This window comes from Hesperophylax consimilis, chromosome 13 (genome assembly GCF_061612785.1).
Source record: "Hesperophylax consimilis isolate HC1 chromosome 13, BYU_Hcon_1.0, whole genome shotgun sequence".
NCBI classification, from domain to species: Eukaryota; Metazoa; Arthropoda; class Insecta; order Trichoptera; family Limnephilidae; genus Hesperophylax; species Hesperophylax consimilis.
Window position 1 is genome coordinate 10549587 of NC_142848.1, and position 288358 is coordinate 10837944.

The window sequence follows — 288358 nt, forward strand, 5'->3', positions numbered from 1 at the left end:
TTACAATTTAAATCATTAAGTTTTTCAAAAATTTAAAATAATATGTCCAGATTGTAACACTGTAATAATACAACCCAATTTGGAAAAAATGAAATTTTTTCATTATTTTATTATATTTATATAAATATATTATCGGACAAAAAATCACATTTTTATGCCAAATATGCACAGGAATCGCTGGTTAAAATCATTGAAACACGTGCTTATACACCCTGTGTATTGGTATATACAATAATGGATATATATTTTCGGATATTCTGTGGTTGTGAATATAATCATTCAATGACGTGTATTATTTTATCCCAGTATAAAACGTTGATACGTTGGTGACATAAAATATGATGATCAGTGACTTGGATGATTTTTTTTTAAATAATCGCAATACATTTTTCATCCCCTTTCAGGATTTCCTCAGGATTCAGTCAGTCGGGGTCATATTTGGCTCAACAAGGTGCCTTCAGGTGCTTCTATCATTCTTAAGATCGCTAACCTGTCAAGGAAAACCTCTGCACAGGGTTAGATAAAAAAAAACTGATTAAATATTTTCTAGTTATCGAAAGCCTTTATGAAGCCAAGGGTTGTCATTTTTGTGAGACACCTATATTATATCAATCCGATTAACATTCTCGGACAAGAAAATATAGAGAGATATCCACATTTTTTTCTCAAAACGCCTAGGCATTTTCGAGTACGTTTTCCTTCAGTTCTTTATAATGACTAATTGGTCTGAAAGAGATAATGTTCTCGAAAGTATTTTCGCACGCCATAAAGCCTTAGATCAAATATAATAATATAATGGTGAAATATTCGAGGGTATTTTTTGGAAGAGCCCATTATTACGGTAAATAAAGCTCCGACCGTGGCGTAAGGGTGATATTCAAAACCCCTCAGATTTGAAAATGCCGCAAAACCTCCACGCTATCTCGCTAACGAGTTTTTCCCGATTTCCTCTAGCCTTAATATAATTTCCATTAAATATGTAAAACGAATCTTAAAATCTTCATTGAATCCCGAAAACAATGAAAGAGACGATGAAATAAAATATAGGCTAAAGTTTCCCGCGGACGGCTTTTATAATTCCCTGGATTTATGACTTGTTTCGCTTTGAATTCCAAATCCTCCCATATTCTAAATTTAACATTCTACTGCCTAACCGATTAGGCCCCCGGACGCGTATTTACAAAACCTTAACTCTCCATTTCAGTCGCGGTGATGACTGTAATGGAGAAGCTTTAGTTAAAGCAAAATCATTTTAAAAACCTATTCCATTACAGTTCACACACGGAGAAAAATGAGTACGGCTTTTTTTATAAAGACACTGTTAAAATTTGACTGCCGGATCATTTTCAAATAAAATATTAGTCATTCAGAATATAATTGAACGCGTGTTCACGCAAGTGCCCTTGTCCAAATAAATAAAATGGACGATATGTGAAACTATTATTATTTTGAACACGTTTTCCGACATCCTCATACCATATTTTTACTTTACTAATAGGTTGTTATGAAAAGTTTCAAATCATTTGTCGTATGCCTAAAGTACCATTTTAACCGGAAAACGAATAATTTGACCAGATTTTTAATAAATCAACAAAATTTCATATCGGTAAATTTTTTTCGTGCAGTCTTTATTTTACAAATAAGATTTTCAGATACATTAAGATAGCAAAGTATAGTCTAATGCAGTCTGCGTGTTAGGTTAGGTTTGCACAAAAAAAATCTTGTCTTTTAAGTCAGCGTCACTACTGATATGGTGTATGATTAATAAAAGCTATTCTATTACTGTGACATAAAAAGTGAAAGCTTTGTAAATACTCCCCCGGCTCAGCCGCTGTCCGTTGGCTTACAAACTGCGTTCTATTCCAGTAAGTTGATATACACTCTAGCGACTTTTGACATATTAGGTATGCCAAGTTTGCAAAAATTTTTGAGCGATCGCTAATATAATAATAATAACAATAATAAAAATAATAATTCCATTTTGGCTACTGGCATTATATCTAGATCTCTCATTCAAAATTTAGGTATATCAGATCTATCAAAAAGCACGCCATCAGTACCCAAAAGCAGCTGGATGTCGCTGCCGCCCTTGTGACCAAACTATCAGCCAGCACCAGCACCAGCACCAGCACCAGCACCGGCTCCAGCGCCAGCACCAACACCAGCACCAGCACCAGCACCAGCTCATCCAACACCTCATCCATCACACCCGGTCCCCATCCTCAACACGATGGCTCCAAGTCTATTGGCCTGCGCCCCAGAACAAATACTAAAAAATAAGTGTATTAAAAAAAATATGTTTATATTCGCAAAGCATTTATTTCTACCAATGAGTTGCTTTCATGCATTATTATCTATTTGGCTAATTAATGGCTAATTGGAAATAATTTTCTCCCAAGGAAATAATAATAAATTGTGTTGGGTAGGCAGATAATTAATTTTATTGCAAAATAACTTATCCAAATGCTACTTCCATAACCACATTAAGTCATTAAGGTATGTATAACCCATTGTAATTAATAACAACTAATTATATTGCATTTGGGTGGGTATTTCGATACTAGGAATTTGGCCTGCTTATTATTCTTATTTCGATAAAATTTTCTTAAACTCATTATATTTTATTATTTATTATCCTGTTTCTTCTATAACACGGGTATTTATCCCTTATGTTCTACACAAACCTATAGTATCAATTGTATATTATTATGCACTTGTGGCCATAATCTATTTACTTACCTCTTTATTATTTACTGTGCGCAATAATTAGAGACACATACCTATATTAATATATCAACAAAATAGTAATGACTGCACCCACAGACGTGAACTATAGTTCGCGGCGTCTCGGTACCTACATTTCATTTGTAATTTATAATATGATATGAAGATTTTCATTCATATTACGATGTTATAAATTGAATGTAAATCTATCTTTGTACTCTTTTTAACGCACGTGTACAGTTTTTATTGATACATTTAGCATTAAAATTAAGATTGCCTCTATCTGCTGTGACTTCTTTTTATGATTTGAAGTTTTATATATACCTATACCATTATATATTTTTAAACATATTGTCGCCTCCAATTAACTTCATATATACCTTTGTAATTTGTTATTGCTTTGAAAAATTTATATAGGTATGTGACGTATTGAACACTGCACATACCTACTAGAAATATTATTATATTTCACTATCCATAGATATAAAAATAATTTAAAAAATATGTTCATATATAAATGTATATGTACGTATCTCTTACCTGTTTATTATTTACTCAGCGCAACAGACACACAAAACATATATTAATTTACGTACTTTTATAAATAAGTGAACTCCACCGCAAACTATACACACAAACTTTTAACTTAGCGTCTCGGTACCTACATTTCGTTTACAATATGATATTATGAAGATTTACATTCGTATTGTGATATTATTATGTAAATGTAAGTCTTTCTACTCTATTTTTCATATTATGATGTTATTATATAAATGTAAGTCTATCTTTCAACTCTATTTTACGCACGTAAACAGTTTTTATTGATAAATTTAGTTTGCCTTTATCTGCTCTAACTTTTTTTTTTTATTGATTTGAAGTTTTATATATACCTGTACCATTATAATTTTTTTTAATCATATTGTCACCTTCTATTAACTTCATAGATGTCGTTGTAATTTGTAATTGATTTGAAAAAAAAGTATGTAGGTATATGACGTATTGAACTTTGCGTATATTAAAAATATTTCACCAATGATTAAAAAATATATAAACATATGTGTGTATGTGTTTGTATATGTATAATATTTACGTGTATTTCACAAGTAACTCACGACTCACATATACCAACAATTCACTTAGGTATCTATGATGTAATTTTAGACATGTTTATATATCCTATATATCTTATAAATTAATATTTTGTTTATGCTAAAAATATTTCTTTTAACATACAACCGTACTATTAAGATCATCGCGCACTTCTTGCATTTTTATTTTTATTTAACCTTCCGTTGAATATAGTAATTTATATGTTTTTTTTTTAAATTGGTTTTTTCTATTTCCTTATATTTTGTTATCTTCTTATATTGTTTATAATCATATGTTTTGTAATTCTATAATTCGTCGTGTAATCGACGTATTATTTATCCACAACCTTACACCATTCCCCCATTCCACTCTCACTCCCCCCCTCTTTCCTAACATGCTCTCCGTACTTGCTGCTCACATTTATATTTCACTATTTCACCAGTTTAGTATAACATCATGCGTGTCCTTCATAAAACTCTGCATTTATTATTTGTTTTTTTATCTCTTATCTTTACCAAAATTATTTACACTTATAGAAAAACTTACATAATTCACGATGATTACTATTATGTATCAAAACTGTAGAGGACTACGCACTAAAACAGACATATTTCACAATAATATTTTATTGAATGACGATTGTTACATATTCGGTATTTCTAAAACTTGGCTAATTAATTCTATTTTAGATCCGGAACTGGCACCAACAGAATTTTACAGCGTTTTCAGACGGGATAGATCAAATAACATTACAATTAATAGCATAAACAACCAAGAAGATTCTCGTCGAGGTGGTGGAGTGATGATCATAACACATAACAATCTTAACGCTTACCCTCGCGAAGAATTGGTCTGCAATGCTGAATGTATCTGGGTAACTATTCCCCCTTCTAACTATACCTCCAAACGCACTATCCATGTAGCCTGTGTTTATCTCCCACAGGGACAAGGGTATGAAACTGCACTCAATTCATTCCTTTGCTTACTTGCTAACGTAAAAGATCAACATCCCGATGACATTTTACTTGTAATTGGAGATTTTAATATGCCCACCGTAACATGGAATATACATAACAATGATTTACACTTGACACCTGAAAACTTGAACACAACTAGTTCCTCACTTGCTGACACAATCCATTATTCTGAATTAAAACAATATAATTACATAAAAAATGCAAATAACAGAATCCTGGATTTAGTTATCTGTAATGAGGAATGCCAAGTATATCGTGCATGCGATCCTCTTGTCAACGAAGACTCGCACCACCCATCACTCAAAATTATGCTAAAAATCGATATACTTCCTATTATTCACGCCCCACCTAAAAAAATTTATCAGTTTACAAAAGCTAATTACGAGCTAATCAACCAACATCTGTCAATGACAGACTGGTCATTTACTCAGGAAAATTCGGATATTGACGTAGTAGTCGATTCTTTCTACAACATTTTAAACAGTACCATCAACCAGTTTGTCCCTAAACGTATCATCAAAAAGAGAAAATTTCCAAACTGGTATTCAGCTTCTCTAATTAAAATCATTAAAGATAAACAAAAACTCCATCAAAAATGGAAATCCAATAATAATCCAGTAGACTACATAGAGTTTTCAATCAAACGTACCCAACAAAAAAACTTACAGAAGCATTGCTTTATTCAGTACATAAATTCAGTTGAATCTAATATTCTTATAAATAATAAACAACTTTGGAACTATGCTAAAAGCAAAAGTAAAACAAATGGCATCCCACAAATCATGCACCTTAAAGATGAGTCAGGCACCGGTGCTCAACAAGTGTGTCAACTTTTCTCTAAACACTTTCAGTCCACCTACGTTAATGATAAGGACACGAATGATCCCAGTATAGTCGATAGTTTTACCTATATGAATAATCATAACCCGATTGGGAACGTACAAATAAACAATTTTTTGATCAATAAATACCTGAAGAATTTAGACATTAGTAAGGGTGCTGGCAGTGATGGTATATCGCCATACTTTATCTCAAAATGTGCAAAAAATCTTTCATACCCCCTAACTAATATATTTAGAATGTCACTAAAAGCAGGAAAATTTCCTACAAAGTTTAAAGAAGCAACTATAATCCCTATTCATAAAACAGGTTCTAAAAGCAACATTGTAAACTACCGCCCAATCTCAATTCTAACTGTATTTAGTAAACCCTTTGAAAAAATTGTCTACGATCAAATTTATACAACAATTGTTCGCAACATACAAAACCAACAACACGGATTTCTACAAAAAAGATCGGTACTAACAAATTTGGTAAATTTCACGGAATATTTAACGAGCAATATGGACAATAGAAACCAAGTAGATGTAATCTACACTGATTACTCTAAGGCCTTCGATAAAGTAAACCATTTCATTTTAATTAAAAAATTAAGTCAAATAGGCATCCATGGTGATTTACTTCGGTGGCTCACTTCATACCTTCGGTGCAGACTTCAATGTGTATCAGTTGCGGGAACTAAGTCCAGTTTCTTTTCCGTGCCCTCCGGTGTACCTCAAGGTTCTCATTTAGGGCCATTATTATTTAATGTGTATATTTATGATATTCACAAATGTTTTTTACATGCCAATTACCTAGCATATGCAGACGATAAAAAAATCTACTTAGTTATCAAATCAATCGAAGATTGCATTAAACTTCAAGAGGATCTCAATCGTCTTTTAAACTACTGTGAATCAAATAAACTTGTAGTAAATACCTCAAAGTGCAATAAATTATCATTTACACGTAACAAAAATAAAATTTCCTTTGATTATACATTAAACGGGACACAAATCAAAGAAGTAGATTCTATCAGAGACCTTGGGGTAATACTGGATGTGAAATTAAACTTCATTCAACACACTGATGCAATCATCAACAAAGCCAACAAAATGCTAGGATTTATAATACGTTTAACGAAACCTTTCCGCAACCTTAAAACTCTATATTCCCTTTACACAGCGTTCATCCGTCCCCACCTAGAACACTGCACACCGATCTGGACTCCTTTTTACCAAGCCCACATTGAAAGAATCGAAAGAATTCAAAAAAATTTTTTTAAACACATTAATTATAAACAAAACTTACATTTCTCAAATTACGCCGATTCTATTAATTACCACAAATTCAACTCACTTCATACACGACGTTTGGTTTTTGACCAAATTTTATTATTTAAAATTCTTAACAATGGCCTCGACTCACCAGAGCTAATGAATTTAATAAATATTCATATTCCAACAAGATCAACACGGCAATCCCATTTGTTTCATTTACCTACATGTAGAACTAACTTTAGAAAAAATTCACCAATTCCACGTATATGTGCCCAATATAATACTAAATTTCAAAACATAGATATTTTTAGCAATACACTTCACAAATATCGAATAGAAGTAACTCGTACGATCGAAAATTAATACTATAGTATGGAATGTATCCAGAGCATCTCCTATCCTCATCCTAAATTCCTATTCCTCCCCTCCTCACCTAAAATATATATATATATTTTTTTTTTTTTTTTTTTTTTTTATGCAATAAAACTCCATCTCCAATCAATATTAATATAGGAGACTTTTTTGGCTTGACTGTTTTTAACATGTATATATTTATATTTGTATTTTATGTATAAGCTGTTTGTCTCTTACCTTTACCAATAAATAAATAAAAAATTTATATATTAGAATGCAAAAATCAGTCATTTTAAATACATGTAGGATTACGAAAGATTTTTTAAATACTTATATTGAGGGATCAGTAGGATTTATAAGTCCAATTAGAAGTTCTACCGAGCCGAACCCTCTGATATGAAAATATCTGGAGACGGTGAATTATTTTACCATTTGATCTCTGGTGATTCGACTTGTTGTTTTAGTATTATTTTGTATTTATTATGCTTATATAATGCACTTGCATAATGTAAATTGACTAAATGATCATTTGTGGAAGGGTTTAGTTTTTCCTGTGGGGATGATTTAACTCGGACATAAAGTCGGAAGAAATAAAATAATAACAATATAATAGTAATAATCACATAATGTGACAAATTTATAAAACCTAAAAATATGAGTTTAACGGTGAAATCTTTGTGATGTCATTGGCTTTAAAACTCCGTTGTCAGTTTTATATGTTTCCATATTAATATTTTGAGGAATGGTATTAATTATATAATATGGTAAATTTATATATACGACACCAATCGCTCGACTAGATTGAGCGAAAGAAAGTATTTTTTTTGTTTCGTTTATGTTTATGAACAAGTACTAACATTTAAAAAAATGCAGATATCTTTCTACATTATGTGATACGTAGAAGCTTTTCACGTTTTAAATATAGTTTTATAACAAAATAATATTATTTATAGGTAGTTATATGTTATTTTCTAAAATCTTTCAGAAAATGTTAGCCGATTTAACGGAAATTAAAAAGTTTAGGGATTTTAAAATTCCACGTCACACAGAACCTGCTTTTTTTCAACAAAATTGCTCAAACATCGCCATTAGTCATTCATGAAATCAGGTATAATCCCGTTATTTTATTGCCAAATTTTTAAAACATCAGTATTTATGTAAAACAATACCTTTAGGGCACAATGTATCGTGAGATTGCGTGTACAATTTTCAACAAAATATAGGTAACTCTCGCATAACTTTTGAATAGGGGTAACACAATGTATACATAGGTCGGTGTTATCATTATTATTGACCATCAATTACATTTAATGGCCAATAGTTATAACAACAAGTCTCGTCCCGAACCCACCCGTTGGTCGGTGTTATTGTGATGAAGGACAAGATCTAAGCCTTGATTCCCCTGGGTAAATAACGCAGGACAAATATTTGGCCAATAACCCCAAGCCCTTGATATATGAGAGGTTTAACGTTCCCCTCAAGTACGCAGATTATCTATTTAGGATTCTGAATAAATACGTATTTCAGTGATAATAAAGTTAAAATTTTAGTGCCATGAATTTAATCGTATTTTCACAACATTTAAAATAATTGATGGGATACTTTGTTCCAAGCAAAATATCGATAGTTGACACTCGTGGCGATACTACCCGAGAGGGCCAGAAAGCATACAGTGGACTATCTCGATATAAACGCTTTAGCAAGCTCCGTCCCATGTCAGTTTTTTTTGTCTCTGAGTCAAGGAAAATGAGGACCGAGTACGATTACGACGACTTAAAATAAATCAAGCAACAACTACGCAATTACGAGAGAGAAGATATATTAGCACTCGGATTCACCGAAAGAACTGATTAGACTAATAGTTTTTTTAAACCTTAACCTCACACGGTGTCACATAAATATTATGTGACTAGTGCAGTCCTTGCCTATTTGGGTTATTTTGTCTATGGTGTTTTTTTTTAAGTTTAGCAATTTTTTGGGGAAGACAAATAGTTTTTTGTTTATGGTCACTTCCTCCCGGACAACCATGGGCTGGCTGCACGCAAATTATTCACTCACCATGGAGGTGTTTTAATCTGAGTAAATCATGTGAATACAAGTTGTTTTTATCTTTAAAAAGGGCGAGGGGTGTTTTTTCCTAACACGAATAGTTCGTGTAGGTTTTTATTTTTAGCGGAGGTTATGTGAATCCCATTTTTTCGGTGTTGGCAGGTGGCCATTTTTGTGGAAATTGTTTTTTGGACTTGAAATTGTAAAGAAATTGTTCCTGGTTGTCGCTAAAATATTATGCCTGTTTAACCCCGCGTCGCAAAGTCACAGATTGTTGTTGGTTCCTCCGAAGTCCGTTAGTCTTGGAGACTGGTTGGACCACGTGCTTCTTGGATGGAGATTCTTGAGACGCTCTTTGGAGGTGTAGCGCCCTCCTCCCCAAAGTGAAGTATGACCTAGGTTCCCAGGATTCCACGCCGACCCCGGTTGATCCGTGGTCCCGTCACGGGTCCGTTCCCCTCTACCAGAACCAGCCTGAGGCAAGAGACGCTCTTGAAGGTGTAGCGCCCTTCCTCCCCAAAGTGAAGGATGACCTAGGTTCCCTGGATTCCACGCCGTCCCCGGTTGATCCGTGGTCCCGTTCCAGGTCCGTTCCCCTCTACCAGAATCAAGTTTTCGTTCGCCATCCGTTGTTTTCCTACGTTATTCGGCTACGTTTAGTTAGCATAGTGTGTTCAGGAGTCCATCTGGTATGTTTATGTTTTGTATTCTTAATGTTACTTTGGTATAACTTTGAACTCACATGTTTTGTTCTTTTGATGGTTACATTATAGTTTTACAAAGTTCATCTTTTTTTATTTACTGATTTCCTACCTATTTGACAGAAAACTAATCCTATAATCCTGAGCTGTGGTCTCTGCTCTGCCGTATAAATTCCACTACTTTGATCCTGATTATCTCACCATTACAACGGGAGGCCCCAAGGAAAGTAACTTTCCTCAGGGCCTATGTCATTTATTTAGATTATTTAGATGCTGTGTGGGGTCTTTTATAAGGAAAAGAAGGAGAGAAAGCACTGGAAGGTAAAATGTATAAGGGATGGATAGAAATCTAAGGATCAGTGTGTCCAGAAGTGACGGACGAATAAATATATCCCTCTCACTGCAGCGCTAGGCGATGGGTCAAGAGACCAGTTGGAGAGGTCTCCCCAAACCAGCCTCTCCCGATCTGGCACGCCACGCAGCTGGTGGGCAGGCGTATCCTGTACACACCTCACCCGATGAACCTGGACACTAGGGTGGAGTGACGTTGTATGGGACTTTTTTTTTTAAAGATGCCAGTACTGTAATAGCAAAAAAAAGTTGCCTTTATATAACACCTCTTTCGTCTAAAAAAATCAACTCGATCGAAACATTCCTTTATACAACAACCAGCACATTTATATTTAGAAAAAAATTGTATGAAAAAAGTCGCTGAAAACTCTGCCAAGTATTATAAACAAGCAATATTCATAGCAAAAATACAATTTTATTAGGGGTTTTATAGCTAATAAGGTGCATAACACATCTGAAAATAAAAATAAAATTACCATAGTTTCAAGGCGGGGTCTATTTTTGGTTTTTTGAAGAGGATTATTGATTTTTATTGTTTTTTTCGTGTTTTTGAGAAACATGTTTTTTTATTAAATAAAATACTTTAACAAAGAGAATTTTTTTAAACATTATCGAAGTTTTATAATATTTATCGTGTTTTGAAATGAGATTTGGTGTGAAATTCAGGCATTATATGCCTAGATTTTATTGTCGCCCGAATGAATCCATCTCTTGCTTCAGGCCCAACTGTAGACAACGATGCCTGGGTAACTAATTTGATGCACCTCTCGACTGCTTGAGTGTGGCAGGGAAATCTGGGAAATTCAATACTGTCCTTTTCTTCACCGAAATTATTTATCATTTTGACTAGGCCATCATTACTGATTTCGGATAGTATCGGTGGCGGTGTAACTTCGCATTCATGCCAGTTGATAATATCGTAATATTTACTTGCTGAAAAGTTTATTGTTGGAATAATAAAGTCTCTAACAACAGATGGACTCGGACATCTATCTCGCGCCTTTAATATTCGTCTCAAACCCAATTCTCTTACAATAAGGTTGTCATCCATTATCATGGATAGTAGCAGATTTTCCGGGTGGCAAAAATAGGCGTTTCTTTGAATTACTGGATTAATCATAGGTATCTCGTAGATCGGTGCTCAAATATCGGGTGAGTTTTATTATAGTCATGTAATGCCCCATCTTTACACGACGGGTGCCTTTTTATCTCAAACCATGTCGGAGCATATGCTTTAACAACATATTCAGCAAGAATTTTTAGGTTCACTGAAGGGTTAGTTGTTCCTATATATAATCGAAGTATTGAGTTTGCTGTCGTCAACCAGTGTGAGTGACAAATACTACCTGGATGACGGTTTGCTAAATTTGGTGGGCAGTGACCTGTTGTAACTGCAAAACATATTTCGTACAAGTATTTTTGGTCCGTGCTCAAATTTTTCAATTCCTCTGCGTTGAGTTTGTGCATCTCAAAGTGTATTGGTGAATAATTTATAACGGTGTTTTCAGAGCTGCTTGAAAGAAGTTTTCCAATAGGTCCTGAAAACCCTTTAGGTCCTGTTGTAGCACCATCTAAGTGTTGAAACAAGTGGCGAAGGGGAAGTTCGTTTGCATGCAGCTGACAGATAAACCATTGTAACGGATGACCTAATTCCAATTCCATGAATCTAATAGTTCCATTTCTTTTGCCTGTATTGACAGCAGTCCCATCACATCCAATCGCTGATAAATCATTCAAATTAAAACCGTTCACTTTTAAATGGTGTAACATGCTCTTTGCGATGTTTTTGCCAGTTCCTGATGATGGTGTAACATGTCCAACATATTGAGACCCCGGCTCAGATAAAATGGAATAATGTTCTTCTGAAATCGTTCTCCGATGATATCTATCCCCTATTTTTTCCTGAGACAGTGTTTTATCCTTCCTTCCATCGAAATATAGACCTCGAATTTTTGTTGACTCCGACGACATCTGCCATGTTTTTATTAAAGAAGTGCGACACGTTTGTCTAGCTCGTCTGAGTTTGCTCCTATCAATCACCATTTTAGAGTCGTCTTCGGTTACTATGCCAAAATCTTGTAATGTAGCACTTGCAACAGCTGATGCCGACCTGTCTGACAAACCATACTGATCGCAGATTCTGGCCAAAGTGGGGAGTTTTAACATCATACGGGAATTTTCTGGAGGTTGCGAAGAATGTGAAGAAAATTATTGGTTTTCATCAAAAAAGGGTTGACGTGGTTTTGTCGCTGATGCTGTAGATGAGCTGACCTTCGAAGCAAGTTCAGATAAACGAGCTTGCATCCTCATTTTCCGATGTAATTTTTGTTGTTGTGTCGGTGTCTATTGCTCCCAGCATCATTTTTCTCGAGGATCTTTGGTCTTCAAGGAATGCTTGTTCTTTGGTGGGTACCTTGCGCGTCTTTTCGCAGGAACACATATTCAGATTGTTACATTTGCATGAAGCAATATCGAAAAGTTTATTCATTTTGATTTTATAAGAATTTAACTTAACATAATAATGCACACTTTTTTTGGCCAATTTTTATGTTTTAAGTATTCGTTATAATGATCTTGGATCAGTTTCATCACTCGACTGTGTGAAACAATGGGAATAGAAGCGCGCTTCCAAATTCCTTCAACAATTGCAGATATAACACTTTTTATTTCGAATACTGACGGTTTTTTTGTAGAGTTAAGATTACGCTCATATCGTAAGAACAAATAATGTTTAATCACTTCTGAGACAGTAGGTAACACTTGAGAGTTCATTTCAGTTGGTGCCCCGAATATTGGATATAAAATTTTGCTTCTCGTGTAATTTGCATTCATTTTCACAACAATTATATGTGTTAAAATTTAATCGGACAAGGATTCTAACACGTCTACGGTCAGCGGTAGCCGAAACGAAACTAGATGCAAGTCGCATCTAGTTTCTGCGACGAAACAATAGGAGCGAAATTATCCCCCCCCCACCTCCACAGCGCTCACAAACTCACTAGTTTAAGAGCAATTTATGCAGTGTTTTTTTTTTATAAAACATGTAATGTTCAATAAGGTAAATGCAATTGAAATTAATGGATATTATTTTATATTTTTCAGACTGTAATCAGATTTTGGGAAAAAAAGGCTAAATTTACGTTTTTTACGTTACGAAATCGCTAGGTTGTTGAATGAAGACATAAGTTTAGATTTTTTTAAGTATTTTTACGAGAATATGAATGACATGAAGCATCTTTTGGCAGCTATTACAATACCGAGATTTGATTTTTGCAATGTCACTCCACTCTACTGGACACCCCCGCTAAATCAATAAACGTAACCAACCACTTGGAGTGACATATGGCAAAGGTTTTGGTTATTCAATAAATGGTTCCCGGGCGGTGGTACCCATACCCGCCTCCCACATTGAAATTTGAAAAGTTACATACATTTTTGAAAGAATATTCCAAATATTGCTACATATCACTATACAATAGGGTGTATCGATTTTAAACCTTTTTTTTTGTTTTCAAATTCCAATTTGAAAAAAAGTTGCTACTAGGTACCACAACTTACCACAAAAAATTTTAGATTTTTAAAAAAATGTTTAGGTCTCCCGCACATGGCCTAAAGTTTTAATTTTTTTCAAAAAATATCAATTTTTTTTAAATTTAAAAAAATTAAATCGTAACTTTTGTGTTTATTCCAAGTTAAAAAAACACTAATATTAGGGCATAAAAATAAGTAAGAAACGATTTTTATTTATAAAAAATGGATCTTAGGTCTCCCGCACAAGCCCTAAAGTTTGTTAATTTTGATGAACTTTCGTAATTTTGTGTACATATATGAACCATGTTTTTTTTAAAGTTTAAACCACCGGAATTAACTGTACTGTTCTTACAGAAGGCATAAAATGAGACAATATATAATACATAATTCATATATACATATAGTAAAATATATACCACATATTATATACTATATATATATAATATGTTTTATACCTGAAAAAAGATAGTTGGAAGGTGTAAATTGTATGAGAAAGGTGTTGAAAGTAAGTAATGTTATTTGCTATAACTGTTGTTTATTACAAAAGTATAAAAGGTTGTAACATGTCATAAAATGAAGTATAATAACTAAGTACAAAATGTTTCTGATTACTTTCCATACGACATGAGTGGCAGTTTTCTTGTTCTACTGCAAATTTACTGACTTGTTTAAGTATTCGTCCTTTCATCTTGGCTTCAAAACCTCAAATCAAAGTTATGTATAGTATTTACATAGGCCTAGTGAAAATTTTATAAATATTATTACAGTTTCCGTTTGATAGATTCCCCAATCTTAACAAACGGACTGCAATCTTTAGAGCACAGGCGTCAGGTAGGTATGCTGTCCTTGTTCTATCGGTATTACAATGGAAGATGCTCTGAGGAACTAGCGTCATTGATCCCTTCGGCACCGGTGCGTAGTCGGGATACACGCCAAACGCGCGCCCAACATTTGTACACAGTTGACACTTGTCACATGAGAACGGGTCGCTTCTATGATTCGTTCTTAAGTTCAACAGCTCGGCTGTGGAACGAACTGCCGGCCTCTGTGTTTCCTCCCTCCTACAACATGGGACTCTTCAAGACCCATGTTCACTCCTTCCTCTCCACAAAAAGACCCTCCACACAGCATCCCCAAAGATGACATAGGCCCTGAGGGAAATTATTTTCTTCAGGGCCTCCTGTGTGGAGTAAATATATAAAAAAAAAAAAAAAAAAAATACTGTCTTCTATATGAAATTGAAATTTCATTTGGGAACTGTAATAATATTTATATAATTTTCACTAGGCGTATGTAAATACTATACATAACATTGATTTGAGGTTTTGAAGCCAAGATGAAAGGACGAATACTTAAACAAGTCAGTAAATTTGCAGTAGAACAAGAAAACTGTCACTCATGTCGTATGGAAAGTAATCAGAAACATTTTGTACTTAGTTATTATACTACATTTTACGACATGTTACAACCTTTTATACTTTTGTAATAAACAACAGTTATAGCAAATAACATTAGTTACTTTCAACACCTTTCTCATACGATTTACACCGTCCAACTATCTTTTTTCAGGTATAAAACATATTATATATTTAGTATATATGTGGTATATATTTTGACTATATGTATATATGTATATATGAATTATGTATTATATATTGTCTCATTTTATGCCTTCTGTAAGAAAAGTACAATTAATTCCGGTGGTTTAAACTTTAAAAAATCATGGTTCATATATGTACACAAAATTACGAAAGTTCATCAAAATTAACGAACCTTAAGGCTTGTGCGGGAGACCTAAAATCCATTTTTTATAAATAAAAATCGTTTCTTACTTATTTTTATGCCCTAATATTACTGTTTTTCAACTTGGAATAAACACAAAAGTTACGATTTAATTTTTTTAAATTTAAAAAAAATTTATATTTTTGAAAAACATTAAAACTTTAGGCCTTGTGCGGGAGACCTAAACATTTTTTTTAAAAATCCAATTTTTTTTGTCGTAAGTTGTGGTACCTAGTAGCAACTTTTTTTCAACTTGGAATTTGAAAACAAAAAAAAAAAGTTAAAAATCGATACACCCTACTATACAACAACGCTTTCAAAATTTTAAATAATCTTCTTAATCAATTGCAATTTATTTATTTATTTATTTATTATTACACGCCCTAATGGGCTTTTACATACTACAAAGTTTAATAGTAGAGAATCACAGTTATTATAAATTCTACAAAATTAAAACAATAAAGAAAACATAAGACAACGAAAAATGAAAAAAATATTAAATGTTACAACAAAAGCATATAATAAAATAAGATACATTGGTAAAAATGATAAGAAGTCTCACATAAATAGATATTCAAAATAAAAATAAATATATTGTCAAAGAAAATTAAAAAAAAATAATAATTTTAATTTATTTGGAAAAGGAACATTTTCTTTGCGAGTAAGCTGACCACCACCTTTAGGTAAAAACGAAATAATCGTGGAGAAATGCCCAGAAATTAACTTCGTAATGTTTTTTCAACTTTATCTTCACACAGAAATACAGTGCATATATCATCTTTGGAGATCTTTTTGAGATGAAGTAGGAATCATCATGCACAGGACAAATGAGTATTGCTAATTTATTAGGAATCTTTTCAAATTATCAATTATAAAAAAAGGGAATGCAAGCTGCTTCCTGATAAACTTTTAGTAAATTAGTTATACTATCGAAAACGTTTTCGTGCACCTGCGTTTGTCTTAATAATATATAATGACGTAATGCTAAAATGTAAGGATTTTTTTGAACACGTGTCCCGATATCGCAAAAATTTATAGGTAGATTATTAGGCAGTTAATTTATTCGTTAAAGGCCTGCAGTCCCGTTTAAAACCGGATAACCACTAATTATTTGATGAGATTCTTAATAAATTAGCACTTCTTATTTTTCTCCGTGTTATAGAAGAGAATAAACAAAGAGACCAGCAAATATTTACACAGCGAAGCCATTGAATTCAAGAACTAGTCGTAAAAACGACCCATCGACGTTACAAAACTTGTTTTTATTGCGGTTTTACCATCAGATATTATAAAAAAGATAACATTATAATGGATTATGCACCATGTAATGCCCAATTTAACTATCCTATCATGCATAACATACTTTTTTATATATAAAAATAATTCATACACGTGATCCCAGCTATGGGACGTACCAGGCAATCAGAGCAGCTTAAAAGAACAAGAGAAAGCTATAACGCTAATTTGAACGATTTAATTTGATTAATTCGCCTAGTTGTACCAAACCCGGTGCCGGTGTGGGATAATCTGTGTAGGGTCAGGAGATATTTATGATAAAATGTTTGCAGTAACGCTGTTGTGGGATTATTTAAAAACATAAATAATGAAAATAGATGAGTATTTGCTTACATAGAAATCGCTTTTATAAAAAACATTATTTTGGATACAGACGCCTTTCTGTCGGAGTTTATTTAGTATCTAGAAATTTTAACGTAAACACAACAATACTTTTCTTCATATTATTAACCACAGCTTCCTAAAGGTACGGTTAATGAAATGATGTGGAAAACATTTTTTCTAGACGCTTATATTCCCCATTCTCCATGCCATATTTCTACATTAGATATTCTCCGGGTTCCCATGAAAACACATTAGTAAACAGAATAAAAACAACACACAAACTGTTTTTTTAATAGAAGCGCTGATACACACTTTACAAAATGTTATTAAGTAATCTTTGTTTAAATAGCCATACGGTTAATAAACTCATGTCTTTATTTTATAATGTAAATTAGCAAAAATTTTTGTTGAGAAATCGCAAAAAATGATTCAGGTGCCAAATATGTGATTTTATACATTTATTTAAATACAAATACGCGTTATGTTAGTAAAATATAGCACGTTCTTGGTTTCTTGATTGAAATCAAATAACGAAACGCATAAAAAAAGAATAGCAACAACAAATATGTTTGAATGAATGAAATAGCAACATATTTCATAGCTAAATGGAGTAGTTCAATGAAAATGTATTGAGTACGGGTGAAACAGCTATACTATTATTAACGCCCCTCGTACCTGCGTGCGTTTCTCGCGACAACAGTTGCGAGCTTAAGCGGCCCACTGATGGGCGAGCAAGTCCGCGGCATGCATGATGTTAATGGCGAGCGACGAGCATTTTTGCATTGATGCCCGCCGGATAAATCGCGTGACATCATGGTCAGACTGCTCGCCGCAGACATGCTCGCCGGTCATCAGGCCACTTTTCTCCGCGTTCTCCACGAACAAACGAGCGAGCATAATAGTGGAATACGACGTAAAATCACCAGGGTTACATGTGCATCTGTGTTCGCTGTCACACTTTATTTTATTCGAAAAGCATTGTGAAATAATAAGTGTATTTATTGAAATAGTAAGTGATTTTTGAGTACTAGCGAATGGAAAGAAATTCCATTTGGTTTTTCCTCGAGAGTAATTTTTGCACATCTTAAAAGCACAGGAAGTCAATTTGTTCACAAAAAAAGAGCCTCGTAACGTGTTTGTGGCAGCTTGACAGACTGACGGACTTATATGCAATACTAAACGCAATAACTCACAAATTGGTCCACTGGACCTAGTTCAGTGAAACCAGGCAGTCTCAGTAACCTGTATTCCCTTTTAAATTGTCTAAGATTGTATATGTCCTTTTTTTGTTTTAACAGATTACTTTAACAGTAGTCGATTTTAACCATAAAATATAAACACATATTGAAAAGTAATAATATATTTACAATATACGTTGGGAATAGGTTTTTCATGACAATCTTGGAATAATCCTGTTTTGCAACCAAATGTTTTCGAAAAGCTGATTATGAAACGCCATATAACTAAAATCAAATACTTTATTTCATACAAATCGAGTAGCGACTATTTTTTCACGTGACCGAGTGCTCTATTTCTATTGGCTGAAATAATTTAATAAGCCTGTTTTGGTTACATTAGACGGAATGAGACGAGTTTACAAGAAACAGTCATTGTTTCATGAATTCTTGATTTTGTTCTCTTGAATGAATGCATTAATACAAGAACAAACAAATTAACGAATGAAATGGAATATTGATTTTTTAAATGATAAACTAATGTTTATAAGACAAGGTTTTATGTATAGCATAAAGTATAATAAATAATTATAATCAATAATTAGTCGCCTGAAATATCAATACAACTTGAAAATATCTCCCGAGTAAAAATAAATACCGCCAACGGGAATTGAACCCGTACCTTCTGATGTCCGGTCAGGTGCTCTGAAACCACTGAGCTATATCGGCTTATTTCCAACCCGCCAAATGATTCAATATGTACTAGTATCTCAATCAACAATTACTGCTTATTATATTTTTTCCACCTGTAAACAACCAACTTTATTTATGTAGGAAAGGCTTTTTTAGTGCTAAATTTCTCACTAGATAACGTCTCAGTAGACGAATAAAAATATTTTTTAATTAATCCATTAATAAAAATGGATGTATTGTGCTTTTAAAACGTTCTTTTAACTTGTTGATTTTTTAGAGTTATTTTTCTTGTAGCTTTCAAAACATCGTATTTTAAGAATATTGTGTGTAAATATATTTAGAAAAATATTGCATTTACTGGCAAAATTTGATAAAAATTGGAATAAGTCAGTTTTGAAAAAATAACCCTCCTATCATGTATTTTATTATGGGATATACAGTGCAGAGCCTGGAGCTACGAGTATAGCGACTACAACATCTGCAAGAGGGAAATGTATTGAGGTGGAATGAGATTGGAGAGTGTAACAAGGTGAAAAAAGTACGTGTTGTACAACCTTCAGAAGATAATAAAATCTAGTACAATATTTATTTATGTATTGTTTCGTCACAATTAAAACTAATTGTTTTCCTTTTATTATGAAACGAACTAACAAAAATGAACTAACAACAAAATGTAGAAAGAAGAAACCGATATAACCATTACCATTCATTATGTAATTAGTTCACAACTTTTTCATTAACATCATTGTTCATAACGATCAAGAAATAAAATCCATAAATAAAATTGGTTATATAAAAAATATTTGCAAGAAATTAATTAATTTATAAGTTCTCGTACATGGTAAATGAATGAATATACATAAAAACGGCCATATTAAAAAAAATCAAATTAGATTAACTGAAAAAATTGAATAGTACAGGTATAAAAAAGAAACTTTTTTAGGAATATCAAATAGTGTTGGAATTTTGAATTTGTTTACGAAATAAATGGACTTTAGCTCCCTCACATTAGGGAGGGTTAAGGCGATGCCATACGTAGTAATTCAAAATCATGTGTTTTTGGTTTGAAAATTTGTGTCGCGTAGAAATGTTTCAGATGTTTTTATTAAATATTGCGAGTAGAATACATCTTGGTCTTTGAAACAATCGAGTATTTTTTAGATACATCTTTTTATAAGCCCAGAAAAAAATAATGTAAAGGCCTATGAAAACTGCTTTAAAGTTCAAAATCTCCTACTTACGAACCCATTTTCGGTTATGATTTTATTGTATAATGTGGAAAATCAAGGTCTTTATAAAATGATCGAAAAACATTTAAATATTTGTGCCTGAACATCCACAAAATAAAATAAAAGGCACTTTTTGGCCATGTTTTTTTCTTGCATAAATCAAAACAGGCGGATGGTGTTAAGCGGAAATTTAAACCTTATCGCCATTTACTTAAGGGTTGTTATTGATAGCGGCTCAATTTAAAATATTACACGACGTAGTGCATCGCCTTAAGAAAAACGTTCTGAGAATTCTCTGCATGTGGGATTGCTAACAATATCCTAGGCTCCAAGCGACGATTTTTTTTCAGGGCATGTTCAGACATGACTTCTTGCAGCACCAAATAGAGGTATATCCGTCACCCACTTATTCGAACTGCTATAAGTTGAGAAAATTTAATATTTCACCAAAGAGATATTTAAAATTGGAAAATCTTTGATTCTTGAAAGTATCTCTCATCATTTACACGATCTTCACTGAAGCCTGATTTTTTTTTTGTTTTACGTAGGTACCTACCGTAAGCATTTGTAAACTTTTTTTTTTTGCAAATATTATAATAAATTACACATAATATGTTATACATTTTTTTAAATTACTAATGTAGGTACAAGAAATATAAAAACTAAATTATTTATTTGACCTTATTTAATACATCTATGCAGTTTCATTTTGATTCTTGTGAATGAATTAATAAATTAATCTTGGAAAAAAAACCAGCTTCCTGAAATCCGATCGAGCTGCAACTCGCAAGATAGGCTCGTTGTAAATTATAAATAAATAATTTGAAAATGCATCTATTGGTGGCAATGACGTTCACACGAATATGTATTTCCCTGAAAATGGATGAAACTACAGCAGTTAATATACGAAATAAATGTCGGTTCTACCTTATCGCGATTTAGCTCAGTTGTTAGTGCGGTTGACTCTAGTCCCTTGAGATGAAGATTTAATCTTTAGTATAACCAAAAAAATGTTTATTTTAAATACATCTATTACTAAAAAATACTCATCTGTTAAAAGTATTGTTACCACCTTTTAGATTCAACTCTTTGCTTGATCAAAATGCTTATCGTCACCTTAAAGCAATAGTGGGATATCTTGAAAAATGCTGTTCTGAGATAATAGGACTTTTAGGTTTGCGTGAGCTCTAGCAGCATCAAATTAACTAATCTCGCAGATTAATGATATAGTATAAGAGAGGTAAATTATTTAACATCAACACAAAATTGTAATAATAGAAAAATAATTAATTTTTTAATACTAATTTTGACAAAGTATACGTAAATCTGGAAATATCTCACTGTTGCGTGGAGTGTTTGGTAATCATCTCAAATTATCTCAGTGTAGCATAGTAATAATATTACGAGTTTAGATGGATAAATGAATTAATAATTGTTCCTCGGGAGATTTTTTCAATGTGTACGACTGTTTCAGGCTAATAATTGCTTTAAATAATTAATAATTGCTTAAAATAATTAATAATTCTTATTTCTGCATGTTTTTCCATGATGTTTATAATCATAAATACATTTTCAACAGTACACACCCATTCACTCCTATAGTTTGTCAATACGACAATTGACGATAGTAAGGTGGAATAAAAATGAAAAAAATATATATTTGTGCTTATAAATTTATTTATGAGAAGCCTTATATAATGTATGTAACAAAAATAACAGAAAAACCTTAAGAATAAAAGTATGTAACAAAATTAACAGAAAACCAAGAATAAAAAGTAGGTATGTATCAAAAATAACAGAAAACCTTTAGAATAAAAAGTATGTAATTTTTTTTACAGAAAACTTTAAGAACAAAAAAATAAAACAAATATGTGTTGATTCCCTGGAAACCTACAATGAACCTTCATCGTTATTTTCTTCTTGTACATCGCTGTCTGTATTAGCAGTATTAATTAATTCAAAACAAATGATGAGGTTTTTTTGGTATAACACCACATTGGCAAACAAATAAGAAATCACGATTTTTATTCGGTGGAATTGTAGGTGGAACTGTATAAGCTGGTCCAAGAATTATACTATTCTCATTCCGAACATTCTTTAGTCGCTCTCTCACATTAATGCTCTGATTAAATGGATCCTCGGTGTAGGTGCTTTTGTATTTGATAACTAACGATTCGTCTTTAGTGATCTGTAAAATCTTAACTTTATTCCAAATACATTTATTTTTGTCCATGTTTATTGAGAAATTTTTTCCAGTCTTCTCACATACCTTCTTCCAGTCAATGAAGTCCGTTGTTTCCATTTCTGTTAACTTATAACGAGGTTCATTCTTCTTGGAACACTTTATGATCATCGCTAACTCCGTTGGAATAAATATTAGGCCTTGTTTTAAAACCCTGACCTTTTCTCTGTCGATGCAATAATGAATGGAATCTCCTTTGTTCTCTGAGTGCCCAACAATTAGGTATATATGGGTAATGATTTGAATATCAAGTGTTCATAGTGCATACATGTACATAGAAAATAAATAAAATTGTTTCTATTCTGTGCCACACAGTTATCAGAATAAAAGATCACTTCCCGTTTCCCTTGGCAAAGGTCTTTTAAAAATGTGTACACGCAGGTAGATATTTCAACTGCGCATCTTTTAGCTACACCCTCATGCCGCATGTAACAATGGCCCTGTCGTGTTTGGAATTGTAAATACAGAAGTTATAACGTTTAACTTGCTCTTATAAAAAAATAGATATATTGCCATTTGGCAACGGCATAACAGCTTGAAAGTCATAAATGGCAACTACAGTATCATCAGTGGTCTTGGTAATGTTTTTTATCTTTTTCTTGTCGTGATAGATTCTGAATGTGTTCAGAATATTATTATTTTTTCTAATATCTCATTTGCAGTACTATAGTTGTATTATACACAAAATCCACAAAGGTTCTTTATGGTTAAAAAAATATATATTGAATTTGGTATTGAATTGTATGTAGAGTGTGTAACATAGAGATTACCTACCGAGACACACTTCTATTTGTACAAATTGTACATCTTTTGGATATTTGGAGATCCGAGATGATCCTGCACGATAATAGTGCGATTCCACTCTACTAAAGCTGTTGATGTGATTCATAACACCATCAACTAATCATCTTTTTGCAGGAAGCTGTCTGTTTTCTTTTTTAATGGAGTGCTTATGGTATTATTGCTTATATCTAAGGTTGCCATAAAAAAATCTTACACATACGTATGTTATGTCCATCTCTCTCAAAATAATAACCACTATTAACTAGCATTCATGGAATCATAAATATTAAAATCAACTTCCAAAACAGATTCAGAACATTTGTATTTACAATTAGTACACAGTACAGTACTTAATTTGTTTTGCTCAACCTATTTTTCCTGACTTTGCTACATACTCCTGACCAGTATTCACCTTCAGTTTATTTATGTTTTTCTTCCAAGATCACCCAACTTGTTGAAAACTATAGAGCTACAATGAGACAATAAATTTATTTCAGTATTTTAAACGACCTTTTGAAAGCAACAGTGGGACAACATCAATATCTCAGTATTGCTCTGAGTGACCGAACATTTCAATACTGAGATTTTACTTGTAACACTGGCAATTTTTTTTTTACAAAATATCCCAGTAATGCATCATGTAGAGCTCAAAATTTTACATCGAACTGCATACTTATCTCAAAAGTGTATTTTTCGAAGATATCCCACTATTGCTTTAAGGTGACGTTATGTAAAATTAGACTTAAATATATGTTTTAATTTCATCCCGTCCCAAAATGAGTTTTGCAAAGCATCATGATTGCAGTACGTTAGTCCCAGCGAGAGATCGTACGTGACGTCATCGATCTAGAATCGTCTGTCTTTTTAAGGAAGAGGACAACCGTCGATGACTAGTTCAGCAAGAAATTAAAAAGGCTTGAGTTTTTTTTTCAATCTTTTCAAGATATCCTTGAAATTATAAATAAAAATTTTATTACGAACCCAAATATATTTTTTTAGTTGCTTAGTCGTTTTTTAACATATCACAGCAATGATATTCCTTAAACATTTCGTCAGTGGCGGTTTTCTATGAAAACTACGTCGTTTGAGACTTGCTTGGATTATAATATTATTACAGTTTAAACAGCGCATCACTACTTCGTAGTATTTGCCCCTACAAATAAACATCGCGCTACGAACTACTCCACCGTAAAAAAAAATCATCAACCGGAACACAGCGCGGCGGTCCTTGTTTGTGAATCTAGGAAAGCAGAGATTTATTTATTTATTTTATTTATAATGTACACAACAGAAAGAGCATTAATAGAAAAAATATAAAGTAAATACAAATAATAAATGCCAATGATATGTTGTAATAGTGCCTACGTAAAAAAAATATTGCAGAAAATTAAGTTCGGGTGAAGTGAAAGAGATTTGAGAAATTTTGTAAAGTTAAATTTGGCATGTGGATGTGAAGTTATAATACTGACACACATTTGCAGAAGAAGTTAGAAGAATAAGGGAAAGATAAGATTGATTCTATTGAAAGGAATATGGAAAGTTTCGGGGTTTCTTAGTAGGCGGTGACTGGTAACGGTGATTTAAGCTAAAAAAATATGGATTATTATGTTAATTCAGCAGTTATTTATTTAAAAATATAATTTTTAAATACTTCATTATACATGGCGAATTCCATTTTCTCCTTTGCTATTTTAAATTTTATTTGGAGAAATATTAACATTTTTCCCTTTTTACCTACACCTATGTATTTGTGGCTGCCTTAAAATAATATATTATCAGATAACCTACTTTTTTTTAATCGCTTTAATTTTGAACTCTTAATGATTAAGACCATGAACCGGCACTGTTTATTAAAATGATTTTTAGAATTGTAGAACCATCTGCCCTAATAATGGTCACTGAACTTTCTGAAACGTTGGCAAAAGGACGGCATTATTATGCAAAAATCAATCATCATAATAATTTAAACAAAAAGAATTCAAAAAATTTCCTAACGTATGATGAATGATAAAAAAATATATTCAGCGGCGATTTGAACGTTTGTAGCGCTCCCCGGTTATTGGCATAAAGCGGGAGCTCAACGCTTGAGATTACTTATTCCAGAAATTTTACAGATAGGTACAGAGAGCACGGAACATTTTAAGTACGCGGTTACTCCCACCTCGCAACTCCCCTACCTGTTTGTCGACCCACTGCATCACGTTTCACGAAGGGATTCATGGGAAGGTTTAGCAAAATGTTGTTTTATCTCTTGACTAAATTACCATTTAAAAAATCTGTTGCAATAAAAGTGCATTGTGTAAATAAATAATAAGTAGGGAGTAATACACGATTTTAATTATATCTTTAAAGAGGTAAACTATGAGAGGACGCGGTTGATTCCTAACACCTCATTGTTCAGAGAAAAAGAACTTGGTTCTACCTCTTCCTATAAACACCTGTAATGCAACATTTAAATGCCCCGCACCAAAGAGAGTATTACAAAATAAAGCATCGGTACTCACGGCAGTTAAATAAAACAGTTAGTGGAATATCACCGGCACTTCTGAACATTCATCATCTCCCTTCAAAGATACTACTTGAGATAAATATGCACTTTTCTACGGCGGATTCAGCGAACTGTAACAGCCTTGCTAGATCATTATAAGACTAGAAGTAATTGAAACTGACGTCGATTAGGTCGAACTGAACAACCGAGAAAAAGGTCTATTTCAACTGACAGCAGACTGCGGTAACACTTTTGTGTGAATCTAAACATAGTGTTTCGAATCTAACTCTGCAATTTGTGGAGAACAAAACAAACCCATCAGGAAACAAGAAAACCATTTGTCATGTGTGTGTCTATGTGACTGAAGTACTTTCAATTTTGTCCTATTTCTGGTGAAATTGATCACTCATTCTCATACATCGAAAATTCTTGCGCAGATAATCGATTTAATTGATCTTTCTAAGGTAGTCTGTAGTCCTCATGTAAATTGGCGAAATTGGCTATGAAATAATTTAACCCTTATTCATATCTATATAAATATATGGATTTTGATAGCGTTTCCATTATAATTTAGATAATTTCTTCCGTTAACGTTCAGAAAACGCTATCAAAATCCATTGCGTAGTTTAGAAGAACTATGCGCACAAACAGACAGACGCGGAGGACCTCTTTATTTTATACTATTTAGAGATTATACTAGCTTATGTGTACCCAGCGTTGCTTGACTTGTCTCTACTATCTGTAAATATAATGAGCATTTCTTATATATATATAAACCTTTCGGAAGAAATTCTCTAAATGATAGTGAAAACCCTATCAAAAAGCGCACAAACAGACTTTATTGTAGTGTCATAGAGATTTTTCTATGTTTCCGTAAAATGTGTAATACCTAAAAGAATTCGCGAACATACAGTAATTACAACACGAATATTAACAAACCTTTTTTAATCAATATATTATTATCAGATGAATGGAAAGAATTCAAATAAAAGGGTTTTTTAAAACGAACAATCACATTAGTATGCTTTGTGTTAGATTTTAATTTGTTTTGTTTCACATAAGGTTGAATAAACACATTAAAAACAGTATAAGATGAAATAATCAATTAGAAGGCAACCTCATGAATTCCAGAATAATTGGTGTTTATTTTGTCGTATTTTGATTTCAAACATATCTGTTTCAAAGCTTAGCGGAAATCGTTATTTTCCTTCAACGTTGAGAAACAATTTTCCTTTTTACTGGATTAATTAAACATGACCGTTGAGGAATTCTCCCCCCCTTCCCTCCCCTTCATACACCCTCGTCAAAAGCTTGTATAAAAACCTGTATTTTTCTTTTGACGCTTAAATTAATTCAATGATCGTATAGCTGCAATTTGATAGATAACCTTCGTCTGGTCAACTCTCCTGGAGGTCTAGCACTGACGATCGATAAAGCCCTATGCCAATAAGAAATTGACAAAAACCGTCATTTATGCTCAGTTAGTGATTATTGCGAACACGGTCATAACATGATTAGGACAGTCGGTACTTTTAGGCCGCCCTACAAAGTGTCGGCTGTTAATATGCACAAATGTTTGGATAACGTCGTTCATTATTCAAAATAACTTGCTTATTAACGAAGTGGGTAGGGGGTGATCTACCTAAGCTCTTAGAACTGAAAAAACTTTATACACGATCCAGAGACTTAATTAATTCATCAAGAAAAAAACTCGTTAGTTATGACAAATGACCTCATGAACTAATTAACTCTCTTTTAGGGTCGAAAATACATGCGAACTGCCAATCTTTAAAAAAGGTAATATTTAGTTTAGAAATTGTCAATTTATTAGTTAGTTTAGTTTATTCAATGTATCTGCGCGTTCAACACGCTCTTCTGTCCTGTTCAGGGTGGATAAATGTAAAACGAACTCTAAGCAAAATTCTTACCTGAACAGACTACGCAATAATTACAATAGCGTATTATCCAAGGTGGATATTTTCGGTTGCGAACATACCAAATACAATAGGTACATAAAAAAATATTTCTCTAATGGTTTGTGAAAAATTTTATGTGTTTATTGTTTATATTTCTATTATGATTTGATTTAAATGTGTTTTTTTGTAAATTATTCGTTTTATGTAATCTTTTGTTTCGATTTTTTTTAATTCATATTCTGTCTCAGTAGAGGTAAAGTCTCAAGAAGGAAATCCATAATTGTTTTTATTTTGGCTATAAAATACTCATGTACAAACTGAAATAAATGTATACTAACGATTTCCCGAAAATTAATAGTAGTCGACGGACTTTTAGGAATGTCAATACATAAAAGGATGCGCTAGTGTTGCCAATCGAATTCTAATTTATTGCGTTATCGAAATCGGTCTGCTTATTAACAGCGTAACCGTGCTCAGGAAATTTGTATAAAATTATCGGTAGTTACGCCTATCAATCCAATATTGTAGAAGTATAGTATGTTACTGCGCTAGATCCCTGATCGGGTACAGTAGGATTGGTGTACCATGTTTTGCAAGTAATGACAAACTCTCTGAAGAGAGACCACGTACTTAATCGAATGATTACTAATAATGACATTAAACTGAGTTCAATGACTATAAATAATTCTCTTTCTGTAGGGCTTTGTATATTGTCTGGAACTAACTTTTTTCTTCCAATATGTTTCCCCTCTCCCGCTTCCCCGTTCTTCAGTCTCGTAAACTCCAAACATTCCCCGAAATGGAGCTGCCACTATCCCAATTTCCTTCAATAGCCTCTCAATTTGTTCTCTTGTAAGATAATCACATACGCAAACGAGTCTGACAGATTTCATTATTAGAAAGAAAGAAGTTTGAAAAATATGAATGAATGTGATTAACTGTTGCTTACTTATGAATTTAGTTTTAGTGTACCGAAATAAAGATATCATCATGATTTCTTTTGAGTGTCTGCTTGTTACTCTGTTTCAATGAACTCCAGATCTCCGATTTACTTTGAAATTAAAAGTCACTTTCAAAATTAACCTGATTATAATAAAGCGATAAATTATGAAAGTAGGTACATACCTACGTGAAAAATATTATTTTAATATCAATCCTCTAATTATAATATCCCGTAATTATTCGCGGGCCTGTGCCAGTACTTTTACATAACATTCCTACTGTAGCGTCGAGAAAAATCTAGATTAACTAATTAATAATAAACCGCTCGACCTACTTAGTACCTACTCCCGAATTCTGTACCTGCAGTCCAAATCGCATCGTAAACAAAGCAACCTACGTACTTCAAGCACCTACTTGTCTATCGACGACAATAACATCGTAAGTCCGTCTTTCACATTACGAGAACTCGCCAGAAGGTTCGAGTCTACGGCCTATGCATAATTGACGCGCTGTCGAAGGTTCCTGAAACATACAGTCTGTGCGATTGCCTAGGATTTAGTTGCCATCCACCTACCTACTGCTGCCGTCGGCCGTGTAGTATAAATATGTCCAACGCAGCGAGTCAGTCAGTCAGTCATCATTCTGCCGCCAACGATTTACTAATCTCACGAGTGACAATCGGTGCGCCCCCGCGCCCCCACGAAGGAGAAGATACCCGGCTTCGCCCGTACCACCATGGACTTCAGCGGGACATCATCATAGCGCCTTGTCCAGATCGCCGTTCCTGGCAAGCGCTACTCGGATTACAAGAGCCCTGGTTCCAGTGTCTCTGACCAGCGCTTCTTCTACGCTACCATGACCACCACGAGGGCATGCAGCATCCTCACTGGTCCACGCCGCTCCCGTTCAACCGCCTACAAGGTCCGCCGCACTTTCGGCCTTCCCGTCAGCACTGGAGTGCCTGAAGACCTACGTTCTTCGCCAGTGCCTGACAGTCATCGTGTCCAGATCACCAGCGCCCGGCGTCGACTCACTGACCCGCGCCTGACCAGCACATCATCGCAGCAACCGGAATATTCTACATCTGTCCTACGTCATCTCCTCGTCACGGCAACTGACTCAATAAACACAGTGACCTTCACGACACGCCTTTTATTCCGTGCCTTCCACCTGATTCCGAAACTACTAATAAACGTGTTTTAAATTTTACACAACTCATTAATAACACTTTACCACAGAACAGTTAATATACTGAATTCCACAAGTTATTATTTGTTTGGCATGTCCATTAATAATTTTTACGTCGACCAATTCAATTTATCCACAAACGCAACGTTTTTTCAATGCAACTCAATAAATCAGGTATCATTAAAAATCCCGGCCAAAAAGCTTCAATCAAATATTTTGAATTGAAAAAAAACGTTTGGGGAAATCAAAAAAACATATTTTTTCAGAAATTATTTCAGAAAAAGATTCGGCTCCTTGTATGAATTGCCCCGGCAAGGCTGAGGTACTGGATTCAAATCCTAAATGCGACCGAATCTTTTTCTGTTTGGAATTTTTGTTTGAGAGTCAGGCAAATATTGTTCTCAATGAAAAAAAAAATGTTTTTAAATATCCATAATTATACACAGAATATAATTATATACAGAATACACAGTTATCCATAATTATACACATTGCAAGTGGGTAATTTATAATTATAATTACAATACGGTTTTTGAATGAGTTTATTATACCTACGGATATTGCAAGATTTTCGAATTTGTATTTTTCAAATGGTAGTTGTAAATAATGTTCCTTGTAGCTACCTAACAAGAGTTTGTTATAGAAATTATGTGATATTCAGAGTGAATTTATTAGTCGTACTTCAATATAAACACTCAATCTAAATATGGTATTTAAGTTCCATTTCTTTCACAGAATTGGATCAATTCATCAAGTATAAAAAAATCGTGTTCAAGATGCGTGAAAGTTCTATTCCAGTAATGTTATTACTTCAGTTTAATTTCGTTAATTCTTTCCTCTACTCTTTGAAATACCCTGTCATTTTCTGGAATGGGATGTGTCGTTTGATACGTATCGGTACGATCGATTCCTATTTACACGAAAGGGAAAACCTTTGAGGAAAGCCAGGCTGCCCAATAGATGGTTCCTTCTCTTCCTCAGATTCTCCAATCGTCGTAACATCATGTGAACCTCCTACCCATAGAAGTTCGTTAGATGCGATTTCAAATTTTAGGCCAAAATATTATAGTGATTTATTTTTCGTATATTATGCCGTGTTATCTCTTTCTTTAGCCAACATTTTGGACAGAATTACAGTGTCTAGTCAAAGATTGTTTTTTTTTTCTAGAATCTTGAAGTGTTGAATCATTTAAATGTACTGAATTAAAAGTTACTGTTCTTTGTACAAATACAACAGCGTCATTGCGCCTCACATTTTTTAATTCGTATTGGTATTTGTACCTGGCTATCAAAGACTTTTAGAGTCCTTGTATTTTCTCGATAGGGAAATATTTGTTACCTAAAAACCCTACTAAAATTATATGTTTTGGAGCATCATATTCTAAAGTTTCAGCATCACCAGCAGCTAACCGCTGCTATATACTATATACGTATATGTGCGTGTTATTTTTAGTGACGAACATTCAGCTGTGCCTTATTTTTTTGGGAATTCCTTACGCATTTACAATTTTTTTTTTTTGATTTTATGGATTCATTCGTAATCTTACTTAACTATAACTAGCTAGGGCTTATAACAATACCCTTTCATGTGTCTAACTAACTAGTACTGCGGCTCATTTGGCCTTATTACTAGTACCTTCTGATTTTTGTATTTACTTTGCTGATTTTACTTTACATTAATGTGTTTTACGAGGAAAAATTCTTTACTGACCTTAATAAAAACCTAGTAAAAACGACAGGGAAAAGAAAAACCATAAGTTCTGAACTTTTTACCCTTCAATTCCATTATGGTTTATTGAATGTAAATATTTCATTTTTCATCTTGGGCTGCGTCCTTTTAGCTTTAGTGGTCCTGCTGCACCTACGTCCTACATAAATGTGTTTACTTGCATATCTACCTGTTGGGAGAAAACAGTTTATGAAATGTTACATTTTTTAATGAAAACAGTACCTAAATTCCAAAAAGGATACGTTATTCTTCTTCGCTGTCATTTCATGGAATTTCATTATGAGGTGTTTGGGCATTCTATGTTTATATGAATTATAATTCCCCAGCGCTTTAACTAACGGATTATCCGGATTTAGAGTGTTGTTAAATCGTGACGTGAGTTGGTAAGCGTGCTCCCTGTATTGGGGTGAAGTGTGTGCTCATCTATGTAGATGCGATACCGTGTTGCCAGCTCCAATTCTCTAAGAGCTGGTATTACAGTGTAATTTTAAATGGTTTTCGTGTTTCGGTTTTATTGGAACCGTCAATTACCGGATACCTAGAATTACTGAGTTTAGCCCCGTCGTTTTTGTTAATATTATTAGGATTTTTATACATTTCAATGGCCTCATTTATTGGGCAAGCTCCGTGCGTTTTGGGTCTTCCTGCGACTTCTGCGACAAATCTGAAGTAATGGGCGGTTTCAATTAAATGCTCGGTATTTGTAGAGTTGTCAGGATGGCTGAGTATACAGACTCAAAAGGTTTCTGATATCCTTTTGGAAATCATCCGTACTGTCTGCCCTTCATACACTTTTTCACATCCGTACAGCTGAGTTTATAAACGCCATCTGTCTCCAGAAAAACAGTCTCTGTCTCTCTGAAGACAGTCTTGATGCTTTCTTTTCTCAGTATCTGGAAATTCTGTCTGTCACGTTGTGAACATATGACAAGAAAGCGCAGCCTTTTGGCTCTTGTTTAATCTGTATTCGTTTGGGGTAGGTTTGGCTATTACGAATTGTTTTATCTGTTTTGTTTGAAGTCATATAATAGGTCAGATAATGTTATTATTTATGGGGGGCATTTAGTTGAGAGAATAAACTTTTTTAACTGTGTTGTAGAAAATAAAGAATCTATTTGTTATTCAAACTCTTTCACTCCTTACTCCTTTTCTAAGGTACTAGCATAATAAGTTACTCGGAAGCTCAATGATTCATTCTTCTTTTCAAAATGAAAAATTGACATGAAATGAGATTTCACGGAGCGCTTTTTATACCATTAATGCAATAGACCTATGGCAAGAATGTAGTAGTTAAAATGCAATTTTCCTTACATTTTTCACCCTTGACAATTGGCAGATACACCTGGTCAAAAATAATTTGGGAAACATTTTTATTCGATTTTTTTTGATGCGGTTAGTTCAAACGTTTTATTTTTTTCATCGCAGTGACCGAAAAATATATTGGTGCATTGTATTCGTATAATTATTAGAACGTTTCGCAGTATTTAATTGAAGCATGTACCATGAGTAAAGTTCGTTTGCTCTTTGTGGGAGTATCCATAAATAAAAATTTCAATTCATTTTGGAGGATGCATGCGTTTTTTAATTTTTTTATTAGAATACATAATTTTTTTTTAAAAAGGGGCAAAAGTTATTTCATAAAGTTGTTGTATCATTTTTTTCAATTGGCGTCAAATGCCATTGTGCTACGACATTTATGTTGTAGACAGATAGAGAATTAGTTGACAACAAGCCATGGAGTGATACCCATCTGAAGAAGTTGGAATTATTGTTACTGCTTATTTGGTAAAATTTTGGTCTGTTGTTTTGTTATTGGGCAGAAGTAATTTCGTTATTTGAATTGGCTGCCAATTTATTAGAAATTATAAAAAATTGGGCGCATGAGATGCATAATTGCTCACGCACATGATGTAGGACGACGAAGAAAACGACGATGAAATTCACGCTGCGAAAAACAACTGACCGGAAATTGGTCAAACAAGCATTAACAATAATTCTTCCTTACTCAGATGTATATCTTTCCATTACTTTTTGTCAACTAATTCTGTCTTCAACATAAATGTCAAAACACAATTAAATTTGACTAAATGTTCATAAATTATAGCACTTTCACATCACGAAATTACTTTTTCCCCATCTTGTATATGGAAAATTACGGCACATATTGAACTGGAGATTATTATTATCATCGATAAAAGAACATTATTACCATCGATATTTGAAAGTGTCACAATTTAAAAAGCAAAACAAGGTTCTATCAAGAGAATGATTGAAAGCAAAGTTTTGGATAATAATGTTACGTTGAGCTTACATTAGAACTCACTGTAATTAATTACAAAAAATAGGGTTTGGATGTCTAGACTTTGAGTATAAATCATCAACATGCCTGTGAAAAATGTGTTCATAAGGCCTCTTCATTTTTTTAGACTCGCTTACATTGTAGAAACAACATTTATTATTGTGTTTTTAATTATGAGGCGGTCGAGGGATGAGGCTCTCGAATAGTAAGCTGGAGGTCACGGGTTCAAATCCCGGTGAACGCATGTTCTTTTTATTTGATTATTTCGTATTAATTCAAAAATTACTCATTTAAAATAGTAAATAGTATATTTACGACACGTTCCAGAGTGGAATATTCTCTCAGTATCGCCTTGGTGTATGACCGCCATTCACAATTGAAACGTTGCTTGATGTAGCTTTGGCCGTGTTTAGTGACAAGATCTGAATAGCCAGGTACTCATTATGACATACCCAATTGAGATGGTTGGGAGCAGTTAGAACTCTTGTGAGGTTTCACATAATAAATAAAAAATCAATCAAGTAAATTAAAATATGTATATATTTAACCGACGGAATAACTGACCGAATTATGGCTAATTAGTGCATGAGATTCGCACCCTGGCGTCAAGGGTTCATTTATCTGTTAGCGGAGTTCCTTTTGTAGGAATAAGTTTAAAAATATCGTTAAAATATTCGCACGCTAAAATGATGGATAATTTTCTACTAAAAAAAAAATTAAGGAAACCACCAAAAAATTTATTTCTTTACATCTTTGAATTTGGAAAATGTTTATTACCTTACCGTTCGTATCAAAATATACCGATCAAACGAATCAAATGAACTAAAGGATAGCGATATTCTGCAAACCTATTTATAGGAAAATAATTCACAAGAAATTAACTCCACATGAACTAGCACAAGGATGAAAACGGCAGCTGAAATAAATGATGGGTACCCATGTGAGTATCAGAAAACCTGACCACTATAAAAATATATCGCAATAGCTTAAAGGTGATAGTGGAGGCATATAGAAAAAATATACATTTCTATATACAAAGTGCAATGCACCAAACAAACAATAATCACCTTACCTCAGAAACCAAAACAACAACCATTAAACTAACTACATATTCATCAAACTACCACTGGCGCATCTACATCGACATTTATACAGGATGTTAAGGGATGTACTTGACTTACTTTAACTGGTAATTTCTGACACTCTTTAGAGTTAAAAATGTAAATGAAAATTTTGTTCTCCGGTGATTTTTTTGATTTTTTTTTTCAAAGTTTTTTTTTTTTTTTCTTAAATGAATATTTTTTTAATTCTTCTACATATCGCAGCGTGGTAACTCAGACAGGTAACATTTTAACCCTATCGATCCTAGCTATCCAATTTTCTAATAAAAAAAAAAAAACATCAAAAATGAAACCGGAGACCGAACTTTTATATTCGTTTTTTACTTTAAATATTGTCTGGAACCACTGGTTAAAGATAGTCATGAAAGTCCATTATCATTCAGTATATGTATTTTTATAACTATTTTTCTATATAATAGCTCCACAGAGGAGGACCCGAGAAGAATAGTTTTTAACAGCGAAAGATAAAAACTTTTTTTTGTGTATTGTTGATATGTACCCATTTCATACAATATTGACAGCTCGGTCTTTGAAAAATTTACAACCAGTTCTGTACCTACCTTCTATTATTTTTTACCTAATAAGTAAATTTGTATATGTTATGTTTTCTAAGTTTAATAACTATTTTATTATTTAAGTAATATTTTTATAAGTTTGTAATTAACTTTCTTATTTTCTTAATATCATTGTGTAATTAAATTTACCATCTAGGTTCATAAATATTTATTAATTTTTGGCTTCATCAATTAATGAAATTTTACATCTTATAAACCATAATGTCGCCACTCCCCAACTTAAATACGAGAAATAATTTCTCAATTGAGTTGGGCAGTTTCGTTAAAAAATATTTTTTTTTCGCGATCATCCTTGAAATATCTACATTCGTAAATTATTGTAATGTATTTGTATTTTTAATAAAAATTAAAAAAATTATGTACATACCTCTCAACAAATGGCGTTAGAATGTATACTTCAAAAATTAGAATATTTAGTTTATGTATTTCTAAGATGTGTCCATAGGAGGCAGTAATACCACGTGACAGAGACAACATTTCGGACGAACGTTACAGGCGAACATCTCAGTCGTCGTTTCTTTCCGCTTCAGAATAACTTCCTATTGAACATTTAAGAGAGACATTTATTGTAAATACCTCACGATTATTAACAAACTCGTTATCTCAGACGAACCGAAGAAATTATTGAAATCTCCCTATCGAGTTTATTGCAAAAAAGAAGAGAATAAATAGTACACTACACTATGTAACCATATTATATGTAGACCAGCTATAATATCCATTGCAAATCGAAGAACTACCATTAAAGGTTTTTTTAGTACTATTAGAGTGTCCACAGAGTGCCGCATGTCAGAATACAGGCGGCGCACGATATTCCTGGAATTGATTCAATTTGTACCTGCGTACAGGCGACCGCAGGCAGCTGACGCGACAGAAAAATACTGGCTCGAGCGGACTGAAGCCAAGTGGGGGGACAATTTCCTATGTGTTTTTGTAGCGTGAGTGACGGCTGAGCCTACCGCTCTTTCCACAGCCACTCGTGTTCAAATAATTAATGTAATTGCTTATTGACTTTCTACACCGAGAAATACTATTAATCTCTTATTTTTGCAGCGATATTTTGTAATTGACTTTCTGGAACTGTTTTTTACTGAACTGTGATTAAAAACTTCTTTTCATACCTATAAAATGGATGACAAATTTACGTTTTATAAATTTTGCAAAATTCAATAACTCTGACTTTTTCTCTACCACGTAATTTCACCACATGTTTAGATAGAGAAGTTGAAATTTTTCAAAACTCGCTTTCAGCGACATTCTATACTTGCGTTTTAATTGTCGTGAACCTTTTAAGCTCGTCGTCTCACTGGCTTAGTAGCGGTAAGGAATCGACAAAAACCGGAGACCCTTCGCAGGAAAATCCCAAAATGGCGGCGCTGCAAACTGTAGTGAACGTTACTTTTCTGTGCACGGTTTTCAGTTTTTGTCGATTCCTTTCCGTTATTGCGCCAGTAAATAGTGCAAAGATGGCTTAATACGCACTTACTATTATTATTTCACAGTCTTAGCTTTTGATTAACATGTCAGTGTGAAGAGGGCGACTGGTATTGATGGAGGGCTAAGTGAGACGAGAAGTTTAACTCATGACGCCTCGAAATTTGTCAACTAATCCACTAACCGGTCCACCCTAATCAAAACATAATCATAATATGGTATGTAACAGTCGTCAATCTATAATAGAACACTGAATCATTTTTTGGGGAGGAGCAACAATCTCAGCTATCGGTCATATGGAAATCGCACAAAAACCTATCTTAAATATAAAACTTAAAAAAACATAGAATGAGGGACACAGAAAAAATATTCAACATGTTTGACGTACTAGACATGTGCCAGGTATTCATAAAAACAGTACATAACCAAGTTTTTTTTACCAAAATTACAAATTTCAACAAACAAACTGACCTAAAAACTCTGACGGAAAACATAAACCTTGGACTAAGATAGACAGATACCCTGTAAAATAATGCAACAATCTTTTATCATACAAAAATGAGGAAAACCAAAAAAAGTTAAGATACAAAAATAAAAGATAATTTAAAGAACAAAATTGAAGACGTATAAGAATAAAACATATGAAGGTAATACAATCCATTTCAATACAAACTTTATTAAATACGACCGTACCTCGTAATAATTGTCGTTTTTTAATGCATTTATCATAATTTATATTATTTTTGACGTTATACTATTTCTTTATTTAAATTTATTATTCCATATTACCATTCTATTTAATCTTATTAAATTGTAAACTATGGGCCTCAGAACGAGCAAAGTACCCAGTGAGGCCCACATTATCATTTGACGCAGGAACGGCAAAAGGGCCTGATCGACTATTTGGTCAAAAATGAGTTATATGTACTGTTTTGATCAGACAAATATTCTTATCAAAACTGTATGATTAATTCATTTTTGATTAAATTGTCGCTTACCCCCTTTTGCCATTCCGGCATATAAATAATGTTAATTGATATAACAATACACAATTGATATAATATTATTATATCAATTAATTTAAAATATATACCTACTCGATATTTTAATATTTTAAATTATTTCGATATAATGTTTTCACTTTGTAAAGTCCGTGAAAAACCTGAAATACATATGACGCGAGCATTTCACATAATATACCTACAGGCGTTTCAGTGTTTCCATTTATTTCATCAAATTTAATGGGTAATAATAAAATAAACAACATTTGAAGAAGTGTTTTAAAAGCACAATATATATATAAATGCAAATTTATATGTAGCTGAGTGCATTAAATGGCAAATGGGGTTATTCCACACAAATTAAGATTAAAATTTCATCATATATTAAAATATATTTTTATCTATTAGTTGAAAATCTCATACCACCACCACAGTAAGCGGAAAATGTTGTGTAAGGCAGTCGAGCAATTAACCACGCTACGCCTGGGTGGGACACAGACGCGATCGCAACTCAGTCAATTACCGGACTTTATTTATAACATAAGGTATCTATGGATAGGTAAATGGAAGGTGCTCCGAGGAACAAGCGTCATTGATCCCTTCGGCACCCGTGCGTAATCGGAAAACACGTCAAACGCGCGCCCAACATATATGTATGGACACTGTAGACATTTGTCACATGCGAACGGGTCACTTCTACCAATACATTAGTTTCTTCAAGACCCGTGTTCTCTCCTTGCTCTTCTCAAAAAGACCATACACACAGCATCCCAATAGATGACAGCAAATTATTTTCTTCATGGCCTACTGTGATGAGTTAATGTAAAAAATCATAGCTTCATGCTTCGGCGAAGCTTAGCGCTAAGAAATGATTGACATTATGAATAACAGAAAATGAGCTTTAGATAAATTGAAGCTTTTTCCATCGTTTCCCTTGAGTATAATTAAAATAAAGTTATCGATTGCTCAATAAAGAATATAAATGAAAACTACCAAAAAAAGTATTTTTCAATAGAAATTTGTGATGGTATAAAAGTAAAATCTTTAAAAAATACGATATTGTGGCTTAGATTATTTGTGACAATTTCTCTCCATTAATATTTTTTTCTTTCTTAAAAAAATGTTCACAAAATAAATAAATGCCACTTCGGCGCTTGAAAACGAGCGTTTTTAGTCTCCGTTTGTCAAGCGATTTTAATGCCTATTACCTATTTTCGTGGCGAAATAAGGTGTACTGGACACCTACGCCAGTGACATCGACTGTAAATGCCAGTTTCCTCTCGGGGGTACCTTGGGTAAGGATTTGCAAAGAAACACAACTTGCGAATGTCGTCGGACAACTGACTGGTTGTGCCAGTTGTTTTTAATATTATTTGTGAATACACTTCTTGTGCCGCTAGTGTTTCGAATTTACGTGGATTAATTTGCTGATAAGTATCACTCAGCAGATTCATTAATTTCACAATTTTCACAAATCTTGAATCGTCCTCGTGAATGGTGTTTCCGGGGCTCCATACGCCTTCGAACAATAATGCGGCATCATTAATTTCACTTTCCATCAGCGCCATATTATGTGCCTGGTTATCGACCTCTTTCCTTGCGAGTCGTTTCTTTTCTTTTACATTACTTAGTGACAGTGTTTTTTCAAAATATTCTTCATTTTTATGAAGCTGCCGCACAAAGGTTGTCTCCGGTATATCCTCAGGCAGTAGTGTGAGGGTGGACTTCAAGCCACCCTGACGAGTTGCACTCTGTGCATTTTCAATATATTCATTTTTATGAAGATGCCGCACAGGGGTTAACGGTAGCTGTGGCTTTTCTATCACAGCCGTGGAATCTTCTGGCGGATCCTGAGACGAAAACGGTGTCTCCGGTGTATCCTCAGGCAGTAGTGTGAAGGTGGACTTCCAGCCACCCTGACGAGTTGCACCGTGTGCATTTTCATTTTCTTCATTTTCATGAAGCATCTGCTCAGAGGCCGACGGTAACTGTGTAACTTTCATCACATCCATGGATACCTCTGGTATAATCTGCTGAGGCGAGAACGATGTCTTCTGTTTTTCCTCAGATGCTACTAGATGGGGGAGCAACGAGACGCTACAAAGGTAAGCTGCCATCATTACACCCATTTTCTGTGCAGCCTCGTCTTGTTGATTATGGAAGCGCTGTATAGACTCTTCTTGTAGATGCCGGAAGCGCCATTTGCACTCTTTTTGCTCGTCTTGATTAAGCCGGAAGCGCCGAGTAGATTCTTCTAGTAGGCGGTGGAAACTTCGTGCAGATTCTTCTTGCCCACGATAGAATGACCGCTTTTGTCTACGAAGCTCTGCCCTCAACGGTCTAGCGATTGTGTCTATAAATTGTGAGTTACCGCTGTCGTCATGTGACTTCACTAATCCTCCCCTGGATGTAGGTGTTTCGTCACCTTTCCAGAAGCGCAGTGATGGTGTACACTCTTTTTCTCGGCTTTGTAAGTACCGAATCTCTTCCTGTTGACGTTGTAAGCGCCAATCTTCTTCTAATTGGCGTTGTAAGCGCCAATTCTCCTCCTGTAGTGCTAACTGTTTCCCAAGAAGAGCGTGAGTTGCCGCTATCTTCGGGTGCCGGCACTAATCCTCTCCTGGAAGCAGGTGCTTCGGCGCCATTCCAGAAGCGCAGTGACGGTGTCATGTTTCCTGATTTCTGAGGAAAATCCGGCTCGAAGGACCATAAACATATATAACATATTTTTAACCTATCACTTCGCAAAAATATCTTTCCGGAAATGTGGAAACTAACGAAAGTAACGCCTATACATAAAAAAGGAATAAAGTCAGAAATAGATAATTACAGACCTGTAGCTGTGTTGTCAGCACCCGCAAAACTTTTAGAAACCATAATTTATTCACAGATATATAACCAAACAAAATACGCACTCATCGAAAATCAGCACGGATTTCGTCCCACACTGTCACCTTCAACGAATCTTATGAATCTCATTACCTATATTAATAATTCATTTGAAAATTTTGTACCTGTTGATGTGATTTATACAGACTTCGAGAAAGCATTTGATAAAGTCGACCATGATATTTTATTAAAAAAATTAAGTGACATCGGATTCTCTCAGAATTTCCTCGCTTTTGTGGCTAGCTACTTACGCAATCGTCGTCAGTATGTCAGTTACGGACACCATATCTCTCACGAATACAAAACTAACTCCGGGATTCCCCAGGGATCGAATCTAGGACCCCTTCTCTTTCTCTTATTCATCAATGACATTGGCAACACTATAAACCCCTCAAAATATCTCCTTTTTGCTGACGATATAAAACTTTTCAAAGCAATCAAAAGTTACATCGATTCCATTCTTCTGCAGAACGATCTTGATTCTCTTGTCAAATGGTCGGAACTGAACAACTTACCCTTCAGTATTCAAAAATGCAGTGTCGTTACATTTACAAGGTCCAAAGATACATTCCTGTTCCCCTACCACATTAATAAACATGAATTAATACGTAAAAATGAGATTCGAGACCTTGGCGTAATTTTTGAAGCAAATCTCTCTTTCAAATCCCATATATCTGATATTGTCTCCCGTGCCAACAAAATGCTTGGATTTGTTCTTCGTAATTCAAGATCATTTACCAACGGAATCGCAATCCGAAGAACGTATGAAGCACTTGTTCGCAGTATCTTGGAATATAGCTCCATTATTTGGGCCCCTTCTGAGCAAAACCATATTCTCGAAATAGAAAAAGTACAAAAGAGATTCATGCGTTACCTATATATGAGGGAATATATGTACTACCCTTTCCTGTATCCATCCTTATTCTTAGCAGGAATGCTCGATCTTAATACATTAGAAGCCCGCCGAAAAATATTTTTAGGAAAACATTTTTTTAAGATAATCTCTGGAACTATACATAATCCACCTATTTTGAAAGAGATTAACTTATATGTCCCAGACAAGTATACTCGTGGAAGGTCCCATACCCTTTTTTATGCTCCAAAAGCGAGGACTTCTGCCTATCAGAACGCCCCAGTCAACAGAGCGACTGAACTGCTCAACGAGTCTGCATTGACCATCGACATTTTTAACGTAACCTACAGGCAGTTTAACAATTATCTTTTGACGTATGTCACAAAGTAGTGAAACTGACCTTTTTATGTGTTTTGCTATACTTTTTGTCTAATTTGTAATCTTCTCCATAATGTATTGGTGAATAACCGTTTTACGGAGAACATGAAAAATAAATAAATAAATAAATAATAAATAAATGTACTGGACACCTACGCCAGTGACATTGACTGTAAATGCCGGTTTCCTATCGGGGGTACCTTGGGTAAGGATTTGCAAAGAAACACAACTTGCGAATGTCGTCGGACAACTGACTGGTTGTGCCAGTTGTTTGGATATTTATTGAGTTCAAATTCAATACGTGTTAATGTACAGCAATTATATTTCTTATCTCTAAACAGGATGCATGAGAGCATTATGGAACCAAGAAAAAAAACCAAATTTTAATTACTACGGTTAAATCCCATTTTACACATGATACGTGTCCGGTGATAAGCTTCAAAGGGGATTTGGCGTCGTTAAATGCGTGATAACAGTAAATATTCATTTCCTTCAGTATTTTAATAATTATGTACGTACATCCACCTGCTGACCGGTACATAAGGCATTCTAAGAATATATATATTTTCGGTTTGTAGCTTCCTCTTATTGATACTTGCTATGTTGTTTATATAACAATAACACGTTCACCGCACCCTCCCTCATCTGTTCCACTCCCTCTTCATGCACCTACCCTCACCCATTCATCGCATACACTACCGCAAATTATATGCCCTAAACGGAGCGCCGCGAGCTTTTCAGACGGAAACTTACTTTTTTACATACGGAGCGATACAACATCCAGGACATGCGAAAAACCGAAGGTTTACTCCCATTTTTAAATTTATCGTTGGCTTGGCTTGCTTTTTACAAAATCACGGGTAAACAATTAAAAACCGAAACCAGGGAGGCGTGCCAACAAAAAATGCGTTCCGAAAACCAATTTTGTGCTTGAATAAAGAAATGAATATTAGATTATGTAAATTTGCCAAACTTCAACGGTTATGATTTTTTTTTATGCAAACCTTAAATCAACTCATTCGGTTGACCGAGCAAAGAATCGCTATTTCTTACTTTCTTCTTCAAAGGAAACAAAACGGATAGCTAACTTCTTGGATTTGTGTTTTTGATTAAAAATATTGTATTCTACCTACGGATAAAGTAAAATGAAAGCTTGGTGTAAGAAATGCAAGCGTTTTTAATGCGCCTACAAAGCCTGTGCAGTGAAAAATGAACAATAATGGTAAATGCGTTTGATATTTAGAAAAATGAACAATGATGGTGAATGCGTTTGATATTTATAAAAATGAACAATAATGGTAAATGCGTTTGATATTTATAAAAATGAACAATAATGGTAAATGCGTTTGATATTTAGAAAAATGATCAATGATGGTGAATGCGTTTGATATTTAGAAAAATGAACAATAATGGTGAATGCGTTTGATATTTAGAAAAATGAACAATAATGGTAAATGCGTTTGATATTTAGAAAAATGAACAATAATGGTGAATGCGTTTGATATTTATAAAAATGAACAATGATGGTAAATGCGTTTGATATTTAGAAAAATGAACAATAATGGTAAATGCGTTTGATATTTATAAAAATGAACAATAATGGTAAATGCGTTTGATATTTAGAAAAATGAACAATGATGGTGAATGCGTTTGATATTTAGAAAAATGAACAATAATGGTGAATGCGTTTGATATTTAGAAAAATGAACAATGATGGTGAATGCGTTTGATATTTATAAAAATGAACAATAATGGTGAATGCGTTTGATATTTATAAAAATGAACAATAATGGTAAATGCGTTTGATATTTATAAAAATGAACAATAATGGTAAATGCGTTTGATATTTAGAAAAATGAACAATGATGGTGAATGCGTTTGATATTTAGAAAAATGAACAATAATGGTAAATGCGTTTGATATTTAGAAAAATGAACAATAATGGTGAATGCGTTTGATATTTATAAAAATGAACAATAATGGTAAATGCGTTTGATATTTAGAAAAATGAACAATGATGGTGAATGCGTTTGATATTTATAAAAATGAACAATAATGGTAAATGCGTTTGATATTTATAAAAATGAACAATAATGGTAAATGCGTTTGATATTTAGAAAAATGAACAATGATGGTGAATGCGTTTGATATTTAGAAAAATGAACAATAATGGTAAATGCGTTTGATATTTAGAAAAATGAACAATGATGGTGAATGCGTTTGATATTTAGAAAAATGAACAATAATGGTAAATGCGTTTGATATTTAGAAAAATGAACAATAATGGTGAATGCGTTTGATATTTATAAAAATGAACAATAATGGTAAATGCGTTTGATATTTAGAAAAATGAACAATAATGGTAAATGCGTTTGATATTTATAAAAATGAACAATAATGGTAAATGCGTTTGATATTTAGAAAAATGAACAATGATGGTGAATGCGTTTGATATTTAGAAAAATGAACAATAATGGTAAATGCGTTTGATATTTAGAAAAATGAACAATGATGGTGAATGCGTTTGATATTTATAAAAATGAACAATAATGGTAAATGCGTTTGATATTTATAAAAATGAACAATAATGGTAAATGCGTTTGATATTTAGAAAAATGAACAATGATGGTGAATGCATTTGATATTTAGAAAAATGAACAATAATGGTAAATGCGTTTGATATTTAGAAAAATGAACAATAATGGTGAATGCGTTTGATATTTATAAAAATGAACAATAATGGTAAATGCGTTTGATATTTAGAAAAATGAACAATGATGGTGAATGCGTTTGATATTTATAAAAATGAACAATAATGGTAAATGCGTTTGATATTTATAAAAATGAACAATAATGGTAAATGCGTTTGATATTTAGAAAAATGAACAATGATGGTGAATGCGTTTGATATTTAGAAAAATGAACAATAATGGTAAATGCGTTTGATATTTAGAAAAATGAACAATGATGGTGAATGCGTTTGATATTTAGAAAAATGAACAATAATGGTAAATGCGTTTGATATTTAGAAAAATGAACAATAATGGTGAATGCGTTTGATATTTATAAAAATGAACAATAATGGTAAATGCGTTTGATATTTAGAAAAATGAACAATGATGGTGAATGCGTTTGATATTTATAAAAATGAACAATAATGGTAAATGCGTTTGATATTTATAAAAATGAACAATAATGGTAAATGCGTTTGATATTTAGAAAAATGAACAATGATGGTGAATGCGTTTGATATTTAGAAAAATGAACAATAGTGGTAAATGCGTTTGATATTTATAAAAAAAATTATGGACCCCGCAATGTTTCGCTATTTCTAATGTCTTTTTCGGCCATCTCCGACTTCTTTCACCATTCACATGTATACCACAATGTCACTGTTAAAAATTTCATCTCATTCCTTTGCAGAGATATTGAGTTAAATATTCCTCGGGCGTTCCCGACCGCTTGTACTATTCAAAGCAGCCTCTAAACACTCCTGGAACTAATAAAATCAAACTTCGAAATTTTTAGCGTTGAATTTTTTACGAGAATATTTATAAGAAATCCACAAAGATGACGTTTTAATGGTTGGTCCTCTTCGATATCCAAAAATAATTATAAATATGAGTGATACTTAGTATTTTTATCGCATAAATTTATGTTGCATTATATCAATTCAAAACCCAAAAAAATCGTAAAAAGATGGTTACATTTACAGAAATTATTCGCACGCAAGTATTGAAATAACCAAAACTAATATCATAATAACCTAACTTGGACAAGTTTTTCAATCTTCCCCGATGTTAATAGTTTTTATGTAGTGATTCAGTTGAAATGTTGTGTTGTTTTATTGGTGGACGTGAATGGACGTTTTAGAAGTAAACTGAGAACCAAATTTTATTTTATTTTTTTGGTGATCTTTAAATCAATATTTTTAAATCCATTCATACTACCAAACATCCGCGGAATTTTATTTATTGTCTTATAAAGAAGATTATTGAATACAATCGTGCTTTCCGATACAAGAACACTAAAGCAGAGATCTGATCGTGTACTTTGATCAATAACTAGCCGGACTATAACAAAGTATTCTAATACTTGGATGTAACTAATGGTGCTCAATACGGCAACTTCAAGTGATCGAAATGAACTTTTAAATGCATCTTGAAAATTCAAAAGGCCCAACCACTGACCAAACGATTCTCGAGGCTGATATATTGTTTAATGTGCTGCGGAGTTAACTGATGAATTATTTTGAGTCTAAATTTTGTTTATTATAAAAGTGTTATTTGTAATATAAGCGATCAGGGTGAAACTAACTGGCTTTGTTTTTTTTAATGATAAACTAATGTTTATATGACGAGGTTTTTTATGCAAAAAAGTTGGTTGTTTACATATGAAAAAATATTATAAGCAGAAATTGTTAATTGAAGTACTAGTACATATTGAATTATTAGACGGTATGGAAATAAGCCGACATAGCTCAGTGGTGCAGAACACCTGACTGGACATCAAGCGGATTCAATTTCCGTCGGCGGCATTTATTTTTACTCGGGAGATATTTTCATTAATTTGTATGGATATTTCAGAGGAGTAATTATTGCTTATAATAATTTGTTAAGTGACTTTGGATATCTTATAATATTTTCGATAAGTGATCAAAACACAGACTTCAGTACGATGCATATTGAACTTTAAAGAAAGATTGTTTAAAGTGAAATATGAAACCACGCTAAGACCATTCAGTGCATGTGTAGTTTTTTGTGATTATGGGTTCTATTAAGTCGGTACACGTTAAATGACTACTATTTCATTATTGAATATTACAGTACCTTTAACGCTTTTGAATCAACCCTTATTTGATCAATTCTGTAAACAAGTAGATAATAAAATCGGCAATTTGTCACCGGTTGAGAAATAAAGGCATTAAGGGGATAATCAGGTGTCGTTATTCACCATAAGCGGTCAAACAGGCTTTAATTACCCCATGTATCATCTCGGAACTATATTTCAAGCCGTAATTTACAGTTCAGAGGATAAACAAAGACTCTAAACAAAGGAAAATTTCCACATTTATGCTAAAATAATAACTTGTTAAGGTATAAAGAATAGAGATGTGGGAAGATGAGAGGTAGAAGAAGCCACGGACTCCAGAGGAAGACATGGCACAAACAAATTGACAAAATACTTGAATCCGCCCATGCCAAGAGTCAGGACAAAAGAAACGTAGGATACCTGGAGAAAACTTACTGATATGAAATATTGCTAATTTATCAAAAATCTGGTCTAATAATTTTTATTCCGTATTTTAACGAATAAAATTTTTACTAAGTAAAACAGGAATGTGTTATGAAGATGTCGGAACACGTGTTGATAAAAATTCTAAAATTGTCGCATCTCGTCACTGTATTTATCAGGAATAGCGCATCTACATGAACACGTGTTCCGATATATTCTGAATGGAGTAATATTTTGTAATTTTAGTAATATTTTTGGAAATGGCTTGCTATAACGTTTTAACAGGATTTTAATAAATCAATGTATTAGTCGATTGAAGCAAGGAGTGGGTGCTAAGACTGAGTTGTTTGGTTGTCAATCTTCTCTGCCTACCTACCCCTGTGGAGAAACGACGTGATGGTTAAATAGTTAGTTATGTACTGCCTCCTTCACTTTTATACTTACGTGTACCTCAAATTTGTTTTCTTCTCTGCAATGTCTTAGTGCATAACTGTTTTATGGAGAAAATGAATAAATATTTTTTTTTTAAATAACATTTAACATTAATAAATATCGTAATCTGTAAATCGTAAGGTTATTTATTGTATGAGATTTGTGGCATCGGCCGTGTTGCTTTTACTCCTATTGAGTCATATTTTCGAAAAGCCTTGTTTACATGTTCTACTTAATTTGATTTAATCGTGAGTTATTATTGTATGACGTTTGTTGCATCAGCCGTGTTGCGTTGACCACTATTGAGTCATCTTTTTGTAAAACATTGCTTACGTGTTCTAACTAATTTGATTTAATCGTGAGTTATTATTGTATGACGTTTGTTGCATCAGCCGTGTTGCGTTGACCACTATTGAGTCATCTTTTTGTAAAACATTGCTTACGTGTTCTAACTAATTTGATTTAATCGTGAGTTATTATTGTATGACGTTTGTTGCATCAGCCGTGTTGCGTTGACTCTTATTGAGTCATCTTTTTGTAAAACATTACTTACGTGTTCTACCTAATTTGATTTAATCGTAAGGTATTATTGTATGACTTTGTGGCATCAGCCGTGTTGCGTTTACTTCAATTGAGTCATCTTTTTAAAAAGCCTTATTTACGTATTCTACTTAATTTGCTTTACATTAAGTGTGGAGGTAAGTGTGTGAGAAATAGTAAGTATACATACGAATCCAGTTGATGTTTTATATTATCATGTTAATAACTGTCTGTATCTGTCTTTCTTACTTAAATAAAAATACTAGATTTGATTACCAGTTAAATCGGTAATAAGCTTTTTGACACAACAGCCATTCATGTAATTTAGATAACTAAATGCACATAGATAGGTACATTAGTGTTATCAATTTGGTAAATTTAAGATTTGGAAACAGAATAATGTAGAAATAAATAACTATCAGTCTTTGAGACACCAGTAAACCATTTTGTAAAAAACGCTTTTGCCTCATTGTTTCGCCTCTAAACAATAAGGGTAGAAAAGATATATTGTGTTGGTTGTAGGTTGGTGACTTTTTGCGAAAGTTTATCACGGGTTATGGAGGGGTGTGATAAGGTGCGTTGGGTTGGGATGGGGTGGAATGGGGTGGGATGGGAGAGTATAGTGTGTGCGGATAGACGGGGAAGGGAAGGAGGAGTGGTTTATTCTATTAACCCCTCAGGCAGCCGAGAAACCCGAAGAACATTAATTTAAAAGCTAAATTATTCCATGAAATATTTCAAGTGTAATTCGACGTTAAATTTCCTAACATTAATAGAAGATAGTTTAATTAAATTAAGAGATTACATTTGAATATTCTGATCTTTCGTGTTTCTGCGTAGGGCTTTATTTATTTTGATATAAATTTTTAATGTTTAACTTATAGCCAATCACAACAATCTTGATTAAGCAATGTAACAATTTATGAGTAATTATATGAAAATGAAATACTTTTCATACACCAGTTTTAATTTATAATAATTTACATGTTTCAAAGCCAATGGCTTTTTCGTCAAGATAATGAAAATTAACCGAAAATTTGTTTTTTTTCATTATCCTGTCGAAGAAACCATTGGCTTTGAAATATGTAGATAATTATTAATTAAAATTGGTATATAAAAATTACTTCATTTTCATATAACTCAAATTGCGCCACAAAGTAAATATGAAACTATTGATGAAAAAAGATGTCTCATTTAAATGGACAAAGCTTTCTATGGAAACAATCCGTGAGCAGAAAATATTTGCGTTGACTTTCAGACAAAAAGAGCTCCAAAAATTTATTCTCGTCAGATCTCACACGATTGCTACCCATATTTAGGTATCATCGTCCCAGCGACTTGTGCGATGGACGCATAAATAAATGTAGACATTTTTTTCAAATTTAATTGTAATTAAAAATTTTGCAATCTTTTAAAACCTACGAATTTGTCTTTTGTAATGTGATTTTTTTTTTGAGTGCCACCAATTTCAAAACAAAATGCCCAGAACTCTCCATAGCTCAACGTATTAAGTTTCTAAATACCCCATTGCTCGTCTAGGAGTTTTTTGTTTTGTTTTTGTGGTTAATTAATATTTAGCTTTATACTTAATTTATCGCTGTATTTGATATATAATGATGCTGATTTTTTTTTTAAATATGTTGATATGCAGTCTTGATAAATGGATATAAAAACTTCCGTAGATACGAAAAATTATTGTAAGGGAAATAATCAAAGACCAAAATATTTAGTAAATTATTTATTTAACTGACTTGTACGCACATAAGTTTCATTCTTTCATTCTTCGTATATAATTTATAAATTGAAAATCTTTTTTACATAGTTTTCTTTTTTCAAATAAATATAATAATTAAAGTTTTATTTAAATTAAATGATTTATATGAATTTGTTTGATTGTTGTTTTCATTCGTATTTATTCCAATTCCACAAATGAAATAATGTTAAACTTAATTAATTTTTAACAATTCCAATATCGTTATAACTTTCTTTGGCGATTACCTAAATATTTTTTTTATAATTTTCTCATCATATTTACAATAAATAAATTTAATAAAACTTTATCATAACATTTTTTTATATTGTCTACAATTTAATTTAATAATTATTATCTGTACAACTGAGTATATGTCCTCATTTTAATTAGTAAGTAATTAGGTATGTATACTAAATCCCTATTCCATTATTTTAACATTAATACCAAAACAGATATACTTTCTTAACAAATGCTATTTTTGCCTCGTTACCATGACTTTGTAACAATTTCAAAAACAATAATATAGAATTTACTGGTTCCCAAAATCATTGAAGTCACAGGATTTAAAATTATTTTCAGGTATAGTGTGATATAAAATCAATATTCGACCTAAAATTCTAAGCTAGATTTTATAACAAAGTATAATTTATGGCTGGTAACTGATATTATCATTCTTTAAAATAAAATAAAATGTAAAGATTGTAAGAAAACGAACTTTTTCTTAATAAATATAAATAGTCCAAAAATCTCACCCTGGGGACAAATCAAAACCTACGCATTTATGGAAGAGTGATGAGAAAATACATATTTTAGCGTAATATTCTGTAGTGCAAGGTTGGAACAGATTTTCTGAATTTTTATATTTTTTTGTTTATTTCGTGATGCCAATCGTCTCAGATTCCAAAATGACGGTCAAAACTGAATATATTTTTTGTTGTTGTTTTTTTTCGTGTTATTTTTCGTGTTATTTTTCACTTTACATTTCAAATAATTTCGAATCACAAACATAGTTAAAATATCGCTCATGTAATGCAACAGAACTACAAGTTCAAAAATCGCATTTTTTTTTTTTAAATGGAGAAATATCCGTGAATTCACCCACCTTGTTGGATTAAAAGACAACGTTTGATATTCATCTAATTTTACAGTTATTGTTAAACGTTCAATGAAACTATTTACAACTTTATTCCAATAGTTAACATCTTCAGACTGGTCGGATAACTGACCAGACTTACAATGAACTTGATTAAAACCGGTTCAGTCTGAAAAAAAATACAATAGAAATAAAGTTTTAAATTGGTTTCACGATGGAATTCTACCAAGTACCCTAAATAATTAACACTTAGAAAAATATCCTTGCCTTATTAAGAAACATGCAACGTAAACAATCAGTTTTGAAAGATTTGAAATGTTATTATTTAGTCACTTGGAAACACTATTATTATTAATAAACTTTTTATTCACAACATTAATAAAGAATTTCTTTACTCCCTCAAGAGTGATTCAAAAAGTTCCACTGACAAAATTCACTAACAAACAAGCTTTTGAAGCTTTCGTTAAATATTTTTATTTGAGCGTCATATTTGCACAATACTGTCATGTATAATATTATTATTTTATTTTGTTTGTACATACAAAAAATAACACATTTTTAGAACTACAGAATACTATTGTTTTTTGTTCATGAGACATCCATAGCCAATTTGGCGATAATAATGATGGTGGTGAAGTTGATAGCCGCAAGCTTGCAACTCGCGCTAGAGCTCGTGATTGAAACGTTTCTCCTCGAAATAACAGCCATCTTGTCGCCTGAAACAAAATAAAACATATCCTTTAGATCTGCTCTGTGTCTAGCTGGTACCCCCGTACAATATTCACCGTCACTATATGGTGAGATAATCTGGACGTAAAATAAAATTTTCAGTGGTGAGGTGAAACGAAGAAAATTTTATAAAATTCTCTCTTAACAAAACCATAAAATATTTACGACATCTAATGAGTTGAATTTCCATATTATTAGACGGTTAGCGCGGCTATATATTTTTCATAGCGCGGTAATGATAGGCACATATCTTCCTAATTACATTATTAATCTTATGTGGTTTGTTTCTAACGAGATTTTCAGTTCATTTATTACTCACTAAACGAAAATAACGCTCTTCGGTGTTTCCTTGACAACTCACTTAGTGGTTAATATACCTTCTCACCTATAATCTTGAAATTATATTTTTTTTAAATATTTCCCATATTACGGGAAATATCACTTCCCATATCACCAAATGTTTAAATACCGACCAAAAACATTCTAGAAGAAGTTAAACTGATAAGTATAACAAAATATCTTCGGGGATGTGGTGAGGAGACAAATGAAATAGGTAAGTTGTGGGGTCCAGCGTTTATTTGAGTAATTAGCCCAGTTGTGAGATGACTTGGGACCAATGAGACTGGACTTGTGGACGTGTTCATCACTGGGGATGACGATGAGTCTTCCTGTTCCTCCAGTGTAAAGCACGATAGTCGAAGGTATAATTGACCTTGTCGGCCCGGCCCAGCCCGGCGAAGATATCGCAGGGCCGAAGTGCAGACCGGCAAAAATGTCCAAAGCCAAGGCGCTAATTATAATCCCGCGGAGTTGATGATTATCCGTAAGCTCTCGTTTAAGGTCCGAGCAATGCCAGGCGTAGTAAGTAGGTCCGCAGCCCGTAGCTGCGCGGTAATGTAAGGCTGATTATTGACTGACTAATTACTTCTCGATGCGCCGTTATATAGGCGCGCGTGCATCGAGAATCTTCCGGCGAGTAGGTAGATGCGCCGTACCAACGGTGCTTCGTTAGAGGGTTCTAATACGATGCGTTTTGCATGGGCGAACATTCCCGAATATTCTAGTACGCATCGCTACATATCCATTGGGACATGACATATTGACATGGTTGTTTTATTTTTAGTTTTTACAAATGTTGTGTTCCCTATATTAATTCCCTATTATTAATTCTAAACATATAATTTAATTTGCAGTTTAACCATATTTACAGTACTATATAAAAAACTAAATTGAATTCATTTATATTTTCTGTTTCGTAAACTATCATTTTACCAAATAAAATAATACATAAAACTAAGAAAAATAAATCTCAAACGAAATATTTATTTATAGTATGTTTCTACAGATGTTCGTGAGAACAATCCAGCTACGAAAACTCAGTTAATACACATACAAATACAAAAATTTACTCAGACATAGGATTCATTATTTTGCATACATCTAAATAAATATTCGAGAAACAAAAACAAAACAAATATAATTACAAAATTATATAAAAGCTTACCAAACTATAAATAGGTAATACGAAAAAGGCAAGAGGTAAATAGAGATACAAATAGTGTAATGTTATTAGGGCAACATATTTTTTTGTAACAGTGGACTTTTTTTCTGAATCCGACAAAAATTATCGATGAAAATGTCTACTTCAGCACACCCTATCTTATTACACAGTCGATACATTTAAGTCAGAAAGCTAAAATAGGCGATATTATTTTTAAATGTATTCTGGTGAAAATTGCTATGGCGTCTTAAACAATGGAAATTGGGAACATAAATATCAATACATAATGCAGTACCAAGACAGCCGTGAATAATTTTGTAAAAATATATTCGATTAGTCAAATGATTTTTAATTTGTGATGAATTAATCTTCAAGTAATCAACTTATTATATTAATATCAATATAACTTTTGTCGATAGTTGGTATTTTTCGTTAACAAATCAATTTATATTGTTAATTAAGTAAATATAAGTTTACGAATTCAACGTAATAAAAAGCTTGTTAGCCGTGTATTGGATTCATGGGAAAATTTAAGATTTATAATTTATTTGAGTTAAGAATCTTTTTCACAAACTTTTTTTTTATTCAAATAATATTTTTTGTGTAAATTCTTTTAAAGATGCGAGATAGAATAAGTTTTTAAATTGTGTTTAAATGAACTGATTAGGACTGCCGGTATTTTCTGAATTTTAATAAGTGGAACAATTTTAAAGGTTATACTGAAAATAAATGTACGAATAAGGTCAACGAAATATTAAACAGACTAACAAAGAAGAAAGTCTTCGAAAAACAACAGAATTTTCAACGCTAATGAGTCCATTCAAGAAAAACATTAAAAATGTGTTAACTTATTCAAGGACACCTTTTCATGAAAAGAAAATACACTGTCACGATTTTTACTTTGTAGTGAGGACAAGAAAAATCCCTATAAATTCAATGTTTTCTAGGTGAGGCGTTTTAAGGCGCCGATATTTGTACAACGCACAGGACAGGGAAACTATATCACTAACCTTTTCAATTCAATTCAATTTGTTTATTCCTTTAAAAACATTACAAAATTAAATTTTATTTCGTTTTTAAGTACATTTGTAAAATGGTATTACATAATAGTTAGCGGTGTATAAACTATACCAGCATCAATAGAGCTTGCTTTTTAAAGGCAGCTTCACCGATGCTAAATATGTCGATATCCGAATTAATTCTGTTCAACAGCAAGACTGCTCTCCCCACCGGCATGACCATTGGCAAGTTGGTCCTGCAGGACGGGAGATAAAACAGTCTATGCTGTCGGTGACGGAGATAACCATCAGGAACATAGAGACTAATACTCTCCATGATAGTCGGATTTTCAAACCATCCACGAATCAGTTTGAAGAAGTGTGATACAATATGTACATCTCTTCTGACCCGTAGATGGATCATACCGAGCATGCCCAAGAGAAAGTCAGTAGGATAGAGCCACGGGTAGTAGCCATACTCCCTTAGGTAGAGGAATCTCAGAAATTTCTTCTGCACTTTCTCCAACATAAGGGAATACTTCACCTGATGTGGGCTCCAAACCACCGACCCACTCTCAAGCCTACTCCTAACCAACGCAATGTATAGCACTTGGAGAACCCGGGTGTCTCTAAAATTCATCGCAGTGCGTAGGACGAAGCCCAGCATTTTCAGTGAAGCACTACACGTCATTTCGATATGAGTATGAAATGTCAGCCTACTATCAAACATGATGCCAAGATCTTTCATAGTAGAGACACGTTTTAAACTTCGGGCATTCATGGTATACCGGTAAAACCAAGTATGACGTGCCCGTGTGAAAGAAAGAATGAAACATTTAGAAACATTGAATTCGATCCGATTCCGTTTACTCCAGTCAACAATTCTATTAATGTCCGATTGGAGTCGAATGCAGTCTTCTAAAGTTTTAATTTCCAAGAATAGTTTTAGGTCATCAGCAAAAAGAAGTGACCTGGAATGCAGAATATTTTCTGTAATATCGTTAATAAAAATCAGAAAGAGGAGCGGTCCTAAATGAGAGCCCTGTGGAACGCCTGAGAGCACAAGGAATAATTTTGACAAGAATATTCCATGAGATACAAATTGCTTTCTTCCATTAAAATAGCTTGCAAAGAATATGAGAAACCTTCTGAGTAACGTTGTGAGGCAGTTCAAAGATCGGGCTGTAGAAAAAGAATTGTTTGTGGGCTTTGAAGAGGTCCGGATTACAAGTAGGAGAATGGACAGTAAATCTAACTTCGGTAACATCAACTGTAAACTGGTGTTCCACTGGTGTCGTCCAGTTTCACGCTTGTGAAAAGGGGAAAAATGCTGCTGACTCATTCAACCAGTCTCCATTAAAATATTTGTAAAACAGACTCGGCATACTAACATTGCGCCTGTGCATTATATATGAAAACCGGTATATTAACAATGGGTTATCAATTAGGCGAAGCGCTTTCCTTTTCATAGAATCAATCAAGTTTATTAAGTGTTTGGTAACTCCAGCCCAGAGGTGGATTCCAAACTCAACTGTTAAACGTATCCAAGTTAGCAGCTGGTCACTATTGAAGGATCTGCTATCCTTATAAAAGAAGCCTGATTTACTCGGGCTTCTGTGTTGGCCCATGAACTTCTCTTAAATACTTACCGAAAGCATTTCAATGGATCCTTTATTAGGAAGGTTTTTCCCATTAAATTGCACAAGAGAGCGATTGACTCCCATTTTTTTAGATCAGACCGGCTTTGGTTTTGGCTCCTTCTCACTACCCTTTTAGCAAAATGTTACCTTCGGTAACGAAGATGTAGATGCTGACTAGCTGGATGTTGCTAGCGCTGCAGGGGTAGTTTGTAGAGTTCATATACCGCGCCGCGCCGGATGGTCATGCACGACTGGCTCTACTCTAGCAAGTGCTAGCTGGAATGAGGGTAAGTGTTTGTTTGTTTGCTTGCTACATTTAGTAACGAAGCATAGATGCTGACTGGCTGGATGTTGCTAGCGCTGCAGGGGTAGTTTGTAGAGTCCATATACCGCGCCGCGCCGGATGGTCATGCACGACTGGCTCTACTCTAGCAAGTGCTAGCTGGAATAAGGGTAAGTGTTTGTTTGTTTGCATGCTACCTTCAGTAACGAAGACGTAAATGCTGGCCGGCTCGGTGTTGCTAGCGCTGTAGGTGTAGTTGCCAGAGTCCGTGTCCTGCGCTCTCCGGATTGTCAGGTGCCACTAGCTCTACTGTATAAAGTGCTAGCTAGAATGAGGGTAAGTGTTTGTTTGTTTGCATGCTACCTTCAGTAACGAAGACGTAGATGCTGGCCGGCTCAGTGTTGCTAGCGCTGCAGGTGTAGTTGCCAGAGTCCGTGTCCCGCGCCCCCCGGATGGTCAGGCGCGATTGGCTCTTGGGCCCTGGCTCCGTCTCCACAGTGATGCCGCCGCGTGCCGTGTCGTAGTTGATCATCCGCTCGTTGTGGTACCAAAACACGTACTGTGGTGGTAGAGGACTCTATGTAAAGGAAAATAAATAATCGTTAGATTTATTATTAAGTGGTTATGGGTACAGTTTCCTTATTTAGCAATCATTTTATATTTTTGATAAATTAAATTTATTTATCAAATTATAGTGTTTCAATTGACACCTGCTATTTTTAAATTATTTAAAAATGAAGTTTTAATATCACTAACAATTTTATTTGGATACCATCATTACTAAGGTCAGCAGATCTAGATGTTAGTAATCGTCTAATCGAACTTTCTAGGTCAAATTGAGCCGTTTACTATGATCGCTCTTTTAGTGTAACAGGCCCGCTCATCTGGAATAAACTTCCTTCCTTAAATTCTGGAGATTAGTAGAGCTCTTACTTTTGAATTTGGCTGAATTTATACGGGCTTAAAAAACAAAATTATTTAAAAAAATCTTACAATTCATAAATCTTAACTTCTTTGCAATATTTTTAATAAGCAATATTCTAAAACTTCCGGTAATTGTTTGGTTTCGGTTGCCTCCTTATTGTACCTTTTTAAAATGTCTGCTCAGAAGATTTTCATTTCTGAGCACAAACTGCCTCCTGTTTTATATTATGTTTTAGTTTTAATATTATTGTTTTTTCTGTCCTGCTGTTATTTTTATTCTAAGTTTTGTCATCACTTTGTTTAAATAGTTTATTTAGTGTTATAATATTAGATCTGTATTGGGTAAGGCACTAATACTGAATTACCGTTTTTAAGTTTGTTATAGTTAAGCGCACTGAATAGTATAGTTAAGAGCAAGTGAAATGACACTAAAATGCAATTATTTAAGGAGAGAACTTGGTTTCAGAAAACAAGTTTCAAGTGCGGCGTTTGCCTAACAAACCATTGTCTTGTTAATTTAGCCAAATACAATAATTGTTAATGTTGTTCATTCATTAATTTCTAGGCCCAATGGCCTAGTGGTTAGAGGCATTGTCTCGGGAACACAGAGATCCTGGGTTCGATTCTCAGTTGAAACCGTTACATTTTTATTTTTCTGTGTCTTGTTCTGTTTCATGTTTCTTTTAGATTGATTAGTTTTATATTCTAATACTGAATCATAAACCTTCATTTTGGGCATAAAAATCAATCGTTGAATTCCTTTGTATCTTTCTGGCAGGCCCGCTATTAGTGGTCTTTTAAAATTTGATAATAACCGTGCCAAAATCATCAATGACCTCGGCATATTTCACAATATATTTTCATTGCCCCACGCTCTTGGAATCTGATAGAATTTACATAAATAAATTACTTAGTTCTAAAAACAACTTCGTTTCACTTAAAATTACCGTTTCTGCGAAGATCCCTGGCTTGTTCGCTTGACAGAGAAGTTATGGCAGTTCAAGGCTTTCAATTAATGATTTTACTATCGAATGTACAATTCGTTTGCCGACTTTCTCCAATTCGATAATTTAAGTAATCTGCTTTCAGGGCCAAAGTAACGACAGTGATGTTTTCCAAAAAAAAAGTACATAATACACATTACTTTTGTAGTTAATATCTTTTTGTGTATTAAAATTGACTTCATAATATGTGTATAAGTTAAGCATTTTTGAAATTGAAAATACACAATTGAAGTTACCTTTGTCACATGTTCTTTTCCATCAAAGCACCGTTATGATTTTTTTACATTTGAGTGGTCGTTGCATGTCAAGAATTCAGGGGTGCTAAATATTTATTGCCACCACACAGTATAATACGTACATACGAGTAAAAAATCTATTCTGGATGCCTTCTTCGTGTTTTCTTGCATACAAAAGTATCATCAAATTTTCTTTTTTTATAATTTTCAATTTTAAATTGTGTCCAGAAGCAAAATTTATTGTAAAAGAAGCTAAATATAATACGAAGACACATCATTTTGTAAAGCATGAGACATTAGAAGTTGTTATGCCAGTGATGTTAGTACGTACATTTATTAGTTAGATAGCGCTGGCAACACGTGAGTGCGCGCGCATTTCAGAATCCGAATAGTTCCGATCAATTCCGGACCTAGCCGATCGAGGCTTCGAGGCGACACTTGCCAAGTGGAAGTTCTAAGAATAGCTTAGTTACTCACTAGAATAGGAAGTCAGTCCTAGAACAGTACTTTTGTATTTCTTATCGTAAATAAAACTCGTAATCTCGACGAACTGTTTATAATAATATTAAAGACTCCCACGATTCTCTTCACAAAGGAATCTGATTATTTAGCCGTAATTTAAGGAAATTAATGAAGTGAAACATTATTTTTTTGACTTGGATTATCGCATAGCGCATAAAATTTTTGAAAATTGTATAAAATGTTCGTACAGATGTAATATTTCTATATTTATTTTGTTATATTTTTTTAAGTTTGAAGCATGAAAATCCAAACCATTTATAAATACAAATACACTTTTATGAAATATATAAAAAAACGAGTTATATGGTTTATCGCTGTAACTCATCAAAAATACTGACATCTTGTGCTTTCTTCTACCCCACGCAATAGAATATTCTATACATTATATGGCTTACAAAAAGATCCAACTCTATTATAGTCATTGACATTTACATGTTAAATAAAGTAATGTTTTTGTTCACATCACATCAAATCCATTCAAACATCGTATTATATTCATAGAACGTTTTTTCACAAAAACATGATATTTCTTTGTTATAAAAATAGGTTTAATTTCATTTAATACCGAGTGAACGGATATAATACAATATAACTTGCTTGAATAACTAACGCTTTTCATTTGTATGGAAGCGAATAAAGCAATTTGGTACTTAGCATAATAATATTTTTTGCATTCATTATACGTAATTTATTTCTAAGGAATGCTAAACAAAATACGTTTCATCGGAATGATATTTGCTTTTACAAAGCACTAGTGCAGACCCGTGAAAATCTGAAAAATCACGATAAGAATTACTCTCAGGAAAACACATTTCAAATATATAATGCATAATAACAAAATAAATTTCTTGTAAAAAATTATTATTATAGGTACCTTGATACTTCATCAATTTATCGCTTTGTGATAATCAGTTCCAATTTTTGGAAATGACACTTCTAAGTTCTAGAGTTCAGTGAAACATAGTTACGGACAGACACAACCGAAATTTGTATTAACGATGATGGAGGGATGATTAATTTTGCATCCATACCGAGTGAAAAACAATTAACTTCAGCTTAAGACGAGACAATGCCCTAAAATAAAGTTAGAATCTTAATGATGTAAGAAAAGCAGCTGTGCATAAAAATATGCCCTGTTTTATACAAATTACTTATACCCGACTCTACTTGATCCCACTCTAGAAATATTTGATATTTTAGTAATTCGTTCATCAGAAATAGTTAAAATTTGAGCTTCGAGCAAACCCCGTTATTAGAGTCTTATGTCGCCTTTGAGTAATAAAACACGCAATTTAAGGGCCTATTTTTAGGGCCTCAAATTCTCCGAAACAACGCGTCCTTGGAAATTAATTACTAATTCTTATAAGATTCCGAACGCCATTAAAAAAAGGAATCCACCAGATTTTTTAATTATCTTAAAAAATATATACCTAGATAATAAAACGACAAAAAAATGAGTTTTCACTAAACTTTGTAACAAAATGCATTTGTTTTGTTTTCGTTGTCAGTAATTTTAGTTATAAAAAACAAAAGAAGAGCAAGTATTATTTATTTTTAAATTTGCTTTAAAAAAATATGTTATTTTATTTCATCTACATAGTAAAATTTGTAAACGTAAATAGATTCATTAGAAAACAGACGTAAAACAAACGGTTAATAATAAAAAAAAACCTTTACTCTGTGCAAAAACGGACGGTCCGATTGATAAATTCCACTATCTCAACAAGCAGATTTCAAACTTCAGAGTACTTCTGTACTTATTCTACCGGTATTACAATGGAAGATGATCCGAGGAACTAGCGTCATTGATTCCTTCGGCACCGGTGTGTACTCGAGAAACATGCCAAGCGCGCGCCCAACATATCATTATGCACACTGTTTATACTTGTCACATGAAAACAGGTCGCTTCTACGACTCGTTCTTGAATTCAACAGCTTGGCTGTGGAACGATTGGCCGGCTTCTGTATTTTTCCCTCCTACATCAAAGGTCTCTTCAAACCCATGTTCATTCCGTCCACTTCTCAAAAAGACCATCCACATGGCATCTCCAGAGATGACATAGGCCTCGAGGGAAATTATTTTCCTCAGAGCCTCCTGTGTGGAGTTAATGTAATAAAAAAACTTGACGTAATGTTTATCGTTAATTTGAAGAGTTTCGTTGACCATATAAAATACTTAATCCAGTCCTATTCATTTTATTTGTTTATTTTTGTAATAACTTAATGAGTAAAACCTCATATTTTAATATTTAGTTTATTCGAAGTATGATACATTTAAATATGACCGAAGGAGATGGGGTCCTATTAGCTCAGTGGTAGAGCGGTGTCCCGGCAAGGCAAGGGTCCTGGGTTCTGGGTTCTGATTCTGGGTCCTAAATATGACCGTATCTTTTTGTCCTAGACTTGCAAAAAAGTCAATAGATGTCGCACATTAAAATAAAAATAAGATATGTTTATCTAAAGACACTGTCTAGATTACATTTAGTTCAGGTTGAATCTTGCCATCATACATAAAGATAGTTGCCCATAAAAATGTGCGGTTAGAAAAATGAAGACACTGTCGGTAGTTCCTATTCGAAGTATGATACAATTAAATATGACCGAAGGAGATAGGGTCCCATTATCTCAGTGGTAGAGCGGTGATCCGGCAAGGCAAGGGTAATGGGTTCGAGTCCTAGATGTGACCGTATCTATTTCTGATTCTTCTGTTTCAGATTTTCGTTTAGGAATCGCTTATATTGTCTTCAATAATTAAACATTTTATTTGTCCTTATCACTTTTTGTTTTTGTTTTTTTGTAATTATTGTAATTATTTAAATATCCGCCTAGTTATGCTTCACCTTTATTTATCTTTATAAAACATGGTCCTCCTTTGGTTTGACTCCTCAAAGAATACACACTTCGATTTTACATTATTTTATCTCGTGATGGAGTTAATGGGATCTTCTCATGAAAGGAGCCATACGTATAAATGAATTTAAAGCCCATACAGTGTATACAGGGTTTCGTAGCTTGTGGAAGAATATTTCAACAATATCGGGGAACACATTCCATATATTTTCCTCTTCCCCCTTCCCTACTAAATAGTAATTGGTAGGAATCAAATAAGCCGAGAAGTTATCCGCCCTATTATCTTTGTCAACGAGTTTTAACATAACATTTTATTGGGTTATATTCGTATGTTCAGCCATTCCGGCGCTATCTCTATCGGAGAGGAACATTCCGCCGTGGATATGTTCGTGTCTCTTGCTAAAACCTATTTTGTGCAAAAACATCAGTTTGTCGACTTTGTATGATATTTTATTTAAGGCTCTTTACTAAGCGTTCAAAAACAAGAAGGAAATAGTTTGAAAGGGAAATAATATGTAAAAGCGCATGTTAGAAAGAGCGCGCTAACGCAAAAAATAATAAAACACGACTTATTTTAGATAGAACTTCTTTAAAAAATAATCAGATTTTTTTGTGAATTGAATAAATATCCAAGAGACTTAAAATCAAAATGTATTTCCATAAATTAAACTTGATAAGAATGGAAAAATTCATGTGTGTAATTACTTTTTTGGATCGATAAATGTATAGATTATCTTCAAATATAACAATTTATAATAAGCTGTAATTATTCGCCTGAAATACGCATACAAATTGAAAAATTTATTTTTTTATTTTATTTTCAGAGCAACATATAATATTTTGACGAGCATCGTTAAAAACTATTATTTTCTTTAACGGTAACGTATAAAACGGATATGTGTTATTATCCACTTGTTCACGTTTAATTCAATTACGTTAAACTGTTTGCTCTTGTTAATTGGGTAGTTAAAAAACATAAAATATAATTTTACAATAATATTTTCCTCACTTTTTGTAGAGAGCTAACACTAAAATTGTGGCACCTTTTACGTGTCAGAATAAAAATTTGCCAAATTTTAAAATGATACTCTTCGAATACAGAGAAACTTACGAGCTACGTAGCTGTGATGCTAAAACGAGTCGCCTACTGATATGCTACTCTTTAAAACTGGTTTCCGTAGACGGCGCTACCCCAATAATACTGAACTTAAAAGAGTTAATGCGATGTTAAGTGAGTGATGGAGATAGTACTGATCTTCTTTATCTTTATTACAAGAATAAAATTTCATTTTTGAGAGGCGGGTTTGCGTACCGCCGCCCCGGGATCCATTTATTGGATAAGCAACATCTATGTCAAAGGTAATCCTAAGTGATTTAGCAGGGGTGCCCAGGATCATCGGGTGAGGTGTGTTCAAGATGCGCCTGCCCACCAGCGTTCCAGATCGAAAAAGGCTGTTTTGGGGAGACTCCTTAACCACTTCAACTGGTCTCTTGACCAGTGGCGGCTCGTGATTTTTCGGTTACTTTTGTGCTAATATTACAAAAAATGGCATTATTGATGTTGACGAAGATTTTAAGATAATTTCTTGAAAATCTTCATACAAATATAGATTTTGCGAAAAAACATATAAAAATCGTTTAAAGCTATAACAACATCAGAAATGCCATTTTTTATAATATTAGCACTCTAGTACAACCAAAAGTCACGAGCCGCCACTGCTCTTAACCCATCGCCTTGAACCTCAGTGAGAGAGATATATAACCCCAAAAGTGATGATGATGATGATGAGAGAGATATATTCACATGTCCGTCACTCCTGGACACACTGATCCTTAAATTCCCACCCAATCTTCATACCGTTTATCTTCCAAGAAATATGATTTAGTTCACCCATGCAACGAAATAAATATTAACTGTAAGACATTTGTCCTACCACTTTACAATGATGTCAAACTGACTTTTTCTGCAACCTCAATTCACATATTATCCGCTAAATCCGTTCTCACGTTTTCCGGTAAATTATAGTCACATACAGATAAATATATACCTACCTTCAGAACAAATTTAACCTTCAAATCATGCTCGGACACCATTTCTGTCAAATGAGTAGTTGATGCGTATTCAACTAGCTTAGCGCGCTGCCAGCACCGTCAGAAGCATGCAACTGACGTCAAACCCACTGATACGTACACAAACACCAGCAAAACAGAATACTCACAAACGTATGCTACGCGACCAAAATTCTAGTTGCATGTAAGAATTTCCGTATCCGAACGGCCTAAATAGTAGTAAAACCAAACCAATTTTTAAATTATAAAATGAACTGTGTCAATTATGTATTTTGTAATGTCTCACAGTATTAATTCAACACTAATTTTTAAGTATGTTGCGCTGACCTCAGAAGAGATAGACGTGCCCTCACATGAAATCCAGGTATCATTTACGAGCTGGAGACAAAGCACGTGATCATATTTTTGGCACCGTGAGGGTTCGAGAATGATTTGAATAATCGATGACATCAGTCATTTGTTGAACACCGAAGAGCACACATTAAAATAACCAAACTCTGCGCAGAAAATAAAAGTTCACCTTGTAAGAGAACGGTTTGCAGCGCAGTCCAGTGTTTGACTTTTCTACGCAGGATCTGAATGTCTGTTCTTGAATCGCCTGGCAATATGAGACTTAAATTGAGTGCGGTGGGTAAAATGAAAGACATTTGTAAAAGTGTCTTACTAAATAGTGTAACAAAATATGAAATTTAGGAAACAAGCCCGAACTTTTATTTACCCGATTTCGTATGTGTAGTTGCGTTTTTTTACGCACCCAGTAATTTGCGCGTCATTATAAAAAGAACCAGTAATTTGTAAGCAGATTTTATTTTCAAGGTCCCTGTATTGTATACTGTCAGGTTCCTTTGTTGACAAATCATTGACAGAAACACGCCCACGCCATAACCTATGCTCCTCGTCACTTGGTTTGTTAGCCTCGCCCTTACAGGCATCTCTGTATATTCCTCTGTAGTTGGTAACCATTTTCATCATCGATGAAGTCTGTAAGACATTGTAATGATATGCCCTTTCTACTTCAAACTTTTTCCTTCTCTTCTTTCTACGATAAATTTTCCTTAAGTCCCGTAGGTAACTTTTCCATAAGGCTTTGGTTATATATATATCCGGGGTAGGAAGGTCCTCCCTGCCGTCTTTTCTTTATTTCACACCCCTTCAAGTGTGTACATCCTAGCTTGTCTACGTGACGTACGACCTTGAACGTACTCATTTCACGTGAAGGTTCAGTATAAAAAGGCTTCACCGAACGTTGTGTTGGTTTTTTGTTTCTCGGTTTAGAAACCTAGTTATCTATGTATGTGTGGTATCCCTTGGTTCTTTTGAGATAGAGTGAGTTGAATCCATTACCGCTGTGTTTTAAAACCATTTTATAAACCTTATCTTCTAAGTCGCCTGCTCCCCCCCCCCACTAGCTACTCGATTCTACCTATCGTAGGGTAATGTGAATATAATAAAGTGTTAGATTTTATATATGTGATATACATACGATAAATTTATGGTGTTAGTTGTCGGCGCCATCCATGTATATATTTTGGGAGGGGAAGGAGAGGAAAGGAAATGAATTTTTTTCAAGCTAAGATTGACTCCTCCTCTTACCAAACAAAACTGATGGATGATAATTTGAGCAAGGCGATCGATATCTGCGTGTCTGGATATCACAACCGGCCGGGTCTCCCCTTGTTCCAAATCGGCAACCGTCACGCCAGAATAAAGAAAACCAGGTCTCATCACCAATTTCAGAATTGCCCCAATCTCATACACCTCCAGGATAACCTACTTTACTGAGTGTAGAAGGGGAAAGCCATGACATCCCTTGTCACGAATCTAGTCGCGAAAATGTGACACGTAAGGTCCTAAGTTACGTGCCACCTCTAAAAAACGTTGTAACTCCCACGCCGTCGGGGATTTACATCCCTTTCTAGGTCAATACATAGATCACACACGACGATCTTGTCGACATTTAGCCTGCTTTTTAACGATAGGTTGTGTGCCTACCCATTCAGCCAATTATCATGTGAGATATATGTAAGGTCTACTCGAAATGCCAAATTTAGGATGAGGACTGTCTGTATTTTAATATTCGGTTCTAGTAATTATTTTATGAGGTTACTAGCATCCTCGTGTATTAGGTATGGGTAACTCCTACTGAATACCTATCCTCTCAGGTAGGTATAAACGGATAATTGGTTTGATTTTTGCATTTAATTTAAAAAGGCTGCCTACCTCTCGAAAGGTACTGCCTACCTTTCGACTTTAGATTTGTTTTTGTGCATCCCAATTCGTAACTTAGAAAGTCAAACAAAAGATGAAAAGTATTTAATTAGAAAGTCAAATAACAGAAGAAAAGTTTTCATTTTGTTCCGTCTGGTTGCATCCGATCGCTTTCAATTCGGGACGGCATACGCTAGCAAAACTTCCCCCTTTGACTGACTGTACACCGTGCCTCTCGGCCTATATATGAAAAGGTCATTGGCCTGTCTCTCACTCACAGCTGATTGACAATCCGTCTAGGGTATTCCTTTTAATGATAACATTGTTTGGGCGGCAGGTGTCGTAAACTTAGTTGTATCCGTCTTTTAAAAGGGGTCCTCTGGAATTTAATAAATAATATAAAAAAACTCACCCAGTTAGTCACCTCTCATTCTCAGCGTGAAGCTTACCTGGTTACACTATATAGCTAAATCACTTTAATTTTCGACCTCCTCCCTACGCTTATAAAAGGGTAATTAAATATTCCTGTAAATAAAATTGTACCTCCCTAATCTGTCAGGATTCGAACCCACAGTTAATGATATATTTGTTTCTCTGGTTTTCGGTCTCCGTGGATAAATGCCATCTCGCCAAATCAATAACCTAGCCCGATTAAACACTTCCCGCCTTTAAGTACATTCACTCTGTTTTAAAAACGCAATCATTATTTTTATTATTTTCATGTTTTTAAGACAAGCAATCTAGTTCGAACTGTATACGAAATCACGTTTAAATCAACACAACTTTATAACACAATCGCGATTGCACAACACCTGGCGCCCCTGAGGTGGGTTTTTACAAAACGGCGCTCTACAAATTATCCAATTATTATTATTGTCATTATTATTAATTGTTTTCTCACTGAGTCGAACCACTTTCACTTCACACAAACACCGGATCAATAATCTTTCACTTTAATTCAATATTCCGCAATATTCTCTAATACCATTTGAATTCAATAATTAACTGTAATTTCAAACAACACTTCTGATTTGTATCCATTTCTCGGGGCTGTCAATGCACCCAAGTTCAAGACTCGACTGTCCCTCCGGTCTCTCCTTTCCCGTGGGAATCTGTTTACTCCAGGCCTGTCTATCAATAAATCTTCCGTCGTTGTCTAAACAAAAAATTTTTTTGAGCACGTTCGTTTATTATTTATCGTTTATTTTTGTGGATATTCAAAACATCACAACATATAAAAATACAGTTTTTTCATAAAAAAAATGTCTTAGTTTCAATGGAAAACTAGAAGAGTTTAATTTAGAGTATTTACAGCAAATCATTCACTAAATAAAAAGTGACCTAACGTTGTTTTTTCTTATAAATGTTCAGTATGTGCACCTTAAGTTATTCGGCACATATCCAAGCTAAAGTCCAATTCTTCCCACACTTTGGTTAACAAGTCCGGAGTAATGGAAAAAATAGCTTTTTCAATTCTGTGTCTCAATTCTCGCAAATAATTAGGTAGCGGCGGAAGGTAGACACGATCTTTTATAAAGCCCAGAGGAAAAAAAATGCTTTGCGTTATGTCAGGTGAACGCAGAAGCCAGCGAAAAAGAAATCTGTTATCTGTCATCTCAACCATTACGACCAATCCAACGATCAGGGACTTCGACGTTCAACCACTCTTGTACAGAAAGATTCCAACGAGGAGGGCTCCATCCTGTTGCCAAATAAAGTTAAATGTTTCCCCTCTACTTATTGGGTAAAGAGCGATTTTTCAACATATCCAGATAAACCACCCCTGTTACGGTAGCTTCAGCGAAAAAGAATGGTCCGCACACTTGACGCAGTGCAAAAAACGTTTAATTTTGGTGAACCTCATTGGTGTTCTAAAAGTTCACGATGATGTTCTGACCCCCAAATACGAAAATTGTGGGTATTTACTGTCCCATTTAAATAAAAATTTGACTCATCGGTGAATATCACACGTTCAAGAAGTCATCTTCCCGACCAACACTTGACTTAAAAATTTGAAAACAAAAACCATTGTAATTGGGACATTGTTTTATGGACATCCTGTATTATGCTATCGAAGATATTTCCAAGGAGTTTCTTTAACAATAAATACAAACCAGTGATTTTTCAAAGTTGTCTATACATTAAGACACATGACATTGTATGTTTTGTCAAAAGCAACAAGATTGATATTGAACAAACCTTGTCTCCAGCTCTCTGTTTAAATCGCTTCTGGCAAATTTCCGACATTGAAAAGGCAAATCAAAACGCTCATTATTGTGCGCCCTTTGACATTATTTTATTTTTATCATTTCGTACATCAGTCGGTTGCAGATATTCAAGATTGTGACGTATCAATCTCTCGCACAGACCACCATTGTACGACGGATGTCAACAATACGTTTCCAGAGAATTAATAAGAAAATAATATTCTTCAGATTGAGAAAGTCTGAGAATTCTATCTAATTTAGAGGTCTTACTCGTGTTCACTCGTACTTACATAATATGAAATCCAACATTTACCAGACCCCGGAATAAGGAAAAAATAGTACTCTTGATTAATAATGCAAATTCGTTAGGATTTTTCTCGCTAACAACGGGCTATCAATTATGATTTTACTTAGCTTGAAGTGGAAGATATTCTCAGTATTGTCCTGGTGAAGACCACCATTCTGAATTTAAACGTAGAATAATCGTTTTTTCCGTTTTGATAACCAGATCTGAATAGCTAGTTACCTCGCTAAGCTGCTCTTCACTATCTCATTCCATCTTCACTGCCTCCATCCTAACTATATAATATAGTATCTCTGGCTGTTGGGACTATAGTGCCGTATTTCCAAAAAATAGCTAAATCTTTATTCAAATTCACATTTTACTGTAAATATGAAAATATTGTAAAATCAGTTCAAAAAATGCTAAGACTTTTATCTTTCAAATATGGTCTACATAACTATCTTAGATCATACGACGTACGTCTTGAATACTCTTCAAATTAGAAGTTCGAAATTAAGATGTTTCCAATTCCCATTGTTTAAGACCCCACATCATGTTTCACGTGAATAAATTCAAAAATAACATCGTCTGTTTTAGACCTCTGACCCAAATGTGTCGACTATATAATAAGATCAATGTGTTGAAGTAGACATTTTCGTCAATAATTCATACGAATTCAGAAAAAAATTGTTAGGCTATTGCTAAAAAATATTTTGGGCTGATTATATTATGTATTACTAGCGTCTCTATTTGTGTCTCTTAAATTTTTATACAATTTATTATTAGAGTGAGCTTTCATAAAACTTTATGTGAAATGTATGTATTTTTATTTTTATTTGTTTCATATATAAATCTTTATTCAGATATATGAAAATTAATGTATTCTTTGTCCAGGTAGATTTTTGTAATTGTTTTACCTATTTGTGAAATAACTGAGTTGTAAAGTTGTTCGTCTGTAAAAACTCAGCATAAATAAACAAATACATCGCCTCATATAAATGACGTGCTGTTTAATTTTTATTTTTTTATATTATAGAAACGAACAGTACATGATTTACAGTGATGAAACAATGTACAGGAATTAGATATTTTATGTTGGGAACCTATGATATGTTTCATTGTAATGTCTGGTAAGTGGTATGTTTATATTCTTACTCTTGACTCAAGTAAAGTAAATAAGCTAATAAAACATGATCCGTATTTCCGATGAACTCCTGACGAGTTTATCAAATAATACGCCTGATGAATAAATGGCTTCTAAGAGATTAATTAAAATTTTCTCATTTGAAAGTAACATTTATATTGTAAAGAAAAGACCTTCACGTTATGTATTATTTTAAGTGGATACAAGATTACACTGTCAATTATAAGTATGAAACGGAAATGCTAATATTAAATGTAGAAAATGTCAGTAAATACCACCCTGTGCGTGGATATTATAGCAATATTAATATAATTAAATATTTAAAAATAAAATCAGATACTTGAGTCGGGCCATTTCAAGAGTCAGAACAATAGAAGAGTATGTATGAGACGATGTATGAATGTGAATGAGGCAAGGAGTGTGTGCCAAGACCGAGTTGTTTAGCGGTCCGTCCTCTCTGCCTACCCCTGCGGGGAAACGGCGTGATGGTTAGTTAGTTAGTTAGTTAAAAATAAAATCTAAAGTATAATATAAAGTCCGTGGTCGATGGGTAAGACTAGCAAGCGGAATGTCGTGTCTTATAATCACGGCGTGCGCAAGTAAATTTTAAGTGATTAATTCGTATTATTTCACATTTTACACATTTAAAATAAAAGATTACTTGCGGTAAGTTCAAGAGTGGAAGACACAATCATTATCGCCCTGGTGTTAGACCATCATCCAGAATTAAAACATTGCTTGAAATGGCTTTGGCAGTGTTTGGTGACCAGAATTGAATAGTTAGGTACTCATTCACCTTCCTTTTCTCAATCTCTTTCCCCTCCTTATAACTTTCAGTCTCACAACATACCCCAAAAGTGGATGCCATAGTTTCATTATCTCCAGACGCTTGGGAACCGTTCGGATTCTTGTGCGGTATTCACATTATTATTTATTTTAAACGTAAATCTTCCCTAGTGAATCAGTATAGCTCATCAGCAATTTTTGGTCACACTTATACAATATAATATGATAACAGTATATATTTTTACGTGCAAAACATTCCACGTGTTCTTCGCAATATATTATATCATCTGAATAATAAGGCGCATCGTGCATATAAAGTTTGTTCTTAAAGTTTATGAATCCAATCATACACAATACGATGCAGCTGCCGCCTGTCCTATGCGGGGGATGCACCCTTTGTTCAGTTTCTATTCAGTTGCTCTGCAAGCGCAATATGTGCGAATAATGGAATTCTTCCAACTACCTTAGACTACGAATGTAAATTTAATATTATTAGGGGCGCGGGGTACGCCGAGACGTCGCACAGTGTTTCGCTAAGGTGTTTGTGTGGTCAAAATTTATATAAAATAGCTAAAATTCACATCATGTCTTTGAAATTCCCATAAACAAAAATATCATCAACGATAAAAAAATTAAGGTTGTTAAAAGTAACATCCCAAACCGATGCAAACCTGAAATTTAGCCTATTAACTATTGGGGAAAAGACCGAATTAAGCAAGCACTAAGTTAAAGTTTAATATTTTCATTATTTACAAGCGGTTTGTGCTATGAGTTGGCGGAGTCTCCGGCGTCTCTGACTTCTTCCACCATTCACTATTGTATGCCACAATGTTAGTGTTAAAAACAACATTACATCAACTTCAATTCGACTCCGTATCTCATTCCGGTGTATTCGAATCACTGCGTTAGAAGTATTCCTCAGGCGTCCCCGATTTCTTATACCATTCGAACCTCTAAACACTTCTGGCACTAATAAGAAAAAAATTTGAATTTTTCAGCGATATCGATGAAGAACACTTATATTTTTACTAACATGGATTTTTACTTTAAAAAACAAACAAAATATTGGTACGCAGGTTCCTATTAAAAACTTTCCATGTAGGATCCTACTAAATCTTTAATATAAATTTAACATACATTCAAGGGTAGTAATCATAGACATATGAATATTAGTAGACCTGCCCTAAGTGATTAAAAGCGTATTATTCCCCACTCCCCATACCGGTTCCATTGGAGCCGGCTGGGCTCGCGTATGGCCTCAAGTGAATTTAAAAAACGTGACGTCATCATTCTTGTGCGAACTATGGTCGAGGCATCATCGGTTCATTTTACGAAATAACACGGCAAAATGGTGACTTGTGTTATGAAAACTTGTAAAAATAGATGTGAAAAAGAGAATAAACCCAATTGTCGTATTACATTCCATATATAAGCATTATTTTACTTACTTTTATTTTAAGCATATTCACATCGTATAATATGGATCAGTTGTAGAAACATATACTATCACATCGAGATACATCTGAACACAAAGTTGGTTGGTTGCTGGTAAGTAAATATGAACATTTATAAAAGTGTCTTAACTAAATACGTAAATGAAATATTCGACTCTGAAAATAGAAGAAATTTAATTTGCCGAATTTGGACTTCGCAAATTTGTTCATAACGTTGCGAGTAATTTGCGCTCCCATGTAAAAATGTCTATTCATTCAATAGCAGATTTTACTTTTAAGAACTAAATGGTGATATTATAATGCGAGATGCCTATTTACTGTCAGATTGATTTATTGACGAATCACAGTCAGCTTTCCTCTCTGCGTCCCGAAACTCTTGTTTTAACCCCTCGTCCTTAACTTCTCGTCTATTATATTCATATGTCTGTGGTAGTAATCCACTTTCAAGAATTTTTCTGGCCGATAAGTAGCTGAAATTTTGCAACCTCTCACTACAATTTAAAATAATTACCAATATTTGGTGTAATATGTTGAATTCCGGAAGGACCCAGCGAGATAAAGTATTGCTCCATATTTTCGAGACTGTTTAAATAAAATAAAATTTAAAAAGTGTAAGAATATATAATTTTTTTAAAGAAAATATATGTTTAAAAATAAAAGCCAAAGACGTACGAATAAAATAAATCATATTAAGTTTGACCCACGATTACGTTCTAGCTGTTGCTCAAAAGTTAACTTAATAATATTTAAAATAATTCTCACAGAATTTTTTTATTCATAAAAAGTTTCTATTTAAATATATCGGCGAAATTCACGATGTCCCGTTGGTCCTAGCGGATGAAAACATGGTGCGTCGAGGCGCCGGCGGCCGCGGGCACGTCCCAGCGTCTCGACGTCCGACCCGTGCCGTGAACTCAGATGCCGAGATTACCTCGCGAGCTTTATTGCCTCTGTTACAGTGGTGGGACTTCAACTTTGACAATCTTAGAAATAAATCTAACAACTGTTAAAAATCTTTCGCAAATTATGAAAACACGTATATTCGCATTTACTATAAAATAATTGCATTATGTGTGCTTAGACTGATCGAAGCCGGTGCTAACCCGTGGTGCTAATATTGCAGAAATCCCTAGATTTTTATGCGAGATTTCAAAATCTGATTAAAAAAATTATGAAAACTACCTCTACAAAAAGAAGTTTTTTATCCCGTTGTAAGTATTTTTGGCATGGATTATTCCATTTTAAAAATATATATTTAAGTTAAATAAAGAATCCACACCAACCATTTTTTTTTTAAATATATATAAATATATTTTAAAAAAGTCTAAACCTTTTTGCAATATTTTTTGACAAAACTTGAAGATTCACTTATTTACCAACCTTCCCCTTCCCCTATTGAGGAACCATAGTCCGACTGGCTCCGATCAGCTTGGACTCTTTTGCTCTAATCATAAAGTATTTAATATTGTATCGTTTTGTACTTTGGTGTATTTATTTATTTACGCCTTAGTGTGATTTTACAGCTGTGTTAATAATTTAATGAGATTAAGTATCAAATTAACATTTACAGTGTAAAATATAAAATTAAATATAATAAATATAAAATCTAAAAATTATAGAAAAATGTGTTTTGACTGCGGAGTGGTAAACTCGTAAAGTTCAAAAAGTAAAATTAAAGTAGAGTTTTATGAATATTTTGTTTCATCACTAATACGGAATCTTAAGGTTCCGCAGTAAGCGTTCAAATATGATTTGAGAGATATAGAGAAGAGGGAGTGCGTTAATATAAAAAAAAATTATCGAAAATGGTGAAAAAAATTAATAAAACAGACTCGTCTGAAATAGAGCAAAAATCTCTCGACGGCTGAAGTTGCATTTGAAGATCACTGTGAATATTTTTATACCTGTACAATAACAGAACAAATCGTGTTTTAATAATTTTCGGAGTTTATTTTGCGATTTTTTATTCTATGGAGGTAATTTCATATAATTACCGTTTCGACTTTAAAAATGAATAGATATTATCTTCAAAAATAACAAATATTTTTTAAGATCTTAAAAACTTTAAGGGTTAAAGAGAAATATATTATAAATCGGTAGAAATTCGAAAAAAGGGGGCTTGAACATGTCTACAACATTCCCAATTCTTTTACTTTCGACCTGGACAACTTTACCAATTCTCTTGACCTGAAAGTTTACAGAATCGGGAAAAGGGATACTAATAAACCGAGGGGTGTAAAAGTCGAGTTCCCTGAGTCTAAATGGCCGAAAATCTTACTCGGTAAAAAACACTCGCTGAAGAATAACATCCGCATGTACCCTGATCAATCAGTTGCTCAAAGGAACTATCAAAATAATTTGCGAATCGAACTAAAAAATAGGCAATCATCGGGTGAGCAAGACATTACAATCAAGTACATTAATAATCACCCAACAATTGTAAAATTAAATCCAAAAAACTGACCCACAAACTAATAATATATTATCAAAATGTAAGAGGACTGAGAACGAAACTTCAAGAACTAAAATGTACATTACCAACGATGAATTACGAAATTTATGCTCTTACTGAAACATGGCTAAATGCTGGCATAAATGATCAAGAACTGGGATTTTTAGATCATTTCATTTACAGAAACGACAGATGTCAAAGTTCCAGCAATAAAACAAGAGGTGGCGGCGTACTATTGTCAGTATCAACCAAACTGAATTCGAAGAAACTGAAACTGAAATGCCTTCACAAACATCTTGAACAAGTGTTTGTTATGGTTTCCTTAAAAAATGAAAAACTTATAATCGGTTGCACATATATACCACCATCCTCCGGCCTGCAAACATATAAGGAGCACCACCTTGAAGTTGAAACTATGCGAAGAAAATTTCCTGATGCTACATTTATTCTGATGGGTGACTACAACCTCCCAAATATTGTATGGGACATTGAGAACATCGCGTCCTCGAGTCCGGACAACATCAATCATGGCTCCCATGAAATTATAGAAATGTCGAACTTTTTAAATCTGCATCAGAAAAACCATGTGTACAACATCAATTCTCGTCTTCTCGATCTTGTCTTTACAAATTCTTCTAATGTTAATGTGTATGCCTCTGATGAAATGATTCTTCCATTCGATAAATACCACCCCCCTCTAATAATCAATTACCTCAATACTTATGTTAAGGTAATTGACCCCACGATTGTCAAGCGTAATTTTGAAAAAGCAGATTACCCAAAGATTATAGAATTTTTATCTACTTATAATTGGACTTATGATCTCACTTGTAAAAGCTCAAATTTAAATGAGGCCTTAGAATACTTTTACAATGTAATTTATCAAGCAATCGATAGATTTGTACCCCTACAAAAATATTACACTTCTAAATTCCCTAAATGGTTCGATTCTGAACTAATTAATCTAACGTACGATAAAAAAATTGCCCACGAACGTTATAAAATAAATAGAACGCTAGATAATTATATCGCATTCTCCATTCTGCGTAAAGATTGTACTAGGCAATCGAAAGTATGTTTCAAGAAATACACCAACAATGTTGAAAATTCTATTTTAACAAATATTAATAAATTTTGGAATTACGCTAACTCCTTTCGGAAAAATAACTCTAACTTTCCCGGTACAATGTTTTATGGGAAAAAAGTGGGTCATGACAAAAACGATATTGTAAATTTATTTGCAGATTTCTTCAAGAGTGTATATGTTGAAGACAATGACAACATATTATCTGATAAACCCCAATTTACCGAAAGCTCACTCAACTTGCATAACATCCATGTGGTAGTAGATGATGTTGTGACTTTTATCAAACAGCTGGATACCAGGTCAAATTCGGGGCCAGATATGATTCCCACAATATTACTTAAAAACTGTATTCATGTTCTAGCTCTTCCTATTACTATAATTTTCAATTTATCCTTATCTACAGGTTGTTTTCCTGAAATTTGGAAAAGTAGCTTTATAACACCTATTTTTAAAAAAGGAGATGAATGTCAAATTGAAAATTATAGACCCATATGTATTATGTCATCACTACCTAAACTTTTAGAAAAGATTATATTAAGTAAAATCATGCATCAAATTAAACCAATTATATCAACATTTCAACATGGTTTTATGCCAGACAGATCTACGTCATCTAACTTATTGCTTTACAAAAATTTTATTTCTAATGCACTGTCCAAGGGTCTTCAAGTTGATACAATTTATACTGACTTTAGCAAAGCCTTTGATACTGTTTCTCATCGCATTTTAATGGAAAAATTAGAACACTTGGGAATAAACGGCAACTTTCTCGAATGGCTTAGAAGTTACTTATCATACAGAAAATTATCTGTAAAAATTACCTCCACAACTTCTTACACTTTTTTTGCCTTAAGTGGGGTCCCCCAAGGTTCCCACCTAGGACCAATTCTTTTCCTACTATTTATTAATGACATTTCACTAATTTTCGATAATATTTACTTTCTTCTATTCGCCGATGATCTAAAGATGTTTAAATCGATCGGTAATTCTTCTGATTGTTTAACTCTACAAATGAACTTAAATAAACTTTATGAATGGTGCATCGTAAACAAATTACATCTTAATATCAACAAATGCCAAACGATCAGTTTCCATAGATCTAAAACCCCTTTATTATTCGACTACTCAATTAACAATGCCAATCTAAAAAGAGTTTTTGAATTCAATGACTTTGGAGTTATATTTGACTCCAAATTACGCTTCTTGAATCACATTAATAGCATTACCAGTAAGGGATTACAAATGCTTGGATTTATTCTCAGAATCGCTAAAGACTTTAATAACATAAAAACTATAAAATTACTGTACTCGTCTCTGGTTAGAAGTCAGGTTGAATACAATGCAACCATTTGGTGTCCTCATTTCAACTCTCATTGTTTACAAATTGAAAAAATTCAAAATAAATTTTTACGTTTTATTAATTTCAAAATTGGTATTCCTATTATTGAAATCAATTATGTCAATTTACGCAGTAAACTTAACTTATTGAAATTATCTGAAAGGCGAAAAATATTTGATCTTCTTTTATTATATAAAATTGTGCATTCAAGGTTAGACTGCCCTGACACTATAAACTTGCTATCTTTACATATACCTCCAAAATATACTAGACGGAATATTTTATTCTACAACAATAACTTCGCCACGAATTCTGTGTTAGAAAGAATACATAGGTTGGGCAATGAACTAAGTGATGTCGCTGACATATTTAATTTAAACTTTAATACATTTAAAGCCAAATTAGTCTACCACTTTTTAAATGTAAATAATGTATAAGAAATCATTATATTTTATTTCGATTTTCTATTGTTTGTTTTATACTGTTGCTAAAAATGAAATTTGTAATTTTTATGTACTTAACCCTTTCGTCCCGGAAAGAAAAAAATCACATTGGATCCGAAGCGGGGTCACTCAGTCCCCCAATTTGTTTTGCTTATTAAAAGGTGTTAATGACATAATTCGATGAAATTTGTTTTGGTTATAATTAGAGGGAAGTATATATTACATATTTCAGTAGTCATTATCAAAATCGTTTCATAAATAAAGTCATAATTAATGTTCTAATGAATTTAGACCATAACGCATATGTTTTCAAAGAAAACAGAGAAGGCGGGTACGTAGCAAGCATCGCGCCTCGTTTCCGAATCTCGACTGCCGATTGGCGATTAAGCGTCGACGTGGGTGGCTAGTTTCTTGCATAGGATGGTCTGTAAATGATGAATATATTTTTTTATTATATATTTTTTAAACAAATCTACCACTACTAAACTGGTTACGGATGTTATTGCGAATATTATAGCATATTTAGATATTAATGAAGGTATTAAATTCTTTATTCTCCTAATTTATGATTTGATATATTATATTTACATTTAGGATCAAATCGTAGTGTTTACCTTACGATAAATGATGGGTTCGTTTGAAGGTATATTACGGGCGTAAAATTGACAATTAAAAAAATATATATATACATATTTATATATTCAGTTAAAAGTTTTTCATTTAAGGACACTTATATTTTTAACGGTGAACGGTTTTGAACCGCAGATGACACCAAATCAACGCGATCATCTGGGAACGCGTCCTTCTGTCAAGGTTCGAAATAAAACGGATTAAAACAGTGAAAAAACAAGGTATTTTAAAACTGTTATAGTTATATTTTATTGTAACCTCAGAAATACCTGTTTTTGGTGTTTTTTTCTGTGAATATCCCACAAGAGTCCCAACTGCTCCTAACCATGAATGTGATTTGTTCCGCGGCACACCAAATAAAAATGCCTTAAAAAAGTAAATGTACTTTATTGATATGAATAAAGGAAATCATAATCTATATCTAATCATTTCATGAAATAAATATGAATCTCGAACCAAATTTACAACTTATGTAAAGATGCCATAATAAGCTGCGAAAATATGCAGTTAGATACCGAGATGGAAATTCCGACCCTTATTTCATTAATAAAATCAAACGACTAAATTGCAAAATTTAATATCTAACTAATCACGCCGTTTCCCCGCAGGGGTAGGCAGAGAGGACGGATCGCCAAAAAAACTCGGTCTTGGTACACACTTCTTGCCTCATTCACATTCATACATCATCTCATACATACTCTTCTATTATTTTGACTCTTGACATGTCCCGACTCGAGTATCTGATTCACTTGATCATACCATGTCTTCCTCGAGCGTCCCCGACTTCTGGTACCATTCGCATTTGCATCAAATATCCTCCTTACACTTCGATCTTCACTCATTCGCTCTACATGCCCAAACCATCTAAGCGTCCCTTTCTTAATCTTACTCATTACGCTTACATCAGCCTTGCACTCTTTACGGATCTCCACATTCCTCATTCAAATTTAATATCGTATAGAATAAATGTTTTACACCCCTTTAAGAGTATTTAAAAAACACCATTGCCAAAGTTTAAAATGTACTTACCAGTCTGAAGATGTAACAGAGAGAAACTGGTTCGGTCTCACAGATTATAATTATTTACGATAAAGTTAGGAATCATAAACTAAAACACAATTATTGCTAACACACGTTTGCGATAAACTTTTTAAAACCATACTGTACTTTTTTCAAACTCCTTGTTTACACTTTCCTTCAAAATTTGAATATAAAATAAATGTCTTTGTCTGGTCCATGTGTTTTTCATGTGAGAAATAGAGACAGATATAATTTTAATCTTGTTCATAAAATTTGTGACACACACCGGATGTATTCCAGACAGGCCGACATCTTGGCCCGGCAAAAGAACATCTTAGTATAGCAAAAGGACATACGAAATATGCAGTGTAAGCGACCGGAATTTAGCCCTTTCTGTATAACTTCGAAATTAGTAGCTACAGTTAGTATTGTCCATTTATGCCGACGCCCATATTTCAACTAGTGGTCAATCATTTAAGTGTTGCGAAAAGGTAAAAAGTAATGGTAGGAAAGCAAACGTGACTCAAATATTACGACACCGCCCTTTCTATTAAAATGCAACTTTTACGGTCGAGTTCGTATCTCGCGGGATCTCGCCACCTGCATAGCTAGGCGAATATTTTTAATGGAAGGGATACGAGCGGGGCAACTACAGCAATGTTACTGAGCTGAAGTGAGACGGAAGGGGGAGTAAATTTCCAGAATTTGTTGTAAATTATTTAATATCTAAAGAAATATAAATGCGATATGTTTTTTTCAAATGTAGATCGATAACTGAATAGTTTTTCTAGGATTACCTAAATTAAAGAGTATGTGGTGTAAAAAACAACTGAGATAAAACATAAAACACTCTTTTGTGTACCAGTGTTCCCCCTGTTCGGTGCGCGAGTGTTAAAAGCCCAATAGGGCGTCAATAAATAAATAAATAAAATAATTCAGTCGATTAATAGGTGGGTGAGCCTGAAAATTTGTTTTAAAATCGTATTTCTGGTCGGTACACATCATTTTACTTTGACGAAAATTTCAGGACTGCAATACCAACATTTTGCTAGAGAGAAGAATGGCAGGGATGTTTACATCTATTATTTGCAACGTAATTAATTATTCTATCAGAACACCAGATCGAAAACAACTCATCGGACAACTAAATAAAGTCAAAATGTTTGAGATGCTGAAAAAGTTTATGGTTTGGTCATAATAATTTTTTGAAAAAAAAAATTGGATTCTCGGATTCTCGGTGGGGCGGACACTTCACCCTATTATATCACCGCACAGATCTTTCAAATTAAATCTTGTGAAATATTGTAATTATGTGTGTAATTCATTTTACAAAAGATTACAATTTAATGCAATTCATAATGATTTTTAAAAAACTCTCCATCTTATTAAAAAAGCTCTTTCAAATATGAATACAAGGAGAACATTTCGTTGGGTAAAATTATATTTATATAACAGAACACAATTAAGGCTTATTAATGGATACAAATCAAATCCCCTATATCAACTTCTGGTGTACCACAGGGGTAAAATCTAGGTCTCCAGCTTTTGTACATTCATATATCACCTTGGTTCAAAATCAAACTGTTGTGATAGCTTTTTTTGCGACGATCTTAAAATTTTACATAAAAATAAAATCTTTTTTCAATAATTAACTGCTTTAAAATGACATCGAAACACTAAATAACAAGTATACGACATGCACTTGAATGTAGACAAATGTTACATTTTAAACTTTACTCGAATTAAAAAAGATTTTTTAATAATATCGTGTGCAAAAGCAGATATTATTTTCGATAAAATCAAGGTACCTATTGCTAAAAAAATAAGTAACAAATCTTCAGCTAATAATATTTTCTATATATTACTTGTAGCTCCTTTTGTACGAGTATATCTTTGTTTCTTGCCTCTATTTTGAAATATTTTTAATTTGAGTGACTTTTTTTATTATTTTGTATTTTCATGACGATATCATGTATCATCATAAGTAGTTTTTTGTAATTTTATGTAGGTACCTATTTGTACACTTACCTCCGTTACTTAAAAACGCGGTATAAATATTACGCTGCGCATAAGGTCAAAACAATCAGAAAAATATTAACTTATTAATATGGCGTTTGTTTGGTTAAAACCGTTTTAAACCAGGCTCAATGCCGGCTTTACTATACCAACGTTAATCAATCAATAAGATGGTAACTGTATTTATAACTGGATTAAAACCAGCATGATGAAATAAATTATGTACCTTCGTATCTAATCATGAAAAAATCCTTGTATTTATTTCATGTGATCTTTGGGTCTTTATATTGAGCACTTGTTACTGTTTAGTTAGTTTATTTAGAATTGATATACAGGAGACATTTTAGAGATATTAGCTTGCTGGCTGACAATACACACACTGTTTTACAATAGATGACAATAATAACAGTGATGGCATTAACATCATTAACATAGTGATGTGACAGTATTATCGTGTTTAAAAGTTTGCATTACCTTACTGAAACGGGCGCAAAATTATAATTATTAAAAATAATCCCGGCCGCGTAGGTACACAGTTCCGCCACTGCTCCGCATGCGTTGCTTCGCATATCTCGCTTTCCCCTTCAATAAGAAGTGTTTTTTCATTTCTTTGGTCACCGGCAGTGGCCGCTGGGGAGACGTTCATACCACCCGCCACGTGGGGAACTTGACGCATATTCAAATCACGTGACTCAGCTATATCTCTCACTCACATCCTATCCCCCACCGTCGGGTTAGGATGTTACAAATTACGACCGCGTTATGGCTGGCGATTGTCAAGAGAAGAAAATTTACTAACCGACGTGAAATTACGTTCAACAGAACAGTTTTCGACCTTTCATTTGTATTATTATTTGTTACTATAATTTTTAATATGTTTAAGCTAAAGCTTTACCGGTTTGACATAAAAATTTTAAATTTTATAAACCCTCTTTTAAATATTTTCCCACTAAACTGGTCTTTTCCGTCTAACAATATTGTAATTCCTAATTCTGAAAAACTCCGTCCACTCTTACCCATCCCCACTTCTTCCACTGTTCAATTGTAATCTATGTTTAATTTTTGACTGTAGTATATACTTATTCCTGATGAGGTGAACATTATTCATGAAACATGTAGAGGTTATATATATTGAAGTGATGTAAACAAAGTTATTTGTGTTTTAATATAATAAATATTGTCATAACAAATTGATAAGCTTTCTTAAGAAATTTTCTTTGAAAAAAAAAATTTAAGATTGGAGTACAACATAGAATTTCGTTTAATTTTATTTCAATACAATTTGATAACTAAACAATAATCTTTTTTCTCTGAAAATTCCTCTTTCAAATAGTAAAAAATTGGAAGAATGCCCTTGGAGTCTTGCTTATTTTATTTCAGTTAAATTCAAAGCTGAAAAGCTTATAGTAAAATATTCAAAATCAAAGCTTTTTGAGTTCAAATAGATTCAACTGCTGTTTGGAAACGAATTTCTGTTTAAAAGATTAAAAAAATGTATTCTTTGGTAAGCATAGTTGATTATCGAAAACCCGATGAAAAGATCAATAAAAGATTATGCTTACCCTTAAAATGGGATATTGTAATTGATGAGTATTTTTGAAAGCTGTATAAAAAAAACTTATCCTATTTTTTAATCCAATACTACTCCGCAACATGATATCCAAAGCTGGGCTGGTTGCATTCTCATGAATTTGTAAATATTATCTGAAAACACAGCACTGTTTCATGTCAGATAAATGTACGATATTCCAGGTATTTATTACGAGAAGACTTACTTAAGAACCCATGGCGGTTTTTCGGTAATGAAAAAGATAATAATTATAGCATGATTGAGCATTTTTCCGAGCAAACAATTATTAAGTTAGGAAGCTTTGCTTGCAAAATAGCGGATAAGTTGGTAATTGGATGATGAATCAGCATTCCCTGCAGATGGCGGCGGTAAGCCGCGTCTTAATTATTTGCAACCATATTCATGCGGCACCGGCCTAATTAGATTCAATGCTGATAATTGAAAAAGTTAACACACCGTGTTTCACATTCCTTTAACGAAACTTCAGGGCAAAACATTGAACTTATAAAAACGATTAATTACCCTCTTTACTTGCTTCCGGTTGACAGTTTGTATGAACAATATGTACATTCGATATTATTCTCCATATGTATTGCAAACACGTGTTATGATAGGTGTTATTAGCACGTAAGTAACGTGTAACTCTTTCAAAATATTTTTGTTTTTTCTATAATATTTTTTTAAATCTATTTAGTGTTTTTTTTTCAATTGTTTCTGGCTCGGAATAAAACTCTTCTATAACGTAAATGAAATATCGGGTGGCAAAGGTATTTTTTCTGAATACTTTTTTTTTAAATATAAATCTAATTTCTTATAATAGATTTAGAAATGTTGATAGTTCGAGGCTAATTGCAAAAAAGATTATTTTTTTTTAACGAAATTGCCCACGTCAATTGAAAAATATTTCTCGTGTTTGAATTGAATACTTATATCTAGAATATTCTCATTCTTTCCAATAAGTGTTTTGGGGAAAAATTATTTCAGATTTTTTTATTATAAATCTGATTTATTATATTATATTTTCAATACTATGTCAGCTTAACAATTATATTATTTGTTTTTAGTTTAACGTACATTCACACTGATTATAGGTTCTTATAATATTAGTTTAATAATCTAGCTATTTTCATAATAAAGGTTTTTTTATTTTTTATGTGACACCTCACAAGAGTGTCCCTGCTTGTGCAGTGTACAGACAGGGGAACTATGTCACCACCCGGTTGGGCGGCGTTGTGAGGCGGAATAAGGTATGGGCTGTAGGAAGAGATTTGTTAATGCGAGCCTTGAAGAGGCTCGGATTATAGGAGGGAGGAAAAACAGATGCTGGTAGCTCATTACACATACGAGCCGACTTACACAAAAACGAGTCGTAAAAACGGCCCGTTCTCATGAAGCCAACATCATCCGTAAACGGGTGTTCAGTTCGTGTCCGTCGAGGTTCGCGCACGTGCACCGGTGCATCAGGAATCAATGCTGGTTGTCTGTACTTACTCACTTCCTTCCACGTTTAACATTTCACATCCTCTCAATAACTGTCAATTGTTATAATCAGTAGTTGTGGAACGTTAAACAAAGGAACAAGCAGTGTTATCGTTATCAAAACTCATTATAGCGGCTATCACAAAATAGAAAAGAAGGGCGGAAATGGTACGGAGAGTTTTGGGAAATTTCGATTGACAAGATGCACAAATTGATTCCATGGTTAGATGAGTAAGAGATTCGTGTTCATTTGGAATCCTGTGAGGAGGAAAAAAAAAGATTTAGCTGAAAAACACGAACTCACATTCTCGATGATGCAGACGAGGTTGATGACGCTGCCGGTGTCCACATGATGCTCCCCGGAGCCCAGGATGAAGGCCTCGGGAATGACGATGTTCAAGTTCACGTTGTGCGACAGAATTCCCGCCCCCGTTGATATCTGCGTACGTAAAAAATAAACATGCATTATTAACTTATTTTTTAAAACGCGATAACTTCATCCGCAATACCTTCCTACCCGATAAAATAAGAAAAGGTCACAGTGAATTCTTCCGATGGAGAGGTTTCGCGCGCTCCCGCCACCTCCAGTTTGTTTGGGATCCGCGCGGTCATCCGTTGTTTGACTATGCAGAACAATACCGCCGCAAATGTCCATCGGAAGCTCGTGGAAGTTTATGGGGATTCGTATAAATTTAGTTTGAATTTTGTTTTATTTTGAAAACCAACAGTTATAATATTTTATAATGTAAAATACAACCAATAATAGGTTTCCACTAATGTATCTTAATAATTTAGTGAATTATAATTTTAATTTCTGCAGATCTCATTGGTTTGAGCAGAAACCATTGCAATTAAAGCCCAGGTGCATATGAGGTGAGCTTTATGTTACTCATGCGGTAATAATACGTATAAATGTTTGATTGTTGAAATTATTTCTAAAATTGAATATATTCTATATTCCTTTGCTTCTAGTGCCCTCTTTTATTGCAAGTAAGATCTCAACAGACAATAATCTAAGTCTGAAAATATAGCTAAATAAGATTTTTTTATAAATTTGAATATAATGAAATTAAAATTAAAAAATATACATAAATGATGTAATAAATATACGAGTATTTAACCAATAGAAGGCGATATTTTTCATCATAGAAATTACTTAAGAAGCGTCTTACTTTATTCTACCAGTTACTAGTTAAATATTCAGCCTCAAGAAAAGAAACAAAGACTTGGAATTTAATCTCCTATGGTAGCTCTACGAACTTCTGTCTAAAATCCTAACAAATTTTTTTTCAGTTCATTTGAATATCCCGTAGAGACATTAAAAGAATGAAATAAAACCTTATAATCTGTATTTCTTTTGTCGACTATGAGATAACTTTTTTGCGTCACTGGGCTATCGAAACAAGCCTCCTGATCCTGAGAAGATGTTAGATAATTTGCACATTAGCGTGGGGCGCTTACATTTCCAGCGAGGAATTAGGCAAATGCGTTGTTTTGGGAAGTGATCAAAAATTGTAAAATATATTTTCGGCTATTCGACCTGCTTTAATAAACATAATTACATGAACACGTGTTTAACTCCAAGTTTGTTTAATTGAGAGAAAAACAAGAATAAGTCAATTTAATAAAGTTCTATTTTTTCATAATTAAAAATGATTCAAATTTATTAAATGTTGTGTTTAATATTCAACAACATCAAAATATGGTAGGCAAATCATGATTTTTTTTTATAGAAATCAACGTTCATAAAGATGAGAAAAAAATGTTGTAACACCCGTATAACAACCTTTAGTCCTCCTGGGAACGGGAATACCTACTGAGGAGAACTGTCAATAAACTACTTTACTTTGTATTGATAATAATAAATAAAATATCCTGTGATTCCCGGTGCTTCCTGACATCTGGTTTGGCGTTCAAAGCTATTTTAAAACAAACTATTTGAACTTATCTAATGAAACAAGCATAACGTAATAGAAAAATTAAATAATTTGCATATATTAAATACAACATTTATTATAGCTACCCCATCCTTCTCTCTGCATTAAATTTGGCAGGAAACGATATATCACAAACATTATTATCAATTTATCTATCCGTTTATTTTTTTCCTCAGACCACCAAAAGAATTTTTTTAAGTAGATAATAAAAGTATTAAGTACATGTCATACAGTTTTTCATGTTAACTTTGCAGGAAACAGGCTCTTCTTACTTTGATTATAGTTTCTACGAATGGTCAGTGACAGAAAGTTGGGCAGTTGAAATAATTAATAAAATTTTATATCTACTAGCCGACGTTGCTGAGGATTTATTCTTAGGAAAAATATATATACCACGGCAAATAGATGTTTATTTTTCTCAGGAAAAAGATATATACCACGGCAAATAGATGTTTATTTTTCTTAGGAAAAAGATATATACCACGGCAAATAGATGTTTATTTTTCTTAGGAAAAAGATATATACCACGGCAAATAGATGTTTATTTTTCTTAGGAAAAAGATATATACCACGGCAAATAGATGTTTATTTTTCTCTAGGCTTTTTTAAGATGTACAATTCCGTAGTACATTATTTTGATTTATGTTATAAGGTTTAGCCAGCGATAGCAATGTAAGCACCCAAAAATATTATCTTACTGATTGATTACAAAACATCGAATTTTCGCTACTTTCTATAAATATAAAATGCATAACCTTCCTAAATATCAAAAAATGCTGGTGAAAATCCTAACGAAATTCGTTGCAAAGCTTAGAAGAACGAAGCGCACAAAGATGGGTTATTTAGAGATTGAAAAAAAACATAATCGAATAAATAATAAACAATATCTAAACGATAAAAAACAATTTCTAAACCCATAAGGAAATTAAAAACAGATTATTTTATTATTTCATATTATGGAGCTTAAGAAATTTTGGCAATCAATGGTTTACAATAACATTTGACAAGAATAACTTGGGTGAAATGTAATTTTCGTTCTTTGGTAAATTATAATATAAAGGTCAAAATCTCAAACTATTCACAATGATGAGAACGGTTATAAAGAACGGAATAAATACTAACAAAATAAATACCAAAGGAGAAACAATTCGAAGTTCGTGCGCGGTGAATACTTGGTTGAATGAAAATATTTTCGTTTTTTTAATGAAAAAACAATCTATCACTGCCAAGACATTATTTTGGTTTCCTTGAACCGACTGTTGTCAAGGCGACGACTTTTTCCACGGTGGAATAATGATCAGTTATCTTGTCATAACAAACGTAAAGAGATTTAAATTGAAAGGGACAAAACATATCCACCCTTTTCAGCGACTAAGAGAAAGGAACTCGCAAAGGAATACTAATATTTTCCTTGGCGAGTTCATTTTCCTCGGTCGCTGAAAAGGGTACATTCGTATGTTTGTCTTCTCCAATTTAAATCTCTTTATATTAAACAACGCAGACGTCTCTAGGACTGAAACCATCCGAGCATTCACAGAACTTATGCACAAAGACAAACGATCATTTGCGGATAAGACAATATTATAATGACACGTGTAATAATTCTTACCCGGGATTTTAGGATTTTAAAATAGAAAAGAAATACCATTATTTGTTCATTATTTCTTGAAATATTTACTTTATTGTTTTCCAACCGACTCGTCAATAAAATCGTCGTATTTGGAAATAAATTCCATCGAAAATTGCCAGGCCTTCGTTAAGATATAATGAAATTGTACCTAATATTTTGTTAACGTTCAAAATAATCTCTATCTGTGTAATATTTTTCACATTATTTAAGACTTTGTTTATTGTAGACTTTATTTATAGTGAGTTTGAGTTTGGTCGCGTGTATTTTTATATTGCTGCACACCCCTAAGGCCGCGGCACCGACGAAATGGTAATGGAAAATCATTCCTCGCTTTTAATTAAAGGCCAAATTTATTTATCACTTTGCAAGAATTTGAAGTGATACAGTTTACGTAAAACATCATTTCGGGAAATAAAAGCTGACGCAAAATTCTCCACCGTCTCCGGGTAAACAGCCGCTTCACAAAGAAGAAATCACTTATGCAAATTCAATATTTGAAATGCCAGCGCGAATTCAAATTACAGAGTATGTTTCCCTTAAAGGTATTCCTCGTTGCGTGATATAATGACGGCTCCCGTGCGAGCTTATTATATCCAGAACATGACGTCATATTTAAAGTTCGTAATCCTTCCCGACTTCGTTTTGCTTCGATTAAAGTCCTGTATCAAATTCCAGGAGCTCAAGTCTACGGGCTCAATTGACTCCCCACTTTCCCAAAGTTCACTGTTCACTTTTCACCCACCGTCTTTGTTACCGTGCTGCTATTATTTTGAGCGATTTCCTATTTCTAAACCCCCTATAAAACCCCTTCATTCTCAAATTTCTCATTAACAGGTCATAAATATTTATAGTTGTATTATTTTATTTTCCATCAATATTGTTCTTTCTTCCAGTCGTGAAGAGAATAATATAATATGGGTAATACCAATGGATTAAAATTCAAGCGATATTGCAATAGTCTGAAGTCAAATATACGAATATCATAATTTATTGAATTGGAAAATTCAGGCATAAGTGTCTTTCTACCGTTTTAACATTTTGAGATATCTATTTTTGATAATAACTACGTCCACTACGATTTTTGACAATTCATAGTGGAATTCTGTTATAACTAATGATGGATATTGGAGCAGGAACTTGGCAAATGCTTCTAATTTTTTGTTCATTACAATGTTAGGATTTACTGTTTTAGTTTTGTTATGAAACACTACAGTAAAATTCTTGCATACCATCCCTTCTAATCCCTGCCCCCTCACCCAAATTTTCTGTATATAAATCATTGATTAAAGAATAATTGTACCAGTCTAAAGATGTCAATAATAAGCTCAAACCGGTAACATTTAAAAATTAAATTAAGTGGAAAAAAGTTTAAAATTGTTAAAAATATCAAAAATTTAATGTTTTTAAATGGTTTAACTATTAAGTTATCATTAGTAGTTATGTATTTCCTGAAATTTCTACATGCTTCTTATATTCTATATTTCCAACAACACAGTTATTTAATTAAAGTTATTTTATCTCTTTAAGGGTTCTCAGTCTAAATAATATATTCAAAAAGAACTCATTGTTACAAACTCATAAACATCATTTCAATCCTACAATAACATTTCCAAAAATAAGTAACCAATCAAGATCACGTGGCAATTTAGAAATCCCTAAATTTAAAATGAGCGCTTCTCAACACCATTATTCTTATCAAGGTATAATTTTTTTTAATGCACTTCCATATAAAATCGAATCTGAAAAAAATTATAAAGCCTTTAAATGACAAATAAAACAACTTCTTAATCAACCAATTAATAATTATAAGTTTTAATTTGATTTTTTACATATCCACTGATTACAAGTACATATTAGTAGTAATTGATCAATTTCAAATTTTAGTGGTACATACTCAGTATATAATTAACTATTTCATAACATTAATTAACATTAATTACCATATCCTCTAATATTATATCAGCATTCGAGCCACAAACAGATTATTGTCGCAATTTATTATGTACCTCCGCTTGCAATACTATCAGCTCTGTTTACTCCAAATGAATAAAATAACTCCATGTACTTATACCACCTACTACCTACTTATTAATCGAAATGTAATAATATTATTTTTATTTTATTTTTATTCTTAAATTAATGTTCAATGTAAATAAATATATTCTTATATTTATTTACATTTACTATGTATCTAATTTAGTAACATCTATTGTGGTCTATTTTCATTATCTATACTTTTGTTATCATGCTTTATACATTTTGTTTATTTCTTACTTTGTAAATAAAAACTTTCTTTCTTTTCTTTACCCAATATAATATATTGTAATGGCACTACTCCCCAAATCAAACACGAGAAACGTTTTTCTCTATTGAATTGGGTAGTTACGTTAAAAAGAAAACATTTTTATAGTAATTTTTTTTTTTTTAATTTAACATATTTATGTTTTTATATAAAAGAAATATATTTTTAAATAAAAAAAAAATAAAAAATATTATTTTTAGCAATTACCGCCTTAACGTTTAGGGGGTAATAACTAGGACTCTGGCACAATTTTAACTTCGGCATATTCAAAGAGCAGTGAAGCGCAAAAAAAAATAACATGACTGATTGAACGCCGCGCCGCTTGAATTAACTACGTGATCTTACGAAAATTCCCATTATTTCCCCTCTTCCCAATAACAAACACATTTACCCTATATATATTACCAATGAGTTACTCTCTATTGCACCATCTATCATCATTATCGGCGATACAACCCTTTGTGAGTTCTACAGTCTTGAAGAGCCTATTTATAAATCTCCTGAGGTCACCATCCAGTTCGGAAAAAGCCTAAAAATGCGGTTTTTATCTCCTAGCTATCCAACTACGTAAACGGAGATTTTTTAACACCTTTTTGTCCTGCAGGCTTTCTTTGGTAGTAGACTATCATTATATTTTATCCACCAGCTGGCTTAGTTGCATTATTATCTTTTCATCGTCCTTCTTCAACCGGAGCAAAAGGATTAGGTATCTCTCTCTCTCTCTCTCTCTCTCTATCTGCGTATTTTCTGAGATCATTAGCAGAGATTCAAGCTTACAAAAAAAAATTCTGTCAATGGATTGACAATATTAGTTATTTGAATGAAGTATCAGTAAGAATTCACCGCTCTCCCGGGAACCTGCGCCATGCGCAACACAAGCAATTTATTTTCTTCTGGCTCTTATTATCGTACAAAAGTTTCTGTGAAACTCAGTGGGTAGGTAATATTATGTCAGTTATGAAAATAAAGACAACGAACAAAGCGCCTTCCTCTCCGCTGACCTCTGTAACAACCCACCGATAACTTCTGCCTGGAGATTTTCCTTACTGAATAGACAAAGGGCTCTGATCGAAGATAATAATGTTTTAATTTAATTTGGACTCTGGAAATTGGATAACCTGTAAATAATTAGTGAAAACCTTAAAACAACAATTTAAAGACTTTCGGTAAAACAATATTATTTGTACTAACTTTTAGTATTACGCATAATAATAAATTATTGATCCATTACACTTAGTAAATATTCAGCCAAACAATTATTATGATATTGTTGAATTATATTTCTTTATTTGTGCTAACATGTGTGTTGTCATATAAACATTTGCCATATTATTTAATATCAATCCGGAAAATATTAATAAGGTAACATATGAAACTTCTAAATTATAATTATATTGGCATATTTTACCAAAAATCGATAGTAGGAAGATGAGCGTACATAGGAAAAAAAACAGACAAACATAGAAGTCGGTTATAATTAAATAGATCGGTTATAATTAATAAATATAGAGAAAACTTTAAACAGATTTTTACAAAACATTTAAAAAAAAAAAAAAAGTTTTATTTATTAATTCTAAAATACTATTGTCGGTCGTTTCGACTAACACTGCTTTCATTTCATGGTGTTTCTCTACAACGAATTGGCCGATCTATTTATAAGAATTTTATCCATGCTAACTCAGTCGCTGATGAGGACTTGCAGGAAGTGACCACACTACGAAGATAAGTGCTGTCGTTTTCCATACAATACCCCTATTAGTTCAATATGCGGAGGAAAAAAGGTGTATCATATTTGTATCAATTGTACCAAAATTGTATTCAATGTTTTTAAAGAGAATGAGCCTATTTAAGTAATTTTGATGAAACGAGGATATTATTATTTTTATTGTAAAACCGCACATGTGAGTCCCAACTGCTCCCGACCGTCTAGATCCAGTGAGACTTTGGAATTCCCAATCGGGATATGTTATGAAGTTGAAAGTAGTCGGGAGAGGGAGGAAATGGGTAAAATGAAGGTGGGGAAGTTCTTGACTATTCAGATCTGGTCACCAAACACGCCCAAACTTATTTTAAGCAACGTTTTAACTCTTGTTGGTGGTCTTACTCCAGGGCTATATATTATTATACATTGATAAATTTTATAACAACAAACTTAATCAAATTATTGGTAATCACCACGTGCGCATTCAGTAGCCACAAAATATATTTTCTCCTATAGAGTCCCAGCGAAAGGAAAACAGCGCCCTACTTACCTACTGAGTAGAAGTTCCTGTGGCCGCCATTCCCTTTTGAGAACTGGTCTAAGCTAGCCGCTCGCGTGCGTGATTTGCCTATATATTTTCTGATTTTAGTGTCGTGTGAATATGTTACGTTAACTCAATAAACATAAATTTCGTGAAATATAACCATCTTTATTTTATTCAACATGACACCCAATTGTATGCTTGGTCGATAGGGTAAGCGTCTATTACTTCATACTATAAATTAAAATTTAATTGCGAACGCCAGGATTTGAACCCGCGACCTTCGACTTTCTAGTCAAGAGCCTTACCCTATGATCATGGAGCCCGTCTTGGCATTACATTACCGCTAATGTTGATCTAAAAAAGTGATTGCCTTAATGTTAACATACATTTTTCATTAAAAAATTCTTGTAATATTCAAACATGTCCCTATTTTGTTTTCATTGTATAAAGTGTTTCCTGAAATAACATATATATTTCAAACCTTCTAAACAAACAAAAAAACACAATTTGTCAGGATCAATAGTAATATATAGTAAAAACATGTTTAGTTTTCTCGGGTTGATATATTATTCATGGGAAGCTTACCTGACAGACGTAAGTTCCATTGTCTCTTTTCTGTACATATTTTATCTGCAGCGTCCAGTCTTCTGAACTGTCACCATGAAGAATCTGTGAAAAGAAAGTTAATTTGTTATGTCAAATCACAAGTAAAAGTTTATTCGCAGAGTTGGTAAATATTTTGAAATTAAAACAATAAAGTAAGATACTTTGGACAGTCGTATTCATTAGCGACCCATCAATCACAAACAACCGCACACCACGATAACTACAAGTTTTAGAAACAAAACAGATAATATTGGTATCTGTCTTTCAACTATTTACAGATGAGATAAGTTTGTAGTTACAAATACAAACTGTTCAATAAATAGAATTAAAAAAAAATCGGTTCCTTTAACCGACACACTATTTAAAAATTATACTCACACAATTATTTTTGTATTGCTTGATGATTTTTGGTTTGACTGTATGTTATAAAAGTACTAGAAAACCTATAAAACATTTTATTTATTACTGTCAAAAATTATTGTGGAACGTTTTGCATTACTTTTGGAATAAAATATTATTATACGACATACCGGATGAATAAGCGCGTGGAAGGTAGGTAATTTATATGGAAATAATTATTCCAATTAGGCAGATGTTAAGAAGAGAGACAAAAAATACATGTGTAATTTGATCTAAGGTTTTTAAGAACCTTAGTCTTGAAAAATATGTTTTCTTTATTATATATAAGATTAGTTTATTGGAAATAACGCACGAGTTAAAAGCAGTGGCGGCTCGTGACATCTGTGTGTACTAGAGTGCTAATAATACCAAAAAAGGAATTATTGATATTGTTGTAGCTGAAAACTGTTTTTTTTTATTTTTTTAGACAAATTGATTTTTTGTATGAAGATTTTCTAAATCTGAAACCGAAGTTTCCTGAAAATCTTCAAACGAAAAATCGATTTCTTCGAAAAAAAATTTAAATCGTTTTCTGCCACATCAACATTAGTAATATCGAATTTTTCAAACTTAGCACTGCATCTTTTACACTGCAAAGTCACGAGCCGCAAATGGTTCAAAGTTATTTTCCCAACCGGAATATTAACTTGAGACTCACATTCAAGGGTCTGCTCCATTAACGTATTGTCTGTTCTAATAATGGATATTAAAAAAACATACTTTTTTATTCAAAATAATTTTTATTAAGTAAAAAGATAAATAATAAGGCTATTGCTACAACCTCTTCCAAGATAGTTTTTCCGCCAGAGGCATCAAATTTAACATTTTGTTTGCATTCATTTTTAATCTCACTGTGGAGCAATATGTTTTTTAAAATCTTTTCATAAAATTATATTTAAAAATGTAAGTAATGGATACGTTTACCCAATCAATATCCATCCGTTCTTTGATTGGGTAAACAAAATATAACAACCGACTGAAGGAAATCCCAAGAAATTTCAGACGGGTGCATTCAGTCTAAGAAGCGTGGAAGTGTAATGGGCTTCCGCTATGTCGGGCTGCGGTGGCAGTATTTCAGAGATATTATGCCTTCGGTCTCCGCGTGTTTTAGCTCCAGTAAGTATTTGCATATCCATTGCCCTATAATTATTTCCATTCAATTTGATCTGAATTGATCAGATGCGGGCCTATTGGCTGTTAGCTGGTGATTTGTGGGGTTCGGGTCACCGCGGCCCGAACACTCACAGCAACCCTCCTTCACACCAAATGCATCATAACTTAAATAGGCTGGGCCGTTAATGCACGGATTTTGTTACATTATATTTTCAGTAAAAGTATTAAAAGTTTCGTATGTGCGCAGTGAGTTCTACAATAATTTCTAGATATCCGTACTTAGTTTTTCGACATGTGACCAAGACATGACTTATACGAATTTTATGACTTAAACGAAAAAATGAGGATTTGTGTTTATACGCTCCGTCAGACAAACCTAAAAATTATTTTGTAAGCCCCTCATAAAATAAGATAAAAAATTATCAAAACTTATGTGACAAGACTTGTCAAACGAATTTCAACAGCAAATTTAAAATTAAAATATATATATTTCTGTGTGGTTTGACCAGTTATAGTTTGGCATTTATTTTTATGAGACGTATAATGTTGGTATTTAATTTCAAAACAATTTTATTATTATTCCACATTCCAGTTCCTACCCACTTGAAGAAAGTTAGGAAGAAGATTTGAAATAAGAAAACGAATGCAAGTATCATTTGTTTAATGTTTAAATTTACCTTGTCGTTGATTTGCATATTATTTCGCTCCCGTAACAATTATGCTAGTGAAAAGTACGTAAAAGAGTGTAAATGATCAACTCCAAGTTAAATACATTGAATATTGTCATTTAGTGGACACACCGGTGCTTGAAAGATGTACGACTATGAAATATTAATAGCGCCGACGAAACCTTATAGAAAACACCTAAACTCCAAATCAAACAAACATCATTCAATCGGTAAAGGCCTCCCTTTCCTATCCACAAAAATATAGTTTTGAGATATACGCAAATAAAAATTGGAATGCTCATATGCTCAACTATATACGAGACAGAGCTTCGTGTCACTGATAAATATGAATATGATAAAATCCGAAACTAAGCCTGACTCGAAACACCAATTTTCGTAGTTAGGCCCCTGTGATCCTAAGGCCCCGAGTAGACCTTGCGGACAAGAAGCCAAGTGGCAGCTTTATCGGACGACCTTTCTTGTTTTTCGTAAATCCTGTATTATCTAGGAAGGTAGTCCTAGATATGTTTTAAATATAAATTAAAAAAATATGTTCATATTATAGAAAATGCACAATAAATAAAATCATGAAACTAGTAAAAAAAAATCCGCCGTTTCCGCGATTTACTTTCATTTAAGTAGTAACATTTTTTACAGTAGTTGAGTTGGGTTAATTTATAATATTTTTTTAGGTGTAGGTGTAAAAATACGTAATAATAGAGTAATTAGCTTGGTTTACAAACTTTATATAATGCTGGGTAATCTGGTTTATTTGGGTTACTGTTCTTGTCGGCGAGGGTTCGATGCGGTATATAAGGAATTTGTGTCTTGGGCGGCGACATAAAATGAACTGAAGGTACACACAATATTTTTCTGACGTTTGACAAAATTCAGGTAGGTGGGTGCCTAACAGATGCTTCTAGTTCTTTTTTTCCACTCTTATATTTCTTTTTTTATTTGGAGGATTATTTTGTAATCCTCTAACTATCTAGGGCTTATATCAATCATGTGTTTAACTAACTAGTACTGCTGTTCATACTATTACTTACTTATTACTATTACCCTGATTTTATGTTACGTTAATATATTTTATGAGGAAAAATTCTTAACTGGTTAAAAAAAAAAAAACTTTTCCAATTCTTTCACGATAGAAGTCTTTTCCTAGCATACCGTGCCGCCGGCCTATTGTGCCTACTATGTGGACTGCATCCGTAGGACCAGCCACCACCACCCTACTGTCGCTTCCACTACCCCATTACCGCATCCACTGCCGCTATCGCTATTCCGCGCCCAGCGAATGCAGGGTATAGAGACTGGATGTATGCGTCGATTGTCTTGGCTGAATAGGATATTCATGGCTCTGCGAACTCAATTCTCCTGTCCACTGCATAATGGAAGCAGGAAGATAAATAATGTCAACACATTATTTATCTTCCTGCTGATAAAGATATGAATATTATATGAAATCTAAATCAATAAAATAGAAAGCGAAAACACTTAATCTAGGTATAACTTCATTCATGAGTTTATGCACACGATATCAAATAACTGTAAAAATACGTATGTTCGTCGAACAAGGGAAAATAAAATAATGGTTTATTTTAATAGCGTTAAACTTTATTAGGGTACACTAAGTTATGATTGTATACGTATCTTTATTTTTTTTGTGGAATATGTGACAATTCATCAATATTAACTATTTAGTTCTGTAAATAGTGTAGACCTCGCTTTCAAAAAGGAAGTTTCACATTTTTTTCTTATTTTATAATTAAAAACCAAAATTTTCACTGGAATCATAAAATTTGTAATTTGATACATGAATACCAACTCACATTTTTGAGCCATATATTTTACGAAACATTATTATTTCAGATAAGAAATCATACAAATTGTGCAAAGAAACGTCACTATTTCAAATAAGAAATGAAAATATTGTTTTAAACATTCTTAAGGTGGGTGTGCTACTGAAAAAAATACGAACAAGAAATTTTTAGTAAATAAGTCGATTTCTAATTTTTTTAAAAAGAAAATAAAGATACAATTAAAATGGCCACCGTCTTGAACCCGAAACGAACGTACAAAGAAATTGACAGGGAAATGAAATGCAAACGTGTGAGTAAAAACAGTACCAAAATGAATTATCAAAGCTGCTTGAAAAAAATATTATATACCTAACTAATTGACATCCTTAATAAAACATAAAAATTTTATAAAATGAAAAATGTTGATACTGAACCTAAGCCTAAGCGTTAATTTTTCCGTTTAAATATAAATATAATTATGTCTGCAGTAGAGAAAACTATCGGTCTCAGTGATTGATGGATGTTAGTAAACCCTGTTAGGTTCAAAACCATATATAATATAATTGTTCTTCTTAAGTTCATTAATACTTTTTTATAAAAACCTGATGTCAGTCATACAAACATTACTAAGCGACGTTTGCAAACAGCTGGTAATTTTTGTTGTTTTAGATCAGATTAGTTAGTTGGTGATTTGTCCGACATTTTAACTTATTATGACAATGATGGATATAATACATCTTCTTTCTTACTATCTGTTTCGCCAAATTACCTTCTTCGTCACAATAATCCACCTCCAAGGGGAAGACATCCATTGTCTTTTTTCTAATTACTCGTACATAAGACCTCCGCCTAGAGCGCTGAGCTCTACGTGTTTATATGTAAGTCGTACGGGACATCACGGTTTTAATTTCACAAAAAAGTAGTTACGCATCAACGATTGTATGAAAAATTCAAAACGAGATACAACTGAAATACATGAAAAATTGTGTTATTTTGATATAACGTAGAATAGTGATCTGGTAATTATTGTTATCGAAGGAACTCAAATAAGACTCAAATAATAAAAAATTAAGTTATATAATAAAAAAATCCAAATACGTAGACGTACACGGAGAAAACTTACTGTCATAAAATTCTGTTATTTGAAGAAAAATCTTGTAAAATTATTCGTTTTCCTATTAAAAACGAATGAAGTGATAAATTAATGTTTTATGACGGCGGAACACGTGTTCATACAAATATAGATATCGATATTGTCGATATTCCGTCATGATATTTATTAGGAAAAGAACAAATATTCTCGATATTTTCTGAATCACCAATATTTTACCAGGAAAATGGAATTTTATTACCTTTTTAACAGGATCATTTTTCTCCGTGTAGGTACTTCAATAGCATTTGAAAATGGTGAAATGAAATGGTACTGAGAAAGTAATCAACACTAATTAAAAAAAACTTCGCTCACCTGAAATCTCTCATCATTTGTGAAGGTGAAGACTCCAGAAGACAGAATGTGCCAATCCCTCCTGCGCACCCAGGAGACTTGCTGGGGATTTGAAAGCAAAGAGAAAGATTATACAAAGCTTCAAACTCAAAGATGGGACTTTTTTCCGGAACTGTAAAACAAGCGGAGCGCAAGATGTTTTTTTTAAACCTGGCTTTATTTAAACAAGTTAGTTTAATCAGTTCTACAACCGGCGGTAATTATAAAGACGTCTCTTGGAAAACGAAACTAATAAACCTGCCGCTGTTTTAAAAAGAAGAAAATAGAAAACAGAATTTAAGCAGAGACAGCTCATTCAATTTGCTTTTACCTGAAGAAACACTTTTGATTGGGTGACCTTATTTAAAGCTACAGAATATTATTTTAACAGTTTTGCTTTAAAATAAATTAATTTTATTGAATTCAACAATACAATGTTTATCTAATATATTATAAGTTAAAAGCCAAAAAAATGGAAAAAACATTTGCAGACGTGCGTACAAAATACAATTGAGAATTTTTATACGGTTTGCAGCAAGATTGCTAGTAAATGACACTGATGTGTAGTAACCGGTTAGCAAGTAAATAAAAATCAAGTAACATAAATACATGTGATGTTGAACTCTTCGAAAAAAAAGGTTTTCGAAAATGTTACGTAGTTACTGCCCAAAAAAATACAAAGAACGGTTTATTTATATTAACGTGTGACAACTCTTTCGCCTTACAAAGGCTTTGTTAATTTGTTTCAATAAACAGAACAAATTGCAATAGAGACCAACAAAATAAACAAGAAATAACTAAACCTTTTTCCTTCGCAAATAAATTCTTTGTCATTGTTTGATAAAGGTTCGTGTTATTTGGTGTTAATTAGTGAATTAAGATAAATGTAGGTAATATTTTTGTACGGACGAAGGAATTGGGTATCTGATTAAACAGTGGGACAATCGTAATGGATTTATTGAAAAAATTACAGAAACTACTTCGGTTGGCGTAGTGCGCAGGCATTTCTAAAATACAGAAACGTTTTATTTAAATAAATCTATTTGAATTTCAATTTTGTTTTCATTTTGTAATGAATGAAAGGAAATGTTAGAAACGGAATTTAACCGACTTCTCAACATCCGATCGAGCTGAAACTCGGCAAATAGACTCGTTGTCAATGTCAACGCATTTAGTGGACGTTTCTCTGAATTGGATGACATTACAGCAGTTAATACACGAAATAAATATCGGTCCTACTCGATCGGCATTTGGCAAGGATGGTAGATTTGTCCACCTCAGTTCCTGAGTAGAAAGATTCAATTCACATTTAAACAAAAAAAACATTTTTTAAGTTTAAACAAGATATTTTAAAATAGATGTATTATAGAAAGAAAAAAAATGACGAAATGATCTTTTAAATTTTTTTTTATTGTTTTTTTATCAAGCTTTAGTTACCTGATCACCATATATGATTGTGTGCTTTGAAAAACAGTCTCATAACATATGTACATAATTTTACATATTATTTTCCAAATTATTAACTGTGGTTGTAGGTGCATAAAAAGTTTAGGAATTTCAGAATTCGCAATATACCTATAATACATGATCTGCATAAAAATGGGATGGGTTTACGTTTGAACAATGTAGGAGCTCTGGAAATAAAAAAATCCCTAGAAATAAATAAAACCGATTTACTCCATAAACAATTAGACTTTTCAAATTACCCCATATTAAATACATCCCTCGACTCTACCTTCTTTCTCCCTTACCACCCCCTCGCCCCCCACCCAATGTTCTCTCCCTTTTCTATCTTACTCATAAATACACTGTAACTCTGTTATTGATTTAATATGTTTTATGTAACCCTGATGAAGGTTCAGGGTGAACCGAAACCGGTTGGTTTTATATATTAAAAATATATTATACAATGAAGTGGTATTAAAGACAAAAAAGTTATATTATTCAAATTATTATAATAACTATTCGATGGAACATTATTAAAAGGAACACTGTGACTTCGAGTTCGTCTTTATATTTTATGACAACATGCCAACCATTCGGCAGAACGTACTTGTCAGAGCAGATATAAAACCAATTTGCGCAAGTTTACATTAAATAAACTTTGTTCGCACCTCGTTCTAGAGTGAAAGGTACTCGAAAGTATCGCTCTAATTTGAGAGCACCATTCAAATTCAAACATTTGCTAAATGGTTTAACCCTTTGAAAAGTATTAAGAGAATAGTTACCACATTATATTTCCTTCGTTTCCAAACGTGCTGAAGCAGTATCCTTACCACAAAATGTCACAATGTCCAGTTACAGACCAAAGGTATTATGAACAGTATAGGCAATGTTAAATACTTTGGAGTGATAGTTGTCACTGTCAGTTGAGTTTACTGTTTTCTGAAGGAAGTTTATTTCGTCCAGAAAGTCTGCAAAATATCAGTACTAATTATTGGGTACTTAATTTATATACTTTTAAAGTTGATATCTTAACGAAAGTCTACATATGTGTTTTATTAATTATTAAAAGAACCTAATATTGTTTATTTCAATACAACTCTTATAATAAACAGAGGGACAGGGGTTAAAGTGCACTAACTTCGGGAGGTGATTCTACATGATGGTAGAAGTAAAAATGATAAATAACTTTTATAGAAATTCCTATGTTTATTTTCCCACAAAAAAAAATATTTCCATAATAAGAATATGTATTTATTTTCCGGTACAAACAGTTCAACTTTTTTCCCTAAATATTACTACTGTTAATATCGTGTAGAATCAACCCCCGAAGTTAGTGCACTTTACCCCCGGACACCCAGTATAAAAATGTTCAGGTCTAACTGGGCTCTGGGAGAATTTTTCCAAAAAAAGGGAGAAAATAGCAAAAATAACTCATGTATGCATGTTTGCTTCTCACCATGTCCTTCAAACTTCAAAACTGTATGTATATTGGTGATGCAAACAGTCACACTTAGTCCATCCACTTTGAACTATCGTGCTGTATCTCATTGAACATGTATTTTTTGGTATATCATTTTGAGATTTTGACCAGGAGAAAAACTCTTTGCTTCCATTCACTTGCAAATCATGTATATTCCCTTGATATAATCGTTAATAGTTAAAATCACAATATCATACAGGTAAGTATTTGTGTGACCTGGATAAGTAAGGTATACTGCTTCGTCCTCCTAGGCGTCCGCTAGCCACTTGTTAACTGCTAGTAAGAGATTTGAACAACAGGCCCTATCGCACCATCACCATTACTTATTACTTACCCTTCTGCAGGAGAGAGGGTACCTGCTGGGCGGAGTGGGGGCGGAGGCGATGGGCGCGGGCGGCGAGAAGTGGCCTGTCCGGAAAGAACGAACTACGAATATGCCTTAATGGCTTGGGATTCAAGTTGCTTGTTAGGCAGTCATGAAAAATGGGACATTTTGTCGCGAAATGCCGGCGAGGCGGACGCTTACAGTTTGAATGGCAAGCCGTGTTTGGTAATATCGCACGGCATTTCGAACTCCAAAAGCAAATCCGGCCAATATTGAATTTCCGTGAATGCAGCAGCGAACAGCTAGCTCTAGTAAGGGAGGGTGGCGCCGGAGGGAGGATTTATGCAAAATTGTAAAACTGATTGGTGCTTTAGATTTTAGACGAGGTGTCTTCGAGAGACGCGCTGAAAGGTTTTCATACTTGGAACAAATCCGTCTCAAATGAAATTTCTCTTCCCTGAACAATTTTATATGTATTATATCATTTTAATTCTTTGAGAGGTAGTTTTGCAAAGTTTTAATCATTTATTTAGGTACGTATCTGTAAAATTTATCTTATATCGGTAAACTACTCTAATCTCTCTGATGTTATAACTAATCTTTGTTATTTTCCAATATCGGTAGTCTTATCAAATGTAAAGACACACAATTAAGTATTGCTTTCTACACTTTTTTTTTTTTATTAAGGAGAAAAAACAGATACAGATATCAATTGACAAAAATATATACGAAACATCAACTAGAGAATTCACCTGCATCCAAACTATTTCTCACGAATTAACTTAAACAGCAGAAAACATTTACAAATATTTTCACTTATAAATAGGGGAAAAATATATACATAAGAAAATTATTTTACAAATAGAGATATGAAAGAAATGCGCAATATCCTTTTAAGAATTTACAAATTATTTTTGAAAAAATTTAGAGGGTAAAACAAAAAAATATATATATATAAATAGATAAACAATGTTAAACAGAAAGTAAAAAATATATAAATATATTTAAACGAAGTATGTCTAAGTTGTTTACTTTGAACTTTGTAGGAAAACAGTCTTCATTTTTTTACTAAAAGTAGTGCGTGTATCAAAAAATAAGTCAGAGTCCTTGAGGTTTTGATTCTGATTAAGTGATTCGCACATTCTTCTGATTGGATCCCTGACACCAGCATTTGTAAAATTTAACATTCCTCGTTTCAATCAAATTAGTATAATTTGTTATATTTTCTGACACTAATGTCTTTACATTTGATTTTTTTAAAGATTAACCTGCTTTACAATCTAAATAAGTAGATAATTGACCATGTATGTCTCCGTGCGTCGTTTGAGGGCTCTGTCTTCCAAACGACATTAAAGTTTTATCACTCACCCTTAATGTGAATGGTTTATGGCTAGTAATGTATTGGTTCTTCTTGAAAAGAGGCTGTTTTGTGATAATAATTTAGCAATTTCATTTAATCATTGAAATTCCTATTTGTCTTGATAATCAATTCCAGCCCTTAACTTGTTCTGAAAAATTTTAAAACACTACTTTATTTAACTAAACTTATTGAAGGTGTAAGAAGTATAAAGGTTATGAGGAATTGTGACATACTTCTTTTATCTTGGTTCAAGGATTGCACTATCCAATTTATCCTGGTTCAGAGTTTGCACTATCTTATTTATGTTGGTAAAAGTTTTGCACTATCCATTTTATCTTTGTTAAGGTTCGGACTATCCGATTTATCTTTGTTTAAGGTTTGCACTATCCAATTTATCTTGGTTAAGGTTTGCACAATCCATATTTTTTCATTGAGTCAATTTTGATCAATAAGTATTACGAAATTTTTGTAATATGCAAAATCTTACGTATTCATATTTCTCCATTATTGTCAATTAATAAATTTAGGTACATAGAAAAATGAAAAATACACTTTTTAATATACTTATACCTTCAATGTATATTATCAAAGTAAGGTGGTCATTTAAATAAAATTGGTTCTGAATATTGGTGTTGCAAAACGATGATGAAATGTATTATTTGAAAAATAAATTATTACACTACAAGAAAACGATAAAGTTGACATAAGTCATCAAAGGCCTAGCAAAGTATAATAGTAGACATTAGGACAAGGCCATAATGAAATAACGCTTTTAACACTTCCATATCCCAGTTTATTTGTTTTACTTAACCAAATTATTGTCACATTAGCGTGAAATATTCGACACAACTTCCTGTTATTTTCACCGAAATGGAATTCGTGCAGCCGTTTCTAAACAGTTAATTTAAATTTAAAGCTTATGAGACCCCTTTGGCGCAGATCGCATATGCGCCCTTATTATACAGCGCACAGCACACAGCACAGCACGGCACGCGGCATATAAACAGCGAATGCCGTACAACATACAACCTACAACACACACATAGAGCACACGCCGACGCCGACGCCGCGCCGGGGCGGGGAAACCAAATTACCGCCGCGAGAACGACGCTTTTTGTGACTTTAATGAGTAACACGATGTAAACAGTAAACAGTGTGAGAACCCGCCGTACAGTTTCCTTATCGTTAAAAAACACATTATCACATGTTTCTGCAGAGATATTATTATTTACAGATGGATTAACAGATAATTAATCACAACTGATTTCATGAATATCCAATTATCGTGACATTAAATCTTGTATAATACTAATCTCGGATGAACAATGAGCATTGATACGATGATCTCGACTTTGGCTTATTAGTTCTATTATTGAATTCTAACAATTTGGCGGCAGACTTAAGGATTATATTATTTAAGCAGACAATATTCATCAAATATTACCGGTGAGATCTGATATATATGAAAATAATATTGTAGCCCCTTGTCACAGATAGTAATAATATTTAAGCATTAGATTGTGTGGGATATTAATAATTGATTGCTTATTGATTTCCATTAACAATTTCTTATAGTTTTGATTTCACATTTATTATTTTACATTAAATTACAAAAGTTGTTAGTATTGTTTTGTTTTTTAGGTTAAGTGAGATAATTCTCCAAAAGGAATAATAAACCTAACCTTTTTTGTGGCTCCAAGTATATAAGACTTTGATAATCATTAAAGATAATTATTCTTTTGAAACATATAAAAAAAATGGTTTGGTGGTGCTGATCTTACATGTTTAGGTAACTCACATAAAAGATTTTATAAACATTACTGTAATCAAAAAAAGAATATTGGTGTTCGTGTGATTAATAGTTGGCCATTAAAACTTTAAAGAATTTACGTACAATCAAGACGAGACAATACCCTAAAGTAAAACCAGAATCTTAACGACGTAAGTGAAGCAGCCGTGCACGAAAATATGCGGCGCGCTGCTCTGGTGTATTGGGCAGACCTACGATTGAATTTCCCTATCAAATCTCTAAAATAAATTAGAAATCTTAACTTCATAAGGGATAAAATCGTGTAAAACCAATATTCGGCGCGCGGTCCGGCGTAATGGTTGGACGTACGGTCGACTTTGCCCTAACCCAGCCCAGAAAAACGATAATTGCGTTTGGTTTATTTTGATTATTTGTGATGAACGTATTACAAAAATTTAAAATGTTTTTAGAGGGATCCCTTGGAAAGTTAAAAGTTCATCGTCTAGAAAAATGAAACTGATGATTACCGCAAATTTTATTAATTAAAATGTGAGCTTCTTTGAAGACCCAGATGCACATACAGGCAAATCATTGACAAAGGAGTGCAAGTTTGAATGTATTTGCTCACAGCAGTAATATACATACTTCAGCAGTACCTAGAGGAATATTAATATTAAATACATTCAAAAAAATATAAATATTAAATATGAATATTAATATTAAATACATTCATAAAAACACATTCAAAATCTACAAACTGCTATAATTAAAAAAATTGTTAAACCTAGCATTTACAAACAAAGAAACAACTTGAAATTACTGTATGGCTCTGAGGGCCTACTCCCAATTAAAGGGCTTCTCTGGTTTATTATAATTATGGATAATGCGGGAGAAAATGCGTACAAAAAGCCATTGGTGCATAGTCACAAAACAAGATTTACTGAAAAAAAAGGCCTAAAAATTCCACTAATATCAAATAAGTATGGTAGCAGAACACTTGACTATTTGATACCTGTGATTTATAACAAATTTAACGAAAACTTTAACTTGAAAAATAATGAGGAACCTTGCCCTAAACTGACAAAAAAGTGGTTAATAAATGAACAAAACGTTTATCTATCCTAAAAATTATATTTGGTATTTATATTTAAACTTAAGCTAATGTGTATTATGTTATAACATTAAATGGTAGAACCTACAGACAAGCTGATTGTCACAGCTTTGTGGGACTACCCATATCTTATATTGTATAAAATGTAACTATATTAAATTTAATAAATAAATAAAAAAAAAATAAAAAAAAATCTCTTTAAAATGATTTGCCTGTAAACGAGTTATTTGAGAAGTCATTGGTGTGGTTAGTAAGGATATTCTTGAACCAACAAAAAAATTCACTCCGTGTCTGTCAACTAATCGTATCGTTCCTTCAAATGTAATGGATGATGTTTGTGAATGATGGTCAGTGTTTTTTTAAGTAACATATAGAAATAATTTGTTATTTTTATCTCATTTTGAAGGTTATACACATCAATGTAATAAATCATTGAAGAAGAAGAAGATAATACTAATAAATCTAAAAGAAACATGAAACAGAACAAGACAAAGAAAAATAAGAAGATAACAGTCACAACTAGCAATATCATCTTGCAAATTATTTTTTCCCATATTTTAGCATCTACATTTTAAAATCAAAACTGAGTTTCTAATGAAATTGGTTTGTCACCTAGATAGTGTCTCAGATAAACGTATCCGATGTTATTTATTAGTTCTGAATTTTAAATATGAGATCGACAAATTTGACGCTTAATAAATAGGTCCCAATGGCTGAGTGGTTTAATACGCCTGTCACGGTGAGACGAGAGTTCCTGGGTTCGATTTCTAGCTGTGACCGCTAGCTTTTTTATTTTTCTGTGTCTTGTTATGTTTTATGTTTTGCTTAGATTTATTAGAATTATATAATCTATTTTTACCAATGTATTAGTGGGTGAGTACCTTATTCTCGATTTCTACCTTGGCTCTGTGCTTATGTGTATATCCTTTTAAGTTTCTTTCTGATTGTTCTACCTAACCTCTCTTTTTCTATTTGGTATTGTTTTTTATATAAAACTAATAATTATGATATTTTTCTATTTTTGTACTGTTTCTTGTGTGAAACTTAAAATTTTGTCTAAAACTCGTCCTACAATGAGTTTTTTTAACTCACCGGGATTGCTCTGGCAAGAAATAAAAATAAAAACAATAAATAAAAAAATATTCTTTTTCAAAGTAAATGATATAAATTATTAGAATCCCATGGTCAATTTTTCCGAAGAAATTAAAGCTTTAAATCAAAATCAAAACAAAATTTCATGGAATGGAGAAAAAGCAGACATGTTTTTTTTTTTAATATTAACTTATTTTTTAATCTTCTATCTATTTCTACTCTTCCTTTCAATTTCTTTTCTTTTTTATATATTTTTGATTCTCTGGCGCATTAATTTCACCAAATCAAAAGTAAGATTTCAAGGAATGGTTGAAAAGCTTACATGCTTCAATTTTTTTTTATATTTATGTATACATATACTTTTTTCTTTTTGCATATTTTTTATTTCCCTATTTGTTTTTTTTGCTTATTATTATTCTCTTTTTTCTTCTAATCTCCTTTCTTTCTTTTATTAATTTTTGATTCTCTAGCTTATTAATTTCATCTAAATAAAAAATAAAATTTCAATTTGATAAACTCACATGTCAATATTTTTTTACTATATTGCTATTTTTGAATTATCATATTTGAATATTCTTTTAGTCTATTCTCTACGTTAATATTATTTAAAATATATAGTAAGCAACTTCTAATATATCAAGATTAACAAGAAAACTTTTAAAATTATTTATAAAGTGCAATAATAAAGTAAAATTCAATACACTAGACAAAACAAGAATCGCATTTAATAAATCTGCCTATTTCTGACTGTCCTAAAACAGGTTAATCTCCTAGTTGGACAACCAAAGATCACTGTAATATGTAATATGTCATGTTTTTTAAAAATTAATAAATAAATAAAAATTGTATTACTTAGTGTTAATTATTTTGAAGGAAACTTTGAAAATATATTAATATTTAATATAAAATATTTAATCAAGACCTATTGGACGATGGCGATATCGAAAGACAAAGGAGAAGCCTAAGCATAGTGTCTTATATGATTGCCCGCAGATTTTTCAAATGCAGCAATACCGTTAAAAAAAATACTGTTCAACGCATTCTGTACTGGCCTGAATACGTGTGAGACATGGTGTCACTACCGAACTTGCTCGATGGAACGACTCCGAATTCAATATAATGACAACTGTAGAATCATATTTGGATACCGAAGATACAGCAGCGCATCGACAATGTTCACAGAATTAGGACTAAATGGATTTTCCAGCCTGACGAGACACCGGGTCACTGGAGCCAGGATGCGGCTAATGGCCTCCGTTAACACGTTGGTGACTGCAGCCTGCCAGCACCAAACGCAACTCCTGAGTAAGCGCTGATCCCAAGCTCACTCAAGACCACGCCCTGCATAGTTGTTAATTACTTTGTTGTTAATTTATTCTTCGTCCTCATAGACATTCCTATGTCTGTGTTCGTCATATATTTTTTTCATTTTTCACATGTCTACTGTACAAAAAATATTTATATATATTTATGGGACGTGTGGGATTAAACTAACCTCCCCACATCCTGGAATAAAAATTATTATTATTATATTTTATGCTTTTTTTGGTGTTTGTAATTATCAAATATTATTACGCTTGACAGCTGTTTTGCTTTTCTTCGACTTGTATTGTTTCAAATAATAACAAAACTACATGTTTCCTTCGGTTGAAAAGAAATTCGATTACAGAAATAGTTATTGTTCGTGAATATTTTATATTTGATGATTCAGTTATTTGATCGAAAGTTAAAATTTCTACGAATGTATTTTTACACCTCGACATTATATTTTTGAGGTAACTACCGCCTGTCACTCAAAATTTAGTACACACATGGTTTGTACATTTTGTATCGGAAAATAGAAAGGTTTTGAATGTTAAAATAAAATAAATGTTGAGTTCTGGTAAAATTGGAAAAAAACACAATATATTTTTCGAAAAGTAGGTAACGGAAAATATTTTTTACTGGGATACGTATTAAGTTGGTCCGCAGAAGTAGTGTGATCTATTGCTTTAATCAAATTTGATTTTATTTCATGTAAATTGTGTGAAATCATTATTATATATTTTTTTAATTTAATTGAATACCGCACAAGAGTCCCAACTGCTCCCAACCATCTAGAGCCAGTGAGATTATGGCATCCCCAATTGGGGAATGTTGTGAAGCTTGGGGTAATGGGGAGGAGAAGGATATAGCTAAAAAATTTACACAAAACATATTGCTCAACACAGACTAGATCCATCTTCTCTCCCTTCCTCCCACCGTCACATCCTTATAGTCCAATCATCATATATGTTCACAAAATTAACGTATATATTTTATATTCACAAAATTAAGATACATCATTGAAAATCTTGTTTTGGTTGAGTAATAATAATCACACATTTAAAAAATATGATTTGAGATTTTCACGGCCAAAAGTATTTTGTTATTTATTTTTGGGATGTTATGCCGTGTTGCGCTAACTCCTTCTTTAGCCAACGTTTCGGACAGCATTGCAGTGTCCATCATCAGGGCAGATGTGTTATTTGAGGTTGTGTTAAAATGTGAGCTTAAGTATGAAGTTGTGATTGTCGAATCGGCAATTTCCGATTCGAATCGAATCGGCGATTCGACAAATCGGCAATTGCCGAGCATTTGATTGACACCGGGCATTACTTTGGATTTGTTCCTGAAATCCTGGGGAGACCCAAAATTTATAGAGCACGGCTGATTACGGAAGCCATTGAAATTCATAAAAATCCCGTAAACATTAATAGAGACGATGGAGCTAAGCTCAATAGTTCTTGGTATCCGGTAATTGACGGCTACACCAGAGCTAAACGAAGAAAAACCACTTTAAATAAAAAATAAAATGATACGTTAATGTTAGCTCAGAAGGTTGGAGCTGGCAACACGGTATCACAACCTCATACTTAAGCTCACATTTTAACACAACCTCAAATAACACATCTGCCCTGATGATGGACACTGCAATGCTGTCCGAAACGTTGGCTAAAGAAGGAGTTAGCGCAACACGGCATAACATCCCAAAAATAAATAACAAAAACACATTTAAAAATATTAAACTGTTTATTTTCCAATTGAAAGAAATAAAAATATATAAAAAATAAAAACAATGTTTGTGAATACGGCACAAGAGCCCTAAGAACACAACTGCTCCCAATTTTTTTGTTTTGTTTTTGTGGACTTATGGGTGTCCACAACCAGCAAACTTTACATGTTTCTTATCGGAAACGTAACGGTTATTAATCCTTGAAGGAATTAGAGAAACACGCAGGTGAATGGGAAAAATGGTTGTGGACGTTCACGTTGGGTTAAGAAAGAATAAAAAACCGTTTAAATTCCTGAATGTTGATTAAGTGTTTTAAAGCTGGAACCTACAATGAAAACTTACAAGTATCTTCATTTTCATTGGTTTCACGTTTGGAAATCAGGCGATCAAAAGCTTAAATACTCGTTTGTCAACATCATTAAAGTTATTTTCCCACTCGACTGCGAATTATCAACATAATATTAAAAATATTTTAAATAAGTATGAACATGTATGATTATGTTATTGGAAAATGTGCAATATTTATAGATGATGTTTGCGGCAAATGTCAAGCTTCGAAACATTATTTTAATTATCAAATTATAAACTCATTATACCCAAATATCACTTCAATATGCAAACACTTTCATGGTACCTAATCCATACATAATAAATCTAACCCTAAATATATTTATTCCAAAGTTTTTAAAAAAGTATGAGAACGAATACATTAGTATTTTAACAGACCATTACGACAATTTTCTGTACGTTCTCAAGTATAATCTTCACGTATAAAATGAGTCATGCTGATTTATTGAAATTCTGTTAAAAACGTGATGGCACACCATTTCCCAAAAAAATATTAGTAAACTTAGAACACATCAGAACACGTGTTCTTGCAGCTACATTTATCCTAATAAATATATAATGACGTTAACACGTGTTCCGACATCCTTATAAGACATTCATGTTTCAATGATAGTTTTTAGGAAATCTGAAAATTCATTCGTTAAAGACCTGCAGTCCCGTTTTTAACAGGAATACCAATAATTTGACCATATTTTTAAAAAAATTGCAATATTTTATATCAATAAGTTTTCTCGGTACGTTCTGAAAAATTTAAGTCAAAAAAAATATTTTATAAATCACAATGGTATTTCCAAGATGAGCAATTTATTTATTTATTTATTAATTAACGCATTTTTCGAGGCTTTTATATGAATTTAAAGAAATATACTTTATTTATTGTACATAACTGAATTTTATCATTAAGAACATTTTATATTTATTTAAAGATAAATTGAAGTTGTGAACTAACTTGGTTTAATTGTTTCCGTTAATTAAAATTTTGGGCAAAGAGGAATACATATGGTAGTTAGTTACAGAATTTCCGCACTGAAATAAATCCCGACTTCTAGTATTACGTTGTGGAATCCGGAAGTAAAATGTAAGGAAAATGGACATATAAATACAGCTATCAGAAACTAACAACACGCCATTTTCTTTGTCTATATGCAAAACGAAGTGTACCGTTAGTGAGAATTACTAATTTTTAGTAGGTATTCGTGAAATGAAAAAGGAAATTATAGGAAACCTATTTAGCGGACTTCTTTTTTAACCTTTTTATTTAGGTGAAAATTGTGTTTCGTTTAACTGCGCAATAACTTAGTATTACAATTTTATATTGTATTTTTGATATTATTGCATTTTATTTCAGCAAATATTGAGAAGGTATTTTGTACTAAACTTTACGTTCATCAAAATTCAATCAAAAACTATGGTAAATGTATGTTTTCTTGAGGATATATATTTTTTTAAAGAAAGAAAAACATTTCCAAGTTACGAATAACCTGACAATATTTGAAAATCTCCTACTACCATCACATGAAGCGGAAAATGTTGCTTATGTCATGATGGAAGACTTAGCAAGACAAAAAATTGAACACACGACGCTTGGGTAGAATCCAAACTCGTTGCCAACTCAGCCATTGACCGGTCTGTTAACGAGTATTATTTTTCGATTAACAAGTCTTGTTTTAATAATTTAAAAATGAAATTATTAACTAATTCGTCGTGCATAGAAACAAACGTAGTTATCGCACGTAAAACTCTGCGGCACCTGATTCGAAAGTTTATTGTATAGAACTCGTAAAACAAATCTATCCACTATTTTAATAATTTAGACTTCAGTAATGCAGACCCGTGAATAACCACGAAACATTATAATTGAATAATTTTTGAATCTGAAAGTATTTGCATAATTTTTGCCACAATTTCCATACCTTTCAAAAACAAATATTGCCAATTTTCATAAAAATTTAATGTTGACAAATTAGTTATTATTAGCTTTACTAAAACGAGTTGGATAACTATTTAAATTAACGCTTTTATAAAAATGGAAAAAGCGCAGATCATACAAAAATCGTGAAAATAACTTTACTAAGGAAGTTGAATCAAAAGAAATATTGGTATATTTCTAAAATGCAATAAAAAATATATAATTTTTTCACAATAAAAATACTGGTGATGATCTGGCTTGTAAGCCACACAGACCATCAGGGAATAATTAATTCCCTATGAAAAAATGGGTTGATTACAAAATTCACTCTTCAGGAAATGTAACAAATTATAATCCAGCCACCAAATATATAAAAACAGAAGACTCGCCGAATATATCACTCGCATTGAGGTTGACAGCGATTCCTTAATCTTCAAATTTGGCAGCGGACGGCAATCAGCACAATAACACTTGCATTCGCACCATGAAATTATGATCTGTCACGACCAGCTCTCAAGAGAGTAGAATTTAGAATCATAAAGAATTAACACGTTGTAATTCTAAAGTACTGTCACTTTATTGTGACGAAAATATTTTAATCTTTTAGTCTTAAATCGACCAAACAGGAATAGTGGTGCCCTCTTTTGTCAAACAATATAATTCGGATGAATCCAGCTGCTTAATGCATAGATGATTGTATTTAATTATCACTTCACCTGCAGGGCAAAATCTATGCGAGAATTCCCAGAGAGGTCTATCCTGTCCACTATTTTTAATTTTAATTTTCAAATTTGATTTCAAACTAATTTTAAGTCTACTGCTTCTCCAAATACTTTCCCGATTGTCTGAATTCTTGACACAATCAGTTCTAGTTTTCAAATGACATATTAAAAACAAATCCGAGTTTGTTGAACCAGAGTTGCAAATACAGACAGACACAACGGAATAAGTATTTTTGATAATTGATTGACTAACCCCTCGGTCGCTGGAGTGTCTGACGGGGCAATGGAGGAAGGCCGTGGTGCCTAGTTGGATAGTCACATTGGTCAGGGTGTTGTTCTCCAGCGGCCGCTCCAGCTTGTTGTATCCCTTGTGGTTGCTGTGCCACTCGTAGCGCCACGCCTTGTCCTTGTTCCTCCCATCTGCAACACGAACAACACTTTCAACACACTTACGCAACTATCCCCATCCACTACCGCTGAAAAGGTAAACGTCTCACTAAACTCGTAATTCATAAACTTACACACTTATAAGCCACTAGTAGTTGCTTGGAATGACTTTCAGTATTATGTTTCATGGTTATATCTGAATAACCCTTCACCCCAAGCCATACGTTCCAAACAGCTACGTAGATAATATATTAATTCGTTCTTAGTTCAAAAGACAAAGTAAACAATTACGTTTGTTCTCATGGGACGAGTTAGAAATGTTCAAACAATTGTAATATTATTTATCTTTTGTAATTTAGCAACTTTGTAATGGAATGTTATTTTTGGTGAATCCAGAGTATCTCCCGTTTGTTTAGTGTTAGTGTACCTACACCGAACTTATATTTGATTTAAATTAAAAGCAGTGTAGACACACTTGACAGTGTTTAATTGGCAGAGACTTCATAATAACGAACAACAAATTCAGGAGGACACGAAATTCAGTCAAACGATATACTAACGTTTTGTTTATTTTTTTTTAAATGGGAAACCTCACGAGAATCCCAACTGCTCCCAACCATCTGGAGCCAGTGAGACTATGGTATCCTTAATTTGTGTATGTTGTGCATCTGAAGGTTATGGGAGGGGAAGGAGATGGGGCAGAGGTAGGTAAAACTTCACCATATTCTTAATGGTGGTCTTACACCTTCTAACTTTTTCAGTTATTAAAATTATTATCTATTATCCTAAAACTACGGATATTACATAGAATCACAAAAGGGTCACATAATCAATGTACCGCTAACTCGGACTGTGAGAACCTCACATAGTTTATATACTGCAAAAACCACTGTCATGACTTCATCTGATCATGTATGGCTTCGCGTATTTAAGTAAATTAGTTTTCAATTGAACCCCTTTTTTATTATATTTACTTATTTCTAATTTCCAATTCGAATCTAACACATTAAGGACGGGTTGTTTAGGAGAATTTGAAAAAATTTTCAAAATCAAAGTTAATTTTCAAGTTTTGTGAAAGATTTTTTTTAGTTCTGTTATTATTTCAGTTCTGTCAAGCATCTAGCCTAAAATGGTATAATGATAAAACTTGAACAGGACTTTCACAGAACCCGAAAATTAACGTTGAAATTTGATGAATCGTTTAAATTCTCCGAAACGACCCGTACTAAATACCAGCTTAGCTTCTAACCCATCTACACAGAGACTTTACGTAATAAATATTGTTCGGAGGATGTTTTTGAATCAGAATTGTAGAAATACAATGGAGAAATTAATGACCATAAACCTAGTCGATTATTTTACTGTAGCATGTATATTCCTTTATAAATTTTTTTTTATATTAAATTCGTATTAATTTAAGTGTAACACTTCAGATTTATTTTTACATTTGCCAGCTGAAGTTCTCTGCAAATGCAGCAATTTTCGAAATCAGATTACGTAAACAGTAATCGTTCTCTTATTGTATCGAACGTCATGAGCATCATCAATATAAAATGTACATCAATTATAAAAAACACAACAAAATGCCATCATATTTACCACTGTCGAAAACTATGTAAAACTTTCCATAAAACTAATGTTGATAAACCTGCCTTACATAAAGGTAACTCATGTTTAAAAACCTGCCCTGCCGTTTAACGGTAAATTTTATCGCTCGGACCTAGAAAGCAGTTGTCTCGCTTTAACTCAAGCAACCATCTTACTCTGGCTAGGCAGCCGCTGATTGGCTAAGCACAAAACCTGCTTGAGCGGCTCACGTGTATCCAAAAGATTTGTAAAAAATACAAATTTGCAAGCCTTTCCTGTAATAATAGGAAACAATGTTAACTAAATAATTATATACAAAGATACTTATATGTTAATTAAATAAGCTCGAATAGAAATAAAATATGTTACACGTAAGATAATTATGTAAACAGCGAAACTCTGAAAAGGTTACAGAGATTTGACCACTTATCTTGTAGAATATGTCTTATTATAACTAAATAAACAATATTGCGACGATGTGGTTTTGGCAGGGCGACACAGGCAGATAAGGTCTAATATTATAAAATATTCCTATATTTCTGAGATAAACAGATTTAATCCTACAAACGTGGCGAGCTTCATAGCAAGAAAAAAGCAAGCTCGTTACGGGAATTTCATAATACAATCAAGGGTCGGAGGCGCGGTCCTATAGAATCTTATAAAGGCGCCGCAAAAACCGGTCCCTGCCCATTCCGCCATAAGCCCTGGACCGAGCAACACCTACCGCTGTCCGCTCTGCCTGACCCGCTTCGCTACCTGAGACCAACACGCTGCGTTTGATTTCAACCCGGTTCCCCCCCCCGCTCCACTTCCGCTGTCTACTGCAACTGCCTGCTGCTGAGCTCGCTGCTCACCGACAAGCCAACGACGCCCCGACGTCGCGGCGCCTCTGCCTCGGGCTTCACTGAGCCTTCCCAACAGCCAGCCTCGGAGAGGGGATCTGCCACTGCCTACTGAACCAGCCAGCGCCCCGCAGAGCCGTTACCGACTGAGCCTGGAAGGATACAAGAAGTTGCACCCGCAATAAAAACCAACCGCTTTTATAAAAGCGTTCTTTTCAATATGCAAATTACAAATGTCGAATATATCGTCTTTCTCAAGACGCATTCATTTATGCAAACATACAAGAGTCGATATTCCCTGGATCGAGGGGACTGAACGTTGCCGACTGAGCCAGCCCGCCTGCCAGCCCGCCTGCCAGCCAGTCCCGGAGAGCCTTCCCTCCAGCGTGCGGTCCTGCTCACTGGCCCCGATGTCACAGAGCCGTTACTGACTGAGCCTGGAGGGATACAAGAAGTTGCACCCGCAATAAAAACCAACCGCTTTTATAAAAGCGTTCTTTTCAAAAGCAAATTACAAATTTCGAATATATCGTCTTTCTCAAGACGCATTCATTGAGGCAAACATATTACAATAGTCGATATTCCCTGGATCGAGGGGACTGAACGTTGCCGACTGAGCCAGCCCGCCTGCCAGCCCGCCTGCCAGCCCGCCTGCCAGCCAGTCCCGGAGAGCCTTCCCTCCAGCGTGCGGTCCTGCTCACTGGCCCCGATGTCACAGAGCCGTTACTGACTGAGCCTGGAGGGATACAAGAAGTTGCACCCGCAATAAAAACCAACCGCTTTTATAAAAGCGTTCTTTTCAAAAGCAAATTACAAATTTCGAATATATCGTCTTTCTCAAGACGCATTCATTGAGGCAAACATATTACAATAGTCGATATTCCCTGCATTTTTATGATATTTTAAATAACTCTGTAATGGTTCAAATGAAATACCTCAAGTGCTTTATTTGAATCATTACACAGGACAAAGGTAAATGTGTGCCGGTGCTTATATTTTACAGTTTTTTCTTGTGCAGGCAAACACGTCCCGTACACTTATTTTGAACGTCAGGTGTGCAAAATTTCACTGAGATGTATCTTAACCACTCGAGGGATTTTCGGCATTTTATGACAATTTTGCAAAAACGTTTTGAGCGATCGCTTGTCATAATGTGCCAAATTTATAGAACCTAAAAATTTGAGATAAACAGCGAAATCTAAGTGGATTTATTGGCTTTAATTCGCAATAAGCAGTTCAAATTTTTCGAATTAATATTTGAAGGAATGGTATTAATTAAATAACATGGTAAATGTGTGTATATATATATAAATAAATAAATATTTACAAATAATAATTTACAAATAACTTGTAAATATTTATAATTAAATATTTACAAGCAATCGCTCTAGTGTTATTATGTGTAAGGGGTGGGAAAATAGAATGCGGTGGGTTTTAAAAATTGTATGTAGACTGTGACCTTGTTTTGAAGATCAAATGAGCGAATTTTACCAATCTCAGAATTAAACTGTAAAATTGTATTATAAATGGTATAACACAAACCCACATTGGGACACTCTTTTTCATGTATCATCTGTGGTTTAGTAAAACCCTTGAAGCCACGAAATTAAAACTTTACAAGAGACTTTACGGGATCACATAACTACAATCGTTAATAAATCCCTCAAACTACTTGGTTTCATCACTAAAATCACTTCGGACTTCAAAAACGTAAATACCCTTAGAACTCTTTAATGCTCCTTGGTTCGCCCCCATCTCCTTTTAATGCTGTCCACATTCGACGCATTGAATCTGTTCAAAATCGGTTCTTAAGAGGGATTGCTAGGAGGCTAGGTTTAGAAAAAGGCAAATACTCATATTATGAAATTGAACTAACTCTAAACCTCGCTCCTTTGGAGTCCGTCGGGAAAGAAATGACCTCATTTACTTCTTCAAAATTATAAATGGTATTATTGATTCACCTACTCTACTGCAACTCATTCCCTTCAATATCCCCTCGCAAAGACTCAGAAATAATGAACTGCTCTTCCTCAACCATCATTCGACAAATTATGGATATTATTCACCATTGTCCAGAATGTGTAGACTGGTCAACTCAAGTCAAAACCTTAACTTTTTTGGGATAAGTCTGAATGATTTTTGCCGGTCGCTAAACAAGTGACGGAATATTATATAGTGTCCTGTGGCCCTGACCCACGGCGTATTCTTGACTTGATTCGACTTGTCACTTTATCTTCTTATATTATATCTACCATATGTCTTTTCTTTCATGTACCTTTGTTTACTCCTGTATTTTTCTTTTTACTTTATTCGTGTTATTATTTTGTAATTTGGACGATGTACGTTAAGAATAAATAAACAAATAAAGAGACGATAAAAACGAATATTTACAAAATTTGTAGGTACATTAGTAATATGAGTGCGGTTATTTATTTTTCAAAAATTTGTTACAAAATATTGCAATCTTAGGTTTTTCCGAAATAACTTATCAATAATTTATTTTTCAGCCGTAATTACTTTACAATGTTGTACATTAAAGATCGCGATTGATAATTCAATGTAAAACCATTATATGCACATTCCCAAAAAATGTGGCTTGAAGAGTTGTACCAAAAAATAGTCTAAATTATATGGGAACATAAATCTTCTTTTTTGTAACCACATCTCTTTCCATATAAGTATTATTTATTTTTATGTAGAACAAATATTCTCCCATGTACACTCTACGCTTATGAATTCATGTATCATGCACCTTGAGAACGTCTTTTTGGCGAATAAATAAATTGATTAATTAAAAGTTTCACAATAAAGGTAATTAATGTGGAAATGCCAATCCATATTGACATTACCGCTTTTAGAATCAATTGTAATCTATAAAATAATCAAGAAACTTCGTACTTTCCTTGTAATTAATTTGATTACAAAAGCCCGAAAAGGCTTGAGCCATTAACCTTTCAACGACTGATTCCTAAAACTACAGAGACTACAAAGGTACATTATTTTATACTGGGCGGGAAAACATTACGGTTCAATTTGTTGAACAGGAGATCACTGAAAGGAAAACTTTAGGAGCTAAGGAACCAACAAAAACCAAATAAGCGTCAATTCTCATCTAAAAGGAGAGATAGATATTACGTCTATTCTCGAGAGACGCGTATATAAACGTTCAGAAAATTCCAAAAAGAGTTAATTTGCCGTTAAACCCGTTGAGCACAATTATTGTTTTACCAGCATTATTTTATTAATTAACCTTAGTGAAACTTCACAAAAAATAACCCCGCTCTCAAAATAATTATTCAAGTATAAAACAGACATTCATCCTAATAAAAGTCTAAAGATGCCACAAAGACAATGAATTCATTTTCATGAAATAATTTGAAAATTTGAGTAGTTTTATTCGGCGAATAATATTAAAGCAGCGAACTGCTTAAATTACGTTTGAGATGCGAAGATATTATTCTAGCAATTTATGAGTTCATATACAGCAAATTTATACTAAAGCGAGCTCGCGAGTCTAGAAAAATCTAAGTTAGACGGGAACTCGTAATACGTAGCAGGGAAAATTTAATTATGTAGTAAATTTATTGAATGTGAAAGAGAAACATGATATCTCATTACACCGGAATCAGTTTACAGCCGTGGAAAAAATATCAGAAATTAAACTAATAAATGTTCCCATTTTAATATCAAAACGTTAAAATATACCTAATATTTTAATTTAATTTAGAATTTCATGCCCAGCTGAACTCTTACATGTTTATTATTTTTTAGCGCAAACAACATCGAAAGGAGCAAAACATCACAAAAAACATAATACTCCACCATGCAAGATGTAAAAATAACAGATTGGGAGTACACAGTACAATAAATAAATGAAATATATCGAAGCAAAGCTAGGCAGTTTATTTAATTAAATTTTTAGTTCTGTTTTTCGATATAAATTCTACTTAGACCTATTTATATTTAGTGATTGATACGTTAAATATGTCAACAACATCCTTATATTCACTGCCCAAATTCTGTAAACGAACGGAAATATACTTCTCAATCCGTGTTAGAGTTGTCACAAAAAATATGATTCCGTGATAACTCAACACAGTGACAATTCAACACACTTTTAAAATGTGATATAAAGTCATTGTAAAAGATTAATTTTTTTTTTAACCTAACCTTACCTAACCTTACCTAACCTTACCTACTTAACCCAGTTAATAAAGTTTTTGTTTCATCACTTTCCATGACTTTATGTAACTGTTTAAAGATGTGATGAATTATCATTGTGATGATTTATCTGGTCACCATTATACTATACATTACTGAACACGAGTTTAGTAACTGATACCTACATATTATATTATACATTTGTGAACATGAATCTGGTAACTGATGCATACATAATATCATATTGTTAATTTCTGAACTTGAATCTGGTAACTGATACCTACATAATATTATATTATTTATTTATAAACTTAAATCTGGTAACTGGTTCCTACATAATATCATATTATTCACTTCTGAACTTGAATCTAGTAACTGATACCTACATATTACCTGATACCTACAAATCTAGCAACTGATAACTTTATAACATTTTATTCATTTCTGAACACGAATCTAGTAACTGATACCTACATATTGTATTACGAATTTCTGAACATGAATCTAGTAAATGATACCTTCTTAATATATTTTATATTTCTGAACACGAATCACTGCCATAACAAATACATTTTCATAGAAAATATGAGTGAGGAGTAGATAATGTTGATACCTGAGTGCTTTGGCGAGGACAGAAGGACCGTGGGCAGACACATCAGCAGCAGCAGTACTGCCCCCATTCTTCCCGCCGAGCTGAGGTCACCAGCCAAAGCCAGGCCCTCGGAGAAAGGTCATCGGGTCATCTGCTGACCTAAGTCATCATACGCTGGCAGAGATCTTCACTGGAGACGTTGAGTCACCGATCAATCGTCATCGTAGCAGTAGTAGCTCTTCGACTCATTGACCAATAATTCGACTTGGATTTCAGCAAAAAGGTTATGATGTAACCGATTTTCTGTTCTTAACAGCTGTAAATTAATACGATTTGGTTTCACTGCGCTAAGTCTGTATGAAGATTGACGATCCAGTCACATCTGAAAAAATAAATACAAAATTATCACAAAAGAAGTAATTATTTAAATAAAATAATTTTTTAAGCGATCAACATAATAATAATTTGATTGTTTTTATGGGGCTGTTTTCATAAGAAAATCAAATCAATGGCGCTCACATAGGATCCGAAAAGAAATAGAAATGTGAAGTCAAGAAATATTCGAAAGATCCGTAAAACATATATCTGGTCTGGCCAGACCTTTTCGGTTTTAAAAGTTGAGTAACTTTTTTGTCTGGCTTATAAAAACCAAACGGTTGCATTACTACATCAAAGACGATTCGGCGAAGGCAACGGGCGAAGAAACAAATTGATATTGTTTGTATATTAAGTAGTGATTTTTTTTCCAAAACCGTTTTCGTATAGAAATACTACTAGGTCTTTGCCAACCCAATAAATATTTTGCAGGTAATTGGTGTGTGTGTTCTCGTTATTTGATGCTTATTCGAACAGGTCATCGAGGTAGTTGTTTTTGCCGCGTATAAAATTGATTTCATTTTAGCAGCAGCGCTTAAGTTGTTCTCGGCGGCTGCACACCGTTTGTCGTGCGCATCATGTATATTAAAAGTAAATGTTAAAAAAACGCAAAGCTCGATTCCGTTGTGTTATTTTTATTACACATACAAAACGAAACACACACACATACACACCCACGCAAAGCCGAAAACGTACACATACACACACATACACATCTCCACACATCTTAATAAACAGGCGCGCAATTAAATTAATACCCGAAACCACAACATTCAATTATATATATGTAAGGTCTGTACAGACCTTATTGCACTAAATATTGCTTCCCGGGAGTCGCTGATCATATTACTCTTCAAAAACAAAATGTATTGATTTTGCCTTTATTCTAGTTATTCTAGTATATTTGTAAGTGTCTAGTTTGGTAATACCTTAAAATAAATAAATTATACATAATATAAACTAGTGATACCCAGATATACAGTACTAGCATGATAAGCAATTTTATCTCCGCGTTGACCATTTAGTATTTAATGCAATGTCCGTAATGTCCAAGTCCACGTAAGCCGAGCTATTCGTTTTTGCAAAGGGTGGATCGATGAAGTAAAAAGTAAGGAGTAGGTAAGAGTATCACATTCATTCATGTCAGCGAGACAAGGTTATTGCCGAGGAAGATTGAAGGCGAGTTTAATCCAGTATAAAGTATGATCGCTGATATGAATGAGTGGAGAGATGATGTACGAGCGTGTAAAAGGAAGAATTTCAAGAAAAACGCCGAATAAAGAAAGGGCATAAAAAAGGGACGCTCACATTTGTTCACATTCCTGGAACATAAATTTTCGGCAGATAAGAGAAAAGTGAAACGTATGAGGTCGGAACTAAATAATGTTACTTGACCCAAAGAAACAAAATGAAAAACACAACTCGAGCTGATGTCTTAATATGTAATACAAGTCACGCTTTGTTACGTCTTTATCAGCAGAAATGTAATATTGTTCTTAGTTGATTTCTTCAATACATTCATTTGGCGAGACATAAAAATGATTAAGTAAGTATTAAGTATGAACTCAGTGGAATGGCTGAAAACTCCCCATCAAAAAGCAGTATACAGTACTGGATAATAATTGTCCTTAGCCATATTCTGTTCTACCCCTTATGTAAGTATCTACCTACCCAAAACCAATGTAATGTTTGCCTGTATAATATTTTATTATTTGTCTTACTAAAAAACGTGGTGAAATTTTTATTTAATTGATAAACGATAGTATTTGTGAAAACATTACTAACATAGAAATTGATATAAAATAGTCCATGTAAATATATATATATTTTTTACATAGCCAAAGAGAGTTGTTTATCTGTAGTATAAACTTTAAATTTTTCATAGAATTTCGGAATATTTCCAAGGTATTTTAAAAGTGCTATATTTTTTTTTTTATTTAAAAAAAAATTGAAATATTTTATGTTGGTAAGTTTTCTTCGTGTAACAAACAGCCCACGGCTTCTATGAATACGGTTAAATAAAATTTAAAAAAAAATTACAGTAACTCTACACATGAGGCCCTAAATTCTTTATCATCAGGCTTATGTCATCAGGCATATGTCATCTGTGGGGATGCTGTATGGAGAGTCTTTTCAAGGAAAGGAATGAGAGCAAGTTCAGATAAGGAAGAACGTATAAGGGGTGGGAAAGAATCTGGGGGTCAGTACGTCCAGAAGTCATGGACGTATGAATCCATCTTTTCCACTACGGTGCAAGGCGATGAGCCGAGAGAGTCCGGTTGGAGAAGACAAAAGGTCTACCTCAACCAGTCTTTCCCGATCCAGCCCGCCACGCAGTAAATGGGCAAATGCATTAGCCACCAAGATCTAGCAAAACCCCACCCCATGTTCCCAGGCACCCTGTTAAGTCACCAAACGTAGCGAACCACTTGCTGATCTAAAACCTTTTTCGACGAAGAATATGTAAGCGGGCATTTTTAAGGAAAATATGCTTTAAAGTTATTTTCTAGTTTATCGCCTTTCTATACTATATCGCCTATACTATACTATACTATACTATACTATATCGCCTTTCAAGTGAAATTTAACAAAAATATAAACGCGCTATAAATTTAATCGAAATATTAATATTGTTTCAACCAAGGAAATGAGAAGACTTGTCTCCGTGCTTTGGTAAAGAACGGTGCTTCTAAAGACCAAGTACTACAAGTTCGAATGTATTTCATTCCAGTTATATAAATGCCAAAAATATTTTAAATAAGATCATTCAATGGATAGTTCAAAGTTCGTTCCTTGGAAAGATAAAACTTCTTTGATCTTCAGAATAAAAAGTTTCCATTGAAAGTTTTCTGGAACACTTTTGATAATTCTCATTATGAAAATCTTCCTTTATCCTAAAATATATTATTATTATCTTTGAAAAAATATGCTGAACTTAGAAAGTCGACGCCAGGTGCTTTGATATAAAACGATTTATTTTTCGGGTAAGTACCTAAGGAGGAGAATTTTATCTTAGTATCAAAAGGGTAGCGTAATCTCTTTCATAACCAACTTTACTTACCTGAATAGATTTTTCACAATTCTCTGAAAAACCCAGTAAATGTATTGAAAATTTTATAGAAGGGCTCAAGGCCGGCCAGTCCACGCCTTACTGAGAGCTGAGAGCTGAAAAAGCTGACGGCTGAGAGCTGAGAGCTGAGAGCCGGCAGGATATCTAATATAATAATGAAGCCTGACAAATTAATCGCTGTTTCAGACTGGCATTTATTAGATTTTTGCATGCGATGAAGACATAATAAATGCGATGTAGGCATGTTTCGTGATTCAAAAGTCTGGCCTATTGGGCCAAAACTCAAATAAAAAATATTATGAAATTCTAATGGGAAAGCGATATAAGACAACCAGGTGTAAAAGAAATAGAGCACGTGATGATGATTATTAAATCGGTTGCGATATTGGTTTCAATTCAAATCTACATGGAAGAAAGAAGTATGCATAGCAAATCGAATATTATGTTTCTTCAAATTAACTAATAATTTTGTTAAACTTCAATAAATATTTGCTTTGCACACCGACCGGGTCTCGCTTTTCTCATGTTCCAATAGCTTTATTTTAAGAAAATAAATTATGTTTTATAATAACTGATTTCATTAATTCAACAATATTGTCAAAATTATGAAGCGCGAGTCAAAGCAAAATACATTTCGCATGAAAAGTAACATACAGGGAACAATTATTCTCCAAATCAGACCGCGCGCAATTCGCCGTCGAAAGTGTGTTGGTCGACTTTCTTATTCTCAAGTCTCTTCAAAGGTATATATTTAGACGCCAAATGTCATAAATAATTCCGCTAGTCAAACTAGTAAGCACAGACTGGTTTGACCCAACAAAAATCTAGTCTATTATATACTAACCTAAGATCATTCCCCGCGCGCTCGTCGAACGACAAGAATCGTATATTTTTATGATATTGTTTTAAAGTCCCATATATAGTCCAGTCAAGTTTAACATGAAAAGGGGGTTGTGCTTGCAAAAGGTCCAGTCATTCTGAATTTTTTATATGTTGTTAGGACTTAAACCAGTATTAAAAAAAAAATTTTACAACTTCGAAAGTGTTGTGCGAGCGGCGGTGGACCTAAAAAACCAGGAAATATTCGGATTTTTTTCAGTTTTTGCTCAATATCTCAGTAAAGGAAGGGTCTGGTGTGGTCGGAAAACATACTTTTAAAGTAGACTAAATTTGCTATAGTTTGAGACCAAAGCAAGCTATATAAAGCCATTGGTTTTCAAGATACAGTTCTTCAAAAATAGGAAATTTTTTCCAAAAAGTGAAATTTTTTCGAAATCGTCACTTATTTTGTAAAATAACTTCTAAAATACGCATCCCACGTCAAATATTATGGGAATAAAGTTGTTGTAAATTTAATTAAATTTTATTTGAAACTATATTAATATCTTTAGACTTAACGGTTCTCTCAAAAATGGCAGATAACCAAAAACAGTCATAAGTGGATTTTGGGTGAAATGCAAATAAACTGTTCTCACGTCTTTTTATGGTTTTATTTATCAAACAGTTAACAGATTTTTGATGAAAAAAAGAAAAGATATTACATCTATCGGGAATTACGTCATCTTCAAACATTGTTTTATATACCTACATACCAAAATGCTTGTACAAACATCATGGTACCTACTATAAGGACAAATTACATGTACACAAAAAATAAAACTAATATAAATCATGTAGGTATTGTGTCTTGGTTGCCAAATCATGTCTTTCTTTTTATCTTAGCTGGGAGAGGCGCCCAGTCTGTAGTCGGGTCATCTTCATCGTCCGAGCATTTCAGCTCCACATCCGGGACGTTAATGCAAAATTTGCCACCGCATGACTGACAGAGAACTGAGCAGTGAAGCCCAGCCTTTCTACACGAGCAACTCCCAGACCATCCTTTCTTGCATTTACATGAAATTTTTCGCAAAAGGGCAGGAGGTGCGGGATCCATCGTGGTGGGGATGGGGGTGAGTCCTTGAGAAGACAGCTTCCACCCCCATTCAGTGGGATTCAAGTTGACTCCCTGCCACTTCTGAACTTGGAGGTAGCACCTTGCTGCATGGTGGCCTGCAGCATCTTCCGTCGGTGGCAAACGGGCGAGGTTTATGTTTGTTGAAGTGACAAACGTCTTATACCTCAGGAAATCCAAAGTATCCCTCGCGATGTCACCCCCCATATAGAGCCACGAAGCACTTGATGCCTGCTTCACTCACTGCTTGTGGGGTAGAGTCTGGCCGAAGGAAAACCTCCACTTGCTCAGCAAGTGGTTCACTCTTGCTCAGAAGTGTGCTGATTTTGGTCTTTCCTTGGCCAAACGGTGCTGAGGTGGTATCGCACCTGGCAAACGCGTGGGTAAATAGTACCGTTCCTGGTAATTGTCGGGAGTCCTGGTTGTTGTAGGAGGTCGTAGAGTAGTGACAGCAACCAGCTTCACTCTTCGTGCTCTTCTAAAGATAGACGTTTGTCTCTTCAGCACCTAAACCATTGAGAAGAACGAGCAGGTCGACATCTTCTCCCACCATGAAGACCCGATCGGCATCTGCTCTTTTTGATAACGCCATCATGACGATCTCTCGATCAGCATCTTTTTCGGCAACAGCCACTTCTACTCCCTCCTTCTGAAAGGCGTCACAGAGAAGAGTTATAAGGCGTCTCTTATTTTTTTCATTTCTCAAAACATGCTCTTGAGCAATTTGAATTACTGTGGATTCATCGAAAGTCAATTCGTAGCTGGAATGAGCTGCGTAGCGCCGGAGTCGTTCCGCTGTTTTGGTGTTTTTTTTGGTAGCATCTTTGGGGTAGCCGTCAAAAACGATGGAGACGTTCTTCCCAAAGTGGTTTCGGACGTAGATGGTATAACGCGCCAAAAGTGCTCGAACCGTGCTATTCCGCTGCCACACGACCTTGTGCAAGAGGTAGCCAACATCCAAAATGACGTGAGTGCTAGCATCTATCGGCGTGTGGCTGGAAAAAGGAGTAAAGGCAGAGTACAGAGTAGATTTTGTGCCCTTGCGCATCCCTTGTTCATTGAACAGAGACATCGGGAACGGGGCCAACTCATACTTGAAGTCATCCTGTAAATCCTGTTCAGATTTCTTTGCAATACACACTCGCTGAAAAATTGTGAGCGGATCCACAGCCACTCTTCTGTTTTTGTCCGGCAGTTTAACGGTTGAGGTGATCGATGTCAGCGTGGTAACTTTATTTTTCCGTTTTATTACTACCTTGTCGTACATTTTCCCCACAATTTTCATCACTCCTTCCGTTCCAACTCTCTGGGCTGTGTGGCAATTAATTTCAGGACCTGCCAGTAAACCACTACTGATGGAAATTAAACTGTCAGTTTTGGAAAATGGAGGGTGGAGAGCAAACCAGTTTTTTTAGTTTTTCCACATCACTATTATCTCGGATGATTCGAGAAGGTCTCATGTCTACATGCTGCTCTTCAGTATGACATGATAAGCTGCAAAAACTTTCCAGTTCTTCACAAATGTTCAACATAAACACCATTCCTGTTGTCCACCTTGCCAGAACACTTTCGGAGATTCCTCTTCCTTGGGTCAACCCACCGTAGGTTTTCATGGATCGCATCAGCTTCTGCTCAATTGTTAGGTCTGACCACAACCCAGACCAAAACTTGTCAGAACGGCAAATGGTGAAGGATCCTTTTGTGATTCATGTGATACATGTCGTATTCACTTTTATCCATCCGATCTTACAGAGCCATCATATCCTGAAGATAGAGGTGCGCGCTCTTAGCATACAAAAAATGTCCAGCTGCGTGGAAAAAAGGGAGCATCTTGTGGACAGTGTACAAATGAAGGTTCCAATCACCAGCACGCTCTGCCTGGATGAATAGTTTTATCAAAGTGGTCATACGAAAGTATTGGACCCACAACTGTGATGTTGGACCATTCGCTTTAATTTTCTCCAAGGCACTTTTAAATTTTGCCTTTAGTATTTGGTAGGTATCAATTTCTTCTGCTGATATAGTGAGAGACCTTTCAATGTCTTGCAGCAATTTTTCAGTCTCGTCTCGCTCCTCAGGAGTTATGTCAACCTCATAAAAACAATGCTGGCCAGTGTGAGGTTTGCCGAAATGTGGGCTCGAACAGCTCGTGAATATGCGTGCCCATTCATATGGGTACCCATGGTTATAGGTACTAATGGGTACTTGAAATTTGAAATAGTCGTAATTATATTATAATCCTAGGATAAACCCACGATGAATAATGGATTTACTTCACAGCACAATAAAACCATAAAAAAAACCATTTCACCCAAAACCCACTTATGACTGTTTTTGGTTATCTGCCATTTTTGAGAGAACCGTTTAGTATACAGATATCAATTTAGTCTCAAATAAAAGCTTAATTAAATTTACAACAACTTTATTTCATACAATATTTGACGTGAGATGCGTATTTTAGAAATTATTTTACAAAATAAGTGACCATTTCGAAAAAATTTCACTTTTTGGAAAAAATTGCCTATTTTCGAAGAACTGTATCATGAAAACCAATGGCTTTATATAGCTTGCTTTGGTCTCAAATTATAGAAAATTTAGTCTACTTTAAAAGTATGTATTCAAACTACACCAGTCAGACCCTTCCTTTACTGAGATATTGAGCAAAAACTGAAAAAAATCCGAAAATTTCCTGGTTTTTTAGGTCCACCGCCGCTCGCACAGCACTTTCGAAGTTGCAATTTTTTTTTTAATACTGGTTTAGGTCCTAACAACATATAAAAAATTCAGAATGACTGGACCTTTTGTAAGCACGGATGTACATCTTGACTGGACTAATAATGGTTGATTTACCAGCGATGTTGGCTGCAATACATATTGCAGAGCAATCTGAACATAATTTGAATCAGCTGCTTTGAGACCAACAAGAACGATCTGCCAGAGGCTCGATTATTTCGCCAATTTGACAGACGAATACTTCCTCAAGAATTTTAGGCTTCCCTAAGTCTTTCACGTCGGCTGGTAGTTATTGTGTCTCCGTTCATTACACCCCTATTCCGTTTGTCAGCTCAATATTTAGATACTAAGGTACATTTTAAGCTATCACCACGGAAATAAGTCTAAAGCCGTACCAAGAACGTTTCAATTATATATTATGGACTACCATCAGTCCTGTTCTGAGAGTATCTTAATAAAATAAATTGTATTTATGTAAGCCGGGATTTGAACCCGTGAAGGCCGTGCCCTTCAACCAAGAAGGCCGTCAAGAGGCAGGTAGCTATGTTAATAAAGTTGAAATGAAGTGATATGTTCATCAAATGTGATATTGCCTCTCGGTCGAGTGGAAATGTACAACTTTTTAGATTATCATTGTTTAAGGAAAAGTTTAAGGATGAATTTCCGAAGTGAATTCAAATCAAATTCTTATCGTGTTAAGTTACCTTTAGAAATAAACAAATATAAATCTTATAAATTAATACAGTGAGGATTCAATCGTACATGCATTTTTAAACTAGAGACCCGCCCCGGCTTCGCAGGGATGAAATGTGTAATGTGAAGTCATAAGTGTCATAAAGGGATACATATTGTTGTCCATGTGAAAAACACTCAACGCTCAAATCTAAACCTGAAATATTTTTTTACATTAACCCCACACAAGAAGAGAAAAATAATTTCCATCAGAGCCCATATCATCTTTGGGGATGCTGTGTGGGAGTCTTTTAAGAAAGGGAATGAGATGAAGTTCTGGGAAGGAAAAGGGATGGATAGGAATCTAGGGATCAGTGTTTCCACGAGTGACGAACGAATGAGATATCTCTCCCGCTGCGGAAAAGAGTCCATTTGGAGAGGTCAAAGGGTCTCCCAAGCCAACCTTTCTCGATCCGACACGCCATGAAGCTGGTGTGCAGGCGCACCCTGAACACATCTCACCCGAAGAACCCGAGCAATGCTAAATCACCAAACATACTATACTGGACACTTACGCCAGTGACATTAAATGCCGTTTTCCTCTTAATGGGTACCTTGCGTAAGAATTTGTAATGAAACACAACTTCATGAAACTTCGTCGGACAACTAACTGATTGGGCCAGTTGTTTGCATATTTATTGGGTTAAAATTCAACAGTGTCTATACGTGTTGATGTGGATCAATTATTAATTTCCTAAAAAGAATACATGAGATGCGAGGAACCAAGAAAACTAACCGAAATTTAATTACTACGGTTAAATCCCATTTTATATATGATACATGTCCGGTGATAAACCTCGTAAACATCGTAAAATTTGCGAAAACAGTTAAATATTAATTTCCTTAAAAATTTCAATTATAATTTAGGTACATCCATCTACTGTCCGGTACAGTAGCGAACGACTTGGGGTGACCTATAGCATCCATCGGGGATCCATAGAAGCCCGAGTAAATCAGGCCTCCAAAAAGTTGGGCGTCTTGTACAGGGCTAGGAGATTCTTCGACAGTGACCAGCTGCTGACCCTGTACAAGTCTCAAGTCCGCCCAACTATTGAATTTGGGAGCCACCTTTGGGCTGGTGCCCCAAAATACTAAATAAACCTGCTTGAATCTGTGCAAAGGAGAGCGATCCGTCTGATTGACAATCCGTTGTTAACAGACCGATTGCCTTCTCTAATGCATAGACGCAATGTAGGCATACTGTGTCTGTTATACAGGTATTTCAATGGAGCCTGCTCCAAGGAGCTAGCAGCATTGATTCCTGATGCACCGGTGCACGTGCGCGAAACTCGACGGACACGAACTGAACACCCGTTCACGGTTGACGATGGCTTCATGAGAACGGGCCGTTTTTACGACTCGTTTTTGTGTAAGTCGGCTCGTATGTGGAACGAGCTACCGGCATCTGTTTTTCCTCCCTCCTATAATCCGAGCCTCTTCAAGGCCCGCATTAACAAATCCCTTCCTACAGCCCCTACCTTATTCCGCCTCACAACGCCGCCCAACCGGCTGGTGACATAGTTCCCGTGTCTGTATACTGCACAGGCAGGGACACTCTTGTGAGGTGTCACATAAAAAAAAGAGGTGTTGGTTTTTCAAAAAATGGTTCCTGGGGCGGCGGTACTCAAGCCCGCCTCCCAAGTTTGACCCTGTGGCTTATGGAAATCGTAGTCGTTTAACTTGAATCGGTCTTAAAGTAATCATGGGAATTAAATCAACTTTCCAGTTCCACGTCCGGTCAGTATTGTACACTTTATAATGAAGGTTTTTTTAAATATTTTATGTGTAAACGTGTACCATTGCACAATTTGGGTGGATTGAGGTTCCGTATAAAATAATAAGATACCCTACTTTCAAGGGGCTGCAAGGAATTGAGAAATTCTCTAGGAAAATTAACAGCCTCTTCATCGAGCACAATGTCTACAGAGTAGTATGCTTCAATTTTCGAGAGAATCAAGTTATTTATCTTGCCTACTTGTTCGTAAGTAGGTGACAGAATTGTTCTCTCCTTGAATAAAGGTATAGTCTTACAACTTATGTTATAATTGATTTTGGGATAAACATTGTCGACCAATTCTTGAAGGTCATTTACCAGAACGCAAAGGTTTTCAATGTCCAGATTAATTTTTACATTGTCTTGCGGTCTTGCTTCCCATTACCAATTTTGAACGACAACTCTAAAGCCTGTTTTCATGTATGTATATACAACGAAACTCTTATTTACATATTGTTAAAAGTAAAATTCCAATTTATTTACATTTTGTTAAAAGTAAAACATTTATAATGAAACATTAATTTCTTTTAGTACTTTTACTTGACGAAGGTCACCTTAGAACCAAATTGTGCATCCACCAATTGGTGAGTTTTGCTGCCAAAATTGTGCATTGTACTGTCTAACGACGCGGATGTTTTGTTCGACGTGGTAGCTTCGTCCCAAACTATTAATGAGCAACCACGTATCAATTTTCCAGTATTGCTTTATTTGTAACTACTACTACAAACACTGTTTGTATCATTTGTAGCAATTTTTAGCTGGAATTTTGCATGTGCGATAAGGTCCAAACGATATCCGTTCTTTAAATGGTTGAATCGTTCACAATTCGCTGCGTTATATCCAAATTTTGCTTAGTCACGCCGAGCGCTGAGGATGTTGGAAGCAAAATCTTTGTGCGTCATAGCAAAATACTGGTGTTAAATTCACTCGGAGAATGTATTTTGTTCCATGTCAGCCCGCCGTATCCTTAACTATTTAAAAGATGCACCATCTGATGGCCGCCAGACCAGTAGGATCACTTCGGACGGCTAGTGCTCGTCGCTTCACTTGAAAGTAATTCCGTGAATGCTCGCAGATTTAATTCTCCGCGCGGACGTTCGAGGACTTTCGTGTACTCGGCAAACTCGGGCTAGAGTTGGGATGACAGGATTAAGGTTGCGCGGGTCTGTGACGATTTGGGTACCAACCCACACCTTGTAGCATATAATGCCAAGTTTGCAAAAACTTTTTCAGTCATCGTCATCGCTTGCCATAATGTGCCAAATATATAGAACCAGAAAATATTATTGCACAAATTTAAAAAAAAAAAAAAATTATATACCCAACAACAACTATCTTTCTCCACATTGACTCACATTCAAGAACGATGATTGTCCATTTCACTATACATTGCTATTTTAGCCGTCGTCGCTTTTAGAAAAAATCTTTTTTTCTTTCGCACTGTGAGCTATATTGAATATGTTTGAAATATACAAAGCTGCTCCATAACCTAAGCTTTAGAATGTTGTTTTTAAAAAAAATGACATTGAACAGTCTTGCAGAGGACGCCCAACTTATTATCATGACGGCAGTGTATATTGATTCTGTGCACCGTTGGATTCATGAAAACGGGTCGTTTGATCAATCCCTTCCTATATCTCCTCCCTTGACCCGCCTCGCAACGATGCCTCACTGGGTGGTGATGCAGATTTTATAGTGAACAGAGTGGGCCCCCTGGACATTTACTTAATTGAAGCAAATGGTAAAACTACATAATATTTCCCATTTGTTTATTTATTAGCGAAGTGAACTATTATGAGGACAAGGTGAGTGTAAGTGTATTTACTAGTTTTATCGTATTTTTTTATTGTTTTTACGTTCAGATCAAATGTTACTGAAACAGGAATGTGAAGATTTAGAAAAGCATTCTAGCATATACTCGACAATGCTTAAAATTGACATAGCTTATGTCAGGACAAAGTGGTGTGACATTCCATCCTCTCTTTCTACCCCTGCGAGAAATGTTAGTAAGTTATTTGTTCAATATAAAATATGATGGAATGTGTTATAAAGCCGGTTAACTGCTCGCATTATGTGAAATATCGTCGGGACCACAAATGACCTGAAAAGGGAACCCTGTTTAAAATTCCTCCCCACAGTTATTTAAACTAAATACTTAGGGGCTGTTCGTCGCACATGTTCACATAAACGGGCTAAATTTACGCAAAAAAACATCTCAGGTGCTCTTCCGATAATGCTTGTATGCAAAAATACGGCGAGCGACTTTTTGCCGTGTTGTTTGTTATACACAAATCCCCTTGTTCGCGTGGAGGGATATAATAGGATCAGCCATTACGCGGAAACATTGCGGCTGCGAGAACGCTGGGGAAATTTACGCACTCAAAAATACGGGAATTTTCGCATTATTATTTTACATACCATTATTCTACTAAATAAATGCCTGTTTACCTGGCGCAAAATTTTAATTCTTATTCACACGTCGCTTTATAAAATGCTGGAAACTAAGTACTTTTGTGTAACAGTTTACCTGCCTAATTGCTTAGAAGGGAGAAATTTTACAAACTGTTAGCCTTGGATATGTTTTTCGGATACATAATATATGTGGGAATCTACTAAGTGTTCACTTTGGCTTTTACCTTTTTCTTTTTAATCCATAATATATGAAATTATCTACATCATACGTTACAGAATGACACACTTGGCACCATTACACAAAAGACAAATGTTCACGTAAAAATATCACAAGGAATAAATGCCAACTAATATGTAAAATTAAAACAATAAGCATGTAAGATAAAATCAACAAAAAAGCATTGGAATAATGTTTGGGACAAGTTTAGTGAGTGAAGTGATAACAACAGATTTGAGAAATTTAGTAAAGATGTAAGGGCTATTGCTAAATATCGTGGATGTTATTCAAGATGTTAAGGGACGTATTTAACTAACTAACAACTGATTTTTTACATTATTTGGAGTGAAGAACGTAGATGATATTTTGGTCTCCGGTGACTTTTTGGATGTGTTTTCTTTCATTTTTTTTGTTTTCAATCAATCAATATTTTTTCTTCCACACGTTATTGGTCAGTGTTCACTCAGCCGAATATCCCTTCAAACCCCCACATTCTGATGAAAACAAAAAACACATCAATATATCACCGGAGATCAAAGTTTTATTTACATTTAACTCCAAATATTGTCAGGAAACACTTGTTAAAGTTAAATCAAGTACATCTCTTAGCACTCCGTATAGTCGACACATTCGGTTGAAAGAAGTTAAGTTCGTTCATTAAAAAGTTTCTGGGTTTCATAGTGTTTTTAGTTGTAGGTTTTTTAGTGGGTTTCTTAAGTGTTCAAAATTGTTTTTGATTGTGGCCAAGACGTAAGATTTTGTGGACAATCTGATTCTGTAGTTTAATGCTCGAGAATCCTTTAAACTCTCGATCTCAAACTTGAGACTCCAAAGCTGCAGAACCGAACTAGAGAATACTTCGAACTATGGATATGTATAATATTTGATAGACGTTTTTAAATGGTTAAGTGACTAGATATAGATATCCAAGAATAAAACAGAATTTATATAAAAAACATATCAAATCAATAACAGAGTGACAGTGTATTTATAGGTAAGATAAAAGAGGGAGAGAGAATATCAACTTTAGTGGGGTGGCGGGGAGAGGTATGAAGTGTGGAGGGAAGAGGAATATGAAAAAAAAATTAACTAAAACTTTAGCCTATAACAATATTGTAAGCAAAAGTTTTTAAGCCCACGTACTCTTCTGAAAGCTGTAACCGCAACCGTAATGCTGCACAGAGAAAAACCACAGATAAAAAAAACTGGCGACTGTGCCACGCTTTACGGGAAAGGAACGAAGCAACTGCAAGCGACGTTTCGCGCCATTGCTTCGTTCCTTTCCCATAAGTCAAAGTTCAGCTCAGCTGTTCGGCTCGCGTGTTTATACGTACCCTTACGTTACTGTAACCAGATACCATATACATAAGAGAAGGTTTTCTCCTTTCTTTCCTCAAAAAGATATCACGGGGTCTCCCATGTAAAGTTATTCTAATACTTTCTGTGAACACTTTTGAATGTACTATTTACAGAATAAAAAAGGCTGTCTGGCTAAGGAAAATGCTGCAAATAAAGCTCCTACATTTAATCATTGAACATAATAGTAACAACTCTGAAACAAATAAAAATGAAACAGAAAAATCAGACAGCTTTGGTGGCATTTAGTATTTGAACCCAGAACCTCAGCCTTGCCGGGTCAATTTTATCCTAACTGTTCTATATTTATTTGTTTAGTTTTCGTGAAGGTTATCTCATTGGTTCATTAAAATAATATACGTATATCCAACTTCTAATACTTTACATACAATATCCAAGGATGCTAAAACTTGTGTCTGACTGTTTTATAAGCAACATTTTGAGTGTTATTATTTAAAAGTAAGCTGCCCACGGGTATGCCATCCATCAAAATATGATAATTTAGTGAATTCCGTGAATCATTTGGCTTATTTATTGTGTTTAAGTTCGTACCTATTCGTGGTAAATAATTATATGGGGCGGCTAAAGAGGGCGAAGAGTTATCGTGGGCGAAGAATTATTGGCGGCGAATGTGGCGAGCTAAAGAGCTAAGGGTCGAGGGGAGAGGGATGGATTGAAGACGGTGCATAAAGGAATGAAGGGCCGGGGGATGAATGAGTTTTCCCTTTTCAAAAAGAAGGCATTAACTTTTTGTTGTTGCGGCTTTCCAACTACACCGCTCTACATAATACGGCTTTCAAAACTGTCAAAGTCCATATGGGTTAGCGGTGAAGAATGTTCTGTAAACTGACAGCACAGTTTGATAACTGTAAAATTGAAAATGTATCATTTTCACCAAATCAAATTATACAACAAAATTTGTTGTGTTAATATTCTACTATTTAATAAGCAGTTTTTCTTACCTGAAATTGATTTATTATCTTACGATGTCGTGCGTTTTGTTACAAAATGAACATTATTTGACTGTAAAAATTTTAGTCACAATCACCAAAATTATTTGATTATTTCGTGACAATCTTCTTGAAATGCGACCGTTGGATATTGACTAAAGCAATGCAGAAGTTTTGATATAATGAATTGAAGTAATCAATTTATTTTAAACGGGTCGTGTATTATTAATTATTTTCAAATTTTCGCCTAATTATAATCGTTTTTTATAATATTAGCGCGCTCCCTCTAATATTCGTTTTAAGGCCCCGTATTAAGCGTTCAAAGATAGTTTGAAAGAGAGATGTGAAAATACGAATGTTAGAAATAATAATTAAGCGAAAATGATATTTAAATGAATATTTAAAATCTTTCTAAAAATGTTTAAGTTGCATTTAAAGATACACTGAGATTTTTTTCATGCCTATAACATATTGAATAATAGAAAAAAACGTGTTTCAAATAATTTTCGGAGCTTACTTTGTGATTTCTTTCTATTTTTTTTTTGAGAAAATTTCGTATAATTAACGTTTTGGCATAACAAATGTACAGATATTATCTTGAAAAACATTTTTTTGCAACTTAAAAACTTAAAGAGTTAACTAGAAACTTTTTATAAAACGGTAGAAATTGGGTATATGGGATCTTTTTACACGATATTATTATTTTTTTAACGCTTTCTACGGGCCTTAAAAACAATTTTACATCAATAGAAAATATGTTTGTTGAATGCTTTGAGTGGGGTTTTTACTGTTATTATTATAAATATTAGTCCAAACTGTATTAGAATTTTACTGATGTGAGATAATACGACGACTAATCATAATAACGGTTTTTTTGTTTTTAATATTTGCTGAGATAAAAGATTAACGGATGATAGAGTGAAGAGAAATGGTACACGTACTTGTCCAATTATATAATATTAATAATCGTGAAAATTTGATCAGTTGTGTAAGTCGTTGTTATACCTCATATTTAATTTATTTACAGCTTCTTCAATACACAATAAAATTTTCTGTTTTATGTAGGTACATGTATTACCTACGCTTTTTGATTAATTAAATTCTGTTCAAAGACGGCGCCGAATAAATACAAATCTTACAAGCGAAGAGATACGACATCCAGAAGTGGGACATCTTTGACTTATCAATGTAACACATTGCTAAAGTTTTCATTTTTACCTTTACTCCACCTCTCATCGCCTCACGAATCTTTGTTAATTTATAACACAGACAGACAGCATAATTGATTAAAGTTAGTCTGAAAATGATACAAAATATTCATGATTCGCAGGGATACGTCGCTGGAGATTTAATTGTGAGGATAACGAGTTGGAGGAAAACGTGTCGAATGTCTATTGTTAGCGATGCTGTATTCCCGTTGTGAATAATATAAATAATAAGTATTAGTTCTAATTATAACTGACTGCGGTAGTGAGAAGCTGTCAATCATTCTAACGGAAAAAATATTTTGTTTAAATTTTAATCGTAATACAGGATGTAATCTAATGAATGTTTTTTTAACTGCTGAAATTCGGATGAGCTGGGCAACCACCACATTAGTATACACGTTAGTATATTTAGATTAAAAATACCATACAACTTTGTTTTATTCGTGTAGGTACTCGTTTATTTATGTACATTTCTCTATTGCACTAAAATAAAGTCGCTATATGCATTTTTCTGTTTGTGGGCTTAGTTATTTTGTTATTGTTTTTTTGTGTTAAATTCGTTGAACTCGATTTAATTTTTTTAAATTTAATTAAAGCCAAATTTTGTAATATAATTATTAAGTTCTGTAAGTATTTTTTTTTTTTTTTTTTTTTATTGATACACCTGTTTCGGCTTTCAAAGCCATTTTTAAACCAGGGTTATCACCACGTTTAGATGACTTATTTATATCATTCTATTTTACCCCCTCAAAAATATAGTTTATCTCATCTACAAATCGGATTTTGATAGGATTTTCACTATTGCTTAGAGAATTTTTTCGGAAAGTTTTATGTATATAAAACCTGCAAATGTTATTGATATAAAGTAGAGAAAAATCGGGAAGGTTTATGTATATAAAACCTGCAAATGTTATTGATATAAAGTAGAGAAAAATCGGGAAGGTTTATGTATATAAAACCTGCAAATGTTATTGATAGAAAGTAGAGAAAAATCGGGAAGGTTTATGTATATAAAACCTGCAAATGTTATTGATATAAAGTAGAGAAAAATCGGGAAGGTTTATGTATATAAAACCTGCAAATGTTATTGATAGAAAGTAGAGAAAAATCGGGAAGGTTTATGTATATAAAACCTGCAAATGTTATTGATATAAAGTAGAGAAAAATCGGGAAGGTTTATGTATATAAAACCTGCAAATGTTATTGATAGAAAGTTGAGAAAAATCGGGAAGGTTTATGTATATAAAACCTGCAAATGTTATTGATAGAAAGTAGAGAAAAATCGGGAAGGTTTATGTATATAAAACCTGCAAATGTTATTGATAGAAAGTTGAGAAAAATCGGGAAGGTTTATGTATATAAAACCTGCAAATGTTATTGATAGAAAGTAGAGAAAAATCGGGAAGGCTTATGTATATAAAACCTGCAAATGTTATTGATATAAAGTAGAGAAAAATCGGGAAGGTTTATGTATATAAAACCTGCAAATGTTATTGATAGAAAGTTGAGAAAAATCGGGAAGGTTTATGTATATAAAACCTGCAAATGTTATTGATAGAAAGTAGAGAAAAATCGAGCAACGCCGGGTGCATGTCAGCAAGTTATGTAAAGGGTTTTATTAATTTATTGTCTTCAATCATTTTCTTATTAACTTCTGACAAGAGCATTATTGTTCACATAAAGTTCGAGCTACATCAATTACAGAACTTATTACAAGGACACGATTTCGTTTAAACTATATATTATTTTTTTAAGTAAGTATTCATGTTCAAGATCCATCCAAGCAGCATGACAGTTAACGCCAGTTAAATATTATTCATATTAAACAATGTTACATCATAGCCGTGATAATCAGTATAAATGTTGTATATTCTATCACTTTTATTCTTCTAGACAAAAATAGACCTATGTACCCATATAACTTCTCCGCTTCTACTATTTTGTTTTGTTGAATCTTTTAAACTCAATTATATGCGTGAGGATTCATTTTTGCCATTATGCTTACATTCTTCTTTATTGTATTAATTTTTAAGTGTTTACTCTGATACAAAATGCTTGTATTTTTTTTAAAGAAAAAAAAATAAATAAAGAATTATATAAAACGTTACTCACTAAGTTCGCACGGTTCTTGTACCTTCTGTCTTTTAGATAAATTATTTGATGATTGTTAATAATATAACAAAGAATTCAGGCGATGAAATTATATTTGATCAATCTCCAGAGATGATGGCGAACAAGCATTTTTTTTCCAGAAGAAAAAGATTCTATCAGAATCAACCAAATTACAGACGATTATTCATAAAAGATACTTTACTATTTTTATATTTTGATATATTTTTATACATTTTATTGAGTAATCTGATCTGATGAGCTAAGGGGTGATCTATTTATTGAGTAACTTGATCTGAGGAGCTTAGTGGTAATATTGAAGTGAAACTTCTTTACGCGCGTCATGCAATTTCGAGGACCGGAGTAAAACCGACTCATGACCGAAACGAAAATGCGGGTACCCCCACCACCGATTAAAGTTCATTTGATCTAGTCAAAGTTTTGAAGTAACATATAAATGCTTCTTAGCTCATCCCGACAACTGGCGTTGGTGGTGTAATGGTCAGCATAGTTGCCTTCCAAGCAGTTGATCCGAGTTCGATTCTCGGCCATCGCACATTATTTTTTTGTTTTTAACGCCTTTTTCATTCAATATCTTATTTTTTAGTAGGTCAGAACATTTTTTAAAAGAAAAAAAAGTGGGTGTGTCAAGCCTACGCAAGACAGAAGTGAAACTTCTAGTTTCAGCTGATGCTTGGCGTGGCGCAGTTCGCTGGTGTCTGAGAGAGAGGAAAGAAGAGAAGAGAGAGAACGTTCGTGAGCGGCTCCCCCACCTCAACAAGGTTTCACTTCAAAAATGCCACAGCCGAGAATCGAACCTCGCTTAACTGATTGAAAGCCAACCACGCTGAGCACCAACTGTAAGCAAAGCCGCATAAATTGATTATATTATGTAGGTTCTGAAAATATGAGAGCTTGTTATGTTTTATAATGTTACCTACATCACACCCAAAATATAATATATTTTTAAAAATAATGTACAATGTACAGAAATAGAATCCCACACAAGATCGCGTAGTGCGCTCTAGCGAACGGATATTTTATCAGAGGGAGATAGTTTTAATTTTTTTTTCTGTAAATTATTACATATTATCAAAATAAATAAATTAATTAAATAAATGTAATACAATTATCATAATATACGGATTAGATAATAATTTTAATCCAACACAATAACGCAAAGCGCGCTCTAGCGGAGTAATGTTTTATCACAGTGAGATAAGTGTTTTTATTATTTTGCAATATTATTTTCTTTTAAAAAATGTTCTGACCTACTAAAAAATAAGATATTGAATGAAAAAGGCGTTAAAAACAAAAAAATAATGTGCGATGGCCGAGAATCGAACTCGGATCAACTGCTTGGAAGGCAACTATGCTGACCATTACACCACCAACGCCAGTTGTCGGGATGAGCTAAGAAGCATTTATATGTTACTTCAAAACTTTGACTAGATCAAATGAACTTTAATCGGTGGTGGGGGTACCCGCATTTTCGTTTCGGTCATGAGTCGGTTTTACTCCGGTCCTCGAAATTGCATGACGCGCGTAAAGAAGTTTCACTTCAATAATATTGCAAAATAATAAAAACACTTATCTCACTGTGATAAAACATTACTCCGCTAGAGCGCGCTTTGCGTTATTGTGTTGGATTAAAATTATTATCTAATCCGTATATTATGATAATTGTATTACATTTATTTAATTAATTTATTTATTTTGATAATATGTAATAATTTACAGAAAAAAAATTAAAACTATCTCCCTCTGATAAAATATCCGTTCGCTAGAGCGCACTACGCGATCTTGTGTGGGATTCTATTTCTGTACATTGTACATTATTTTTAAAAATATATTATATTTTGGGTGTGATGTAGGTAACATTATAAAACATAACAAGCTCTCATATTTTCAGAACCTACATAATATAATCAATTTATGCGGCTTTGCTTACAGTTGGTGCTCAGCGTGGTTGGCTTTCAATCAGTTAAGCGAGGTTCGATTCTCGGCTGTGGCATTTTTGAAGTGAAACCTTGTTGAGGTGGGGGAGCCGCTCACGAACGTTCTCTCTCTTCTCTTCTTTCCTCTCTCTCAGACACCAGCGAACTGCGCCACGCCAAGCATCAGCTGAAACTAGAAGTTTCACTTCTGTCTTGCGTAGGCTTGACACACCCACTTTTTTTTTATAATAAAACGTTCGTATGGTTGTTTTCAAAAATAAATTAGTTCATAATATTATGCTATGAAACTAATGATTATATGCTATATTATGCTATGAAACTAATGAAGTCAAAGAAATTTATTTATTAGAAAAAAAAAACAAAATATAAATACTGCGATTGGGTAAGGTTAACAATAAATTTATCCTTACTGTATGATCTCGTGATCGTTTGGTTAGTCTACAAAGGGGCAAGCTAGGCGTCTGTTAGCCAAGTCTTTCGTCATTGAACAAGTAATGGTGGCGGTAATAGAAATGTATTGTTGTGTCCTTTGTAACTTTGGAATATTTATCTTATTCATAATAAAAATAACAGGATTCCTTGTAGAAAAGAATCACTCCAATTTTGAAAACAACGTTCATAAAGAACTTAGGATTGTTGGGAATAATATTCTAAGAGTTTCCTCTCTCGCTCCTGGGCTCCAGGGAACTGATTGGCCGGTAATACAGCTACCTAGAAGAAATAGTACAGTAGCAAACGAGCAGATGTATTTTACTTTAACGGGATATAATATTAAATGAAAGTAGTGAATGAAGACTACAAGCAACACGAGGCGGAAGCTCAGGCGGTACGGAAATATCGGAGAACCTCTGCATTAAGTAGTGTAATAGGTTGTGAGTATTCTACAACGGAAGGAAATGAGAAATATTAGAGAGGGTTAGGAATTCATATATATTATGTTCACTAAGAATTTTTAACAAACGTCTTTTGGTAGGACTGTAAAATTTTTATTGTTTTGATACAAACGTGAAACTACACAGATCTAGTAAATCTACAGCACCCTTAATATGGAGATTGTTTTCATATAAAAAATAGGTAAGTTAAAACCTGTCTCTTTAAAAATTAACATAGGCATAGTAATTCAAATAAAAGTTTCGATTAGTATTATCTAACGTATCACCCAATTCTTAGATAGTCTTTCGCTCTGTATTGACACAGAGTTAAGGAGTATACTAATCTGTTACGTAATTGTCAATTTAATACCAAGATTTTTTTTAAGTTTTTCTTTTTAATGGAGTTCTGCAACTTAAACATGAAAAAATAAATTAATGATTAATTCAATTAGCATTGGGTCTCTGTGGTCTCGACTAGCAATCTGGAGGTCGCAGGTTTAAATCCCGGCGTGCACAAGAAAATTAAAAATAATATAAGGTATATTCGCGTTCCGTTCCAAAGTGGAAAACACTCTCAGTATCGCCCTGGTGTAAGATCACTATTCAGAATTGAAACGTTGCTCGAAATGGCATTAGCCGTGTTTGGTAACCAGATTTGAATAGCCAAGTACTTTCTCACCTTCCTCTTCATCATCTCCTTCCCCTCCCCACTACTAGTCTCACAATATACCCTTATTGGAGACGCCATAATCTCACTGGCTCCAGACAGTAGCAGTTTTGACTCTTGTGTTGTATTCAAATAAAAAAAAATGTGTTTTTCAAAACGTAGATCAGTTCGATCTGCGGTGTTTTTCATACATGCGTTCGTAATAATTTTTTACAATACTTACAATAAACCAGTTATTAAAACTACTTTTTAATGATATTAAATTCAGTTGAGTGCCAAAAAATCGGCGTTCATTATTACAACATGAGTTTAAATATCGTATTAATAAAATATGCTCTCGTCTACGGGACACCATGTAGAGCAAAGAATTAGGGGTAGTATTGGTAGTAGAGAGGGAGATGGAGAGACTGGGATTAAGCAGGGGCTAAGGGCTAGGCCAATTTAGTCCCTTCATCCAGAATAGGCTGTAATATTAGATGTGCTTTTGTAAGACGCACCGCATCAACTTGAAATGAGTTGTAGCTACCCAATATTAGTAGAGCAAGATTGAACCCTGTCAGGCCCACAATTGTTTTAGTTGGGTTTTCTCGTCTCCCGTGATCAGGCATTATATTATTTATTTGTATGCAAATCGCGTCTCCTCAAGTCCAATTTTGGACATACCTTTAGACGTGACAAAGAAACATTCAATAACTTTTGAAAACAAAATAGGAAAAGCAAACTTAATCAAAATGTTCAAATGTTATAATATCGTAACATAATAATGTGGGTTACTATAGAACGCACGCCGCTAGTGGTTAAACTCTCTCCCCACTCTCAAGCGGAATTTATTATACATTTGAACGGGAATAAACGATTCGGTTAAATCCCTTAGCAACTGGCTTTAAAAAAGCTTTTTTTATCCTCATTTAGTTTTTCGCTTTCCGCGTCAACATGCTTACAATATTCTAAACGAGAATTTTAGAACTCCTTTATTTATAAAGTGAAATATATTTGCCTTTTAAAGAACCGTTATTTTTATCGTATTGATTAATTTTAATTTAATGAACAGACCCAAATAAAGCCTCAATTCAAAGAATTATTTCATCAAAATTATAATTCAATGAACTACCGTAATACTCAAAGCTTTAAAAAATATCAACTGTGATTTGCTCTTAAATTATTATTGACTTTGTATTTGGATAAAAATGTCATTTTTTAATATTTGACAAGTAAAAACTAATTTATTAATAAAAATGGAACGATACATGCTTTAACAACGCATTTAAATTATTAAAATTCACTTGAGTGAATCAAATGCAAATCATCTTAAGTGATAAAGCCCATTTCGACCTCGGTGGCTTCATCAACAATCAAAATTGTCGCATCTGGGGCTCAGAAAACCCAAGAGTTACTGTCGAAAAGCCTCTTTATCCTCAACGTGTGACTGTTTGGTGCGATTAATGGTCTGGCGGAGTCATTGGACCTTACTTTTTCGAAAATGAGGCTGGAGCAACAGTTACGGTAAATGAATTGCGCTATCGAGAAATGTTTAATCATTTTTTTATGACCTGAATTGGATAGTATGGATCTGGACAACGTTATCTTTCAACAAAACGGCGCTATGTGCCACATAAGCAACGAAACCATTGATCTTTTACGATTGAATATAAAAATAACACCTCTTTTTGAAAACCCTGTACATGAATCCTATCGTGATGCACACCAACACAATTACACTGTCTACAAAACAAGATCAGATTGATTCATGATGACATCTTTCACTGTCTCTACTTACGGTCACCCACGCACCTCTCGTTGATCTTAACAGAAAATTTTCTAATAATTTCATAATACTGTTTTATTCACTTGAGGTTGACAGCCAAATAAAAAAATATATTTTATTAATAAACATTTTCCGTATTCTACAGTCAATGCTAATATCCAATGACACATATTTTTTCTAATTAAAACTCAACAACAACAACTTTTTTCCGTAAAATATTGTCATTGCAAATCATTATGCCCTACTCACCATGCACACAGTCACAAAAATCATAATATACAAATGTTGAAATGAAATTCCTGTCTAGTTTAGTTTGTTGTTTTTTTCGTAATAATAATAACTCAACATTAAAAAGCTCCAACTCGGTTCGGTGTTCTATATGCTCGACGCCCCATGCCCTGCTCCGTGTCGTGTCAAAGCTTTGCGGCCGGTTTCGCGAACATTATCCCCAGGCGATAATTTGAGAAAGGGCCCGCAGTATTCACGAAAAATGAAATTATTTTTTTTCATGTACGCTCGAAAGGTATACTTTCATACATGAGTAGTTAAAAAATGAAATATAAGCACCCATTTAGAAACACGTGGCCGTATTATAAACTTTTATGTTTTCACAAACAAATTTAGGCGGTTTTAGTAACGCCGTTGTGCAAACACTGTTGAGAAATTATTTAAAGTTGATACAATTATTCAGATAAAGAAAAGTTGTTTTCAAAGTTAAATGACATAAGATAATAATATAGTTAAATCCTATTCGTACGTTACCCAACCAAGTTGCTAAGTTTTAATGTTCTATTCGGTTGGTTAGTACCGACATACAGAAAGTTATACTTACCAGGGTAGTGCCTATTTAGTATTCTCTTCACAGGATTGTATGTTTACACATAGTAGGTATAAATGGTTATTATTAATGTAAATAACAGTCCCGTTTTGTGTCAAAAGTTTTCTTTATAAGCAAATTTGAATGGAAACTGATTAAACTTATAACATATGTGATTAATTTTTTCTATGCTTTCATAAAACTTTATTAACTGTTCAGGCTAATTTGTTCGGTTTAGCGAACAATCAGCTATTAACCGTACGGTCAATTGGTTTTTTCTTTTTTTTTGAACAGCGCACATGATCTCATAGAAATTGTTGTGTCTCCCTTAGGGCCCGTTCCCACTTCCGTTTTCAAATCGGAGGCGGGTCCCGTTTTAAAAACGGATGGCCAATGGCCCTGTTCACACTACCGTTTTAAAAACGGATCCGTTTTAAAAACGGACCATACTCTACGAAAAAAAATAATTGTCGATTCAACAAAAACATGTTATTTGCTCATTCTTCAGTAATGGTGCGCAATGGACGACGATGAAGCTCTTGTTGTCATGTTGTACTTATTAAAAAGAAGGAAAAAAGTGAAAAGAAAATTTTGGGGGGTACACCCAATCATAGCCAAATGATTTTCTGTAGCAATTTTCCAAGTGTTAATTGGTGAGTTGAGAAGTGATGAACTAAAGTTCTTTAATTATTTTAGAATAATAATGGTTGGATTATTTATATAGCGCCGTTTTCACCATGAAAAATCACCTCAAGGGCGCTTAATGGCTTAAGAGAATGTCTATCACTTCCTTTAACCATCTACTGGAATGAGTTTCAGAGAGCTTAACATATCAAAATACAAAATTGAGAAAGTGCATTTGTCCTGAAGAAAGGCTATCGATATTTTAAAGTAAGAAAACAATAACAACTCAAATATTTTTTATTATGTGTTTATTAAACTAATACGCTCTTCCGTGCATCTCATTAAAGCTTTTAAATTTAAAAAAAGTAAACTTAAAAAAATAAAAATAAAAATTTTGATGTACAAAAGTTGTGTACACCAAGTGTTTTGTTTTTATTTAGTTAAAGATAAAATATTACCATACTCTTTCTTCGACCAGTGGTATTAAATTTTCGGGATTTATTTCCTTATCCATTATTGTAGTTTTGATTTATTTGCTTAACAAAATAACCAAATACAAGCACCCAGCGTGCCTGCTTCCTTGCGACAGGGAGCGGGCGGGGAGGGGTCGGGGTTTGGCGGGGACTCTGCCGGAACGACTGGACGACAAGTGTGAACAGCTCCATACAACACTATGAGCGAGCGTGTTCCGACACGATTTGAAAACGGACGCGCTGCGTAGGCGAGCCATCCGACAAAAAATGTCGGATCCGTTTTCAAATCGTGTCGGACAAGTGTGAACAGCTCCATACATCCACTACAGCCACTAGGGCATCCGTTTTTAAAACGGGACCCGCCTCCGATTTGAAAACGGAAGTGGGAACGGGCCCTTACTCTCATAGTGAGAAATATTTAACGATGTTAGAATGAAAAAATGCTACACTCTATGTGCAAATCTTTAAATACAGAACAATTTAAATATACACCTTTATAAAACAAAAGGTTTGGACCGCAATTTGAGAAAAAATTTTTGTAAATTATCTTTATATGAAATGACAAAAAGCGAAGTGATAGTAATATTTGTTTTAAAATGTGTTTTTTTTCGTTATTCTTAATTTTAGTTGACTGTTTAGAAAAAAAAACGTAAGGTGAACCATTTTTTTTATGTTTGAATTCAAAATTTGATTATTTAAAAAAAAAGTTTTAATTTTCAGACACGTTAAGAAATGTTCCATTTATTTGGATTTTATTGCAAAGTGGAAATACTCTCGAATTTTCCAACTTTCTGACAGCGTATTTATGAAATATAATGGTCAATAAGCCAGAAGCCTGAGGGATTAATAATCTTACCACCACAAAGCTAGGCGCTTGGCACGTGCCCGTAATATATATTTGTGTTCAAATGTAATATACATCACATGATAGTTAGAAGTGCGTTATAATATTAGGTTAGTTAACTGTTTGCCAATGATATTTATGAAGAAAGTAGTTCGGCATATTTTGGGGATTAATTTTATTCCATTATGTTTACATAAAAGATTTGGACCACGTATCTTAGCATTGCTCTCAGAATTCAATACGACATTATGTGACACAAAAGGGTCCATTGTTATGAAAAAAAACTGAAAGAAACCTGGGCCTTAATCTGAAAATAAAATATTACAATGACGAGCTTTCGATTCAATTCAAATGTAATCTGAATTTCGAGCAAACCAACGGAAGTGGATAATGAATATTATTTATCCGCTTCATGTTATATTTTTAGTAACACAGTGGTAAATACTCTGGCCAACCTGGTCATTGCACCAGAAAGATTTTTAAGGTAACATTTTCATCATCAAACATACTTATTTCGGTGTCTGTCTGTGAAAGTTTGTATCTCTGGTTCAATGAACTCCGATTAGTTTTGAAAAATGGAATTGATTGTATCAAGAATTCAAAGTAGATACCTATTTCCATATCTTTATTATTTAATACACGTATTTTTTTAACAGAAAACCCATTTTCATTTTCATTTTCAAAATTGGAACGGATGTGTCAATTCAGCTGCCATTTTTCGATAACTAACATAATTATTTATCTCGTAAAATATTTATTAAAAATTTTATCGAACGAGTTGCTGCCGGTTTTTTTTTCTCGATTGTTCTGCAGCGATTTATTCTCTTTATTCCGTTGTGTTTTTTTTTGCTTAATCTTTCAGCACCGCAATTCCTAAAAATCCACGGTTTTATTCTGATATTGATGAAAATTTGCATACTTGACCTTCAAAACAAGATGATGTTTCAAAGATCGTTTTCAAAAATTATGTGTAAGACCCGATCAACGTCGGGGACTTATACTAGTTTTTTTTTTATTCAAATATAAAATAATGGTTGTCTCTACAGTTACAGTAAGGTCGATATAATTTTTTTTAAAACAAAAATATTATCTTACAGTTTTGCAAATCCAACCATGAAGTCCGTGGTTTTGCTATTGAAGATTATGAAAATACTGATTTTTATGAAGCTTCGTATTTCAATTTTTTCACAGTTTTTACAAGTTCAGTAGTCTCATTTGAGCTTGATACAAAGTTCAAATGAGACTACTGAATTAGAATCATAATTCAGTTGTTTCATTTAAACTTTATACAAAGCTTGACAAGATTGATAAAAAACTATTTAATGTTCAATGCTTTAGGAATCAATTATAAAACAAATTAATATGTTAACGAATCTTTGACTGGAGAATTAAAAATATATATATATTTTGACTTCTGTTTAATTTTTCTGAAGAAATGAAAACTACACCCTTCCTCATTCCCAGGACAATGGCTTCCTCAGGAAAAGAATATAAGGGTTGTATTATAAAACTCAAGGCCGTAGTGCCTACAAATGATTTAAATAAAACAGGCTTTTTCCTCAACGTAAAGGTTTTTTGTTTGTAAATGTGATTATCGCGCAATGTCCCATCAATATTAAAGAATAATATTATAACACATAATGAAATTGAGTTGAGGAAGAAATAAATGGTGGTTAGAAAGTCATGGTTATACTGATCACATCACAATGATAACAACTAAAATAATGTTTTTCCGGCGTGGCTTTATTTCGGATTGATAATATTTCGGCAACCCAACATTATTGTATGCTTTGGAATAAAATTTCCTAAAATATCAATTTTACTGTCATCGATGTATAATTGGTAGAAAACAAGGCAACACTAAAAAATTGGCAAAATTGAAAGCTTTATTTTCAGTAGCCCGTACTACCTATAAAAAATTAAAAAGATTTTTTTTTACTACTATGTGTTTGTATACATTCTTGAAAACTTTTACCGGAAATTTGAAAAAGCTTTGTTAATATTAATTTATCTACAAAGCAAATTTCATAAAAAAATTAAACCTAGTTTACGATTAAAAGAGAATGTTCATTTAACAATAGTCTCGAGTTATTTTTAGGGATTTAAAGAAATCGATGAAGTTATATTTTTGAGGTTGTACATAAAAAATATGTATTTATTTTTAATTTTAAGATTTTTTTTTTCAAAAAGAGTGACAATTATTCCCGGTTAAAAATAACCTCAAATGTTTTTTAAAACTTGAAATTTAACAGATTTTACTACCATCATAAAAAGTGGAAGATGTTGCTCTAACATTGAGAGATAACTTAGTTAGCAGATGAATTGAATGCACCACGTCTGAAAGAGTTTCAGACGCAATTTTCAACTCAGCCACTAGACGTTCCTATTTCCAAATTACACTTGTAATAAGTTCTTCAACCCCATTCATATTTGAAAACTATCTGGTCCTAAAAGGTGAATTTATAATATAATATATAATTTTCAAAACTATATCTGGGTTATATGTAACATTATGATGTTACCAGTATTAACCTATTATGTATTAATACATTACTGCCGCCATGGATGAAACCACAGTATCCTCCTTGAGCACCTCAAGGACGATGATGTGTTTTTACTTATGACGGCATCATAACACTTTCCCAATACTTGCGAACACCTCAGCACCGATTCTCTCAATGAGTTGTTTACAAAACTTAAGTAAACTGAATATATAAAAAAAAGAATTAAAATAAATAAATATCATATTTAAATAAGATCTTTATCTCAGTTAGTTAAATATATATTTTGACAAATAAGTATCTACGTATTATTTGGCATTCTAACATTGAATTATAAACCGGATCTCATGTTGCTTTGTTATTTACACTCGTTCTTAACTTCTATTCTTTGTGTTTTGACACGCTCATAAGAGCTCTTTATTACTTACGCAATTTTAATATCATGTTATAGTTTATGCCTAAGGACGGGTTTTTTCAGAGAATTCGAACAATTCATCAAATTTCACAGATAATTGAGGACCGGTTTTTTAACTGAATTTGAACATTCATCAAATTTAAACATTCTTTTTCGGATTCTGTGAAAGTCCTATTCAAGTTCTGTTATTATATCATTATAGGCTAGTTGCTCGATAGAACTGAAATAATAATTCACTTTAAATTTGAATAATTGTTTTAATTCTTCGAAACAACCCGTCATTAGACTGTGAAAGTTCTGTTATTATTTCAGTTCTATGAATCAACTGACCCATGTTGATGTAATAACAAAACTTCAATAAGACTTTCACAGAACTTGAAAATTAACTTTGAATTTGATGAATTGTTCAAAATTTCTGAAACAACCCGTCATAATAATATTAGCTATATTATGTTAAAGCCGAAAAGCGTTTATGATACAAATAAACATATATGTAGTAATACATTGTACTAAAATACAAATCATAGGGTAATTTTTTAAGAAATTACAATGATAAAATAATTTTAGAATGAATTTCGTAACATTTAGTAAAACACAAAAAAAAAATATTTTTAGAATGAATTTCTATATATATATAATTATATTTCTATACAATAATTTTGAATGAAAATTTTAATTTCACCAGGATATCTTTTGTAGGGCCAAATAATATAATAAGTTTAACACCTTGCAGCCTGGCTGCCACGTTATCATATTTCTGGGAATTCAAATGCAAGTTACCTCGTCCAATTAAGCTTACATGTTAGAGGCGATCTACCCCATTATTTACCGATCATCTACCTGTGAAGTGGGCCACTAAATTATTATTTTATGTTTTGAATGTCTACATAAAACTTCATTCGGTTAGGTGAACGGAATTGCAAAATGAACAAAGGGTTTTTTTCTGCGTTGAATAATTGAGTACCTGGAGCGAAGAGGGGCGAGAATGCTGAAATATTCCGAGTGATGAGAAAAAACGAGTTTTAAATAATTATCATTTTATTTCCAATTATGTAACAAACACACGTGTTGAAATTGGTATTGGTGGAAGTATATCGGCACTCCACATTAAAACCATTTTTATATAGACAGCTTAGAATAAAATTAAACACACATAAAATACAGTAGAAAAAAATTTAACTCTCGAAAACAATTTCAAGTTGAAAAGTTTAGTAAGTAAAAATTTGGTTAGTTTTATCTCTTTTAAAGTAGGTAGACGATTAAATCACTTATACACATTTCGATCTGACATCAAAAAACGTAAGTTACATAAATAATAAAAATAATTAAAGTTGGATACTTTGCAAAGCGCCATTTTTGTGAAAAATCACCTCAAGGGCGTGGCTTGTAAATAAGAGATTCTTGAGGCAAAAGTTTGATTTTGGCACAAAATATGAAGAAATAAAATTGTCCTAATGCCCCCTTTCAAACTAACTTCTCAATTATTACTGGTCAATTAAATTCTAAGGTGTTTGTTTTATTTTTTTGTGTCGGATTTGTGTAGATTTAAGCCAATATTTTGTCAGTCGCAAATGTTATTATTAAATATAGGCAGTTTATGGTGTCAATCACATTTATTTTGCCTCTTCCTTTCCTTTTATAATAATACAACAGAAGGATGCTCCATTCTCAAGCTGTCGTTAGTTTAGTTCAAAAATTTGAAAGAAAGAACCAATACAATAATTCATAGAAAACTAAAAAAATGGTTACCATGGGAAAACAATATACCAATATCGTTCTATGGATAAATTTAAAAAACTGGTTACTGTGGTAAAACAATGTACTAATTTCGTTCTATCCATAAATTAAAGAAACTGATTACTATTGTAAAACAGGAATCTACTAATATCGTTCTATTGATAAATCAAAGAAAGTGGTTACTTTGGTAAAACAGGGATCTACTAGTATCGTTCTATTGATAAATTAAATAAACTATATAGACATCTATTGATAAAGTTGGGTGCTGATACAATAACTATTATTTTGTTCAAACCTTTAAAATTAAAGAACTATATAAGGCGGAAGATCACTTGAAACAATTCTGTCTCTAAGAGCAGCTTTCAGTGAAACGGATAATCGCTGTAGAAGACTGATTTCAGGAAAACCATAATGAAACAGACGTGGGCAAGCTACAACCACCGCCCGGGGAGATGTGAGAATTTCCTGTAAAACCTTAATGCGGTTTTCTGCAATGTTTTTCTTGTATACACACAAGCTTTAAGTATATTTATCCTTCGGAGAGTATTTACTATTTTGACGATGTATTGTTTAACCCATGGATTATTGGATGTCATTTTAGATTATCATTCCCAGTAGCATTATTCGAGTTATTGGGCTTTCAGTGTTCTGACTGCATTTTTAGGTAGCGTTGCAGTTTTCATTATCGTGGGAGATACGCAGAGTACAGAAAAATGCAAGTTTTTTTATTCACAGCAGTGACCTTGACACCAAAGCTTGATATCCAGCGTTGATTGGTTGTTTCAGAAGGGACCGCTTTAACCCACATTAACGAGGATTTAATACTGTTACAGAATAGTACTGCTATGTAAAAAGCATACATTTTTCTTCACTACAGTTCTGTAGTGTGTTTTATTATTTATTATATTTCATCATTTATTTACGTTTCATTATTTGTGTTCGCAACGCAACAAGGTAAACAATAATTTAATGAAACTAACTAATTAACAAACCATAACGCTATTTCCCCGCAGGGTAGGCAGAGAGGAAGGACCGCCTAACAACTCGGACTTGGCATACACTCCTTGCCTCATTCACATTCATAGATTGTCTCATTCATACTCTTCTATTATTTTTATTCCTGATATGGCCCGATTCAATTTATTGTCTTCCTCGGGCGTCCATCACTTTTGCGTCATATATTCTCCTTTCACTCCTTTCTTCATTCGTTCGCCCCACATGCCCAAATAATCTAGGCGTCCATTTCTTAACCTCACTGATTACGCTAACATCTCCACATTTTTCACACGATCATACATGCTTTTACCACACACACACTTAAGGATCTCATTTCTACAGCATTGTTTACTTTGATCCTTCCTCTGCCAGTTCGACGCCTCACTGCCATACATTAGGGTAGGTACTAGCACTCCATTGTGTCCTGTTAGCTTCGCTTCTTTGTGACATTTTTATAACAATATTGATTTGTTTTTGTAGTAAACTTTTAAATTAGTAGTTTAACGCCCCTGAAGTTGTCAACAGGGGCACGTAGGATTTAAGATAATAATAAAAATTATTTGAAACTATATTACGTACTGAGAAATTTTCTCAATTCATATCCGTAATTATTAGTCATTCTTCTACACTCGTAATTAGTTGGATTGTAAAAGGTTTCACTCGATCAAGGTCGGTTTGATCAATCAACAATAGCGTAATTAATGGTGAGGCTGTTAATTCGCCCCGAAACCCTCTCGTAGCTTTTTGAATATTGAATGTTACGTAATGCTATGGGAAAACTGTAATTTATTTAATAATTAGTAAAATCGTATATTAAATTTTGAAGTAAATACGTTAATTGTTCTTCCGATAAATTAAACTTTTATTGCAATTGGTTCTTTGATGTCGGATGTAGAATTTATTGGTTTTATTAATTTTTGGTTTAGTGTGGTTTTTTGGACACTGGAAATAAATGTTTTCTATAGATTATTTTTTAATGATAAACTAATGTTTATAAGACAATGTTTTATCCATAGCATAAAGAATAACAAATAATTATAAGCAATAATTATTCGCCTGAAATATCAATACAAATTGAAAATATCTCCTGAGTAAAAAATAAATGCCGCCAACGGGAATTTAACCCGTACCTTCTGATGTCCAGTCATGCTTATGCGTATGTCGGCTTATTTTCAACCCGCCAAATGATTCAATATGTACTAGTATCTCAATCAACAACTACTGCTTATTATATTTTTCCACCTGTAAACAACCAACTTTATATTTGTAGGAAAGGCTTTGTTAGTGCTAAATTTCTCACTAGATATCGTCGAGACATATTATATCTTCATTTGTTTGTGAAATATTTTTGACTTGTCAAATATTATTATTTTTTAATGATAAACTAACGTTTATAAGACAAGGTTTTATGCATAGCATAAAAGATAACAAATAATTATAAGCAATAATTATTTATTTTTACACGGGAGATATTTTTAATTTGTATTGATATTTCAGGTGACTAATTTTTGCTTATAATTATTATTGCAATTAGATTATCCTCAGACAGAATTTTCTGCATTTCTGGGTTACATTTTTTTATCTACAGCCAATAATTAAGAGTCAATACTCAAATAAAACAGCTTTTTATTTGCTTTGAAAAGGTTTCATCAGTAGCGATACTGAAAAAATCCAACAAGGAGCGGGTAGTTTCACATACACCCGTAGTTTGAATAGGACGACCAGAACGAATAGAACGCAATCAGGATTCCATTGTTTCACCCTTTTCACAGTTCAAGTGTGAAATCACTTCTGGCTGGCGTCAAATATACGTAGAACGCAGGAACCCCCTCCCCTCACCCTCCCCCCGCATCACTCGACCACCACTCCTAGTTTTCCCCGGGCGGCGAGCGTCTGTCCCGCCGCCGGCACATCTCTCGCTACTTTTATACGTGTCTCTGTAAATAATAATGATACATAGTGCTTTTCAAACAAAATGCACTAAGGATTACTTTTCGAGGCATACACTAATCAAATCATGTTGGTTGAATTGAAGATTTATTACGTAAATGAGTACACACACGGAGAAAAATGAGTAATGCTGATTTAATAAAAATCTCTTCAAATATTATCTCTTTAAATACATCTACAAACTTTCTCAAAAAACATATAGTAGCCTGGATAAAAATCAAGATATTCACTTTATTCAAAAGATTATAATTCCAAACCATACATAACCAAAATATAATAAGTAAAATTAAATACTGTACTCGTTTTTTTCAAGAATTATCCAAAAATACATACACTCACATAGAAATGTATGTTTTCATGTTTGAATATAATATGTCTGTGTAAAAAAAAAAAACTTTCTACTACAACACATAAATACCTGTCACACTTAATCAAAAACACATTAACACCACAGCACAGGTTCTCCTAGTGAGGTGTTCACGTAAAATACAATATCACCCACACACAGTTTTACCTATATCAACCTATTTTTCTTTATTTTTTGTACCTTTTTTATGTACTTTTTTTTGTACTACAATATAAGCCTCTGTAATCATTTGTAAAATGTGTATTCAAGAATAGAAATAAATAAATAAATTATCCTTGATCCGGTTGAAAACCGGAGTGCAGGCCGCTTCCTAATAAAGTTTTTGTAAATTCGTAATAATATCGCGTGTTTATGCACCTGCATTTGTCTTAATAGTATATAATGATGAAATACGAAAATTTTAGAATTTTTATGATCTGATAATATTAATACTCCAGCGTCTGGACGGTGTAGGCCCTCTGATTGGTCAAATTTAAATTGTCTGTTTCGGTTAAATTCCGCTAACTTGAAAGTTAAGACACGATTTCATACTAAAATAGGATCGCCTCATAATAATACGAGATTTCTTCAAAAGCAACGTTTCTGCTCATATAATTTTTGGATAATATCGAAGAAAATATGTTTTAGAAAGTTCATAATCCATTGGATTAATTACATTACAATGAAAATTATCCACAGTTACGTGATTATGCTTGACGTTTATAAAAAAAATCACGCGCCCCTTCAATGGCCGATACGCACGGCTATAGATGGCCGACAGAGAGCGCACCTCTGGCGGTTTAAAAACGAACCAAATGAATGGCGCGAATATTTAAATACGCAGCTCACAATATTTGACTAGAAGATTTCTTCTGGAAGCTTATCACTTTGTAATGGCATTTTTCATTATTATTTATATTTTTTTTGTTTATTAATTATAACTGATTTTATATTGACATGTTTTCTAATCTCTAAAATTTCAAAATTATTTATTTGCGGTGCTTTATATCCTGAGTGAAGTATTTTAAGACCTGATTTTTTTTATCGAAAGTGTGATCATTATTCAAAAGATGATTTGCAAACTCAGATTCACTATTTCAAAGACCGTTTGAAGAGAATATGTTTAATTTTTTTATTTAGTATTTCAACTATCAATTTATTAGAATAACCGTTATTAAATGCTATTTGTCTTATGAATATATTGTTTTATGGTTATATGCTATTTGTTTTTTTCAGGTCTTAAAATACTTCACTATAAATAATTTTGAAATTTTAGAAATGAGGAAACATGTTAATATAAAAGCAGATATAATTAACAAGAATTTTTTTATAAACTCCCTTTTAAATATTTTCCCACTCAACTGGTCTTTCCCGTCTAACGATATTGTAATTCCTAATTATTATAAACCCAGCCTACTGTTACCCCTCCCCCTCCTTCCACTTCTTCTTTCCCAATTGCAATCTATATTTAATTTTTGACTTCGGTGTATACACAATAAAATGTAAACATTATATTTTTTCATTTATTGGACAATTTGCATAGCGCCGCTTTTGTGAGATATCACCTCAGGGGCGCTATATTGTAATAATCTACCTTTATATATAAATTTTTACTCTCCTGATGATGTTGTATATATAATCTAACTTTAAACTTTATTAGATACAGTAAAAGTTGTAGGTAAAGAATTACCACCAGTTGGAGTAAAATTAACACCTTTTAATTAAACCGACTGCTAATCTCATCGCACAATTCCCCTCCTTTTATTCATAAACACTAGTACAATTAATAAATATGTAATAATCTATTATTTAAGTCAACTTTTTTATAACTATCTTTAATGGTGACAAACTAAACGATATTGATTCAACTTATAGACATTGACGGTTGTAACACATATTTAAGCACTGCAAGTCTCCTATGAGCTAATTATATTAGGTACCTAAGATAACAGTTAATATCAGTTGTAGACATGTAGTCAATAATAGTGTTTCATTTGAAATAATCCATCACAAATACGTAAAATTTCATTTATTCAAACAACTGTCATTCTTATTATGCGTAAATTTAGCATGTTATTATTAATTAACTCTTTCCTTTTCCGTGTTTTAACAATATATATACTCACCCTCTCTATTTGAATGTCCTAATATCTATCTATTAAATGTAACTGTTGTTAATATCACTTAAAATGGGCGAAGCCCAATGAAGTGCCGCCCGCAGGGCCTAGCAGAAAAAAACCCGCGGAGCGGGTTTTTCACTGCTAGTCACTTATTATTATCGTGACAATTCATTGGTATTTTACTAATAGTTTATCAGGAAACCTATCAATTCATTTATTAAAGGCCTGCAATCCCGTTTTTACCCGGATTACGAATATTTTGAAGAGATTCATAATAAATTAGCAATATTTGTTATTGGTTAGTTTTCTCAGTGCGTAAATACACTACCTTCCTTTCTGTGGTCTTTTGTCACCTAAAGTGCACAAATTATACTTCTTCGCATACGAAGTGTTGATAATTTCTGTATTTTAATTTATTTATTAGATACTAAAAGCTACAATAACAGAATAATGATTTTTTGACTGTCCAACTGGGAAGTTTTCCGTACAATCAAATTGATAGGTTTAGTTAATATAAAGTAAGTAATGTAACACAAATACATAACAATAAATTCATATCATCGGAGAAAATACTTTTTACATTAATTAAAATCAGAACATTTTGGAAATTACTTTCGTGTTTAAAATAAAAGAGATTATTTAGGTAAATATATTAATTTTTTCATTGTTCCCATGATGTGTTATAATATATTTGTAAAATGATTATTTAAACTGATTTAAGACCTGTTTATAGTACATAATATTTGAGCTTGTGAAGTATGGTTGGAATTTTATGTCTAGAGGCAAAAATATTAATTAATTATATGAAAGTACTCAACGTTTGTTAATTTTCTGTAATTTAGCATATATTCGCTCTCAACTCTCCTTGAGTCTGGAAGCCAATTGTTAACTGATTTACGAAAAATGCGTACATTTTTAGATTTCCTTGTATCGGGTATGAGGTTAAACATTGTTGGCTCAAAGTAAAGCAAGTGTTGTTTTAGTAGTAGGTGGAATTACTTATTGAATTATTTTTATAAATTATTTTTAAAAATATTTTAAAAAGTTTATGGCCAATTGGTCTAAAGTTTGCATCCAACCATCGCGTAACGGCTTCAGTACTTCGTTAGTACTCGTATTCCATCTGTTATACAGGCTATCTTTTCAGCTCTTTTTACTATGGGAAATATGATGATGTGATGTAATAGTGTAATGACATTTATAACCAGGCAATATTTTTTATATCAATAAAAATAAATGGTATATAAAGACCAACGCTTACGCTTTTTAAATGAATCAACGATATTTGGTAAATATTATCGGATGCTATCATGTATTCACCTCCTCGGTTTTTGTGCCCGAGTTAAACAAAGGAAAATTAAGTAATCAAGTGGTGGGGATAAATTGTACCTAGACGATAACGGATAAACAATAACGGTACAATAGAAGAGTGTAAAGGGTCGCATTTGTTCCTCCTCGAATATTATTAGAATATATTAATAAAATTGTCGCTGAATGTCTCGGTGATTCGATTGACCGATAATGAAGAGGCGGTATCACAATTTGTTATCTGTACCTACACGTAGATCCAGTTTCCACATATATAACAGGAAACATTTATCAATGGAAAGAAGCAAAACACATTGACTATTACCAACGAAGCACTGGACCAACCCACTTACTGGAACATGGCATAAGGAATCAGTCTACAAATTTGGGGTAGTTTGTTATCCACGAATAGCCAAGAAGGTACTTCTCTCAAAGGTTGGCCTTAAATGAGTTACAACCTCGGTTTGTCTACGATGTCTTCTATTTTAACAATTGATTATTTGAAATAAACATAATTCAAGAAAACGCAATGTATTTTTTTAATCATTGAGATTATCTTGATGGCCAATGACTAAGACTTAGTAGCCCTACAGGGTGAAAATGAATATGGCTAATTGGTTAAAATTTTCTTTAAATTATCGATAATCCGGTTAAAATCAGGATTGCAGGCCTTGACGAATGAATAAACAGATTTTCTTATAAACTTTTAGTATATTACGAATATATTATCACGATGTTACGATGAAAATCCGAATGTTCAGAAATCTAGGTTACAAGCGAATTTTGCAAAATTTAAAAGCGATATTTACATGATATATATGCAATTTAAATTCATCATCGGAGCAGAATCTTTGTGATAAAAAACCATTTGTAAACGATAATTTGCTTTTAAATGGCTTTGAGTGATCAGATCTGCATAATTTGGCAATTTAAATCTTCCTCTGCCGCTTCACCTTTCCCTTCCCTCTTTTTTTTCCCTTTCCTAACTTGTATGGAAACCTTCAAAAATATATTTTTACTATGTTCTAAAAATAACTAAAGCATTTAAAAATATTTAATAGGATACTTAAATGGATTTTATAAATTTAATTAAAAAATAAAAACTAAAGTTTTTGCAGAATCTCATACAAGTTAGGATGATTTGAATGTCCCGGCCTTGTGATCTAGAAGGTTTTGCTTAAACCCACGACACACCCCGTTATTAGAGATGCTTTTGTTCGCTTCCTAAGGATAGTTGAAATGAATAAAAAGATAACAAATTAAGACGAAAATTAAAACTGAAAAAATAAATACAATGTAAAAAGTTATTAAGGAATGACTAGTAAAATTTTGATTTTGGAAAATAATTTCTAGGTAATCTCCAAAAAACTTTCAGTAATAAATTCATTTCAAGCAATATCAAATTAATGTTATGCTTATTTATTTGCCTGCAGTGAGCTTAATCCAAAAAATGCAAATAAACTTGTGATGAGTTGCCTATATCCTCCATTAATCAAGCATCCCCACCTACGAATCATAGAAGACACACCACCACATCGATCACGCAGCAATATAGCGTAAAGCATGCCTTGGTCACGTGCAATCAGAAGGATCACCTTAAATGGTGATTGACGGAAAAGATATAAGCGCAAACGCAAAAATCATGTCCATAAAAGAAATGATTAACTACGGACGAAGGAGAAAAAAGAAGGGAAAAGACGGATGGGACCACACATAGCGGCGGGACTGCACTCCAATTACGAGAACCCTTCACTTCAGTTCCGAAAGCCGTGGACTTCAGTTGTGGGAGTCAGGAGATGAGCTGCCGTCCGCGTCCTGCAAGGCCGAATGGAAATTTACTCTAAACTCTGGAGAGTTGAACCACGCTATAGACCTTAGAAGCAAAGAAACGTCCCACGTCGGATTACAACAGTAAGCGCTTTAAATGTATGGTACCTTTAACAAACGTGATGAAACAGAGCCAGAAACTTCCAGCATACAATTATACAATGCAATAGATTTTTGATAATTTTGTAATATTATGCATAACTTTGTTGTCAAATAATTGTTGTATCAGTATAAGAGACCAAAGTATTTTAATTTTTATGGTTCTTTGAGAGATGGTCTGAACTCGCAATCCCTGAGATAGTAATAAATATAACTAGCTTGTTATGCATAGGTATAACAAACTAATTTATCATCACACCGCGCCATTTTTCCACAGGAATAGGTGGATAAGAGGAGACGCCACACGATCTGTCTTGATACAAGCTCCATGCTTCTTTCACATGAATAGAATATTTCGTTTATTCGTTTTGAACATGTTTTCCTGATAAACCGACTCGATGACCAAACTATACTATTTGTCTTCTAATTTGATCTAGATCTCGATATATCTTCCATGATCTTCTTCCGACGTCACAACTGTATCTTGCATAGTAAAATATTAGTCTCGCTACTACAACATATCGATTTTGGTATCAAAAACCCACTGTAGGTTCCTAGTCTCGTTTTTTAATAAATTATTAGCGACAACTGCATTCTATCATACTATAGAATTTCCTTTTTTCATAATATTCTTTACATATCCTTTTTAGTCATAAATTTTTGTTTTATTAATCGCATCTTTATTTTACATTTTAAGTCACTCTTCATAATATATTTTACATTGCATAAAATTGAGATATTTGTAAGAATATTATTCAATTCCTATGAAGTAACCGTAATGGATTTATTTTAGAAAAAAAAACTAATTCTCCTCACAAAGAGCCAACAAGCTATTCCTACTCACCCAATAACGTATGAGCGGTGTATAAATATATATTTTTTATGAATGATCCAAATATCGCTAAAACTTTGAAAGTATTTGAAATGAAACTTTCAAATTTACTTTGCGAGAGACGAGCTTTCGAATAATTTCCCTCTCACATCGCCGTTTGCCGCTCCGTATTATGACAAAACGCTGCAGGTAAATAAAGTACTTCGAATATTTTTATGACCTTCCTGGGCAGTACGTGCTGCCCGCTCAGCTCTCGTCAATTTAATATTCCATTCAAACATTATTCTATATCGTCGTTTGTATTTATATTTTCTGTAGTTATTCATAAGTCACTCCACAAACGGGTTATGTAATTTTATTAATATAAAATAATAATATTCGAAGGTTGACTGTGGTCATAGATCCATCTCATCGTAACGTGTTTTACTACTATAACGCGATAAGTGGTGCGCGTAAGCCGGATTCGGTTAGACTAGAGTTAGGTTAGGTTAGGTTAGGTTAGGTTAGGTTAAGTTAGGTTAGGTTAGGTTAGAGTTAGGTTAGAGCGTTGGAGGTCAGTTGGAGGTAAAAAAGTGGAACTAATTTTGTCGCTTCATATAGCATCTAAATATAATAGATCTATGGCTATAATACCTCAACCGTGAATTTCACATGATTACCTTTTCGTCATGTTCGTCATCACCTAACTGAAGGTCGGGAAAATTTTTATATAGTATTTATGTTTATATATTTTCGCATAATGGTTATCAAAATTGATAATATTTTATTTTATGTCTGTTAAATAAAACCGACTCAATCAAACAAAAAAATCAACCCGTAAAAAACAAAGCTTTTTTAATATAATTCGTTTATTTTTATTAATAGATGTATTTAATAATACATATATATTTTTTAGTTTGACTGAGGATTGAATCTTCCTCCCCAGGGATTGGAGTCAACCACGCTAATGTATCTGTATCATATCCCAATTGGACATGACCGACATTAATTTTGTATATTTACTGCTGTAATGTCGTCCGATTTCAGAGAAATGCATAAATATTCGCGTGGGTATGCGAGATTGATAGAATGTATTGTCACCAACAAGTTTATCTGACGAGTTTCAGCTCGATTGGACGTCGGATAGTGGGTTAATTTCCACTCCCAAAACTTCACTTTATTCATACATTCGTTCAAGAAATCAAAAATTAATTCAAAAAGACGTTTTAAAAAATTATAACTATTTTAGTCAAACGCTCACATAAATCAACAAAAAAGTGGGAAAGGAAACTAAACATTAGTGACAATCTAAATCATAAAAGTAACGACATACCAACTTCCAGTCATGATCATTGCCAGAGTATAGAGTATATTATAGTATGTATTGTGTTTAAACTTATTGTATCTGTATCTTCAATATGTAAACAATAATGTAACCTAAAATAATGGATTGCTGTATGGGAACCCATATTAAACATTTACATATTAGCAAACCATAGACAAAATGGAAAATTAATTAACTAAAAATTCTGCCTCAATACAGGTTCGCCTAGTGAGACAGGTTATGCACAACCTAAAATATAGTATATTATGTCATTTCTATATAACACTCTTACATTCATATATATTTTTCTTATATTAGAAACTGCCGTATTATTGTAACATTATTCTTTCAACAATTTCATTGTTTCTATCTGACATATAATTATACAACTTACTAATGATATATTATATATATTCTGTAATTTTTTGATGAAATAAATAAATTTATTAAAAAAAAAAAAAAAAAGAGTAAATGCAAAAAATATAAGGGTTGAAAAAAAATCGTTAGTAAGAATATTAAGCCGAAAACGACATCGATTTTTTTTTAATATATCAATTTCACGTACTAGATAGGTGTTTTTAGTTCCGGCTCAAGTATCATGTTTTGCACAAACGGTAAGTGAAAATTTTGAATATGATTTTTCTTAAAAAGCTACAGTAAAAAAATGTCGTCACGATTTTTTTATTAACGAGTTACAACATTTTGCCAGTCGAGGCTGAGGGTTGGCGGATTGGCTGGCTGGTTCAACTTCAACTACGGAGGCGTATTCGTAACACTCGCAGTGGAATCTTAATGCGGTTTACTTTATAAAATATCTCTTTAGGAAATAATGCGACCGCTTTAATCAAAAGTAACGTACTTTGGAAGGAGAACCCACCACTGCCGTACAAAAGAGCCTTATAATGTTCCTCACTTTGTGAGGGAACTTACGGTAATTGACTCGGTCCTTTAGCTAAAAAGTGGAATGACTATTATTTTATATTGCATCTCTTATGAACCTTCTAATATGGCAGACACAAAGACATCTCAAAACGTAATACAAGCTCAGTAAAAAAGTGAGATATTTTTCATCAAAGCTAAAGCAATTTAATTTTTTTTAAAAGAAGTAATGGCATCACCAGCATTTTTCCAGTAATTTAAAACTCTTTCAAGATTTTTTTATCTCGGTGAATACCAAAATTACGTGTTTCGAGAACAAAAATAAAGTACGTCGTGAAGCAACTAACTAAACGATCAATTCCAATATTCGGTAAAAAATCGATAAATATCTAAAAGTAATGTTTTCGGAACAATAATGGCACCCAGATTGTGGTCTATAGAAGTCAATATGCCATAATAGATGTAAAGTAATCATTCTCAGCCTGAAATAACTTGGTAAGTGTGAAATATTACAATCAATTATGAACGTCGAAGTTTGACAAATAAAAGCGGAGTTTCCGTATTTCTAGCCGCACCGGCCCAAGTATCCAGTATCACAGTATCCGCAGAGCTCCGCGGAACTTTGGGGCAGGAATTTTGATATTGGCAAAGTTTCGCTTTTGACTTCGAAGGCAAGGCAACAGTTATTATAAACTGTCATGGCGGGCGAGTAGTTACGTACTTGTGATTTGTTGGGCAATCTTCTTTTTCTCGCTCGGTTGAGGCAAAAAACAACGGGGATTTATTATTGTTATGTAAACTTGGTGATATACTGAGCTTTACATTTTATGACAGAACATAATTCGGTACTTGTCTGCCGCTGACGTCTTATACTCGCAGTACCACTTTGTCGGGATGAATCGCGCGCTAAAAAACAACAAAGGAATTTCTACTTTATAGTATTTAGCTATAATAGTACCTTTAATACTAGTATCTCCACTTGCATTCCGCAAATAACTTGTTTGCAGGTTATCTACGCACCTGGTATTATGCATATAAATATTTATTCATATCACATATTTATTCATATTTTATATTTATTTATAAAATAAATTTTAATTTATTTATAAAATAAATTTATTTATAAAATAAATTTAAATTTATTTATAAAATAAATTTAAATTTATTTATAAAATAAAAATTTATATATTTATAAAAAATAAAAAAAAAATCATATTAATTGTTACATATTTATTTATATTAAATTTTACATATTTATTCATATCACATGTAACACATTTATTTATAGTAGATATTTATTCTTCTTACACGTTTATTCATATTACATATTAATTCATTTTACACATTTATTCATATTACACATTAAATTTATTCATATTACATATTTATTCATCGTACAAATGTACATGCGCAAACAAATATTTCATCGTAATATTTTAAGGCATTGTAAAATAAAAGCGTTTTTTCATAAAATAATTAAATTATCGCTATTTATGAACGCATCGATTAAATAGGTTCCCTTTACCCTCAAGAAGGAGATCTTTCCATTATTATACATTGTGTCATTTTTTGGAAGTTTTTAATCGAAGCTGGTATTGGAATCAACTAAAAAAAACATCCCTTTTGAAACATGGGAAAGTTTTTTAAATTTTAATTTGTAGTCGTATTTAAATCGAGTAGAAATGTCTTAATAAAAATACTGGTGCAATATATTCAAGCTAAATGCGAAATAATATCTCCACTCGCAATGCAACTTTACACTGATAATACTGAAGAAATGTATAAATTAAGGGTATTTCTGTGAGTTGTTGTAATAAAAATACCACATAGAGTTCGTACCCAATCAGTTGCGTAAGCTGACTTCAAAATAAATTTGAATGTTTGACTAAAAAAGGTACCGTGCAATATTTTACTTCAGCATCAGTTTATTGAAGTTATCGGCTTCGCGGAAGGAACAATTGACTTTATTTCTCCAGCATCTCAATGATGTAATACTATAACGTTGGTATGATCTAGCCAGGTATAAAAGAAGGATGTTATCAAATATAATGAAGGTTGTATTTCAGGTTTTATTCAGGATAAAAGTCTTGACTATAGAAAGTGCTTCGCCAATAAACAAAGACCTCCATTTCGAAAGGGAAATGTATGGAAACGTAATTTCAAAGGGTAAAATGGAAATACAAATCAATGGCCAAATCAACCGGAAATGTATTTGAATATAAAAGAAAATATCTTTTGTTCTTAGCTTTTTTTTAAACACGCTGGACTGATTGGTTGATGGAAAAAGTATCAAATATTCAAAATTCTAGTAGGTACAAAAGTTATGACTTCTTCGTAACTAATATATTTAATATAGTACTTCGATTTGGCTTGTGGAGTAAAAAATAAAATGATGTCCACAATTTTAAACAAAGGAAGGTATTGTATATATATTGTATATATATATATATTAGCAGTCGTTCTAGAGTGACGACAATTTAAATATCACCTAGGTGAAAAACGGGACAGCCGCTTTGTTTGTACGATTTGGATATCCGGACGTTTTTTTCTTATTTCATAACTTTTCGTACACTTTAATCACTTTATCGATTGCGTGCAGTGCTTGCAGTGAAATAAAAATATTAAGGCTTTTACTTGGACAAAGCCCAGTTTTTCAGGCGAAGTCTTAGTTTCCAAGATAAAATACATTATAATGGTATTTTTCGAATACTTATTCATATGAACTTATAAATGAATTTAAAAATGATCTCGATATTTTACTATATAACTATAGTATGAAGTTATCCTGCATTACGTCTAAGCGCCATAATATTTTTTCTGCATCAAGCCAAACCACCACAATAATTATTCTGCACCACGCTGAAACACCATAATAATTATTCTGTATTACGTCGAAATACCAAAATATTTTTTGTTCATAATATCATACGCATATCCTAGTATAATAGTGCCAAAAAATTCACTTGAAAAACAGACATTACCTAATGAATTAACAAATTTATTGATCTACTATGTTTAGCCCTGTTAAGAAGTTTTTGGACATGAATAGTAAAAATTATATACAATTAATACAATTGAACTGCCTCAGTAACAATCTTTTGTATTTGTTCAGTGATAAATTGAACATTTTCACTAACTCGGTGTTATTATCTGCCTCAATTATTATTCTGGGCAATGAGCAAAACAAAATATGGTAGTTAGTTCCAGAATATCTGCAATGAAATAAATCCCAAATTCTATTATTAGGTTGTAGAATCAGTAAATTTTTAAGCAATTCTGAACTACTAAATGAATCATTTAGGATTTTATATAGAAATACTAAGTCAGTGAAAATATTTCTGTCCGACGATTTAAGCAAAGTAGAGTAATGTAACTACATAAAATTCCTGGAGTATCAATTTCAAAACTGGATTTTTATTCAAAAAATCTGAGTATTTAGCATTAGAAATATGTAAAATCTATTTTCATTGGATGAAACCAACAATTTAATGATATTATCTTGAAGGATATTACAAGGATAAATATTTTATGAATTCAAATAATTTTGAGTTCGTCAGCAAAAAGTTATATAAATATCATGAAATGTTAGCATAACATTTTTTATAAAAAGATAAACAAGATGGACCAAGGAGTGAACCCTGCGGGACTCTACTTAATGAATTATAATTAATTTTTCTAAATAGATTTTATTATAACAATTTGTTGTCTACCAGTAAGATAGCTCTTAAATCAAGCTAACATGTTGCCACATACCAAGCTTTTGAAATATTGAGCATTTCAAGCTTTTTTTAAATGTGTAAAAATTTTCTCAAATAATGTTAGACATGCAAAGATTTTAGGTTTGTTGTATTCAATACTTATCGGTATGTAATTAAAAACATCACTGTTGTCACCTTTTTCTAAAATTGGAGTCTATTAACAATTTTCACACTTATCAGGAAATAATTCAGATACAGGGAGAAGAGATTAAATAAATATTAAATAAAAAAATGTTTGGTTCATTAACCATTAAGAAACAATTATTATTGTGAAATATTATTTGATAAATATTGTTGGGATTCTATCCGGTTTGGCAGATTTGAGACTTACCGTGAAAAATCTGTAGTTTCATCTTGAGTTGTTGTTGCAACAGGAGCATTATTTGAATCAGTTGAATAAATACTTTGAATAATTTTAAAAACAAGTTAACAATACCATCGTTATTATTCTAATGGCTTACTTTTAGGTAAAGATATTTAGAGTTATTTCCTAAAATAATTACGTTACATAACTTATTATGGAGCTTTGAATTTTATTTATTTAGTTACGATAGCAGGTAATGAACATTTTTAAATGAAGTTCTTTAATGTTTACATTCATTTTAATAAGAATTAGTTAGACATATTTTTGCTGCATTATTTATTATAATGTATTTGTTATAACGCATGATGTAATGTTTTTTAAACATAAATATCTCATGTAAATAATTAGTTTTGAAACATAGATGAAATTGCTTTAACTTATTGGGGGATATTATTGATTGCTAGAATTATATTTTTTGATGTCAATGCGCCTTCTGACGTATAAATGTAATGAAAACCGCTGAAACATTAATATATATTTGACTATTGCTATTGAAAATTATTTAAACGATATTATATTCAATGTAAGAGTTTTATTTGGATGAAATCCAATTTTGAAAGCATTTCAATTCAAATCAATACCAATAATAAAAAAACTACCCCTAGGTAGCCGACACGACCCTTCGTGCTAGATCGTGTGGTACACAGCTACCCTCACAGATACGTGAGCCGGATGCGTCCAATTTCGTTCGCATTCTCGTCTCAACAAAGACAACCAGGAGAAGAGAATTACCATGCAAATTAAAATAGTCGTAGGGTAAGCGACTAAGCAACAGTATTAGCATTGGCGCTGTGGCCTTCCTTGTAAATTTTCTAGAATTATGCTTGGTTACCAGCGTTCATTATGAAGTCAAAGCGAGCGTTTTTATTTTAATCTATTTGGATAACAACATGAGATTTGTTAAGTTTTCGCAGTAGCTACAATTATGTCGAATTTCTGGATAAAACGCCCTAGAGGAAAAATAATATACAAACATTGTTACAAAAAATATATATTTTGGGTAAAATAAAAATAACTAATTATACTAGCATCATCTTAACTACTTTGTAGAAATTTTTCATTAGTGTGTTATAAAATGTTGTAAAGTTAGAGTATAGCATTATTTATGACATTTATTTAACAGTTGTAGATGTAATTTAGAAACTACTAGAGAACTATTTTTCTATCGGGTGGCATACGTTTTTTACCCAACTAGATTTCTAACACTCTGAAGTCTGTGAGACTACAGCATCCCCAACTTTGGTGTATCAGGAGGCTAGAGAATAGGAGGATGGGAAGTACCTACCTGCGTTTGCCGAAAAATTGCTTTCGTGACCCTATTCTTTCCATTGTGTGATAATACGCATTAACTATTCATATAAGGGATGATGTTGTCACATAATATTTCTAAGCTCAGCAGTTAAAAAAGTAGATTTAAAACAGAAAGACTCATTTGAGTAAAAGTGTTTTGAAAATTATTTGAGTAATTCATCAATTAATAAAATTGGCATCGGGAAGAGTATCAATTATACTTTAGTCACAAAAGGATGTGGATGTTTATTTTTGTCTGTGGGTCATTTAATATTCGTACATTATGTCCAAGAGCAGACAAAAAGTTATCAAATTTTTAAATAATAATAATATTTATTTATATGTTTAGTTTTTTAATAGTTACATCAAAGATATTAGAAGAACGAGATGTGCTATGAGCAGTTCATACTGTGTGGCATTGTTTTGCCCAGTGTCGCCGGTTTTGTTCACCAATACTACTGCACACCTTCGCTTACGCTAAGGTAGCCGCACTAATACATAGAACAGATTTCTGTGCGTACACGTCCAGATAGTATTCAAAGTACCCTAATTAGGTAGTACTCCGCCTACGGTCCGGCGGCCAACAAAGCATATCTCGTTCTTCTAATATCTTTGAGTTACATAGTTACCTGTGTCCTAAAACAGTATTTATGAATATTTTATTTTAAAAACAATATTTTGTACGTATTTGGAATATTTACGCAATATTAGCATATTATTTTTTTTTTTATTTCCTTTGGTAATTTGCCAAATATTTTATATTATGATAAAGAACATTGCCTCGTACATCAAAGTCTTTTGATTTTTTTTTTTAAATTTCATTTCTTTTCCTCGTCTCTTGTGTGTTTTTGTACTGCAGGTTTTCAATTTTTCTTAGAACTTCAATAGATGTGTTGCCTCTTATTATTTTGTATATTGAAAATATAATATTGAGGTAATAATACATTATAGTTCAATATAAAATATTTGTAATATTATATTTATTTTTATTTCCAGGTACACAATATTATGTACCTGGAGAAATAGTTTTCAGTCAACCTTCAACAAAGTAAATTTTATTTGTTAATTAGTTATATTGGATATTAGCTATTCTTAGTATATGTAATTCCAAATGATTATTGTTGACGGAGCTTTTGGAAAGCAATAATTGTCTGTGAAAGTTGTTTACTTTTATATTAAATCTGGAATAGTTCTCTTTTTGTTACTGGATTTCTTGGAATTTGTCATTAATCTCGGCACCTGTTCGAAGTGGGGGGAATGGGGCAGAACCTTCTACAATTATTTTAAATCTACGTTCAATTTCATTTTCATTATATTCATTTTATTTATTTTAAATCTTAGTTCGTTTGATTCCACACCAGCTCAATTTCAATCAACCAATGTTCGTTTGATTCTACGCCAGCTCAATTTCAATTTAACCATAATAATTTCACCTTTCTCATTATTCGATTCAGAGGATATGGAAGAAACACCTGATAAATTATTGATAAAATCAAAACAAAAGATAAAAGCTCTCATAACACATCGCTCAAGTAAAATGATTGACGTATCTGTAATAAATATCTCTATATGTCACGTGATTATACGTTATCCATCAAATAAATAATATTTTCACGCAAAACAAATAATATCACTCAATGGACTCGGCTTGGACGGCAAAACGTACCTGCTTTTAACGAGTGTGGACAGAGCTGACAAATAATGATAGAAATTATTACATAATTTTCATTTAATTTTTACTGAACAAACGTTTAAATTATGTGAATATTATTTAACACGCACAGCTGTATTACGACAACTGCTTGTCTGTAGGTTCTACCAAAACTATATCTTAATTATTTTATTTATTTATTCATTTTCGTGAAATCGACAGTTTACATTAAATCAGTTTGTACTTAAGTATTGCATAGCTAAAATAAAACCAATTATGGATTTCCTCCTTGTGACTTTACCTATACTGAGACAGCAAAATATGGAATAAGTAAATTAAATTTGTTAGAAAGAAATATGAATTAAAAAAAAATATACAAAACAAAATATTATATAAAAGGAAAAATTTACAAAACAATACATTTATAGCCATAATTTTACACATAATGTGTTTTAAATATACGTTTACTGTGATAATTTAAAGTTTTTTTTTAAAACAGTTACGTAATTAATGAAACAATTTGAATAACTTTAAAACACAACAAAACATTTTTTTTATTGGATGTGCCTACCTTTGTTTTTCTTTATATTGATTAAATATTATAGAAGAATACCATGATATCCAAACATGATCCTAGTCACTTGAACTAAACAAAAATCTGATAAAATATATATTTTATATACAAAATAAAATATGAATCAATATTAAAATAAGTTGGTAAAATTATTTCAATAATTGATATCATAATGGACACATAAAGCTTTCTACATTTGTATTTTCGGAAGAGTGATTTGAAAGCTTTCAACGAATCATTTCGATTCATTGGGATTTTACAGCTAAGTACTTTTTAGCCATGTCAGCACTTTGGAGCTGGAAAATCATGAAAAATTGCAATGTATAATGTTTTTTTATAATTCTCAGTTGTAAGTCTTCAAAAACTTTCACAGGAGTTTCTATTTCGATGCAAATACTATCGCACTATCTATTCTCTCAAATTTAACAACAATTATAAATTTAATTCATTCGCATGACTTTAATGAGAGTTATCATTAAATTAAATAGTAGCAATAATTACAGACCTACGTTAATTCATAATTCTTTCTTTAAAATGCTCAAAAAGACAGTAATAATTCGCATTATGAATTACCTAGACCAACACATTCTTCTTTTAAGCAGACAATACTACTTCTGAGCCAAAATACGAAGTAAAGGAGCAAACTTAACAATACAATACTAGTGGTTCTAAAGTAATGGGTATTTTTCTCGACCTCGGCAAAGCGTTTTGCTCCATAATACTTAGCATCGTGGCCCAAAAACTTAAAATCACTGGATTTATTTGCAAATTGCTCCAGTGCCAGTAGTTTAAAAGCTAATTTGAAAATAAGACCCATCTTACTAAACTCTATGAAGAACAGGTGGACCATTAGAGATAAATTTATGAGTTCTTCAAGGCAGTACGCTAGGTCCTATTCTATTTTCAATCTACACACATCAACAATCTTTCTAACCCAACTTCAACGAAAAAATTTGGAGTAAAGTATATACTACAAAGGCTGAATGTACCGGGAAGATTCAAATTGTGGCTGGATCGTAACCTGTTCACATCAAATAAAAGTAAAATGAAATATTTGAACTTCAGCATCAACACTAGTAGCCAGTCAAGATCCTTTTCTGGTATCATAATACAACGCTACAAGAATAAACAATTGCAAATGTGAATCAATTCGACAAATACATTATATAAAGTACAAGAGGTAATCCTGCGAATCATATTTTAGAAATCCCTTTAGGCATCGAATAATGTCACTTTTCCAGTCTTTAAGAATTCTAAATGAAAGCGAGTATACCTCAAGGTAATCTTCTAAAATCTATCTAACAAAATTTTCAACATATATTACCCACAGTAAGGACACAAAACTAAAAATTCAAGGGAGGCCTTTGCTAGCGAAAGATACGACAACCTTCGCTGAAAGACAGTATATTAAAGCTTCTTACGAATATAACAAACTGTCACTACAGACCGTAGTAATAACTTCCTTCAACGAAAACATCACAGAATGACTAATGAGAAAAGGTCAAAAAGAAATTGAAAACCTTGTTATATAGAACCTGTTATTTTGTAATATTGCATTGTGTTGCTGTCCTGTATTTTCACCTTCGTTTTATTTTATTTTTTACCTTACATATTATATCCAATCATTTTATAAGCATACACAACCTCACTACAAAAACGTTGTTTCAATATTGCGGACGTAAGGTTAGAACATTGATTTTTTTTACTTATTACCATGGCATTTTTTTTTGTTAAAACGGTCTTAAACCAGGCTCAAGGCCAGCTTTACCATACCAAAGTGCGGGCGTGTAAGAATATAATTAGTAATGAAATATTTACTGTACATTCCTGTCACCTACCTCAGAACTCAGAACAGGTAACATCTAGTGAGGTAGGTAATATAGCATGAGATTAAATTAAATGGCATTTTATGACACATAACGTTTGTTGTTATTCTTATTTATGAAACTTTAAATTCAAGTTACATCCAATGCACACAGAAGTAACAATAAATTAAATAAAGTCTCTGAATGTTTTACCTGTTAGAAGAGTATTATTGTATAATATTATAAATCAACATGTTAGATGTGTGATTCCGTGTACAGGGAAATGATTTACCATAAACATGATACAATATTGGTGATTCCAAAATGTACCATATATTCTACCCAAAATATTTAAGACACTACCGAATATAAAATAAAACCATTTATACTGCTAAAATAAAATGTAATCAAAGAAAATGACTATTAGATATAGATGATTTATTACACTGAAAACCTTGTATTGCTAATTGGAATTCACATTACGACTTATCATGTTGTACCTATTAATACTTCGTGTACCTACCTATATTCTGTAATGCTTCATGTCCAGTGTTTAGCTTAGGGTATTTTTTTATTTTTATTTTATTACAAGATAATACATTACAAAATGATAACAAAGTACTAATGTATTATTCCCAGTGAGTTTATAAAACTCATTTCGGGAAAGACAACATTAGAAAGGACAAGACAAATAAATAAAATACATTATTAAAATAAATAAACGCAGATGTTATTATGGAGTTCCAGAAAAAGATTGTGTAAGTCATTAATGAAACTGCTAAGGAAATAGCTTTTGCCAATGTTTCTTTGTTCGTTGCCGGAAGTTTTAAATTACTAGGTAATGCGTTATATTGTTTATGTGCAATGTATTGTAAAGAGATAATTCCGAATTTGGTCGTGTGAGTAGATGACGATATATGTATTTGATTTTTTGATCGTATTTTGTGCTGGTGTATGTCAGAATTAAAGACTGGTTTAGTGTTGGGAGCCAAACAGTGAGAAAAAATAAAAATTGACATGGAAATTACTCATTTATCGATGTTGTCTTATTTTTTTCGCCTCTGTTACCAATATATTATGCTGTTATGTAACCAATTGTGTCAGAACGGCGTGATCTATGATAGTTTTTTTTTCATTAAAATAGTGTTTGTTTCACGGGTACAAATAGGCGATTCTCAAACTTTAACAATTTTTTTAAGGTAATTTTATTTTTAAGTGATGCGGTAAGTGTGTGAGGGTAGGCGTAAACAGTTTTGGGGAAGCGTAAAGTTACGCTAATACATAAACATGATTTTACATAAACACATATTTCATCTCACTTTGATTCTTGTAGTGAAAGTTATCCCGAGTAAAAAATCATCCGGACAGGTCATTTTACTCAAGAGCAGATTGAAAGCAGATGGTGAACAGTTATGGTAAGCTTTGGGTTTGCTTACCCTTCCTATGGGTTAAGTATATATTCAATCGACATGCATGTGATATTTTCAAAACAACTCTTCTACTTAAGAACCGAATGAGGTTTTCGTGTTTGTTTGAAATATCTTTATACTAACGGAGCGAGGATTATCTGGGTCGGATGCGTCTGCCCAGTAACTGTTTGGTGAGGCGAAGAGACTGGTTGAAGGAAATTTGTTTATCTCTCCATCAGAACTCTCTCGATCCATCGCCTTGCACCACACATTAGGGGGATGAATTCAAACGTCCGTCACCCACAGAATCCTACCCACCCCTAACGCCTTGTTCCTTCCTATATTTTCCACTCCCTTCTCCCCTTCCTTTCGTTAAAAAACCCTGAAAAGATGTTATAGGCCCTGACGGAAATAATTTTCCTCGGGGTCTCCTGTGGTATTGAAAAAAATCAATGTTATTAACAAATAAAAACAGAAATAAAATATTTTTGTTATTTGTTTTTGGGGTATTATGCCGTGTTGCGCTAACTCCTTCTTTAGCCAACGTTTCGGACAGCATTGCAGTGTCCATCATCAGGGCAGATGTCTTATTTGTCAAATAAGACATCTGCCCTGATGATGGACACTGCAATGCTGTCCGAAACGTTGGCTAAAGAAGGAGTTAGCGCAACACGGCATAATACCCCAAAAACAAATAACAAAAATACTTTTGGCCGTGAAAATCTTAAATCATATTAGAAATAAAATATCTCAAGCCTTTTAATACAAAAATTCAGATATAAAAATTGCGTTCGGTTAGCCCACGTGACTATCTATGAAACTATTGATGTGACTGTCCTTTGTACTTGTTTGTTATATTATAATACTTATACTGCCATTTATAATTGTATTGTTCTATTAATTTAACCTTTTGATCTATCTATTAATTTATCATAGTCATTATTAAACCCAATGCATACCGTTGGAAAATGTACCATGTTATGACACGAAATGTTGTCAATATGGACATGCCGACAAATTATAAAAATAGTTTAACAGGTTAGAATGATGACAAAGAAAATATTGTTCAATAAACGTCGATTTATCGGCAAAAAAAATAAAATCTGCAAAAATATTGCAGTTAAAATAATACAAATCCATCAATAAAAATCATTCTAGTTTTTGTAATAATGTATTGATATATAATAATATATTATATAGGTATGTGTAAAATAAATATGTATTTTTTTAATTATTTTTTTTCTTATTATTATAGTTTAAATAGCAGAATATTTTATGTAACATTTCATGATTTGGTCGAAAAATAATACGTCTTTTCCAATGCGCGCCGTATTTTTCATAAAACATTTCTTTGAAACCAATATTTTCGTCCAAACGAAATCGAATTTACATAATATTAGTATTAAAAATGCTACGATAATACCTAACCCGTTGTTAGTTTCCCATTTGAAGTTATGAGTCACGATAACTAGTCGTTTAGTGGCAAATATTTCCATTAATAAATCAATTACGTATCTAATCCAAAATAAGAAAAAAAAATTACTAACCCCTTAAGAAGTCCTGAGGAAAATTCTTTCCTTCAGGCCTGTGTCCAAGAATGCTGCGCGTAGGGTTTTTTTAATGAAAGAAATGAGAAGAAATTCTGAGAAGTAAAAGGCATAAAGGTCAGGTAAGAATCTAGGGAGCAGTGTGTCAAGAAGTGAAGGATGTCATAAAATATCCCTCAAGGCTATGGGTCGAGATACCGGCTTGAGAGGTCAAAGGGTCTCCCCAAGCCAGCCTCTCCCAATCTGGCATGCCACACAGCTAGGGGGCAGGCGCATCCAGAACACAACTCACCCGAAGAACTCGGGCACCCCTGCTAACGTAGCGTAGCGAACCACTTGGGGTGACCTGTGGCAGAGGCAAAGATATTAGAAGAACGAGATGTGCTATGAGCAGTTCATACTGTGTGGAATTGTTTTGCCCAGTGTCGCCGGTTTTGTTCACCAATACTACTGCACACCTTCGCTTACGCTAAGGTATCCGCACTAATACATAGAACAGATTTCTGTGCGTACACGTCCCGATAGTATTCAAAGTACCCTAATTAGGTAGTACTCCGCCTACGGTCCGGCGGCCAACATGGCATATCTCGTTCTTCTAATATCTTTGGGCAGAGGTGTTGGTTGTCCAATAAATGGTTCCAAGGGCAGCAGAACCCCGGATTTTTAAATCTAGGTAAATATTATCTTACCGAATTCATCAGGAAACTTAATTATGAATTTTGTTTTGGTAAATGCTATAAAATATTACCAATTAATTAAAAATCTTTTATAGTTCGAATTTGCGCATTCGATTATCGCGCTGCGCCAGCTTGTCCGGAATATTTTATTAACGTGATATTCGATAATCGCGCTGCGCTGTCAGGTCAGGAATATATATATTTTTTTAATATTTTTATTCTAGATAAAAGAAAATTACATTTTTCACTTATTTAACTAGAAATAACATATATATTACTCATAAATATATTACACACTGATATTATTCACTTTCATTGTTTTGTTGTTGTTTTTTTTTTTTTTATATTTGCTTACAAATTATGTAACTGAACAAATTTTTTTTAAATGTACCTATACTTTTTTCATTTTTAATTTCGTCTGGGAGGCAATTTTATATGTTGTTTCCCTCGTAATCAATGGATTGCTTGCCATAAAGAGTATGTATGGTGTTTAAATGTATTTTATCGTGTTGCCGTGTAAAGTGTGTTAGTACTTGGGACGTTTTAATGAATGCGAGGCTATAATATAAACCTTTTTAATTTTGTTTGGTAACAGATATGATATCCGGCTGAATACGCTAATTAAGTGGGTGATTTTATCTTTAATATCTTGAATATGCTTAAATATGTTTAAAAGTTAGGTGTTTATCAATGCACAGTCCAAGATATTTCTCCTGTATCAGGATTTGCAGGTTGTTATTTTCAATTTTTAAGGGTACATGAGGAGGAATTATTTTACGAGTTGAGCTTAAAATCATGCATCCTATTTTTTTAACATTCATTGTTAATATATTTGATTGGAGCCAACTGTTAATTTTGTCTAAGTCACTCTGTGCATTTTCTAGTAAGATTTTTAAATCTTTACCCCAGTAGAAAATTGCAGTATCATCTGCATATAAAAAAATATCACCGTTTAAATCTAATTGGGAGATATCATTTATATAAATTTGGAACAGAAGTGGTCCTAGTATGGATCCTTACGGAACTCCGTAGTTTATTGGTAGGTGGTTGCTATTTTTATTATTGATGCTAACGAATTGCTTTCTGTTGCTAAGATATGATTTAAATAGATTAAGAGCAGGACGAACTACACCAATTTTCTCGAGTTTCTTGATAAGTATGTCATGGCTTACTGTATCGAAGGCTTTTTGAAGGTCAATTAGTATAGATAAAATATTATTTCCATCATCAATGCTGCTTCTAAGTTTACTGATTAAGTCATTTACTGCCGCAAGTGTGTTTGATTTTTTCCTAAAGCCATATTGTTTTTTTTATATAAGAACGATTTTTTTGATAGAAAGTGGTTTAATCTATCGTAGATTACACGTTCAAAGATTTTAGATAAGATTGGTAAGATAGAAATGGGTCTGTAATTTGAGGTATCCGTTTTGGACCCACCTTTGTGAATTGGTATTACCTTAGCAATTTTGCAACTATCTGGAAAAGTTCCCTCTTTAAGACACTGATTAATTAACTTTGATAAAATAGGAACCAATTCTGTGGAGAGACTTACATTTAGAACTGTCTTAAATTTGAGTGTATCATAACCAGCGCTTGCATTTAGTTTTAAGGATTTTGTTATTTTACTTATTTCCAATTCCGTGGTAGGTTGAAGATATAATGATTCCATGCTATCATGCACTAATGTTATTTCATTGGCTAGATTGTGTGTGATTTTGTTGTGTATATTATTAGCTAAGAAGGAGCCAATGTTACAAAAGAAATTGTTAAAGTGGTCGCATATCGCTACGTTGTTTGTGATTATTTCGTTGTTAATGATTAATTTATTACAAAAAGTATTCAAAGTATTCAATTGGTTCTGTATGATGTTGTTTATTAACTTCCAGGATTTTTAACTGTTATTTTTGCATTTTTTAAAAAGATCACCGCAGTGTTTTTGTTTAAAGTTTCGTTTTTTCTTAGTAATATTATTTCTTACTACTAGGAATTCTGTTTTCAATAACGTGTTGTTTGGTTATTTTTTTAAATTTTATTAACGTGATATTCGATAATCGCGCTGCGCCGTCAGGTCAGGAATATTTTACTAACGTGATATTCGATAATCGCGCTGCGGCGGCCGGTGAAGAATATATCATTAACGTGATATTAGATCATCGCGCTGCGCCGGCCGGTCAAGAATATAATTATTATAAACCTTAAACCCAACCTCTCCTATCTTCATCAATGAAGTACTCTCTCCTTACTTCAAGGAACTGATGTGGAAAACGAAGCAAAGGGCCAAAGAAACCCTTTATCAATTTGTATGGTTCAAGTCTAATAAATTGCTTGTCCGCAAAGCAACTGGGGAAAAAATAATAGAAATAAAACATGAAAATGATTTGAAAAAAATGGGGATTCAACTGTAGATAACTGAGCATTCTATTATAAACTTCCTGTATTGCAATAAATCATAATGGCAGAATTATTTAACACATTGCAATCATTGCAACTATATTATTCCCCTACAAGTCCCATTTCATTAATTATTTCTACCGATTTTGTTTACAAAAATCTTTCTAATTCTTTTTATTATCCAAATTATTTTAACACCAAATTTTACTGCTCTAAATGTATTTATAACCAAAACCATTTTAATTATTTTAACATCAAACCTTATCATTCTAAATGTTTTTTTTACCCAAATTATTTAAGTTATCTTATCATAAAATTTGTTTGTTTTAAATGTTTTTATTACCCAAATTATTTTAATTATTTTTCCATCATTTTCTATTATAACCCTAATTATTTTAATTATTTTTCCTTCATTTTCTATTATAACCCTAATTATTTTAATTATTTTTCCATCATTTTCTATTATAACCCAAATTATGTTAATTATTTTACCATCATTTTCAATTATAACCCAAATTATTTTAATTATTATTCCATCATTTTCTATTATAACCCTAATTATTTTAATTATGTTTCCATCATTTTCTATTATAACCCAAATTATTTTAATTATTTTACCATCTTTTTCTATTATAACCCAAATTATAACCCAAATTATCTTTACATTTTTACCTTCAAATTTTATTGTTTTAAAGGTCTTTCAAAGTATTTTAATTATTTTTACTTCAATTTCTATTTTTCCAATGGTTTTTATTACCCAAAGTATTTTAACTATTTTACCATAAAATTTTATTATTTTAAATGTCTTTACTACCCAAACTATTCTGATTATTTTATCATCAAATTCTATTATTCTAAATGTTTTTATTACTCTAATTATGTTAATCACTTTACCATAAAATATTATTGCTCTAAAGGTTTTTATTATCTAAAGTTTTTTAAGTATTTTTCCATAAAATTTTATACCTTTAAAGCGTTTTATTATCCAAAGTATTTTAATTATTTTACCAACAAATTTATACCTTTAAAGGTTTTTACTATCCAAAGTATTTTAAATTATGTTACCATCAAATTTTATGGTTTAAAAGGATTTTATTATCCAAAGTACTCTAATTATTTTAGCATGAAATTTTATGTTTCTAAAGGTTCTTATTATCCAATGTATTTTTATTATTATTCCACCAAATGCTATTGTTTTAAATGTTCTAATTATCAAAAGTATTTGAATTATTTTAACATCAATTTTTATTGCTCTAAAAGTTTTTATTACCCAAATTATTCAACTTATTTTTCCATCAAATTAGATTGTACCAAAGGTTTTTATTATCCAAAGTATTTGAATAATTTTACTGTCAAACTTTATTGTTTTAAAGGTTTTTATTATTCAAAGTACTTAAATTATTTTCCTTTAAAATTTTATCCTTTTCAAGGTTTTTATTATCCAAAGTATTTTCATTATTTTACCATCAAATTTTATGTTTTTAAAGGTTTCTATTATCCAAAGTACTGTTATTATTTTACCATCAAATTTTACTGTTATAAATATTTTTTATTATCCATAGTTTTTGAATTATTTTACCATCAAACTTTAAGGTTTAAAGGGATTCTATTTTACTATCCACAGTATTCTAATTATTTTACCATGAAATTTTATGTTTTAAAAGGTTTTCATTATCCAATGTTTTTTTATTATTATACCATCAAATGCTATTGCTTAAAATGTTTTAATTATCCTAAGTATTTGAATTATTTTACCATCATTATTACCATATTACTTTATTGTTCTAAAAGTTTTTATTATCCAAATTATTCAACTTATTTTTCCATCAAATTATATTGTACCAAAGGTTTTTTTTATCCAAAGTATTTGAATAATATTACTGTCAAATTTCGTTGTTTTAAAGGTTTTTATTATTCAAAGTACTTAAATTATTTCCCTTTAAAATTTTATGCTTTTCAAGGTGTTTATTATCCAAAGTATTTTCATTATTTTACCATCCATTTTTATGTTTTTAAAGGTTTCTATTATCCAAAATACTGCTATTATTTTAACATCAAATGTAACTGTTTTAAATATTTTTTATTATCCAAAATCTTTGAATTATTTTACCATCGAATTTTATGGTTTAAAAGGATTTTATTTTATTATCCAAAGTATTCTAATTATTTTACCATGAAATTTTATGTTTTTAAAAGTTTATATTATCCAAAGTATTTGATTAATTTTACTCTCAATTTTTACTCCTATACTACTCATTATTTACCACCACTAGCAAAATGTGTGAACTTTGTATGGATCAACTTATGTAACTTCGCAACCGCAACATGATCACTCAACTTAATATTGATACAGAAACATTTAACAACTCAGAACACACTTTTGACAAAGCGACAGAATTTAATTCTCTGTTTACAGAAAAACACAACTTAAACATAATTTCCCAAAACATTAGAAGTATTCGAAAGAACTTCGATAATTTCTCGGTCCTCTTAAACGAAATAAACATAAGCTTCGACATTATTATCTTGACTGAATGCTGGTTAGATGATTCGTACACAAACCTAAACTTAAAAGACTATACAACTCTCCATTCCACTAAACATCTAAATCAAAACGACGGTATAGTAATCTTTGCCAAAGATTCACTAAACCCATCAATAACAGAAATCAACCTAACCGAAGCAAACTGTATCCAAATCTCCCTCGGAACAGACATCTCCATATTTGCCGTCTACAGACCCCCAAGCTATAACAATCTCTCACCTTTTCTCAACTCCTTAAATAAACTTCTCGATAAAAATAAAAAAAACACAACAATTAATTATTGCAGGGGATATGAATATTAACTTACTAAACGGGCAACCAATAACCACAGAATACTTAAGTCTACTTACTCACTATGGATTAAATTCGACAATCAACTCACCAACAAGAATTACGTCAAACTCTGAATCCTGTATTGACCATATATTTGTTAAAACTAGGAAAAAAACATCTTCATCCATTATTCGATCAACGGTCACAGATCATTTCACTACTACACTTAGCATACATCATAACGAGAAACAAAAAGATGAAAAAAACAACTCCGTACAAGACAAAATTAATTTTAAGTGCCTAATAGAGGACATACATAAGGAATCTTGGTCAAATGTAATAAATGAACCCGACCCAAACAACGCGCTGAACACATTTATGAACACAGTTGGAACCTACATTGCTAAACATACAACAAAAAATACCCCGAAAAACTACTCACATAAAGAAAAAAAAATAACACCCTGGATCACGAAAGGATTAGTAAACAGCATTCATAAAAGAGACACAATGCACATGCAAGTGCGCAAAAACCCATATGACGACAAACTAAAAAATAATTACCTGCTATATAGAAACCTTTGTAATAAATTAATCAAACAAGCCAAATACAAGTACTACAAAAAAGAAATAAAATCCGCCAAAAACGATCCCCAAAAAATCTGGAAAATCGTCAAAGATATTACTTTCTCCAATCCGAAAAAAGACTCGAAGATCAAAGTACTGTTAATAAATGGAAACAAAACCCTTACAAAAAATGAACCTGGTAAAATAGCTAATTTTATTAACTCCCAATTTGCAAAAGTCGGATCTAACTTAGCTGAAAAAATTCTTCTAAAAAACGGCACAACAGAAGACTCTTTAACCAAACTATCCTCTACCATACAACCAAATCATTCGTTTTATGCTCACAAAATAACTAAAAAGGAAATCTCAGATTTAATTATTTCTCTCAAACCAAATTGCGCTGTGGGCCCAGATAAACTCTCCAATCATATACTGATTAGTCTCCGAGAACATATACTTATACCACTTCAACATATTTTCAACCAAAGTTTCAGCCTCGGCATTGTCCCCGATCACCTAAAAATAGGTTGTATTACTCCAATACATAAATCGGGAGACAAAACGCTTATCTTAAATTACAGACCAATCACTCTGCTAAATTCGCTATCGAAACTACTAGAAAAAACTATGAAAAAAAGACTGCTCGCATACCTTGATAAACACAAACTGATCTCCACCCGTCAATTCGGGTTTAGAGCGAAAATGGGAACAGAAGACGCCTTATCGGAACTAACCACCTACATAGTGAAAAACCTAGATGGCGGTTCAAAGGTGTTAGGAGTGTTCTTAGACCTAGCAAAAGCTTTCGACACCATCTCACACAAATTACTCCAACAAAAACTCAAAAACATTGGCATAACAGGTCCACCACTAAAATGGTTCATTAGCTACATTGAAAATAGACAACAAATTGTAAAAATAAATAATCAAGAAAGTGACAAAGTAGGCAACAGGTATGGAGTACCCCAAGGCAGCGTCTTGGGTCCCATACTGTTTCTCATCTACATTAACAGTCTAACTGAGATAAGCCTAGGGAACATAGAGTACAAAGTAATCAGTTATGCAGATGACACTGTAATTTTATTCAAAGCCCAATCATGGGAAAACGTCTTCAAACACACGGAAACAGGGATGACTGAAGTAAATAGATGGCTAATAAATAATCTACTGACACTAAATATTTCTAAAACTAAATACTTAACTTTCAGTAAAACATTAGCTGGTCAGCCAGATAGTCACCCACAACTTCATCTTCACCCCTGCACAGTTACCTCATTAACTAACTCACGCTGTGTTTGTGACAAAATTGATTATGCGCAAAATATTAAATATCTCGGTTTAACTGTTGACAATAACTTAAAATGGGATCTCCAAATCAACCTAATTACAAAAAAAATACGGAAACTCTCTTACATCTTCAAAACAATTCGAAACATTATGTCACTACCTCAGCTAAAAAATATATATTTTGCACTCTGTCAAAGTATTCTTATGTATGGTATTTCAGTATGGGGAGCAGCAGCAGAGACTCATCTCAAATCACTTAAAATTAATCATAAAACAATAATCAGAATTATGTTCAGAAAGCCTTATCAACATCCGACAGAACAGCTAATGATCAACAATAACCTATTAGACATAAATAAACTATTCATAAAGAAGATCATCTACAAAAACTGCATAAAAATATCACCACACTTCTTAACTCACTCGCAAAACACAAGAGCAAACACACACAATCAATTACAAGTACCATATATCAAATCAAATTTTGCCAAAAAACATGAATCTTACTTGGCACCACATATATTCAATAAGTTTGTAGCCCAAACAAAGACCTATGTCGCATCTAATAATTTGAATTGGGTATTCAAAAGATTTTTAAACTGGTTGAATGTCAAAGAAAGAAGAGAGATAAGTAATATTCTTAATATCTAAAATTATATATTTTCTTTTTTCTACTCTGTTTCTAATTTCTGATTTTCCTCTTATTTTATTATTATTATTTTTACTATAATATTTATATTTCTTTTTTTTTTCTTTTTTATCCACTTATTTGTTTTTATGTAATTAGAAATTGTTAGTTACCAGCCTCAGAACAGACTTTGTCTAGTGAGGAGGGTAAGGAGAAAAATCATGTATGTACATAACTAATAATAAATAAACGCCCGGGTTGCCGGCACTGAATTGAATTGAAAATTATATTAACGTGATATTCGATTATCGCGCTGCGCCGTCCAGTCAAGAATATTTTATTTACATGATATTCGATTATCGCGCTGCGCCGGCTGGTCAAGAATATATTATTGATGTGATATTTGATTATCGCGCTGTGCCGGCCGGTCAAGAATATATGATATTTCCATACAATATAATATTACACGAACGCTACCAGAGTATGTTGCACGATAAGTTGTTACAGTTTTAACATCATCTTTTTGCTTACACTTTCGATAAAAAAAATATATTGAAGTACAATTTAAGATGTTAACCAAAAATGTGTTTCTGAATCCAGATCCTCTAGGTTTACCTTTAGTTCATGTTCCAATTGCGACCGTTATCTTTTTTTAAATTAAAGTTCTCTTATTCTATTTTCATGTATTTATTGAATGTTGTTCATATTATTTTCAATAATGCAAAATTACAACGAGTTTTAAGGCTCATGAAGAAAAAGATGGTTTGAAAGAGAGATGTGTAAATACGAATATAATTGACAAAGCGAAAATTTCGTTTAAGCGAAAATAGTTGATAAACCACAACTTATTTCAAATAGAGTAAATATCAATCAACAAATGTCCTTAAGGCGATGCCATACGTAGTAATTGTTAATAAATTAAGTCATTTATAAAATGATCGAAAAAAAAAATATTTCCATAGTAATGGAATAAATAAATAATAATGGAACATCCACAAAATAAAATAAAAGGCAATTTTTGGCCATGTTTTTTTCTTGCATAAATCAAAACAGTCGGATGGTGTTAAGCGGGAATTTAAACCTTATCGCAATTTACGTAAGGGTTGTTATTGATATCGGCTCAATTTAAATATTACGCGACGTAGTGCATCGCCTTAAGAAGCATGTAAAGAAATATTGTGAACGTTTTTATGCCAATAACATGTTAAATAACTCACCAAATGTTTTCTTACAATTTTCGGAGCATACTTTGCATTTTTTACTATTGATGGAATTTCATATAATTATTTTTTTTATTTCTGTTGATGTATAGAGCTTATCTTAATATATATATATATATATATATATATATATATAGTTTTTTTAAATTTTATAACTTGAAATGCTTAAGGGAAAATATTGTTCTTGAAATTTTTATCCCTTTAAACTACAATTAAGCAGTTTGTCAACAGGATTTACATGTTCAATTAATATGTAAATATAATATATGACTAGTTATAAATATACATAATATTGTTGCTGCTTATAATATATTCAGATTATTATTAGTATTAGCACATATAGTCTAAAATAACACTAAATTACATGCTAATAAATAACAACTATTTATTTATTTATTTATTTAATACATGTTACATTATTTTGAAATTTACATAAAGTAGATATAATGAATCACCATACTAGGCGGCTGCCTGTTTCATGGTGACCAATTGAGTGTAATTACTTTGTATGAAATATGAAATCTAGTGTAAACATATGAAATTAGTAACTATAGATGAAGCTAAAATTTTGGAAAAATTGTAATAAAAAGTAGAAGATAGAAATAAGAAAGGAGAAAGAAGTAAATTAGCATTAGATTGTAAAAATGTACATAATTATATGTATAATTTTTAATATGTGTGCATGCAAGCACATATGTGTATATAGCAGCAGACATACCTATATACATATAACAACACATGTATACATACACCCATATGACGCATCCTCTATTGATTGATAGTGATGACTAGCTATAGTATTTTTACTTATGAGCCATGTTTTCAGCATTTATCTCAATCTATTTGGGAATTCACAATTTTTTATGTTACTTGACAACAAGTCGAACATTCTATGTTTCGCTGTCCGTATTTATTGTTATATTTTAGAACAAGCATGCATTCATTCTTTTTTAACCTAGTGTCCGTGTTTCAATTTATGTTTACATTCAGTCAGATATATTCTGAATCAATATTTTGTCCCATAGTAAGGACTACACAGGCAAGATATTTAAGTTTGATACAACAATGAAATGTATGTCTATGTGATTTTTTTTTTTGTAATGTTATATATGTTTTAAATCTGTAGAAACTCGGAATACAGAAACTATAATATCCCGTAAATCAATTCAGCTCACTCCGTCTTGCTACAAACTTCTTGGGTTCGTCATTAAGACATGAAAACAGTTCAATAACCAAGATGCTATGTTAGCATTGTTCGATGGCAAACTGAGAAGCAAGCTGGAGTAAGCTAGCAATGTTTGGGCAGCGTACCACCAGAAGCACATTTATATGATAAAGCAAATCCAGAAGAAATTCCTCAGGTATGTCTGTATGTGGACGCATGGAACCTATCCTAGGTTCATGCACCATATTGACTTACTTGAGGAAACTAATTCTGTGAGTCTGAAAACTAGGCGGAAAGCAAGTCTAGCTTTTATGTCTTTCAAAATTTAGAACAATTTTATCGATAACCCATTCCTCTTAGAACGCCATGATTTATATGTACCAGACCATTACAGCCGAAGTCGATACCATGACCTATTCAAAGTACCAAAAGGCAAAACTGACTTCCTGGCAAAGCGTAGAATGATGAAGGGAGTCGTGCTGTTGAACGAACTAGCAAAGAATTTCGATGTGAGTGACTGTTCTCTAAATGACCTAAAACAATTATTGAAGAGTCACTTAGCTAAATGCTGATATGATGTAACATTGTACTGTATGTAAAATTGTACTGTAACTGGGATGAATGTTCTGTTGTACAATAAATAAAATTAAAAACTAAAATTAAAAAAAATAAAATTAAAATAATAATTTAAAAAGAATTGTTTGTAAATTTGGAAAATATAATTACTTCATTCATAAGTATATTACGTACTTTTTTGGTAGAATTTAATCGAATTCCTTTCCTAATTCACCGTGTTTTCTTCATACCCGCAATTATTGGCGTTTCTTCTATACTCGTAATTAGTTGGATTGTAATAGGTTTCACTCGATCAAGGTCGGTTTGATCAATCAACAATAGCGTAATTAATGGTGAGGCGGTTCCTTCGCCTCGAAACCCTCTTACTCTATATTATTTGTAGAGGCGTACATTGACTTGTCAAATTAGTTTGTAAATTTTTTATAAGGATTTTTCCCATAGAACATTTGTGATGATTTTTATCGGTTTCTCTAATCGATTGCTTTAGAGAAGGGGATGGAAAACTGTTTTTGGTACTAACCAGAAATATTTTTGTATAAGACGATAATTTATCCTAGTCTTGAACTTGAGAAATTAGCATAAAAAAGTATAGTAAGATTAATTTGGTTGTTTAATAATTATTTCAAATTTCGTGGAACAACAAAAACAATAAACCTTCAAAAAAAAGGATTATTAAAACCACTTTGAAGTGAAACACATGAATTAAAGTTTTTTTTTTTAATAATTAGCTAAAACTTATTTTCACAAATGAAAAAATATGGAGAATTTGAATACGTCGGAGAATTTGCAAATGACGGCCTCCGTGGTCGAGAGGTAAGACTCTCGACTAGCAAGTTAGAGGTCGCGTGTTCAGATCCCGGCGAGCGCAAGCAAAGTTTATTTATTTTTTTAATAACTTAACGAGTAAATCCTTAAATTGTAATATTTAATTATTGAAGAACAAATAAGCGACTCTTAAACGAAAATTTGAAACGGAAAAAGATACGGTCACATCTAGGACTTGACACCTGGACCCTCGCCTTGCCGGGGCGCTGCTCTACCAACTGACTTTTTGACTTTGAAATAATGGCATACAGAGCTCCGGGCCAAGATGGCCCTTTTCTCTTTCAACATGAGTTTAGAATTGGTTGTAGGAAGAGATTTTTAGTTTGTTTTGTGAATACTCTACCAACTGAGCTAATGGGTCCCAAACTCCAACTACTAATAAAATTTAAGAAAATCGTAATATTCACATCTATATTTTACAATCAATGTGTATATGTACATACGTGAAACGTGTGATATTGCACTAACCTCCCCACATTCTGAAATAAAACTATTATTATTATTAACTGTATCACACTTCGAATAAGAACTACCAACATTATCTTCATTTTCTCACCGCACATTTTTATTGGCTTTTATCATTATGTATGATGGCAAGATTCAACTCGAACTCAATGCAATCTAGACAGGGTCTTGAATAAGTATATCCTATGTTTATTTTAATGTTCGACATCTTTGGATGTTTCTGCAAATCAAAGATATATAAGTCTTACATTTATTTTTGTATAAATTTTCGTTTAAAAATCGCCAATATTGTCTTCAATGATTCAATATTACTATTTGAGGTTTTACTCAAATAGTAATATTTTAAGTTATTCCAAAAATAAATATTCATCCTAGACTTGCAGAAAAGTCGATAGATGTCGCACATTAAAATACAAATAGGATATACTTATCCAATACATTGCTGTTCAGGGAACTTAGTGTAAGTTCACCTGCAAAATCATTAAAACAAAAAATATTTACAAACTTACATGAGATTGCTTGTTATAAATTAAGCAATGAGGATACTATTAACAGTATATATTATGGAAGTTTGTGGCAGATATTCTTTTATCATAGGATTGTATTATAACTAATGGATACCAATCATCACAGCAAAAACGACAGACTGGAATTTTAAAACGGGAAGTGCTCCAAAAGTTGGAAGCTCCGGGCAGCTTCATTGCTACAACCGCCGCCGGTGCATAGCTGGAAGACACGATAAATGTTTAACATAACATTTCTGCTGGATAACGGTTGTGTTCGTTGACCAGATCTGAATGGTAAGGTATATTTCATCACTCCAACGTAACAACATTTCGAAATTGGGGATGCCATGGTCAACGTATATTCTTGTGTTGTTTACACGTTAAAATACATTATTGGTCTCTTCACGACGCACACTTATGCAATTTCTCTTCCATTAAAGTAACCATTGCGTAGTATCCACACAGGTGATTTTTTAGTTCCGTGAAAAAACTTAGGATATACACTCTGTGTCCGTAAACTCGTAGTACTAGCGGAAAACTTGTGAATCTACATCCCATTAGAAATCGATTTTGTGGTCTAACTTTCCGAGTTTGAATTTTAAATTTTTAGGTCAAATTTGAACAAATCTGTCCCTAAGGGGTTAACAATGCTAAGAGGGTTAATTAATAGTTTTTTTTAATTGCGTCAAAGTATAGAGCCAGCCCTAAATATTTTGTAACCTTAAGGGCAAGATAAACAAAAATAAACTAAAAAAATTGGAATGCTCAGATAAAAATAAAAAAGTTTTTTAGACTTCTTTACGCGATGACAAGAATCGCCAGTTTCCAGACAAGGTGTTAATATTTAAATTTCATTAATTTTTTGTACAAGACGTCGTGGGCGAAAAAATAGAAAAGGGTGTTATTTTTAAACGTTTTTTTTTACGTGTTACTAAGGTTACTAGTTAAAAAGGGATAGATTTTTGTCGAAACACGCGCTGATCAACTTCATGCTTATCTTTGTAATTTTTGGTTAAAATTTTGTTTCTTCTTCCTCGATTTTGCTTAAAATATAAAATACGATTAGCCTGCTCGAGTAACATGTTATGTATTTTCCGTGTCCCACTTCTGAACAGTCATTCCCTATGATTAAGCTTCAGTTTTGACATTTTATCAATAAAATCTGGAATTACTTCGGTAAAGCAATTGCTGTTGATCTAAAACCGAGTAATTTGATACAAATACTCCCTTATTATAATACTTTAAGTGGCAGAATTATGGCCTCGCCGGCGGGAGTCGTAATAATAGCTGAGTATGTACCAAAAGAACGTTTTTCTTTTCAAATCGATTTAATTACCCCGTGGTCGAGGGGTAAGGTTCTCGACTAGCATTTTGAAGGTCGCCGGATCATAAATAAATAAAAATATTATATGAAGAATACATTTATATAAAATTATGTATATTATACTTGTGGCACGTTTTAGACCGGAAGATACTCTTAGGGTTGCTCTAATGTAAGACCACCATTCGGAATTAAAATGGATCGGCTTTAGCCGTGTCTGGGGACCATTTTTCCCCATCTTCCTTCCTAACTGTTCAGTAATATGTATTGTGTCAACGTCATTTATTGATTTTATATTTTAGTGTGAGGTGCTTTGTAAAATAAGTTCAATTCACTGTATGGAGTGATAAATGTGTATGAAGCGCGGTGAATGAATGTGTTTTGTTTTTATTTAGAGTTACATTGAGGAATGTCTAATATGTGTATTTGTCTTGTTCGTCTGATTGTCACTCTTAATTAATTTTTTTAAAGTAGTTGTAAGTGTTCTTATCAATAATAATAATAAATTGTTGACAAAAATTTTAGAGTTGTCTGAATGTGAATCAAAAATCAAAGTTTTCAGAGATTTACTTTTTTGTTTTTGTACCTGTCGAAAATCATTACAAAAAATGTTACAAAACAAACGAAAACATGGGAATAAATGGAATTTACAAAAATCAAAGAATAAATAAAGTACCTACAATAATAATAGTTATACTGCCTCCGGGCACATCCCAACAGAAAAACTGCCTTCTTATGGAATTTTCGGCCCTGCATACTTGTGTGCATGGATTACCGACGTTTTTTTTTTTTTTTTTTTATAGTGAATACCTCACAAGAGTCCCAGCTGCTCCCGTCTGGAGCCAGTGAGACTATGGCATCCCCAATTGGGGGATGTTGTCAGGCTGAAGGTAAGTGGGGAAGTGAAAGAGGAAGGTGGGGAAGTACCTGGCTATTCAGATCTAGTGACTAAACACGGCTAAAGCCATTTGGAGCAACGTTTCAATTCTGAATGGTGGTCTTACACCAGGGCGATACTGGTAGTATCTTCCACTCTGGAACGTGCCGCAAATATACTATATATTATTTTTAATTAATTAATTGTGAAATAATTAATTAATTGTGAAATAACACAAATTAATCAAATAAAATTATTTGCGCACGCCGGGTTCGAACCCGCGACCTTCGGAATGGCAGTCCAATGCGTTACCACTGGACTATGCCGGCCGTCAAAGAGAAAGAGAGAAAGGTCAAATCAGACGCTTGCTGATAGTTTCGGTGGTTCGATGCTTGACGGTGTTCTTCCTCACATTCAATAAGTGCTGGTATTCCACAGGGATTGGTTCTATCTCCGACTTTGTTTTTTGTTTTCTCATTGCCAAGTGGATGACGGTACAGTCCATGATAACTTTTTGTTTAACATACCCCCAAAGGATACACACACTCCAAAATCTCGGAGGGCTTTGAAGCAGGAATGGGACGGTTACCTGATGAGGGTTTTATCTAAGGGTAAGTATAACCTAGTTTAATTAAATATTTTAAAGACCCAATCGTGTCTGATTACGTTTAAGAAATCGAAATGACAATCTAGTCTCTTCAATAGAAACAATCTTCCGAAAATGGTTTTCCAGTGATGTGCTTGGTGTTAATTTAAGAGTTACCGGCTCAGGCATGGCGACAGTTAGCCTTCCGGAAGCTGGGCGTACTGTACAGGGCCCAAAGATACTTTAATAGTACACACCTGCTGACGTTGTACAAATCGCAAGTGTCCACTGTTGAATTTGGCAACCACCTCTGGTCTGGAGCAACAAAATACCTGAAAAAAACTTTGACTCTGTGCAGAAACGGGCGGTCCGTTTGATAAATTCCCCTCATAGTCGGGAAACACATCAAACGCGTGACCAACATAGTGCACAGTTGAAATTTGTCACATAAGAACGGGTCGCTTCTACGACTTGTTCTTGAGTTCAACATCTCTGCTGTAGAACGATTGGTCGTTCTATGTGTTTCCTCCCTCCTACAACATTGGTCTCGTCAAGACCCATTTTCACTCCTTCCTCTCCTCAAAAACACCCTCCACACAGCATCCCCAAAGATGACATAGGCCCTGAGGGAAATTCTTTTCCTCGGACCCTCTTGTGTTAATGTTGAAAAAACAGATCTTATGCAATTAGTTCTAATGATTTGATTTTGGGGTATCATGCCGTGTTGCGTTATCTCATTCCGTCTTGCAGTGTCCATCTTAAATGTTTAAACATGATTATATATATGCCCTGATTCTGGACGCTGTAATGCTATCCTTAGATAAGTAACTATAGTATATTTGGCCTTCCTTGCAATTTCAGCAAGAACTTTTTGAATTTTGTTTTTTAAATATGATTATTTCACAGGTGTTATAAAATTTCATTTTATGTTATAATCAATATCGAGTGAAATTTGCCGTATAGAATATGTCCTCTTGTTCGATGTATTTACCCGAAGAGGATAACATGGCAGAGTGATCAGCCAAGTGAACAGAAATGGAAAATATGGTCCCTAAACACAATATTATAGCGAGCCCCGAAAGGGTACCCGTTGAGTGCCCGTGGCGTCCATATTGATATAAATTTGCAAACACAAACATCATCATACGAGATAAAACGTAAAATAGCAGAATTTCTCAATAAAAAATATTTTCAACCGAATCGATTTTTTTTAAAATAAAAGTGGTTTAAAGAGAGGCTTTTTTAATAAAATGCTTTCCACTCGTATTTATCTTTGAAATATTAAAAAAGGTAAAATGTAAGGGTGTTTGATTTCCATTGGAAATGGAAAAGGAGTTCTTTTGTGGAGTCAATTCGGGTGTCGAGTATTGTGACAGTGGCCGTTAGCTTATCACGCTTTACTATTAAATATGTCTCGACATAAATAACAAGTCTGCCCGAGAGCGGATAGTACTTGAGCTAATATTGAGGCCCGCGTTCGACGAAAGGGGTTAAATGTGATTAAGGATAAATGGAACATAATTTGTTATAATCTAAGCGTTCGTAGATGGCGCTAATTTAATTATTTTGGGAAAAAAACACTTTTTGCAAGTTACGTTATAAAATAGGTGAATTGTTTGGTTGCGAATGTACACATGGATTTATATGTATATGCATGTAGTATATTCATATACACATAAATCCGAAAAAACTCAATTCTATCAAGAAAGGCATATAAATACAATATTGGATTGAATCACCGTTACAATATTGTTTTTTTTTGCATCTCTTTACAGAATTGGGTCTTTATACGGACGAAACAATTTATTATATTACGCAAGCAAAAAATAAATTTTAATATTAAGGCAACATAATTATCTCAACGCTCACATTTTAATTATTTTTTTATGAACGTATTACTAAAATATCATATGTTTCTGGAGGGATCCGTACGGATGTAAGTTATTTTTAGTTAAGATCCATCAAAACAGGACCTCACCATTAAAATATTTTTAAGCGCCAGATTTAATTTTTCTATACTATGAATTAGCAATTTCACGACGGATCCCTATATAAATATTTAAGATTTTAGTAAAACTTCATCAGAAAATATTTTCTAGGCATGCTAGAGCAAAGTCGACCGTAGGTCCGTCTATTACGCCAGGCTGCTCACTGAATATTGTTTTTACACGACTTCATCACTTATGTCGTTAAGATACCCACTATATTTTAGAGATTTGATAGGTCAAATTCAACCAATCCAATACACCAGGGCCACGCGTCATATATTTTTGTACACCACTGCTTCACTCACATTGTTAAGATTCTGGCTTTATTTTAGGGTATTGTCTCGTTTTAAGCACGACTTACGAAAAGTGTTATATCTTAAGTTTTCGTAGATGGCGACAGCTTTGCGGTTTGACATTATTCACTAAATAACACGATTACTGGTTGAAAACCGCAAAATTATTGAAATATTTGTTGCCCACCATTTCAAATACTCAAATTATGTTGGTACAGCTAAGAGTAAAACCGAATATGGTAAACGACAAAAAGTGTAAAACTGGTTATAGGCAAAATGTTTTATATCAGAACTCAGAATCAGATAAATTGGAAAAGACATGTGCCCCTTTAGCTTCATGCCTTAGCTTGTAAATGAGTTTAACCGTGCGTACTTAACTTTGATCGTTAATTCAGTTGGCGTACCTTATTTGCTTTATTTTGAAATCAATTCAAATTAAAGTATCATCAATTACTAGGTGTATTATCTTAAAACAATTATTTTTCCGCACCTTACCGAGACAAGTGCTATACAAAGCAAATTAAATTAATGATGCATGCATTATGACTAACCTACCCTCATAGCTTCATCGTAGCCAGAGTCAATAAAACCTCTCAGAAGCTGGGCGTACTGTAGGGCCCGCAGATAAATTAAGCCACCGCATTCTCAATTTTTCTTTAACACACTTCAAGTTACTTAAAAAACATATGTTATTTTGAAATTTTATATTTTTGTTGAATAATTTTAACCATTTTCGCAATGATAATCGTTTTTTAATATTAGCGCGCTCCCTCTAACATTCGTATTTACATATCTCCGTATCAAATCATCTTTGAACGCTTACTACGAGGCCCATACAACTGCTGATCCTGTACAAACCGCAAGTGAATTTGGCAGCCGCCTCTAGTCTGGTGCACCAATATACCTGAATAAATCCCTCAACTCTGTGCAGAAACGAGCGGTCCGTATGATTACCCTATCTTAACAAAAAGCAATCATTAGACCACAGGCGTCAGGTAGGTATTTTGTCTTTGTTTCGCCGGTATTACAGTAGAAGATGCTCCGAGGAACTAGCATCAATGATCTCTTCGGCACCGGCTCATACTCGTCAAACGCGCACCCAACGTATTTAAAGGGTTTTCCAATAAGAGGTGTTATTTTGATATTCAAAGAGCTATCGAGAGATGATTAATTATTTTTTTATGGCCGAAATTGGATGGTATTGATCTGGACAACGTTTATTTTCAACAAAACGGCGCTACGTGCCACACAATCAACGAAACCATTGATCTTTTACGGGAAAAGTTTCCGTACCGTGCTATCTCTCGAAGAGGTGATCACAATTGGCCACCGAGATCTTGTGATTTAACACCTTGCGACTTCTTCCTTTGAGGCCACGTGAAAGAAAAAGTCTACGCCAATAGCCCAGCGTCAATTCAAGACCTCAAAGGTGGAATTCGTGAGGCCATTGAGGACATAAGGCAGCCACTTTGCGATTTGGTTATGGAAAATTTAATGAAAAGGATATGGTCCTGTAGGCGTGTTCGTGGTGATCATTTGACTGATTTTATTTTTTACTATTAACGTCATACCTTCCTCTTTATAATAAAATAAACATTTGATCATTTATATTAAAAAATGGCATTTTTCTTTGAATATCAAAATAACAACTCTTATTGGAAAACCCTGTACTATGTTGAAAATTTTCACATAAGAACGGGTCGCTTCTACGACTCGATTTTTTTCTTAATTAGATTTTTTGTATGAATATTTTCAGGAAATCCGTGCGACCAAACTGAAATTTCCTGAAAACCTTCATACAAAATTCTAAAAAAATAATAAATCGTTTTCAGCTACAGCAACATCAATAGTGCAATTTTTTGTAACATTAGCACTTTAGAACATCCAAAAATCACGAGCCGCCACTGCCCACAACCTGATTTTAAATATTTTTATATTTATTACGATGCTGGAATTGTACCTACTGCTGACCTGTTGTAGCTACTATGTACTGTGGCTTATGATATATCGTTTAAGTGAATAAACGAGGCAGACAATAAATCTTTCACCTTATGTACAAGTGATTTTATGCTTTTGCATAGTGTTTTATTTAAAAATAAATTATATAGTTTTCAGTGTTTCAAACCTTTCATGAAGCAGGTGGTCGATGTCAGTTTGCGTGTAAGGTTGTTTCATAATTGAGGTCTAATTAGTTTCATTGAAAATATTTCTAAAGAATTAATTCTCCGTCAGTTCAAGGACTCCGCAGCAACATGGCAAAATGCTTTTGGGAAATTTAGCTTTCAATTAAGGGTGGCATGTTAGCCAAAAATGATTTTAAATCGTTTTCACGAATAATTATTACATCAATCACTTTCCATTGCGATGTTAAAAATGTAAATTGGCATCCGTGAAAGTAGGCATAAAATATTTGTGTACAAAATGTCAGTGTAGGTAAAATATACCTACACTTATGACGTATGTAGCGTTCCTTAACATTGGACAGGAATTGGATTGGATGAGTATTTAAAAAAGGATGCGGTATATTCAGTTGGTGTCTAACTATGAGTCGAAGGATGTATATGCAAATGGTTCGGTTAACGCGATGCCCGCACAACGCACTAACCGCTCCCAACTAGCAAGTAACTCAATAAATACTGAAATATTGATGGGAAGAATGAAGGACCGATTACATATTTGCAGCCCCAATATATGTTTTTAGGAAAATAATTTCCTTTTGGACTTATGTTATCTTTGGGGATGCTGTGTGGAGGGTATTTTTGAGGAGAGGTTGTTGTAGGACGGAGTAAACACAGAGCCCGGCAAATCGTTCCACAGCCGAGCTGTTGAACTCAAGAACGATTCCCCGACTATGCACCGGTGCCGAAGGGATCAATGACGCTAATTCCTCGGAGCATCTTCCATTGTAATACTGGTGGAACTAAAACCGCATACCTACCTGACGACTGTGCTCGAAAGAATGGGGGAATCTTATCACACACACCTCTCGTTTCTGCACAGAGTCAAGGTCAGAGTCAGGTTATCTCAGTTATTTTGGAGCTCTAGACCAGAGGTAGCTGCCAAATTCAACCGTTTTTACATAGTCAGCAGCTGTGTGATTTACACACTTTATTTTGCCCTTATGTCTGCTTCAGATTTATTTTTATTTCTCCATACTTGTAGGGTCCCGAGTCGGTCATAAGAATTAATTATAGCTCATTAGTGTAGAAAACATTTGAGTGTTCACGTGTAAGATGAAGGAGGTCAACAATCAGTTTCCGAGGCCTATTCAACGTAGGTATCATAATTTGATACTTAGAAGCAAACAGGAGAATATGTGCTAGGAATTTTTGCGGCATATCATTTATGCTTTGTTATTTAATTGTTATTTAGTATTCATGTAATTTGCTCAGCTTTATATGTATCAATCGTGTTTAAAATGTACTCGTCAGTTTCCGAGGCCTATTCAACGTAGGTATCATAATTTGATACTTAGAAGCAAACAGGAGAATATGTGCTAGGAATTTTTGCGGCATATCATTTATGCTTTGTTATTTAATTGTTATTTAGTATTCATGTAATTTGCTCAGCTTTATATGTATCAATCGTGTTTAAAATGTACTCGAATAATAATATCATGTTTAATTTACTGGGTTCTTGACCCAGTAAGTTCTAAAAGTCTTTGACAAAATATTTTTTCTTTTCCGAGAAATGATAATATTCAATAACTTACGGTCGTAACGTTTGAAAATGTTTATGGAGGCAGAGGGAGGTAGGCACTAGAACTAGGCACAGAAACGAAAGCAACAGTAACGGGCAAATGTCGAATACACCCTAATGCCTAATAACTAATAACTAATGGTCGCTACTTACTGGTACTAAACCTAGCTCCTAACCGACCAACATGAAATCAATATTCCGTGTTCCCCGAGTTCAATTTCAGCGATAACACAAAAAATTACTTTTTTCTTACAATCTGCAATTTCGTTCAAAATGTTCCAAATTATAGTATGATAATCGGGAGTACAGAAATAAGTGAGCGTTCGTTTTTCCGGTAATGTTATGTTGCAAACATTTACCAGACGATAATCAAATCCGCTTTATAAAAATGAATGATTCCGTGAGTCGTTCGCCTAGTCGTTACATTTAATATTTCCCAGAGCAGGGCCAAGGCGGGTCCTATCCGAAACCAAATCTATCATTTCTTTTATTTACGTAATGTCTTTTTCTTCGAAGGATAGGAATCAAATTCTGAGATAATACGTAGCGAAGAAAACGTTTGATTATTCGTCGACTTCTCATTTATTTAAATTCTATTTTGCCTGTGTAGTTTTGAGCTGTTTCAGCTGTGTTGTATTATACGTAAAGTATAGACTGTGGTGCCCGTCCAGACTATTCTCGTATTACCACTTTTCTCATTTCCTCGGTCGTTCCCTGAATGCCTGTGGCTGGTTGTTCCCTGTTCCCGGCGAACTTTGAGCCTCCATCTAACTGGGTTGTATACACTACAGAAAGTAAACAGGATACACATATACAGTTTGTAGTGTAAGCGGTGTGCTTGTCCTTGTGCATGTATTGTACAAACTGAATTGTACTGCACGGTAGGCTGGAGCGACATTGTACGAAAAGTTTTATTTTTATTTATTTAGGAATTGTGTTAACAAAAAAAAAATTATCATACACATTCTCTAGTAAATATGTATATTCATATATGTCTTTCATCTTTACCCGGCAATCCGTCGATTTAAAATACAAAACTTACTTAAAATATTGTTTTCTTAATATATTAGAACCTTGATTGAATCTTGGTATGTCTAATAAAAATTTAATTTCACGACTATTCTAATTACTTTCTTTCGTAATATTGGATTGAAGTAGAATTTCTGAGAACGGGAGAGGCAAACTAGCTAGTATCGTGCGACTGCTTTTCAACCACTATTTTCGTTTTATTTTCTACCAACAGCGGATCTGTGTGATTATTTATGACTATAACTTAACATTAAATAATTTAGTGAAAATATTTTTTTTTTTTAACTATCTGAAATATTTTTGATATGTTTAGCGAAATTATGATTTAAACACAAAGTCAAAGAGTGATACAAGTTTTGATTTTTGAAAGAGGATAAATGATAAAAAATTATAATTAAAAACACCTGTAAAATATTCATATAGAATAAATATTAGCTTTTATATTTACTTCTGCATGAAAAGCTCTAGATTAGTAAAGAATTGAGTCAATTGAAGTGTTAGCCCTTTTGAAACTCGGTGACCTCGAGAGAGAAGTACATTATGGCTGTCTGGCGGACATCCGAGGTTTCTTTTTAAAAACCTACTAAGCTAATGGATACCAGATTTGCTGTTTTTCGTTATTCTTCCGGAAAATTTATATTGACCTTATAAAATTTATATTGACCTTATAAAATTTATATTGACCTTATAAAATTTATATTGACCTTGTAAAATTTATATTGACCTTATAAAATTTATATTGACCTTGTAAAATTTAAATTGACCTTATAAAATTTATATTGACCTTATAAAATTTTTATGCATGGTTTCTTGTTTGGATTGTAGTTAGTTCGCAGCATATTTTCCAGTGGTCTATATATATGAAGCAAGCATATCATCGTGCTACAACGAAAACACTCTTATTTAATACTTAATTCCTATATAAGGTCAATAGTAAAAATTTTTCAGCGAAATATATCATCCTTTGCCTATTTTTCATGTCTGGCAAGTGCAGATTTTTCTAATCCATATATTTTTGCAACCGGCTTCATACATTGTTTTTTTGTTGCAACTTTATCGACCTATTCCAATTATTTTTCATTGTCATAAAAATAACTATAATTCTCAACAGAATAATTCTAATATAAAGATGTAGGAATTTTTTCTTTAATGAATTTGGACATGAAGAAAAATTTATTCAAATATTGAAAACAATATTAGTGATTTCTAAACGAAAATCTGAAACAGAAATCACTAATATTGTCTTCAATATTTAAATATTACAATTTGAGATTTTACTCAATAAAGTTATTCCGAAAAATAAAAATTTATTCGTTAATGGTTGCAGCATGCGCCATTTTTTGGCAGCCAACACGTGTTAATGTTTTAGCACCTGTGAAGTAATGTTGGATATTTTGTAATTGATTTCCATTCTTAAAGAATTGAGCTTGATTTTATATTGTTTTTGAAGGATATATTCCCAAATACATAAGTTCAATACTAAAATTCGTGAGTAGACAGGTGGTTATCTTTTAGATTTTAGATATTTACATTCGTGTTGTAAAAACCGATAACTTATTTTAACTGTTAAGATAATCGGCATAAATCTAAGGGTTATTTAAAGATGATTACGGAAAATGGAACTTATTTTTTTTACACCCAATATTATAAAAAAATATCAAATAAATTATTGAACATTAAGTTACAAATATAAATAATCACAAAGATTTACTCTAAGTGGAAAATAGTGTTATCTTTAGTGATAATAGTGATGGTGATAATACACGATGTTAACCGGTTTGTTTCCGCTGTGCTCAGAAATCCGCGTTTAATCCAATATTATCTAAGAAAACCGTTGAGTTTTTTAATACGTACTAATGTTTAATTTCAATTTTAAGAACATGACATTTTCACTCATATTTAACATATTTCGTCAAAAGAGGTGAAATTTATGATTTTCGCATTAACAAATCGACGGGTTGCCGGTAAAGACATAAATAGAATTTCGAAAGTACTTTAAGAAACATATTTTTTCAGCTATTACAATACTGTCATTTGATTTTCGCAATATCACTGCAGACTACTGTACGGGTTAGCTTAAGATAAGCCGCCGAGGCGAGCTTCAAGGTCGGATTAAGATGCCCGTTGTATGAGAAACGATCGGACGAATCAGAGGATTTATTTGAGGCGTATTGATTGTTAACTTGGGATAGAACGCTTTATTTTACTGCGGCCCTGGTACAGTATTACTTCTTTGTGAAATTGACAAAATCAATGGAAACTTGAAAGGTACATACTTCTTCCTATATTTTTCTTCATAACTCAAACCGAACAATATTTTTGTCGATGTGGTGAAAGTTTGTTCAATAATACATTTATTGGATATTTGATCGCATCAATAGTGGGAGTAACGAATTTCTCGTAAATAAAAGTAAATTGGTAAAACAAAGTAAATATCAATAATATCAGGGAATTTGTTTGTTTTCCCGCAAAACCTCACATTTACCTTAGCCTTAGGTATTGTTTTTCTTTTAATAAGAAACACATAATTTAGTTTTTCCAATTCGATAGATTATGGAAAAAAACGTATTTCAGTTTAACGCGTGGTGTGGGATATTTGCTTTTACCAAATATTAGGATTCTGCTGAGCCCTCGTGCAGCCCACACGAAGAAAAATGAGTATTACTGATTCATTTAAATCCTGTTAAAAACATGATGGCAGGCCATTTCCTAACAAGCTATTAGTGCATTCTGAATATATCTGAACAAGTGTTTATGCAGTTGCGTTTATCCTAGTAAATATAATTATGATATGCGAAAATATTAGATTTTTTATGAACACGTATTCCTACATCCCCATAGCAAATTCGTGTTTCACTGGCCTGCAGTAAGGGCGTGAAAACGAAAAGTTTTACCAGGTATTTAATTAATTAGCATTATCAGTAAGTTTTCTCCGCGCAACATCATATTTTCTTACATAAATTTAAACTTATTTTGTTGAACAATATTACATGTTTTCGAGTATTATGCAAAGCCCTTGTCTGTAAAGTTTAGGGGAGCTCTGGCGCGATTCGGTTGGGCAGCTTTGTGAGGCGGGTTAAGGTAGTGGCTGTAAGAAATGCTTTATCAATTCTTAAGTCTTGAAAGGGTCCGTATTATATGATGGAGGGAAAACAGATGGCGGTAGTTCGTTCCACGTACAAGGCGTCCTACAAATACGAGTCAAAGAAGAGACCCGTTCTCATAAAACCAACATCAACTGTGAACGGGTGTTATGCTCGTGTCGAGTTTCACGCATTGCACTGATGCAAAGGGGATAAATGCTGCTAGGGTGCCTGAAAATTGGGTGAATTGGCAAAAAGTATTTATTACACTTGGTCGTACCATTTCTGTCTTGGGCTTTCTGAACATTTTCTAACTTTTATCATATTTAAGTATTTGATTCATTTGATCTGATGTCCCTAACTTTGTCTACCATTCACTTATGTAAACCACACTGTCATTAAAAAACTATATTTTGTCGACTTTTATACGAATTTTTATCCAATTCCAATGTAAAGATAGTGCGTTAAGTCTACCTTGGGCGTCCTCGACTTCTTCTATTATTCTTATTACAATTAAAACATTCATGGCACTCATAAAAAAACACTTTGAAAACTTTTGCGAAATCAGTCCAGTAGTTTTTTAATCAATAGGGCACAAATAAAGAAACATTTATTTATTTATTGAATAATTTTGTTACTTTTTATAAAAATAATAGTTAATTATTGAAGACAATATAAGCGATTCTTAAATCAAAACCTGTAACAAAAAAAAATACGGTCACATCTAGAACGTGAACTCAGGACCCTTGCCTTACTCTACCAACTGAGCTAATGTGACCCTATCTCCTCCGGCTAAATTTAACTGTATCATATAGTATGTTGATAGTTCTTATTCGAAATATGATAAATTTAAATATGACATGGTTGAAATTTCCAAGAAAAAACAAAATATTTAAAAAAATATCAAATTTAAAAAAATTTTTAAACTTTATTTTGTAAACTATTGAGTCTACAAAGACGGTTGTAAGCAAAAAATGTAGCAAATTCAGTCTTGTTTGAAAATCTAGATGGTTATGATCGAAAGCTAGTAATTCGGAGCTAAAATCGGCAAAATCTGAAGAATGGTAGTAAATTTTGTAGTTTTTTGATTTTTGATAATGTTGCGTGCGGCGCTCAAGTTTGGAAACATGAATTATTAATTATTATTTGGTTAACATCATCAACAATTCACCAAAAAATCAGAACTAGCGGATCTGACGCAAGGAACCCCCATTTCACGCGACAAGGTTTTTGGACAAGCCGTTTATGGAGAACATTTGACCGTGTCCCGTCTTCAGAGGGTCATCAGGGGGATTCCATCCAGGCAACACTGGCAGTGATGACTGTATTATTTGATTGGCGTGGTCTGCGCCATAAAATTCCCATGTGATGGTGGAGAAATGCTCTGAAAGAGTGCACTCGTCCCTCCAGGAACATTTCCGTAGCGCTGCAGTATTTCGGCAGGCGGAATTTTTGGCGATAATCATAATCGAAGGCGACTTTTAGCTTATTACCATTACCATTGGAATGCAGTGTAATCTATCCACAGTTCTGGCGTGTACAGCAAAGCGCAGAATGCATTGAATAGTATATATATTGTTTTCTTTGTACTGCAAAACTTAAAATGCCTTCACAGTATACCTGCTCTAACCGATATAGCTATTCTTTGTGTTTCCATATCCTCGATGTCTTTCAGGTCGTCTGTGAAAAAATATCCCAGATATTTGACGCTACTAATAACATCCATTTTCCATTCGTCTACTGAGGGTGTTTGCATGAGTTCGTGTTGACATTTGAAAACCATAACGATGGATTTGGACGTATTATATACAAGGTTATGATTTTTTGAAAAAAACTTCACATATTTGGAGTAGTTTCTTTAGTGCGCTAACTGACAGTGCTAGAAGAACCATATCAATAATTAATATTATTTACACATACTCCTTGAACATGGCAACCTATTTTTATATTATTAAGTCACACAATTAGTTCATCAGTGTATGTATTGTAGAGAGTTGGAAACATGTTTTCTCCTTGCCTTACTCCACTTTTAAAATAAAATGGGTTGGAAAACTCGCCAGACCATCTCACCACATTTTCCTGCTGCTCTTTTCCTAAGTTTATCTCAGAGTTTATTGTGACAAACACGATCAAACGCTTTGCTTAGATCTAGAAAGCAGATATAAATTGGCGTTTTCCATCGTTCATAATAGCTGATGGTTTCTTTAAGGAATATATTTCCATAGATGTTGACAGTGCAGATTTAAATCCAAACTGGTTATCTTCTGTCTTTAGATGGTCTGTTAAATAATCTTGCCACGGTGGTCGAGAGTAAAATTGGTCAGTAGTTATTTATCACAGATAGATCAAGTTTTTTAGATTTAATTTTGGGAATAATAAGACATTTTATTCGAGATGTACCTAAAACGCACAGTATTTCAAAATAGTTTTGCTAGGATATTATGAATCGCTGGTCCAGCATCTTAATGTGCTCAAAAGCTATTGAGTCATGTCCCGTGGCTTTTCCTGTTGCCATTTCTCTGACAGTTCTCTCTACCATATGCGGAGTAATGCTGATAGTGGTAATATTACCTTCAATTTTCTAACTAAAATTAAAATACAGAGATTTTTCTTCTGATTCTTACCCGCCGTTGAGAAAAAGTTCCTTTTATCCTATCGACAGGTAATTTCATTATAATAATATTTGAATGAATAGATAGGTAGCTACTCTAAAACCATGATCATCTACCTTATATTTAAATTTGATTCATTGTTTAGATTTCGGAGAAATGCTATGGTTTGTAATACCCACTTAATTCATTCGTAAAATTCTAAAGCTTTCTTTTTCCCTGCCTGACTGGGCTGAAAGTACCTTTGTATTTATTTACCAAAACTCTTCTTGGAATGCATGTTTATGTAACCTTTGTGTTTTTATCAGTTAGTATATGAATAATACACAAGTTCAAATAAAAACATCATCTCAAATCGAGTATCCCTTGTAAATTTGGGAACAATATTATTTTATCGCTGTAGGTTAAAAAGAACAAGCAAGTTAACGAAGTTGCGTGATGAAGTTTCTCAGATGCCATCGCCGATTGTTTAATGCAAAAAAGTCGGATTATATTCAACTCGCCTGGGCCCCTAACACCCTGAAAACTAATGAGGGTTAAATGATCAGATTTACATCGTCGCTTTCAGGCATTAAAATTAATTGTTTGGAAATCTCCCCGGGTTTATAATAATCTTCCAAAGGGAATCAGTTCCTACGCTCTATGTAACCTACAACTAACAACGCACCTACACACATAGATCCTTTCCTTTGGAAGTGGTAGTAATCTACGTAATATTATTAGACAGGGAGATTGCCTTTGCGGAACAGCCTTGTACGATATCGGCAATTGACGCTATGTAATATATTCCTGCTTAGTTATATTATATTATAATGAAGCTCCCCATGCGCCAAAGTAACGTAAGAAATATATAAACCCAACTTTATTTATACACTCATGTCGACAACCGCGACGGCTCAAAGAGCTTTTTTAATTCGTTGAACTATGCGGACAGGTTGTTTCACAGTATTTGAACAATTCATCAGATTTCAAATATAATTTTACTAATTCAAAATGAAATAATATTTTCTGCACGTTCCAGAGTGGAAGATATTCTAATTATCGCCCTGGTCTTAAACTACCACCCAGAATTGAAATGTTGCTTTAAATAGCTTTGGACGTGTTTGGTGACATAATATGAGTAACCAGGTACTCTCCCACCTATCCTATACCATATCCTTCCCTTCCCCATAACCTTCAGCCTCACAACATAACCAAATATGGGATGCCATAGTCTCACTGGCTCCAGACTAAAAACCCTTTGGAACAATTAACCCTAAATGCATTGCGTTAATTGAATGGAAAACACAAACCAGAAATGCCTCCCATGTAAATTTAAATGGTAACCGCTGTTTCTACTACTGACTTTAAAAAAAATTGGTTCTAGCTCATATAGCACGCACTCTGTCTTTCTTACGTTTGCTGACGTTTTATATCGCTATCCTATTATACGAAAATGAAAAATTTTGTAAAAATGATGAATCACAGTAGTTCTGTATTTGAAATTTAATCAAATAATAGCCAGACGTCGGATGACGAAATAAGACCACATCGCAATTCTTATGTGTTTCACTGTTCATTGTTTGCGTTGTTCATTCTACAACCTTCCAAACCATAAAGTTTCTTATCTGTATCTGCTATCTATTGCCGACATGACTCATTGAATTATTTGCCCGTTTTATAATACAGGTGGAGTGGTTATTTTCTCGGTGGCTTTATAATTATACACGGTAGCACCAAGACATTCTTCAACAAGCATGAAACTTTTCACCAGGTATCCGAAATAACGTACGTAAAATATGTATTTACATTGAAACTTATTTGGTAAAATAAAATTATTTGAATAGAATTTTTGATACTAACCCAGAAAACGTAATAAAGGTATAGTAAGGAACAGAAAAGCATTTTGGATAAACCTTTCATTCCAACAAAAGAATTATTGAGGAAGTGGGATAGTAAACGACATTTAATTTTCATCCATCACTGAAATACCCCGAATTATTCTTCGATAATACCGGTTTTGGAATGAAAACTTATTGAAACGTTATGTGTAGATTATAGCTTAACTCGAAGTTCGGGTTTAATACCATTATTTCTATTCGATAAAACTTTAATTGATTTATATGAAAACCTCGGATGGGATAAAGATACCTCTCAAATGTTCCTTTGCATAAATAAAACCATATTGAAAAGGGCTGTTTGTAGCAACCCGCATATTTATATTGAGAATGTTTTCAATCATTTCAAATAGTCAGCACAATAGAATTAATTTCTCCGGAAGTAGTTATGGAAAAAATAAGGCTATTAAATACCAAATTTTTACTAGTTTTTTCCATCTAATTGAGATGTTTAATAGTCAACGGTAAGCGATAATTTACGATTTTTAAACTCGACACGAAAGATTAAACCAAATTCATATCAACTCAGCCACTGACCGGTTGACACCGTGTTTGGGTCCCACCCAGTCGTAATGTGTTCAATTCCTCGGGTGGCTAAGTCCTCCGTCACAATACAAGCAACATTTTCCGCTTACTGTGAAGGTAGTATGAGATTTTCAAATATTGCCAGGTTTTTCGTAACCCGGGAATGTTTTTATTTCGTTAAAAAAATAAAAATCGATTGGATTTACGTATTTGATTTTTTTAAATCCAAAAATGATATATCTTATTAACGAATAAATCTTCAAGAAATAGGCCTATTAAAAAACAGACGATAATGCGAGAAACGTTAAATTTTATTTACGATCTCTCGCACAAATAAATATATTTTTTAAGTTTATTAGATTATTGTTTTTCACGAAAAAAGTTAATTAACTCGAGGAAAATCAGGTAATTTCGAAGCTTGCATCCGAATCATTTTAGAAGCTTAAATGAATAAAAATGACGCAACTACATGCATCCCCCTTTAACGTATGTTCTTGCTTCCTCCACCCAATTACCTGTCCCTGTCTGACAGCGTTGAGTACCTACGTAAGTGACATTGCGACAATTCATTATACAGTTCATAAAACATGTGATATTTACATCTTAGATTGTGTAATTCGAGTCTATTACTGAAGCTTGTGCAGTGATCACCGCAGTGACCTTCAAGGCCATGTTATCGATTTGCAAAAGACGGATACCAAAGACCAGGGCTAAGTCAGAAAACTTTTCAATTATAATTGTTAACCACGGCTCCCCAATAGTTGTGTCAAAAATTTATTACAGTCCACAATTAAACCACAAATTAATTACAAGATGATTCCATACAACTAACTTGGCTTTACAAAAATCAATACAACCTCTATTATTAATATTTCCGTAGGCAGGTACCTATTATCAATTATTTACGATAAATACAACATAACGTAAATGATTTTTTTTTTATTGTTCATGAACTATCAACTGTATTATAATCACTGGCGTGGTTGAAAATTGAAAAAAATGGGGATCTAAGTAAACTCGTTTTCAAAAATTTTATTTATTGAGTTATTTCCCGTATTTTAAATTGAGTCATTAACAGTATTTTTTACAAAAATTATTTTTTAACGTGGGCTACACTGGGTGCTTAGTGTCTTATTGAACAAAATATTCATGTATGTTAATACGATGGATTGTATTGAATGGTATATTAAGAAACTAAATTAAATAAAGCAATCAAAATAATGTAACAAAAATAGTTATAGCAAAAAAATTGGCAATATGTAGGTATGCATTTATTGGCATTGTTGTAAATAATTTTTTTTAAATTTATTTATTTCATCAAAAAATTACAGAATATATATAATATATCATTAGTAAGTTGTATAATTATATGTCAGTTAGAAACAATGAAATTGTTGAAAGAATAATGTTACAATAATACGGCAGTTTCTAATATAAGAAAAATATATATGAATGTAAGAGTGTTATATAGAAATGGCATAATATACTATATTTTAGGTTGTGCATAACCTGCCTCACTAGGCGAACCTGTATTGAGGCAGAATTTTTAGTTAATTATTTCTCCATTTTGTCTATGGTTTGCTAATATGTAAATGTTTAATATGGGTTCCCATACAGCAATCCATTATTTTAGGTTACATTATTGTTTACATATTGAAGATACAGATAGAATAAGTTTAAACACAATACATACTATAATATTTCACTGTGACAAGGCATTTGGTTACTTTTCATTATTGTTTGCATTTACAATATATGTGTAGGTACTATGAAAATTTTTTATTCTTTAAGAAAAGATTTTTAGATAATCAACATACATTATTATTGAAAATGAAAATCTCCATTAAAATAGTGATTTTTTCGCCATATGGGAAACTCGTAACCCGTATTGATATTCTGTGTAACTCTCGATCGCAATTTTCACTTAATCACAATTCTCACAAGTCTTTCACCCAAAGAACGCAATTTGGCCTCAGTTCCACCGCTCCGTCGCTGAGTGCCTCAATCGATGTCACTCCAAAACTTCAAGTAAAATAACAGCTTTCAACTTTTCTTTGATAGGTACGTTCTTAGAGACTTGTAAATAAACGTGGTAAAGTATAAACCTTCACGTGTCACTACTTGACAGGGAAAACCGATTTAAATAACGGCAAACAAATAATTGTTTTGAACTGACTGCTGTTTCGTTCGAATGGAACAAGTGGATTTAAAAAAAATATATTAATCGATGGACGCTTCGAATCTAAGTATTAAGTAGATCGGCGAAATCCTTTGTTATTATCCATGGATTAAGCCGACTTGTAGAATCTCCGACCAGAATACCTGACATACCTGACATTCATGTAAAAAGGAAGGTATTGCATTATAGGGCAGCAAAATGGGACGGTATGCGGTCATTCTTCAGCGCCTTTCCTTGAAGTGCGGTCTGTATTAACTCAGAGGACCAATCAATCTGTGCACGCAAAGTGGGAGAGGTCACATCTGCGATGGATTACTACATTCCCTTCTCCGTCAAAACTTGTGTAGTGGGCACAAAGCAGTGGAACATCGTTATGTTAAAGCGGTCCGAATAAAAAAACACGACTTATAATGCGATCCAGAAAATTTGCTCCTTGAATAAACTTTCAGAATAGTGAAAACGGGCAAAACCTTAAAAAAAACCGTAAAGGGGGCCAGAAAAATACATGCCGTGGTTCTTAATAGGTGTGCTGCAGAATTAATTTCTGTGCTCTCAAAATTATTAAAACTCTCACTCAAAAGGGGATAAGTGCTTGATCTCTGGAAAAGAGTGATCATCCAACCAATTCCCTAAGAAGGGAGACCGCTCTGATTCACCCAAAATACCGTCCCATAACCATCACTTTCATACTCTCAAAGGTATTGGAAATGACAACATCCTAAGCGATAGACAATATGGATTTTGTCAAAACCCATTTTGTGGCGATTTGCTCGGGTGTATGACGCATATTTGAGAGCAGAACTTAAAACGTTTTGGAGAAACTCAAGCCGTCGGTTGGGTTGGATATCTCCAAGACCTTTGATTGGGCCTAGCACCGTGCAATTGTTGGGAAGTTACCAGTTGGATTGCGGGCTATCTCAAAGGAATAGCAGTTCAAACTGTAGTTGAACGGCTCTTCTTTCTCTACGTACCTAATCAATGCGGGGGTGCTTCAAGGATCCGTGCTGTCGCCGACCCTGTTTTTGTTGCACATTGAATTATTTCTACGCCGACGACGGAACCTTTGATGAGGGTTATCTTTTTGAAAATCCCACTTCCACTTATTATTTCCTATATGAACAAGTTTTGCTCGGGAAGTTTTGATACAAAATGTTGACCACCACCTTGAGAAGGTTCTTGTCTGGTAAGGCCAACCTGGTCAGTTTCAATGTCTCAAAAACTCAATTTTGTCTGATTTCGGCAAAGTGGGAGATCAATTACAGTCTGTTGCAATTTTATGGAAGCACCCTTTCCAATAAAGACCCCATTGAAATGCTTGGAGTAAGTATTTCAGACCGGCACAAGTATCGGGGCTCTATAGAAGCCCGAGTAAATCTGGTTTCCAAGAAACTGGGCGTTTTTTATCTATAGGGATGGCAGATTCTTCAATAGTAATCAGTTGCTTACCCTGTACAAATCTAAAGTACGCCCGACAATCGAATTTGTAAGCCACCTCTATTATTAATATTTCCTCTGATTGCCAATCCATTGTCAACAGGCCTATTGCCATCTCTAATGCATAGACGCAATACGGTTATGCTGAGTCAGGTCCACAGGTATTTAAATGGAGCCTCAACAACCTCAAAACTTTACACTAAAACCCCGAGCAACACCGGGTATACATCAGCTAGTTTTTACACAATTGGAATTAAGCATTTTTTAAATGATTTTTAACTGTTTTGACCAACGTTTTGTTTGTAATATAAACAAAAATGAACACCTCGCAGCTGAATCCAACTGTTGCATTTTTTATATCCCACCTGGAGAACTGTATTAACAGAAATTCGAGCAAAGTTCTTGAAATATTAAAACCTGGTTTATATCAGGAAATGTAATGTGAAAAAATACCTACTTGCTAGCTATGTTCCAAATGCAAAGTAAGTGAGTTTTGCAGCCGCTAAGACCATGCTTCGTAGTCCGTTGTTCAAAGGCTGTTCAAGATCAGATCGCGTAAGCATACACTATATATATATATAGCGCAGTGGAATCATCAGTACATGGCATCGGAAAATATCGTAAGTAGGTAATTTACGGCAATAAGGACACTGGCAACGACTACAACTATAATAATTTGCAGTTTTTATTTATAAAAAAAATATCTCTCAACTGAGCCGATAAAGGATGTACAGCAGAATCGCCTACTCGCTTCTTGCGGCGCATCCTGGTAAATCCAAAGGTCAACTTGTCAACTTTGATACCATCATCAAATTATATCCTCGCGTTGGGTGGGAATTCTGTCCTTGTTCTACCGGTACTACGATCGAAAATACTTCAAGGAACTAACGTCATTGATCCGTTAGGTATTTAATACTTGTACATTTGTACACGTATAATACTTGTATATTTGTACACGGCTTACATTTCTTTTAAATTGGGCAATCATCAGATGAATTTTATAATTTATTCCATATGCCAAAAATATAACCAATTATAGAACTCCTCCTTGTAATAAGAAATTAACAGATATATCACTTGAGAACGGATTGCTTCTACGACTCGTTCTTTAGTTCAATAGTTTAGGTAATAGGAAGATTTTACCGGCCTCTATGTTTCCTTCTCCAACAACAAAAGCCACGTTCACTTCATCCCCAGATGATGATTAATCCTTTGTTTTGATTTAACGAAATGAATCAAGATTACAGCAAGTTTCTGGATAAGAATGAATAACTGACAAATAGTAACCTTCAAAAATATTTTTTATGTAAATAGAAAGGTTGGCTTGGTAAGTCGAACAATTTGCTTAAGGGCTGGACTTGGGCAGGCGCAATTGGAACAATCCGGTCCCGACGCCGACTTACAAGGCGCTAAGGAGTCAAGTGCCAATGTTCAATAACCTAACATCAAATACAGCGCCCTTGAGGTTTTCACTAGCGCCAGTATCCGTTTGGCTCAGGGCCGACCCTGATCTACATACAAGACGAAAAATATGCACAGAGAAAAATGAGTATTGCTCATTTATAGGCTTCCTGATAAACTTTGTCGGATAATATATTTCATATTTACTAAACAGTTTATCAGAATACCTGTTAATGTATTCGTTAAAAGCCTGCAATCCCATTTTCAACCGAATTACCAATAATTTAGAGAGATTAATAATCTTAATAAATTAGCGATACTCATGTTTCTCTATGCATCAAAGATTTATAAGGTGCCATTTACCGACATGACATCCTTATCAAAATAGTAGGTTTCATTTTTTCAGAATATATTATTATGGATTATAGTTTCATGTATTATATAATATGTATTCCGCTTTCTAAAAAAACCCTCTATTTACGACGCATTGGTACTCAAATATGTTTCAGGTACGTGCGAACGGCGAAAAACAACTATTGATCAAGTGTTTTATAGGGTGCCAAGTAGATTCGGGGAACCATATAAAAAAGGTGTTTTATTGCAGCTTTTAAATGTTGACTTCACTAGGAAACCGCCGCAGTAGGGCGCAATAGCTAGCGGTAGGGGAGAGATTGCGCCCAGAATATATCTATTCTTAATCTCCTCTCGGCGTAATATGAAAATAAGAGATCTACATTTTGTTAAGTTGGTCCCGTAAATCGTCGGATGCTTTTAGCCGTGAAGGTGTTTACGTGTAATTAAGGATCCGGCCCATTGTCTGGGGATGAGAGAGCGAAAAGTTATTAATTACTTCTTTTGTTCCTCGGAGGGAGATTTTATAATTGAACATTTATTTTACACAGTAATGGAAGTTTTATTGTGTAACAGATTAAAGGACGGCTTACATAGTACGATAAATATACATTTATTTTAGCATTTTAGTGCTTTTCCTCTTTAGGATATTACTTGTTGTAACTTACAATTAATCAATTTATTACTTATGAAATTTCTCCATCAGATGAACAATTCAGAAGAAAACAAAAGCATGATCAGTTATTTTTATAAGTACTTATTGTTAAAATCGAATCGGCTTAAACCGTTAACGAATTATTCAATTAATTTCACATTTAGGTATGATTCTCTGCCAATATCTTATTTTTAAAAATGATTTTTTTTCTGGAGGAAGATAAAACTAAATTCTTTAAATCAATGCAACACATTTCCAGTCCAAAACAATTTTTTAAATTAAAGTTTTTACTGGTTTTCACATGATATTTCCATAAACTGTATTCAGACATTTAAGACTAGGGTATCTACATTTAAAACGCCTACAAGATTACATTAAAAACACTAATGTTTCGGAGAATTTGAACAATTCATCAAATTTCAACGTTCATTTTCGGGTTCTGTGAAAGACTTATTCAAGTTCTGTTTTCATATCATTGTAGGGTAGTTGCTTGACAAAACTGAAATAAAAACAGAACTTGAAAAAATCTTTCACAGAACTTGAAAATGAACGTTGAAATTTGAAGAATTGTTCAGATTCTCCGAAACAACCCGTCCTAAATCAATGAAAATGCGAGTAAGGAGATTAAAGGTCGATATTCTTATTTTAAAAATAAGAATTCGAAACATTGAAGAAAATGGCGGAGGTACAAACTAAAAATTTTAGAACAGTAAGTATTCGTTCTAAGGAGCTATTCGTTCTATAATTCTAGACCTCAACAGGAACAACCCGGTGAAAGACGTTAGTGAAAAACATGGAAAGGGTTGGAACAAATTCCAACGTTCATATCAGAAGAGAGAGGATTCATGCACATATACAGCTACACATTGCCCTTCAAAGATTAATACAAAAGGAGTTCACTAGATATGCCACAATACGACCTGTAGAGAGTATTGATTGACGTTTCCTGGTCAGATTCGTAAAAATGACGTCAAATGGGGGAAAAATTGATTGAAGGACTTGGCAGCAGATCAATGAAAAAGAGATCCGATATTTCACTGCGGCGGGAAGTTTTGTGCTTTGTGCTTTCTTCCAAGGCAAGTATGTTTAAAACTTCAGGAGATGACTGGATTTACCTAAAAACGGATCATGGAATAATTGACATCTGACAAAAAAAATATTATTCGAATAAGTCGCATTTAACCTTTTCCGGTTGTTTCCGAGATGGCGATTAAACATTACCATGACATGACTAAACATGACATTAAACATTACCAGACATAAGTTTAAGCTATTCTAAAAAAAAATTCTTACAACTACACGGAGAAAACTTACTGATCAAAAATATTGCTTATTTATTAAGAATCTCTTCAAATTATTCGTTGTCCGGTTTAAAGCGGGATTACAGGCCCTTAATAAATGAATTGATAGGTTTGCTGATAAACTATCAGTAAAATACGTATAAATTTTCACGTAGTCAGAACACGTGTTCATAAAAATCGTCACATATTCTTTCTTTATATGTTATTAAGACAAACGCAGGTGCATGAACACGTGTCCCGATATTATTAAAAATTTACTAAAGGTTCATCAGGAAGCGGCATTCAGTCCCGTTTTCAACAGGATTACCAAATAATTTTAATTTCATTGAAGAATTATTAGAATAACTATTTTTGTAAATAATCAATGAAACACTTTGCGGACCGAGAACAATAAAAAAATAAATAATAAACTAGCCCTTGCGCCAAAAAGGTAATGCATCACTGATAGGTATGTGTATAAAATATTCAATAGCGTTTGAGCTAAGAATAATTTGAATTCTAAACGATAAAGCATTTCCATAAAGCTTATTACATTTAAATATTACCATAAGAAAGTTATAAAAAACCTTCACCTTTTTCGACGGTATATTATTTCAATTTTTAAGTGTCATTTTGGGGGCGCCGCTCCAGACACCATTTCCGTTTAGGATACGTTCAGCGGGGGAAGGTTCCGGCGGGAAAAGTGGAATTGAGTAGTTCCTATCTACCTACACCAGTACAGTACTACCTACACCTACTAACTATAGTACAGTGACGGTTTGGAGAGGTGGAGTAGAGGGAGATGGTAGGTAGTAGCTAGTCGCAGAACCCCGCAAAGTGCATCGCGGGTAATCAATTTCCGGTAGCGCCGCTTTTGGCGCGAAACCTGACAGCCCCGGTAAGGGGGACTCTGGCTGAGATTGCCAAAGTGCTAAAAACCAAAAAAAAAGGATTCGCGTTTTATGTATTTTATATTGAAATCTACACAGGCAGCCTTGAGATTTCCCTTTAGCCTACGCGGTGTTTGCCAAAAATTTTAGTGTAACTATAGTGAATTTTAAAATAATGAGTAATGGGCGTCATCCTTTTTTAAAGAAAGGTAAACTAATTAACCTTGGAGAAATCTTACCTCAAGTCCTGTACCTATGAGTGGGTAACTTGTGATAATGGTAGTGTAAACTTAGGATTCATATTAAAAGGCGAATTTCCAATCGGCAACAAATAGGCATATTGCGAAAAAGTTATAAAAACATGTCAAAAAACAACCTATCACGAAAAGGGCTCTTCCTATATTCCTTAATTTACGCACACAAATGGCCAAATGGTGTAGATTCTTCGGGTTCCTTCTCGAATGTTGCACGGAGGATATTTTAATTGAAAGGGAAGGTTAACTTGAGTAGAAGAGACCCACATGATTGATATATTTAATATTATTGGAACAAACAGTTTATTAGTTACAGTGATTAATTAATTTACAGATATTATTGATATGTTTCCTTGTACGTAATGCTATGTTTCCTTGTAACTTCTTATATGTGGTTAGTATAGTTACTAATTACCGGGTGACGTACGTAGTTTATAGGTGTGTGTGTGTGTGTGTGTGTGTGAGTATATGAGTGTGTATATGTATGCGCATTGAACAATTTATATCATTGAGATGGTGCTCCTTTTAAATATGGGCAATGAATCCAAAAATGACATAAAAATATAATTAAATATATGAAGAGCACGGTTAATTGGAAAATTAGTTGCAGCATTTGTTTTGTAATTATGCGTGTGGAATAGAGTTATATATCGTGTTCTTCTCAAGGGTATCAAAATTAATTAAGGACAGAAGTTCAGTAAAGCCAATGTTATTGTTTAAAATACTACATAAATATTTATTTTTTAAATCAGCTACTGCTCACCTTGTTATAAAGATTAAAATGTTTTTTCAAAGTTTTTCTCGAATTTTGAAGTAAGATATTTTATACATTTGTTTTGGATGCGTTGTATGCCATTGATGTACAGTTTATGTTGTGGATTCCAAATTGGCCAAGTATAATCTATTGTACTTCTGACTAGTGCAAAATATAGCAATAGCCGTAAAAAGTCTAATAAACTCATCAAAATAATCTAATAGGTAGACATCGTATGCCATCATGTAAGATGCGCTACAATATTATTTGATATTACTGGTATCATATCTACTAGACTGCTCGTAACTTTTCTGGCAAAATAATTTTGTAAGCATGAATTTTGATGACAGAACATATAGTTCCTAAGACGAGAGTTTTCATTGGTTGGTTTACTACAATACGTCTGGCTTCTAGATGCTTCAATCTTGCTAGCTCGTGTTCAATTCCTTTGTTTACACATATTGTATTGTCGAAACAAGGGGCGGATAGTTTCCTACCACTGAGGTACAATGACTTTGGTCCCAGAGCACGAAATGTTTAAGTAATTTGAAGAAGTTTCTGCTTGTTTATTTCCACTTAGGGGCCTCGGCGCAATTATACATGTAAACATACTAATCGGTATTAAATTTTACTGTAATCGATGAAATAATTTTAACTGATAATATAACACACTCCGAGTACAGTACAACCACTCATACAGAGCCCTATTTGGCCTCCCCTGGCGATGCAGCGCCTCACAGATGTTCACCGAAGGAAGGGTGCATGGGTTTGCTGCATTGATGCGCCATAGAATAGCCGGAACGAGTCAGCGCTACCAGAGATCGGACAACACTCTTGTCCAGGCCGTTGCCCAGTGGCAGGGAGCGCCTCTACACCAGAGATGGAGAATTTCACTCAAGCCACCATAAAGTGTGTTCATCAATATATTAATTTTTTATTGATTTATTTCTATTCTGATTTTTTTATGTTTTAACTTAAATATGAACTTTTATGGCAGGCAGAGAATTGCACACACTGCTCTGTCCAGCTGAAATAAACATTATTATTATGATTGTAAGATAAAAACCGCAGCGTGGTTTGAAAACTTCAAAAGGTTATTTTTGAAAATAACAGAGAGCTCTACTTCCATTAGCAACAATCGTAAACCGTACCGTCATTAAGATAATAAAACAGATTCCAATGATCACCACAATACGAAAGGCACAGGATCAAAAGAAGATAAAAATGAATTAAAATTACCCCGATATGATATAATGCATTTGAAGGGTTAGAATCTACTTAACGAGTTAGAAGAAAGCGTCGTCTTACCAAAAGTATGTAGTTTAGATGTTGGCATCCCGTAAAGGCCGGGGAAATAAGAAGTATAGGAGTTGCCAAGGAAGCCGATCTATGAACTTTTCTAAAGCCTGTATAACTTTCATGCATGCAAAGTGCGCAGTTGGCCCATTTTGAACAAGTAATGATACCATTATCCGTTTCCACTGAATTTACTGCACTCGAAGGCGAACATAAATATTAAGGATTTGAAAAACCCACCGCTCTTGCTTGGTTCCAATAGTAGTGGCAGTAGGATTGTTAACTTTTCCCTTAGTATTGAATAGGTGTAAGTGTAGATACCACAACTAACCATAGTAATAAATCCGCAGAGTAGTTATAATGAGCACACGCTTTCCTGCCAAACCCGCGTTTGAAAGCATATGCGTATTTCTACTTACTCGTATGGCTGTTCAAAAAAATCGAGTATGATGATTTACTTTGGACATTTAAAGAAGTGCAATTGATTAGACCAGGGCAAATCGTTGATAATATCGAATAATATTCAAATACATAATTAACCCTCTTCTTGGCAATGTATCCTATAGTATACATAGTTTTCATAATTTTTTTCCCACTTAAACTGGTACATGGGTAAAACAGATTTTAATGAAATCTGCTTTAACATGTTTTCAACTTGATAATTAGTGCCACTAGAGCCATCTAATGTTTAATTAAGAAGAACAGTGACAGTTCAAACTCATACCGCTGCAAGATGGCTGCCAACAGAAGACGCACAACTAATTTGTCTGTAAGTTATCTTTATTTATTACTTGCATTATTAGATATTTAGTTATTTTAGGAATGAATTCGTGTTTATAAGGGTTCAGAGAATAATAAAAAATATATACTGAGTAACATATGTGACAAATCTTGTTTATATTGCATTCCAAAATGGTGTGTATCCTATGATATACACCGCCAAGTCTGCAGTGAATTACATTTGATTGAATGTGTATCCCCTGAGATACAATGCCAAGTTATTAAGAGTTTATATTATCTTATGTACAATGTCAAGTATTTATTGTTTATTGTATTATGTAGTAAACCCCTTTGAAATCTATATATTATGATTTTTTCATTTTTCCATAGCCTCGCGAAATTGAAGAAATGCTGACTATAATACCAATATCGGGAGCAGATTCTGATATTGAAAGTGACGAAGATGATGAACTACAAGATTATTCATCTGCAGTTCGCTCATCAAACTTTGGAATTGTTCATGATGCATTGGAGGAAGATAATGAACCAATGGCTCATGTTGCTGATCTTTCCGCAAACACCTCAAGCGCTGAACTACGGACACGTCGACATGTTAATCGTAAGAAAAAATGAACTTTGATTGGAAAGAGAAAGATTTTATGTCAAAAGTAGACATATGTGATAATCATTTTACAACTCCAGAGAAGATAAAATCGCCCTAGTTTGTAACACCAATTTGTATTCCACACAATCATCAAGCAAATGCATTGATACTTCCTACAGTGAGATATGTGACTTTCTGGCCATTGAAATTTTAATGGGCCTAATAAAACTACCAGCATACACTGATTATTGGTCTGAAAAAATGCGAATTGAGCAAGTGGCAAGTATCATGCCACTCAAAAGATACCGTCCATCAGAAGATATCTTCATTTTGTTGACAATGAGGATGTTGATGGGGATGTTTATTTTAAAATAATGCCTCTTTTTGAACTGGTAAAGCAGAATTGTTTAAAAATTGAAAAAGAGATAAAAAATTCTGTCGACGAAATGATGATACCATTCAAAGGAACAAGAGCAGGTTCCCGGCGACAATATATAAAGAGCAAACCTAAAAAAATGGGGCTTTAAAATGTTTGTCCGATCGGGGGTTTCGGGCATAGTATATGACTTCTTGATGTATGGTGGAGAGGCAACATTTCATGGTTGTGAATTTTCAAACTACGAAGAAAATCTCGGAATGGGGGCGAAAGTCGTTCTGACTCTCAGTAAGTCTATTCCCAATGCGGCATGCTCTGTTATATATTTTGACAATTTTTTTACCTCTTTTGAACTTCTGCATCATCTTCGTCATGGGTACGGAATTTTAGGTCTGGGCACCATGCGGCGAAATCGATTACGAGGATGTAAACTTAAACCTGATAAATAACTCAAGAGACTTGGAAGAGGAGCTTTTCATCAAATGACGGATGAGAAGAAAAAATTGGCTGCAGCATAGACATATGAATATTCATATGTCTGTGGGCTGCAGTCACTTGGTTTGACAATCGTGCTGTCATTATTGGAAGTTCATTTGTAGACTCACACCCATTATCTACAATACAAAGATATAGCAAACTGGACAAAAAAAAATTGACGTCACCTGCCCCGAAATAATAAAGCAGTACAATGCCCATATGGGTGGTGTCGACTTAGCCGATATGCTGATAGCTTTGTACCGATGCACTTTTCGCACACATCGTTGGTATATGGCGATATTTTCTCAATTACTCGATATATCTATCAACAACGCATGGCTACTTTACCGGCGTGAAGTGGCCCTACAAAAAGAAGGAAGCAAAAAAATAATATGTTTGAAGGATTTTCGTCTAAAAATTGCAAATGGTCTGCTTTACAAAAACAAAATACGTGGCCGTCCTATCGGAAACATCACAACGCTACCAAACAAAATAAAGAATCCGGTAAAAGCCAGGCCGGATGATGAGAAGTCCGGTTTGATAACTTTTTTATTTTTTTTTCCGGACATTTTCCGGAACATAAAGAAAAAGGAAGATGCCGACTATGCAATTCTGGACAAACGTCTGTATTTTGCATAAAATGTGGCCTAAGGTTTTGTTTTACTGATAAGAGAAATTGCTTCCTATCATATCACACAAAATAATAGTTTTAATTAGCTTTTAAGACATAATTTTTCATTTTCCATAGTAATTTTTTTTAAATTTTGATTTGTAACAACCTGGCAATGTATCCTATAGGATACAACTCCAAATAAACTATATAAAAAACAATAAAAATATTTTTCATTTGTTTTTGTGAATCTGAAGCCTAACAGACTTCAAATATGTAAAAAAATATTTTTTGTGATGCTTAATTCTATCGGTGCCAAGAAGAGGGTGAATAAAATAATTTATAACGTGGTGATGCTCCCGGTAGCCACTTATTAGAAATATATATAATTCGGTGTCGGAAAAGCAAAAGGGCATAAGCGACAATTTCTTAAAATATTTGCTAAACATACAGATTTGATTAGATTTTTTGTCTTATTACATCTGTATGTTTAACTCATTTCTGACTAAATTGTCGCTTACGCCCTTTTTCCTTTCCGGCGTCGAAATATTACAATAACGGTTAAAAATCGCATGTGTTTGTAGTAAGTTATTATTGTAAGTAGCACTATATAACTACTAAGCTAGTCACTTTGCTGTACTCTCAGCTGCTAATCACTTGTGAATGGCGTAAAAAAAACTTTTAGCCACGTTATTTTTCATACCACAATGCATTAAAATAAATTTGTTTCTGGTCAAACTACCTATATTCCCCGCAGGGGTAGGCAGAGAAGACGGACCGCCAAACAACTCGGTCTTGGCACACACTCCTTGCCTCATTCACATTCCTACATCGTCTCATACATACTCTTCGATTATTCTGACTCTTGACATGGCCCGACTCAAGTATCTGATTCACTTGGTCGTGCCATGTCTTCCTCGGGCGTCCCCGACTTCTGCTACCATTCGCATTTGCATCATATATCCTCCTTACACTCCTTTCTTTGCTCATTCGCTCTACATGCCCAAACCATCTAAGCGTCCCTTTCTTGATCTTACTCATTACGCTAACATCAGCCTTTCATTCTTTGCGGATCTCCACATTCTTCGCACGATCATACATGTTGTTATCACACTCTTATTTTTTCACGGATCTCATTTCAGTAGCATTCAATCTACTGTCATCCTTTTTTTGGCCAGTTGAAATAATACAAGAATAAAATACGTATTTTAGGCAGAGATTTAGCGAAATGCAGTTTTAAATTCTAGTAATTGATTAGAAATGTGCAGTAACATTTTTTGAAAATTTTCTGATTTCTTTCTCACGTTTAAACAGTTATTTTTCAACTAATTATAATGTATTTGTAGAGAATTAACTCACATAATACAAACGCTTGAAAGTGTAGTGTTTTTTCTGGAAAAAGAGTCCTAAAAATATTGATTATTTTAACACTTCACAGCCTACAATATTAATAAAAGAGTTCTGTATAGAACTTTCAAATTCAATCCAAAAATGTTTACGAAAAATCTGTTTTTTAAGTTCTGTAAGGTTTATTTTTTACTCGTTATGCTGACAACATGACAGTTTGACAATGCCTTCGGATGACATATTCCGTTCAGTTCGACAGGGCGATATCGCTGAATGGCAGAAAAATAGATAAACCAGGCAGTTCTTTAAATTGACTTTGATTTAAATAACAAATAAATGATTTAAAAATTGAGAGAACGGTTATAAGGAAATTATCACACGTAGGTAATACATTTAAAGTTAGACACCAGTTAGGCGAATCTATATTGATACTGAAATGGTATCATATTATTTAAGACGTTTTTGTGTCTGCGTTTTTATACAATTATAGCAGGTTCTTACACGACAGTACATTATTTTAATTTGCCAACATTGCTTGCACACATACAAAGTTGTACAATCATATTTTGCACAAAATTAATTTGGTCAGTAAAAGGGCGTTTGGGTGAGGGCATTGGTAACTTATCAATGGAAAAGTACCTAAAACTGCGCTGACCAAAGGTGAAAAATAGTGCTGCTTTTTGCAGTTCTTAGAATTTAGCGTAAAACTCGTGTTTGTTTTTCATAAAATAATATTTTTTTAAATATAAATCTCTGTCCGACGCGACGTAAAAAACAACTAAAATAATTAACCAAACGACCGCGACGATTCGGAAAAATGTAGATTTGCTATAAAACTCCACGACGCGTTCATAACATTGTGGTCCACACATCCGACAGTTGGTCGAAGGTTTGCGCGGTTGAAGATAATTCTTTATTGTTCTAATATGACTTTTAGATAGAATAAAATATATTTATAACTTTCTTTATTCTTAATTATTTTTTTATAAATGTATGGAACTTGAACAATTTTAACTAAATTCATGGTAGGTATAGAGCGTCCTGTCATTGATGATAGTTATTGGCTCCATGCAAACGCTCATTCCTGAAATAGATACTATACTTACCGTGGATTTAATTGAAAAAAACAATTTTTCTTGCCCGACCGGGCTTTTACATGTTTATTCTTTTAAGACAAAGAACATCTAAATGAGCACAACAACATAAAAACAAAACTCTTTACAATGCAAGATGGCAATATAGTAAATTAGGAATAGTAAACTAAACAATTGAAAATAAGTCGAAGCAGAGCTAGGCAGTTTGTTCAATTAGATTTGTTGTTCTGCTTGCCAATATGAATTATACGAAGACCTCTTTAAATTTATTGGTTGATCCGTTAAAAATGTAAACTACAATATTATCATCACTGCCCAAATTCTGCACGGCGAACGGGAGTATACAATTTAGAGTCCGTGTTGGAGTTGTCGCAATAATATGGTAAATATTGCCTGCTGCATATATTACACAAGATGTCTGTCATAAGATGAAATCGGCCCGTTCAAAGTGCTTCGAAAGTTATGTCGGTGTTTCAGCCCATAAAAAAGGCATATTAAAATTAAACTACACCGCGAAAGGATTCAATATTAGAAAAAACCTTTCCTTTTTCGTACTAGTATTATGTATTTCTATATTGATTTTTTTAATTCATTAATCAAAAGGTGGCTAGTTCTTACTTCAATAATAGCCAACAGTAAAAAATTATTGCATTTGTTTATATTATAAAATATAGGCCAGAATTCAGCTTTTCATAATTTCAGAGTTAACTTTGGCAATTATTTGTGAGTTAATGATAATTACTTAAAAAAATAATTTTGCTGAATTTATTATACAAATAATATGAAGAAACTTAAAATCAAGAAGAAAAAAAACATATTTCGTCCATCAATAAAACTTTTTAAAGTTTTGAAAACTATGTTTTATGAAAAGGGCCACGCAAATATTTTTCTTAGGAGATCATTGAAAAAAGCATTATTTATGAGCAATAATTTACTAGACCGATTTATGTTGGAACACAAAAAACGCAACTTTTACGATGTTTTTTTTTAATTTATTTTTCATTATATTAACACAATAGGTGAGAATTTTTTTTTTTTTAATAATTGAGATAAATTAAATCATTAAAAAAATATTATTTTAATGTCCTATATATCATAAGCCTTAGATATTTGCTAAATCTTTTCAGTAAGAAAAATATTATTTTTCAGCTTCGTTTCATATTTTGGCCTAGAATCCAAATTTAAGTATTGTACAAAAAAGGCCGCGCAGTATTTCTCCTTTAAATAATTTTGCCAACCATAAGAATAGATATTTATCAAATAATGTTAAAAAAAAGTAATTTATTGTAATAACTTTTTATTATGTATCATATTTATTTGAATTTTTTTTATATTTATTATTATATTAAAAATAAATATATGTATATATATATATTTTTTATTACTTGTAAATTATTTAACATTATAAATGATAACAATATGTATATATAATTATTTCGTTTTTTTTATTCTACTACTCCATAAGTTGAGCTCCAGGAGCTCGTGTTTATGGGAGGAGTATTTACAATTAGTTCCAATGATTTTTTAAACAATAATCAAAAACTTTTGATATAAATACAAACATAATATTAACATAGGTACACAAATTAGAAAAGTGTGTTTTTAAAGATAATTAAAATAATATATCTTCTTACAGATTAAGTAAGCGTGAGGAAATTAAGGGTACAATATATCAGGTAAACAAATTAGAAAAATAGTTTTTTAAAGACAATTAAATTAATATATAAATATTTTTTTTTACAAATTGAGTAAGTGTAAGAAAATTAGGGGTACAATATATCAGTATCCAATTTTAGGGACTTAATTAACTTTTTGAATTGTTCATAATTCACAGTTTCGGTTACACTAATTTTATTATTGGACAATAATATATTGTACCATCTTACACCTAAATACGAATAGTGGTGCTGAGCCGTGGTCGTTCTAAGCATAGGAATTTCTATTAAACCATTAGTTTTGAATCTATTGCTTAAAATGTGTTCATGATAAAATCCTGTGCCGTCTGAGGTTATTTCAATATGCTAAAATATAACAACTAATCACAAAATTTACTATACAAATGAATAAATAGAAAATGTTTTCAGTGGTGATTGTAGTTTTACCACGATAAGCAGCCTAAACGTACGATTAGTGTAGGGCCATTATTAATAGAGGTAATTAAAACGGAGTTCGTATCTGACAAAGGTAATGATATCGCTTCACGGCATCTTTTCCATCTACGTCTCTTGTACTGTTGTCGGCACACGTGATTATATCACCATTCACTTAATCATTTCAAATATCAAGTTTAACTACTGCTTAATTAATGCTAAGTACGCATTATGATGTTAACGGGTAGTACTTACAGTAATCTAGTACTGTGGTAATGAGATTATGAGTAGAAAGAAAGTCAGCCTTAATAAGAAAGGTGGTTAATATTCATAATGGTTGCTCAAAATTTCCACTTAGCGGAAAATTCACTTCACCGTCAGTTTTTAAAGTGAGTGTTTGCACAAATGTAATACGAGAAATCAAAAAATAAAATTATATAAACAAACCGTACATTAGTTAAAGTGATAAAACAATTTACAAATATTAAATATTTTAAGGTGTGTGTATGCGAGAGTATATGTATGTGCAATGAAGAGTTTATAATATAATTGACATGAGGGCACTTATAAATTTAAGCAGTGAAATCGAAAAAATGTCGATATATATATGTATATATTTTTTTAAATTGATAAATTAGATTTTTTTATGAAGTAATATTTGGTAATGTGGGCATCACTCATTTTACAATTTTATGTGATATATTTTATATAAATAAAATGAACTGTATTGGAATTATGTTTAGTTAAAGGAATTTAAATTAAATATTGAGAAATAAAATTAAATAAAAGGAAGAAAATAAAATAAATAAAGTCAAAGAATTAAAATATATTACAGTAATTAAATTTAAATAACTTAGGTGGTTATAAAAACCATGCAATGTGTATGTAATTATTAGTCTAGTTGTGTATGATATCTGAACTATTTGGGTATTCTTTTCAAATTCTTTTGTTAGAGTTTAGACAAATATTATTGAATGTGTGTAGAGCACCGGTTGATTGGTGAGTTTTAAGCGTATGAAATAGCGCTATGTGTCGTGTACACCTCAAAGGTATATGAAAACCAATTAAAGACAGAAATTGGGCAGTCAGTTATTGTTTAAAAATCTATGTATACATGTTAAATCAGCTTCTACTCCCCTTTGCTAATTGTATCAATTTTTTTATTTAAATATTATTATTATCCTTAATTAATATCCTTACATTTCATATATTTTAAAGAAATTCTTTACTTTGTATTGCTTAGATTTTGAAATTACCCTATAGAGTAATTTAAAATAAATTTGCACTAAATATGGAAAAAATAACATTATCTAAAGGAAGAGTTTTTATATTCTTCTAAAAATAAACATGAGAGATCGCAATAAAGTCAGAAAAAAATATTATTGGTTGATGAAAAAAAAAATATGAACACAAGACGAAATAACAAAAATATAAAGAATTCTCAACTAGCAATCCGAAGATCGTGGGTTAAAATCTTGGCGTGCGCAAGTAAATTTGATTTGATAAATTTGTGTTGTTTTACAATTCATTATTTTATTCAAGAGATGAAGATACTCTCGGTATCGCCCAGGTGTAAACGTTGCTTGAAAAGGCTTAAGCCGTGTTTGGTGACCAGATCTAAATAGCTAGGTACTACCCCACCTTCCACTCTCCCATCTCCTTCACCTCCTCACCACCTTCAGCCTCAGAATATAACCCAATTGGGGATGACATAGTCTCAATGGTTCCAGACGGTTGGGACTAGTTGGGACTATTGTCCGGTATTAACATAAATAAAATATAAATCGATTGAGCTAACAAATACCTTTTCTGTAACGTCTTAAAATGTCAGCTTGAAATTGCAAAGAATATATTGTTTTGTTTTGCGATAAAGTATTTGAATATGTGTTACCAATGTATCACCATACATGTGATTCATGGTAAGTTCATTTAAAAAAGTCATTTAAAAAACCAGCCTTGTATTACTCATGCCACAAAACCACGCATGTCTCCACGAGCCTTCGTCGCAAAAAGCACGTAAATTTTTAACAGCGTAAATATTTCACGAGGCGTATAAAAGTTGGCCATTAAGTGACATCCCAAAAGTGAGTAATTTATTTTATAGCTCTGTTATTTACAAGAAGTGGTAAATTAATTGGGTCTCTTACATGACTGTATCAAATTAAGGCTTTATCGCGTTTTGATTACCGGTCGGAACGAGTATCGTTCGCACTTTGCGAACAAAAAATAATCATAAAAATGATTGAGTTACTTCTTAAGTTTTTATGAGTTTAGAGTTGGTGACAAAAATTGCTTCTAAAATGTAAAAGTTTTATCGAAAGCCTTGTTTCAAAGTCTCAAATTACGTTTCGTAGCAAAGTGGTTTTCAGGTAAGAAATGGGATGTTATTTCACAAATAATAATAATATGTAGGTAGGTAAAACAAACCTTAAAAGGGTTGAATAAATTATGTTTGCATTAGGAAAAGTTCACCCGGAGATGGTCACAGGAAGTGAAATGAATTAGTAGGATTCAGAGGAAGCGGTTTCACGTAGAAGACTGTAGAACAATTGCCTAGAATTTAATCAATTTCTAAAATGGGTGAATACATTTCAGGAAATTAAATAAATCACGTTATGATACGTTAGACGCCGACAAGGTACGCCGGGTCGGCTGGTAGGTACATGAGAGAATGGGGGTTGAGTAGTTGCGTGCCTGGCTTCAGTATCATTATTATTTGTATTTACCATTTAACATATGATCACGAATCGATGGAGGCTCATTTGTATGCGCGGCGACAGAAAGATTTTCGTGTATTCTTTGACTCATATTAAGGATTATTTATTCGGGTCATGGATACAGGCATCCAATCAAATCAGCCATAAGGCACCTCGCCAAGACACTGCCCTACCTACGTACGTATACTCGGTTGGCGTCTTTTGCAAAGGATCACTTTGGCGAGGCAATACCTTAAAATAAAGTGGGAATCGTAATGACGTAAGTGCAGAAGTCGTGCACATAAATATGCGACGCTCGGCCTTGTGTTTTGGAAGACCTGCTGTTGAATTTGCTGTAGCAAATTTCTAAAATAAAGCGGGAATCTTAACGACTTACGTGATGAAGTCGTGTAAAAATAATATTCGGCGCGCGGCCCGGCGCAATGGTCGGACGTACGGTCGAATTTGCTCTAGCCGGCAATAAGTTCATCTTTCCGTAGGATTTATTTGAATTTTTTACCAAAAATTTATTAATAAAATCTCAGATGTTTCTAAAGAAATATCTCGGGGAGTTACTAATGCATAATGGTGTTTACCGCTAATTTTATCGTTAAAAAATGTAATACATAATCAGAAAATTTTCAAACTGTTTTACTTAAAATATTCGAATCGTAAGGTACTGTTTTTATTAATCTTAAATATAAATAACTTCATCGGTAGGTATTGCTCTAAAAGATAAAAATATTTATATTATCGTTACGAATTCGTCCGAATTATTTAAAATGTGGGCCTCGAGCAAACCTCCATTGCTAAAGTTCTGTGACGCCTTAAATATATCTGTTACCAAATACAATTTAAAAATATCTATATTATGGCCTCTTACATTTACATTTATACAACTTGATTGAAATCTGGGGAAACGCATATGAAATATATTAAAATGAACAACAGGTAATACAAAACAAAGTAATTAAAAAGCTATTTCACCTAGAACGTCCGCAAAAAAACGATATATGGAAACAAAACTGTTGACATTTAGAAGACAATAAGAATATTATACATTTCTCCTTAAATACAAAATAAATAATAAACTCATACATATAAATACAGAACTCATTAAAACGTCCCAAGTACACACGCACTTTACACGGCAACACGATAACATACATTTAAACACCATACATACTCACTATGGCGAGCAATCCATTGGTTACAAGGAGGGCAACATATATTATTTCCTTCCAGACAAAATTAAAAATGAAAAAAGTGTAGGTACATTTGAAAAAAATTGTTCACATTTATGCAATAAAAAACACTGAAAGTGAATAATATTTTTATGTAATGTATTTACGTGTAATGTATTAGTTATTTCTAGTAAAATAAGTGAAAATGTAATTTTCTTTTATCTAGAATAAAAACTTTTTAAAAAATGGTAGACTTCCAGATAGGGTCGTTTGGAACATTTTCAACCTTCTTAATTCGTAATTAATAGCTTACCATTATACAAAAAACCAATCCAATGAACAATCAACTTAAAACGCATGTAAAATAAATCGAAGAATATTATCTACATAACTTGATAATAATTCTATACCAACTAGGTACAAGTTTACAAGATCCCGGTACCTACGTTCTACGTATGTGATATATACCTATTCAGTTCCATGTGAATTATAATCAGGTCACCTTCGTACAGAGCATGTTGCTTGTTGGTACACCGTGCGAGAATTATTTAACCCTTGGGTTTCGAAACAGTAGGGAATACAACTACTGCACTGACGAGTGAAACTGCGAATGCCACCGCAAGAGTGGAATAAATTTGGCATCATATTTCTGTTACTATTAGCAAGTATCTCTCCTAATTAATCCCTCAGGTGATATTCGCTCACCGCCGCTAGGAATTAGTTCAGACTGGAAGCTCATACAAACTAAGGCATGTTTGTTTTCCAGATTTAGACGGAACTTTATGATCTGTAAAACGTATTGATACAGTTTTATTAATTAATTACACTTCGTCACGGAGACACATTGGAGCCTGAGTTAAATAAACCTTTTTTTATTCCAGATAAAATAAAATTACGTTTTCACTTATTTAAGTAGAAATAACTAAAAAAAAAACATTTTTTAATTACATTTATTCACTTTCAGTGTTTTGTTGACTGAGCATAAAAATGAAAAAAAAAATTTAAATGTACCTACACTTTTTAATTTTTAATTTTGTCTGGAATACAATTAACCAGTAACCAATGGATTGCTTGCCATAGTGATTATGTATGGAGTTTAAATGTATTTTATCTTGTTGCCGTGTAAAGTGCGTGTGTACTTGGAACGTTTAAATGAGTTCTGTATTTGTATATATGAATTTATTATTTATTTTGTAATTAAGGAGAAATGTATTATATTCATATTGTTTTCTTAATACCAACAGTTTTGTTTCTATATATCGTTTTTTTGTGGATGTTCTATGTTTGAAGAGAAATAGCTTTTTGATTATTTTTTTGTGTTACCTGTAGTTCATTTATATTTGTTTCATATGCGTTTCCCCAGATTTCAATCGAGTAGTTTTAATGTGAATGTAGGAGGCTATAATATAGACCGTTTTTTTAATTTTATTTGGTAACAGATATGATATCCGGCTAAATACGCTAATTGAGAGGGTGATTTTATTTTTAATATCTTGAATATGCTGTTTAAAATTTAAGTGCTTATAAATGCAAATCCCAAGATATTTCACCAGTATCAGATTTGCAAGATATTATTTTCAATTTTAAGGATACATGATACATTTCGACCGGTCAGTGGTTGAGTGGGCATAGCGCTTGGGTCTCACCCGAGCGTCGCGTGTTCGATTCCTCGGCTGGCTAAGTCCTCCATCACAACACAAGCAACATTTTCGGCTTTCTGTGGTGGTAGTAGGAGATTTTCAAACATTGTTGGGTTATTCGTAACCCGGGAATGTTTGTCTTTCTTTTAAAAAAAATTAAATTAATTAATTAAATTATGAGGAGAAATGATTTTACGGGTTGAGCTTAAAATCAAGAATCTTTTTCTTTAACATTAATATTTAGGATATTTGATTGGAGACAACCGTTAATAAGTGTTTATCAATGCAAATCCCAAGATATATCTCCAGTATCAGGATTTGCAAGTTATTATTTTCAATTTTAAGGATACATGAGGAGAAATAATTTTACGGGCTGAGCTTAAAATCAAGAATCTTTTTCTTTAACATTCATATTTTGGATATTTGATTGGAGACAACATATTTCTCCGGCATAAGGATTCGCAAGTTGTTATTACACGGTTAAACAATTTTATTAAAATTGCAGGTTGTTATACAAATTTTAAGGATACATGAGGGAGAATGATTTTATGGGTTGAGCTTAAAATCAAATATCCTGTTTTTTTTTTAACATTCATATTTATGATTTTTGATTGGCGTATTTGATATTTGATAACGACTAGGCAAACTATACGGAGATAATTAATAATCACGCCGTTGCACGAAGAAAACTTAGTGATACGAAATACTGTTCTTTTATTAAAAAATTGGTCAAATTATTCGTTTTCCTGTTAAAAAAGGGACTGCGGGCCTATAACGAATGAATTGACAGAGTTCCTAACAAATACTCAGTTAGAATTAAATGTTTTATGACGACGGCGAAACACGTGTTCATACAAATACTAATATTGATACTGACATACTTATATTATAGCATTCTGTCATGATATCTATTAGGAAAAAGTACGTGTTTTCGATATATTCTGAATGATTAACATTTAATCAAAAAGTTACCATGCTGTCACTTGTTTGCGTGCAAAGAGGATAGACCACCACACAACTATATCTCGAAATACACTCCTTGTTTCATTCTTTATACAGCTCATGCTGTAAAACATACTAAGGGTACACAACTGTTGATGAAGTGGTCATGTTGGAAGCTTCTCCGCAGAACCAACATCATTGACCCCAATTACAACTCATTCTGGTCTGACATCAAACAAAACTTCAGCATCTTCGACATGTATTAGCCAAACATAGTATAAGTAACATTCACGGAAACCCAGTAGCGTTAATGCTAATATTAAAATGAATGAAATAGGTTTAATGATTAGCGTGGTGTAAACCACATTTAAGGCTTGCTTATCATATTTAATTTCGTCTAAGTTTGGAATTAGTGATAATGGTTTTGAGATTTATGTGGATCCTGTAGGGAGTCTAGCATGTAAAACCTGACCTCAAACCTGCATCAATTGACCACCGTGTTATCAACAGACCGGAAAACTCTGACCGCCGCGCCACAACCACAACGAGGGTTGGACTAATTGTAGCGAATAAACAATGCAATAATAAAGTATTAATATCTAGTACTAATCCTCTAGTTAAATAGTGTTGGTGTACAGAACTAGATAGGCTTGCTAAGCTATGACGTTATGGTGGCACGACTCTATTAGACCAGGACATGTAAATAAACCTGACTTCATGTTGCTAATGAGAGCCGCCGATGCGCGTCAGGTCACCACACCCTGACGTGAGTTATTTTAATTAATTAGTGACGAACATTCACTTGGGCATGTGTCAAATTGCGAATACTACGCAGCGAGACCCGACTGGTTTATGACCCGAAAACACTACCGATGATATATTATTTAATTTGTTCCGCCGCACACTGTACTTAGGCTGTCCACTAACATTTCTACGAATTACCCATTCATAAAAACCTTTTTGCGTGGGCAAGGCAGTATTTATTTTATTAGAATAAATAGGCTCACGGGTAAATAAAACACGTTTATCGAGGAATTTAATGAAAAATGTTCCGTCATTATTTTTTTGCTATTTTTCGATTAGATTCGCTCCGCTATAAATATATCCAAACTGAGTAATTATTATTTACTGTAGAATATTCATCTGGACCAGTGTTGTAAATTTGTGTACCAGATAAAAGTTTTTTTAACATTAGTTCCAAACATGCTCCAGTTTTTCATATTTGAGGATGCTGCAGGAAGGTTTTTTAAGGAAAGGAAGGAGAGAAAGACAACGAAGATCTTAACTCTTAAACCCTACCTGGGGTACTGCAGTACCCCCCTGGTGTTTAAAATATCAACAATTTTAACAATATCGCACTGTTGCAAAAATCGCTCTAGTTAATCTACTCTCGATAATTGGCGCGTAAGTACGTCAGAAAGCCATGACCGCCCGGCAAGTGTAGTCGCGTCCACAGGTGTTCCGGGGTACCCCAGTACCCCGTGGTAGGAATAGTGTTAGTTCTTCCTTCCAGTTATACTTGAATTACTGAAGTTGTTTTTCGACATCTCTCTGGTAATTTTACACATTATTTATGATTTACTTTATTTTGTGATAATGGTTAGGTAACAGTATTGATAAGGAGGGCCTGCGCCCAATAACGAGACATTCATGGACTAATAATGTGTTATGAATGTAATGACAGTGTATGCAGTGTAATGAGATATGACAATTAACAATTGGTTCACGTCTATACCCACAGTCAAGAAATTATTGGAAAAGGGGATAACATTAGTTGGAACTGTAATGAAAAATAAACGAGAAATTCCTCCGGTTTTCTTGGACACTAAAAATCGAGAGAGATGCACATCAATATTTGCCTATGACGGACCTCTCACACTTTTGTCGTATTGTCCTCTGAAGTCAGCTAAAAAGAAAGTTGTAATTATGCTGTCCACCATGCATGACAGCCCTGACAAGGATAATGAAGTGTACCTTCCAGAAATAATACATTTCTATAATAAAACCAAATGCGGAGTGGATGTGCTCAACCATCTTTGTAAGAAGTACTCGACGTCCAGGAAGACGGAAGGAAGAGGAGGTGGCCCATGTTTCTCTTCTACGGGTTGCTAAATGCTGTTGATGTCAACTCTTGGGTCTTATTCAAGCTGTCAACTAACATTGATAAAGAGAAAATCACCAGGCGGCGTGAATTTCTAAGAGTTTGTCAATGGCACTCATAAAGCCTCATATGAGAGCAAAATTACAATAGGAAAGTTTACCCCGGGATATCAGAGAAACTTTACGTGCAGTCTTGAATATTTATTTTGAAGATCATAGGCCGGTCCCTGATAATCCCAAACCTGGTCGCTGCTGCTTTTGTCCGCGAACATAGGACATTAAATCTTGATCTGTCTGTAACACTTGCCGCAGCCATATTTGTGCTGACCATTTTTACAAAATCAGTCCTTCATGTAAAGGCAAATATGTCTATTAGTTTTTATTAATAAATTTTATTGTCTTTTCATATTACTTTGCCATAATAAAAATAATATTTAAAGAAATATCAAAAACTTCTATTTTATTAATCTTTTTTGCGCGGGGTACTTCAGTACCCCGTGGTAGGAATAATTACATTCCCAGAGTGGTAGGGTTTAAGAGTTAAAGAAGGGAAGGGATTTGGGGGTTGGTTGAATCTGAGGGTTGGTGTCCAGGAGTGACGGACATTTGCATTCATCCCACCCACTATGGTACACAGCGATGGGTGGAAAGAGTCCTGTTGGAGAGGTAAAAAGATCTCTCTCACCAGTCTCTAAATCCGGCACATCACACAGTAGGTGACAGACGTAGACCTAGACAAACCTCACCCTATGAGTCCGGACATCCCTGCTAAGTCCTCAAAAGTAGCGAACGAATTGGGGCGAATTATAGCAAGCATATACAATATACAAAAAGCTCTTAATATTTTTTAATTCTGTGAATATAAATGTTATTACTACTCGGCTTCGCCCAAATTTACAATGATTTCTTTCATATATTATTAGGAATACTTTAATAAAAACTTACTAAACATAATATCGGATATTCCTAGAAAATGCTGCTAATGTCAGATGATAGCAGAGTATTTTGTGATACACAGGTTTTATATTTTAAACATAAAATTATTTTTTGTTTTAGGTAAATTATATTGGTTATATAAAGTTCTGAACCGCAGACAGATACTTACCGCGTAGCCTGTGTCCTCATCCTTAGAGGAATGGACTACGAATTTGTCCATGATTATAGATGGATGCAAAGTTTTAGGGTTTGAAATCCATCGAAAACAGAAAATTTGGGGCTTAGGGTAACAAGGACATATCTTATATGTAGATATAGGCCTTGTGCTTTAATCCGTAAATTATTATCTATGCCATAATATTAGTATATTATATGTCGCTGCCAGGCTCAGTTTTCCGGAGGTTTAGCTTGAGATACGATTGCTTTGCTTTGCAGCCGTTGAGTTGTTGGCAGTGGCGGCTCGTGACTTTTGGGTGTTCTAGAGTGCTAATATTATAAAGAATGACACTATTGATGTTGTTATAGCGGAAAAAGATTTTTTTTCGACAATCCGATTTTTTGTATGAAGATTTTCAAGAAATCCGTGCTGCGCACGGTAAAACTGAAACTTCTTGAAAATCGAAACAAAAAATCGAATTTTCCAAAAAAAATAAAAATTTGTTTTCAGCTACAATAACATCAATGATGCCATTTTTGTAATATTAGCATTCTAGTACACTCAAAAGTTACGAGCTGCCACTGGTTGTTGGTGGAGTCCCCTTAATCCTGCTACCTCATCAAACCATGGACCACAATATTAATTAAAAAACGCTTCGATATCCTTATAGCCTGCCCGCTTGCGTAATGGTCAGTTTTGCAGGGACAATTACTTCCAGTATTTTTTTACTCGAAGTAACTATCCCTGTACCATTCTGTTTAATTACTTATTTATGGGTAATATAACTTATTTCGAGTAAATACAATGTTTTTCAAATACTTACTAATCAGTTCGGGCTAATTGTTGTTGCTTCAGTTTCGTTGATTGACAATTTATTCCAAATTAATGAACTTTGTCCAAATATCCACACTAATTAAAAAAATAATCACTTCACAAACAATTCAATTGAAATAATGATAGCACAAAGTTACGTTCAACTAACTAATAATTAGCTTGTCAAATGTTATTCTTGGTCGTAAGTTTTTTTTCATAATTGTCTTTGCACGGAAAAGCTTTAATGCCTACGAGAAATTGTATCATAATTTGAATTCTACGACGAAAGTTTTCCGTGTTATTTATTTACTTCGATTTGAAAAGTTTTAATTGACATAACTACCCGTACGAACAAACACTTAGATAAAGTATCACTAAGTAATTTAAAATCTTTAACTTATTTGAAAGTTAGAGCGTTTTGTATTTAGCAACACCAGTGTAGAGTCCCGATTAATTTTAGATCAGTTTTTTTTTGTAAACACTTATTTATTTATTTAACCGGTCACTTAATTTGGCTAAATTAGTTGAATGTAAATGATGCACAAACTTGTTGCGACGTCGTACTGCGTCATAGAAAGCTTTAAGCACACTGGCTAGCGACGACTGGTTACACATCACAGATGCGGCTGTCGGTGCCGAGCAGTGCCGAAGTTTTCCGGAATTTCCCGAGATTTTTCGGCTACGACTTATTGATGTGTGATGAGACGCTAGAAGTAATAATTGTTACTTTCGTAGGCCTCCTGTGCTGACTTAATAAACACTATCTATATTTAAAATTAAATTTAATTATTCGATAGCATTTTCTTCATTGTGTGTACAGCTACAAATTTAAACAATCAATTTAGGGATAAAGGCAATTTCCGATATTGAAAATCCGGTTAGTGAGGTTTTTTTTTTCAAATTAAGCTTGTTTTCAAGCAATTAAAAAATATTTGAATATGGAACAATGTTTACATAAATAATTAGTAAACTTTCCCAGCATTTAGCAGGTATTTTCAAATTGCTTGTCTTGTAATTAATATAAAATACGAAACAAAAATAAAAACAAACAAACGACGCTCGAAGATTGTTTGTAGAAGGAATCAGGAACGGTATTCCGTGGCGGAACTCCAAACAATACGCGTTTAATTAACATTATACATTTTTCACACTCACGCGAACAATGTCCACTGTTAAAATAAATCTCATTTGATTATATAACTATTCGATTAAATATTAAAATACGGCTTTTAAATTTGAACCTTTTAGGTATTTTTGGGTGGCGGGCTTAGGTACCGCCGACCCACGAACTATTTATTGGATAGCCAACACCTCTGATATAGGTCACCCTAATTGGTCCGATACGTTTTGTGATTCAGCAGGGGTGCCCGGATTCATCGGGTGAGGTTGTGGTCACCAGATGTGCCCGATCGGGAGATGATGGTTCGTTAGACCCTTTGATATGTCCAACTGGTCTCTCTGGACCCATCGCCTTGCGCCGCAGCGGGAGAGATAAATAATACGTCCTTTACTCCCCTCATACCTTTTTTCTCCCTGATCTTCCTTTCGATCCTTTCCTTAAAAAGGCCATCCACGCAGTTAATCCAAATATGACAAAAGCCCTGAGAAAAATAATTTCCCTGTGTAAAAAAGTAATGTAAAAAAGAGTGCTTATTTGAATTAAAAGTAAGTTAACTCATATAGTTATCACTGAAATAGTTGTGTCTCCGTTACCGTCATGGTGAAAAAAATGTTCTAAGCAGTATTTTAAAGAGAAAACCCCACACTTTTTATTCAAATCTTAAAGATAACCATAGAAAAAATAAAATGTACACCTTTATTATATCAAAGTTTTCGACCGCAATTTGATGAAAAAAATTATGAAACCTATTTTTACGTGAGACGACAAAAAATCGAGATGGAAAAAACATTTATAATATGCTTACCTATCTAATAAAATATTTATGTGTTATTTTTTTTGTCATCGGTAATTTTAGTTAGAATAATCGAGCGATTTTATAAACTTTTTTATGTATCCATTGAAAAAAATACGATTCTTAAATTACACGCTTATTTCTAATAATATCAATTTTAGTCTTTTTTCGCGTACTTCATCACCTCTAAAAAACAGTTTTTAGTTTTGAATACGTTTAAAAATTTTCTATTTATTTGGCTTTTATTGGATAAGCGGAAATATTCTTACTATCCGACAGAATATGCCAGAGGCGTGAGAGGTTCTTAATTGTTTCAACGAAACATTTCTTCGTAAGAGGTATATATATTTTATACTAAATGATATAAATTATGATTTAGGTCTTTTTATTTAGCAGTTTTTTTTACTGGGTTATCGTTATTTGCAAAAATGGGGAAGTTAATCCGTCTTAGAAATATCTTGTCGAAGGGATTGGATTACTTGGAGCACAGCGTAACGGAAATAATGCTGTGTTTGTTTGACACGTACTTCAGTAAACAGTGCTCCGAAGAACTCCGAAGAAAGAAACAAGAAGACATGCAAAACTTCGGTTAAATTGTTGAAATTTATCGCCAAAATTTCATTATCTGAAGGTCTCTTTGTTGTACTTAACATATTAGCTATCGGATTAATGACTGACTTTTGTACTGTGACTCTACTACCGGACTGCACTATCACGATAATTATTTCCTCTTATTCAAAAAACTCTTAATCTCCATACAACCCAATTTATCTTAGATACTAAAGTAACCCCGGGGTCTGGTGAAGTTCAGTCTCAATCTAAAATAAAGAAAAGGCGAGCAAGAGGGTTCTCGCCAATAACTCAAAATCGCAACTCTTATAAAACTCTCAGCTTAATAAAATGGATCACAATCGTAAAATAATATTCCCAACTATCTATAAAAATATTTTTCCCAACGAATTTGGTAAGAGCGTTTTTTTTAAATTAGCTACAAAATAGGATACTTAAAGGTTAACAGGAAAATAATTTCCCTCAGGGCCTATGTCAACTTAGGGGACGCTGTGTTTTTTTAAAGAAAGGAAACAGAGGCAGTTCTGGGAAGGAATAAAACGTGAAGAGGCCAAATATGCCTCTCTCAACCTGTCTATTTTGATCCGGCCCACAACGCAGTAGTTGGGTAGACACATCCGCCGCCAAGACCTAGACAAATCCTGCTTGGTAACCAAACGTAGCAAACCACTTGAGGTGACCTATGGAAGAGGTGTCGGTTAACCAATAAATAGTTACCGGGTGGCGCGGGCGGTGCCCATGCCCGCCTCCCAAATTGTAAAATTTGATTGCTTTTTCCAACTCTACTTTCTCAAATACGATCCACTTCAAAACGAGTTTATTATGCGGGTGCAATAACAACTTTTCCGAAAGTGTATAATATCGGGGTCGTCGTTTACGTCGAGTTGTTTCGGGTCAAGGCTGCGTCAGCTTTTTTCTCCGCACCACTCCTTCTGCGGATCACCGTCACCCTTCAGCCTTTTGGTATAATACAGTAATTCCAGGTTGTTATATGAATAAACCCCATTTCTTAATGTTATCCGCATACGGAGGTCGTTATCCTGTTCTCAATACATCGCCGGCAGCGGGAAAATGCTGACTAGAGCAAGACAACAGACTATCTGCAGCACGGGGCTACTGTACTGGCTAGCGACTAACTACTTACCCGGTACTACAGACCCGTTCAGCACCTTTTAAGCAAACACTAACTTGCCGTAAGTACCACTTCAATGATGTTATGTTTGATTTACAAGAAGTCCCTGCAAACATCTTACAGCGAATTTGTTGAATTGCTTGTCCGCTTTAATTACCGGCGCATTAAGCAATGGGCAGAACTGTGCACGGGAAAACTTAATAATATAAAATACCGTTAAATATTTAAACCTTTGTCAAATTATTCGTTTTCCTTTTAAATACGGGACTGCAGGCCTTTAACGAATAATTTGGCAGATTTCCTAGGACGGCGGAACACGTGTTCATACAAATATTGTTATTGATATTCACACACTGATTTTGTCACATTCCATCATGATATTTATTAGGAGAAGAACACGTGCTCTCGATATATTCTGAATAACTAATATTTTATCATAAAATTGGCATATACCATTTATTTTACATTTTCTCCGTTGAACCGTAGATGCCAAATATTTTTTTAAGGCAAAATACTTTTTTCATGTTATGCTTGATGTTGCGCACGATCAAGATGAACTATCTGTTTCCGCCCGGACATAATATAGAATGTCAAAGCCTTCTGAATGCCGTAGATTCATTCTATCTGATTGCCGCAACCGTTCTGATGCCGTTGTAGCTTAGTGGTTTAGAGCAGCTCACCGGCAGTGTAATGAAAATTAATTCAGACCAGGCCTCTCTTGGCTTACATTATGCAGCTGCAGGAACTACACTGTGATTAAAACGAACTTAACCCAATAAAATTATATTTATTGTTTTGTCTTTAATAATGGAATTCTTCATTTTGCCACAATTTGTCTGTGCATTAGTTATTAATGTGCATAACAATTTTGTTCAGTTTCACTTATCTTTAAGATTGAACACTTATTTTTATTTGATACTCCGTGTTAATGTTTATATGTTCTAAGAATGAAATTTTATTTTTAAATCAATATTAAAATATCGTAACTACAAAATGTATAAAATCTTACCTGAAATTTTTAGAAATGAAATATTTTATTTGAACAATTTCTTGAATAATTTTATCTTTTTTGTGTAATTAGACAAAAGGGGGTTTGGGTACCGCTGCCCTTGGAGCCATTTATTGGATAACTAACAACTCTTCCATTGGTCACCCAAAGTGGTTCGTTTCGTTTTTTTTACCAGGGGTTCCCGGGTTTCTCGGTTGAGGTGTGTTTAGGATGCACCTGCTCACCTGAAGAGTGGCTGGTTGGGGGAAACCCTTTAACCTCTCCAACTGGCCTCTCGACTCATCGCCTTGCGCCGCAGTGGGTGGGATACATTCATATGTCCGTCACTACTAAACACACTGATCCCGAGATTCTTACCCAACCCTCATATCTTTTACCTTCCCAGAACGTCATCTTCTTCCTGTCACACAGCATTCCAAGAGATGGCATAGGCCTTGAGGGAAATTATTTTTCTCAACGCCTTCTATGTGTGTTTAGTGTAAAAAATATGTGAATATTTTAGGAAAGAAAACAAATAAAAAAATATTATTTCTTGAAATAAAATGAAGGCTTTCCCAGCAAGGGACGCTCACGAATATTAAAACCATGAAAACGTTATTACAATATTAGGAAAATAACAATAAAATAATGCTTTTTTTCTGAGACGTGATGTTTAATATTTTTGTTAAAGTTTCAAAATCAGTCACAAAAATATTTCTCTCTTACTTGTGGAGAGCAGATTTTTTAAAATTTTATAACAATATAAACACCAATATTTCAATCACTCTCCTAATAAAGCAGCTGCTTGTGTTTAGGAGAGGATAAAAAAATATTTTTACAATTGTTTAAATTAAACAAAAAATATTAGTAATTTAACAAAAAATAATAATAAAAGTAATAAAAATATAGGTTACTTAATAAATGATTCAAAGATTTGAAAAAGCAAAAACATATTTCTATACAATAAGTAAAGTTATGAGGTGGTACAAGAGTATTTTAATATAATTTTTTTTTATATTTTTCGTAGTTTTCTTCCGATCGTATATCAAGGGGTAATTTATTAAATAATTTTACACCCTTGAATATATAGTGATGCTGTGCTGTTGTGGTTCGTGCTAGTGGCACGGTTAGTCCTCCAACAGATATTATTCTTTTGCTAATATTCAATTGTGGTAAATTATTTTTACTAAAGAAATCTTTATGTATTTGTAGAAGTGCAATTTTGTCATAAATTTTTGTAAGTGGGGGAACCGGGAAATCTTGAAAAACATTTATAGTTGGGTAGTAATATGGCTTTTTTAAGATGATTTTTATTAATATTTTTTTAATAGTTTCCAATGGGAGTAGGGATGATTTATATGCACCCCCCCAAGCCACGATTCCATATTGTAGTACAGAGTGCGCAAGTGCATAATAAATATCTTTTAGTATTTTTAATGATACAATATTTCTTAGTCTAAAAAATATATAGATCAGTTTTCTTATTCTGTCTACTGTGGAATTTATTTGACTTTTCCTTTTGATATTATTATCAATAATTATTCCAAGATATTTTATTTCTTCTTTACTACTAATGTGTATACAGTTAGAGTTACAGGGTGCGATTCTAAGGAGGCAATTTCTTTCGTGGATTTTTATGTTTAGATTTACATTTGAGATATTCCCTGTTAGGCTATAAGGTATAAAATGGGTTTTTTCGACATTTAGTGTCAATAAGTTTTCGTCAAACCATAGTTTAACGATATTTATGGCATTATTAGCTGATACTTCGACCTCATTCCAAGAATTTCCTTCAATAGTTATCACTGTATCATCTGCATAAGATATAATGTTTCCAATGATTGGGAGTTCAAAAGGTTCATTTACATATAATATAAATAGTAAAGGTCCCAAAACAGTTCCTTATGGAATTCCAAAATCTATATTTTCTATTTCACTTAATTTGTTGTTTACTTTAACCTGTTGAGTTCTTTGATAGGGATAACTTTTTAACCATGTTTTAGCTTTGCCAGTAATTCCTATATTATTTAGTTTATTAATTAATTTTGAATGTGAGACACTATCAAAAGCTTTACGGAGGTCAATGAATATACTTTAGCATTTTTTTCCTCTATCTAATGTTTTGTAAATAAACTTAGTTAATTCTGCAATTGCGTCTTGTGTGCTAAGTTTATGTCTGAAACCGTATTGACTAGGGTTAATACATTTTTGGTTATTTGTAAAATCAGTAATTTGTTTTTTTATTACTTTTTCGTGTATTTTTGCAATGTTGGATAATAAGGATATTGGGCGGTAATTGTTTACTTCTTTTGAATCTCCGGATTTATATACTGGGATTATAATGGCTTTTTTGTAGTTAGACGGGAATATTCCGTGTTTAATACTTACATTAATTATATGCATAATCGGTTTGGTTAGAAAATTGAAGTATTTTTTCAAGATTTTTTTTTTTTTTTTTATTTTTTTATTTTTTTTTTTTATTGGTCTTCCATTAAAAGCCTTAGCTTGTGGATGGAAGAAGAGTTAACATTTCACATATTATGTACAAATAAAGTCACGTGTACAGTTAATACAATGCAGTTAATACAGTTAATACATTTCATATAATTATAATTACTATTTACTATAATCATGTATTTCAATATATATGTATGTGTAGATTGTGTAGGTAATATAGACACATGGCAATCAGACCCGTTAACTAAAATATGTAAACATATATGTATTCAGTAAGAAGAAAAACAAGTAAGATTTTTAGTGTGACATTCTCTAAAATACTTTTTGATGGAGTTCAACAATTGAATTTTGTTCCTAATGCTTCTGATTTCTATTGGTAGGTTATTGAAAAAGAATTTTCCTTAGTGAGTATAATGGTGTTGTGCAAAAGAAGTGTTTAATTTGGGGCACACAAATACATGTTTAAGTCTAGTACGATTTTCAGTTATGAATGCGTATTTATCTTTTTCTTTTATAATTTGTATAATTGAATTTTTTATAAATAAGTTTTTAAATGTTGGAACTTTGAATTCTTCGAATATGCTGTCAGTTGGGAAGTCTGGAGGTTTTTTTAGTATAATTTTTATTATTAGTTTTTGAACAATTTCTATGGGGGTCAGATTAGTTTTGTAAGCTGCTCCCCAACTGATAATGGCATACTGAAGAATAGACTGTACTAATGCGTAGTATATTGAGTATAGGTTTTTCGTTGATAAAAAGTTTCGTATCCGTAAGAATATATGAATTAACTTCCTAACTCTTTTTATTGTATGGTCGATGTAATCTTTCCATTTTAGGTTTTTATCTATGATTATTCCAAGATATGTAATTTTATCCGCTATTTTCAGAAGTGAACATTTTTGTTGGCAGTGATTAGTATCGTGTTGTGCGAGAGAATGATTATGTAAGAATATTTGAAGATTTGGAGGTACAATGTTAGTGTTAATTTCGAAAGGAATGACATATGTTTTATCACTATTTAACGACAAGAGGTTATTGTCAAACCATATTTTTAGATTATTTATGTCTTCTGTAGCTTTTAGATTAATTTTTTCCCAAGTTTTTTCTTTTATTATAAGGACTGTATCATCAGCGTAAGAGATAATTTGGCCATGCAATGGTTGAATAAATATGTCGTTTACATACAAATTGAACAATATTGGTCCAAGCACGGTGCCCTGTGGGATACCAAAATTTGATGTTTCTTGGTCGCTAGTTTGGTCATTTATTTTAACAAATTGTGCACGATTGTTCAAATAACTTTCTATCCATTGGACGGCTTTATCATTGATGTTATTTAATTTCAGTTTTTTGATAAGCTTTGCGTGTGAGATACTATCGAATGCTTTTCTTAGGTCTATGAATATTCCTGCGCATTTATTTCCTTCATCAAGTGCAGAGTATATAAATGATGTTACATTTGCTATTGCATCTTGTGTGCTTTTTGTTTTTAAGAATCCGAATTGATTGGAATGTAATATTTTATTGTTTTCTAGAAAATCAACAACCCTTTTTTTCACAATCTTTTCAAATATTTTTGCTATATTCGATATTAGTGATATCGGTCGATAATTTGAAACATTTTGCGGGTCGCCGGTTTTAAAGATAGGGGATATTATAGATTTTTTATAATTTGTTGGGAATATGCCTTTAGTCAGACTGAGATTGATAAGGTGGTTTAGTGGTTTCAGTAGATACATTTTCATTTCTTTAAGAATTTTCACAGAAATGTGGTCAAAACCTGGAGAGGATCCGTCTTTCATGCTTTCTATTACAAGTTGTATTTCAGTTTCGGTAGTTTTTTTAAAAGTGGATAGTGTATTTTGTTTTTGGGTATTAGTTGTTATCGTTTTTGGTGTGTGTACAGATTTAGTGATTTTATCAGCGAGATTGTTTCCTACTTTAGAGAAGTAAGAATTAAAAATGTTTGCTGTTAGTTTTGGGTCTTTGGATACATCTATGATATTATTTTCATGTTTTAAATATTTTATAGAATTATTTTTTTTCTTATTTTCAATTGCATAATTTACCGTTTTCCAAATATTTTTTAGATTGTTTTCTGAAGTAGAGATTATTTTTTTAAAGTAGTCGTCTTTACTTTTTTTAATTAAAGCTGTTAATTTATTTCTATATTTTTTGAGAACTATCTTAGCATTTTCACCGTGTGGATTTTTAATTGTATTTTTATATAGCCTTTCTTTTTCTCTGATAGATTTTATTAGGCCACAAGTGATCCAAGGTTTTATACGTCTGAATTTTGAATTCGTGTATAATGAGACCTCTGTTGTGGAGGTTTCAATATGATCCATAATTTGTTTTTCAAACATATTTGAGCATTGTTCGACATCGTTAGATTGTAGTATCGTACACCAAGTTTCTGCTTTCAATTTTTTCTCTAAAGTGGCAATATTTGTGGTTTTTTTAATAGTAATTGGAGCCTTAATTTGTGATTTTATTTCATTATCATACAATGATAAGCAAGTGTGGTGGTTAGTAATATTCGTTTGCCAAATCATTGTTTTGATTTTATATAGGTTTTGTAATTTTATGTTTATCCAAATATGATCTAAGCAAGACGATTTTTGTCCGTGCATTTCTCTAGTATTTTTGTTTATGCATGATTTAAAATCTAATTCAGTCATACAATTTAGGAACTCATTTTTGAAAATATTTTCTGATTTTTCGTTAATGTTAATATTAAAATCACCCGCGATAAAACAGCTTTTATTTTTAAGCGGTAGTAATATATTTTTCAGTTGAGTTATAAAATGTGAAATATTTGATTCGTGTGTTCTGTAAATGGCAATTATGTGATAAATATATTTATCGAGTTTAATTTTGATTTGAAAACAGTTAGTCAGTAATATTGGGTGTTCTAAAGTCATGACAATACATTTCTGTAGTTATATCGTCGTATCCTGGCGCATTACCATTTTTAAGTGATTGTATTATGTTTTCAATATTTTTTTCTGTAGTCGGTTTAAAAATTGAAAGATTGCTATTTGTTATTTTATCTTCATGTATGTCATCAGGTTGATAATTTTGGTCAATTTTATATGCAAGTTTTTGACCGACGGTAGCGAAAAATTTGTTGAAAATATTTGCGCACATTTTTGGTTCACGGATAGCATTTATTTTAGTTCCATTATTGTTTATGACATTTATTGTAGACTTCTTTTTATTCATTATTTCATTTATAGTGTTCCATGTTTTTTTAGGGTTTTCCTTTGTGACGATTATTTTCTCCCTGTAATATTTTTCTTTTGTGTCTGATAATTTTAATGAGTTTGTTCCGGAATATTTTGTATTCGTTTTTTACTTGACTATTGGTAGGGTTTTTTTTTGTATCGATGAAAAGTTTTTCTATTTTCCGGATAGATATGAGTAATCCTTGCGTAATCCATGGTTTGATTTTCCTTAATTTAGAACTAGGTTGATTATTTATAAAGGTTGTACAGTCTGCGATATGAGCATTTAAAGTTTCTTCAAAGAAGTTTGCGCACATGTCTGGGTTTTGGCAATTTAGTATTGAGGACCAAGATTCGTTACTTAATTTATGATTTAATTTTACATTGTTCAATTTGGAAATTATGTTAATATTTTTTCTAGAGTCATTAAATCCTAAGTTTTTATTTAAATCATAAATAAAAATATTTGTATGGTGATCTGTTATATCATTTTTCCATATAATAGATTTAGTTTTTTCTGTGTGTTTAATATTGCTCCATATGTGGTCCAGGCATGATCGCGATTGGTTTGCAAATACTCTTATGAAATTATTTACACATGATATAAAGTTCATTTCATTCATAGCATTTATATAACCTATTTTATTTTTACAGTGGTTATTTGGACCAATATTAATATTTAAATCACCTATTACGATAAAATTTAGATGGTTTTTGTTAAATAGTATTTTTTTAAATTCTTCTATAAATAAAGATACATCAGAGCTGTGTGTTCGATATATTGCGATTATATTGAATGGCATATTATTTAAAACAAAATTTAATGACAAACAGTTTGCTTTGCATATGTGTATTTCGGTAATATTGATATCAGTAAATTTTTCTTTAGCGTATACTACAATTCCACTATTTTTATTAATCTGATAATTTGTATTGTAATTTTTGTAGTTTGGGATGATTGGTATATTTATGTTTACATGTATGTGCGCCTCGGATAATATTATGAAAGCTGGCTGTGAACATAATGTATTTAGGGATACCAGAAGTTCATCCACGTTTTTATTTATACTTCTAATGTTTAGGTGCAAGATTGTTAGTCTATTTATTATATTTTCATAGATCTTATTGCATTCACTGGCTGCTTCACATACGTATTCTTCTATATTTAGATTTTTATCAATTTCGCTTAAGTTAAAATTTTTCATTGCATTTATTTAGGTGTGATAAAATATGTATATATAATTCTACGAGTAAATGAATAAGTAATAATACTCATAATTAGTGTAACACTATTCTTGCTCGATTTCAGTTCATATCTGAAATTGTAAGTTTTGATTTTTTCTATAAGATTTATTTTATGTTTAGATAATACTCGGAGACATAGTGAGTGTTTGTTTAATTGACAGCAAAAATTAATTTGATTCGTTCTTCTTTTTATAATAATTACAATAAAAAATAGCATGTGAAAGAATATATCAATAGTACAAGTGAACATATAGTGTCGAGATTTATTGCATATAGAATATTAGCAGCATGATATATGGGTTAGTAATGTATATAATAATAATTTTGACAAATTAATATATCTATAATTAGACTTTAGTATTCTATAATTTACTAGCCTTCGATAAACGCAGTTGTGGATTGTTATTGTATTATCTATTTTCTGGTAGGAATATACAAATGTAGAACGTAGATGTAATGTATTGTAAAAATAAAAAGTGTAGTATGTAGAGATGTGTTATCATGAAAAAAATATTAAGGTTTTTTATATTCAATATAGAGAATGATTTAAATTTTTTGGTTTTAAATACATATATCCTGACTTAAAAGTATGTAGAATGATGAAAGATTTGTCGGTTTTTTAATGTATAGACTATAGAATTATTATTTTTTATATCTTGTGGATATTCAAAAATACATGCGTATTTGTAAGACATTGAGAATAGACATGAGATATTTTTATAGACATCTTTAAAATTTATAACAATATTCCAATTTTTGTTGCGTAAGAGCAAGTATTTTTTTGTAATATTGACATTTAGTTTGATTATGGACATTTTTTTTTAATTGTTAGTATCATTTTTGAATATTTCTTAGAATTTTCAGTTTTAATAGTAAGTATACTTGTTTTATATACTGGAGATTGATAAGAAACATCATGTTTTTTTTAAACATATGTCATAGCATTATTAATTTTGTTAGTTTTTAAATTTTTGAATGTGCAGGTACATGCATAATATATTGACAATAAACATGAGTTTATATATATGAAAAATATACCTTGAATCCAAATTAGTATTCAATTTTCTGTTGTGCGAATGCCAGCATTTTTTTATAATATAAACTGTTGGTTTTATCATTCGCATTATGATTGGTAGGAAATGACAGTTGAAATCTGTCATTTTGAAAAGTGCAGTTTACACACCTCGGTTGATTTGTTGTAGCTTGACATTATTTGAACAAGTGAGCAGCTCCACAGTGCGAGCAGGAAGGCAAATTATTTTTCTCTTTCTGGTTGCAGTTTCTTGATTTATGTCCGTAGCGTAGACAGAAGTAGCAATGTATTACTGGGCAGGCGTCGCCAACCGTAACTCGCTGGTAGCCAATGTTTATTTTTTCTTTATTTAATAGAATCTTCCTGGTTGTGCTATCTACTTCTACTATGTAATTAGCGGTGTCATTGTATTTGTTTTTAATTATTGTTTTTATTTTAAAAATAGAATTTTTTTCTGTTTTTTGCGTTACAATTTTGATATCCTCATTTCTGTCCAAGATATCGTCAGTAAAATCTTCTTTAATAAAGTCGTTGAAAATTCCCTTGAATATCATTGTTGGTTTTTTCTTTGTTAATTCTTTGCAGTCATTATCATGTAGATCTTTAGAAATTAAAGATTGTAGTTTTTTAGCATCTTCTTTATTAACACAATCGATTACAATTCAATTTTGGGAGATTTTTTTAATTCTTTCAATGCATATTCCTAATTGGCTGGTTTTAAAGTGCCTTTGAATTTTATTTTGTATTTCTGTTGATGTATCTTTATTTTTTGGAGTAATTAAGATACTTTACTTGTTTTTTTTATATTTTTTGTTTTTTTATATCAGTATTTGTAGGCTGATTATTCTACAGAAAGCCCATTTTGGTAGCAACAAGGCTTATATTCCCTAGCAGTTCTGTGAGTTTTGGTGACAATTTCCCCATTTTTTCTTTTGTAAACTTATTGCTTGGGTCCATTATAGTATTTTGTAAGGAATTTATTATTTGGTTTGCCGCAGAGATGAAAGAAAAGGTGTCACTGGTGTCCATGATACTGCTTCGAAATGTAGAGCAGTAAAAGGTTTAGCGGCCCTGCGTGGACGATGTTGGTCGGCGGGCAAACGTCGTAGTCACGTACACACACACAAACTGAGTTCAACACTGGCCAGTAGGGCGAGCACAGAGTTCAGACCGAGTAATCGCTGTTTATCAATTGTTTTTTTTTTGCAATTTTTTTTTTTAAATTTGGATTTAGGTTATTACAGATGTACTAGTACAGCTTGACACTTCTTTACTACACTGCTACTGCAATTCCGTATATATTAGTGCACTATTTTTTGTCAAATACGTTTAGAATATTTACTTGTTTAATTTTAAACAGGAACGAAATTCACAGCGTGTTTCTGTACAGCGGTATTATTGTTGATGTTTGTTTGTTGGTTCTATATGGATAAGCGCGCAAAAGGTTTTAAGAATATTTGCAAAATCAATAAAAACTGCAGGATTATTTCCGCAAATAATAACATAAGATGGTGTTATATTGGTGCCTACAGACTACAGTTTTCACCTTTCCTGAAGTTACCGAGTCAAAAGGCTCGGTGTTTCGACCATCTTGGATACCGTAGATATTGTTCGATCCCTCCCCACATGTTTTCTTGAAAATAGAAGGCAAGTTGTGTGTTCGTGTACGTGGCTTAAATTGGAGCTTTCTGATTTATTGGAAAACACGTTATTTACAAAACGAAATCAGAATATCCCCTTGTAACTCACTACTCCGACAAAGAATCACGTTTCCTTGCCATTTGGCAGATTAATGGCCCACAAAGTGTAGATACTGTCACTAGCCGCAACCAACACACATCATGAGTTAGTTCTACCTGGACCTGTTTTCTAATCCATGTGCTGTAACACATGTTGAAATAAGTGATACGGGACAAGTGGTGAATATTTTTAACCTCTCTCCATTTCCATGTTCTGTAACACATGTTGAAACACATGACACGGGGCAAGTGGTGAATATTTTTAACCTCTCTCCATTTCTATGTTCTGTAACACATGTCGAAACACGTGACACGGGACAAATGGTGAATATTTTTAACCTCTCTCCATTTCCATGTTCTGTAACACATGTTGAAACACGTGACACGAGACAAATGGTGAATATTTTTAACCTCTCTCCATTTCCATTTTCTGTAACACATGATGAAACAAGTGACACGAGACAAGTGGTGAATATTTTTAACCTCTTTCCATTTCCATGTTCTGTAACACATGTTGAAACAAGTGACACGACACAAGTGGTGAATATTTTTAACTGTCTCCATTTCACAATGTACCTACCAGATGGGACGCGGAAACTCGTGTACCTACCATTTAATGAATTCAATCAATAATTAGGAGGGCAGAGTTGGGCTATTTTCATATCTGCCACAGGTTGGCTGAGGTAGTTTGTTACATTTGGTTATTTAGCAAGGGTGCTGGTCTCTTGAAGGGTGGACTATTGGCATCTAATTGATAAATGGTCCATTATTTATTACAAGTCGTTATTTCAAGAAAAAATGTTAAATTGCTGGATTTATAAATAGTACAAAATAAAAAGTATAAAAGTCTGTTTGGGCGCTCATTTCTTCTACGCCACAGATTTTGAAAAGATTTTTAATATCATTTAGAAAATTTCTTCCGAAAAGTTTAAATACATAATACATGCAAATAATATTTATAGAAAGTAGAGCAACGCCGGGCATGTCAGCTAGTACAGGATCAATAAAAAATTATAGCCATGACAAAAAAAAGGGTACTAAAACAATAAGGATAATGTCCAGTCAAGATAAGAACAAGGTTTTGCTAGAGTTCACGACTTTTGAAACGTATTGATATGATATTTTGTATTGACAAGAAATGTTGTATTTAAGGTTTACATCAAAAAATTCAAGGTCCTGAATTGAGTTGACAAGTCTTGCCATTCCGGACATTGTTGAATAAGGTGCCCATAATTTGTGGAGTGTTGATTTAGGAAAATCAAATCATTATTTCTGAGTCTATGGGGAGGAAATTAAAAGGGATGAGTTGCAACAAAGTAGGCGAGTCAATCATTCTGTTAATAATTTTTAAAATGCAGATGAAATCAAAGTGCTTCCTACGTTTTTTCTAAAGAGGAAAAATGACAATATTTCAAGTTAATGAGTAATCTCCTCTTTCTAGCCCCAACTTCTAAACAATTTCCCTTAAGAAACGATGCTGTAAAGGTTTGATATGATTATTGTGAACATCATAGAATGTAGATAAAATAACGCAGTTATGTTCTAGATTAGGACGAAACAACCAACAGTCAGGAGTTTTAGGATAATTATACAATTATTGAAGTCAGAGGTTATCATATTGATGAATTCAAATATCTAAAGAGACATTTATTTACAATTTTATTAACGTGTTTACGTATAGACAGCTTATAATTTAAAGTGAAACATACTATTATCCGCTACAATGTAATGTAACAGCTGTCGCTGTACCGATTGGTGACCGGACAGGATCTAAAAACAATGTGGGGACTTACTACCTGGCACTGCAGAGAAACTAATATAACCAACTCACCGAGGATTAACTCTTTGACAGGCACCATTCCAGTTTAGACATTTTAATTCTGTCTGTCGGTCTAGGGCGTCTAGGTCACGTCTGAAGCTGGGCCAAGATTAATATCAACGTTTTAAATGCTCGAGCTTTGTCACCTTCAACATAACGTTAAGTGCAATTTGAAAGAGACGTCCTCCCAAATAGCACCATCTTTCCTACTTAGCCTCAGAACAATGCATGAAAGATAAGCAATATATCATATGTAATTAAAGTGAAGTTTTTAATGACATTCGCTTACATTTTTAAATCATGAAAATTTTTCATAAACATAAGCAATACACCTACAAATATTTCTGTGGAGCATAAGGTAAGGATAATAATAATACTAAGCATTTAAATATTTTACATTTAGTCATTTTAAATACATGTAGGATAACGAAAGCTTTTTTAAATATTTATGTTGAGGGATCACTAGGATTTATAGGCCCTGTTAGGAGTTCTACCGAGCCGAACCCTCTGATATGAAAATATCTGGAGTCGGTGAATTATTTTCCCATTTCATCTCTGGTGATTTGACGTGTTGTTCTTGTATTGTTTTGTATTTATTTTGCTTATATAATGCACTTGCATAATGTTGTTTGACTAGATGATCATTTGTGGAAAAGTGTGTGGAAGGGCTTAGTTTTTTCTATGGGGAAGATTAAACCCGGACATAAAATCGGAAAAAAAAATAAAAAAGGTAAGCGGGTAGATGAAATTACTGAAAATGCTTACAAAATATTATTATGTTTATTATACCTGAAAAATTAGTTGAAATAGTATTTTTCACTCTGAATTTGAAATACGAGATCGACAAAATTTATGTTAAACGCGTTGTCCCTGTAGGCAGAGATCATAGGTTGGATTCCAAGTTAAGACCTTACCTTTTTTATTTTTATGTATCTTGTTTTGTTTCATGTTTCCTTTAGATTTATTAGTATTATCTTCTTATGATATATTAAAGAATATTACCTTCAAAAGTTATTAAAAGAAAAGTTATTCCAATCAAATTGAATTTTTATTTAGACTTTTAATAAAAAATTCAATAGGTGTGCCATATAAATAAAAACAGGATATTTTTATCCGAGGCACTATCTAGGTTACAAACAAAATTCTTTAGAACTTTGAAATCATTCAATAAAGATAGCAGCCAAAAATATGGGGAAAATTTGATGAAATAGTATTATTTTGAATTTGAAATATGAGATGGATAAAATTACGTAAAATTATAATAATAATAACTTCCCAATGGCCGAGTAATTAGAGGTGTTGTCCCGGTAAGACAGAGATCCTGGATTTTTTTATGTGTCTTGTTCTGTTTATTAGTATTATCTTCTTTTTAATTTTATTATGTTTTTGTTTAGTAATTAGTTAACCAGAAGGACCAGCAACGAGATGTTCAAATTGTGCTTTTGTGAAAACGGTTTGTTTTGTACTTTGATCACATTTTTAATGTAATTGACATGAAAATATGGTGTAGACACACAAGAGTTTTTCAGGGGAGGCACGTTAAAAAACGTGATAATAAATAACATTACTCACGAATACACGCCATATTACAGAGTTAGGAAACTTACTTGCAAACCTCATAACCTAAATAACAAGAATATTTTTTATCCTTTTCCAAACGTTTCCAATACGAGAGAAGGTGGACATAAAAATATCCACTGCACAAAAGGCTAGACATTTATTACGTAACTCCTCCATATTTTTATTCCCGAAGTAATCTTTCAAACGGTATCGCTTACGGAATAATATATTGTTGAGTTAATAAAATCCTTGCAATAAAAGAGTTCTACCTCCTTCTCACGCAATATTCCGTATTCTCATATCTTCTCTGGGTACTATTATACTTGAAAATGGAATAATACCTAAATCAGATTTCCATGATCATTTGAGAAACTCTTTGCCACGGGAATAACTGTGGGTTACGTCGCTTTCTGTGCGCATTAATCTTAATCTGTCTTAATCCCCTTATTAAAATAACTTACCTTTTACATGACATAGAAAAGGGTGAAAAGGTTTCATTACTCGGTGACAAAAATCGTTTGCTGTATTATCATGTGATTTGTATATTTACACAAATATGAAACCACTCCACTTATTATGTTCTATTTTTTAAGTTAAATAAATATATGGTACTTCATTTTGATAAGCACCATGTTCTTAAACCAATGGATTCTTTATAAACGTATAATATATATATCAGTATAAACGCACTGTGAAAATTAACAAATATTTAGCATTTACAGCAAGTCTATTAAATTTAAATTAATTCAATTCAATAAAACAAAACTCAATTTCTAAATATGGTGGATAATTATTACTCTTATAAGGCACAAGACCTCCTCCTGTCTAGTAATGCATGACTAATAACGTCCTAAAATATAAATTTTATAAAACCTGTTTTTAAATGAAATGCATATTGTTTTTATAAAACAAAAGCAAAGCTTCGCTATTGCTAGTGTATTTGTTGGGTGCCTCCAACTTCTTCCACTATTCACTACTGTATACCACAATGTTACTGTTAAAACACTACATTACATTGACTTTAATTCGACTCTGTATCTCATTCCAGTGCAGAGATAACGCGAAGCCTTCTCCGGGCGTTCCTGACTTATTCTGCCATTCAAAAAACTTTGAAACGTTTAATGAAATCGGTCCATTGCTTTTGGGTATATAGGGAACAAACAAACATTTTTATGTTCAATAAAGTTGTTCCAGTTGCTTTTGATTATATAGGGAACAAACAAACATTTTTATGTTCAATGAAATCTGTCCGTTTGTTTTTGGGTATATAGGGAACAAACAAACATTTTGATGTTCAGTAAAATCGGTCCAGTTGCTTTTGAGTATATAGGGAACCAACAAACATTTTTATAATTAATATTTAAACAAAGCTTTTTTCTACTTTTATGACTTACAATTCCCTACTAATGTTTTTTAACCTTAAATGTAGACTGTAGTTACTTTTTTAACAATTTGGTTAAAATAAACCTGAATTTAATAAAAAGAAATAATTACAACCGCCGTAAATTTGAAAATTATTACGAATGCTATGCTACTTGTCTTACATATAATGAAAATTGTACTACAAATTGTTCCATAATGTTTTCGTGGTAATTAAACAAGTTTCACGACAAATTTCTCATTTTCAGGGATAATAATCCGGTAGGAACATTCTGAAATTCAATATTGTACATGACAGCTGTATTTTGAACCTTAGAATTGTGTTTAACTTGTCTTAGAACATTAAACAATACTGTTCTTTATAAAGCTCGATGCTGATATACTTCATTTTATCAAGTTCAGTGTCAAAAGCTCGATGTACTTATTACTTTTGAGAGAAAGTGTGATGAAAGAAGGGTTAGAGAAGAATTATCTTCGTAAGTTGTTGTTGGTTGGTGAAAAATTACTTAAACCATTTTATGTTATTACAATAATAAATTAGCGACTTAGATGATTATAACAGTAATGTTTATTTCAACGAACGCAACGACTGAAAGAAGATTAGATTTCCGAGAATAAAGGTTGTTTTAAATGATTCGTCGACTTGCAAAACCCGCTCTGGAATTTTTTGGAAATCTGTAGAAGTCACTAAATACTGTTTGGAACACTTTGCGTATAAAAATAACCTTTTTATGCTTAGTATCAACACAATTGTACATTTTTCTTTAGATTGAAATATTAACAATTTATTTATCAATTTACTTTGAGCACTTCTTGTGAATGTATCAGAACCAAAAGAAATCTCCAGAGCGGGTTTTGCAAGTCGACGACTAAATGGCTTCTATGTTTATTGACTAGATCTGAGTATCACGGTATTTCCCAAACTTTCGTTTTCTCGTCTCTACCCCTTCCCCTTTTCTTATGTCATGGCAATATACCCTAATTGATAATACGATAACCTCACTGGCTCCGTGCATTTGAAAAAAGAGGGTTTTTTTTAAGTGGTTATTTTTTTACTTTTAACTGTTCTGTACCTTCACCTACCAAAATAAGTAACAAATAATGTCATAGTTATCTGTATATTATAACAGGGGATAATATAGAATATTGAACACGTCGGGGTGTAATGGGATAAGTTGGTTGCATTCTGCGTGAGTTGGCAGCGCGGAACAGGAAATGGAACAAACTCAACTCCCGATAACATTCGACACTATCAACTTCCGGGAGGGTATTTATTCGCACCGGTGCTCTTGGCGGCAGCAGAATAGTAAGGGAGTATTGAGGGGGTGGTCGCACTGCACTGGGCACGCTATCCAAATGTGTGTGCTTTTCTTATTTATTACGGTGGAGGTTGAGCCACAATTTATGTGTTGATCGTACATACAGTTCTTACAAATTATTTTTCTTCACTGTCATTTAAAACCTAGTATAACACTTTTATAGTTTTTCAGCAAGTAGATAGACACATATTGACAACAGGCAATAAAAAAATAATTTCAAACGGATTATAATTTCATAACAAGGTCTTGACATTAAATGACAAAAAAACAAATTAATGTTTTTTTTCTGTAAACAAAAGAGGCAAAACTAACAGTGACAAAAATATAAAAGTACATTTAAATGTGACAAGTGTACCCCAAGAACATAAATAACTCACCCAAGCGCATGCCAAGACCTTGAAAGGTTGGAATTAGTCAAATATCTGTTTTTTTTTAATAGATGACTCTTTGACCTGGAGAGCGCACATTGAAAATACGGCCAAACGAATACGTAAACTAATTTCTTCTTCTAACTTCTATAATTTCTAATAACTTCTTGAAAGATATATGGGCAACATTTTTGATAAGAAAACCATTAAAATTTTGTACTTTGCTTTGTACCATCCAATTATCAGGTATGGCATACTAAACTGGGGCGGTGCAGTCAAGACTATACTAGATCCGTTAGCCAAGGCACAAAAAGCTGTAATAAGAGTGATGAATAAAAAACCTTATATGTATCCATCAACACCCTTATTTAAGGAAATAAAATTACTAGACGTAAGACAGATTTTCACACATGCACTCATAATGTACTATACGAACAATCCCAAGTTTCATAGTCATGTAGATCACAGTTACACAACAAGACTAAGATCAGAACAAAGGATGATAATACCAAAAATGAACACATCGTTTGGACAACGTTTCCAACAATTTCTGGCTCCTAAGGTGTATAATGGGTTCAAGCAGCAATGCAGTAAGGTTAAAACAGGCCCTCTTTAAAAGCAAATTACCGTATGGCTCATAGAATGTGGCAAAATGAAATCGGAAAGCTTCCTGAAAGAAATTATTGTCTGACTAAAGAAAGACCATTAAGTGAATTCATTCCAACTTTATCTATATTATCGTATATATTTATTATTTTTGTTTTTTTTTTCCATTTGTATAACGATATATGTACAACATTGTATTGCATAGAAATTATTATAATGTAATGGGGAATTATTGTAATGGGGAATCAACACGTACTTTTAGATTTACATTTGTTATAATTAAATTAACAAGATTTCAAAATTAGCAGTGCCTGTTAATACCTGGTAAAGATTAAAATCTACGATAAAATAGAATAACGCAAAAGGTAGGTTACGAGAAATACAAAATCATGCGATTTCGGTTTGAAAATTCAATAGTTTTGAATAATTTTAGAAGCTTCAATTAAACACTGCGAGTCGAAAACAACATCTTGGGTTTTGAAATAATCCAGCGTTTGTGTGATAAGTTTTTTTATAAGCCCAGAAAAAAATAAAGCATCAGGCTTATAAAAACTGCTTTTAATATAGTATAGTGATCGTAAAACATTTAAATATTTCTAACTAACTTCAGGAGAAAATCAGAAATTTAAACCTTATCGCCATCTACATAAGGAGCGTTATTGTTAGCGGCCCGATTCAATACGTTACACGACGTGGTGGATCGCCTTAAGTATAATACGTATTGCGCTTACACGTAGGTATAAAAGTATAACAGAGCCATATATTTATATTTGTATTTAAATTAAAGAGAAAAAAGAAAGCAATTTGTTTTTTAGATAAGTAATCCATTATACCCATAGATAAGAATTTGTTATGACAAAATGATAAGCCATAGTGTAAATTTCAGTAGAACAAAATGGAATTAACATAAATCTTCAGTATTCAATAACCACTTTCTGATATTGTACATAACTTCAGGGGGTAGGAGTGGAAAAATTGATTATAATTATTTGATCATTTAAGGTATTATTTTCTTTATTAAAAATCAGCGCCAAAACCTCTTGAATAGTAAGGCATTGCGAAATGTGCAAAGCTAAGAAATAAGTTCGTAAAATGAGAAATTATTCATTATTTATTTTGTTGTCAGCTACCTGTGACTGTGGTTCTTAAGGTGTTATCATTGCAACGTATTACAGGTACGCGTTTAATGGGAAAACGTTACCTGCAAACTATAGGGTTGAGTCAATAGTCGATATAAATAACCCGCACCATCGACGTTTTGCAAAGGCGTATAACAGTCAATTAAACGTGATCTGAGTTTATGATATAGATTACTATATTTTTTCTTCTTTTCTATTAGTATTTATGCCTTTGTTGTGTGAAGGGTCCTGAAGAATAACTATTCAACTTTTGAGATAGATCATTTTTAAGGGTGTAGATAGGCTATGATTTTTTTGACAATGATTCTGGCTTTCTCCCTTTAAGGGTGTTCATGGCTTGGCCGTAGTATCAATGTATATAGGACGTATATAGAAATGGAAGCCAAAGGATCTTTAAAACTAACATTTGAAATTGTTTCGTACTATAATAATAATCTTATAACTATTAATATGAATTTTATTTTTTATTTAAATATCGCACAATAGTCCCAACTGCTCCCAACAATCTGGAGTCAGTGAGATTAACGGTGTACCCAATAGGGGTATGTTGTGAGACTGAAGATGGAATTAAATAGGGAAGAGGACGGTGAGGAAGTACCTGTCTATTCAGATCTGGCCACAAAACAATTTCAAGCAACGTTTCATTTCTGAATGGTTTTCTTACACCAGGGCGATACTGAGAGTATTTTCTGCTCTGGAACATGCCTCAAATATACTACATATTATTAAAATGATTAAATTGTAAAATAAAAAAAAAATAATCAAATAAAATGTATCGCTAGTCGAGAGCCTCACCCCCGGTATAAGAAAGATAAAGATAAAAACTAAACAACCAGTAATTTTGTAATATAAGGTATAAAAATAAAATTTATTGACACGTGTCTACCTATTTTGGGTAGTTTTAATATTTATTTATTTCAATACTTATTTCGTTCTTCGATTTAAGCGAAGCTTCCTTCTTTCGCGTGGTTGGAAATAACAAACTGAATTTGATCAAAATGAAAAATTTACTTTGTGAATATTGGGTTTTTCCTATCATTCGAAGGTACATTGTACACTCAAGTAACATAAATTTAAAATAAAATTGAATATCATTTAATATTTCTGCTACCAACCAAATATATAACTTTAAGAGAGTTTAAGAACTCGGTAATGTATCGACATCTTAAAGCACAGAAGAGGAAATAGAAACCATGATCTTTGTCTACAACTAAAAAATGTTAAAACGATACCAACGCGTATAGAATATATAATACGAATCGTTATTTCCTTTGAGACCTGAACTCCGGAACGTTCTTTGATTTCACGATGAGTTGAAATAAATAGAATACCTACCTACAATGAAAATGGATGTCAGATAAATAAAAATCAGAAATTACACAAGGTTTTCATGACAACCTGAGCTTCGAATGATTGTAAAAACTCCACAAAGGCTTTATAATAATAGTAGTGTGTTGATCGCCATTGTATAATTTGAAAATCTTTTTAACATAATAATTGTCAGGATTAATCAAAACTTCTCATCAACAGTTCATAATTCATATGCAGCATACGCCTTTGATTATTATTGAGTTTAATTATTAATTAAGACGAGAAAATACCCTAAAATAAAGTCCGACCGAAAATTGGACCGACCTGTGGTTGAATTTGCCCTGTCAAATCTCCAAAATAAAATAGGAATCTTAACAACATAAGTGATGGAGTCATGTACAGACAATATTCGACGCGTGTACTGGCGTAATGGACGGACCTACGGTTGAATTTTCCCTAACTGACCTAGAAAATTCATCTTTCTGCTAGGTTTATTTTAATTATTTCAGTTGAAGGTATTACAAAATCTCAAGTTTTTTTAGAGAAATTTCTCGGGAAGTTACTAATGAATCGTCTAGAAAAATAAAATCTGGTTCTTACAATTATTTTTATAGATGAAAAATATTTATCAAATTTTTTAAACTGTTTCAAATAAAATGTTTGAATGTAAGGGTAATTTTTTTATTCTCTTTCGTCTTATGTCGCCCTAATGAGCAGGCAGCGTTCTGCGGATGTGCTCATGTCCTATTTTACAATGATTATAGTAGTCAACAAGAATTCATAAGTTATTTTTGTTTAAACTGCAAAACTGGCTCATGAAACATATGGACAACTTTTTTCGAAGTCAAATATATTTTTATGGTAAAGCATTTTTATCATGATCTTATAAATATCTACTTAAAAATTATGCAAGATGAAAAAATATAGTTTGGTTGGAAGCAGAATTTATATTATATACCTATTATAATCAAACTCCAGAGCGAACCTAGATCGGGAACTTGAATTTCAAAATTATTTTATATATATTGAAAGAGAAACTACTTTTCAGGACACCTAATAGGAGATGTTTTCAAGTTTATTAATATACAGAGAAGTAGAACTTAGTGTACATTTGTGTTGTGTAATCTACCTTGTGTCGTGAAGCACTGACGCTGAAAGATCAGATAGAGGATGTGTGTCCAGCATTCATCATCCCAGGGACAATGTGGGAGTAGTGAGAGGTAGAGGAGAGGGGGAGGGCCATCACTCACTGCCGAAACAATGACATACATTTTATGGGCGCGGATATTCATAAATGGCTTCCTAGTATCATGATAAAATTCGTATCGCATATAGTTAAGCTGGAATGTTTATTCAGTAAATCAAAAATATCATTAAGGTATCATTGTAGAAGAATATAATATTAATAAATCTAAACGAAACATGAAACAAAACAAGAAACAGAAAAATATAAAGGTAAAGAATTGGTTGACGCGTTGTTCAGGTCAGACAGAGATTCTAGATTCAATTCCCAGTTGTCCAGGTCAGACTGAAATTTTAGATTCGATTCCCAGTTGAGACCGTTACATTTTTATTTTTCTGTGTCTTATTTTGTTTCATATTTCGTTTAAATTTATTAGAAGTATCTTATTCTTTAATGATATATTATATTTAAAGTTTATCATTAAGGTGTTTAGTAAGGCTTCTGGCATGCAGCTTTCTGCTTGCAAATGTCTCCAGTTTTGCCATTTTTGGCGGTTCTCATCCAACTGAGGCCATCAGTTTTTTAATCTCATCTGTGTATCTAGGGATCTACCCTTTTATCAAACGAGAAATCCAATCGACCACATCTGATTTTATTTCTCTCGTCTTGCTACATCTCCATCTTTATTTCACCTGAGATTAAACACGATAATGGCTGTATCTGACCGGTTAGTGGCTGAGTTAGCATCGCGTCTGCGTGAGATACATGCACAGTGTGTTTAATTCCTCGGTTGGTTCAAGTCCACCTTCACAAAACAAGCAATATTTTCCGCTTACTGTGGTGGTAGTAGGATATTTTCAAATATTTTCAGATTATTCGTAATTCGGGAAAGTTTTGCTTTCTTTAAATGTTAGGACGGGTTGTTTCGGAGAATTTGAACAATTCATCAAATTTCAAAGTTCATTTTCGGGCTGTGTAAAAGTCCTATTCAAGTTCTGTTATTATATCATTATAGGCTAGTTGCTTGACAGAACTGAAATAAAACAGAACTTGATAATATCTTTCTCAGAACTTGAAAATCAACTTTGAAATTCGATAAATTGTTCAAATTCTCCGAAACAACCCGTCCTAAGTGTAAATGTTAAGTTTTTATTCGTTTTCAAAGCATTTATTTATTTAACGCCCAGAGGGCTTTTACATGTGGGTGGTACAAATTTAATGACAGTTTTGAAACATAAGAAAGAAAAGAAAGAAATAATAAAAATAAAATTACATAAGTATATGCGAGAAACAAAATTAAAAATATCAAGAACATAAATTAAAAAATACAGCGATTTGACTGGTTTACAAAAATATAACTTCCATTTAGGAATAGTATTGAAATAGGTCTTTTACATAATCCACAAAATTCGCAAAGTTAATGTTAAATATATCGACATCACCTAAGTATTGGTTTCCCATAGTGTGAAACCGTTGTATTGGGGAGTTCGCAATGTAATTTCGCTTATGTGTGTTGCAGTGGAATAGTGTATTTTGTCGTGTTGTTATTGTAGGTATTCGTAAGTTTATGAGTTGCAGAAGTTCGCAACAGTCGAATTTAGAGTTTAGAATCTTGAATAAAAAAGTTAAATCGTTTATTTTACGCCTGTCTTCCAATGTGTGTATTTTTAGAGTGTTTAATAAGAAATGATATTGTAAGTATTCTAGTGGGATATTTAATTTAAAATTTATAAAACGCAGAATTTTTTTTTGTATTCGCTCAATGTTATTAATGTGAATTTTGTAAGAGGGAGACCAAACTACTGAGTTGTATTCAATTATGCTTCTAACTAGAGATATGTATAACAGTTTAATGGCTTGTATGGAGTTAAAGTTTTTAGTTGTTCTTAATACGAAGCCTAGTGTTTTCATGCCTTTGTTTACAATTTGGTGGATATGATTGGCGAAACTTAGTTTTTCATCCAAAATAATTCCGAGATCTCTCATTTCATAAACATTCGTTAAGTTGCGCATTAGTCGGTTAATTTCAAAACTGTAAACTATAAATATTCAAAGCTACGAAAGATTTATGTGATTTAAATACCACTTTTAATATTTGACTGATATTTTTCTCACAAGATTTAATCTATAAAATAGTTTTGAAAAACCATACATTGGAATTATTGTGGACGTTATCTATTCAGTGTATTACGCTCGCTACCCGAAGTATTTGCTTTTTCATGAAATATAGAAGCTAAACGCAATTTATTTCACGACACATCACTAACATGTGAACAGACAGTTATCATTGTGAAAAATTCACAATTTACTCACAAAGCGCTGAGCTTTACTGTCACAAAGATTAAGTATCTCCCCAATCACATTTCAACCCACCTGCGCGCTTATGGAAAACATATTAACATAGTAATGTTAATACATTCGCTAGGCAGGGGATATAGCAAAATTATAAGAAGTACATTATAAAAGGAGGTTCAACAAAAAGTCTACAGGATGATGGAGAAAGAAGGAGGAATTCGGTATATCCTATTATATTTTAAGGAGCTGGAATGAAATGAAACAACTCAGACAGCAGCATAAACGGCAACATCGTTACACTGAAATATAAGTAGTAATATTTGTGTGCAATAATTTTGTAACTCATGATGTTTACATTAAATTACAAAAACATTCTTCCTTCATTCCCGCACACCTATGTAAGAAAGGTTTGAAACTCTTTATTTTTCCCCGTTATTATTAAATAGGTAAGTACAAATATTTTATACACAAGTATAAAATCATTAGTAAAAATTAAAAATGTATACATACAGGGTGTCCGGAGGTAAAGTGCAGTAACTTTGGGAGGTGATTCTACATAATTGTAAGAGCAGGAAGATAAATAACTTTTTTTTTAAATACATAATTACTAAAAATACTTGGTGTGAGGTACATACTTATCTGATAAATTCGCGCTGACTTGCCGAGAACGAGTGTGGCAACGTGGTAATTAGCAGGTATCTATTGAAATTGCATGTAAACAATAACAGAACGAGGGTTTGTTTATTTTGCAATATGCTACAACATCGTAAACCAAATTCAAAAAAATAATTGGAACAAAAAATATAGTTACACTTTTAACGTTATAATTATTTAACGATTAATCACTTAACTAACGTCATTGCTTTTGAGTAATTTAACAAATTTTCAAAAAGTCAACTTTCCATATGTATTTACATCATGTAGCCCGTAAACCTTATGAATTTCTGCCCTTTTTTCGTAGTTAAAGCCAGGAATTATCACAATTATTTTTTAAATTACTCATAAATAAATGCAATGTTAGTAAGTCTTTGGAGAAAAAACGCACTGAATAAAGATGATATTTTAAGTAAGTCTTAATAAACGCAAACTAGATAAAAACACACTACATTAACAAGTTTTACTTAAAACAATCCAGTTTTTAAAGTTAAACGCAGCTAGATACATTAAAATTTATTTATTTATTTATATAAATTTATCAGAAAAAAATAAAAGTTATTCACACGAAGCACGGCAAGAAAAACAATGATGGAACTGCAGCGGGTTGCTCGGGAGGGTAGATTTAGTAACAGCGCAAAATAATAAAGTCAGTCCCACACGGCGGACCAATTTTACGTTTTTACCCCTTAAAAGTTCGAAAAAGTCATTCGTCTTTTTTACCTCTGCCATCATGTAGAATCACTTCCAAAAGATAATGCACTTTACCCCCGGGCACCCTGTATAAAACACAATAAAATAAGTAATAATAATAAAGTATTTTCCAAAAAGCTTTTCACAGCAGCGTTTTTGCACAAAATTCAGATCTTGTATCGGTATATTATAATAAATATGTCATGTTATTTCATTTAGAAAATGGCCATTTGGAAACAAGAAACTTGTGGTGTGCGTAAATCTTTTTAATACACTTGATGGCCAATAATGGCAAACACCCTTGGGGATTATTCCCATTGAAGGATATCGATATCGAACATTCATCAATAACTCGCTTCTAGGAATGCTGAGCTGACTTTATTTGACATCTTGGCTTTATTTCCTCAAGTTCGTAGCGTGCTGAGTTGTATTAATTCCATTCATAATTCTTATGATCCGTGGCTGTAAAGTGTGCATGTAATATTATAGGTTTATATGTTTCAGAAATTCGTTGGATGAAATAGTCGGGATGATAGATGATATATGATGAAGAAGTAAGGATGAAACGTTTTACAATGTGGATGAAGAAAATGGTGTATGCCAGTAGAGAGTTGCGTGGCGTTCTACTGTTCCTGTCCACAGCGTGTGCTAGTAAACAGTTGAATGGAATTTAATCGTTCCTGCCCACAGAATGTGCTAGTAAAAAACGTAGGAAGGACTTTGATCTAATCTGCATTTTCAAAATTATTATCAGTATGATTGAATCACCTACTTTATAACAACTGGTCCCTTTTTATATCCCTTCCCGTAGACTCAGAAATAATGATTTGCTTTTCCTCAATCAACAATCCCCAAATTATAGTTACCATTCACCAATGTCCAGAATGGACTGAATGAACTGACTTGCCAGGACAAGTCAGGACCTTGAATTTGTTGGTGTAAGCGTTAATGATTTTTTTCAGTCATTACGCAAGTAATATTTTATATTTATGTGGCAACAGTCGTGAACTCTTGTTCTTGTCTTGACTTGTCATTATTTTTATTTTTTATGTGCCCTATTTTTTGTCATTGCAGTCTTTTTTTTATTATCTTGTATTGTAACATTTCTCTTTGTATTAAGTTAGTGTAGTATGTAATGTGTTCAAATTGAACATGTTCCGTGAGTAAAAAAATCTTTGGACTGGAAACAAAGGATTATAACCCGTCTTGAAGATGTTTACACATTGAAGGATTCGCTGTGTTGATGCACCACAGGAGTGGCCGTGACTAGTGAGCGCTCCCGGAAATCCGAAAACATTCTTGTCCAGAACTTCGCGACGCGTAGCACAGTGGTACAGCGCACCACTACACCATGGATGGAGAATTTCCCTCAAGCCACCGTAATAAAGTGCCCCTACAATTCAAAGTTTTTTTCACAACAAATTTAGTTTTCATTTTCGACCTAGTTGCGCCATCTCTTAATCCGGCTAGCAGAAACAAAAAGCCGATTGGATAGGACCGCCACTTATTTCGTATATTGACTATCGTAATAATCAGAGCACTTCAGAGAAGTGCGTCTATCTCCACTTGTATGAGCGTGCGTAATTGCCATCAAAAGTTGATACAGTGCAAAGTCATCAACAACAAGTCTATTTGCCAACTTTTAGCTTGATAGGTTGTCGGGAAGTGGGTTAATTTTTATTTCCAAAATTTACATTCATTCATTCATCCACGAAAATAAAAAAAATTAGAAAGGTCTTTGGAGGATTGGTTATCAATGCCAGTTTAAATGGATTGACGGCTAATTGATTCTGCGGTTCTCCAAATCCGCAGAATCCGAGGTTGCGTGATTATTTTAGGTAGTGTGAAATAACGAGAATTTGGATAATTCTAATTTAGTTTTTCATTTTAACAAAACTCACTTGTAATAATTTTACGAACAAATAAATCGGGTACGCTAGAGGATGTTTAGGGTCAATCCGACGGCAAGACTGCTGAAGACAGAATGATATTATTTACCGCTTCGAGGTATCGCGCGCAGGTTTACAATGATACCAGTCTCACAAGAATGTGGGTAAAAATAATATTATTGTTTTTTTCGGGAGATGCAAACTCCCTTTAATTAACCCCACAGGTCAAATTAATAATTTGGTCATAAAATTTCTTGAAGGTACCCTAAAAATTTATTGAAATGTAACATACTTAAGTAATTGATTCGAAAATTTGTAAAAAAATAGTTTTCAAAATAAAAAAATTAGAACAAAGCATTTCAAGTAGTCGTGAAGATCGTGTCAAGGGGGAGAGATTCCTTCATGAATCAAAGTATTCCCCTTTAAATCTTACCTCACTGAAATATTAAATTTGCTCAACTTGTAGCAGCCCAAATAAGTCAGTGGCGGCATATCCTTCTCTCTCAGCTGCAAGCCAAGTCCGAACATGCCTAAAAGAAAGTTCTTTGGGTAGAGCCCCGAATAGTTACAGTACTTCCGCCTGTAGAGAAATCTCAGAAAATTTTCCTGAACCCTCCCACCCACCTCATATAATTTAGTACTACGTTCAAATATAAGATATTTTTTATTACAAGTATGAAAAACTTGTTCGTTTTTTTTTTAATTGCACCTAATAAATTAATATTATTGAAATATGTCCATTATGGGCTGTTAATATTTATGATTTGTTAAAATACTTATTTTAGAATGAGTAGCTGTAGACAATGTAGACATTTTACCACGCATAAGGTCGGTACTGTAGTACCTACCTATGTACAAAATCCCTACTTAGGTAATTAATAAAATAGCTCTGTATCAACTTCATCGACATTATAATTAATGTAAGTTGGTAATGTTCTCAGTAATTAAACGCTTCCAATAAAATATTGAATTTCTTCAAATGACTGTCTTCAAATGAATTTCGCATTATTTACTATTTTTTTTAAATATAATGAGTAAAATCTATTTAGATATTTATCCAAAAATAAAATACTAATCTTAGACTCGTAGAAAAATCAATAGATGTCGCACATTAAAATAAAAATTGATTTATTTATCTAAGACACTATCCAGATTACAATTTATTTATTTAAATTTGCCGGTAACCCGGGCGTTTATTGACATCAATATTTGTTTACAAAGTATGTGCGCTACCCGACTCACTAGACAATATCTGTTCTGAGCCGGGTTAATTATTTTATTTATTTTCCTAACAATAAATATATGCGTTAAGAAAATAAGATAATAATAAGTTCTTAGTCGTGGTATTATACAGATAAATATGACCAAAGGGAATGGGGTCGAATTAGTTCCTATATTATTTTAAATGAGTAATTTTGTAGTTTTACAAATCAATCAAACAAAATTTACTTGCGCACTCCGGAATTTTAACTCGCGACTTTCAGATTGCCTAGTCGAGAGCCTTACATCTCGACCACGGAGGCCGTCGAATACCATTTTGTTTGGCGTTAGTAAGTTATTAAAGTAGTAAGTTATTAAGTTAGTAAGTTAGTAAGTTAGTAGGTTAATAAGTTAGTAAGTTAGTAAGTTAGTAAGTTAGTAAGTTAGTAAGTTAGTAAGTTCTTTAACAAGTAAGTTAGTAAGTTAGCAAGCTACTACGTTAGTAAATAATTAGCAAGTTAAAATGTCAATCAAAAATACGTAACGATACAAAATTGTACGTTTTGATTACCTTATGTAAATAACAAAGCCGTAAGATATTTGCTTATGTTGAGTAAGACAAAATACAACTACATAAGGATTGATTTTAAATGAGAGAAATAACCCCGGATGGATTAAATTTGTATGTATTTACATTGTACACTGTACATGTATATGTATACCTAGTTTCCGCCTATTAATATGTATTAGTTAAGCTATTATAGTAAAGGTCACTTTGGGTGAAATACACTAAATTACGCAATATATTTGAATTGTTATTGTTACTACTATTACAGACGTAAATTTAAGTAATATATTTGCAAAATGGGTTCGCTCATTGGTAGTAGATATCGGATTTTTGTTAACTGAACAAATACATAGATTTTCTGTAATGGAAGATAATTGGAAGATATAAGTTTACGTAGATACTTATCTTATTGTGTCTTCGATGTCCGGGCTCGAACAATGCCAAGAATTGAATCTAATCAACATTTTATGATTTTTATGTAGTTGTTTGAAGTGATGTAAGATATTATTTGTTAGATGAATAATATTGTATACTTTATCAAAACGCCATCAGGACTTCATAATAATATATCGAACCCTAAATTCATGGCTCGTCGATAATTATGTATGTAGATTCAAGACTCATCTTCGTGATTATAGTTGCTTATTATTAAAGCTCTTAATGTCGGGTTGAATTATCGCTGTTAAAGATTCTATAAATTTGTTATCTATAAATAAAATTTCGCCAGATCATGCAAATTTTATTTTATTTCTGAAAGCCAAAAACTCTTTTTTTGGCTTCCAGAAAAGCATTCAGTTACTTTTTTTTTAGAATTAATTCAAGTAGACTACCAACAACATAAATCCAATACACAAAATAGTTAACCGTGTAAAGAAATACAATATTATAATGACTACACTTACACTCACCTGACATCCCATTTGAATTTCGTGAACTCAGTTTTGTATTGGAAATTTATGCCTCGATTAGGCAAATGAGGAACTTATTGCGTTATCCTTTAATCTATGAAGAAAAGCAATCCTTAAAACTTTATGACAGTTTATTTTTTTTTCAGACCCGACTGGTTTCAAAAAATCACGTCTTACTGGTACATTTTTGCTAAACCAAAAAAGTTCCAGTCTGAAGATGTACCTGAATGAAATGTTAGTCAGAAAGAATTAAAAATGGAATGAAGTCTGAAGATGGATCTGTATGAAATGATGGTCAGAAATAAATAAATTTGAATAAATTCTGATGATGGACCTGAATGAAATGATGGTCAAAAAGAAATAAAAGTGAAATAAAGTCTGAAGATGGATCTGTATGAAATGATGATCAGAAATAAATAAAGTGGAATAAAGTCTGATTACGGACCTGAATGAAATGGTGGACAGAAAGAAATAAAAGTGGGAAAAAGTCTGACAATGAACTTGAATGAAATGATGGTCAGAAAGAAATAAAAGTGGAATAAAAGATATACAAATTGGTCTTATTATACTTGATCAATACGACGAAGCTCCACCATTTAATACGTTGAATTCCATAGTTGAAAAAATAGAATTTCTAAAATGTTAAATGCATATGTCAAAAGATCTGTCTGAAACCGGTCTGGCCTTAAATAGTTAAACACGACTATGCAGTTATCTATGTATGTTCACTGTTTTATTCCGACAGTAGGCAGAAATACAACTCTTGATAAATTTAACAGCCTCTGATAAGGCGGAATATTCCGTTGTTCTAAGTGATTCATTCAACTTAGAACTCCCTCTCTCCCAGATCCTGATGACCACTTTGAATGTTTTATTAGAGCCTTGATAGCCTCCCTGCTCTTTCCCATCTACCCACTATCGGCTACAGTGGGAGAGCTGTAACATTCATTTAGATCCTGGACACACTGGCATCTCGGGAAATGAAATTGCAGACAAAGTAACAAAGTAAGGCCCGTCCAACCCGATCATTACTCTCAGCCATCTTTTCCGTCTAAGGGATGTTTTATTTTCATCCAAGACAAAGTCCGTACAGAAATGAATGAAACTGTAGAAATATCAGACAAACTTAAGGATCCAGCCATGCTTTAATTCGTTGAGTTTTTCCTACTAAATGATCACCACAAATTATTTTTAATTCGTTTTAAAATTTAATTTGCATATTTTAAATATTGCCAGTTCCCTTATTTTTTTTTGTATTTCGCTCTCTTCCGAAATATGCTAATTGTGGTCTTGATGAAGTAAAACTTTAAATGCGTGTTCACCAGCTGTTTTGCTCTAGTATAAATGCCAATATTCTTTAATGATGCACATAAAACCACAGCCCTTGTTCACCTGCTGTCCTACTCTAGTATAAAAGCCACCACTCTTTAATGATGCACACAAAACTACCGCCATTGTTCACCGGCTGTCCTACTCTAGTATAAAAGCCACCACTCTTTAATGATGCACACAAAACTACCGCCATTGTTCACCGGCTGTCCTACTCTAGTATAAAAGCCACCACTCGTTAATGATGCACACAAAACTACCGCCATTGTTCACCGGCTGTCCTACTCTAGTATAAAAGCCACCACTCTTTAATGATGCACATAAAACCACAGCCCTTGTTCACCTGCTGTCCTACTCTAGTATAAAAGCCACCACTCTTTAATGATGCACACAAAACTACCGCCATTGTTCACCGGCTGTCCTACTCTAGTATAAAAGCCACCACTCTTTAATGATGCACACAAAACTACCGCCATTGTTCACCGGCTGTCCTACTCTAGTATAAAAGCCACTATTCTTTAATGATGTTCACAAAACTACCACCCTTTGAAAATTGCATCCCCCCTCAAACTCGATACCAAATCATGTATCTTAATATGTTAGTTAAATATTCTCATATCCATATTTAATGGCGCTTTTAGCCACTATTGCATTGCACGAGGAAAACCCCTCCGTGGGAGATTGCACTTTAAAAACGCGTTATCAATAAAAAATAAACTGCAACAAAGAAACTATTTTTTTACATAAACCTCACACAGGAGGAGCCGAAAAAAATAATTTCCATCATGGCCTATGTTATATTTGGATATGGTGTGTGGAGATTCCTTTTAAGGAAATAAAGGATAAGTTTCGAGAAGGAAAGGAGTATGAGGGATGGGTCAGAATCTAGAGATCAGTTTGTCCAGGAGTGACGGACGTATGAATTTATCCGTCACAGTCCATTTGGAACTGGGCAATAGAATTTTCTGTGTTGGTTCACACGAAAAAAATACGTTCATAATAATAATGTGGTTTTTTCTAATTAGTTTTAAATCCACGTTATGCCACGCTGTAGGCAAAAAATAAAGTTAATCATTTGTGAAAATGGGAGGCTGTCAGTTAATATTTTACTAACTTATTTTTAAAAATTCTCTCCGCATTACCTCCATACTTCACTTCCACCGCTGCAATCATGAATACTGATACTGAACGCTAAATATACTTACTTTTTGACGGTACATCGGACGGAAGTCTGTAAACAAATTTACATTTCTGATGTAAAGCTATTCAGATTGGAGAAAATCGATAAATGTGACTGACATATCACTTGAGTAAGACTATCTAGAGAAAAAATGCGAGGCTTGTGGTTCATTAAACATTAATTAAAATATCGATCATCTACCAATGAGACTTAGGACGGGTTGTTTCGGAGAATTTGAACAATTCATCAAATTTCAACGTTCATTTTCGGGTTCTGTGAAAGTCCTATTCAAGTTCTGTTACTATATCATTGTAGGCTAGTTGCTTGACAAAACTGAAATAAAAACAGAACTTGAAAAAATCTTTCACAGAGCTTGAAAATGAACGTTGAAATTTGATGAATTGTTCAAATTCTCCGAAACAACCCGTCCTTAATTTCACAGAATTTGAACAATTCATTAATTGATAACTCATTATATCATAAGGGCCAGTTGCTTCACAAAACTGAAATAATAACAGATCTTTCAAGAAACTTGAAAAATAACGTTTAAATTTGATGAATAACTCAAAATCTGTGAAATTACCCGTCCTTAATATTTAGGTTAAAGAAAACACTGTCAAATGAAATGGAAAATTAAATAAATGTAAATTATGTACCACCTTTGTGGCGGAATGGTAAATTCTCAGGCTTCATGCTCAGGAATCACGGGTTCTTTTCCAAAATTTTTTTTTAATTGGGAAAACACGAAGTTGCGTACATATTTATGATGTTTATTATTTAATTGATTTCAACGATATGTAAATGATAACATACAGAAAAAAACAAGGTTTAAAAAGAATGCACAATTTTTTTTCGCGCGGCTATTTTCACACAAAACTTAAATTTTGATTTGAGGCCAAAATACTCAACGAAACTTAAGAATTATTTTTGAATAGCAAATATCTAGTACGGATAATACGTGTTTTTTGTTTATTTCTATTTTAAATTATTAATATTATAATTAATAATATTACTTTCAAACTTGTTGTGAAAACAGATATGAGCGCATCAGCAGAATGCTGCCTGCTCATTACATAATAATAATAAGAAGAATTAAATTTTAGGTGCATCTTTGAAACAAAAGCTAATTGGAATTATTAAAAAAATGATATTACCCTACCTATTATGTAAATATAATCACATATGAAATAAAAAATAAAACCTGGTACAAGAGTTTTTTTTTAAATAAATTAATTATAAACCAACGACAAATTTGAAATTCAACATTAAACGGTCATTTTTTTATATAAATTTACTCATATTAAAAATTGTTTTATATTTACCATACAGTTAAAAAAAAAATTTTTTTTTCATAATAATAATTAACTCAAAAATAATTGACAAAGTTGCTTCTAAAATCCTGTATTTTATAATTTCAAATCAATAAATAAACTTGCACATACTAGTACTACATATTTGCTATATCCTTTGATTACAAATATAATTTTCCTATTTGGTTCGGTATTTTGGCCTAAAATTTAAGTTTTGCATCAAAAAGGCCGAGCAGCCGTTTCCCTTTATAACAATAATTCTTTATTTCATTTTTTATATATTTGGCCCATCTTAATTACCTTGAGGGCAAATAGGTATTTTATAAAGGCTACACAAATCCCACAATCATAATATCCCGTGATTTTTCACGAGTTTGTGCTAGTTTAATATAAAATCTGTGTATTTCAGCACGTTTTTCCCGACTGTTAGGTTAATAAATTATATCTCGTTCCGGCGTATAAGATTTATAAGCTGTAACACCCTGTTGTGAGATGATCACCATTTAAAAACCACTTTATTTTGCTTAAAATAGTTTTAACTTCTATTATCGTGGAATAAGTTGATAACAATATGTTTAAATTATTATTAAAATAATAATCTTTACCACAGTCTCATTTAAAGTTGTCAAGTATAGTGAACAATCGAAAACTATATTAATATTATACTGACCTGTAAAGAATTAGATTATATTTAGAATTTTATTTTATTAATACAAGACTTAGAGGGTACGTATGGTTTTTGTGATATTTCACCTTCTATGCTAGGGATGACCCTGTGTTATGGAGGGTGAATTTTACAGTTCTTGAGAGAATAACATTAATTAAACAAGTAAGTATACATAGAAGATCTACAATCGTAATGGTTATTAAATGCAATGAAAGTATAAGATTTATTTGTTTGATTATAACTATGTAGATAATTATAATGGTGGAATGGATTACATGTATAATCAGAGTTACGCAAGTAAGGAATGTAAGCGTTGGTGTTGAGGGTAAGTGGTGTATATGACTTGTTGTGGTTATGGGCACTGATGTGTGAGGGGTTAGTTTCACTTGTGGTTATAGCTATGATGTTTTTGTATTTATGGATGAACCTGGTAAAATGATAGTAATTATTAGTAAGTGGTGCCATAGGTGTTTAAAGATGATAATGGTAGTGAGAAATTTTTACAGTATCCATACATAGTTCTGTCATAACAGAGTTCAATGACATTTTTATTGGTGTGGGTGGTGACTTTCTGGTACTTAGGGTCAAATTCAATTGTATATAAATAATATTTTGGTATTGCAGGGTAATAAGCATTGAAGCAATGTTTACATTAAGACTGTTGTAATAGAAAGATATAATCATTAAGTAATATTTACAGAGAAAGTAAGAATTGTGGCTATAGTATGCTGTTTTTGTATATTTATAGATAATGAGAGTGGTTTGACTGAAGAGGATTACGATGTTGGCAAGACTAGGAAAAAATAAGCCTGGATAATTTAGATTTAGTAAGTTACAGTTACGTGTAATGATAGTAATGCTATTGTTAATTAAAATGTGTTTTTGGTGGTTAAAAAGGTTTAGAGTGGCGGTACTTGGAAATGTGTGAATGATGATATTAAATATAGGCATACCGTGTATCGTTAGTCATATAAGTTGGCGTTTCACTCGTTCAATATCTCCTTCATTGTGAATTGATATTACGTTCGAGTCGTCGGTCTGCCTAAGTAAGATAGGGCCAGATTTTACCCATGTGTATTTGAAGTGATGATCTCTAGCAATTTTTTTTTGTCTGGGCCAGTAGAAATTTGCCTTTTGGAGTTATATGTTCCGAGATGTAGATTGGATTTCTTTCCTGCGAGAATCCAAGATCTACTGTGTTAAGCTTGTTAAGATTGCTATTAGTCGATTTTATATATGATTTAATCTTGTCTAAAAAGGTGTCTAGTGCTTGGGTGTTATTGAATGTCGCTATAATGGATCTCGTGGTTTTTTCGGATGTTTTTTGTCCCAGCCTGCAGATTTTTATAATTTCGTTATTCAGAGGAGAAGAGGTGTTATTGTGGTTAATAATTTTTGATATTTTCTTCATTAATGTCATGTTGTTTTCAGCGGTTGTCTCGGGAACGCCTCTTATATCAATGTTACAGAGAAGGTTTTGATACTTCAGTCGATCAATTTTTTCATCTTGTTTGGAGATTATGTTTTGTAAGACAGCATACTGATTTTTTAATTCGATTGCTTCAGAGTTGATTTTAACATTTGATTTTTCGAAGGATCTAGACGGTTCTTCATTTCTTGTTGTTGGTCAGCAACAAATTGAATGGATTTTATGATTTCGTTGTTCTGTAGGACGATTGCTTCATATTTATTTAGAAAAAAATGGAATTTTTGCCCTACAAGATTCATTACTTTATTTTTTAATGTTTGAATTTACGATGTGAATATTTCAGTGGTTAGGATGGTGCGGTGAGCGCCGTCTATGTTTGTGGGTATGATACTTTCTGTGTTATTGGGCAGAGCAGTTTCCAGTTTCTGTGGTTGGATTATCTGTTTCGGTTGTTTGGCAATAGATGGCAGGTCTTCGTTAATGTTGTTTTGTTTAGGAATTTTGGGTTTTTTGTGTTTTTTATGCAGGTTTTACATTTCCACTGTGAGCTTCTTGCAGTGCGGCGAGGTGTTTCGGAGATATCCGCACAGGCAAGGTGGAAGATGCCTTCGCAAATGCAGCATGAAGTGCAGTCTGAGGGGTTATCGATGTTTATTCCACAAGTAGAACACTTAGTATTTATGTTAGCTGTTTTTTGATTTAGGTTTTGAATAAGAGAGAATCCACTAAAGTTTTTAATTGAATAATGAAGAGCACCACTGAGTTATTTTCATTTTTTGATTTGTAGTGATAGCCGAAACGTTTAGATCAAGTGACAGTTGTAGAGGTGTTATGATGAGGTTTAACACTAAAGAATCGTTTGTCGCACAATAACCAGTTTATGCTAGTTAGGCACTTTTGATTTGGTTCACTGTCTTTTTGTACATTTATTTTTGATTATTTTGATGCGGGCATAGAGATGCATCAAGACTAGACTAGGGTGTAGATTGTGATGGTTTGAACAATCACATAAATAAACTTAACGAATGTACTCCAAAAATTTTTTGTTTAGTCTAACGACATAAGATTTATTGACAGGCGGGCCTTGAAGTAAACACGTTCCCACGGGAAGGGAGAAAAGAAGAGATCGTAGGAGGGGCGGTCGGTTTTTGAACTTGGATACGTTGACCAGCTCCGGGAAATCAATACAAATCAGAAGTGATAAATGAAATTACAGTTAATTAGTGAATTCAAATGGTGTTAGAAAGTATTGTTGAATATTGAATTAAAGTGAAATATTATTGAACCGGTGTTTGTAGGAAGTGAAAGTGGTTGTACTCAGTGAGGATAGAAATGATACTTATAACAGTGATAATGATTGGATAATTTGAAGAGCGCCATTTTGTGAAAAATCACCTCAGGGGCGCTAGGTGTTGTGCGATCGCGATTGTGTTATAAAATTGTGTTGATTTAAGCGTGATTTCGTATACGGTTTGAACTAAATTACTTGTCTTAAAAACATGGAAATAATAATGATAATGATTGCGTTTAAAACAGAGTGAACGTATTTAAAGGCAAGAAGTGTTTGATCGGATTAGGGAGGAATTAAAGATTGGCGAGATGGCGTTCTATCCACGGACACCGTAAACCAGAGAATCAATAAACAAACAAACAAACATATATCTCACATGATAATTGGCTGAATGGATAGGCAAACAACCTATCGATAGAAGCAGATTAAATGTCGACAAGATCGTCGTGTGTTATCTATGTTATTGACCTAGAAAGGGATGTAAGTTCCCGACTACGAGGAATTTACAGCGTTTTCTGGAGGTGGCATGTAATTTAGGACCTTACGTAACACATTTTCGCGACTAGATTCGTGACAAGGGATGTCATGGTTTTCCCCTTCTACACTCAGTAAAGTAGATTTTCCTGGAGGTGCAATGAGGTTGGGGCATTTCTGAAATTGGTGAGGAGACCTGGTTTTCTTTATTCTGGCGTGACGGTTGCCAATTTAGAACAAGGGGAGACCCGGCCGGTTCGGATATCCAGACACGCAGATATCGATCGCCTTGTTCAAATTATCATCCATCAGATTTGTTTGGTAAAGAGGAGGAGCCAAATTATCTTGAAAAAAATTCATTTCCGTTCCTCTCCCTTCCCTCCCAAAATATATACATGGATGGCGCCGGCAACTAACACCATAAATTTATCGTTTGTATATCACATATATAAAATCTAACACTTTATTATACTCACATTACCCTACGACAGATAGAATCACGTAGCTAGTTGGAGAGCAGGCGACTTAGAAAATAAGGTTTATGAAATGGTTTTAAAACACAGCGGTAATGGATTCAACTCATTCTATCTCAAAAGAACCGAGGGGTACTACACACATACAAAGATAACTAGGTTTCTATCCCGAGAAACAAAAAACCAACACAACGTTCGGTGAAACCTTTTTATAATGAACCGTCACGTGAAATGATTCCGTTCAAGGTCGTAGATCACGTAGACAAACTAGGAAGCGCACACTTGAAGGGATGTGTAATAAAGAGAGGAGCAAAGGCTTGTACCGACGGCAGGGAAGATATTCCTACCCTGGTTATATACATAATCAAAGCCTTATGGAAAAGTTACCTATGGGACTTAAAGAAAATTTATCGTAGAAAGAGAAGAAAGAAAAGTTTGAAAAGTGCAGATCATTACATTTGATGCCGCATACCAGGAGAGATAGATTTACAAGCTGGCTTTAATTCATTACCGTTGTTGAAAAAAAAAATGGATTTCATAAACCTTATTAGTTCACATAACAGCGAAAGAAATGGTATCGTCAAAAATGGTAACGGAGACACCATACTTTAAAGGCAAATAGAATAAACAAAACACGAATATTGCCTCCATGATTAATGGCCAACCTTTAAAATAAACTATCTACAACGGACTCGAAGATAAGAATATAGACAAAAAACCATCGGATCACCGCCGAGGAAAAAAAAAACAACATGAAAATAAATAACACTCGAATATTTATTAATTTTTTTATTATTTATTTATTTATTTATTAATCTTAAGTTAGCTCACATCTTCGTGTGTGCTAATAGTTTTATAAACCTATAAACATGTACATTGTTTGGCAAACATAATCTTTCTTTAAATATTTCAATAAAGTTACAAAAAAAGAAACATTAATAATTGAGATAGACATATTTTCTTAATTCATTTTTGAACTTATTAATATTTTCTATCACAGCAATTTCCTTCGGGATTTTGTTATAGAGTTGAACGGCCTGGTACATCAGAGATTTTTGGGTGCTTGTTTTTTTTCTTGTTGGCAATCTAATTTGCTTAGAATTTCTCGTCCCGTGTCCGTGTATCTCGTTATTGTAATTTATTTTTCTTTTCAGTTCCTTAGACATCATCCCTAAGTTAATTTTATGTATAAAAACAAGTACATTCAAATACACAGTTTGAATGAATATAATATAAATATTATATTATATTATATTAAATATTACACAGAATATAATACAAATAACGCATTGAGATGAAAAAAACACTGTTTATACAACTAGCTCGGAACAAAAAATATAAAAACACAAAGTAAAGTCAAGTGCTGTTATGTAATAAACAATTAACTCGGAGTTTAAAATTTTAAAATAAACAAGTGTGACATGAGATATTGAATTTCTACCCATAGAGACACAGAACCACTTGAAACAGCTGAGGGCGAAAAAAACTCACCAGTAGAACGAGCCAATAATCACGGGAACCAAAATATAAACAGATGCTTGGTTGCGAAGAAAAAACCGAAGAACAGGGGCGCTCAACATTTTGGAAGAATTAAAATAAAATTTAAAATAAAAATTAAAAATAAATACAGAGGTATTCGAGAAACGTAAATTACCTATTGTTATTTCTAATCCCATCGACTTACACGTGGAAGCGAGATTACCCGCTGGGCATAGAACTAAAGGGAGGCTGTGATGGTTTGAACAATCACATAAATAAACTAAACGAATGTACTCCAATTTTTTTTTTGTTTAGTCTAACGACATAAGATTTATTGACAGGCGGGCCTTGAAGTAAACACGCTCCCACGGGAAGGGAGAAAAGAAGAGATCGCAGGAGGGGCGGTCGGTTTTTGAACTTGGATACGTTGACAGCTCCGAGAAATCAATACAAATCAGAAGTGATGTGTGAAATTACAGTTAATTAGTGAATTCAAATGGTGTTAGAAAGTATTGTTGAATATTGAATTAAAGTGAAATATTATCGAACCGGTGTTTGTGTGAAGTGAAAGTGGTTGTACTCAGTGAGGATAGAAATGATACTTATAACAGTGATAATGATTGGATAATTTCTAATTTCGAACTAAATTACTTGTCTTAAAAACATGGAAATAATAATGATAATGATTGCTTTTAAAACAGAGTGAACGTATTTAAAGGCAGGAAGTGTTTGATCGGATTAGGGAGGAATTAAAGATTGGCGAGATGGCGTTCTATCTACGGAGACCGTAAACCAGAGAATCAAACAAATCATAAACTGCGGGTTTGAATCTTGACAGAGATTAGGGAGGTACAATTTTATTTACAGAATTATTTAATTACCCTTTTAAAGGCTTAGGGAGGGGATCAAAAATTGAACAAATTGCAAGGATTTCGCTAAAAGGAGAAAATGATTAATGTAATGGAATGCCTGTAGGGAGGAGACCGTAAAACTAAACTGATTTAGCTATTTAGTGTGTAACCAGGTAAGCTTCACGCTGAGATTGGGAGATGTCTAACTGGGTGAGTTTTTTTATATTATTTATTAAATTCCAGAGGACGAAGGGAAGAAAGAAAAGTTTTAAAAGTGCAGATCATTACAAGATAGACCTGAAGAATGAAAGAAGTATTGAAAATACAAGATTTACATTTAAAAAAAAACATCGTAGTTCTTCTACTATCTGGCAAAAAAGGCTTGCTTATAAATAGTATTGTGGTGTGATATCGTTATGACTTGAAACGTGGTTATAAATGAACGGCATGGCATGCAGGAACATAATTTCGGTTGTTTTTCCAAAAAATATTCGCACTTATCTATGGCTCCATGACGAAAACCCGTGTGGATGCAGGATCGGTAAACGTCCTCGAAATCCTCCAAGAATTAAGTCTCCAGTATAAAATAATGATGGCCTTACTGAAGTGTGTGTGATTCGTAATTCGTCAATCCAGAGATGGTCCATACCCCAAACATAATCCAGTTTTGCCAATATGGCCAATATACAATAGTAAATTCTTCAATGATAGAAGTGCCTAAAAATTACATCTAAAAGGATCCACTCACCATGTTACAAAATACTTTATAATGTTTAATGAACAATATGTGAATAGTTAGGTACTCCTCTTAATATACCCCTTTCCCTCTGACACTCCTACTTCCTTGCTTTACAACAGTACTCTTAATGGGCAATCGTATTACCACTGGCTTCGGGCGTTTGGGACTGTCAAATCAATCGTTAAACGTACAAAGTTTACAGTAAATGCAATAAAGACAGCACCCCTACACAATGTCGTACTTAGCAGAAAGAGCGGGCTTGATGCAACGGAATTAGGTATATAAAAATATTTACTTTGTCAGTGGATTGGTGACAAAACGGGTATTATTTCATTGTCTCGCTAACGGGGCGAGCTGGCGCCGTTAATGTCTTCTTCGTGTCATTCGACACACAAGTAAATAGCCGTCTATTCCCGGTGAAAAGGGTGCGAAGAAGGCCGACGGAATTTCGTCTTTCAAACTGACCCTCTCAAGGTTGCTAAATCTCCTCATAATTAAGGCCCTTCCACATCAAGGCGATAAATGTAAGTTATCCAATTATTATTGATTAATGGAGTCCGATGGCCTCCTAAGTAAAGAAGCTATAAAATGTGTTAACATCGTAGTACGTTGAACGTACATTTGATTTTATCTTCTTATTTATTCATCTGAAAATTGTCTAACCAGTTTATAGATAGAGCGCTGTACGAATATAACAATTATTAATTGGGTAATAAAATTAATATATATTAACTGGGTTACAAGATTAATAATAATAATAAGTAGTGACTTGATAACGAGTAAATATATTATCTTTAAATAGTGAGTTGTGAAATAACAAAAATTTAATTAATTTGCGCACGTCTGGATTCGAACGCGCAATCTTCGGATTGCTAGTCGAGAACCTTACCATTCGACCAAGAAGATTAAATATTTAAAAAATTATTTCGTAACATTTTTGTTTACTTTAATACTTATATATGTGGGTTTGTAAATTTTATTTTCCTAAAATTATTTTTTTGACGAAAACTATTTTTATTTTACTTGGTTAATTTATTATTATTCTAAACTATATATTGAATGTATTTCTTGAAAATTTCAACTTCATATTTAATAATGGAGTGTAGAATTACGGTGGGAACGAAAAGAGGCCCCATATCATAGTCAACTTGGTTAAGACGTCCGCCCGCCAAAATGGAAATACCAAACTCAAATCCCGGTGGAGCCTTAATATTCTGCTTGCGTTGTCTAATACATACTAAATTTATTACAATGTAATAATGACTTAAAAGTAATATTTTATTTTAAACTTTTTTCTTTATCAGCACTTTTCATAAATCTTTAAACGTGGGAACGTAATAAGTTTAAATTAAATATATTAACTAATATATACCTTTTTATTTTTTTTTGGTTTGGGTATCTTACTTTTTGAATTTATAAACTCCAGTGAAAATATAGTATCCAGTAAAACTCAAAAAAATAGCAGCATTTATAAACTCTAATGTGACGAATGCAATGCTGTATACGTCGGGAAAACTGGCCAGTCTTTTAATACTAGATAAAATACAGTAACAATTTGCTAAACATCTCCTAGATAAAAAAAAAACACTCACTCAATGATAATAATAAAACCATTTCTTTACAACTAACTAACTAACTAACGAACCATCACGCCGTTTCCTCGCATGGGTAGACATTGAGGATAGACAGCCAAACAACTCGGTCTTGGCACACACTCCTTGCCTCATTCACATTCATATATCGTCCCATATATTCTCTTCTATTATTCTGACTCTTGACACAGCCCTACTCAAGTATATGATTCACTTGATCGTGCCATGTCTTCCTCAGGCATCCATCAAATTTGCATCATATATTATCCTTATACTCATTTCTTTGCTCATTCGCTCTACATGCCCAAACCACATAAGCGTCCCTTTCTTAATCTTACTCATTACGATTACACTCTTTGCGGATCTCCACATTTCTCAAACGATCATAAATGATTCCACCACACATACGCCTCAGGGTTCTCATTTCTACAGCATTCAGTTATTGTCATTCAACAAAACTATGATTTGCTCTCCACTCTTAGATATATTCAAGCCAAATTCAAGAACATAAAAATATGATTTGCTCGCCACTTCTAGATATTTTTAAGCCAAAACCAATGATTATAGAACATAAAAATATGATTCGCTCGCCACTCCTAGATATATTTAAGCCAAAATCAATGATTTTAGAACATAACAAAATAATGCATGAAACCCCCGAGTCACAGAAATTATTAATTTAGAATCTTACTGTAAAGATCTTTATTCAAATTTAAACATTACAATTGGGAGAAACTTTAAAGGGAAAAAAACCATTCATATTTTCCGATATGTAATCGAAAATTAATGATGGCGAAGTTAATTAAATTGAAATTTATATGTTTACATTTTATAGAAATAATATAAATATATCTTCTGTAAGTGGATTCTCCATAGTTCGATAATGCCTTCTGAGGGCGAAAATAATAAATAAAATAAAAATAAACGCGTAATAATAACGAGACTAGAACTAGTCTTTGTTATTAGCTGCAGCCTACTAACCCCTGGTCTAGCCTCACACTAACACTGGCTTCACGCGAAATACAACTTTTTCCTTAATTATGAAGTGCCTTATATTCTCACACACAATCCATAAACGTGGTGTGCTAATCATTGTTGGTATTGTTTTTTATCTCCAATTTTCATCAAATCACGATAAAACACAACAAATACCTGCAAATATTTGTTAGGTCTACACAGACCTTATAGTGTCTACTCAGAAAATTCTCATTTCTGAGCATTTTATATTATGTTTTAGTTTTAATATTCTTGTTTTGTCCTGTCCTGCTGTTATTTTTATTTATAGTTTTGTCATCACTTTTGATAAATAGTGTATTTAATGTTATAATATTAAATCTTTATTGGGTAAGGCACACTGTAGGAATAATTTCAAGAGCCACTAATACTGAAATGCCATTTTTAGTTCGTTATAGTTAAGTGCACTTGATATTACACAAAACCAGTTTTGAAAAAAAAATCCTCGTTAAAATATACGAAATCGAGCTGTTTCTACGCCTGTAGCGTTTGCCGCACCGAGGAAATCATGAAACCGTTCCGTTATGACAAGCAAAAAGACAATTTGTGCATTTTTTTAAATCCAAAAAGTCTGGCCAGACCTTGTCGCTCTTCGGAGGGTTAAGAAATATAAAATAATTGAAGAAGGAGGCGCAATTCGACTTGCTCGCAGGTCGTCAGCGCTCGGCGTAAATCTATAAAACAATCAACAAAATAACAGTACCTATTATTAATGTGTTTACTTCAAAAACACTTGCCATTTGTCTAACTTTAGAAGTTTTTAATGGCTTTAGCATTCTTTAGTAAATATGAGGACACACATTACGGGTAGAAGTAGCATATAATGACCCAGTTCTCGCCGCAAAGTGTAGTTACCGGTAGAAGAGTTCAGTAGAAGAGTCCAGGGTCCGAAGTTCCAGACAGTTTCATTAGATTCGGAATGACACTTACTGGAAGTTATTTAAATTGCATTAAACTCGGTAAGAGTTGAAAGTTGTCCCGAGGAGTTGTTAAGTCAACATTGTTTCTCATAAATTCCATAGAAACTTTACTCAAACCGCCAAAACAATGATATTAATTATGTTTATTGTTAATGTACAGAGCTAGATTTACTATCTGCCTGAATTTATTTAAATTTAAAAAAAATATACTTGCATGGTAAAGTACAGTAAAATATGCTTAAAGCGATATAAATATTGAAACATAAAAAAAAACACACTGAAAGACGCTATAAAACGCCAATAATTTTAAAGGTGGTAAACATTGTATAATATAGTGAGACATGGTAGAAAATGCTAAAAATATAAGGCAAAATTTTAGATGAATTACTCGTAAAAGGTTACTGAGATTGCACATAACTGAGTCCAGTGAACCAACTGGTGATTTACTGCGTTTGGAATCTGCTTCTACACCACTTAATTATTAAGTTGGATTGTACAACCTCTGTACGTCGTCCTTTTTCCGGCTCTTCATAATTACTATCGTATGTTTCTAATATAATATTTTTCAAAAAAAGATGTGAAGTACTTGACCGATATCCTGTATTCTGATTATCCATCAAAAATATTTACTATCCTTACTTGATATATTTTTCTTATTCTGATCTTGCCATAAGAAACCCAAGAGTTCGGGAGAGGTGTCACATGAACTGTGGCTTACTTCATCGATACGTATTTTATAATTTTGTATAGAAAGCGTAACGTCCTCAGAAAATTTAATAAATCACATTAACCCATTAGTGCAGAGCGTCCAAAAAATTATTTATTTCTTGAATAACTTACTGAGTAAAGACTCAAATCGTCAAATTTAATAATTGAAGACAATATTAGCTATAATAATAAGATAATATTATTCTCAGTTGGTAGAGTGGTGCTCCGGCAAGGCAAGGGTCCTGACCTAGATGAGACCGTAACTTTTTCTGGTTTTTCTGTTTCAGATTTTCGTTTAGAAATAATTTAATATCCAAATAATTAATTGATACAATTTTTTTTTCTCTGGTAACAATTGTCCTATATTTTTTTAATGTAACAAAGTTTCAAAAATTTCTTCCCGAATGTTTGGCTAGAGTAGTTAATTTTTTATCCATCAGAGCTCCGCGCTATAAGCAGAACTGTTAAAGATGGCGGCAAGGTCGCTCGCGGTGACGTAGGTGGGGTGAGAAATGTATTTATATTATCGTTAAAATAAGTTGAATAATATAAAATGTATGTTATTGATGCATATCATTTTGATATTGAACTAAAATAAATAGTTTCATCGCGTGATTCGATAAAAATACTGCCATTTAAAGTCGAGAGTCATTTTTTTAAATGCTATGCCCAGTGTACATTATAAACTTCTACAAACTGATCTTTCACAGATTTTCTATACAGTCGGATGTAGGCACTTTTCTAGGTGCTTTGTATGAGAATTCTTTTAAAGAATATTTGTTTTTGATATTTGGCGCCTACTATTTTATGTATACATATTTTTTTTGCAGACTCACTAACGAATGGTAGGAAAAATGAAAATTGGAACGTGACGACAAAGACATCTGAAATTCACCCTAATTATGACAGAAACAAAACAGATAAAGATAATGATAAATCAGACGATGAACGTTAAGCTAAATATAATCATCTTCGGAGGCTGATACTCTCATTTCAGTATGAAGTACAGAGGATAGTTGTAGATGATGAGCAGGAGTATGAAGATCCTGCTACGTCTCAATGTGCAAAAAAGAAAAGCAAATAAAAAAGGCAGTAAATAAATTTTACAGAAGATGGACATTAACTTATGATCAACACCGTATGAGCACTCATTTTATTACCAAATGTCACCTACTTTGTTGCAACTTATCCCTTCACATATCCTTTCCAGTAGACTCAGAAATAATTTATTACTTTCCTCAACCAAAACTCCACAAATAATGGATACCATTCACCAATATCTAGAATGGCCAGATTTGTCAACTTTTTTATTTTATTAAGTCTGGATCTCGATTTTTTGGTGTGAGTCTTAATGATTGTTGGCAGTCATTACGCAAGTAATATTTTGTATTGATGTGACAGAAGTTGTGAACTTCATCAAAACCTTGTTCTTGTCTTGACTTGACATTATCTGTTTTTTTTTTGTGCCCTATTTTGTCATAGCTGTAATTTTTTTAATTATCTAATTTTATAAAATTTCTCATTGTATTCACTTCGTTTAATTTGTGAAGTGTTGTAATTGGACATGGTATGTTAGTAAAAATAAAAAAAGTAACATGTACCTAGTACGACAATAAGGCGTAAACATTGTACCTACACACCAGTATCCAAATTCTACCCATGATTATAATCCACAAAGATCAACTACTAATCTCTATCAGAAGAATCACATTAAGTATAATAAAAGAAGAACCAATCCACTACAAGTTGGTGCAGTCTATATCACCTCAATTACTCATTGTCCATCGTACAATCATTTTATATAAAATTCGCTTGACTTGGGTGAGTTCACTAGTTATTGCAAGACCCAACTGAATACCCACTGTCAAATGGAGATATTAAGGGGGTATTTCACTATGTCGGGCTAAATATCTGACTAGCTATCCGTTGGCTGGCTTTAAAGATCAGAATAACTTCGTTATTCAACGGCGACCGTTTCACCATTGTTTCGAGCTTCCGGATAGATAACACTCGAAATAGTCTGGCAACATCGCAAAATGTTTGCAGTTACTCCATCTACTGCCACGGCTGTCATGCGTCACAGTCCGCACACCGCGAAGTGTGCATTTTTTGGTTATGTTATGTTGATTATCAGGTCATTTTAGATAGATTCGTGTCGAATTAATACATTGTTTCTTATTTTGAACACAATCAAATAATTCAGGATGGATCATACAAGCATTCAAATTCATTCAACAAAATTCGACTCATTTCTCAGCTGTCAAACTCGGAATGTTTTGACGCCATCTTTGATTCGAGGAATAGCGCCTAACGTGAAGTTCGAGCACTGATTAGTCAAATTGAACTTTAACCCGAGCGTTAGCGTTATTCAGATATAGTGAAAACGAAAAAATGACTAATCCGCGGATTAGTGCTAAGTCAGAACATAATCAGAGATAGTGAAATACCCCCTAAGTTGATTAAAAAATGTTTATCTCATTTTGTCGAGTAGGTTATTATTATTTTTGGCGAAAATATCTGATTTATTTATCAAAAAGTAGTTATTGTTTTGGGCTTCAATATTCTTGTGATTTATGTCGAATGCTTCTTGTGTTTTGAGTATTTTCATAATTTATTTTTTTTTTTTTTTTAAAAGAAAGAAAAACATTTCCGGGTTACGAATAACCTGACAATATTTGAAAATCTCCTACTACCACCACAGTAAGCGGAAAATGTTGCTTGTGTTGTGATGGAGGACTTAGCCAGCCGAGGAATTGAACACACTACGCCCGAGTGAGACCCAAGCGCGATGTCAACTCAGCCACCGACCGGTCATTATTAGTTATGTTGTTTTAACGAGGTAAGTTATGTTTGTTTTGGAGTAAATTTGTTGAACATCTAGTGGTTGAAATTTGTTAAAGATATAATCAGTGATCAGCAAAAATCCAACCTATTCTAAAAGCAGAACGTTTAGTGTTGAAACACATTTTCACGTTTATTTTATCCTTCCAAAAATACTAAAATTTTAAAAAACATTCAGCATTTATTTGAACAATATTTTCTACTTTATTTTCACCTATAACAATATTGTCTAAGTATATCATGTTGATAAGAAAGAAGAATGTTATACACGGACTTAGCTGGGAAATAAAAAAAAAGAATTATAGTAAGTACTTACGCTTTACAAATTTTATTTTACGATTTATTTTAAAACCTGTTGCTTATTTAAAGATCGGTTCTGTTCAGTAAGTACCCAATTCTCCTCTATACTCGCGAGTATAATATAATATATTCAATATTGTATTATTAGCTGCCCCTCCGCAGTATGGAGTACGGCCCGACCTGCGACCGTCCGACCATTAGTTCGACGTGAGCCACGTCGTGATTGGCCAGGGAAGTCCCTTGGAGAAAGGGTCCGCACATAGCGACCCTAATTGCGGATATCCTAGACGATGATTCATTTAACACATGTAATCCACCTTGACTTATCTTAATGAGGCACTGAGAATATTCCGTTTGAAGAGATCCAGAGCGCAGAATCATAGATAGGCCAGCCTTTAACGTAAAGTGGCATATTACGCGGTTATATTCGAATGAAGGAATTCTGAGAATCACTATACAACAAGCGAATATAGTTGATATTCTCCGTGCTTAGACAAATTGAATAAAGAACCTCTACGTATTTTAAGAAAACAAATATTTACTGTTAAAACAATTCCTACCATATAAAGTTCCACGGTCCCTGAGATGAAATATTGATCTGTGTATATAATTTGGTTTATATATTAATAATTAGATCTATTCACGTATTTCCGAAGAACCCCATCATTTAGAAAAGTTGTCGTTGTGAAAACCACTTAATTCAACGATATTATGCGGAAAATTCCCGGAGAACCAGTAAAAAGAATCAACTTGAAATAATGTATCTGGCGTGTACCTAAATCTACGAACCTTCGGGAATTTGTGGGCGCTAAAGAAAATGGCAGAGGAAGTATTTTTCTCTTTCGTTTCTGCGTTACCAAGAAAATAATCATCAGTTCTTATAAAAACGAAAATTGCGATCCAGAAAAAAAAAACGAATTATTTATAAAACCAACAGGAGAATTCAAAAACAGGTCAGCCATATTTACTTTTTCTGCCGAAACCTGTTTTAGTTGTCTTACAGATAAAGTAACTTTCCATTTTATAATGTCGTATTACAAAATTACCTAGAATTTCCAAACGAAATTCGATGTTTTTTTATTTTAAAAGTACAAAAATATGCAAATCGTCTCTCTCGATAAATCGGTCATCAAGATATCAAAGGTCGAGAGAAATGGCCGTGCTATCAAATAACGAAATACAA

The 288358-nt window shown here is 33.0% G+C and overlaps 1 protein-coding gene across 1 annotated transcript; it reads right to left on the reverse strand.

Annotated features, from left to right (window-relative positions):
- Positions 1-50397: 50397 nt before the first annotated feature.
- On the reverse strand, positions 50398-235954 carry LOC149418412 (limbic system-associated membrane protein-like). The gene is made up of 8 exons (XM_089638480.1): positions 235393-235954; positions 120494-120854; positions 113157-113323; positions 98309-98389; positions 92841-92924; positions 84445-84579; positions 56780-56993; positions 50398-51981 (listed from the first exon to the last, which is right to left on the reverse strand). Exons 2-8 carry the CDS (start codon positions 120558-120560, stop codon positions 51854-51856), a joined length of 876 nt encoding a protein of 291 aa, XP_089494606.1. The 5' UTR covers positions 120561-120854; positions 235393-235954; the 3' UTR covers positions 50398-51853.
- Positions 235955-288358: the final 52404 nt, after the last annotated feature.

Excerpts from the sequence above, each read along its gene's own strand:
- LOC149418412 (XM_089638480.1), bottom strand. The coding sequence starts at position 120,560 with ATGGGGGCAGTACTGCTGCTGCTGATGTGTCTGCCCACGGTCCTTCTG. Across the intron at positions 84,580-92,840 it reads ATGGAACTTACGTCTGTCAG|ATATCAACGGGGGCGGGAAT; the intron begins GTAAGCTTCCCA and ends TTACGTACGCAG. Across the intron at positions 51,982-56,779 it reads CTACGTCTTCGTTACTGAAG|GCGACAAGATGGCTGTTATT; the intron begins GTAGCATGCAAA and ends ATTTTGTTTCAG.